Genomic DNA, 243,578 nt, shown 5'->3' with positions numbered 1-243,578 from the left:
GGGTGTGCTCGAGTGGCTACAGGTTAATAGTCATGTAGCTAAAGGTAAATTGAGCTTGCACAGATGTCACTGAACCCTTTTCCCCCTGAGCACATTGAGGACTTCTCATTATCCACACTGACTTCAAATCAGGTGCAAACTGATTTTAAATGGCATTGATATAAACCGCTATGACATTTTCATTGATACCAAGATATAAGTGAAAGACCTGCATACCAGCAACTTACAACCACACATTTTCTGGAAAATGCAGTAGCAACAGAATTACAGGTGATCATTTTAATCTGTTCATCACTACACTCAGCGACAGGATGGGCTGGCATGAAATGCTGCATTTTCCATGTAGGTTTTCATGTTAGGACATAATAAAAACATAATAAAAATACATCTAGTCCCTGCGACGTCTTAAAATAAGGTAAACACAACCCAACCTGATCAACAACATGTGATATAATACCCTGTGATGTCTTTAATTCAGTAAAAACTCACACAAAATGAAGAAGCAGAGTGTGAAAAATTAAGTACGCTCCATGATTCACCAGGTTCTGTGTGACTTTATTAGTCTCTCACATCATTGTGAAGACACTTTGGCAGAGTCTTTTTTTACAGCGTTGCTTCAGTTCATTGAGGTTTGTGGATATTTGCTTATTCACTGCTCTATTAAGATCCTGCAGGTTGAGGCCTGGACTTTGACTGTTTTCTTTTTCAGCTGTTCTGCTGTAGATTTGCTGCTGTGTTTAGGATCGTTATCTGGTTGCATGACCCAATTTGGCCCAAGCCTTAGTTGTCGAACAGATGGCCTCACATTTGACTTCAGAATACTTTAGCTCGTGGTTGGTATGAGGTGTTTCGTCTCGCTTTTCAAAAAGGACACTTTTCTAAGGATCAGATTATTTGTATTATGACCTAATGCATAAAATATTAGAATTGAAACAGGTTGCATCCTTCAAATCTCAGGTAAGTAACGACACTACATGACAGGTTATTGTATTAAGGTCATGTTATTCAGTGCATGTTGTAATCAACTTTAGGGTTTCCACTGAATGTTTACAACAAATTATAATATATCTGATTTGGATACTTTTCTTGATTATGTTCTAACAGATGGATGAAGGCAAATTTATCTGTAAAGCCACCTTCAGCCACAAGCTATTTTAAATGCCTTCAAGTTAGATATAACAGGAAATAAGCATGTTGTAGAAGGAAGGGAAAGCTATGCTAGAAACAAAAAGGTATAATCATAATTTAAAAGTTAATAACCAAAAAACTAAGAGAGTACACATGTTATTGTGTTCAGTGCTGCTTGAACTACAATGTTGAGTTTTTTTAAAGAGAGAAAAAAATACATTTAGTTGTGATATGGGTGGGGTCATTTGTGATCCAGGATTACATGAGCTGCTGTGATATTTTTAATCATAAAACCACAAATTTGCCATGAATTCTTAACATTATAGGCTTTGATTTTAAGGTAAATTTCTACTTCTTCTCAGTACATTCGAATGTGTTGAAGTGAATCATGGCTAACAGACCTAGAACAAGATTCACAAGTATCCTGAACAACACAAGGTTTGACAACCGAACACCCAGAGCAGACAAACTTACAGCCTTCACGGATATTTGTACAATTTTTACGGACTAGTTACTGACCACTGTGTGGATGAACAGTTTGTAGCTTTCAGAGGCAACTGAAAGGCAGTACGTCCCTCCTACACCAGCAAAGTTTGACATAAAGATCTGCTGAAACCGTCATGTCAAAACTCCTTTATGCATAAAAATGAGTGAAAGCCATAATTATATTGGAACACTTTACAAATATCTGTCATAGATAAAGAAAACAGTTCAGGTACAGCAATGTTATGTCAGTCATGTTAGTCACTAAAATAACTTGGAGTCAACTTCTGGTGGCAGAAAAATCTATATCAACAAAAGTAATTCAGAATAGCTTTTTTGTGCAAAAGATGCCGACATAACTGCAACTTGCAGAGTGCGCTGATATTTTGTAAACTGAACTCTTTCCTCATCGGTTATCAGACAATTTGAATTCATCCTGAAAGTCAAACAAGACCTTCGCACGGCCGTACAAGGACAAAGTATTAATTAATGTTAGCTGAACCTGAGGGGCAGCCTTAAGGGAAGCCAAGAAAGTTTAGTACTGAGGAGCAAAGGTTGTCCAAGTGCTTATAAATATTTTCTAGTGAACACGGAGTAAGACAAAGGAACAAAGGACACCCTGAGACTTCATTAAATCCTCTCCATCTTTTACTTGTCTGAATGAAAAGTCTGAGTCGCTCTGAGGCAGCGGTGTGGGCTCTTGTTAAGACTCCATGAAGAAATTCAGCCGTGTTTGAGGTCCTTAAGGTCACAGAGTCGAATGAGACTTGAATTCAATGTGATGCTAGGTCATCTTGAAACAAGAAGCCAAAAGAGGGCCAACTAGGTAAAAGCAAGCCATCCCAGAAACCCCTCGTTCATGCGTGTGATACAGCCAGAGGAGCAGGTTTCATCAGTCAAGGTCAAAAACATTTTCAGTGACATTTGCGATAGCATGGTTTCCATAACAACAGTTCTGATTTCTTCATTATTCAAATGATCCTTTCCAGAGTTCGCTGATCCACACTGACTCTGCTGCAGGGCTTGATTTCATTAATCCTTTCATTAAAAAGGTTTCACACAAAGCAAAATCCAGAGACTCACACCTGAGGAGCAACTTTATAAGAATTACACATCAAAATGCATTAAATATGTTCTGCCTTACATTCAGTTCAGATCCACATCATCTGTATTAAAGTTAAATGAAAATGAACTAACTGTAGGACAAACCTGTTGAAGCTGTCACGATCACTGACTGGTCCCGGCGTTTTGAGTTGGAGTTCTTGTTCATTATTGGCGGTTCTCTGTTCTCAGTTTTTATTTTCAGTTATTATTTAGTATTTTGAGTCTTCAGCTCTGTTTGGTACTTATCAGAACACAGAGTTAGAAAGCTTCAAAGCCACACATCAAAGATAAGTATAGACCTTCCTACACATAATCAACCATGAAGCTGCACATTCATTCCAACACATGTAAAATATGACCCCCTAAATATGGGGGAAAGAATAAGGGAAAGCTGACCTATACAAACAGTCATTTAAAATAAATTAGTCATGGGACCTGATAGGCTGAGGAAGGTTGTTCCAAAGTTTAAGAGCTACAGCCTGAAAAGTGTGATCAGCTCTGGTTTTAAATCAATAGTGTGGCCCAATCAGGAGACCTGGATCAGATTATCTGAGCTGCTGTAAATCAGTAAATCACCCTCTCAGAGCTTACTGTAGATTGCCATTCAGATAATGAGACTGAATAATACGGAAGCTTTTTTTCTTTTCTTTTTTTTTAACTTGTACTAAGTCAAAATTCTTTTTTGAGTTTTTAAGTCAAACTTTTGAGGTAAGCTGAATTTCTTGTCCCAGTGGCAGAAACAAGCTTCCATATAGATAAATACATTTTTTTGGTTTTTTTGCTGCTGCAAACTATAAAACATTAAGGAACACTTTGAAAACACACTGAACCTCAGATACGGGGGAAAAAAAGCATCCTGGACCTTCCCAGCCTTTAAATGTTGGTTTATCAAAAAAATTACACACTTTAAAGACCTCTTAAGTTTTGGTGTCTAATTGCAGATCAAACAAATTTGAAAAATATTTCCAAGAACCTCAGAATGAGCTGATTTTTATTTATTTTTAATAATTACTTACTTTCCCTACCTGCATACTGTCAACATTATTCAAGTTAGAGGCCCTTCAAAGTACACCTAGGTGGACTGAACTTTGGTCCTCAGCAGTTCTGAGCCTTACAAATCTCACCTTCTGGCTGCGATTCATTGTGTTAAACATTCTTGAAAAACTTCACACACGACCTTAAGTCTAAATCTTGTTTTTTTTCCTGCTGATTTTTCTATAACCAGCTTCAAGCACTGATATCATGGGATATATAATACAGTGGAGAAACTTCAAAAGTGCATTTTGACTCAGATTTCAAGGTTCATATCACTATGTAGCATAAATGAATGATTAAAGTCATTTCATATGAAAGCTCTAATTTTTACCTCATTTCGATGACCGCTCACTTTCTGGTCGTGATTCTGTGTTAGATTCCCCCCCCCCAACTCTCTTACGTAGCTCATAACTGTGAAATGGACAAAACACTGGCATAATTTCACATGTTCTGCATGTCTTTTAATTCTTGTAACTGTGACTCCTGCATTCAGTGAAGGATTTGCCATCTTATGTTTAAACTTCCTTAAACAGACAACAAAAAGCAAAGAAAGCATCCTCTGATCCCGAGAGCCTCTGTGATCCACTGCTTCTGTGTGCTCTAGCTGTACGTTTATGATTTTTTTTTTCCAATATGGGAGGACGATTTAAAGGGAGAGAAGCTACAGTGGATGAACTGTGGGGTTGAGCCAAGGATCGGCATAAGATAAATAAAGTGTATATTGTGGCATGATGAAAGAATGAAAATATATAGAGTTGGACAACAGTTCCCCTTTAAAGTCTGTATGTCTGTTAATATTGTGTTTAGTGTTGCACTTTGACAATCATTTTTTTTAAAATTATTAAGTAAATTTCACAGCATTGTAAACTGTATAGTAATGCCAGTATGTCCTCTATCCTCCACATACAACTCAGCTACCCATTATAACTCAGTCATGACACAGGTACAGTTTCATCACTTTATTAATGAGTTTAATTATTTATACCAACAAACAAAAACTGTCTCTCTCCCCCCATCCCTCTCTCATTATCATCATCATCTCCTTTATCCAACTGTTCTGTTCCCATCTAGTATATTCCACCCTTGGACAAGGGGGGTGGTTTAAAGAGCAGGGTCACAACAGAGTGTGACAGATCCGAACGGGGAAAAACAGATATTAAAACAGCACATTTAGCCAGTTTTTCATTTAGGAAAAATACAGGTAATAATGTCCACGGTCTGCCAGCACGCATACAAACACACATACATTCCCTGCTGCTGTGCTCGAGAAACCAACCATCTGTGAAGCATGCACAGCGTACTAACAGGCCGAGCCCGTTACAGTCACACAACGCACAGAGAAATGAAAAAACAGGTGAGTCAGACAAAGGAGATGATAAATGCCAATGGACAAATTAATTTCCCCCCTTTCCTCCAGACTCACACACACATACACACTCACGCACACACACACACACACATGCATACACAGTGACCCGTGCTCCCTCCCAACACCACGACCCCACAGATCCAGAGGCTTGTAACATTCCCTTCACATTGAAGTTTAATGGAAAACTGGAGTTCCACCTGTTGGCGAGCAAGTGCACCTGCATTCATACGAGACCACGGATTGGACAGCGCGCTCCAACATCTGGATCCGAGTACAGTATCTTGGATGTGAAATTATTTTGCATGTGAAATTGCTAGACTAAAATGTGGAATTAAAAAAAGCAAACAAAACAAAACAAAACAAAAAAAAAATGAATCCCTCAATTTTACCCACCCATCAAAAAAAACAAAAAACCCCCACAACACAATAAATAAAACAGTTATGACAACATTTATGGGGGAAAAGGGGCCGTTCTGAAGAGAGAAGTGGAGGGAGAGAGAATAAAAATGAAACGTTTTGTTCTGTTTTCCCCTCGTGAACCAGGGACTGAAATGAAATCGTATTTACAGACTGCGACTGAGGATAATCACCCGGACGCTGCTGCGCCGGTCTACTAGAGGAGAAAAAAAAATTACAGGAACAACAATATAATAACAATAATAACAAAACAAAAAAAAAATAACAAAATAAAATAAAAGGTACTTGATATTTACAAGTTTAGCAGTGGGCCGGGGAAAAACAGAAGAAGAAAAGGGGGAAGCTGAAGGCAGAGGGATGACGACGAGGAGGGATGGAAGGGGGGAGGCTCCAAAAGCTGTTGGATTTCAGGGGTTCGAGCATAATTTCTGGTCAGATTATTACTGATATTAGTGGAAGTAAGACAGCGTGGTCGACATGGGCTGAACATGCGTGTTGGAAGAGAGGAAACTGGCCACGCCCACAGAGGACTGCCAACTGCGTGGATCATTCCCGACCATCACCGCAGGGCGCGGAGAACATGATATGAGCATCGCAGGTGGACTTGCTTTGGGAAGGGGCGAAGATGGTTTCAACACTCTGGCGACACACATAAAATGAATTCACAGTCATCCTCCAGCACAAACAATAAGCGGCGCCAGTGACGGTGTGAGCGGCGAAAACAGCATTCTTCAACATAATCGGGCTGATATGAACAGCAACATAATTCAAAACACGGCGAGGCACTGAGGCTACTCTGAGATGTAGCCAGAGCCCCCCACCAACATTTGCTTCCCTCTACTCCCTTTTGGAGATGTGCAATACTCACTTGAGAATTAACTTGAAACTCTTGGTTTCCAGCTTAAATGACGACATGAGCTTATACAGAAGAAACTGAAGATGTGCGCTCTGCTCGCACAAAACTCCCTCTCGTTCAAGCAAAAGGCAGTGCTGGAGCTAATACTCGAAAACAAACGGTAAACAGGGGCTGGGGAGCTCTTCTCTGTAATAAAAATCTAAAACCACCTCTTATCTAAAATGACACGGACAATCTTGAGCCAACACTGTATTCGCTGGGAGATTTTTTTTGTGTTTCAAATCATTCCTCTGGTGAATCTGTTCACCAGTGGGCTTTGTGAACTGACAACTTAAGTGGAAAGCGACAGACAGTCCACAGAGTTAGCTGTACAGTACAAGTGTGGCATTTTTGACGCCACAAAGGATGATTGTCTACCAGTCGGGCCTTATGCACTAACTAGCCAATCAGGATCCCAATCAATGGCATTGTGGCCACACATAAAATTCAAATAAAATGAACTAAAAAAGAAAAAAAGGGATAAAAGCCAACTGTTGATTATATTACAGATAATCCACATAATATATACAAGCCCCCTCCTCATCTCCTAAACATCCTACCCGACTGATGAGAAAGTTCTTATTCTAAGAGGTCAGACAGCAGCCAACCTGGACTTGGGCCTGCATCCTATAAATAGGCCCAAGCACAACTACCTAAATGTCCTCAACCCACAGCTGCAGGCGCTGCATTTTATTGAAAATGGTTAAATATTCAGGGGAAATAGCAGTGCTGAGTGTTTACGTGGGTGTATCTAGTTTTTTTCCTTGTATTTTAAGGGTTTGGAGCCAGGAGGAAGGTTGAGAGGGAGAGGAGCAGAGGAAAGTAAAAAGAACATGGGGAAGACAAAACAGAAAATATGACAGAGGGATGAATGCTCAGGTGCTGTTGTTGATGGAGCCAGGTGCTGAGCTGGGCTGGGGGGTACTGTCTGACACATTGCCCTCTGCAGGGGAAAAGAGGAAGCACAAGTTTTAACAATTACAGACACCAGTGCCTTTAAAAAAAAAATAAAAAATTTTTTTAGAGCCCATTTAGTAACGTACCGTGTGATGCAGGCGATGTCTGTGCACGAGCGTGAGGAGGAATGAGTGTGGAGTTCAACTGGGGCTGGATAGACAGCTCTGAGAGAACAGGGAAAAGAAAAAATGATTAATGACACTGATACAATATAATTAACAGCTGATAATCTGTGCAAGAAACAGACCGCAGGAAAAAAACAAAAAGAGGACATGCTGACCAACGGGACTGAAGTTGAATAGGGGCGGAAGTTCTCGCCCGCTGGGGAGGCGGGTGTTCGGCTGGCGCAGCTCATCGAAGAAGGGGTGCGCACATGCCTCCAGTGGAGACAGCCGGGTCACCGGCGTGTATTCCAGCAGTCGAGAGCAGAGGGAAATGGCCTCCGGTGGGGTACGAGGCTTAAACACCTGATAGGAGATAGAAAATGTAACCATGATCAGTGCTAGCATGAATTTGGATTTCATTAAAATCAGTTTTGTGTGACATTTCCTCTAAAGAGCAACAGTAACTGCATTCAGAGAGGTAAACCTCTCAACGTCAATATTGTCCAGTAATGGGAGCATACCTTTGTCCAGGGGTGTGCTTTGATCTGTGGGAACTTAAACTCTGTGTAGTTAGGGTTCATCTCCCGGATCTGCTCCCTTGTTGGTGTCCCCAAAACCTGCCAAACAGGAGTGAAATGTTAACATCAATTTACATTACATTATATAAATTAGTTTAAACTGTCTGATATGCACTAATGCAGAGGTCACAGATGAAACACACTGCATTGGTATCAAGTTAAATGGCAGTCAAGCCTCTTTGCAGACAACCTTGAGATTCCTTTGCATTATATTGCCTCTTATTAATTATTGATGGATTGTTTTGCTTTTCTTTTAGGATGCTGCAAGCTGTATCGAGATAATCTTTGGACTGGTTCTAGCCCTCAGGGTGTGTTTTGCAAATTTAATACCAGCTATCATCAAATATGGGTACACACCTAATGATTTTAAACATTAAAATAAACCCATCTCGATATGGTTGCGTTGGGGCCTGTCCAACAGTGAGACGAGAGAGTCTAAGGGGACAACAGCAATATAATCATGGTATGGAAACACAAGAAGGGAAGGGAATTGTTTGCTAGTAAATTGATCCAGTTGTTGTCTGAGGTGGATGAAAAATAAATAAATTGTACAGTGTACCCGGGAAGCCCAGATAGCTAAGTGTGGATAATGGACACATACTTCAACCCTGAGTGAACACACCTAAAAGTGCTTTGAAACACGGTATATATACAAAAATGTATGCATAAATAGTAATACTAATAGGAAAAAGATCCTGGTCTTTTCTTTGTTGAGTGGTATTAAACCAAAAGCACTTAGAGTCACAGGTCATAACAGAAAAGATCATTATCTGAGGTTTTCATATTCATGAATACGGCTCTGTGTTTGTTCACAATGTGCATCTGTGCATATTTATATTTTCTTCACTCAGGCATGATTTTAATATTTAAGTTGTTAAACACAACAAAATGAGAGGTAGCAGAGCATTACTTTAAATGCAGATTAAATTCAACATTTTCTAAGACAGAGCTGCTTTTGAAGGACCAAGTAAAAATAAAATGTTGTGCAGCCCTGACCTCGACCAAGCATGTTTTTTTCTCCATATTTCTTCAATATGCAGTTCCTTTATACACAATTCTACATTTACAATATTACACTGCCCAGCTGTACCACTGTTTACAGCACTCTTACTGTACCTTGATGATCTCTACTAGCTGGTCCACACCGCTGTCTCCGGGGAAGATGGGCTGACCCAGCAGCAGCTCGGCCAACACACAGCCGGCTGACCAGATGTCAATATTGGACGTGTAGTCGGTGGCACCAAATATGAGCTCTGGGGCACGATAGTACCGCGAGCAAATATAGGAAACATTCGGCTCCCCTCGAACTAGTTGCTTTGCACTGGAGGATTCAGAAAACAGACAGTTCAGGATGAGACTCGCAGTCTGTGTGAACCTTGGATTTGTCAGTGTGTTTGTTTTCACCAAACAGTAGCATGCAAGCAACCCAGACATAAAAAAGGCATGAGTGATCCACACAGGGAAAGTGGAGCCGGAGAAAGAGCGCTACACAAACAGACAGCAAACTAAATATCCACAATGAGACAGAAATGGTCACTACAATGCAAAAATGAAAAATGCAGACAGACAGATCTGCCTGCAGGCGGGAAATGTTACTGACCTGCCAAAGTCACAGAGTTTGAGGATGGCCGACTCTGGGTCCACCAGGAGGTTCTGAGGCTTTATGTCTCTGTGACACACGCCCTGGGAATGGATATAGGCCAGACTGCGGAACAGCTGATACATGTACACCTGAGGAGGAGACAGAGATGGTTGGCACGATGCCCAACACTGTTTAACAACTCAGACAAAAATCAAACACAAATCTCAAAAATAAGAGCAATTTAAGAACAAAAGCCATTTATATCTCACTGGAGACATCCTAGCTCCGAGCCACCATCAGGATTCCTGCACCGTTTTCATTTTTCATGTTTTAAGAACTTTTTTTAAGACCACATGAAATGCAATTCAATTTATTTTCAGGACAATATATAAGTTTGAAATTAAAAAAATACAGGCATGACTTATTAAATTAAATGAGATATGAACTGAAGAAGTGGAAGAAAATCTATAGATGAATAAAAATAATCAATAAATAATTCATTGTTTTCAGTTTAACAAGTTGTTGCTGCAGGACTGACGACAAAAAAAGAAAAGAATTATTAGCTTCTCTCACAGTGAACTTACACTGCAATTCCATGTTTTATTATAGGTGTGTTATTTCATCCCACAAAGGAGAAGACAGTATTCCTGTCTATCTGGAGAAAAGCGAATTTGGCCCATTTTAAGACATTTTAAGAGCAGCCAATTATTTTCACTGCATACATTCTTTTAAATAATAAACTGAAGCTTGAATCACTGTGACAATCCGGGACACCTCAGTATCACATGAAATTTAATGGCTTTGGTGAAGAAAAATAATGTGCTATAAAATCGGAGGAATTTTAAGTGCATGCTCTGCATTTAAAAGGATCAGAATGAGCCAAAAACTAAGGTGAGGATGAACCAACACAGTTTCACAGCAGCTTGCTAAAGAGCCATGACTTTAAATGTAGTGATATTTGATTTTCACATGACCCCATCATATCTACCGATTCATTTCCATGTACACAAAAGGATTACTTTCCACATTTAAAAGGGTGAAATAGTCCACATAGTGGTGGATGGTTAGTGATGGTGTCGCTTCCACCAGAGACCATAGTTCACTTCTTACAACAAGCAGAAGCTTATGCGTCAATTATGTTGTTTTAAATAAGTTACTTATTGCCAATAGCTAACCAGCTTGTTAGGTTTATATGCATTTAAAAACTACTCAGATTCAGACAGAGGTCATTGTTTCGGTTAAAACACGACAGTTGCCACTTTGTTCAAAGCTTGTTTTCTTGGTTGCCATGGAGACAAATCTGTGCTGATGAGCGTGGATGACAAGCGTGCTTCAGACAGGAAACATACTTCCCATTAGTCTCATAATTGTGCTGACTGTTGGAAAAAAAAACAGAAACCTGGACAGATTGTGTCCAAACAAATAGATCACTTTCTCATCAGCATTTCACGTTGTGCCCTGAGACCGGGCGGTGTGTATTGTGCTGCAAATTAAATGTTGTTAAACTTTTTGTAAAATGAATGATTTAATCTGGAGGCACAGTTGCTTCTGTACAGATGTTCACCATATGTTAGTCACATCAATGTGTGCCCCAATTCTGTTTTTGGGCACAATGTAAAGGGGTTTGTCGAAAGAAGCAGCTGTGTGTTTGTCTCATGCAGCCTGTGGCGGTGTGCTTCTATACCAAAATAACACAAGGGTGAAAAATGCTCCCTAAAGATCCTCGGCCAGCTCCTATTTGGCATCTGCCTACACACCCAAGGTCAATGATGTTGTTATGGAATGAGAAATTCACCACACAGTTAAGTGTGCGCCCATTAAATGTGCCTGTGACACACAGACAGTAAGCATCTTAATTCGTCATCATCTCCATTATCATCATTATTGCCCACATGATGCACTGACAGCAGGCTGGCCAGATTATAAAATGACTGCAGACAAGATGACTGAGGGATAAGAGATGATAGTTAAAAGGGGGGCAGAGAGAGGTAAGAGGAGGAGATGCAATGGCGAACATGACACCAAGGGGGACATGGAGGGGTGGAAAGACCCTGCATACAGTGATAGATGGTTAGAGAAAAAAAAAGAAAGAGTGACAGGGATCAGTATGCATCTCAAAGGCACAGGGGAGCAGCAGGCTGAGGTAGGGAAATGGGCCATGAGACAGCTATAATGTCCTCTGCTGCTTCGCACACAGTAAGCACACAAACACTCTCCAAAATGAGCACCCGAAACAGACAGCCAAGGAGACTGCAAACAAATCAATTCCCTTGGGACCATCCTTCCCCTTTTCTGCTTTCATAATCCTGAAACGGTGAGCTGCCTGTGTTTATTACATCCACAAGCAATTACTGAACTAAAATTTACTCCCAGTTTCCAACAGATTTTTTTTTTAAACTTCCAAAATAGTAGATGTAACTCAACTTTGAGATCCTAAGAATGACATATTTCGTTCTAAAAAATGCACAGTAACACTTAGCATAGAAATCAGTGATTTAGTACAAAGTGAAAAAAATTCTATATTTGTGTGTGTGTTGCAGAACTAAAGAACTAAACTATTTACAGTACTACAGTAAAAAACAAAACAAAGGTATCTGCCCAGCTTCTCAGGTAAAACAGACTTCATTTGGTGATGCTACAAATTTCAGTTGCACTTGGAAAAGTGTGAAACAGTTAAAATCCTGTATTAATGACATAATTTCCACATTTAAAGGACGACACATTAGCACCTGTTTTGGGGGGTTGCCATTTTCAAAAACTAATGGTGGCTACCAGTGATACCCCTCAGCCTCCCGGTAAATGCACCAATGGCTTAAATTTTAAAATCCTTAAAAATTTTCAAAAACTTGAGGTATTAAGGTCGCCAGGATTCTAATTTGTCTGAGATTTTGAAAAACTTACGTCCACTCATTCTCGTGTTCACAAGATTTTCCGAAAACTTTACCACTGACCTTGAATTCAAGGTCTCCAGGATTTATACTTGTCAGAGATTTTTAATAGATGCATCCATGGTATCAATTTGAAACTCTAACATCCCCTTGTTTACAAACTTCCGCTTGGTTGACAACGATACTCAGTAAAAACTCAGCTATTTGAAGATAAACAGACTAGTGTGAAAACATAACCTCTGCCATTTCACACAAGTGTGTCTGCGTTCACAAACAGACCTCACAATATGTCTCTATGGTTATAACGCCCTTTTTAATAAATAAAATATACAAGATTTAAACATGGCAGTAATAAATAAACCACTCACTTTTCAATGTGTACAGTGGCATGGTGATAGCAGTGACAGGGAAATGCTCATGTGAGCAGCAGTGTGTGTGTGTGTGTGTGCTTCTACCCACCTTAACATAGATGATGGGTATGGTGGTCTTGGCCTTATTGAAGTGCCGAGCCACCCTGTACACCGTCTCGGGGACGTAATCCAGCACCAGATTCAAATACACCTCATCTTTCTGGTAAAGAGGAACAAAAGCAAAGAGGATTGTGTGATTACTGGAGGAAAATTAACCGCTTCAAATCAAGTCCCAAAAGTGAAACCAGATCAAATGAATGTAATGAAACAGTGTATTGTGCATGGGGTGTAAAAAACCAAAAAGATATAGCTGATACAACCAGACAGTGGGGATACACTTCAGCAGAAGTCAATACAGCCAATGGCCCAGGGCTAGTAATAAGTATGTTGGACAAAGTGATTGACCGTCATTGTCCCAATGACAGTGTTTCCACCAACGACAGTTAAGTTTACCTGTGAAACAACCTGACGAAAGCTACCTTGAGCAACGAGCAATGTTTTCCTGCTATCAGTGGCGTATTTTCAAATTAAAAGCAGCATATGAGGCTGCAAAAATATAGAGGCTCTTCTTAGTGGGACTGCAAACACAGCATGAAGACAACGCTGGTTGTTGACTCAACAGTGTGAGAATGTCACTTGCATTTGTGACTAAAAATAGATGCAGGTGGATTGTAAAATGTATTTCAGAGTGAATAAAGACTTTTAGGAGATTCAGCCCAGAGAGCCTCTGGCCTTCTCGAAAAAATACACAGCAGTACCGACAACAACCCTTTCATACTTTGACCTGAAGCTGCAGTCACCACAAAAAAGAAAAAGCAGTAGCACTAATCCCTGTGGTCACAATCAAAACCTTAGACGCTAAAAAGTCAATAAAAGTCCCACAACCACCTGTTCAACAAGCTTCAACATGGGAGACTTTTTTTCAGCTGCTACCATCCAGCACTGTTTTCTTGCAACTAGCCACAAAGCCAATGAATTAAAAAGAGGTTAAAATAAGAGCCATCTGTATGCTGTCAAAGCTGCTAGTTACTGTGGAACAACTTTAAATTCTTTCTTTGTAGCAGTGGTACCTGCAGCACTCAGTGTGCCCAAGGAGGGCCAATGTGGGATGCTGACTTAAATGCTAAAACCAATGCACAATTATGAGTATGATCACAGTTTACTGCTTTCCTGCTGTAGATATTTCTAAAGTAAATTAAACTATAAATGCTGAATTCACACCAGCAAAGAGCTAATTTATTAACTTTTTACTTTCAGATTTGACATGATAGAGGCAGACTGAGTCATATGGTGACTCTACACTAGATTTGGCTAAAAACTAAAAGAACAGAATATCACTTAAGCATCCAGATCTGAGGAATTAAGGGACTGAAACATTTGTTCCCATAGCATCGGAAGATTAATTCACCAGTCAGTGTGTCACAAAGTCATCTGCTCAAGTATTATTTGCTCAAGTCTTCAGAGATTTAAAAAGCGTGCCAAGCATAGTCTGTGATTTCTCTTTACAACCACAATAATCTGAGTGATTCAAATAGAGAGCTCGGACCCCATCAACTCCAAGTACTCAACTATTCATTGTACAACAAAGACCAAGATCGGCTTGTCCAAAACATGTCTATGAATCATCACTGATGCATGCAAGATTAAATGCCAGGGTGTGGAAGTACAGTGCTTCATCTACTGAGTTTCTACAATATACAACGTAAAATGTCGGGTCAGTGCAAACACACCTTCTCTCCACTGGAGTAGAAGAAGTAACGTAGCCTGACAATGTTGCAGTGGTCCAATTTTCTCATAATTTGCAGCTCCCTATTCTGCAAAAGGAGAAGAGAGACACGAAGGAAAAGTGAGTGAACTGCACAAGGTGAAAAACCAGCATTTACTTCACTGTAATTATCTGTCCGGGTAAGCCTGTCTAAGCGTACCTTAAATCTCTTGTCTTGGAGAACTTTCTTAATTGCCACCATCTCCTGGGTGTCGATGAGGCGAGCCTGGTAGACCACTCCAAACGAGCCATTTCCTATAACCTTTATGTCTGTGTAGGACACTTCCTGTGGGCGATCAGGGCCCTGACCGGGTGTGGCTACCACCGTCGTCACTTTGCCACTGTCTCCTGTGGATGACAGAAGGGGAAAAAAAAAAACTTGTTAGAGATCCTGAAATTATTAAACAGACATTTGGCTTTACCTGACACTTACACATCTTAACGCTTAAATAATACTACTGAAATTAGATCAGAAATGATGTAAAAAGTATTTTTTTGTCATTGTTGTTATTTCGTACAGCCCGATCCGGCGGGGAGGTGTGGGAAGCCAGATCGGGCACCCCCCTTCCGGCTCTCCTCTCTGCTCTCTCCTATCTTGTCCCTTTTGTCTTACTTCTCTCTATCACCTTTTCTATCCCTTGTGAGGCTCCATAAATGCTAAAGACGTAAGTATTATTTCTCAGTTGCAGCGAATAGATAGGAGAAAATAAACCTTAGAAAACTAAACAGAAGAAAGAAGAAGAGAAATAACAATTTAACATAAACCAGTGACACACTCCGGGGCCTCTTTGGATGAGGGTGTCTAGTGATAACGGCCAAAACACCCGATGAATCCAAGGTCCACTACTGACGATTTGTTCCAAATCTTAATATGATAATCTAGATCAGATCTCTGATCCCCAAAAAATGGCAGATTAGCTTGGGTAAAAGACCGAAAGTTGAGGCAAACAACGATGTGTGCTGCTGGTAAAGTTTCTGGGCTGCCTTTCCTCATAACAGCCATCCCTCAAGATTCTCTCCATTTAAAGCAATGCAATATCAGGGACAATAACATCTAGTCCTTTTACCGAACATCCAGACATGCAAGTCGTGTGGCACAATCCTCCACCACCATCCCCTCTCTAAATGGCTTGTGACCCATGTGTCACCTCCTCAGGCACAATCCAGACTGATAATGAACGTCTTCTCACAACACTTTGAGGAAAACCAGCCTAAACCTTTTTCATACTGGACCCATGCATTAAAATGATCTATTTATTCAACACTGCTATCAATGATTAATCCGTTCTTGTCACACATACCTGAAACCTGAGGCCAAAACAGGTTTTCCAAAAAATATTACAGCTAAAAGCCAAATTTACTAATTACTGAATACATTAACCAATATAATGAATTCCCTGTAGTAATTCCCTGTAATTTCCCTGTAGCTGCTGCTTTACCTACACAATCTGGCTAAAGCAGGACAGTCAGGTTGGGAACTGTGCACCAAACTGAATATGGAAGTATCAATCACAGTTTCAGCTTTGCAGATTCAATTAGATCAATACCATATTTAAATAACAGGCATATGTCTGACAGAAAAGCAGATTTAATGAGGATAAAACAACATGGTAAAAATCACAGTTTATGCAACTCTTTTTTGTGTGTGTGTGTGTGTGTAAAACCACATTACCATCGTCTGGTAGAATTTAAAGCATCAACAGGTTTTTTTTCCAACCACCTTTAAACCACTGAAACAAATAAACAGAAGAACTTGCTAATAACTATCTGCCATTAGATTGGTAAAACGTGTGTGGGGCTGTGAGACTCTTGGAAAAAAAAATAGCAGAATAGTTTCCAATGAAAATAAAACAGCATGTGCTTGATCTTAGCAAAATATATAGTCTTGATTATTTAACGCAATTATTAATAAACTTCAACATTATGCAGTTACTAAATGTAACTTCAAATTTAATGCAATTTAAAATAAAAAAGTAAATAAAGAAATAGAGAAGTTTACGGACTGTTTGCGACTGTAAAGGCTGTCCTGTAAGGGCAGTAACCGCCCCTTGCCCGAATCTACTACAGCAGCAGTCCCCAACCTTTTTTGCGCCACGGACCGGTTTAATGTCAGACAATATTTTCACAGACCGGCCTTTAAAGTGTCACAGATAAATACAACAAAATAAAATGATACGACCATGACAAAAACTGTGGTATTTTGTAAATATAATAATAAATGTGAATTCACTGTGTAATTGTGTAACTTTATTAGCAGCGTCCTCCTGAAATGCGCCAACAACATAGAGAGTAACGGCCTCCTCTCTGCCCCTTAATGCTCTCTGGTCGCTATGGTAATGCGTAAATATTTCTTTCAAAATAAGACACACAACTACAACACGGGAAAAGACCCAGGGAAACCGAGTTAACGATAAAAACCGTGAAAAGCATAAATTTCACACCCGAGCCTCAACTCTCGCGGCCCGGTACCAAACGACTCACGGACCGGTACTGGTCCATGGCCCAGGGGTTCCTGTACTACAGGATGTCTGCAGGTACAGATGGGGCATATTGTATTTATTTTAAGACATTGCAGTCCATTCATAATGAGTCCTACTAATGGATAGTTATTAAATATGAATGCTTACCTTTGTACATTAAAATTATTAAGGCTATTATTAAGGTTTATAGTTTACTAGACCTTCCCACTTTAGATCAAACTGGACTGTATGTGTTCCCGACCGGTTGAGCAGTGATATTGTCAGGCTAATGTTCGACCTTGTGGAAATCAGGCAAAGTGAGAAGCTTAAGACCCAACAGTATCTGACACTTCTAGTTAGGGTCAAGTAGCTGCTCAGAGTTTTATGACTGTGCAAGTGTTGGTTCAAGAATTATTTGACAAATGGGCACCAGAAGCAACGACACTGGGAGGGGATGAAGAGCAGAGAAGAAGCCCATTGCCAAAAGGCTTGTCAGAGCCTGTGATAACATTGCATGGACAGTAGCACACCCAGAGGTGCTTCCATTTCCTGGGCTTGCTCACTTCGCCTGTCTCAACAGGACCCCTCCTGATCTCTGCTATGTCTTTGAGTTACAAAATGGAATCAGACAACGAAACATTTTATTTCTCCTGACTAGCCTAAGTGATTTGGCTTCATCAGCTGCCCTTCTGGCACATGCTTAGACAACAATCATTTAGTCAGATAGATTACCACCTCTGAATGATCAGTGCTGACCAAAGGCAAAAATGATACTTGCCCATTTCTAAAAGTTTCCAGTCAAAACTTTTTCAAGGTTAACAGTAAATAGAAGCCAGCAGCATATCCACATGATTGGCCTAGATCTGATCTCTACCCTCGAGTCAGCAGGAAATATTCAGCTTTGAGATCAGTCGCGGTGTGGTGTCTGCGCACTGCTGTACAGCTGCACATTACATTGCCCCTTTGTGTTTTATTTTAGCATCATTTTTACACCCTTAAAAAAAGAAAGAAAAAAAGTTAAGTCACAGGGGTGCACATTAAATATGGAGCAGCTGTGGCATGATAGGGTGTTGAATAATGAATACAAAGATGAGCAGTCTGCTCCTCTGCCAGTGAAGAGCTTTGGTTTCTAATAAGAGCAAAGGGACGAGCAAAGTGACTCTGATCACACCCCCACTTAATAAGCAATTACCTTTGAGCTTGTTTGTAAGTGTAAAAAAGCTCAAGCACACACTTAACTTGATAAAATAATTTGCGGTTGCTACTACTTGATCATTAGTGGTTTATTAGCACCCTCCATAAGCGTGTAAGTGGCAGAAAGAAATCGCACCAAAGCTACAGGTCCCTTTAATCCACTCATCTTTACATTTTCCTGAACGATGCTAATCATACTATATACAGTACAGGTTTTACTCATCAGAAAACTACACAGTACAACCATGATGGCTTTCAAACTGAATGTGGCACAGCCAGAAATGCTTCTCTCCATTTCCCATTTCTGACACATCAGATATCAGTCCGATACTGACTCAAAAATCTGGAATCTGCTATACTGTTCTGTTTACTTCACCACGTGACCGCAGCAGCACTTTAAAGGTGTTTAACACCTGTAACAGCTCCAGATTTCTGTTTTATGCTTGAGCCTTTTTTTTCCCCACTAAACGTCAACGCGGCTGAAAAGCTCAGATGAGCTGATGGTTTAACTTCTCTCTCACTCGTTATGTTCAGTCGTAGAGTCCTTGTTTGTTTTAGGAGAAAATAAACTACATGAATAATGCCAAAAAACCCACTTAATTTTTATTGATTGATATCATCCTCTATTATTCCACCAACACAAATCAAGTAAAATTATATTCTTGGATCTATTGATTTGTAACACTTTATTTTACAAAGAATGCTGTTTATGTTGAACCTGATGTCGCACACAAGCATAATTCCTTCTCTTCCACATAGAAAAATACTATTAGATCAGTACTCTCCGTCTGATCAGATAAATGAAGTCAAGGTATGTGTATAGTATTGTAAATGGAAAAAGATATCTGTCAGTGCTCAGTAATAACCTAACACAGAGCTCTACTACTGCTATATTTGAAGTCTGTATACCACACTGGGTGGAAACCATGAGCAATGGGTTACACCCAGAGATGCTGTGGAGTTCAGTGCTGACTCAGAGCTGCTGAAACACTGAACTTCATAATATCACAGATGAACAATGTTGTTAATGTGGATTTGTCATGTCTTGATGATACCAGTTTGCTTAATGAGGTTGGTGTGGCTGGACTGACATCACTCCATTTCCTCTCCTGACAGTATGTTATATCACTAATTATGAACGTGTCTGTGTGTGAGAGAGAGAGTGTTTGGGAAAATAGCTCAATTATTCTAAAAAACAGGCACTTTATAACAGAGAGGTATATTTTGAGGTTCTTGTCCAACTAAGAATTCAACATTAGCAACAGACACAAATAGAAAACAGTGATTCTACCTTAGGCACTAGGCTTTTTTGGTAGGAACAAAAATGTGACTGTTACACTATTAAAAACGGCTGTGCGTGTAATGAAAACTGGTACTGAGTCCTCAATCAGTTTGGTGTTCTTATTTATTTGCTCATGTCTTTGTCTATTTGTGTTTAGATTAGATCTAATTAATTTCGCACATTTTAGTTTTTTCCCTTCAGTTGCAGCTGGGCTCTGTTACCTCTGGCATCAGTCATCACAAAGTGTTTTTCAGTGGTCAATTAGTGCTTCTGATTGACTTTTTTTAAGGTTATACAACTGAAAAGGGGTTATAAGCAGTGATATAACTGCAGTCTGTTAATGCTCCTTACTAATCGAGAGCAAACGTTCCCTGACTGCTGGACTAAAAAACAAAAGATGTTGATCAAATGACTGTAAACTGGATGTATGGTCTGTAAAAAAAGCATCCGGATCAGTTGCAGAGCGTCAAAAAACGCTCTTCTGCTTTCCTGCACTTCTCTCCAAGGTCAGATACCCACCCTCTGTGTTCCCCAAATTTGTGAAACTGATGATCTGCCTCTCCCTGATAACATGCTCAGTGATCCCCTTTATCAAACAATACAGCAAGTGGCACATATTTACTTTCTGACAGCTTATTTTAAGAAATCTTTCTGAAAAACTATAATCCAGATTTGGAAAATGAAAAGTTATCTAAGAATAGTAAATTATAATATGCTTTTAAATTATTACTTAAGGAAAATCTGTTTTTTTCCCCTCCGTTTTACATTAACAATTGAACCTGGAGTTTTCTTGGTTATCCACAGTACATTTGGGTGTGAACTGAGCCAGGGTTAAGTTTGGATGAAAGACAAAAACATGGAGATGGTGAGCGAGCTTAGAGTCCATGTAGTTTAAACATTACACTGGGTTGGGTTTCTATGAGGTCCAGGTAGTGATTACAATATTAACTTCCAGCAGTTATGAAAACAAGATGTTCATGATAAAATTATTACTTGTTAAAATTCATTTTTGCTACAGGGATTTTGCTTTATCTTGCATTACAGACAAACCCCTTTCTTTTAGTACAGTGTGTTTTCACTTGTCTCTCAAAAAGCACAAACTCAGTCATAGTTCACTTCAGCCAAGATCATATAAAGACAGCCTTTGATGAGCATCTAGAAGAAGTAAAAGCTGTAAAATCCACATGGGTGAACCTACGAAGGAACCTTAATGGTAACGGTCTTTGTGTCTGGCCCTCACAGGCTCTCTCATCCAGTCTGCTTTTGGTGGCGTGCAACCGAGGCGTTCACTGGCTGTCGACTTTCTGTCATTCACTGCCTGGCCACCCATTCTCCTGTGAGCCTACTGCTGCCTGGGACTTTCATTAACTCCACTGAGGCTGCTTACTAGCAAGACGGGGGTTTATGGTCAAAACCCCCTGCTAATCTGGGTCTAGTGTCAGGTGACACTGCATCTTTCATTATGTTCACCACCTTTTATCCCTTGAATATATTTTTCTTCATTTGAACAAAGCTATAATTAAAGTTTAGGAAAAAGATTTAGCTACCACATGTTTGTAAAGTTTATGAATACTTGTGTCACTGAGATCAGAATTATTGAACAAAACAATCATGATTATTGTTTTTTGCAATAGTCATAATGTCTTATTTTTAAAATGGGAGCTTAATTAACTCAATCTTAAATCTATGTATATTAATAAAATGCTCAAAAGTATTAGGAACATTTATAAATTTCTTAACTATAGGCAGACCAGTCGTGTTTGTGTGTAGTCAGTCTCCCACCCCCAAAGGCTCAACTTGAGCCAGGAAAAACCCCTGAGGGGAAATTCATTAAACTGTGCCAAATAAGAAGGCAAGGGATGCAAAAGAAGAAGTTATCTGCAGTTGTGCTCATTGTTAAATGGATGAAGACTTGCTATAAGGAAATTTTTCTTTGCCCTCCCTCCGTTTCATCTGCTGTAATTATAGGTAACTGCTTACACTCAAAATTTAACACATGAGATGTGATGTTATTCTTTTCTGCCTCTTTCGTTTTATCCGTCTGCACACTTTAGTTTTAGCCAACTGCAACATGAGCATTTTCCAAGTTCCTGTCATCACACCTGGATGACTACCTGGAAGAAACTCCTGCTGGCAAACCAGGATGTCCAGAGCACCAGAAATGTTGGCAAAATGGTGAAGACAGTGACTATGTTCCAACTCCAAGCAAAAAAGTACACAGTTCATATACCCCACACTAAGCCAGAAGATTTTAAAGATGACCTGAAGTGGGGTTATTTTTCTAAAGTAACTGTCTAAATCCATGCATAGATGAGCCCCTGTTTGCTAAAGTGTAGGCATCCAGAAGGAGCACTTAGATAAGACAGGGTCAATATTTGCTGGTTAATGAGCAAACGTAACAGCTGATTGAAACTCAGTATTGTGAGATTTTCGCTGACGATTATCTCCATGCATTCAAGTTACCACAAAAGGTATCCGCTTACTCGTTACCAGTGTGTGGCAAAACATCAGCACAAGATCAGACACGACCGAGAACAACGATTAATAACCTATATAAGATGGTTTTCAATATGTTAGCAAGACCGCTAACTATTATATCTGATATTAATGACCAATATATTAGCGTATATGCTTAAAACAACGCTATTGTTGGGTTACAATGCACTAATAACAACTGATCGTTATTAAAAATATGACATGACGTTAGTTAAAGTCGAAATATCAGCGGCTTAGTTCTAAGCTTCCCTTCACAGCTAACTACAATGTTAGCAAGTCGATAAAAGCCCTCGATCGCAAGGCTCCTTTAATGAAAAACACAGCTAGCGTTGGCTACAAAGCTAACCAGCTAACAGATTTAGCTCCACGGCATTAAATAATTCCCGACACGTTTCTTTAAAAAAATAACCACCAGTCCAAGTCTTCGCCATAACGTGTAAACTGGGCACGTAGTAAAAATATAACATAATACTTACTAGGTAGCTTCAAATTCCCAAAGCCCGTCGAGCTGCCTCCACTGGCTTGCGAACCCCCGGACTTTCCTGTCGAGCTTCCGCCGGCTACCCCTGATCCGGCACCGGCCGCAGCAGATCCGGGACCTCCGGGAGGCTCAGCGAATGAGCTGGTCCTGGGCCGCCCGCTGCCGCTCATATTTATTTAAACTAAAGCCGGGGCTAGGTCGGACGTTATTAGCAGCCACGCCGGCAGATATTTAAGCTGTGTCTGTGTATTTTAATATACTATATAAATAAAAACTACACTTACAACGTTCACTGTAGGTTACCCGTCTCCCCCTTTCTTCCTCTGTAGAACAGTGATGATGGGGAGGGGGAGGGGGGACTGGGGAGTTGACGCACAACGACGTAAAGTTCGCAAGGCTTCATGGGAAAATGAGTTATTTGGGTCGTTAAGTCTAAAATACGAACCTAACAAACCCATTTCATTTTACCACAAAAGTGGTAAACTGGGTTTAAGATCGGGTTCGGACATATAGTGAAATACATATTAACAGAATCAATTATGGTCTTGAAGCTGAAGCTAATCGTGTGTACGTGTTTGATAAGAGTAATAATTTTAAAAATAGTTACCATAAATAAACCAGTAAACCAAGACTTATTGATTTGGTAAAACATAATAATAATAATAATGCAAGTTAAAAGTACTCAAAAACCAAACAAAAACAAGTATTTCTACTTTCAAAAAAACTACAATCCCCGGGAAACAATCGCAGTTTGTGAATGACAATCAACTTATCCAATGACAGGGTCTAAAATGTTAACGCTACCGCATTGGGCGGGGCGAAGTATCACAAGAATGGAGGCGATCGGCGGGTAAACGTTTCATTACACGCTTTGTAACGTTAATTCCAGCGGACGCTTATTAGTTTTTTAATATCAGTATTACCCACGGTGAGAAGAGCCTAACAAAAAAATTAATCAAAAGGCCGGGTGGACCAAGAGTGATGACTACACGAGGGATTGTCCAACGAGAGTAAATGAGAGGTAAGGGGGAAGAAGGGCCCGGCCGTTGAAGCCGGAGAGCTTCGGGGAAAAGTGGGTAGCGCCGCCTGACGGACCGCCCGATGAAGCGGGCAGCTGGCGTCAGGAAACCGCGGTGCCGAGAAACAGGTCTGCAGTATCGGAGGGAGCGCCGCCAACAGCTCTCCATATGCCATCACACGCGGCAAACTCTGATATGGATCACATTTGTGAGGATATCAGATAGTGATTTGTTAGTTTATATAGCGTAAAAGATCCTGGTGTTGTGACAGAGGCCCTGATTTTGGTTGACGACTGAAAATTGCCTTGTTTGATACCGGCTTTTCTCCCTAATATGTGTACGAGTATTACTGTTTGTTTGTTTGCTTGCTTGCTTGCTTGTTTGTTTACACGAAAGATTAACAGTAAAAATGAAAGTCCTCTATTATAAGACGTTTATGGCTTTTCTCGTTTTACATTTTTGTTTCCTACAGGTGAAGTTTCAGTGTAGGACTCACCACTGCCTCACTTGTCCCAAACTCATTGCTATAATGGCTGAGCAGCAACAGGAGGAAGCGGAGGGAGTGTATGTGGAGCACCAGTATATGTGCAGCGAGTGCCACCATCTCTTCAACACCCTGGAGGATGTGCTGGTCCATCAGCAGATCCACATGGGCCAAGAAGGAGAAGGGGAGGGTGAGGTAACAGAGGCCGTGACCATCCACGGTGTCCCAGAGGTGGGCCAGAGCCAGCAGTACCAGTGTCTGGAGTGTGGGAGCCTCCTCATGAACCCAGAGGAGCTGTTGCAGCACCAGGAGATGCACATGAGAGAGGTTGGAATTGAGGTGGAGCAACAAGGTATGAGATTTATTTGTGTTTTTGATCATGTATGAAAAACTGGAGTGTTAGGATATTGGTGCTTTGCTTATATGGCTACTTTAAGACATCACTAACCACCTTTGTTTATGACCATTGTATAGAGCTGTGTGAGGTTATGGAGGCGGAGGAAGCCGGCTCAGAGGCCCAGACGGCAGGACCTGTGCAGTACCAGTGTCTTGACTGCCTGGCTCTATTTGACTCACCTGATACCTGGCTGGAGCACCGGCGGACCCACAGCAGGAGCAGCACACACAGTAACACCGAGACCACAGTAAGAGAGCCAAAGCACACTTTGACACAGTGTTAAAATATTAATTGGTGTTCTACTCATTAGTATGACAGGTGTAGGTCCATTTGTTAATGTCTCAAATATGTATAATTAAACAAAAGAACCAATGTGGTTCCCCTCCAGGCTGGTCCCACAGATGGTGTAATGTGAATGGGTTATTTGGGTTATGGGTTATTTTTTGTTTGTTTGTTTTGGAGGTTTTTGCCAGGATTTTTTTGTTTTGTTTTGTTTTTTTGGCAGGCTTTTGAGACAATTCTGGTAAAGACTCTGGTGCTGATGATTGAGATGGTAAAATGCTAACATTAAGCTTCTGGACCTGAGGGCCTCAGCCCTATTGGAAATTTGTTGACTAAGTTTAAAAGCCAGGTCTGTGCTAGGAAGCCAACCAATTTAGATGAATTCTCCCAGAAGAGTGGTCAAATATCCAGGCAGATGCTTGATGATGGAAAAACCAAAAACATCTGGTTGAAGTGCGACTTGATGGGGGAGATTTAAGTTTGCACAACATACATGTATATGATTTTAAAGTCATTCCACCCTGGAAATGGAACAGTTCAAAGAAATCAATAAAAGCCAGAAACCACCTTGACATTCACACCCATGGTGAATGTATGTGAACGTCTGAGCACAGTGTGTTCCTGTGACTATAGTTCTAGTTCTGCTTTTCTAGAGTGTCAAGCCTCAAGACATCAAATCTAGAAAAATATGTAAAATATTTAATAATTAGAGGAACTTAGCAAAGGAGAAAATGTCAATTTTGTTTATTTTTTGGTGCATTTTATGCTTTTAATTCAGAAATTCATGTTTTTGTTGCCTTGCAACAGGAGTACGTGTTACAGCCGGACGGCACCGTCACTCCATTGAACAACGTGCAGAACTACGTGTTGAGTGAGCAGCAGGCTGGAGAAATCTTGGCTCAGGTACTTTGATTTAAACCCTGAGACGACACACAGGGGTGGGAACTATTTTTAATTTTTTTTCTGAACATTTCCGTGTGTTTTGCAGGTGCTCGCTCATCAGCAGCAGCAACAACAGCAGAGGAAACACCATTCTGCCTCTAAACCTGCCGCAACCTGCCGCTCCTCTCTGCTGCCTCCTGTAACTCCGACTCCAGGTTCTGCCACTATGCACCTGCAGATCCTGACAGCTCAAGCTCTGGCAGATAGCTCCACCACTCCTGGTCGCCGGCGCTCCAAGCTGCCCCCTCTGTTACCCTCTGTGGGCCACAGCTCCTCAGTAAAGCTGGAGAATGGCGTCCAGAGACTGGAGTTAAGGCTGGCTCCAGGTGTCCACCCTGACAGCCAGCAGCAGCAGCAGACAGAGGTGGTGGTCATCCACCCGTACGAATGCTCAGAGTGCTCCCTTCTCTTCCAGACACCGGAAGACTTCCTCCAACACCAGGGAGATCACTTCCTGGGCCAGGACAAAGAGAGCGGCGAGCCAGGGGTCATGAGTGGCATTGAGGAGGTGCGATGGAGGGAGGAGATGACCGAGAAGGTGGAGGACATACGGATCAGAGGAGCAGAAAAAAAACCTGCTGTGTGGGCTAAACCCCAACAGTGTGAGCTCTGTAACCGAGCCTTCACCTCAGTCAACCGGCTGGCCGCTCACAAGCGTGTGCATGAACAGGGAACACACGAATGTCCGGAGTGTGGGAAGGTATTCAAGAAGGCCACATCGCTGCAGACGCACATGCGCACGCACTCAGGCGTGGCCCGATATCTTTGTGTGGACTGTGGCAACGGCTACACCACCGAGATGACTCTGATCATGCACAGGTGAGTGCTTGGTAACACCACGGCAGCCTTTAAAAAAAAAAAAAACCTTTCACCCCCAAATCAAATGTTTTTGCTCTGACCTGTAGTGCTGTTTGTCAGTCTGAATTATGGAGAGGTGAGCTTCCCAGAAATTTCTGCCTTTTTCTTGAATATAATGGAAATGTATGGCTTCTGATTAACCTCTCATATCTTCTCACAACCCATGAAAAATTTCACAAACCTGGTTGTGAGCAGTTTGAATTCAACTCGGTTTTATTTATATAGCACCAGTTCACAGCAGCACTTACCTAAAGGCTGGTTGTACCACATATTTTATACACTTCCTTCACCTGATAATAGAACTCAATGCAGGTAGACAGGCCATCCCCAGACTGCAGATCGACTACTCCTGCTGGACCATAAACTGCAGCATAACTAAGGGAGGATTCAGGGTTACCGTAACCAGGCCAAACTATATGCTTCATCAGTTCAGTTTTATTTATACAGCGCCAAATCAAAACAACAGTTGCCTCAAGGTGCTTTATATTGTAAGGTAGACTGTAGAATAATACGTATAGAGAAAAACCCAACAATCATATGACCCCCTATGAGCAAGCACTTTGGCGACCGTGGGAAGGAAAAACTCCCTTTTATCAGGAAGAAACCTCCAGCAGAATCGGGCTCAGGGAGGGGCGGCCATCTGCTGCATCTGGTTGGGGAGAAAGAAGGAAGACAGGACAAAAGACATGCTGTTGAAGAGAGCCAGAGATTAATAACAAGTATGATTCACTGCAGAGAGGTCTGTTAACACATAGTGAGTGAGAAAGGTGACTGAAGAAGAAATACTGAATGTATCATGGGAATCTCCCAGCAGTCTACACCTATTGCAGCATAACTAAGGGAGGATTCAGGGTCAGGGTTTTAAGCCTAATCTTAAAAGCAGAGATAGTGTCTGTCTCCTGAATCCAAACTGGAAGCTGGTTCCACAGAAAAGGGGCCTGAAAGCTGAAGGCTCTTTTAAATTCTCTAGGAACAACAAGTAAGCCTGCAGGCTGAGGGCGAAGTGCTCTAATGGGGTGATATGGTACTATCAGGTTATTGAGATAAGATGGGGACTGATTATTTAAGACTTTGTATGTGAGGAGCAGGATTTTGAAATTCAATTCTGGATTTACCACGGAGCCAATGAAGGGAGCCAGTAAGGGAGAAATATGCTCTCTCTCTTTCTAGTCCCTGTCAGTGCTTTTAGGACATCCTGATAATAAAAAATTACAGTAGTCCAGCCTAGAAGTCATAAATGCATGAACTCATTTTTGAGCATCATTCTGAGACAGGATGTTTGTAATTTTAGAGATATTGTGCAAATGAAAGGAAGCAGTTCTATGTATTTGTTTAATATGCTTACTGAAGGACATATCCTGGTCAAGAATAACCCCACGATTCTTCACAGTGTTACTGGGGTCCAAGAGAAAACCATCCAGGGTATACATTTGGTTAGACACCATGTTTCTAAGATTTTTAGGGCCGAGTATGATAACCTCAGCATTATCTGAATTTAGAAACAGGAGAGTAGACGTCAGCCAGGTCTTTATGTCTTTAAGACATTCCTGCAGTTTAACTTGTTTGTCATGGATAGATAAATCTGGGTGTCATCTGCAAAGCAAAAGAAAATATATGATATGTCTTCTAATAGTACTGCCTAAGGGAAGCACTTATGTAAATAAAATTGGACCAAGCACTGAACCCTGTGGAACTCCATAATTAATCTCAGTGGTTGAGGAGGACTCCCAGTTTACATGAACAAATTGAAATCTATCAGGTAGAATTGATTCAACAGCACAATCTAATCTCTGTAATAAAATATTATGGTCAACAGTATCGAGGACAAGCACAGAGATGAGTCCACTGTCAAGAAGAACATTTGTAACCTTCACTAACACTGTTTCTGTATTGAGATGAGTTTGGAAACGCAACAAAAATGCTTTAAATAAAACATTTCTTTGAAGATGATCGGTAATTAGTTAACTACTCTTTAAAGAACTGGGAGCTTTGTGTAGAAGTGTTTTGTGTCTATATAAAGACAGCATTCATGACCTTGTGACTAGAGCCTCACGCTCGTGACAGGATCTAAGCATTAGTGATGTCTTCTTCAGCGCGCTCCTCGTTTCTTTAGTTGGTAGAAGCAAACAGTAGAAAGGAAATGGTTCCTACATGGAACTAACACAAAGGTTTGTGTAGTTATTTATTTATTTTCATGATTTCTGGAAAGAGACCAGACACTTTTTAAGATCTAGTTATTTCTATCTCCTTCTCCTGATTTCTTGTAGGAAGTCCCACACTGCAGACCCCCTTCATAAGTGTCATTTCTGCAACAAAACTTTCACTAACATGACCAAGTATCTCTACCACCGTCGAATCCACCTCAACCGTGACACATCTGGAGCATCCATCCCTGTCCCTGCGGTAGTAAAATAAGCACACCACCTTCGTTATTGCCTCCACAAACTTCCAAGTTAAAACAACTTTTCAATCTGACGCGTGCCTGTTGTCTTCTCTAGGTCTCGGCTCCGAGACGAGCATCTGCCTCTGCTCTTGCCATCCTGCAAAGAGCAAGAATGAAGAAGTATTTCCCCAATGATGAGGCAAAAATAGACCTGCTGGCTCCTCTCACCGAGGAAGACACAGTAAAATTGGGAGATACTAAACAAAGCCCTCAGAGCAAAGCAGAAAGACGTGAAGATGAGAAGAAGGTGGGGGAAAACAGCATGGAGGTGTCTGAGCCATGTGAAGAAAAACTTGATGATGTGCAGCAGGCGAAAGATGGCTCCGCTTCAGAGCCTGCTGCCGGGGGTGACGCGGGTGTGGCGGTGTCCTCTAGCCCCACGGATGAAGCAGACGTTGCATCGGCTACACCATCGGAAAAGGGGTCCTTTTCTTGTCGTTCGTGCCCTAAAACATTCACCTCGCAGCTGCAGCTCGTACAACACCGACGCAAATCCCACGTTCCCGATCGCAGCTTTGTGTGCGGCATGTGTGGAAAGTCTTTTAAGAAGCAGATCCACGTGCGAAACCACATACGCACGCATACCGGCGAAAGGCCCTTCCAGTGCTCGGACTGCGGCAAAACCTTCTCATCTCTCGCCAACCTGACGAGGCACAACCTCATCCACTCGGGCGTGCGGCCGTACCGCTGCGACGTCTGCCACCGCTCCTTCTCGCAGTCGTCTAACCTCCGTCAGCACAGCCTGCTTCACTCTAGCGCTGCCACGCTGAGCTGCCCAGACTGTCCCGCCACTTTCCGCTGGCCCACTAAGTTGGCAGCACATCGCTTCACGCAACATCCGGGATCTCCAGCGCCTTTTCCCTGTTTTCACTGTGAGGCTGGCTTCCTGACCAATAGGCAGCGAGAAAGCCACTGCCTGCAAGAGCACCCTGGGCTGGTCCAGGCAGCTAAAGAGTCAGAGGAGGGCAAGCAGACTGGCAGCCAAGGAGATGCAGGGAAAGATCTGACCTTGGAGCCGTCCACCTCAACATCCGAGTCCGGGGATTCAGCCAGCCACGTGAGAGGGAGCCTGGATTGTAACGTTTGTGGGAAGAAGCTCAATTCTCCCGCCAATCTACGACTTCACAGGCTGAGCCACTTCACCTTGGGGCCTGGGCGGCCACGGTGCACCCCGGGGAAGAGGCCCAAAGCTCACCAGTGTCCCCTCTGTGGCAAACTGTTTGTGTCGTCCTCCGGAGTGGCACTTCACCAGCGCGTCCACACAGGTGAGCGCCCATTCCCCTGCCAAGTGTGCGGAAAGCGCTTCCGTCAGAACACGCACCTGCGAGAACACCTGCGCACGCACTCGGGCGAAAGGCCGTTCCGCTGCGAGATCTGCGGAAAGGGTTTCATCCAGAGCATGCATCTGGCAGAACACCGTCGAACGCACACAGGCGAGCGGCCGCACGTGTGCCCCCTATGTGGCAAAGCCTTCAAGACCTTCTCTAACCTGAGGAACCACAAAAAGACCCACGTGAGGCAGCAGAGGCTGGACGAGGAGGCCGCCGCTCAAGCCGCCCTGGAGGCCAGTTCCGCCGTGGCCGTGGTGGACGCTTCGGCCGTGGAGGTATCCAATGGGCAGCCTCAGGTCATCCAAATCCAGTCCTCTGATCTACAGCAGGTGAGAGATGATTTCCCCCTTTTTTAATCTGTTTTAATCTTTAATCTTAAATTTTAATCTGGTTTAGATTAGGCCAGTTTTTATGCTTTTTAACACAGGTAAAGGTTCAGATGTTGAGGTCAGTCTATATTGATATTTCGAATTTCCCTCCTCACAGGCACCAACCATCATGTGTAATGAATTCGGGGAGACGATCGCCATCATTGAGACCAGCGAAGGAGCGGTGCTGCCCCTGGAGCAGGCCCTGGAGATCTATCACACAGCTTTGGAGAACGGACTCGCCATGGACACGGTCGCCGTGGACGGACTGCAGCTCCTCTGAATCACCAAAAAATAAGTTTACCTTTAAAAGCTTTCACTGCGAGTCCTAATTGTGACTTAAAGACTAATCGACTACTGTGAGGAGGAGACTTGAGTACTGAAACCAGCTAATGAACGGCTAGATAAGAGTGCTTAAACAAGAGATAAAATAATTTCGGCAAACAGACCAAAGTACGTCCCCTCCCCTTATTTAGTGACCTCTGAGATGGCTCGGCATTAAAATCTAATGAAACTATGCTCACTGAAATAAAGGATATGCTGTTGGTGATGAATAAGGACTACTGGTTGTGCCACAGATCATATTTGTATTATTAATGGTATATTTTATCATTTGGATGTGATTTTGTTTTCCTCTGTTTAAATGTTTGGTCAGCTTGTTAATAAATCAAATCAATAAATGCCTCTTTTTTTTTTTTTTTTAAGATCATAAGTATTCATCACATTCCCCATTTCTCTAATCTGCTTGTCTCCTTTGTCCTCTTGCCCGTGACCCAGAACAAGGAAAATGGAATATTCAAACCACAGTGGGAGGTCTCTTCAAACAGCTAGTCTATTATTTATTTTTAAGATGATCAAATGTGCGATTAAAAGTACCCCTAAAATATAAAGTACATCATAAAGTACAGCGGTAGTTGGGTCATAACAAAAGTTTATGATGCCATTGTGGCACACATCATATTTTAGTGAAATCCCCATCACCTTTATCTCGCCCGCTCTTCTCACATCGTTGGTGGGAGGAATTTAAGAACAAATAGAGCGCGGACAGCCAGGTGACACATTAAAGGAAACATCTGAAGCCTGTTGCGTACAGTGAGGGGATCTCGTGGCTCTGATTTGGGTTTTTCCACTGGCATGACTTGCATGAGTGGAATATTCTCAAATAAATAGGTTTAAAAACATTTACTTTATTACAACTCTGCTGGTTTTCCTGTGGCTCTGGCTGGAGCATTTTGTTTTCTTTCCATTCATTCATCCATCTTCTGATGGTTATTCAGGTCCTGTCACAGTGGGAGGAGTCTAATCAGGGATACCTACACCTCCCTCTCCCCAGCCACCTCCTCCAGCTCTTTTGAGGGCACATTGCAGTATTCCCTGGCCAGCTGAGAGATAAAAGGTCAAATTATCTATCTGCTTTTCCTTAACCTCGATGACAAATGAGGTCAAGGAAAGGTATGAAGGAGAAGCTTGGTGATCAGAGAGTTCAACAACACTTAAAAACTCGCCAACACGTCCTGGATCTACCCCAGGGCCTTCTCCCAGTTGGAAAATGAATATCATCACCTAGTTAGTGAGTTAGAAGTTCAAACCACCTCGACTGAATCCTTACTCTGTGCAGGAAAACCTTAAAGATGACAGATTTGAACACTTCCACTATAAAAACAACAAATGAGGGAATATATTTTGCAAATCTGGCGCTCCATCCCTCCTGTGGAGTTTCAGAGACTTTGAAGCTCCATTCTAAGCAACACTGTTGTCCTGCTAAAGGTATAAGGTCATCCAGCACCTCACCATGTTTGGTTCCCAGACAGATTACACCCAGTCTTAAACCCTGCTGGAAAAAAAAGGTTTATGGTCTTAAAACTGAGCCTTTGAGTTTTTCCTTTAATCTGCCACCGATCTATCGTCCATAAAACCACTCTGTTGCATTTCTGCTTAAGGAAAACCCCACTTTTCACAATGCCAGCAATAAAATCACTTTAATTGAACACCTATTTTTATTTGCATACTGAAAGATACAGATACAAACTTAAATTATTTATATAAATTCCTCTCCTGCATACTGGAACAGCAAAACAAGGAGTAAAACACAAAAACATTAATAGCCATATTTATTATAGTTGCTTTTTTCCCCCCCATTTCATGTGTTTTACCTTCAGTAATGGTGCCTTAAAAGTCAACTTATGTTCAATGACAGTTTTCCTTATCAATAATATAACGAGTCTACTGACTCTACAGTAATTATTTACAACACAACCAAGTCTTGCACAAAGACACAACCAGTATTATATCCACCCAGCTCTCTTTGATTTGTCACCCTCCCGTCACTTCCCCCGGGTTTCTCTCGGCCCGGCCTAAAAAGGGAGGTCTAGAAAGAGCAATAAAGTGACAAAGGGAGGAAGGAGGGGAGGAAAGAGGTGGAGGAAGGAGATGTACGTTGAGGCTATAGAGTCAAACTTATCGAGGGACAGAGAGGCATTGCTGGAGGGGTAGGGGTGGGCTGTATAAAAACGATACGGCTTATTACTGCTGAATGAATATAAAGGTCCACGTCAGGTCTGTGTCTGTTAAAATGAACAGTTAAAAAAAAAAAAAAAAAAAAAAAGATTAACTGCACCGCAGGTCCTTGCTGAGGTGAGACGCCAGCCAAGGGAAGACTACAACGGAGGAACTGTACAGGTGTGGAGCAGCATCTCTCACCTGCCTCCAAAATTATATAAAAACAAAAGAAGAAAGAAAGAGAAAAAAAAAAAAACATCTGGCAGAAATAAAGGAAACATCTGCCCGCAATGATAAAAAGAACTAAGAACTGGGATTCACTGCAATGATATGAGTAGTAGTAGTAGTAATAATAATAATAATAATAATAATAATAATAATAATAATAATAATAACCATAGGAATAGTACAACAACAAAGTGAATATGACAATGTTAAATACAAATCAAATTACTTAAAAAACAAAAAAAACAAAACGGTAATAAAACTGCTTGGCAACAGAGGATCGAGGTCCTATGAGTAAGAGCCTGGATGTGCCTGGTGACTCTGACCCTCCTCCTTCCTTCAATGGCTAGCGAATGAGAGGCACAGGAATGCTCGTCCCTACCCGCTGGCATGTGCTAGGGTCAGTCGCGAGGAGGGAGGATGAGGCCAGTCAGGTAACTGCAGGAATGATGGCACTGCCAGAAGTCCACTTAAGTTTCAGTCAGTTTTTTAGTCACTCCCAGTAGGCCTCTCCTGAAGGTCTACATATGAGGGGAAAAAACTCCCACATCTTTTCCAGGTCCACTGCAATGACTTATCAAATCAAATCAGTTTCTGGCTGTTGAGGGCCCAGCCCCCGAATGTCAGCAGAAAAACAAAGACGAGCTCACAACAGTTAGTCACTACGTACGGGTTTGTTCCTCGAGCAGGTACTGTACTGCTTTTACTCCTCTAAAACTAATAAAAACAAAACAAATATCAAAACCTACAACGTCCTCTTTTAACACCGCCCGCTTTTCACCGTCTCAGAAAGGGTTGAGCGTGTTTCTCCCTCCAAAACGGGAAGACTTTCTTCTTCAAGGCAAATGAGTGCAGCTGTACACAATGGTCCTTCGTTTACTGGCATCAATGGGAGCTTTCTCCAAGGTGGGTTAATACAGAGTGCTAATTCAAGTGTGAGAAAAGTTTTCCAGGGTGTATGTGTGGTGGTTATTGTGCCACTGGTTTTTAAGATGTCCTTTTTAAATTTTTAATATTTTTGGTACAATGGTCACAGATTATTAAAAAAAATAGGTCCCGACATTGCATACAAATGTCTCTCACTCTCAGAATTCGACTGCCGATGATGGGAAGAAATTGTGATCTGGCGAGAGCAGAGTGGAGACTAAGGAGAATAAGGAAAAGTGCGTAGGGGGAGGGGGTGGAAAGGTCCACAGACACCGGTTGGGTCAATCGAACTTGCCAGCTCCCCTCATCTAGAAGAATCTTGTGAATCACGAGGATCCTCCGGGCTCGCTTCTGTCCCGTGTTCCACATCTTCATCATGTGGGTCTCCGCCTGCTCTCCCAGATCCTTCCCCTGACTGAGACCCAGAAGGTCCGGCGATGGAGCCAGCTGAGTCTGAGACGCCTAAAATAGAGGCGTCAGAAGGAGCAGCTGTCTGCATGATCTTCTGCCGCACCTCCCTGATCTTCAGCTGCAGACACACCTTGGTGGGGAATATATCCGAGTATCTTGTCTGGAAGGCTGCAGTGGCCTGAGCTGTAGACAGGTAAACAAAATCACCAGGGATAAGTCTGCAACCAGAATGCAGAACCAGAAATCTGTGACTGTGTGTGTGAGTATGAGAGTGTGTTGATTGGTGGGTGCGCCTTACCTGATGGGAAGAAGCCCTGCTCCTGGAACAGCTGCATGACCAGCGCTCTCCTCTGGTCCAACGTTCGGCGCAGGGAAGTGTACGGCACCTTATCAAACTCCAGTTCAGTCAGGATGTCTTCTCCATCTGGTGCTGGGAAAGAAGCTGGAGATAATAAACTGTTAGATCCCTGAGAGGAATTTGAGAGGACTTTGAACTAATTTTAACATCACAGTGACAAAAAAATAAAAGCCTTAGGAAGCTTACTCACTTTAATTAAAATAATGAATTAAATGAATTAAAAAAGTAGGTCATCAATACACAAAAGATAAAAATCCCCCCCCACCAAAAAAAAACAAACAAACTCTCCTTTAATCCTTAACCCTCTTGTTACATTTCTACATCATTACAGGCATCACAGCTCACTATAAACTACCACTGGTAAAAGTCTCACATTAAAGGAGACCTACAGTATCATGCTTATGTGTCTTATACATACACTGTTACAAAAGTGCATGTTCATATTAAAAACAGGGCCAAGTCTCAAATAATGAGGTTAGCGTGTAAAAATTAGGGATAATGTTCAGTGTGATCAGCAATAGCCTACCATTGATTTTTAGCTAATTTCCCCATTAATGCATTAAAATATATTATTTTCATGATCCTGATGAGAATAATTGATTTTTAAATTTAATTTTTTAGTGCATTACAGTATGTGAACAATGATTCTTTAAAAGGGTACTTTAATCTACTTCCTGTCCGCAACAGTAATGATGGTGTTAGCTACTAGCTATCACAAAGGAAGACAACGGTATGATCGAAATGTAGAGATTACTGAACCTTGCGAACCTAAAGCTCAGGCTTTGTACTGCTATAAAGGCCATAGGTATAGACAGTCTTTCTAATTTGGGGTCTTTATGATGTTACTGAGAACAGAGATCCAATTTCTGCCTGTGATCTCAAGAGTCCCACCTGCTCTGACCTTCTGTGTGTGACAGGCAGCCAATGAGAAGAAAACTGGCTTAAGTGGGAGGAGCTAAATCAGCTTGTTTTAGTCAGAGGCTGCACTAACTCTGAACATCATCAAGGCTGGAAGTGACAGGTCCACTTTAAGTATATGTGAATATTGCATCTTGTCCTTGCTGTTCTGTGTGCTCTACCTGCTCTGTCAAAGGTGAAGATGTCCCCCTCGCATTTAGCGGCACTTTTAGGCGTGTTGGGCTCGGAGCTGCAGCTGGAACGCCGCCGACTCTTCCTCTTCGGAGAGATTTGCTCGTCTGTAGCCGAGTCCAAATCTAGAAGCAGAAGGGAAACAAATTTAAATCCAAGCAAACACAATGATAGAGAAATAAAATAAATGAGCATTATTTCCAACAGTTTGGATGTTAAAGTAAAAATTATAATGCACTATTGAAGTCCAGTAATTATCAGCAGAAAGCCAAAGAAACTGCTCTACAGACACCAAGTATCCCAAAGTGCTTTGTGTGACCTGTTGAGTTCTTCCTCTTGCGGCGATAGCTCCCCAGAATGGCACGAGGTGAGGTGGCCAGGCTCTGCAGAGTTGGTGACGGCAAAACCTCCTCGGGCCGAAACTCTGGCAGCTCGGCAAATCGTTCCTCAAAGTACACCTCTGACAACACCCTTCCAGTCCAACACACACACAAAGACAGAATACACAGTATATATACACCGTCCATCAATAATTCAAACACAGAGGTTTACAGAGGCATTAACTCACTTGTCAACAGAGTCAAAGGTCTTCTTCAGAGGTGGTGGGCGGGCTTTGACCTTTTTGGGTGTGGGACATTCTTTGTCAGTCTGTGGAGGTGGCAGGGTGGGCTCTGTGGCTGATGGAGGAGGGAGAGGAGAGGAGGGGAGGGACTCCTTCCACCCAGCCTGCACAGGAAATTCAATACAGGCATTTTATTCAAGAACAGAGGTGCTACACGTATACGGCTCAGTACTTTATTCTGGTAGTGTTTGAAATAAAAGCCAGAACGTGATGCTCCCTCACCTCTTTGGCGGTTGTGCTTTCCCTGTTCCTTGAGTCAGAGGAGTCTCCAGCACTGGAGCCCTCCAGCGAGGATGCTGGCTCCTCTATGGGATGTGCTGATGGAGACGCCGTCTGCCCCGGCGGTTCAGGATCAAAGGCAAAATGACTGTTGGCTGCAGCTTCCCTTTCCCTCTCCTTTTCCCGCTCTCTCTCTCTCTCCCGCTCCCGTTCTCGCTCCCTGTCTTTGTCACGCTCTCTCTCCTTCCCCCGGCCTCCTCCTTCATAGCTGCCTACGGGAATGGTGGCCACTGTTGCCTTCACTTTCTGTGGGACCCTGACAGGAAGCGGGGTGAGTTTGGGTGTGCCTGGTGTACTTCCTGTAAACCAGAAAAGAAATAAAAATATTTATGAATGAAAGTATTCACTCACTCATTCAAACAATGAACTTTAGTGGCAGGTTAAAAAACAGTGGGTGCAGTTGTACCGGGTGTTTGGATCTGAAGCGAAGGACTGCAGGGCCTTATGGACCCAGCTGAGCCACTGGGAGGCGCCGCTGAGCTGCTGGAGGTCTGTGTCTGCCTCTCAAGCTGTCTTTCCGAATGTGTCAGCAGTTCTGCCTGCCTGTCAGTTTGTCGATCCACGGGTCTGTCCGGAGGCAGGTGCCTGTCAGTCTGTCTGTCAGGATGTGGGTGCGTGATGATGGAGGGGGTTGCTGTGTGTTTGGGCAGGATGTGGGGAGAAGCGCTCGATGGGCTGGAGACAGAGTAGACCACGCTGGGGGGTACTGCTGCCATGGAGACCACCCCTGTTGCCATGGTGACGTTAGGTGAAGAAGGGTAGATGGCAGTTACTATCTGGCCCCCGGAGCCTGAAGCAGGGGCTGAGGTGGAGGGCTGCGGAGACTGAGCTGTGGCCAGGAGTGGTGGTTGACCTGGATGAAGGAGACAGGAAACCAAGAGAGCAAAAAACTCATCATTTTCCACATCGCTATGATGATCTGCGACATTTTAAGCATGATGAATACTTATTCCTTCTCTTCTCTCAATAATCTGACAAATTACAGTCTTTCTTGACAACTATCAATCAAGATTTGTCCTCCTTTTATTTCCACCTGGACTCACTGAACCAAGATTTTACTGAGATATGTTTGTTTAAGTATATAAGCAAACTAGAAATGCCAATATCAAAGGCAAAAATACAAGCTAACACTGCCAACAGTACTTTTTTTTCGTGTATTCCCTTCATTTCATATGAGAATAAATAAAAACGTACAAACTGGATTAGTTCAGGTTTAACAGAATTAATGGTTACTTTACTCAAAACTATTCATAAGCTAATGTATATTTTCTCTGCTGCTCTGCAAGGCTGAGGGTGTAACTGATGAGGTTATTTACACATAATTAACATTGACTCAGTTCATTTATGGATGACTGAAATTACTTAATGCATATTTGTTTTGGACTAAATTATAAAATTTGTGTTTTAATTCAAAGGCTGTTTAACCTAAATGAAAATGGTTACTTTATTTATACACTCTTTGAAGTTGTGTGGGTTTTTCTAACCAGTTAATAATAAATAGTTAAAAATCAGACTTCATTTTGGAAATGGCTCTATAAAGTAGCGATTTATAAATTGGCCCAACAAGTGAAAAATCACAGGTTCAATGGAGTTGATGGAATCCACTCTCCCACAGTGCCATGCACTAAATAAATGCTGAAAACACTTAATGCAGATGAAGGTAACTACTGAAAAGAGACACCGGGAAGCAAATAATATACACGTGTTGTTTAACCACCCGAGTATGAAATGGAAGTACACAATATTAAATTATGGAGAGGCTTATTTTTATTATATATGCATATATAGGTGGTGAAGAGGTCAAGCTTAACAGGAAAAGAGCAAAGTCTTTTCCCAGCACTTCTGTACATCTAATACCAAGAGAGATATCTGCTCTCTTACTCTGCAACTCTTCAAGGCCACAAAACAAGAAGTCATCATATGATATCTCGTAGGAGCTGAGAGATGTAGTTCTGCATTAAGATTTTTCATCTCTGTCAAATGTGCTTTCTGTGTGCACTTTGCATGTTTTCCTTTGCCTCTGGCTTCCTCCCACAGTCTACACACATACATGTTAGGTTAAGTGGCGACTCTAAACTGGCTATGATAAAAGTGCACAGTGTACAGAGTGAACAGAGTAAAAGAGCTTTATAATGTGAATTTTAGTCTAAAGTGCTTGAGTGGCTAATAAGACTAGAAAACTACTATATAAATGCAAGTATGTTGTGTACTACAAATCCAAAAATGAAAAGTCAGAGAGGAAAATGGGGAATGGAAGAGTGCATGGACATGGATTTCTACAGCTGGACTTTAGCCTATAAAATGTTTGGTTTTAATTAGGTATGGTTTAGTTTTTTAGTCAAAAACTAAAATGGGAACAGGCCTTTTTTTTTTTTTTACACTTTAAGCTTCATTTGTTATCAAAACAGGCTAAACTTCAACATTTGTACAAACACAGGTAGGATTCAAAATGGCCTGTATGTCTTCATAGCTACTGGACATTTCTACTTGACAACTGTTCCATTTTGTTGGTGAAAAAGTTTAAAAAGTAAATAATTTGTCTTTTTTTCCAATGGTGGTCTAAATGCATCAAAAACATTTATTATTGTAATGAAAAGGGATTGTTAATGGATTGAATAATCATAAATAGCCCACTGCAGAGAACTCACAAGTGGTAAAAGATTTACCCTTATTAGTAATGTTAATGTATACTTAAAATGCTGTGTCACCTTTCTTATATCTCTTATTTTATATTATATTTTTACACTACATTAAGTTATTTTTTCTTTTGTTTTTTGTCTTTAGGTCCAAATTGGCTCTTGATAGTAAAAGCTGTTGAACCCTGTACTCTATAAATAGACTGACTTTACTACTTGGGCCAAGAGTTAAACAAGTTTGTGAACTTTGTGCACTGTGGCTTGTAACTGTATAAGCTCATGGAAATACCCGGAGACATAATAGTCTAGTAGATTTCATACATTAGCTAAGAGCATTGGAAAACCTGTTTTCTGGGTCCGAGTGAGGGGCTACCTTGCCTACAGGTGGAGGCAGGAGCACCACATTTAAACGGAAAGAAACAGTCCCCAATTCAGACTATGAAAATGAGCCTTCATGAGAGCACAAAATCATCCATTTCCCCCCCCCACAGCTGACACCATATACCCCAACATCGTAACAGCTTCGACCAGCTGATGTAAGATCTTAGCCGAGGCCCTCTTTTCCTCTACATCTGTGCTGTGCTGCTCTTTGGACTTCCAGGTGCTTTGATCATCCTGCTTCCCGGCTGTGCAGCTCTCCCCTGCAGCTCCTCTAATCCTGAACTCAGGGCGTTCTGTCAACGCTCCTCTTCACCAAAAACTAGCTTTACAAATGGTTTTTGTAAACATGATTTATATGGTTTACACACTTTAAAAAAGGGACTAGAAAAGGTTTGTCCTCCAGCTTATCTCAACGTCTTTGACACTGTTGTGTAACGAAGTGTGCCATCGACCAGTTACAACCTGTGTTTTGTAATTTTAATTACTTTATACTTTTATTGTTGCTTAAGCTGTGTATTGTTACTGCTAAAAATTCAAATGAATGCTAAACCAAGATGAAAAAGCAACTTGGGAAGTCAGAGAAAGTTGAGTTGTTGATCTCATCCTCATCCTCAACATCATATCCACCATGTAAAGTGAACATTATAAGAATTTGTTTAACAATGATACAAACTCATGCATAGTAAATGAATTTTTTGGCTTACATATATTTTGTCATGTGACTGTTTTTAACCATTTGTTGCCCTCCTCGTAGAGTGACCTAGATTAGTTATTTATTAGCCTAACAGCCTATAATAAAAATAATTCTAAACAGGAAAAAGCTATTAATGTATTACTTAAACAAAGAAGATATTTTGAACTCAGGATCATCCAAAGAGCACATGAATGCAGGGTTAGTGTATGTTTCAGCTAACAGAAAAGGTCATCAGTGCACCTTGATGCTGGCATTGTTACTTCTACATTATTCAGAGGGCCTTATGTGACCCACACAGCATGATGTATTCAAAATACAGAATTGCTGTATTAAAACAAACAAACAAAAACAAAAAACCCCAAACAGGATCTTTGGATAATTTTTTCCACAGCTCTGACCTGCAATCAGCGGCTGTACCAGCGTCTGTCCAGGCGGGGCGATGGCTGTGAACCCAAGAGTTGCAAGGGGCGAGGGTACGTATGCAGACCCGGGAACTGGCAGAGCTTGCTGCGAAGGGGAGGAGGCTGTTGTATTGGAGACTAGTGGCAGGGTGGATGGTACCCCTGGAGTGGACTGGACGTAGGTGATCCTGGACAGGAGGTACAGATACAGGTGAGGTGATTATTATAAAATGGAAAAAAAAAAAACAGAAGAAGAAGAAGAAGGCAAGAAGAAGCAGGCAGAAGGAGGATGACATTTATTGTAATAAGAAATGTCAGGAAGGGTGCAGAGGCAGCGACAGCCCATGTTACAGTAGAATAATGAGGCAGACCAAGAGTGCAGGGAACAGAGACACGATTAGAAGGAAAGAGGAAGACAAAAAGAGAAGTGCTGCAGTGAGGGTCAGTTGGTGAGTGTACATCACAGCAAGTAGCACTAGATGACTAGTGCTGTGTGTGTGTGAGTGAGAGGAGATGAGAGGTAGTGTGGGGGTGGCAGGCAGAGGCAACTTGGGCCACCAGCAGCATGACTAACATATCCAGAATAGAGCTGTAGTGTTACAGCTGCACCCCTGCTGGAATTTCAGTTTCTCGTGTTGTCTGCTCACTGTGTTACAGGAAATATGGAGAAGCTACACAGCTTCAGCTTATATGCTACAAGGAAAAGATGGCATATTGGTTTTTAATAACCCAGCTGTTAACTTGTTATGATATTGTCTGTGATTACTCAGAGAGCTTTATTTCCCCATTAACTGCAGTAAGAGCCTGTTTGGAATTAAAGTGCCTTTTTTAAAACCTTGGAAGGCATAAACTGGCCCATTTAGAAAGTATTTCATTTGGTCTAAAACTGTTGAATAAACCTTTTATGATCTAGCCAGTGGGCAAAATCATCATGTAAAAAAACTCCTTCTGATTAACTTCTATTTTAGAAGTAAACAAATTGAGTGCACACGGAGACAGAGCGTGTCTTTAAGCTCAAAATGATTTCAGGGGAATTATCGCTGGTTAACTGATGTTTACTACAGATTATGAATGAAGCCGCACGCGTGGCTTGCCTTCTCCATTTTAATGTTGCATCAAAGAAAGCACAGCAGCGAACCTGTAAAGGGAGGATCAACGTGTTCCCTGTAAGTATTTATGCATATATATACAGCACATCTGTCATATGCATAAAGCCTGCAAAATAGGGCTGCAGCTATCGATTTCTTTGTTAATCGAGTACCTTATCAATTAAGTAAGTTAGCAGATAAGAAATACTTTTGCCTTATTAATGAGATTGCTCATTGGTTTACACCTTAGAAATTACCACATTTTAATAGTGTAACTGAATTAAACACCCATCCATAGAACTAAACTGCTAAATTAAAATCAAATAAAAAAAGAATAAAAATGCAAAATAGACAGTTAACAAATACAGACATCTGGAGCCTATCACAGCTATCATAGGGGGAGATACAGGGTACACCCTGGACAGTTGGCAATAAAAAAAAAAAAAAAAAAAAAAGGGCCATAAAAACAACAGACTTCAGACTGAGTTCTGACCATATTGTACCTCCTGGATGAGGTACATTTGCTGTGTGTTCACATGTAAGTCTTGTATGTGGTGGCTGCAATGAAGAAAAATGTTCTCTGAACTGAACTGTTTGTATTGTACTGAGCTGCAGCTCGTCCTGATTCAGAAAACAGATGTTCTGATGGTGTAGATGTTAATAATTAATAATAATAATAATAATTCAGTGTCCAACCTAACAGCCCCAGGTCAGTGGCTGAGAGTTTCACTTGCCCATGCTAACAAAAAAACAAAAGCAAGTTTTGAATTTTGTTTTAATTTTTATCTATATATTACATTACTAGAGCCTTGAAATAAGCTGTAAAGGAGGGTATGGGGTTTACTACACCCTATACCCCCCTTTAGATTCACCCCTGCTTGCTGCAGGTATCGCTGTGATAGAAAGTGGGCCAGTTGCAGCCTTTATCAATCTGCCTAATTTAAATTAAACCTATTAGATTAGGTTAACGGCTCATCTGCATATTTTGTGTGAACGTCTATAGCATTAACGTAGATTCCTTGTAGTCTAAGCTAAATGGCGGTGGATGTAGCAGCTAAAACGTTGCAGCTTGTTTAACAGGTGGGCTTAAAGCTTCGCATGCAGCTTTGTCCAAGTAAAGGTTTTTACAGTGATTAAAGTAACAAGTGCTGCTGTTTTCTTTCATGCCACCTGAGCTCACCGTCTTGACGACAGCTCCACATTAAACTACGACAGCATCATCTTCACTGCTGCTGTTGTACTATCAGTCTTTTTGTGGAAAAACTGGGGGTTGTATGGCCTTAATATTGTCATACTTTTTGTTCACACGTGCTCTTAAATACATTCCTACTGCGGGTCTATTTTTAGTCACAAATGTGGGTGAAACGCTCACGCTTACACTGTGACAACTGAGTACAAACGAAGCATCGAAGCCAAGAATTTGCCTCGAAGATTTTTTTGTAATCGTGTTACTCGATGAATTGTTGCGGCCCTAATGCAAAGACACTTCCAATAACTGAACAATTACTGAGATCAACTGCAGCTCGGGGATACTGGGGACTAGGGTGCACAAGGCTGGCATATGTTTATAAATGAGTCCTTGTTAATCAGAGCTGAGTCAAGCCTTACTGGCACATTTGTTTACAGCTGCTTTCAGACATGTGATGTGTTGCATTGCTGGGTTTATCTATCTGTTAGAAAATAGCTTTTAAGCTGTCAAACATCAGTCTCCATTATATAAATGCTTTATGTCAATTCAAACACGACTGTTATGAACAGCTGTGGAAAGTTTAGAAATACTGTGAGTAGTGAAAAACAGCTCCAATAACCACACTGGAAGTTTCACTTCATTTATTAACTAGAATTTAAAATGTGTTTAACACAGGCTGACAGCACCAAAGCTGTTCCAGTTAGCTATGAAAAATGGGAAACGGATAGGTCAACATTTGGCTGCAGGGTAATTCCTCATCTTGCTCACATGCTGTGTAATTTATAGGTAAAGCATTTACTGGATTTTCATTTTTAAAGTGAGTGCAACGAAAGAAAATCCAAAGAGGGGGGCAAATGTGGGTAAATCAATGGTGCTTTTCAGATGAGTTTTTTTTTTTTCTATTGTTGCCCTGCACTGCCAGATCAAGCAAGTCTTCAGTGAACAAAACGCTTTTCTTATGCCTCTTTTAATTTTGGCTCAAAGGGCTATTCAACAGATCATGCTTTCTTTCTCATAAGAAACAGTTGGAGGAATTAGCTGTGCATGTGTTATTATTACTCAGCTGTCTTTCTAGTTTCATCTACTTTCCCAACCCCCAGCTGGTCGCAGCAGAGTGCCGCCCCTCCTTAGAACTGTTTCTGATAGAGGTCTCTTCCTTTTAAACAGGAGTTCTTCCTCCCCACTGTCACCAAGTGCTATTGGTGAACTATTGATCCCATATTCATATTCACTGTCTCACTGCAGTTAGAGATCTCCTACCTTGTGGGTGCTGGTGGCACTAGAACAGCCTGGGAGGGGGCTGATCCTGGTGCTACCACAGCAGCTGTGCCCACTGTTACAGGGAAGGGGCTGGCAGGATGTACTGCTCCACCCTGAGGCAGCTGAGATTGAACAACAGGCATGGGAGCTATATGGATGATCTGGGGGAAAAAATAAAGATAGAAGAACCAACACAAATGTTTATTTGCAGCTTTGCTCAGATTAAAAAAAAAAAAAAAAAAAAAAAGGCTACGGTTTAAAAACACGTCATCAGTGAAGCACCGCTGACCTTGCTTCCGGACTGAGCTCCATTCTGGACAGGAAGAGGTGGAGCCACAATCGGAAACTGCTGGGCAGGCGCTGGCGCAGTCCGCACTGTTGCCATGGGAACAAGCATTTTACCCTGGAGCACCGGAGACTGTGCTTGCACTAATGAAAACGCAGATAAACAGAGGGAATGAGCATTTCATTAGAAGTCAACACTGACTATTAGCTCCAGTGCTGTGTCTCCTGTTAGAACTTTCACCTCTAGTTCCTGGGCCGACTCCCACTGCTGGGCTGGACGTGTATCCCGTCAGTGGACTTGTACCCTGCTGCTTTCCATTGGCCAAGGACACATGTGTCGGTGGAGCTGTGGGCAGGTTGAAGACACTGGTTGGCTGGCTGAGCTGCTGAGGTGGACTCTTTGGGTTGGTGTTGGCAGGTAGGGTAGGCAGAATGTACTGGACTTGAGTGATGGCCTTACTCCCAGGGGGTGCCAGGGAGGAAGCAGGAAGGAACTGGGGCTGAAGCAGGGGCAGAGGCAGGGGCCCGTTGGTTTGGCTATGCTGAGCTGAAACAGCAGTGGGTGGAAGAGCCTGCGGCTGAGATGGCTGGGGCTGTGGGGAGGGGGTGACAAGCTGTATAGAGGGTTGGGGAGGCAAAGCCCCTCCTAACACTAAATTAGTCACTACACCACCTGGACCCATAGCTGGACTGGGTGATGACGAAGAATAGTACCCACCCCCCGTGGCTGTGGCCCCGCCTCCTGAAGCTGAACCAATCAAGAGTTGCGGCTGCTGCTGGGGAGTCAGAGACTTCCTTTCGGAAGGATGAGGGCTGGATGAAGTGGCTCCATCTCTAGGTTTGCTGGCAATAGGGAGTGGTGTGCTGATAACAGGACGCATTACATTGGTCACCACTGTAGAGGCCACCCTCAGGAGTGGGTTTGCCCCCAGTGAACTTACTGATGAGGGAAGAGGCCCTCCGGCTGGAGAAGTGGACATGACTGACTGGCCAGAAGAAAGGGAGAGAGAAGAGGCTTGCCCACTTCCACCTTCCTCCCCTCCAAATGCATCCTTATTCTCTCCCTCTGCTCTTTCCTTCCTCCTGTGGTCCAAAAACGCTCCCCCTCCTGATCTCCCCTCATCATAGCGCTTGGTGGTGGGGTAAGAGGACAGTGAGACACTCCTACCATGAGGAGTATGGTGTGAGGAAGAGGAGGAAGCAGAAGAGCAAATGACTGGAGCAAAAACTCTCTGAAAAGGAGAGATATGCAGATGTTACACAGGATAATCACCTTTAAAATTTTTCAAGAAATCTGTGTGTGTTAAACTGATAGCTATAAATGCCATTACCTTTCGATCGCTTTCATCACCCGAACCGTTCTCGCTATCGCTGTCAGTCACACGCTCCTTACACTTGAGGTCTATGGAGCTGCTGGGATAAGGGTCCTCTGTGAAAAGAAGCACACACTCCAGCTACACTTGATATTCCTTAAAATTTAACATCCACTCAAAAGGTCAGGGAAAACTTATGATGCATTCATGTAATGCTGGGAGAAAGCAGAGAACACCTCTTATCCAAGGTTGTCAGCTTGCATTGTAATCTTGTAGTCAGACCAGTTAGACAACTTTAATTAGCCATTTTTGCTGTTACAGAGTTAAGCTCTTTCAAAAGAGGTTGAACTCGCTGTATTATTTTTGATTTTATTTCTAATGCAAATCCCAGCTGATGTGCATTTGCAGCCATTTAGCAAGGATATTGTTAATGTCAGTGATACCTGAAACCTCAGACTTGTAATTACAAGTGAGAAGCTGACGTGAACAGTTTTTCACACTCGGCTGCTCATAATTACCGTTCAAATGATCAGATAATTGGGGCATGTCTGAAACTGCTCTCACTTCTTAAAATCTGAAATGTCAAAGTGGCCAATAACAGGAGAGAATAAACAACATGTGACTGTTTCACAAGAAACTAACTGCTGACATTACCTCTTAGTACTGAGTGGGTGTTTTCTTTTTTTAAACATACAGAAGATGACAATACGCAGTGTGGTTCAGTGCTGCTGGAAGCAATGTACTAACACATTAATTGCTCTAATCTAATATGGCTGCATGAGCACAGTAGTATTCATTTCTCACCGATGACATCATCATCTCCCTCCTCCTCACAGATGACCATGCGCTCCTCGTCACTGGTCATGTCCTCGCTGACCCCACGCTGAGACTGTGCCAAAGGAGGGGCATGGCTCGAGAACTGATTGCCACCATCCCCACACATCTGAGAAAAGAGACATATTAGGATGACCTTCTTGTTGTAACCTTATTTGGGTTTGATGTGGCAGCGTGTTAAATGTGTTCAAGATGCCAGTCTGGGACTGAAAATGCACCATCCTACTGCCAAAACTGTTTTTTCATGTTTGTGGAAAGCAAAAGTAGAAAACATCTTCTATTGCTGAGGAAAAAAGAAGTTAAACTTTGTGTTTTTCACAAAATAAATTCACAAAATACATCTTTTAATTACTGACTCCACTGGTAGAAGTAATGGCTGCGTTTCATTTATTCTTAAAAAATACTAAGCTTCAACATCTAATACTGAACGTTCTTAGTTGATGAGCTGCTCTCCTCTCTCACCTGTGCCAGTTCTGCAAGGGCTTGCGTATTACCCCTGTCACTCCGCTCCAGGCTGTGCACGGCACTTTGGGAGAAGGCTCTGGGGCGAGTAAGCTGGCTCGCATGCCCCTCTCCTGTACTCCTCTCGGACACGCCCACCAGTCCTGGACCAACACTCTTCAGCTCGACAGAATGGGGCTCTATCCCAAGGCAAAAATATCACTGATAAGGACTGGAAGAATAGCGGGCATATGAGAATCTCTGTGTATGCTGCATATTGACCAACCTGTGGATTCAGACATGCTCCTCTCTCTAATGTCTTTGCTCCCTGGTACCCCACGACTTTCAGAGCTGGACTTCTTTCTGTCTTTATTGCACCACTTCCAGTCTGGGTGGGCCTTGAAGTGGGCCTCTTTGACCTGAGACCAAGAGAAGGGACGGGTATGCATCTAAACTGATATACGACTGAACCATTTTCTAAAATTGTGTGCATCTTTCTGTATGCATCTGGATACCTGGAAGGCCAAATCATGGTACTTCTGTTTCTCTTTAGGCCCTAGAGCGTACCACCACTCCCCAAGAATCTTGCTGACTGTCCTGTTGTCCTGGTTTGGGTGACGCTGGTGAACCAATGCTCGATGGCGCTTGCTGAAAATCATAAATGCATTCATTGGTCGCCTGATGTGGTCCTTCTCCCTCTGAAAGAGTGAGCAAGAAAGACAGTCAGATATTACATGACATATCTTAATTAAGGACAGACTGAGAATTGTGTTTTTGTGGGTGCAGTGAATAAAAAAAAAGACAAACACAAAAACACCACCTTTCCAGGGCTGCTCTTGTCTCCATCTTTGGGCAGCGCACTGAGCGACTGAGTACGTCTCTTTCCTGGTGATGTAGAGAGAGGCTGCTCTGGTACGACTCCTGGAAGGAAGCTAAAGGAGACAGAAAAACATCTCTGTGTCTATAATCTTTAATTTTCCATACCCGCATGGAGGCTGGCCCATTAGCACTTCTTCTCTTTCCATCTTTAATATTTAAAAACCGGGTAATTTTCTACTTAACATTGGGTATTATTTACCTTAAAGCTGCAAGTCTATGAGATGCAGGCACTGAGCACAAGTAGTTCATCTCCCATGAGATACAGCAGCAGATTCAGCAGATAGCTAATCCATTTCAATGTCTGACAGCCTGGCCACTGCCTTTCATATAGTGATAGAAACCAGAGATGGAATGCTTTTGTTCCCATCTGCTTTGTTCTGGCATTGAGCTCTTCTGCCCAAATTAGCGCAAGGATACAGAAAATATCACACTCCCTTACTGTATGTGTGGGTACACAGCACCACACAGAAAATTACTGTGAAAGCTGGCTTGGACAAATACATAACCACTTTAACAGATAAAACATGAGGGTTTGTGCTACCTCTATCTCTCTGTGTTCTTTTAGCCTGACAGATTCACCCACAAAATCCCAATACAGTGAAAATAAAGAAAGAAAGAAAAAACTCTGCTCTTACGGGTCATCCACATCACTCTCAGTTTCACTGTCAGGCCTCTCCCTCTCTGTATCTCCTTTCTCTTTTTCTGGAGGCGGCTCATCTGAGGCAGGGGGAGGCCTTGATGGGGGACCTCTCTCTACAGTGGGAGGTGCCTCTGCAGGCTCCTGTGGCAGCGCTGCCACCCCCTGACACTCTGAGGAAAAACAGCAAAGATATGAATATTATTCAGGGCAACGTAAGCAGTAAATGTTGCTGAAGTTTCAAAGGAAAATAACCTGAAACTGGTGAAAACACCTTTTTTTTCTCCTTACAGCTTCTAGGTCAGTCATAATATAAACATTACCTGTCTTCAGACTGGCTGCTTGAGGGTGGTTGACTGGGTGCTGGCCCTCTCCTGGCTGAGAAGTAGCATCTGATTGGGTAGGTGCCAGAAAGGGGACCAATGAATGCCAAGGGAAGACTGGAACTGACCGGGGCTCTACATTGGTCCACACTGCAGAAGATAAAAGGAATTCAGATTTTATTCGCCTGATAAATTTACAATATGAGGCCTTGCCTTGAATTCAGATTCAAAACAATCTGTCATTCTTACTAACAAATCAAGAAACAGCTTACTTATTTAGAGGAGTCACTTTAACACTTACACAACAGTTGCATTCCTACTCAATGACCAATTAGTTTACAATGTAATCTTGCAGAAATTTATATTATTTTGGATGGAAAAACAACAAAAAAATACTAAAAAAAAAAAAAAAAAAAAAATACTAAAAAAAAAATCAAACAGACAACAACAAAGTACTTCTTGCAGTAGTACTTTGGCCGCAGACCGTTAGCATCTCTAATTTTAGCCAAATAACCACAGGCTGGATAACATCTGGGATAGTAGGTAAAGATCGGAGATTACATGGCAGAATAAGAAAGAATCAGTGCTTTGAAAACTACCAGTAATATCAGTACTGCCACAGTAACAGATCAGACCTCAATCCACTAAACTGGTTAAATCATTCCAAAAACTGCAGATGTACAAAAGGACTCTCTGTTCCCAATAACAGGCTGAATGGAGAACAGAAGCCATTACCAAATGTCATAAATAAAACAAATGCTGTATAACTCATTATTTCCTTTAATGGAACAAAAAGGAAAAAGAAGAAGGAGAAGAAGAAGAAGAAGAAGAAAAACAACAAAGCTCTAGATAAAGATGCTTCATTCATGAACAAAAACACTCAGAAAGGCTGCATTACACTTCAGGTAAACAATAAGGTATGGACTAACCAAACATGCTTAATCCTTGGCGAAGATACTGAGGATTCTCTGATGAGAACATTGTTGAATGAAATCCTTGACGTTTTCAAAAGAAAAAACCGTTTAAAAAAAGTAATGATAATGAGTCTTTTTAAAATCTTTCTTCTATAAAATGTAGATATCCAGGTAAGAGAACATGTTTACTCCAAAAATCTGGGAAGCTCATAAGTGTGTCTGGATCCGTTTCATCCCTACAGGTTGCAGTCTTCATTCAGAAGAATAACTGCATCACTTCCCGACATGATGAGGTCTTCAAGAGGTATCCTTATTTATTTATTTTTAACCTAACTAAAATACGAGATAAGAGTCTATCTATCCGTATCGCAGAATGCCGCAATCTAATAACGCACACGGAACAAACATCAGTGGACAGGATGTACTGTAAACGATTCGTAAGAAAAAACAAAATAATGTTAAATTTGTGCGAATGTTGCGGTGTACAGACGAGCCACTGAAAAAAGACGATTATGATCGAAGGCAAGGTTCCGCCTCCCTTTGGTCTAATTACCCCCGATGCCCTCTCTCCCTGTTTGTTTACATTACTACAGCAGCCCGGGCACGAAGGGGTTAACAAGGCCTCTAGCCCATCCACGGCCTGGGTTGATACAGCCACCCGGAAACTACGCAGTCCTTCTGGGCCATGTCAAAACGTGCTCTGCGCTACTACACGGCTTTGCGCAGGTGGGGCTCGGCAGGTACTGAGAAGCACATGAAGTCCCGTACTTGCACAGCTACAGAGCGCCGTATCGATCAGGCTAAAACAGCGCTGCAACAAGCAAAGTGGGGTGATCACAGCTCAAGTGATTCTTCTATTTCCAACTACTGTGAATCTGCTTAATGTCCAAGTGTTCGCCGTTTCCCTCAACACCGACTTTCAACACTTGCTGATTCGCACATTTTAAATGAAAAAGGAGGGAGGGAAAAAGAAATCACGGCAAATTTAGCTGCCTCTTGCAATAACCGGAGCCTCAAGTGCACCGCTCCAAATTGGACCAACCTCTCGGGAACGCCCCTGGTCGTGCACCCGCCGCACAGACACGGGCAAAAGAAACCCAATTGTTTTCATGTCACAACTATAAAAACCTATTTTCATACGTACTGACGACAAATATAACCCGCCGAGCACTGTCTGTTAAGTGCATTACTCCGAAACTTGTTTCTCTGATATATGCCCCCCACCCCCCTCGGGATTACGATGTGCACCTGTTTTAAACCAGGCAATTCAGTTAACACCTATGAAAGAAACACCAAACTAGTTGCGTTTGTTCCCACTCATTAGAAGACATCGTTACCGTAAATCTGGTGCATTCATCCATCACCCTGCGCTCACAACCCCGCTATCCATCAGTTTGATTACCGAGAAAACCACCTGTACTGTCTCCGATTTAGCAGTTCCTATCCTGCCTGGCGAATCTAACCACAAACCTGACGTTAGCTAGCAACTGATGAGACTACAACACAGCGATGAAAGCGACCACGGTGAGGACTCCTGGCTCAAGTCAGCGAGGAGAAAAGGAAGGAGGGGAGGGGGGAGATGAATCGCAGTTGCTGTTGTATTTTTCTTACTCCTCCTCGATCAAGCTTTCGAGGCAGCAAACGAGTGGCCCGTTCTAGATGCCTCCCCCAGTACAGGACCAGAACACGGCGGGGGGGTGGGGGCTTTAAAAACCGCGACGCTGGGTGAGAGCCGTTGGAGAGGTCCGTCTGCTTGCAGCAGGTTAGCTAGCCACTTCGTGCGGACGACATCGGCGCGCACACCGTCCAGTCCGCTGACTACTTGCTGTTACTCGTGTTGTTTTGGCCCAGAAAAGTCCTTGTATCACATCTCCACACCTCCCAGCCCGAGTTTACTCCCTTATTTTTGCCTCATTCGCTCTCTCTCGCGCGCAAGCCTTGGCCCTTTCTTTCTCTTTCCCTCCTCTTCCTCTTGTTGTAAACTAGGCTGCTTGGCCCCCCCCCATACACCTCCTGTACTCGCACCCCTCCCCTTCTCGTCCTGTCAACCTCGCCCAGCCTTGTCCCGCCCCCCCCGGGCGAATACTATTCGGCTATTCGCCCTGGTGTCGAACCGTCATCTACCCGCCGCGCACGCTGATTGGTGGAAGGGTGCGCTGGAATGCCAGTCATATGCAAATTACACCCGGCGTTACAATTATAACCTCTTCTCCCTCTAAACTCGAAGCTTCTTTAAAATACTCAATAATAGTTAATAAATATTTACACTGTATCGATATGGGAACACGAGCTAGAGTCTGTGTAAGGCCTCAAAAGTGAGTATTTTTGTGCTTCTTTCCTTCATTGGTAGAGGAGTCGTAGTAAACCTTGAGTGGTGGGTGAAAGCGCGTATCAAACGCCGACACTCAGATGTAGGCCAACCAATAGCTTAACAGAACTTAGAGAAGCCCCGCCCCCTTACTAATGCTCGGCTCCAGTTTTAATACACAAAAAGACCACACATGCAGGGAGGCGCTAGTGTGCTATCTGCGCTTTACCTGTCACGCTGCTTCGGTCTCTCTAGGGAATCTGCACAGGGGGTGGACACTGATGAGGGCTTTGGGGTCAAGATTGCAATGCATACTCCCACCCAATAAACCTAGATAAGCATGCAGGGTCATTACAAGTTAGACATACAAATCATCCGAAAAAGGGAGTCAAAATACATATAACCTTTTTCTGGTGATGCTACACATTTGCTTTCAGAAACATAGCCAAGAGCCACGCGGCAAGTGGTGTAATTTTCCACAATAAAAAGCTCTTTCAAATCTCCAAACATTTTTCCATCTCTCCATCGTGCAAATGTGCCTCCTCCAAGACAGAATTAAAAATGTTCTGATGTAACACTCACAGGGACAAGGAGGAAAAGGGAAAGAAAAGAAGACGAGAATTGAAAACAGGAGAGCAGGACTGGTTAGAAAGAGAGGAAAAATGGGTGGAACAGACTAACAGTGGAGAGGACCAGAGGGTAAAAATAGACTGGGAGTCATTTTCAGCAGGAGAGCCAGAGAGAGAGAGAGAGGGAGGTATGGGGGGTGGAGAGAAAACAACTTGTGAAAACAGAACTTCTTTCAAAAGGAGGAAGGGTGTGAGAGGCCTGAGATGGGGCAGACAAAGGGGAAGCATTTAAATATATTTTATAGACATTATACAGATGAGACAGATAGAAAGAGGATGGGTATTTGTGATGTGGGTTCTCACTGCACGGTATTAGGCAAGAACTGCTCCTCAGCCTTTTTTAATGTTTCCATAAGACAAATACAATACTGGGAGGGACTGAATTATCACCAGCAGCCAGTCAGCACATCAGGAGCTTGAGACCTGACCAATAAGGTTGAGAGACACACTGGCAGCAGCTGCCCTCAGTAGTAAAAAAGTTAACCCTCTGAGTCCTGGGTTACACTTCTATAAGAGTATTTGGAAATGTGTGCAACTCAAGGGTATTGAGGACATTTCCTTACTTTTAGTCTTTCGTCACATCTGAAAAGCACAACTTGTTTGACGAGGATTTTATGGACACATTTATTTAGAAGTTAGTGTCTACGTGACCAAATCAACTGTTTCTGTAAAGTCTTGGGCTTGTATTATAATACCTACCCCTGGGGCTCACGTCCAATATAATAATCTTTAAAAACACCAGAAATGACATAAAAAAAACTCACAAAAACTGAACTAAAACTAAGCAGTAAAAACTAAACTGAAACAAGCAAAACCACTTTGGAAACTAACGGAAACTGACCTGAATTCAAAACAGTCAGAATGAAACAGAAATAAAATGTAATTGGAAAATACAAAACTTTAATCACTCTAGTGACTCTGTGCATAAAGAGGAAATAATTTCTAACACCTGAAACAAAAAAACAAAAAAAAGAAGAACTGTTGTGGTGTGCTCCATTCTGGCATAATGTAAAGGTATGGGGTGACTGTGTGTTCTTTTGAGCCTGAGGGTGTTTTGGACAGGATTAAACTGATTGGAATTAGAGACACAGACTAAGAGACTAAAGCTTATCAACTGCACTGCACTCTCAACAAGTCAATCAAGCAAACATGGTGTGTTAAGGAGGGGGTACTGGACAGCTTGGCTCAGAGAATGAAAAGGAAAAGAGAGTGAAAGGTGGTTAGGAGCGGAGATGAAAGATTGCTGTGGCTGTTCAATGGTTGCAACCCTGGGTAAACATAGCTGGTAATGAACTGCATCTGACCAATTATTCAGAGCGGAATAATGGGTTTTTCCTTTATCCTGGTCTGAGTACGGCACAATTCCAGTTCACTTAGTGTTGTAATAACACTGCACATGTATTTGCACAAAAGTAGATTAATGGTTTCTGGCCGTCACACTTTTTTAGAGCAAAAGATGTGCAGTCGAGATAAGAAAATCAGTTGACCGTGTGCACAAGAAGCTGCATATGCAAGGGAGGCGAAATCAACACGGTGGGAAACCACAGAATTTTAGCACTTAGTCACATAAAACAAGAGATAAGTGGTGCAGACTGGTAAGACTAAGATAGAAGGTGTGAAGACAAACAGTAAAAGAGAAATTCCCCTAAGCTTGGCTTCACCATCTCTCCCTGCTGCTGTGCTGGCGGTGCAGTATCTGTGTAGGTGTTCAGCAGCTTTCATTTGCTGTCTCTTCTCACAGACATCATGCTTTTCATGTGCATATGTGTGCATGTCTTTACCCCCCAATTACATCTGTCAAACGCCACGTGACATCACATGAAAAACTTTTCCTCCTCCTCCTTCTCCTCCTCCTCGTCTTTACCTACACTGGCACTGTGCAGGCGGAGCACCGCCTTCGCTCCTTCTTCCCATCCCATCGCTCTCATCCCTTAATTCATCTTCCACCCCTGTGCTCTGTCTCTCCCTCCCACAACCCACCATTTTGCTCCGTCCAATTATAACTCGATCCACCAGTCTTTTGCAGTTACCATGGCAACAGCTATGTTGGGCACAGGTTCTCCATGTCGCCCGCGGTCACCACTCCACCACTGACCATCACCACCTATTGCATTAAAATAAACCAATCGCTGTTATGTGGCATACGGATACCAGGAGGGACGGCTCTGTGGGGGGTTTAAAAAAACAAAAAAACTGTGACTACAGATTTTGTTCAGTGATGAAAAAACTCCATCGCTGATTACTTTGATGAATGACACATTAGGGAATTGAATAGAATCAATGCAAGAGGCTCTCCAAGACTCATTAACACTGCTACCAACATCAAATGATGAGCAGCAGGAAAAATATGTGAAACACGAAGTTAAGACCCAGATCCCTCCATCCACCGAGTGAGGGAACTTGTAATGTATGTGTTTGACCATCTGGGGGCACTACTAGCCTGCAGATAAATGGCTAACAAACCAGAAAGCAAGTGCATAGACTGTGGAAGTAGAGATGCAAAGGGAAAGGAGAGGAGGAGAGTGGGATGAAGGACAGAGAAGAAATTGTGAAGGAAAATACAAACTCGTTGTAAACTTTGTCATATGAGGAGCACCTGAAAACAATAATGAATGTGGGTTTGACAGAAACCTTAAAGAAGCAGTAACAAATCTCAATATTGCTCTAACTTTACATGCACACATTCAAAGTCTTGGAGCCACCTCAGACTACGAAATCCAAGTGCACCAATGCATTTTGAGAATCTCCCCAAAGTCCATCAGGAAACAGGATTATGACTGCACATGACTTTTGTGGTAAGTCTTGAGGGCTTCACATTTGCTTTGGTGCCAGTCTAGATGGGCTGTGTGATCCAGATGTGGTTGTTGCCATGGCCAGGGAGGATATGCAGGGCTTTAAGCGTTACGTAAAGCAGGGACGGGAGGGAGTGGGGATGTTATTCCCGGGTATCCGTATCCGGGTAGACCAGGATGAAGAGAGCGAAGTGTAAAAGGAGGGGAAGCAAAGCCACTGCAATGCGATGGAGCAAAGGGTTAAAAAAAAAGTCTCATAATTGTTTAGAAAGAAAAATACAAAATGAGATAGAGGAAGGCGGGCGAGCGACAAAAAGATGCACTGAAGTGCAGAACAGCAGTGCGAAAAAGTGTATTCACGTGTTCTTAAGGGAGTGTGACATGTTTACTCCATGTTGCACAAACTGCGTGTGCATGTGACACTGAGACAAAGAATTATGAAGATTTGGTAAAAATGCTGAGGAATAATGACATATAAATAATATTTAAATATAAATATAATAATTAAAGGTGCTCTTTAAGAAAACGTTCATGCTTACAATGATTCTGCACACAGACGTAGTTTCACTACATGGTTGTATAGAGAAGAAAGGAACTGGTGATCTGGACACAAGAGAACAAATACACAAAAAACCCGCCATAAACATCTTCACTGACTTCAGAGCTGAACCGATGAAAGTCGTCACTAAAGAAGGCTACACTAACTTTCATTAAATGTAAAAAGTCACATATTTTCTGCTGATTTTAAGACAACTTTAAAAATTACAGACAACAGCAGAAAATGAGGAAGCAGCTGCTGCTATTTAGACCAGGGGTGTCAAACATACTGCCCAGGTATAAGTATTGGCTCAGCAAAGGGTCCGATCCGGCCCACTGGATAGTCTTGCAAAGTGTGAAAATTGCAGTTAAGTTAATTATTCCAGTTTTTTAATAAAACACACTGTTTTTCTTTTTGTGGCGATGCCACCAATACATATGCAGGAGTGAAAATGTCTGGAAAATTCAAGATATTTCTAGAAGTAAATCATAAAGACATAAAATCCTATTGTGTTTTTTGTGATTGGTAAATTTTAACCGACTCTATATGGACTATATTTTTGGAAAAATCACTAATATATTCTTTCCATTCATATATTCTGTAACTAGATCACTGAATAAATGACAAGAAAAAATACTTTATGTAGTCTGCCATATTTAAAGTGCAGTGGGGTAAAGGGTGTCTTTCACAGCTTACAGCTTGGATGAACGTATTCCGAGAGCATTTCTTTACACCTAAAGGGAACAATATGGAGGGCTTTATTTTCATAGTTTATTATGTAGTGGTTTTACTGGTCTGGCACACTTGAGATCAGATTAGTCTGTATGTGGCCCATAAAATAAAATGAGTTTTACACGCCTGAATTAAAGGAAACCCCCTCAGATTATCCTGGATTGTTTCCATTTTCTGAGAATGTTGACTAAAGATACCCGAGATGGAATAAAGAAGGAGCCGTTAGTAACATGTGAGAGAGTAAAAACATGTGAGGCTGCTGAAGTTCTTCCTCTCTCAGAGAAAAGGGACACAAGCACACGTGCCACACACACACACACACACACACACACACACACTGAGAAAAAAGGGGGGACTGCCTTTTCTATTTGTGAATATTCTGTGTTATGTACAAGCTACATCAGTGTGATGTTTGCTTTGTTGCCATGGCAACAGACATTTGGCGCTCACACATCATATCCGGTACCCAGTGATTGACACTTTGTTACTCTGTCTCATAGATGTGCGCGCACACAGACACACTGCATGTAACACACATGTGACACCGTTTAAAAAAAAGGAGAAGAAGAAGAAGGCGGCTCTTGTCCTTTACCTTTTCAGACCGTTTGTTTAATAGCTGTTTGTTGTTGTTGTTTTTTTAATGTTGCAGGAAGTTACAGGGGTGCTTAAAAAGACACGAGAATGTAAAGCCTCATTAGCACCTCATAGATGGTGAAACACACACACACACACACACACACACACACACACACGGAACATATGCAGCTTCGTCTTAAAAAGTACATCACAGTGTCAGCTTACCCGAGGCAGGGCGTTGCTGTGTTATTTCAGAGTGAATTAATGAAAACACAACCTACCGATGCGTGTGTGCAGGATTATACTGCAGGGAAGACAGGACTGATTACCAATAAATTAATTGCATGTATTGTCCCTTTGATCTTTTCTATTTTTACACACTAAATATACACTTGAGTAAATGATCTAAGGGATGCTAGATTTGATATTATTTAATTGTAGCAGCAGCTTAAGTATCAGGTTTTTCACAGCATTTTAGTTCAGTCCTAATCAATCTAAAGTTTTTTTAATCTTCTGTAGCTTTTAACATATTATTTCCTTTTAATGGCCTAAAACATTTCAGGGCGTGAAACAGGTTTAACATGTGTATCTCTGCTGAGTTGGTAACCCATCTACGAGAATTTCAATAATCAGTGAGGATGTTTCCGCCGCCTTATTAACAGGTGTGTGTATGGTTTGGTATAAATACAAGCTAATTTATAATAATACTGATACTCTACATCATTGCTAATACCATCACCCAAATACACACATACTTATCATGCTAATATACTTGAAGCTGAAGAGTGTCAACATTATTTTTTTTCAAAGGGTTTAGAGTGCCTGTTAGCGTTTGTGAAACAATTCCCCATGACTCCAAAACAGGAAAAATTATCCGACACCTTTTTAATAATAACAAATTCACAAAACAATATTTAAAATTATCTGAAAAACTCCACCAACTGCTCGTATTCTCCAAGCTGATGAGAATACACTAACACCTACATGTACTTGCAAATTATAAACACGCAAAATGTGTGATTGCGCGCACACACACACACACACATAAATGCGCACCTTTTTTCCCTGTTGTATTTCACACTCTCCTACGGCCATATGCAAAAGCTCACACACCCTTTATAACTCTACAGAAAACATCCTCGCACGCACCCAGCCGAGCGTGCGTGCACTCACACAAAGAGAGCCTATTCATTCATTCGGCGTCCCTTCAGCTGCAAAAAAAGGGGATCTGAGGACGAACCGTGCACTCAAAATGACAGCGCTCCCTTCCCTGTCCACTTCTCTGTCACACTCCTGAAGGTCGGAACAGTGGTGAGGGCAAGAGGCCTCGGTGAAGCGAATTACGCTTACTGATAGTACGTGTCCATATATAACACAACGAAAAAGTAGGCTTTTAGTTTCAACAGCTGATGAATAATCCTTTCTCATACACGTACGCACACACACGTACTCCATAATACTCCATAAAATTCCCACACAGGAGTACCCACACAACATACTGAAACTTAAAGAGTATATCCTACACACATTAGAGTCGAGCCACCTCAGTACTCCTGTCCAAAAAGACTGCTCGCACTTTGTTTCGCTATACTTTTAGATGAGTCACTGTTAAACAAACAAGCGCATGGACATACACACAGCAAGAGCCAGTGGAAATAGTTTGTAGTGAGTTAGAATAACAGCTGCTGGGGTCAGGAAGTCAACATAACACGTGCACTTATAATAAGCACAATGGTCAGACTTTTTTCATAAAAATAAACAGGAGAAACAATTGGACAAATCATGCATTTCAGTTACGCTTAAAAAAAAAAAGTACTCTGCCGTCTTTACTGAGGCCTCCTTCATTGTCATTCTCTCTTTTTTAAACACTAAATAAAAGACAAGTTGGGGGAAAGAGTCTATAACTGGCCTACATATTGCTCATCGAGCCCACATGCTCCATACCCGCTTTTAATTGTTAATGTCGTGTGCAGCTTGTGACAACATTTTTTTCTCCCTGTTCTTTTGTATACCTTTTTAATCAAACAAATCAGTGCTGTTGTGCTGTATCTTGGCTTTAGCGAGGTATAACTTAAAGTTTCTGTCTATGACTGGGAATATAACATACTTTCTGGTACGAACCACACTAATCCTGTGTGACATACAGTTTATTCCTTATAGACCTCACAAGAACAGCGAACCACATGTGTCCATGAGCTTCTTTTGCATTTTTCTAACATTAGCACACAGAAATTATTTTTGTCCTATTCCCATTTGCAAGTAAAATTCAAACCAAGAACAATTTAAATATTGCTTTTGCTAACTTCCCTATTCTCATAACAATGTCTGGGTGCAACATGCAATTATCATACAGCATGTAAAACGCGCTAGAAAATACACCAAACTCCCTTTGCTCAGAGTTACCACAAAGGATCAGAGTTCATTATCTGCACTGAGTGCTGACTAGTGATTTTAGTGACCGTAGTGAATTTATAGTCATCAGCAGTGACTCCTGGAACAAGTCTAGTCCTGACCTGGTGTTTCACATGTGCTCGCTCCAGAGCTTACACGGATCATGTGACCAGCTTTAGCACTTAGTTTAGTGTTACCAGCAGAAGTGAGGATGGTGGACAGACAAATCGAGATAGCCATATGGGACAACAGCATGATGGCTAACAGGAGCTCCTTTCACTGGGCAGCAGCACACCCAGGTCGTGGCACGTCCATGTGAATCTAACCCTCTAATGCACCATGGCAGTCATCTGCTCTCAGATTATGAGAGTGGGACATTATGATATAAACCCAAATAACATTATGCAGCATTGTTTAAAACAAATATGATCAATTTATGGATGATTGTTCAGATGAACGAAATGGAAAAAATAGATTATATATGCATATACATATATATCGTACATATACAGGAAGAGACATATACAAAATACAAAGCTATTTCCTTTCAATTTACTATTATAATTGACACATTAATGTAATTTTGGAATTACAGATTTTAAATAAATGTATCTCAATCAGTGTGTGTGTGTGTGTGTGTGTTGTGTGTGCGTGTGTGTGAGAGAGAGTGTTTGCAGCAGTTTCAGCTGAATTCTAGATAATGCAAAAAAAATTCTATCATCACTTTTCACAAGATTTAGCTGCACAATCACCGCATTTCTACCAAGTCTCATTGTCTGTGTGCAATAATTATTGGGTTCTGGTTGCAAAATGCTGGTTTTACTTGCAGGTTCAACGTCAGTAAACAACACATCTCTGTCCATTCACAGCTGACACGTTTTCTGTGTGTGTGTCAGTAACTGATGCTACGGGATCACACAGATTATAAAGTATACCCTTTAAAGATTGAGAGAATTAGAAAAAAAACCCTTAATGTTTAAGGATAATTTTACTGAAAATGTGTAAATAAATTTAAACTAAATGGTGCTAGTTCCTCACCCCTTTAATCACAGTGTTGCAAGAAAAAAAATACTAAGGTTGTTAAGCAAAATAAAACTATAGGATACGATTTTGTTAATTTCCTTAAGGTAAATACAGAGAAGGAATTTCATGAATCAAGCTAGAATAAAGTTTAACTCAAGCGATTCGTATTTAGAAAACCACAACCTGTACTTTAAAGTAAGTCTAAACACTTAACCTTAGAATTTTGAAATATGGATAAAGTATAAAACAACACAAAATTTTTCAGTTTATTGTCACTGAAAAATAACGTATAAATCTGTATTTTTATGATTGACTTGAACTTTTAAATATAATATTAACATATTTAATCCACATAGCTCTTTTCCTCCTATTGTTGAAATAACTGCACTCTAAGTCACATTTTGCAGTTTATGTCTTTGCAGTCTGAAAACTTTCCCTTATTCCCTCACACACAAAATACACCCACACATCTGCACCAATTCTCACCTGTGCCTGGACGTCCCATGATGATGTCCTTGCGTGGGACGGGGTGAAGACTTTCCGCTGGCAGGATCAGGGGCAGCAGAGCTGTGGGGGAAGGGTGACAGGGAACTGGCTGCTGGACCTCACCACCAAACCCTGCGCCCCTGTTCTCTTCTCGTTCCCCACAGCTGTCCGTGCTACTTGGAGCAGGAACTGTGACGGTTGTGCTGACGGTAACTGACAGGGCCTGCAGCGCAGTAGCAGGGGTGTCAGCGGTGGGCAGGGAGGAAGGTGTCGGGGACACGAGCACCAGAGTTTGGGCTGGGCTCCGTAAGAGGACGGTGCCATTGGGTACTGTGGCTGCAGCACCGTTAATTGGGACGGGAACCTGGAGGCCAGAAACTGGTTGAGGAGTCAGGTGGGTTTGGGTGATGTCTTTAGACAAAGTGTTTTCCTTCCCTCCCTCATTTCCAACACCACCTCCTCCTCCTCCTCTTCCCAGGGGACACTCTGTAAATTTTGCCAGTGGGACTTCGGGATTCCTCACAATGACAGGAGAGTCCCGCAAGGCCTGTTGGGAAACAGGGACCACACGACGAGGCCCTCCGTCAGTAGTGAGAGGAGAAGGAGGAGTTGGGGACACCAGAAGAGGAGGAGGGGAGACGGCAGTGGAAGAAGGGGGCCTGCTGGAGGAGGGAGTGGTAACTCCTCTGGGTCGGGAGAAGGTGGGAGTGTGTGTGCGGGAATGTAAAGCTGGCGTTTGGGGTGACAGCACTCTGAAAGAGCTGTTATGGTCGCCCGGCTCCAGCTCTGTTTTGGGTGTGTAATCATGGTGATGTGAGGGCAGGGGTGGTGGAGGAGGTGCATCCGGCTTTCGCTTGCTGGGGCTCATGGGGACTGTAAACGTAAGGTTAGTCTGTAAGGTGGGCTGGACACCTGAAGTGTGTCTCTCCCTTTCTCCTCCTCCAGCTGTGGTTGATGCTTTACTGCCCCCTCCCCCTCCTCCCCCCGTCCCACTGGGCTGTCTGTGCCTCCGATGTTGCAGGACCGGGGATGCCGTAATCGGGGAGAAGTTGGCCGGCCTGAAACCGAACAGTGGAGAGGGAGAGGGAGAGGGGGCAGGGGAAAAGGGTGACTGGTTGGAGATGGGAGAAAAGGAGGGTGTGCCAGAGCGGGAGCTTCCTAATGACACCAGCATGGTGGCAGCCTCACACTCATCAAAGTCAAACCGTGACGACAGGTCATGAGGGAGGAGGGAGGGGAGGACCAGTCGGGGTCTGGAGTCTCCTCTGCTGCTGGCCTCACTGCTCTCTCTTGATGTGTCGTCCCACTCAAACTCACTGCTTGCTCTTCCCCGGAGGTCAGAAGGGGTGACTGTCCCTGAGCTGCTGCCTCCTCCTCCTCCCCTCTCTGCACCTGCAGCCTCCATCTCTTTGGTCCTCATGGACAGGTGTCTAGAGCAGTATCCTCGGCGCTGAGACTCCTTCATACAACCCTCCCTGGAGCACAGCCTCCTCCACTGCTTACCATTGAACTTCTTGCGGATACCATTAGGCGTGCAGACAACATCGCCCTTTTTGTATTTCTGCTGAGCCAATGAAAGGGGCGTCCTGGAGCGTGAGGAGGTAGAGGAGGACCCCCCACCAGAAGTAGGAGTAAGGGTCTGAGTAGGAGTGGTTTTGGATGGAGGTAGGTTTAAAGTGGTGTTGTTCATTTCAGACCCCAGTAAGGCTGGGGATGGGGTTGGCTGAGGACTAGCTACATTGGAGAGGTGTGGGGGTCCCAAACTCCTCACCACAGAGAGGTGGGGGGAGGAGGGAGGATAGCTGCTGGACTTGGAGAGGAGGCTGTTGTGCTGTGAGGTTGCAGGATTTGTCTTATGACTAACGGTGTGGCCCATGTTAAAACGAGACACCTCAACATCTTCTTCTGGTGTGTTTGGCTCTTTCTGCCTTTCTTGATCAGAGTAATTATCGCTGCATCCGTGACCTGTGCTGGTAATGGCACTAGAAGTCCCAGTGGAGGAATGTGTGGGTGGATGTACAGTTCCATAGTTATGTCCTCCTATGACCCCGTCATGTGAAAAACCATGACCCAGCCTTACTCCACCTCCCAACACTCCCATTCCAATACTCAGCTGGCAAACCTCTCTCTCGACCTCCATCTCCTCCCGCCGCTGTCTCTCTTCCCGTTCCCTCTCCCGCTCTCTCTCCTTTGCTCTCCCACCATCTAAATGTGAGACCTCCCAAGGAGGAGTGAGTAATCTCAGGCTCTGTCGGGACACCCACACAGCCTGGCTGCTTGTGCTCCTTTTCTCTTTCTCCTCTATCGCCCCTCCACCCAGAGTTTCTTTTTTTTCACTCAGGAGCACCTGGTAAGGAAATGAGACACCAGGGTGTGGGTCCACCTCAGTAACAATCCCCTCTCTGTACAACAGAGTATCCCCTTCCTCCCCACCAAACGGCACACACACTTGGGTCCCAACAGCTACAGGTGTCATGCCAGGTGGGGGGGCATCTAAAATAAAATCCACAGTGCTCTCAGTCCCTGACAACGTCATTATCCTTCCACCATGAAAGGGATATTTTACAAGGGTCTCCTCTCCTTGGAGCTGAACCTCAACTGTACCCCCACACACCCTACGCACCACCCCTGGTCTAAAAACATGTGAGTGTCCACTATTCACAGCCTCACCACCACTTGTGACACAGCGAGCCAGGACTCTCTGGTTCTTCATGCCTTTGGCCAGAGCTTCAGCTAGCCCCTCTGACAGATTGGGCTCTTTAGGGTGTGAGTTGTGTAGAGGAGCTGGGATGTGGTAGTTCTTCTGATGAAGACTTGGTCCTGATGCTTCCATCACATCCAGGTCAGCTGAGTGCTCACTAGCTGTATCCGTGGAGGAGGAGCGCACAGAGTTCGGGGCCCCCTCTGGCTCATTTTCCCCAGACTGGGACGCTTTTTCCTGGGAATCTGCTGTCCTGAGGGTTTTATCCTCCATGGAGACAAAATGGTTTGCTTCTGTAGCTTTACTGTCCACAGTTAGCACTGATGGCTGATTACCTGAGCAAATGTTACTTATGCTATTACTGCTATTGATAAAAGTAGTATGGCTCCCAGCACAACTGTTACTGCTCATATTATTAATACCACTTGTAGCGTTACTATTAGTACTACTGTTAGTGCTTTTATTAATACTATTACTAACACTGTTACTAGTCTTGAAATGGTTATTGGGAGTATTAACACTATCACTAACTTTGCTGTTGATATTGCAGTAACTGTTATTTACGAGAGCAGGGCTGGAGGTAGGAATGGTAGATGTAGCACTCGCACTGTTGGCAAAGTGCTCATATGTGTATTTTTTTTTGGGTACACGAGCCTTAAATGTGGCTGTTTTCCTACTAGAAACTGAGCCTAAACTGGGGCTGTGACTGGTGGATATAGAGGGTGTAGCTGTGGTGAGTGGCGCTGGGGCTGAGGTAGGAGATGCTACAGAATCAGCGGGCATAATACTGTTTCCATTTGTGCCTGCTATCTTCTCCTTTTCTGTCTTTTCTTCTGCTTGCTTTCCATCATTCTCAGCTGACTCCACAGGTTTCCTCAGTTCAGTAGGCTCCTCCCTCATGGGGGTATTGCTATTTGTGATTGGTTCTTTGTCAGAGTTGGGTTGGCCGTGTTTGCGTTTGGAAGGGGTGCTTTGTGTGGTTTTGACAAGAGTCTCCCTCTTGACTCTTCTGGGGTCCTTTTCTTGGGGAGGCTGAGAGCCCCCTCTCCTCCTCCCCCCTCTGCCTCTAGTTAACGGGGGAGAACGCCCTCTGTGTTTCTTTAATGGCCTCATCTTTTCTTCGCTGTTCACCAAGTCCTGCAGATTGCGCGGTGTTTCCTTTTTTTTCTACTTCCAAAGCACTCCTTGTTTTCCGACACTTTTTCTTTTCCCCGTTTTTTCTGTTCCCTCTGTACTGGAATCTGAAAAAAAGAGGTGCAGAAGATAAGTGGTCATTTATTGTATTCATAACCAAGAGGTGCTGAGAACAAAAATGACGTCATGATTAGGGGTGTGTTGGATATCACATTGGCTCAATATCTGAAGTCTGTTCACTCTACTAGTTTATGCCTGATTCGGGATAAGCTACATAAACAATAAGGACATAAGTACTTAAATCTTAATCTGGAATCGGGTGTTCCTGCTGCCACAGGTGTACGAACTCAAAAACCTAGTCATACAATCTGCCTTTACAAAACATTTGTGAAAGGGTCGCTTAGACGAGGTCACTGAATTCAAGCTGGGCGCTGTAACCGGTCAGCTCAAGAAATTTCTTCCTCCTAGATAATTTGACATTAAATGTTAGGTGGTATTCTTGCAAAGGTACAGAGCAGGGTTGGCAAGTGCTGAGGTCCATTGTGCGTAAAAGTCGCCAACACTGTGCTGACTCGATTACAGCAAGGCTTTAAAAAAAATTAAAAATCGAGAAGTGCAGGACTGGCTGAAATGACACCAACGTGACGTCCTTTTTGTAGTCCAGCTCTGTTTGCGAGGGCAACAACGGCGAGCATTAATGGGCCCGGATGTGTAGGCGTTATTCAGTCCATAAAGCGTACGTGTCTAAATGAGAGTTTAAGGATGCACTGATTTCTAAAACTGTGGGCCGATAGCAAAGATTTAGACAACAGTTTGTATGGCAGCCGATAAAAATATTTCTCTTCTTTTTGTGTATTGTGTTTTTGATATTTATTACCTCAAAAAGGAACAAAGGCATTTTAATTATAAATAAATAGCTGCTTATCATCACATTATCTTTGAACATTTATTCAACAGAATACAGATGTGACAAGTGAGCTCAGTGACACAACATCGGCCACTGACATCGGTAAATGTCATCTTTTTGCCGATACAGCGATAGTTATTTTAGGACGACATATCACCACATCCCTGCAGAGTGTGTGCACTCAAAACGCAAAACCTCAATTATAACATTAATGACAACATTTCAAAATAACTAAAATGAAGGACATTGTGGGTTTTGTTGTAAATATCAATAATCTCCTGTAGACTAATAATCAAAGCACTCCAAGGCAGTCTCTGCAAATGCCTTAATTCTCACAGGATGGGCATATTTAACCTAAAAAACTCCAAAATGTTTCAGGATAAGACTTCATCGGGGGGTTTATATACACACATATATAAATTCGAAGGGCATCTCAAACAAAAACAGTCTGAATCCTACTCCAGCACTCTTTTCATTCTTCTCAAGACCTTTTCATAGTTAGCTTATTACTAATGATACCAGCTGATTTACACTGTGATGATTATGAGCGATCGCTGCCTAGGTAATCCTGGTCAAGCATGTCTGAGAGCTATGTTTAGTCTGGTTAGGTCTGAGTGAGCGTGATTTAAAAGAAAAGGTCAGCAAAGAAAGAAAGAAAGAAAAAAAAGGAACGAGTCTTTAATGAGGCCTGCATCTCTTCAATTTTAAATGCACACACAAATGCACTCGAGTCGCACACAGATCTCCGCTGTACTCGCTTCAGCTACTTCGACATGCGACAAGGCCGCTTTCTCACGACAAGCATTACAGACTTGATGCCATGTGATCAACTTGGGAACGAGCATTTATTTATTTTTTCTGACTTCCATCGGGAGCTAGAAACCTAGCAGTGACCTGGGTGAGGTCACCCGACAACATGAAAGAGAGAAAGAGGCTGGAGCATGTGGCTCTTAGGATGTTTGCTCAGATAGGCTGTTCTTGTATAGTCACTGGGAATTTCCACCGTCATTCTAGCACTCGCTGGCCCCCTCTCTCTTTCTCTCTCCCTCTTTCTCGATGTCTCAGTCTTTCACAGTCGTCTTTTGTCAATGTCACACTGATACTCACACACACACACACACACACACGCATGCACACATTTGTACAAAAAGACAATTTAATTGGAATAATCTGCCATGGCAAGATACGCCCAAAATGAGAGAAATTAAAAGGCTGGCACAGGATCAGGCACACTCACTGATGCAAGATTACAGGCTAAATACAATGGCACGCACAAACAGTCTCACACACACACACACACACACACACACACTCATACACAGACGTGCGCATATGTGCTCCTCTCGATCGAGCTCAGCAGCTCACAAACATGACCAAATGCCTGAATTCACACAAATACAAATACAAACTTACACATACACATTCAGGCTTCCTGTGCTAGACGCTGAAAAAGTTTGTCACTCTCTCACACACACACACACACACACACACACACACACACACACACACACACACACACACAAATAAGGTGACCTTTGTTGTTAACTATCTGTTTGCCAAAACAACACCCAATATGACACACACCAGTTCCACTTCCTGCAGCGCAGAAAAGCATCTCTTCCTGAATGACTAATAAACAAGTTGAGTCTTTCACACACTCATCACTGACTCTGTATTTGGACCTCTGCCCTCGACACAAAACATTATTTATTGTACAAACAGGCTTTAATTTTCATTTACTCCACATTCTCGTAATTTTGTTGCATATCGATGGACAGAAGTGAAATAATCACATCTTGATAATTTCCTCTGTAAATGCTGATACTGACGTGGGTTATTTCACTGCAAGGGCGCCACGTGTGAAGGTTAACACATGGACTGTAACTGCGAGGCTTCCTGCAGATGCAGATTGAATACATCACCCTATTTATATCTTTGCATACTGTATTTACCACCAACTACAAAACTCTTCCTAAGCGTATGTAAAAGAAGTTGAGCACTGTTTATTTTATGCTTAAATGAAATGTTTCCAGACTTCAGCTATGTTTTCAGAGTAAAAGTATGCTGACCTTTGACAGCTTCAAAGGGGAATGAATGCACCTTATTTATCAAAAATACTGTGCACTACAAACTAGCAACAAAACCTAATAAAAGGCAGTATAAGCAAACATACATTACTCACTCCCTAATTACTAAAAAGCTCTTTGTCGTTTTAAATTTTTCATCTACAAAACATTCATCCCAGAAAAAGAAAAAATCTCGGACTGCTGGAATGTTCCTTCTTTAAGTCCCAGGCCAAGTTTGCCCTTTATTAGACTAGACACTGACGCCAGGACTGGGAATGCTGGTCCAGTACAGATACTCTGGAGTACTGGAAAAGACAGGAAGGAGTCAGGGCCAAATGGCTGACTGACTAGTTGGGTAAATGACTCGAGAGGATCTGATCTTAGCTCAGAAAAATGCGTTTGGTCATGCTAATGGCCCTCCAAAATGCTTTAGGCTTTGGCTGATAAGACAGTGGCAGGCATGGGTGTGTATTTACATTCTGTAACTTTTAAGGGACTCTACAGCTGAGCAGATTATGTGCAGTGAAGAGGAGTTTCAGCGTGGGACATAAGAGTTAGATATTTGGTGCAAGTTTGCAACGGGTGTATTTATTTATCACTGGGTTAAATTCTTCAAGCACGCTTGTAATCCACAAAATCTTATTTGAAATTTCCAGACGACACAAAAATGTTGCTAAAGACACCACAGATATGTTGAACTATGATTTTATTTGTAAAAAAAAAGGATACATTTATGCACGACGCATCTATAATTCCTGTGTTACCACATAAATAAATGAAAAAGAACTGTAACGTTTCACATGTCCTAATCCCTCGCTGAAAGATCAAAAGCACCGTACACACTGCGCGCTCAGCTGTGCACCCCCTAAACTGAAAATAACGGCAGACCTTTAACTCTTATTGTTTACTAGAGACGATCCACAATGCCAAAAAAACAAGTCCAGAAACTCAGAACATCCCCTCCTGGGTGTTACTTTTCAACATGAATTGTTAATCAAAAAATTAGGATCAAAAATATAATGCTGAATCTGGGTGAAGCGGAGAGAGAAGCTCGGTCATAATTTAGGTAATTCAAGAGGTCTCCACCTTCCAGTGTTAGAGCAGGTTAATAGCAGAATATGTGCTGGTCTGATCTAAAGCTGCTGTAAATCTTGAATAGACAGATAATCAGCGTCTCCACGGCGCGGGACTGGACTCCTCTTTAAACTGCAAAAAGCTGCTGTTTCTCCCAATAAACACACAGGAGCCCATAATGCACCCCTCCTCCTCCTTCAAACTTTACGCACACACATTAAATGCCCTCTCAGGAATTCACCGTGCAGTCATGCATACCCTGTTAAAATCTCCCTTGGACCTATATATATTGTCACACAGTCATTGTGTCGTACAAGCACTCATCCACACTGACGTATGCAGGAGGGGGGAAAAGCAACAACAATAAGGATAAATAGCTTTTTACAAAATGAATTTGGAGATGAAAATTCTTCACTTTTTTTTTGCAAAGAGAAAATTTAGTGAACAGTTTACACATAGGTGGAACCGAGAACCCATTTCACACACACACACACACACACACACACAAGGCATGTGTTGACATCATCTCAGTGTCAACACTACAAAATAAAATGAGTTGTACAGTGTTTATTACTGGATTATAAAACCCTAATAAACATCTGCCTTGATGCCAGTTTATTTCAGTCAGTCGTAGAGAATTTAGCCTATGCCCCAACACAACGTGGCACAGAACGTGTGTGTGTGTGTGTGACATGTGGCATTTGAGCTACTTACACTACACTAGATGTCAGAGTTTATACAGCGGTCTTCAGGTTGAGTCCACCTTGTTCAGCACTGCGTTTGCACCGTATGTCAGTACGAGTGTACGTAGTTAGCAGGCGCGTGCACACACACACACACACACACACACACACACACTGCAGCTCATCCCTCTCCTCAAAGCATTTTATGGGTGTCTGTGCGGGCGCAGGGGCTGCAGTGATGGGGACATACGCGGGAGAAGGAGGAACGTGTGATGATGATAGTGAAGCGTGCCGTGGCCCTCGTACACTTCAGCGTGTTAGGGCGCCTTTGCCCTTAACTGGGTCACCGGGGAGAACACAGTCTCACATGAAACAGCACAAAAAAAATAAATTAAAAAAAAAGAAAAGAAGATGAATCTCTCTGCTGCTCCACACACTCATGCTGTGGTTTGTGAGCTCATGAGTGTGTGGGAAGTGATTTAACAGACAACATGACACAGAAAGAAAAATATGTTGTTAGGGTATTTTAAGTGTGTGTGTGTGTGTGTGTGTGTGCGTTATATACAGACGCATCCATTGTGAGGTAGCATGAATACCGGCAGCTGTTTAGCGGATGACATATCTGACTAATAAAGAAGAAACAACGAGAGCTGAAATTTGTGCATCCTGGCCTGTATTGATCAGCAAGGAAGGTTGGAGCATAGATCAGAGGCGACTGTTCCTGTTTGGGACCAAATGGCAGAACTGCCAATGCCATATCAATGGCCAACTGCTCAACAAGCTATACACCACCAGGGCCACACAAGTGCAACAATTAATAATAATAAAAAAAAGCAAATCTGCACCTAAAATGTAAAAAAAATTCCTGCCACTGAAAAAATACCTAAAGACAAACATGACACAACTGTTAAAAACTGCCAAGTCAGAGATGTCAAGGTTGCATCGACACTGATTGCAGGATTGCTGTGCAAAAAAAGAAAAAAGTGGAGTGTTGGCGATGGAAGAGACGAGAAAACACGGTGTGCATCTTTTTTTTTAGCTGATCTCTGAGAGTACTACACAATGTCAAAGGAGTATTATGACTCGAGACAGTCAGGCGGTCTGCCGTGCTGCACGGTCCTCGGTAACAAACACAAACAACCGGTTTCAAGTGACGCTTTATTGTCCCCTTATAGACGGGCCCAAGTCTTCCTTATACAGCGATGTTTGGCATGCAAATACTCACTACAACGCCTGGAGTGCACGTAACCACTCCGGGGGAGGCTTCCTTTTAATGGTGCCAGTCACTCTAATTAAAAAAAAAAAAAAAAAAACAACTTGGGAAAAAATAAATAAAGCAGGATCTTTTTCGTCTTGGTGTTTCGCTCTAGTAAGCAGCTCAGTAACGTTAGTAGTAGTGGTGGTTGTAGTAGTGGTAGTACGCAAACGGTAGCGGATACAGCACCCAAATAATGACACCGTGAGTCAGAGCGCAGGAAAACTGGGTGTAATTCGCTCTGTAGGTGTTATCCGTTTCCTCCTAAAGTGCGCTTTTTTAACACCGAGCGAGCCTGTTAGTAAACATTTGGGCTGCAGTGCCGCAAATAGGTCGGTTGTTTTTCTTTCTCGCTCTCTCTCTCTTTTTTTACTACGCTAGCGCTGCTCCACGCAAAACTCGTAAACTAAGGTCAAGGAAAAAGTACTCCACACTAACCTCGCCGTTTTAACGGAGCTGAAACGGAGCTGAAATGTTCCGTGGGTGTCCGTGGGACTGCGGTAAAAACATTTCAGAAAGTTTTTAGGCTGTTACACCCCCCCACACCCCTCCCCTTTCTCTCGATACTTCCTCGCGTTGTCACTCCATTTCTTCACACGGTAGCGGAACAACCGAACGACCGACCGCTGGCAGTTGGCTCTCGCGTCGTGGTAACTCGCAGCTCCTGAAAATGGAAAATTTAAGTCAGTTTAGCTTCACTGCCGTGTGCCAACTTAGTTTCAACTCACCCAAACAGAGCTTTTCACCACTGGTCAGAGAAAGATTTATGGTCTTATTTTGCCGATGAGGAGGGTCGCGTAACTCGTGGTAACATCCCTCGGCTGTCGGCTGTGGTGGCTGTGCGGACCGGACTCACTCTTTACTTTTCCTCCGCAAAACATGTCTTTCCCCCACAGAAACTCAAACAAGGATATAAAAAACTATCGCTCTTCTTTTCCACTACAGTCACAAAATGGTGAATGAACCACTAACAGCTGGGCTAGCCGACCAATGAGAGGTCGTTGACAGGTACAGTAGCCAGTCAGCATCGGCGCCAGAGATCAGTGGGTGTGGCGGCCTGTCAAAGTCCACTTGACGGACTGGCGGGACTAGCGAATAGTGAAGTGGATGCTGAGCTAGACCGGTGTCCTGTCCCAAACTTTACAGTATCCAATAAGAGGATTGGGAACCATAGGAACAGCATGTGGGCGGGCCGAGAGGAGGGATCAAATGACCCAGAGCCAATAGAAAGGCACAAATGCCCCCTCCCCTTCTGAAAAGGAGTATGTTTACCATAATTGACAGCACAAGTGCCATCCCCGAGCAGACGGTGATAATGCATCAACGGTTTGTGCTCATCCACAAACAGTGTGGTGCAGCGGGAAAGTAGCGCCTCAGTGCGGCTTTACTCCCGCTGTCGGTCCCACATCCAAAATGTGTTTTTTCCCCTTTAATTATCATTATCATGTCATCGCTGCTCACACAGAGTGAAAACGAAGGAGCACAGAAAACCAGTGCGCTGTTTTCAGAAAGTTAGTTTAGGAGCTGCTCAGATGTTTGTGTGGCGCAGCCGACGCAAACCGCTCTCCCCTTTTCTCTCAGCAACAGACGCTCACTTTCAGCGCCCTCAGCCAATCACAGCGCGGCTTCTGACGTCGGCACCCTCTCCGCCCTGCCCACTACTGTTAAAGTGAACGGGACTCGTACAGGCTGACGTCACTTCACCGGCAGTCTATTGGACAGGTGCGCGGCGTCTCGGGGCCAATGGTCGCGCGCGGCGGTGAAGTCATCACGAGTGTTGCCACCAGCTGGACTGTGGGGGCGTGGTCTGGCGTAAACTCGGCTAACCCCGTGTTTGCAACTTTGCAGGCAGTGGTGGTGGCAATGGTGATAGTGATGCTGGTGGTGGAGATGAGCCTGTGCACCGAGCACTGAAAGATGTTTGAGATGATAGCACGTGCCATCACTTTGACGCATGGCACATTCTCTGTGACCTTTGACCTTTCCACAGAGGAAGGCAAATGCGGCTGCTTTGCAAAAGATATAGTGGCATAATAGTAAACATTACATAATCCTCTGCTCTGTGTGTGTGTGTGTGTGTGTGTAGTAAAGACCAGACTCACGCTGAGGCAGACAGCCCATGTGAGCTCACGGGGGCGGCGCCCCCTGCTGGTGAGAGCGGGTTCACACGCCAGCTCGGCGATGAGTGGAGATGTGTAGACCTAAAAACAGAAGAAAGCGCTGATTGGCTGAGTGGAGCTATATGCATTGTATGAGTATGACTACTGTGCGTTCGTGCGCGTGTGTGTAAGAAGAAAGACTGAAGGAAGGATAGAGATAGTTTAAATGTTGGTTCAGACTGACATCTAGTGGCGATAGTTTAACACTGCAAGTGATGGCACAATTCTAGCTATTATTATTACTATTATCTTCTTTCCCAAATTGGCGCTGCAGGCCCCACGTGACTGAGTCAAGCGTGTGCTCGTGCACGCCTGATAGGCTTGCTTCATCCCCAGATCAAAGGTCACATCCTCTTCTATTTTTCCTTTACTTATGACATGTCTTGTGTTATTAAATTTAAAAAAATAATTAATTAATTAATTAAACACATCCCTTAGGTTTTTTTTTAATGAGTCTTTTATTTCTGCAAATTAATTGAGTTTTTCAAAAATGTATTAACTATAATAAGCGTGCTTTAAAGTACTGTGAAAAATAAATCCCAAAACTTCTATTTTTGTACCCCCACTTTTCGAATGAGTATGAAATACTGTGTTAATTTTCAGCCCTCGTCTCCAAACAATCCAATGAACCAAGTAAACAACACTCTGGAAGTTATGAGTCATGTAAATGACTCATAAGCCTCATAAGCAGAAAGCCAGCGACCTCCACACTAAGAAATCGATCGAATGACAAAGCTTCTCCTTTGCAACTTTTATATGTGTATATTTTTTTATACTTTTATGAGTTTTTTAATCTCATTATGTATTTCTGTCCACTATCCCAGGGGATGTTTGGCAGCCAGATCTGCAGCTGATAACCAGTAAAGATGGAAGATCTTCACACAGCTTATTATGGCTTTTTAGCCCAATAACAATATTTAAAAAATTAAAAAGTATGAATTATCTACATAAATACACATCATATGAAATTGTACTTACATTAGCTTTTATAAACTCACTCAATGTAATGAAAATTAGCAGAGACACTCTTTTTAAATGACCTCAGACATTTTCAAGCTGTAGATAGAAGGTACGCTGTTTCATACCGAGGAGCATGTAAAATACTATTTTATAATCTTACATCAGGGGTTTTTCCTGTTTTTTTGGATTCCCCAGAAAAGCTTTATACCAGCGCTTAAAGTAAAATCACCAGCTCCAAAAACGCCAAGAACTTAGAATAAAAATAAAAGCTCATGATATTGACTACTGTGGCCTTGTCAGAGCCTTTTATCGAGTCAATAAAAAGAGGAGGGTGAAAGTGTGGTCATTCATCCACCCAAAAGCCCATTCTGAGCCAGGAAAAAGCACTGTATATGAATTAATAGAGAGGAAGGTAAAGTAAATAAGACGAGGGCAGCACAGATTGGAAACACATGAGCTTTTAAGCTGGCTGTGCCGTCCAATAACACAAAGGGAGAACTTTTTTCCAGCCAGGCATGTGCACTGCAGATGTCTACATGCTGACCTGGACTACTGATGCCCTTCAAGGCTCCGCTGATTATAAAAGCAATGATGTTCAGAGGTTCATCTTTGAGGTATAAAGCTTCTAAGGGGCACATCTGCACCCTCCAGTGTTGCATACAGTTTGCCTGGAGTGACCCTGTGGAAGTGGTAATGGATCGAGCAGGCCACAAAGTCAGACCAACTCAATTCACATCTGCTGATGGCTAAGCTGACATCCTTTACCACCTGGTAACTCTCATTCAAATGCAGAGTTTCTGCGCTCTGCATCACCTCCACCTTCATCTCCAACCCTCCTCTCGTGTTGTTCCTGTCTGCTTTGTTTTGTGCCGAGTTCTCTGACTTTACATGTTCTGTACACCACTAGCGTGCATTTTACATTGAGGCAAAGTCTAAAAAAATGGAAAATATATATAAAAATGTCTGTAATAGCAGTTAATTCAACCCTTCTTTTATAAAGCCCCTGAATTAAAGGTCACTCACTAGTTCATTGCAGAACTGTTAACCACATGCCATGGTCTTCTTCACTTGGTTGTTAAAGTACTTGCAATATGTACTCAGCCTTTTAACTTCACTCAGTCACTGAGTCGACCATGAACTCCTAAAGTTTGGCCCAAGTTGTGTCATGCAACAGGACAATGATCCCAAATACAGCAGAATATCAATCCAGACTGAAGTGTAAAGAAGAGTGGGCCAGAATTTGCTGTCACAGTGGCTCCGTCACCCTGATATCGCCTTGTTTTGTTTTCATGATGCTTTTCACCTCCTTTTCCCGCATGCAATCGTACCTTGTTAGCAAGTCTCCCTTGTGTTGAACTCCTCTTCTCCATAGGACCCTGACCTCTGACCCCTCACCCTTAACCCTCTCCCTGTGTGCTCATCACTTGGCTGTCAGTCAAACACCACAGACCCTCCTCTCCTGCTGGGCTCTGCTGTCAGACAACAGCAGGGGAAACACTGAGAGGGAAGAAAGAAGGAACATTAAGTGGAAAATTTGACTAGAGAGCAACAACTTGGTATACAAGTTGTATTTCTAAAATATTTGGTCCAAAACAGTAACTGGGTTATGGTTAACTAGTCCCATGTTGTCTGTTAAACAACACCAAACACATAGTCAGAATCACATTGCACAAATCTCTCGCCTCAGGGTTTAAAAGCAAGACACTCACATTAGCATAACCTCTGACCTCTGACCCTCACCTTGACCTTTCACCCACACATTCCTGCCCCATCAAACTCAGGACAGGAGATAAAGATAGAAATTTAAAAGGTTAAAAGCCTCTCAAACCAGCAGCTCTGCAGTCATGAGGACAGCAGGCTGCAATAAAAAATAACAATAAAACTCTGATATTATTATTCAGGAAAACTAAGTTTGGATTTATTCTACCATGAAGTTATGGGCCCGGCTTCATCTGAGACAATCCCAGCAGTGATGGAGTCTCTACAACAACACAGGCTGAGCTACGATAGGAGTGTTTGGCATTATCAGCCATGTTAGCGGCATGGCTTCAAGGATTTTCATACTCTTGGCTCTGTGTGATCAGCCCAGAGTATAAAATGCTTTTATGGTCATCTCAGAAAGACAGGTTCGCCCAACCCACCTAAGGTTAAAACCTTTTGTAAGTGAGGCTCGTCCAATCACAAAAAGGTTGTCTCAAACTGAATGCAGACTTAACGGAAGAGAAATTGAAACAGCTTCTTTCAGACTGAGGATGAAGCAAGGGGCTGCCCCAAGTCTAAATATGGATTATTCTGAACTATGAATCATGCAAAGTTAGTCTATTTGAGTGCAACTGTTTTTTATTTCATCTGTATACAAACACACAATGATGTGAGACAGCTGGGTGACGACGGACAGGTGAAGACAATCAAACAATGAAGAGGAAATAAAGCTAAACACATGGCACAACACATGTCTCACTACCAAAGTAAAATAGCAAATAAACAACATCAAAGCAGAAACACGAGAATAAGATCAGAGGGAAGACGATGTGGAAACGAAACGTATACCAGAGAGAACTAAAGAAATCACCAAAGGTAACAATTCTACAAGAACTCACTAAAAATATAGACGTACAAAGTACAAATCCAAAAGACAAACTCTATAGAGAATTTAAAGAAAGTTAGAGGGCGTCGAGGGTAGGCCAGAAGGTAGAGCTGATCATCTACTAAATAAAAGGTTGGTGGTTCAGTCCAGCTGCTCCAGTCTGTATGCCGAAGTGTCAGTGGGCAAGATAGTGAACCCCAAATTGCTCCTGTGGCATTCATGTGTGAATGTTACATATAAAGCACTTAGGGAGAGATAAAAGTGCTTGTATGAATGTAAATGAGGCTCATAGTATAAAGTGCTCTGAGTGCTCAAGTAAAAAAGTGCTATATTAAAACCAATCATTTTAGCTAAGCTAGTTTTAGACTGGTTATTGAAATTGTGTGGGTTTATTAGGACTACGGTAGTCTTGCAGAAGTTCATTGTCTGAAAAACATTTAAAAGTATAAAAGTATAGATGCTGTCAGGTTGTCTGACGCACAGTAAATCACTTAGTGCGACATCAATGAGAAAAGATTTTGATAGATCTTTAATAAATTCACCTAACACCAAAGCATGGAAAATGGTCTCCACCACTAAAAAACATCAAAACAAATCAGCCGGGAAGAGCTAAATAGACATTTTGGGTTATTATCACCAAACAGTGGTTAGCACTGTTGCCGCACAGCAAGAAGGTCCTGAGTTCAATTCCACCTTCAGGCCGGGGTCTTTCTGTGTGGAGTTTGCAAGTTCTCCCCATGTTTGCTTCGGGTACTCCGGCTTCCTCCCACAGTCCAAAGGCATGCAGTTTGTGGGGATAGGTTAATTGATCAGTCTAAAATTGCCCATAGCTGTGAATGTGAGTGCAAATGGTTGTCTGTCTCTCTGTGTTAGCCCTATGACAGACTGGCGACCTGTCGAGGGTGTACCCCGCCTCTCGCCCTATGACAGCTGGGATAGGCTCCAGCGTCTATCCCAGTGCATATATATTTTATTATTAAAAAAAATATTTAAAACATTTTAAAATATTATTTTCATTGGTAGAAATGAGCTTCCATACAGCCAAACTCTCTTGTATTTTTTTATTAGTTTATTAGTTAGTTATTTTTAGTTACTTTCCTAGAGTGCAGACTTTACTTTTATTTCGGTTAACTAAAATGTTTTCGCACACATAGTTTCACTTTTTAATTTCGTTTTTAGTTAACTTTAATAAACTTGATTAATAAAATGCAACTTTTTCATTAACTTAACAGTCAGTTAACCTTCCTCTAGTACTGTCATGACACAAAAAAATTAGCATTTAGCTAATAGATTTAGCTAAAATGTCAGCTAAAGGCAGGATGTAAGCTAATTTATATGCTGATAAAGCAGCTAGGTGGATTTCTTTTTTCAAATTAACCTGTAAACATGTTTTAATTCAATGTGTGGCCCTTTACTTGCTTTCTTAAAGTGATGCTGCCCACTCTAATTCACACCTACCTATGAAACTGCTGACTTACCTGTCCTCTGAGCTCCATTTTGTTTTAGGGGCTTTTTAGCATGTTAGCATGCTAACCCGAGAATGCTAATATTGTAAACAGTAGCCACATCACAACATATACTTATGAAGACAAGTTTCCACGTGAAATAATTAATGTGAATTATTCACTAAAGTCAGGAAAACAACTGAAAAAGACAACTTTGATGAAAGGGGGACCCACATATAAAAATATCACATTAAGTATTTGGAGGACCGGGAGAAAATTTCACATAATTATGTTAGCCAAAATTCAGTCAAAAATATGGTTTAAGGCTGTTATTATTAGTTAGGGTTTGTTCCTGGACTATAGCAACTTGGTGGATAAACATTAAACTGGAAGATCGATCCTGCGTGAGTTGATAAAGTCTGGCAAGACTACAACCAACTCATTGCTGGTGTTCCTTCAGTTCCTCCAGTCATGATGTCCTTTTTAAACTACTTTTGCTTTCTGATGACATGTTAGAAATGGAGGAGTCGTAACTTGTTCTTATAATACTTGTTCTTCGTTATTTGTCCTTCCGGTAACATTGTTAGTTGAGTTCTACCAAGACTGATTGGTTGGTCCTTCTTGGTACTGATAAAATCTGTCTTGAGCACCACTTTTCATATTGTTCATTTCTGCAACTACAAGTGACCACAGAGAAAATCAAACTATGTGCAAGTCTTCTTTCCACTGACAGATAAATGTCTTATCCAGTCACTTTATCCAATTATATCATTATTGCCATACTGTTGTGTTTCTCCTATTGATTTACAGTGTTTTTTAGACACTTTTAATAGTTTATTTGCACTGTTCATATTACTGCAGATAACTAACACTCAGGGGTTAAAGTGAGCTGGGTGTGCTGGCCATTAATGTCAAATTAGTTCATTTGTCATGTCCTACAGTGACCGCATGGAGAAACCTGCTCAATAATAAGAAAATAATGACATCCCACAGCCACTCATACCCTCATTACATTGTTTTTTTTCTCATCCCTGTGATGCTTCATAATGCAGATGGAAAGTTGCGGTTGCACACTTCAACATCCAGCTAGCTATAAAGAAAGAGGAGGAAAAACAGAGCAGGTAAATTCAAATGCAACTTTTCAAGCAGCTCCACAACTATCAGCAAACACACAAACTGTTTCTCGGTTATTGCATGGATATAAAAACATTTTCTCCCTCTGGATGTTTTACTCTAACATGATCTTCGCTGCTGCAGACATCTCCCAGATTTCCTTCAGATCCATGTTTCTCTCTCTCTTCTAATGTTCCTGGTTTTGCTAAAGCATTCTTACATAAGGGGCCCAGCTCTTTGAATAGATTTGTTCAACAAATTTGAGCGCTTTTCACTTCGGGCCTTTAGGGAGGGAGTCTGTTACTGAAGGGATGGCAATGCTTTTTGTGTGCCGAGTGTCAGGAGAGGGCAGGTTTGTTCCTGTAGCTTGAAGAAGGAGGCAGCTCATGATGTCTAATAATATCTGATAAACGGTGCACTCAGACTCTGTGAGGTTAGGGATTTAGGGAGGTCATGGCAGTTCACAGTGGCATTAAACTCAGAGATAAAACCAGCTTAAAGGAAACGTATAACAGTCTCTCTTATGTATAGGTTAATGCAGTAGTTCAAACGGCCACTGTATGCTGAAGCGATTTGCACCATGACCCCTCAAAGTGGTTGCAAAAGACACAGAGAGCGTATCAGAGTGTCATTAAAGTCTGACAAGGTCGGCATCCATACGAGCTGCAGTATGGTGAACAGTAGGCCTTTGTGCTTGCTGCATTCTTGTTCACGGTAACGTTACACCGCTCAGCTGTTACTCGGGGCTCGCGTCATGCCCCGGAGCTGAAGACAGGAGTCTCATGGAGAGGCGTCCTTGGACACACAGATTCCTCCCTGCATTAGAGAAAAGGTGAGGAAGACGAGACCAGCTGTGCACATTCAGTACGCCAAGAACAATCTCAGCATTAACTGCCATCTTGTTACCTCAATTAAAGAGGTTATGTGATTAGTTTGATTCGGTCTGTTTGTTTGCACATCACTCAAACAATTAAGACATTTACTTTATAGGGCACACTGTGATGGTGTTAGGGTGATCGGATCTACCATTTTATGTGGGACCGTCTAGCATTGTAACACCTCGTTTCCCCAATCTCTCATACTGAGATAATGTCCCGTGTTTTGATGGTCTACAAAAATAAATGCATGTCTCAAGGAAGCGTTAAACTATGGCCTTAAACCCAAAGATGTGAGCACCTGTATAAAAGCTGAAGTTTTGGCAGTTTGCAGCAGTCAAGTGTGTGTTAACGTAATGTCACGGTCTTCTCAGGAGTGGATGTTCCAACAAATTCATTCAAGTTAAATTATGCAATACAATGCTACATTGTAGCATGTTAATGTATGGCTTGTTTGGAGTTACAACAGGGTGGCACAGCTTAGGTTTGCAAAGTTGCATTTGCATAAACCGCAAGACTTCTGGAACAACGTCCAGATGCAAAGATGTTTGGTCGTAATGCACAAAGCCACGTTTGGATAAAGCCAAACACTGCATATCACCATGAACACCTCATATCAACTGTGAAGCACGGCGGCGGAGGGGTGACGGTCTGGGCTTGATTTGCGGTCACAGATCCTGGGCACCTTGCTGTCACCAAGTTGACCATGAGCTCCTGTGTTTTCCCAAATACTCTCTTCACAGCTAAATCTTGGCCACAATTTGGTCACACAGCATGTGACGACCTGTCTCAAAAGCCACAACATAAGGTTTTAAGAGGGGCGTAACAAGAAGGACGATGATCCCGAGCACCGCAGGCAGTCTACAACAGAATGGCTGAAAAAGAAAAGAATCAAGGTGTTGCAATGACCCAGTCAAAGTCGAGACCTCAACCTGGTTGAAATGCTGTGGTAGAAGCATTAAGAGAGCTGTGCATGCCCTGCAAATCTCAATGAACTGAAGCAATGCTGTAAAAAGGAATCAGAAAAGATCACACTGCAATAAAGATATTCTGACTTTAGATACTCAACACATGCATGGCATTTTGAACCCCAGCAGAGGTATCCAGCCTCACATTGTTGTGGTTTATTATGCAGGTGTGCTTTAAATAATCAAAAATGTAGGCAGATCTGTTGATTTAATGGCTAAAAATGATGTGTCATGCTCACTGAGATCATTTACGAAAGATAAAGAAGCCTGAAAAGAGAAAAAGCAGACAAATCCAAACTGATCTCTTAAATGTGTTCACCTGATAGTTATATACCAACAGTAACAGACAACGTGGATTAAATCAACAGAAATTCTTATAATGTGCATTTTAAGTATCCCAACAACAGGGGGAGACATTCAATCTGAAATGACCAAACACAGAGAGCACAGTGGAGCAGCTCTGTATTGGAGGCGAATACAAGTGAAGGTTAAAGTCTGTTTTACGAAGTCCATTCTTTCCTTTCACAAAGAGAAACTTTACAATGGTTTCTCTTTTGGGGTCAAATAGGTTAAACAGAAGTACTGGCGGGAAAGGAAGCTGAAAAAGGAAATTGAAGCACCAGAGCTTCAAACAAACCACATCAATGTGCGCTCACACATGTCTGTGTATCATCACTGTGAAAGTGCCTCACTCCTGTGCGGTGCAGCTTTTCTCTGTACGGTGGAGGATGTGGTGAACTTACTAGCAGGCCTTCGTATGTTTAGTTACCGTACCATAAGTCTCTCAGAGGATGCGACCGTCACGTGTGCACATTCACAAAGGCTTCTTGTTGTGCAGCGTGTGCATAATGCACGGGCTGCGGTTACATGCGGAGCACGGAGCTGGCTCTGCACAGGTTTCCGCGAAAGCAGGCGTTCAGAGGAAGCGAAGGCAGGGGGATGTGGCACAGGTGAGCGAGCACATTGGTTCCTGTGGTGTCTCTCTCTTTCGTTCTCTCTCTCTCTATGGAGCACCTGGATGCCTGGTGTGTTGACAGTGGAGGCCGGGATTACACACAATCACACCTGCCGGGACCCTCACCAAGGTTACATAACTCACATGTCACACACTGACATACTTATGTGAGGTTCCTTTAAAGTAAAACTTGTTTTTAGTTGGTTCATGACCCTTAAGTGAAGCAACGTCTATGTGACACACCCTCCTGGGTTGAATACATCCTATTCACACTTCAGTTGAAGTGATTTCCTCCTCTAAGTCTGTGTTCGCTGAATAACTCAGAGGCCAGAAGCTGTGAAACGTTTCACTCGAGCTAAAGATCAGAAGACGTTTGCACTGTTTCTTTTTGCAGTATTAATCTGAGCACTCACACACGAGCATCAGCACTAATTGTACGGCCACAGACTCTTTATTAGGTATGCCTCCTCAACTGCACGTTCACACAAATATCTGCTCAGCCAATCATATTTCAGAGTTCAATGTATTCAGATATGTAGACATGGTCAAGACGACCTACTTGAGTTCAAACTGGGCATCAGAATGAGGGCTTTTCCCATCACCCATGTTTACAGAGAATGCTCTGAAAAGCATCTCTGAATGGACAGGACGTTGAAGCTTGAAGCAGATGGTCTGCAGCAGCACTGGGTGCCCCTCCTGTACGAGAAGCTGAATCCTCACAGGATCACCGAAACCAGACAGCAGAAAATTGTAAAACTGTTGCCTGGTTTTTGATGAGTCTCGATTTCCACTATGATGTTCAAATGGCAGGTTGGGAAATGAAGGGATAGATCCATCCTGTCTTGTATCAGGCTGCTGGTGATATAGTGGAGTACACAATACCTGCATATTGTTGCTGACCATGTCTGTCACTTTAGAGCCAGAGTGCACTCATGTGCTGCTTCCGGCAGGATAACATAACACCTCACAGAACTCAGATCATCTCAAACTGGTTTCTTGAACATGAGAATGAGTTCACTGGGCTTAAATGGCCTCCACAGTCACAGGATCACAATCCAACAGAGCTTCAACAGGAGATTGAATGTGCAGAAACTGTGTGATGCTGTCAAGTCAATATGGACCAAAATCTCTAAGAAATGTTTCCAGCACCTCGTTGTATCTATGCCATGGAGAAATAAGGCAGTTCTGAAGGCAAAAGGGTGTCCAAACCAAATACTTGGACTACTAACAGGTGACGTTTATGAAAACAAATCTGCAAAAAAAATGGAGAAGTGACATCATGGAGCAGAATCGCAGATTAAGGTAAGTGATGACAACAGGATCCCACAATAGTCTCGACCCTGGTGGTGCTGGTGGAGCACGATGCTTGATGAAAATTTTGTGACTGAGCTCAACAAATTTAAAGAACGGGGTCTCAGAGAATGCAGGCAGGTAGACTGTTGGACAGAAGTACCGTGCGTGAGCCGTGACTGACAGCGTGGGAAAACAGATGTGATGAAGAAAATAGAGCAGCAAGAATAGCCCACGCAGAGGAATATAAGAGAACTAATCTTCCTTATTGAACTTAATTATAGAGTCCCACGATTCAACAGGTGCAAACAGTTTTTAAGATACTGGTGCTACAACAGCAGCAGCTCTAATAAGAGTCCTCACACAGCAGCTCTATATTGCAATCTGTACTGTGAGGGGATCGCATCACAGCCACTGTGGTCCTGAATATCTCCCAACATGCTACAAGTTTCCGCACATTGCATTTCTTAGTAAAAAAGGAGCTTTAGTGACTAAAATAAATTTGAACAAAAAATGCACAAGACTAAACTGTCAGGAGAATCTTCTAATCCAACAGGGGAATTAAAAGTAAAGTCCATTAACTAGACTGAAGCATGGAGAAGGAATAAAAGTAGGACGAGAGCTGGGAGAACAGGTGGGAAAATAAGGAAAAGCAACCAGATAATTTGAGAAATGCAAAAGGTTTGAACAATGAGACACAGGAGGGAGAAATCAGTGATCGATAGGTGAAGACGGCCACACTGGAGAAAAATGAGAGGCTGGCTGAACAGGAGACATAAATGCCTCGATGGATCCTCATTTATCCAGGTGAGGAAATCCCACAAAGTGGATTCTGTTCATCTGGACGGTGGAAGAAGTAACTTGGCTTGAAACACCCAAAACTCAACACCTCACAAAAAAACTAGAATTATGACAATAATTACTCATAACATTAGAATAAATTAGAGTTTTAACCTCCTTTGGGTCTAATAAAAGCTGCAATTTCAGCTGTTCATTCAGTTCCTTTGCTGCAAAATACAAAAAACTTGGATGCCTTCAAATAAACGTCACCCTGCTGACATTGGAGAGGTGCTGATCCAGATTTAGAGAGATTATTGGGGGATAAAGACACTTCTTAACTTCCCCACGGATTTTATTCTTTCAAGGAGTACAAAGATTTAAAGTTAAAACTGAGTTGTTTGGGTTTTCATCAGGAAAAACACACTGTCACCTATTGAAAAAAACAATATGCCAAAGATAAAAATGACATTCAAAATAGTCTGCAGCAGAGATATAAATGTGGATCTCAGGAACGAGCTTCAGGCTTTGACCCACAACATCCAATGTGCAACAAAATCATGTTCTGTAACCTAATTTGTGGCTTTTATACTCTCTCTTGCTTTTTTAAACTAAAGTTTAGGAAGTGTTTGGGCTGCTGATTGCCCACCTCATTAAAAATCTAAGAAGGCCATTTAAGGGCAGCAACTCCTCACCATCACTCCCACAGCTTATCCTCCTCCTCCTCCTCTCCACAGACAAAATGTGCCCGTAAGTGTGCTTAAGACCAGGCAGCTGCTGACGTCATGGTTAAAGGTACCCGGGTGATCCTGATGAGAGCATTATGTGGATGAATGGGCAGCAGTACGCAGACAAAGTGCTTCCATAATGACGGCTAAATGTTTAACCTGAGAAGCTTCTGCAGCACAGCGGCCGTGTGTGTGTGTGTGTGTGTGTGTGTTACATCCACTTAGCTAACAGAGACCAGGTCAAGGCAAAGACGGACTTTTCCTCTATAACTTTTAAATTCAATGAAGAAGATTCATTGTTTCAACAGAAGAATGTGAGAGTGAATTCACCCCACGAATGAAATTTGTGTGAATGTACAGTTAGCTCCGTAAGTATTTGGACAGTTTGTGCGTTGCTTTGCTTCTCTACACCACCGCACTGGATTTACAATCACACAATCTACATGTGACTAAAATGCAGTCATCCAATTATTTTTTACTTGGCCTGCCACAAAGTGTTAGGCCATGTGAAATCACAGTGGGGTCAGCGGATGCTGAGGCTGATAGTGCGCAGAGGTCACCGACTTTCTGCAGAGTCAATCGCTACAGAACTCAAAACCTCAGGTGACTGTCAGATTAGCTCAAGAACGGTGTGGAGACAGCTTCATGGAATAGGTTTCCATGGTGAGCAGGTGGATCCAAGCCTCACATCACCAAACGCAATGCAAAGTGTCACATGCAGTGGTGTAAAGCACGCTGCCACCCGACTCTAGAGGAGTGGAGGCATGTTCTCTGGAGGGGCAAATCACCCTTGTCCATCTGGCAATCTGATGGATGGTTGTCAGGGCAACGGCACTGCATTGTTATAAGTGTAGGATTTGGTGGAGGAGAGATCACGTGTGGGGATGTTTTTTAGGAGTTAGTGTCTGTGAAGGAAACTCTTAATGCTTCAGTATACAAAGACATTTTGGACAATTTCATGTTCCTAACTTTGTGGGAACAGCTTGGCCCCTTCCTGTTCCAAGCAAGGTCCATAAAGACATGGATGTGCAAATTTGGTGTGGAAGAACTTGAATGGCCTGCACAAAGTCCCGACATCAGCCTGAGAGAACACCTTCATGAATTAGAGTGCAGACTGCGAGCCAGACCTTCACGTCTCAGTGTCTGACATCACAAATGTGCTTCTGGAAGAATGCACCTAGACATTGCGGAAAGCGTTCCCAGGAAAGCTGAAGCTCTTTTAGCTGTAAAGGTTGGGTCGACATCAAATTAAACCATATGGATTAGAAATGGGATGTCACTCAAGTTCACATGCATGTGAGGGCAGACGAGTGAATACTTTTTGGCAATATCTCGGTCTCCTGAGGGCCAAAGAAAAGTGTCTTTACCGTTTTAGAAACACTTTGTGCATTTATTTTAATTAACTGTAATCCTGAAATACAAAAATCCCTTCTTTATGACTGGTGGCTCGCTATAGATGAGGCAAAAAGTGACAGGTTAATCTCTTTGTTTACAAATAACCGGGTAATAAAACTCCACTGTGGGGATTATGTGGCGTTAATAAACATGAACGAAGAAGAAGAGACATAAACAAACACTTTGAGTTTGATATTGGGTTTTAACCAGTTTTAATTAACCCTGATTACAGCTTAATTACAAGTTTGGGAAAAAAATAACATAAAAACACGAAAGAAGTGGAGAAATTCAATGTTACATCATGGTATTAACTCTCGTCTCCATCTGAGTGTTAGGTAACTGCTTGGGGGGGGGTGAAAGACTGAAAGATAGACCTTTACATGGTAAAACAATACACGTCTTTTAAAATGATACAACATCCCCCCTCAAAAAAAAGATAAAAAATATACAAGCAAGAGAGAGAAAAAGTAACATTATAAAATTAAAATTACAAGACAAAAAAAAGGATAAAATCCCCCACCCCCCAAATAATCCTCCGCTGCCCCTCCCTCTCAAAACCCGATGTTATTTCTCTGTCAGCATCAAATATTACACATTTTAGTTATATTACATCTGCAAAAACTAAAGACAGGAAAAAGGGGGGTGGGTGGAGGCTAGAAGGTTTGAAAACAGGGAATGGAGTTTGGGGTCGATCAACATCATCCAAAGTGATGTACACAACATAAAAAGCAACAGCTAACAGAGCCATGGAATAATAACAATAATAATAATCATCATCATCATCATCATCATAATGCCAGCTGGAGAGGTAAATAACCCAATGAGAACAATCACAACATCAGAAAAATAAACCGAGAAACCTTTTCTCCTTCTTCTAAATAGAGAAATGTAATCTTTGTGCTGTTTGTCTGCAGACCTGAAACAGGATGAGGGAGAGTCTGCGTCTCACCCAGACTCCGATCAATCGCTTTGCCCCCGCTATATCGCGACAGTCAGATCGCGCTGCCGTTAGCAGGAAGTCTGACGGCGCCTGAAACAGAGCGAGGAAAAAAATGAACAGCAAGAAGCGCAAATGAAAGAGAGAGAGAGCAGAGAAGAAAGAGAGACGGATGTCTTTCTGTTGCTGAGATATGAGAAGTAGTAGAAGTAAGGCAGCTGTCAGTTCAGATACAGACACAGGGCCTGGCGGGAGTGTGAGTGTGAGTGCGTGTGCGGGCTGTGACACGCTCCCGTCCAGACCACGGGGGTCTGAGGAGGAAATTCGATCAGCCCGGCTACACAGACCGCCTGCAGGCCATCTATCTCACAGCTCGCCGCTATAGATCCGTCTTGTTGCTGGCCAGGCAGGAGACAGACCCCCCCCCGATCGGACGCCTGGCTGGGTGCTGAAACATGTCACAAACATATCTGTTTCATGTGTGTGAGAATATGCATAGTTTGAGGAGAGGGTTTCCAACTGATTAACCCCATCCCCGAGCTGCTGTGAACTTTGGAGCATTGCCCTAACTGATCTAAGAGAAGAGACGGGATTACTACTCCACAAATAACCCGCTCACACACCCTCACACACTCCCAGGCGGCCTGCAGAGGTGGCCCAAGGCCAGAGGGGGGCTGGGAGCTGAAACCAGGGAGAACCCTGCTGAGGCGAGCTGGACTGCAGACAGGAAAGAGCAGAACGCCGCGAGCTGAAAGGGCAAGCTACGAGAAACAAAGTGAACAGCAGAGTGAACCACACATCTGACTCATTAGCAGTCTGCTCGAGTCCTGACGGGTTTTTTTCTTTTTTCTCGCCGTTCGTGTTCTTGTGATAGACTGGCCTGCGCTGTTTTTCCCCTGGCTCGTTTATCTATGAAACAAATGTACAAGAAAAACAAACAAATAAAAAAAAAAACCTGACCCACGCCCCCTCCGCGTCCTCAGTCTGCCCTCCCTCCATGATACCATGTCACAGAAAAAAAAAAATCCTGAATCAATCACGTCATCAAAACGCTTCTTTTAAAAGTTTACTTCTCTTTAATAATTTCCTTTAGAATATATAAAGATATAATCTGTATGTATGTTTGTTAGAGTTCAGTTTGCACTTTTGTACATGCTATAAAAACAAGGCATAGAGAGGCAGAGTGTGTGTGTGTGAGCAGGTGTGTGTGTGTGTGTGTGTGTGTGTGAGAGAGAGATGCTCCCTGCTCTCTCGAGCTCTCACACTCGTAGCTAACAGGCCCGCCAGCCTCACACGCCATCAGGACCTGAGAGGGTGATGCCGCTACAGAGAGCCGGAGGTTCAGTCCGAGGGAGAGGGAGCATGCTGAAGGCAGTGCTGTGCGAATGTGTGTGTTTGCTGGTTTAGTTTAACACTATCTATGATTGTTAGACGAGCTCTAGCTGGTGAACTAAGTTTCTGTGCTGCTGAGGGAAATAATTTTCAGTGTACAAGCCATGTTAGGTGAGGTAAGAAGGCTGGTTAACGGTTTGCTGGAACCCCTGCAAAAACCCTTCCTCCTCCTCCTCTTCTGCAGCCTTCTTCATCATTTCCCCTCCTCACATCTCCCTGGGCTGAACTTGTGTCTGTGAGCAGAGTCGTGATATTTCCACAGGTGGTCCACAAGAGAAAGAAGGGCAGGACAGCAGAGAGACAGAAGGTTATGTGAAAGTCAGAAGCTCTCAGAGAAGAGTCAAAAAAAGGTTTGTGTGTGTGGCAGTGAACAGTTTTTGGTGTCCGTAGTCACTGAGTCCCATTCACTGTTGGCCTTTCTTTTTTTGTTGCTTTTTTTTGTTTTGTTTTTTCTGCTTGTGTGTGTTTGTGCGCGTGAATCCAATAAACGTACAGCAATAGGCTTCCCTGAGTGGAGTGGGCCAGTTTTAAGAGTCAGTCAGACAACACCCAGCACCCCACCGCCCCCACCCCCTCCCACCTGTATCAGTTTTAGAGACTTTTTCCTTTTGATCCAACAAACATGTTCACAGAGTGATCACTCCGAGTAGCCCTCCCTCCTCCCCTCACACTCCCCCCCCATGGTTTTAGATACAGGCACTTAAAGTCCCGTCGGTTTGTAGGAAAAAGTGGCGTGGGTGTGCACATCATCATCATCATCATCCTGGATCGTCATTAGGGAGTGTGTGTGTGTGCATGTGTGTGTGTGTCCCCTGAGGAAGGTGCTGACTGGCTGCTGATCCTACTGATGGGGAGGGGGGGTTGTGCTACTGGGGCAGGGCATCTGTTATCATCTGTTACTTGATGATTTCAGCCCAGTCATACCGTCGCTGTGCCTGGTGTGGAGTCTGAGTGAGTCCCTCCTGCACACGGCTGCGTCCCAGAAGAGCCCTGATCCAGATAAATAGTCTGGCTTTAGGTCTGACACAAAAAGAGGCAAGAGTTGGGCGGTCCAGGGCGTCAAATAGTGGCCTTTTTTTCTCTGTCTACCCCCAATTAAAGCTGCTTGCATTGCAGAGACATGCGTGAGGTGTCGTTTGGTATTGGTGCCTAACCCTTACTCTGCAAGTACTCTTGGTGCCTAAACCTCAACAAACAGTGAGTAAAAACGAAACACAGAGCAACCAAACGGGTCAGCACGCAGAGTATCTTGTACTTTCCCCCCACTGCCAGGCTCGCTTTCGCCGGCTCGTGCCACAAAAAAAAAAAAAAAGCGAACTCAAAGTCATTTCAAGACTGCGTACAAAGGTGATTTTCAAAGCAAGAGAGCAAACACGATATAGGGCTGTATTTCTGTTCTCACTGCAGGAGTAAAGATGCATCACTGTTGTTGGAATAATGCTGACACGAATAAAAAAAATTTGTTATCTGCTTTTAGTTTTCAAACAAATGGTGTTGAAAGATATTTTTGAGGGTTGCAAATGTGAATGATTTGGTTTTTATTTTTCTTGTTTTTGGATGTTAGTGTATCTTTTTCTGAGACGCGGGCTGTCTACCCGTTCAGTCACTACCAGGAACTCTGTATGCACTGTTTACACCAGGGGTAGAGAACTCCAGGCCTCTTGGGTCGGTGTCCTACAGGTTTTAGATATCACCCTGGGTCAACACACCTGAATCAAATGATTAGTTCATTACCAGGCGGCTGGAGAACTTCAAGACATATTGAGGAGGTAATTTAGCCATTTAAATCAGCTGTGTTGGATCACAGACACATCTAAAACCTGCAGGACACCGGCCCTTGAGGCCTGGCGTTCTCCCACCCCTAGTTTACACTGTCTTGGTGTTATACAGTGACTAAGAATAAACATAAACATTGCAGCACGGACACCAAAAGAGACCTCACGTGCATCCGTCTGTGACACCAGCGGCTGACAAAACGGCCATATTTGGCACCCTGAGATGAGAAGGTGTCGGGCTGTCTTTGGGGCGTTACTTTCATGTGTATGTTGACGTGTGCTCTCGGGTCAGTGGAGGTTTCTTGATTCTAGTTTGTCAGTGTGAGGAGAGGGAATTACAGAGGAACCATTTACATACTCCTGCACCACCTCCTGCCCTGCCGGAGCAGTAGTGTTTGGACTGAGGCTCTCATCAGCAGTCTTTATTCTCCAGAGACAGCTGTGCAGTGGCGCGGTGCAGCTCGGCAGTCACCCTCCTGTGCGAGGCCAGGGGTGCTGCTAAAGAGCCTTCATACGCCAGCATAGGAGGACTATCCCCGCCTCCGCTGCCCGTCCCATCCTCCTCCATCTCCATCTGTCCGTTACTTTGCCTCTCTCGCTCCCTCTCCTCCTCCGGTCGTACTTTTTTATCATCCGACTCCTCCTGCGAGGCCTCCATGCGCTGGTCTTCGCTCCAGCGCCTCTTGAAGCGCAGCTTGAGGGGAATGCACTTCGTCTGGGGAGCCCCCGCCACGGGGGGCTGAGACGGGGGTGTGCTGCTCTCCCCGGGCTCGGCGGGTTCGCTCTTGATGACGGGCAGCATGCGATGTACGCCGGAGTGCGTGTGCTGCGAGGTGAAGAAAGGCATCAGGCCGGGCGGAGGAGGAGCGGGGGCTTTGAACACATCTTCGTCTAAGTCCTCGTCGGTGTGGGGTTGTTGCTGGGCCCGGGCTGAGCCGTTAGCAAGGTGGTGGTGGTCGGATGCTCTCGGGTGGCGACGGGCGAAGAGCTCAAACTCTTCATCTCTTTCATCCGGGTCTTCATCGCTAATGTCAGTCACCTCCACCTCTTCCTCTGAGTCTATGTCAGAGATGGGCTCCACCTTCAAACAGAGGGACAAGGAAGTTGATCAAAAATGTAACTTTAAAAAAGGATTGCTGTTGGTAATTAAATATATAAATCACAAATCACAAATAAATACATAAATTTACTAACGCTTGACTTTAGTTGGGAGAGCTGTCAGAGCATATAGAGTGACTCATTTTAATATTTATTGTTTTTTATATCCTTCATAGAGCACGATTACATGCACGTTTAGTTTGCGAACTGCAACTGGCCAGACTGACACGACTACAGTCATGCAGACTGACTGAGACTTCGCCCTGAACTGTAAAGCCAGCGGCAGCAGTCCTGCTCTGGTGATCTGCGTACCTGAGGGACACTCTAACCAGAAGCTGCAGAAATAGGTATGCTGAGTTCACCAAGCAAAGCATAACAAGGACTACTGTCGCCAGATACAAGACAGAGGAGTTTGAGATCAGGAAGTTTCTCTCAGGTACTTAAAATCCTGAATTTCCTCAGGCTATTAGATCACTTTAACTCTGACTGGGTCATTTATATAAATTTTTTGATGACTGCTCATTTTTAGACACATCCTTGTAATCTATTTATTTTTCTTTTCTTTAACCTCATTATTTATCAGTTTTATCTGTTCCTTAAATAGCAACTGTGACTAGTGTGTAACTTGTGCTTGTGTTTGGGTTTAATAAAGTTATCTGAATCAGAAACAAAATACCAGCGCATGCTCTCTCTGAAACACACGTAGCCACAAACAAAGTCTAAATCACTGGGAATTGTGGGAATGTGAGCGATGTTTGGGTCTGCGTACCTTTATCTTGGGAAGTCCCGCGCTGTTTAGAGACTGCGTTGAGGAGGAGGCGGAGATGAGCCCGGAGCCACTGGCAGAACTCAAGTCACTGCCGAATGACAGCGAGGAGCCCAGGCCAGAGGTGGAGGACATGGACCCGGATCCTGAACCTGAGGACAGTGAGCTCTGCCTGGGTTTACTCTGGCTCTGTCCCTCCCTCTGCTTCCTGCCCAGTGGAGGCGGCTGCAGCTTGAACTTGAAGGGGGACATGTGCGGCGGCTCCTCACCAAGGTGAAGTGGATGATGCATGGGGTGGGAATGTGGGTGAGGGTGAGCAGAGTGAGGATGCGGGTGGTGGTGGGTCGGGTGACCCAGGGGTGGATGGTGGTGCCGGTCTCCTCCCCTCTCGCCTCCCCCCACAGTCGAGGCTCTCTCCGCCCTCTCGGCCGCTCCTCTCTCTGCAGTCAGACCGGCCTTGTCGGGCCGGTGGGGCTGGGGGATGACGATGTTGGGGTACTGGAGGAAAGCCCTGGGGCTGAGGCCGTAGTTGTACACCGACTGGGTGTGGGCCTGCAGGTAGCGCTTCATGTCCTCTGGGTTAAAGGAGAAGTGAGAGCCTAACATGGGTGATAGGGTGGGCGAGGGAGTGTAGGGGAGGTGAGATGTGGGGGTCATGGAGAGTGCCGGAGACAGAGGTGGAGCTAGAAGGCTTGCTCCTCCTGGGCCTGGCAGGGGGGACGCAGGGAAGGGGGACAGGGGCTCTGGGTGGATGCGGTGTGCTGCCGGGCCACGGGAGCCTGGATGCCCTGCAGGGTTACCCGGCCCTCCGTACATGCGGAACAGGGCTTCATGAGAAGACAAACGGGGGTGGATGATGCTCCGGTAGCCTCCTCCACCACCGCCTGGCCCTCCTCCACCTCCTCCACTCACAACTCTCTCCCCCCTCTCCTCTCCTGCTCCCGTGTTACCCTCCTCGATCTCAGAATTGGCTGAAGTGCCGTCGCTGCAGTCGCTGACAGAGCCGCGGGCCATTCGTCGGGCCACGGAGCTGAACATGCCGCCGGGGCTGCGCAGGTCCTCGTTAGGGGAGAGGACTTCAGATGGGGTGGAAGGAGGGAAGCGGAAGTGGGTCCCTGCACCGGTGGGGACAGGAGGGGCACTCTGAGGAACGCTACTTCCTGTAGACGTAAAAGGCAAGAGAGAGAAGAGAAGAAAAAGAGGAAAAAAGAGGGGCAGAGTACAGAGAAATGAATTGCAATGCTCTCTTGTATAATCCCATGTAGTCATGCCATCCTATTGTGGGATTAGGAGATATTTACGCACGCACACACAGACAAGGCTTACCAGTGGAGCCCATATCAATGAAGGGGTAGTTGACCAAAACCAGTTTGTTGAAGTTAAACTTGTAGGTGAACCTTTTCCCTTTGGTCTTATGAAGGATCCTCTTGTTGTAGTAATATCTGTAAAACAGAAGGAGAAAACTAAAATCAAACACAGCATACAAAACATTTCATTCCAAAATAAGCTCCTCGTGTTTAAAACACTATTTTGTGCTTCTGATCTTTAAGGCCATGTCAGATGAGCTTGCACAGTCAAGCACACACTTTAATAAGCGAGTCTTTCATGCCTCCCCCCCTCCTCTCATCATGACAGATATTAGAGAGTGTTGCATGACATTTGCACAAAGCAGACACAGAAAGGAGGAGGAGGAGGAGGATGGGATGGGAAGAAAAAAAGATGAGGATACACTGAGCTGAGGAACAGCACTGTGAAGTTGTGCGTCAGGATAAGAAAATAATTAAAAGATCAGCAGCCAGCGTAAGCAGCGCCGGGCTGTTCTGAATCTGCATTTAACAGGTGTTCATGCAGGGCAACATTTGTGTTTAACCCTTTAAAGCCCGAACCATGACATAATTGCTAAAAATTTAAAGATTTTGAAAATGGAGTATTTATTGCCTCTTTCGACAAATTTAAAGAAAAGACAAGAAAAAAGACAAGAACAAAAAGGAAACAAACAAAACGTTCTTAATCAAGAGAAAAGTAAGAGCACCAAGAGGAAGTATGTTTACACTAAGGGCAACTTGAACTCCTGACCTTACGCTTTAAAAAACAGATCTTGTCATACCAGATAGATGGATTTTTTTCCCCACCCCTAGTGAATAAAGTTACTTTTTGCAAGTTGGTATCATGTATAAACAAAAGAAACAGGTACACTTTATAAATTAAAATGTACCCCAGCTCTCACCAAAATGCTTGGTGAGAGCTGGTGTGCCTGGACTTTTATTGTACTCGGAAACAATGTCAACATCTGTCCAGCTACGTTTCAGTTTGTGCCGCTGAGATAACGCTGCTGCTTCAACCGTCTTTGCTGGCAGTCTAAAAAAAGGTCAGGTATTATGAAAAAAGCATCTTTTAAGTTCAGATGTGGTCAGACGAGTGTCTCTCACACACACATACACATACACAACTCATTCTCATCTTTCATTTTTGCTGGTGGACCTATCTCTTTATATAACAGCAAAGCAAAGCCACCAATAATTCAGCCCATCTTTATCTGTTTATGTAATGGCCATTCTCTCTATTTTTTTATGCTTTTTCTCTCTCCCATGGCTCCTGCCTACAGTACAAGGCTCCATTTTTATTAACCTTTGTCCAGCTACAGCTCTTTATGTAACATCTCTCTACTTTCTTCCTCGGATCCACACTCACTTTATGTAACCTCTAGATCCCTGGCTGACAACCCTCACACACCGAGGGAAACCGAGCGAAAGAAAGAGGAGGAGAAAGAAAAAAAAAAAACCCTGATGTGTTGATCCGTCAGGGTGGGAGGGGGGAAGAAAACAAGCCAGATCACCAAAACTACCACCTGTCCTTCTCACCACTATCCCTGGTGATTAAACACAGGGTTTAACCACACTGCCCTTTCCTCCTGTCTGCATGCCTACCTGCTTTTATAGTGCTAGACTAGCCGCTTTCTCTTCCTCCACCTTGGCACATGATAAGTGATGAGTGCTGGCAAAGATAGGGGCTTCAGGGTATGTAGGTAATGTTGAGTTAATCAGAGCCCAGTGACTATCATTACACTGAATGGTAGTTATCGAGACGGCGCTGTGTGCCGGTGTCTGTTGCCCTTCACCCCCTCTTATTATGCTTATTACTCAGACTTGTTGGGCCGTTTTTTACTCTGGGAACAGACTATTGCTCTTTTTCACTTGTTATCCCCCCCCCCTTCTCCCTTTATCCTACCGATACCCCTGTCTCCCTCTTTCTCTCATCAATCCACCTCCCCCCTCTTTATCCTGCCCTCTCCACTCATCCCCTGAGGCAGTGGGAGAGATGAGAGAGGGAGAGAGAGGGAGAGGGAGAGAGAGAGAAGGAGAAGAGAGACAAGACAAGCCTGCACTGTTGAAAACATTGTTTATGCCAGGCACAAAGCAGCATGTAATTTCTGCTCTAGGGGAGACACTCACAAGGGCCGGGAAGGAGGGGGAACGAGGGGGACGGACGGACAGAGACAGGCGGGCAGGAAGTGAAGCAGAATTAAAACCACAACAGGCTTGTGATTGAATTAGCTGATGATAGAAAAGTCAATGAGATGTGCTGCGGCCCACATAGGGTCCAATATAAATACAGAGAAAACAAACAAAGTCGCATGCATCTAAAAATACACTCAGCAGCAAGGACATAAAACCTCGAATGTGAATGACAAACGTGTATTGATAGTGAAGATGACAGACGAACTAGAGGTGAGGGAGGCCACTGCGGTTTTGGGGAAGGGCTGGTGGATCATGCTGATATCTATGAGAGGATGACAACAAGTAGAAACAAAATGAAAGGACCAGGGTCGTATAAGGATGACAATAAGTGAGGTGTTTGGTCCCCCCTCCTAATTTCAGATAAACTATGTTCAGTATGGGGTGAGGGGAGGAAGACAGAACAAAAGACACCATGTGGAAAAGAGCCAGAGATGAATAATAACTAATGATTAAATGCAGAGTGGTGTATCAACACAGTGAAATGAGGTGAGTTAAGAAGAACATTCATCAGCATGGGAAGCCCCCAGCAGCCTAGGCTTATTGAAGCATATTTTTGACAGTTTATTAAAGAAGGCTATCTGCTGTATGTTCACCTAGGTATGTAAGACACATCTAGGCAAAACTGTTATTGAACAGAGGTGGTGGCCTGGGACACCAACCATCAGTCTCAAAATCTCTTCCCAGGCAATTCAACCCTGGCTCACGGTCATTGAGGTCACACTCATGTGACCTTAATGACTCACATGATGGCAGGGTGGGTCAACGACTCTCAGGACCACCTACAAAGTGACAACCTCATTAGAGTTTAAATACCTGGGACTCACCATCAGCTTTTATGACTGACAGTGCCTTTCAGATGAGAACGCCTTTAGTCTAGTTGGGTCATTTCATCACAAATAATCATGGGTCTTCTGCTCGACTGTCTCCAATTTGCCTAAAAAATATCATAGTCCTAAGATTGGCTGTATAACCAACCAAATAACCCTAACTAACCAACTAAGTTTTGGTACCTAAACTTAACCATTGAGTGGGTGTGAAAGTTAGAAATTAAGTGCACGAGTTCTGGGCTATTAACTGTTGCAGGTCTGTTAAACATGGCCGAGGGCGCAGGAGGAGCTCCGATCGAAGATTTATCATCTGCAGAAGTGATTACACCACCAGAGGAAGGAGGACTTCGCAGTCATGAGTTTTTTGAGTCATTTAAGATGCTGAACTGTGAAATCAAAGGTTTTATTCTTCACTGTGTTTGTGGTACTAACAAAAAGGTATGACTTCATTCATTGTGCTACGACGTGACATAGGCCTAAATATAAAAAATGTCACAAACACTGTTACACCTGAGCTCACAAGCTGTGGTTTTGATGCAGCTGTATCAAATGTCACATTTATTTCTTTAAAATTACTTTTGGACTTCTTATTAATACATCCTGACTTAGAAAACATTTTTGCTTTGTCCACGTTCTTTATTATGTTCATAATAAACTGGGCATAACAGTCAAATCCTCGAGAAGTTTGCCTCTAAATAAGGATTCAAAAGGTTTTTTTCTTCCTGGAAATGATACTTATATTACCATCTTTGCCTCCTACACATTTAAAATGGGGATCGTTTGACTTTCCCTCTCAAGTCTCTGATGCTACAAGGGTACATAAAGCTGAAACGCAGGGTTGGAAATAGAACAACTTTCCATGTGCTCTGAATGAAGCTGCGTTTAGAGCACATGGTCACCCGGTCTTTCTCCAAGCCCACCCCCCTGCACCGTCATACAGGCAGACAGTCTTTGAAGAGCATTTGAACTCACTTCAAAAGAGAAGAAAGAGATTCTTTGAGTGCCTGTGTTTAGCTGCCCACCGCACTTGCCTTGCACGCACAAATGCATGCATGCACACACATTTCTATCGTATCCTGTGCCATCTCATTCAGACATACTCAAACGCAGGGGTGGATGTGTGCCCCCACTCCAGCATGTATCATCCAGGAGATGCAGCTTTATCCCATTCCCTGTTCTACCAAAAGAGTAGATTGAACAATCAGTGCGAGCATGGATTTAGGCAAAGCCTTCGGGGAAACAGAGGGGGAGGCTTTCTATCAACTCACTTGTTACTGCGAGTGATTTTAGGCCAGGGATTATGGCTGCGATTACACAGACGTGCTGGGGTCCAAAACATTATGATCAAAGCATGGAAACACACACCGGAGTGCAGCAACTAAATAGCAGTGAACAGACAGAGAAATTTCAGAAACCCGTGCTCGAAACCATGTTTTTACAAAGCAACCCTTTCCAGGCCCTTCTGGGGGATCCTGAGGTGTTCACAGGCCAGATGAGATGCATGATCTCTCTAAAGGGGCCTGGGTCTCTTCCCAGTTTGGTTCGCCTGGAAAACCTCTAGAAAGAAGCACCCAAATATCTAACCTATGGTGGAATCTCGTTGGGACCTCTTGTATTTAGGAGCTTATTCTTTTGGTCATTCCCCAAATCTCATGACCAGAGGTTAGGGGTGGAACTTTCTTTGTATCATTTATCCAAGCACTGATTTTCCTTAATGCTTAAATTCAGGTTTGCAGCAAGGCTGGAGCCTACTCCAGCTGTCACTGGGTAAGAAGCAGGCACACCCTGCCCAGGTCGCATCATAGGGACTCAGACAATCAGTCACACCTACAGTCAAGTTAGAATCACTAATTAGCCTAATAGTGCATTCCAGATGTAGTTGGAAGCCCCAGTTCGAGATTGGGTGTAGTTTGATACAACCACCATCTCCACACTCAGAAGATATCTTATGTGTCTTACATAAAAACTCATTAACACGTGCATTGGATGAGTATAGATACCCACATGCATCATATTGCAAATGCAAAAAGTTGAATTGCCTTAAAAGGTTAAGGCAGTAATTTGTGATTAAATATAAAGTACTTGCAGGTTTAGTTCAAATACTGAGGTTGGGCTAAAGACCTGTCCACTATTCCCACTTTTTCCATAAATTAATATTATGATATCTGTATAAAATCTTTTCCACTATCTCTCCATATGCACACACAAATGTCAGCACTAAAAATGACATGAATCACCCGCTCACGTGCACGTGTGTCTGCACAGGCTGTGCCTTGCCATTGTTGGGCTGTAAATAGGAGCTGACTGTGACAGGAAGTTGGGATTACAATGCTCCCCATGCGTCCCATGTTTATTTTCTGCCTCTTTCGTCAGCGTTGGCTGTTACACACAAACACACACACATCCCAGCTAGATCTTCCTCTACACATATGCACACATACACACACACCAGCTGCTCACACTCAGGTGTGTACAAATTACAGAGATAAAAAGTCCTTTGTGTGGGAGCCACATTTGACAAGTGTTTACTGACTCAAAAAAAGGAAATTAAATGCGTTTGCGTTGGTTGGGTGGGGGCGTGATGAGCATATACATGGCATATACATGGTGTGTGTTGGTGTGTGAAGAGGAAGATCGTGTCAGGGTCCGATCAGGCCAGTCACATGCTCGGCGGGTACAATATATGTAGTCGAGCACACTCTGGTGTGTGCGTGCTTTCCACCCTCATAGAAAACAGAGGCCTCATTCAGTGGGGACAAAGGCATACACACAGTGCTCATGTATGCTAAACACATACATGCTGCAGATCGAGACAATGGAAAGACAATGCACATATGTTGAACACTAAGTGATACAGTGGTACTGTCGCTGGGTGCTCCCTCTGCACTTTCTCTCTGGCCCTGGGTGTTTCCACACAAAGCAGTGCAACAGTTAAAGACCTTCTGACCTACAAACAGGCCCAGCCAGCTGAGTGAGTAACAGGGTGTGCATAGGCAGCAATATTTCCTGCAGCCTGCTGTTTACATGTGGTCATCGGGTTACACTTCTTGAACACCAATCACAACCAGTTTTACTGCTGATTTTTTTTTTTTTTTTTTTAATGGCTACTGTATTTCAGGAAAAGACAGGCCAAGACACGCAAACATGGTGCCAGCTTGGCCTAGTTCTGCTGGATTACTGAAAAATAAGAATCATAAATAGTTGGTTTATTATACTTTTAAAAAGAAGAAAGTTGCTTTTTAATACTAAGTGGATTTCCTTGAACTTTAATCAGCTGATTACACTAAATAAATGTGGACATTGACTTTTACAGAGGGTCTAAAGGAAAGACAAATTTAGACCATTATTGCAAAGCTGCATGTGGGACAGTAATCACTTTAGAGCAGTTGTCTGGTTTCAATAATTGATGGACGTTAAAATTGTCATTGTAAATAAAATATTAAAATATGATTAATTGCCCCAAAAGTAATCAAAAACAGCGTATTGTGTGTCAGACTCACTGCCTCAGCTTCCTCATCCTCCTAGTTAGAAGGGTTTTATCTCGCTACTCTGTGCGTTTGTCTGATTACAGGAGTGGTTTCAGGGAGTCGGACTGTTAGCTTTCAGTTTCAGCGACTGTCTTCTTCCAGCACTTGTTTTTGCTACTTGAACAATTTTCTAACTTTGTCTGCTCTCCTCTGCTCCTGTTTTTGGCTTGCCTGGCCCCCGCCTCTGAACCACTCCTGCTCCAACTGTGTTCTCCATAGTCGCCACCTCACTTAACTACTCCACTCTGGATTAATTATCCTCCCCGATTCGACAATTCCACCTAGCTCGGCCATTCCTAGGGCTTCCACCTCAACTCAGTTAAGATTGCTTCAACCACAGATCAGTAATCTCTATCCTCCAACCACTGGTTCCTCCCTCTCAGTTAGTGCTTACTTCCACACATTTATAAATAAATCCCCATAAAAAATCTGAAGTCGTGTTTTCTAGTTCCGTCCCCATGTTAACTGCATGTTCTCATGTAATTTTAGCCTACAATAAAACAATTGTTGTTCTATTTATGCACACTTCTACAGTGGCAACCTTCCAGCTGTGGTGTCCCATCACAATTAAATAAATGTTGGCAATGAAGCAAGCGCTTAAAACATGTGTTCCAGCATCCATGCTTGGCCGAGAGTCTGCATAATGGTGCATTTGTGCATCTGAATGCACACATGCGCCGTGTTGGTAATCTTTACCAGCTGTGCATGGCAATCCCGCTGACCTCTGACCACTAACGCTGGCTGCTGACTGGCAGGCAGGGGACCTGGAGGTCTCAAGGAGCTGGGACCTCTTAGCGTGATTGCACTCATTAAGCCAAAACTCTGCAATGAATGATTGGCAAAAGGCTTCATTTGCCCTAAGTTTACTTCATGACAGCAAAGAGTGGTGCAAGGACTAGGAGGAAGGTTTAAGTCATGGTCTTTTCATCAGTGGAAATCTTTATTTCTCCAGCCTATTGACTTATTTCTCATGATTAAATTGGAGCTGAGGATTATAGATTGCGCCCGTTCTTTGATTCATTAACTCCACCTGAAATGTCAGGCAGCACTGATCTCAACGCTTAAGACTGAAGATCTAACAAAAGAGCGACAGCCTGAATTTGTTTTTCTCTTTGATTCGGTGATTCGGTTTGATTCGGTGCAACAGAACAGAACAAACTGATTCATTATCAAATTAAAAAACAGGACAGTCTAACCTCTTAACGTCCACACGCACATTTCCACGCATATAAACACACACTCGCGCAGTGTGAGTGTAATCCTCTCAACAGGAGTGGGAATTTCACAGTGGCCGTGGGAGCGGGAGGCCAGGATGACGCATGGGCCGAGGCTGCGTCCCATCGATGGAAAGCCAACACACATACGCTCAAGTCTGCACACAATACAGTGGTCCTGATTAAGGGAATTTCCACCATGTGCACGGCAGACAGGAAAGAACAAGATCACTGAGGTAAAAATAATAATTACACAGTCCAAAGTGATAAAACGAACACTTCAAAACAAGCCCGCCTTTTAATTGTGTGTGCATGTGTGTGTAGGCTAACTGCCACATGTCGACTGTGGTCGCCATTATTAGCAGACTCCAGGTTTTCTCCACATGAAGGACGCGAGGTGGCCTGTTTTCCAACAGTTTACTCCATATGGGGACTGTTACCATGCACACGTGCCTGTTTTATAACTTCATCGGTCTTCAGTGCCACTAATCCTGTTGCCACATTACTATTAATGTGTCTTGAGAGGCTTCATTTCGAGCAGTGAAGGAGCTCCGGTGTCAAATCAGGTGACATCGCAAAGGTGCATGTTTGTTTGTGTGTGTGTTGTTTTGTTGACTGTCCTTATCGCTATAAGCCAGCTCACTTTAGAGGGAGACGACCTGGCTGCTGGAAGCTGGACGAGGACACAGGAGTGAACTCCTGTGTGGGGACCTTGTTGATAATCAGGCTCTAAGGCTAGTCCATCAGAGGGCACTAAGACCCACTATATATAAGCACTTAGTGGAGCTTGAGCTCCAAATCTGTTACAGCAGCAGAGGATGGACGTGCCATAAATACAGAGCCTGACCAGAAATATCCCCATCCACGTTCTTTTTCTCTCTAATTCAGGATTTCTAAATCCAGATTGCAAGTCTGAATGTTTGTATGCGCACATAAGAAGTCCATGTTAATTCCCCCTGTCCCCAGAGGATACCATCTGTAGAAGTTATCTTAATCTCAGCAGTGTAAATGAGCGTACATAAGCCTTCCCAGCCCCAAATTAAGCAATTCAAAGCATTTCCCTCCTTTAATGGCCTATGTGGCTTTCTTTAAAGTGCTTAGCCTAATCTTGGCTCTGTTTGCCAGTACACAACAAGACACAGTGAATGAGATACAGTGCTTACAGCGAGCAGCTGAGAAGAGCCCCGTGGGGTATGTGATCCCTGTAATATTCAGCTCTGAATATGCTGAAAGTTGTTGTTAACATGTAACTTCTATTGGTTTTTCATCTAGCCATCAATACTGCAAACTAAAGTCTATTTATAAAAGCCAAATAACAAACACAATGAAAAGCAGCTGCTCTGTGGCTCAGATTTGACTTGTTTTATAGGGTTTTTTGGTCTTAATGCCATTTCCTTTACCAACATGCCCCAACTTGATTAACCTAAGACGTAGGAAACACAATTCAAAAATCAGGAATAAGTGAGTTTATTCAGAATAAACTCAACCAATCATTGGACGGGCAATTTCAAATGCACCCCGAATCTTCACAAAAAGCCACACTGGAAATAATCCACAGGTACAAATCAGATGATAAAGTCAGTACTTGACATTAAAGGATCACTGGTGTTAACTGATATTAATAATCAACAACCACAGGAAACTCTTTCATAGTTAAATTTGCTCAGGTCAGTGGGATTTAAAGCCAATGAGGTCACCAAATACACCCTGAAAAAACCAAAGTCCACACATGCCAAATTTCCCCTGAGGATTCTAACGTGTCCGCTGTGAGGTCATTATATCACACTACATAAAAACCAAAAGCATTTTAGTTTACTAAAATAAAAATATAAACCAGACTTTAAGAAAAAATCTGTTCAAGCTGTGGCCAGCAATTCTCCTTCTTTGCTTGGAGCAACCTGGACAAGTTCATGCCTTGTTTACTAAAAACAAAACATTAAATTGAGAAAATTATAAACTGACAAGAATGAAAAGTTAACCCTACAAGCAGGCTGGCTGTCTCCTGAATGAATGATAGGCTGGAGCAAAGTTGTTAAACCCAGTGCTGCTGAGGGGTTAGTGTAGCGCTCTCCACTGCACACTGTGTTTGTCAAAGCTGGAACAGCTGTTTGGCACGGGCCTAGGTGTAGCCCTCAGTGCATTAAGCCTCAGACACACCACTGCAGATGCAAGAAGGAAAAGATTCTGTCTTTCTAAAATTAGTTAATATATGTCAATCAATACTAAAGATAATCTGTTTTGACAGTCCTTTTGTTTTAGCAACTTTACTTTTATGTGTGAAAATAACTGTTTACGGTAACAGTATATTTCTCAGTCATCATACCTCAGAGCCCTGCTCAGTTTATCGTAGTTCATTTGGGGTTTGCACTTCCTGGCCCCCCAGAGTCGAGCCACTTCATCTGGATCCTTGATGACAAACTCGCCATAGTCCCCCTGCCAGGCGATGACATCATGATACTCCTCTTTCCTGAGCAGCTCCAGGATGAAGTGCCACAGCTGGATCTGTCTGGAACCGGGGCTTGACTCGGGCTTGTAAGCCCATTCTGGGAAGGCGAACCCTGTAATACAGAGATAAAAAGAGTGGGGGTATTAGTGTTGGGTGGAGGGGGGTCATTCGAGCCTTGCCAAGAACAGTGAATGGCGATGTAGAGAGCGCGGGTCGTATTCATAAATTCTAGTAAAAAGACATCTTTTTGGATGAACTGAAGTGCACCCGGATGACTCGCCTTTTGTCTCTGTAGGGAAATACATGCTATAGAAAACTAGTTTAAAGGAAGGCAAAAGAAAAGACTAAGATATGATTACAGTTATGAGTCAGGAGCAGTTTCAGGTGACTGCTCTAACAGGGAAAAGAAGATTACAGGTGTCTGGCCAAGTATAGATCACATAAAACAGTGCAGCCTAGTACAGAGTGCAGTGCTCTCATTCATACTGTCCTCACTACTCTCCAAGTCCTCCCTGCATTTCCAGCAAGAAAAAAAAAGATAAACTGCAGGGCTTTTTTCTAAAAATACTTTCTCTTTTATTGGGCAGTTCGACCCTGTGAGAAGTAAAAGTTAGACCTGGGAAAAATATGTAAGAGGACAGAAATGTCAAAAATACCAGCAAGAGAAGAAAAGAGTAAAACAGACGAGATGAAGCACAAACACACACTCACATTTTTACATTTGTGACTTATTCTAATAATCAACACCTCACACCAACCCAGTGGAAATTTCTGAAATCTCAAAGGTCTAACATGTTTCTATAAGATTCGTTTACACCAGTTACATTTTATTCACTTTAACTGTTTAGATGACTGTCCTGATGACACAAAGCACATCTAATTTTTGATAACAGTAGAGGTAATAATACAGGTGATGGATCTATATCTCCAGAGCCTCACAAGGCCCCATTTTTAGTGGCTACCTGTGACTATGACAAGTTTGCATAAGTGAGTCACAACTTCATTTGCACCAGATGAAGATAAACTGCTAGTTTGTGGCTAGTTATCAAATCCAATTGTTGAGGAAAATAGAGAATTTATCAGTATGCCTTCAGGTTAGCTAGGTTTTAATGCTGCTGGCTTACAGGTTTGCTTGATCTGCATCTAGAGCTTTAGTCAAAATAAAGCTTTATTTTTTGTTATCAAAGTAGGCTAAGTTTAGCCTAATTAATAGCTTAACATTGCCTAAATGTGCAAACAGAAGTTTTCACTTTAATCTTTTTCACTTTAAGTGAAACCTATTGCCTCATAGTAATCGTGATAGTCTAATCTACGTTCATCATTGTGTCACAGTCATTATAAGGCTCACATATGTTTTGCAGCCGACTCCTGAGCTAATGCATGTGCGATGAAACAAAAAGCAAGGATGTGAGAAGAGAAGCAACCTAAACCTCTTCAGCACTCTGATCCATATTTTCTTGCTACATGACTGACTCAGCGGCTCTTATTAGTAATCGGTGCATGCATGCCTCGACCTGCTCAACCCCAGCATGCCCCCTGTAACTTTAATTGTCTTAATCTGTACCGTCTGAAGCTTTGGCATAAAACGCATTCCTCTGCTGTGATTAGGTCACAATTTCACCAGAGTGGCTCTTTACAGGAAACACACACGCACACTGAAACTACAACACTGAAAGCTGCAGCGTTAGTGGGCTTCATGGAACAGTTAGGCACACGAAAAACCTTTCCACCTCTCCTCCACCTCTTTCCTCTCATGCTGTCACTCTTTCCTCTGACTGTAGCAAAACAACATGGCCAGTCATCTCCCCTGCCTATCCCTCCATCTCTCTCTCTCTCTCCACCCTCGGCACGAAGGAAATGCAGAGCAAGAGACAGGCAGAATGAGACTGTGGGCGTGGGTATATGACTGTTTGCATGAGCATGTGTGCGCCCAAATGTACGAGTTTGAAAGAGTTTGTGTGCCAGCGCGCGCGTGTGTGTTTTTGAAAATGTTTGTGCAAGTCTCCCACTAACATTCTGTCGCCTGGGTGGTCAAGAAAATGTGACACGACTGAGCAAAACAGACTATCGCAGTGTAATATTTAGCCACACGTATCCTGGACTGAACTTTTATTTTATCAACAATTATCATCGGAGCTCTGACAGACGCTCCGGTGAGGAGGTTGTCTCGCTGAAGAAATAGCATCCACCCTGCTAAAGTGTCATTATGCGAGACATTTAATGCCTTTCGATCCTGCCGATACAGTCTGTGTGATTTTTTTGTGTGTGCTGCAAACGGCACAAAAGCGTCAGATTACTCCGAAAAACTAGCCGAGCAGAAGGACCTGCGTGTAACATCATGCAATGCCATGAAAAGGCTCCTGCGTGTTTACTCTATATTATGCTTTCAGTCCACTGCGTTGCCACATGTGACACAGTGGATTAAATTAAGAAGCGTTTCTCATAATTTATCTGATGGAAGAATGCTGTAACTACCACAGATATTGCCCTAATAAAACTATATACCCTAGAGTTAAATCAATACCTTTCTGACAGTAATGAGGGTTTATTACATGGATATTATTTTACAAGCGACATGGGGGTCAGTGGTGCCAGCAGCCATAATCATCCTGCATGCACTGTGCATTTATTTAAATGCAATCTTAACAACAAGCTCCTGTATATGGATCTTAATACCTGATTAACGTGTTTGAGATGCATGGTTGGCTTCATCCTCCTTTGGCAAGCTGATAAACAGCTGAGAAATTAGCAAATGAAAAACCGTATTTCATTTTTTTTAGCCCTTTGAAAAAAGACTTACTCCATGGTGTAGTAGTTCGAGACTGGGAGGAAGCACAAACGCAGCCTCAAAACTAAAACCAGTTATTTTCAGGGGGTCACCAGCTAGTGCACTCCTAGTGTTGGTCATCAAGCATGGATAAATGGGTGGGCTTTGTCAGGAAATACATCTGGCATAAAAATGTGTGCCAAATCAAAACACGTACATCCATCCGCTGTGGTGATCCACTGCAAATAAGGGAGCAGCTGAAAGTTTCTGGCCTTTTGAAAGCAGAAAGCAAATTATCCCAAGCATTGAAGACACTGCTGAGAATCCATAAAAAGTAGTGGTGCCATCATTACGATGAGTGCTGAGAACTACGGAAGCTGCTGTTAGTGACCTCTGCCCATATCTACTATTAGTGCTGAGCTTCCCTCAGCAGTTTATGATGCTTGAATACATAGATCAGGAGTGTGATGACTGACAAAGCACTGAGAGGACTAATGCAAATCAGGAGCTGCATGATACTGAAGATGAAAATGAACTTCAGGCCATCTGGAAAACTATCTCTGGTTAACGTCTCATGCTTGATTTTCTCTTACAGCTGAATATAGTTGATAGAGCTGTCTTTATGTCTGTTGCTGGAGCTTAAGTTCTCATTTCTCTAGGCTATAGCTAGTATAGCTTTCACTATGGTATTAAACTGTTTAGCTGGCTGTTGGCCTGTTGTATTTGATATTTGTTTTGTATCTATAAAGTTAGGGGGGGAAAAGCATGAATCAATATCTCCCTGTCTTGTTTGCTACAAATTAGATTTTATTTCAACTTAAAGTGACACAATGTTAGCGTGAGGCCTTCTGTGTGTGTACAGAAATGCACAGCATATAAATAGCAGAGGACCTATGAGTTAGAGATTGGTTAATAAACAGGTCCAAATCATAAGATTATGGACTTTTAGGCCCACCGATGGATTTGCTAGATGACAACCTGAGGCAGAGATAAATAGCCCTGATAATCTCTTCTGCAGTAGCCTCCTCTCATTCAAAGCACATCTGCCAGACATCTATAAATCTGTCTGTAAGCGTTGCCATTGAAGCCTTTCATCACCTTGAGTAACTTCACTAGTGCATTTAGGCTTCCTTCGTTTTTTTTAGACTAAAAAATAAAACCAGAAAAGGAAAGCGCTCTTCCTATGTGTCTTCTTACTCATCTAATGTAGGCTCTTCTCACCACCTTTTCTTGGTGGTTTTCCTCCACAGTGTATTTGCGAGACATGGTCAGTGAATCATTCAGTCATCCCACCTACTCAGGAGTCATTTTGTGATTGAAAAGAAAGATTTTTGAATATCACTCAAAGTATGTAGAAGATGCCTACACATTTTCCTTCTACAAACTCCAGACAGGATCTTATCAGCGCTGACTCTTATGTAGATAGTGGGTGGCCAACGAACGGCAGCTGTGCAGGCAGCCAGTTTGTTTAAACTAAAGATTATTGTTCCTTATAACAAACATCGCAATGTGTGAAATGACCATGGGTGTAAAAAAAAAAAAGCTGCATAAAAGCTGCAAACTGTGTCATCCGTGGCTGTATATTCTCAGACTTTCCAGGTTTGCATATGTAGGTAGCAGTTAACACGCAAATGGCACCACACTCACTCACTGTCATTTTATTTCCTTTTTCATTTCCCACCCCCCTCTTCCTCCTCCTCCTCTTTCTCTTTCGAATATTCAAGTAAACACGTTTGGCATGATCAAACCCTACAGTCACAGGGGAAGAGACCTGGGGCTATCATAAACACACTGGCTCACTGAGCGTGCTGCTGCAACGATTTAAAAAAATAAAATAATCACCCACACAAACACTCCCACTGAACATGACAACACAATCTTTCCAGACAAAGGAAAAAATACTTTTACCTCCCAAATAGACTTAAATGTGTGTAGCTGATGGCTAAAAGATGTGACTGAAAAGAAATGTGTGAGCAGTGCAGAACATTTGTTAACAAATGACCCCTGAGATTCTGCTTTAAAGCAAGATTAAGGGTTAAAACGGGACCTTTCACATGCTATAACTTGTTTTGACCAGCCAGCTATCCCACATGATGATATGATCTCTTAAGAGTTTACACAAAATGCACCTTTTGAAGTTTTCTCTATAGAATTATCAGAAAACAGATAAAGGTCAAATGTTTGTTTCTGTTACTCAACATTGTAAATTATAAAATGGTGCAGTTTTGCTGTTGAAATTATAATACTTTCCATGATGCTTAAAGTTGAGGGGGGTGCAAGATTTCAGCTTTAAATTATGACACTTGGGAGTGGGTGTAAAATTGATTTGGTTGCTGTTTTTCAGCCTTGAAAATTGTGGCTATCTCCTGTATTTAAGAAGATAAGAGGGTTTAAAAATGTTGGAAAAGATAGTGTGAATTCAAAAGTAGCAAATTTAGACAAACCTTTGTGATTTGAGGGCGTGTAATGCAGAATATTTTTATAGTATGAAGAGAAAATTTGTCATAGTGTCAGTAAATATGCCAAAGCTGACTTGGAGGGGGTCAGGTTGTCACAGATTTGATTGATTTTATCTGGAATGGCCCAGATTACTGTTTACTGGGAGCCCTACTGTCTGCAGGGAGTTTTTATGAATGTCCAAGCAAGGCTCTTAAAAAAAAAACAGAAAGAAAGAAAGGAAGAAAAAGAAAATGCAAAATAAACCCCAAAGGGAAAGTAAAGAAAATAGTATTGCTGCTATAGCAAATATTGTGCTGGCAGTGACTCTGTGTGAAGATACATCCGTAATGATTTTTTTTTTTGGACTTTGGCAGCGGTCACTGTACAGACACATCACACTTCAGGTCACTGGGTGAAACTGATACACAGCAAACACTTAGAAGACCGGCAGCTACAGCATGTGTGAGAAAAAAGAAGACATTTCCAACTGAAAACGACACATTATCGGCCTTTCATATGCATTGCATATGTCGGTGATGTTTATAGAGCGCAAACATGACAAATTATTTGGGTGCACGTGTATTATAAGCAAAGCTTATTGTAGAAAAAATTCAGGTAGCAGATTTTCACTTGAGTGCTGCAAATGTCAAACGTCAGTTCATATCAGCCGTTTTGGTTTTACTTTACTGAAACCACAGGATGGTTGGGAAACCAGACCTCGACACAAAGCTGCTGAGGCCAAAGGCTGTTTGAGGTAAACGATGCATCCTTGCAACGTGAGGTGTTTACACAACACACAAAATGAAGAGTCCTCGCACACAAAACCAGCAGCTGACTGGCGAAACCTTCCGCAAGTAAAAATCATTTAACTTGCATGAGTAAAAAGAGCATTTACTTTTAGTTCTGAACGAGGAGTTTGGCAAGCTGCAAGAGAGGTGCAAAAGGGTACTGTTATTTTAAAAGTAAAGTCTCATCTAATACTGTATATACTGCCGCTGTGAAGATATTTATGTTCGCTATGTATATGTACTATGTTTAGCATATAGATTTCTTCAAGGATAAATGAAGTTATAATATTCAAGAGAGGTTACTCCTCCACATTGGAAAGAGCCAATTGATGCGCTTCAGGATCTGATTAGCATGCCCCTAAGGTGATGTGTTTAGACCATGTCCAACTGGGAGGACACCCAGGAGCAGACCCAGGACAAATTGAAGTGCTGAATTATGGCAGAAAACTTTGCTAAAACTATGATGCATTGCTGTCGTTTGCGTTTTATGCAAAAATTCCTCTCTTAAACCCCCGCCACAAAAAGCCCCCTGTTATTTTTATTATTATTGTTGTTTTTGTTGTTTGTCTGTGTACATTAATTTTTTCATTTAGTGGCAGCAGTGTTGCTAAAAATAAATGCTAAGCCCAGTGATTCACTGTCAAGAGCAGCAGCGCTTTAAAAAAACAAGAGCTACGAGCGCAATGCACCGGCATGCATGTATGTTCTTTACATACATCATGGTGTCATGTATAACTCATCGGTTACCTGTCAAATCCTGAACACCAAAGACCTCATATGATGCGTGGCCTGTGCTGTTAGAGGACAAAGCATAAGCGACTCTCTTTAGTGACCCTGTGAGTGAGTGTGTGCGTGACAGAGATGGTAAGGATTATGTTTAGAGGAATGCTGAGAGCAAGAACAGGTGTCTTTGTCCTTCTATCCACTCAGCCCAAGCAGTCCTGAGTCACAGAGGATCAGCTATCACACACACACACACACACACACACACACACACGTGTGCACGCTCCGATCTGTTTCAGTCTCATACACCTAATAGGAGAAGTTCAGCTGGGAATTTTGGGAATCGGTGTGTGTGTTTTAGCATACAACCTGTGTAGATGACTAACACAGGGAAAGCAGGAGTAGGGAAGAACTTGCAGTGCATGACCTAACCTCCACCCACCACCACCACACTTAACCTCTTTGACCTCGACTCTCCGTCTATTTGGCTCCCTTCCTCCCTCACCACTCTCCCTCCCGGGGGAGACACCAGATAGCCATTACAGCATACACACACACACACACACACACACACACACACACACACACACACACACACACACACACACACACACACACAGACTCTGCATCAATAATGTAGAAAATGGTGTGGCAGTTGACGATGGGGGTGCGCCTAATCTCTGCCCTGGGACACTGGAGAGAGTGTGAGTGTGTCAAAAAGTGTGTGTTGTGAGTTGGGACAACTGAGGGGCAGGTGGTAGAAAGTGATGCAAAAGGGACAGAGAAGAGGAGCAGGAGGGGGAAGGGAGGGAGGGAGTAATGGGGGTGTTGCTGAAGTGAAAGAGAAGAAGGCAAGACGAGATGGGGTGAGCTCTAGGACAAGAAGAGAACAGAGAAAAGAAAGTAGGAGAAAAGAGACAGGGGAGGGAGATCTGGGAAACAAGAGTGGGATAAGAAAGAGAGAGAGACAATGGCTCGAGTGGGAGAGGAGAGAGGGGGTGGATGGAGGGAAGGGGGGGATTAAGGGAGCGATGAGATCATAGCTCGTCTGGTAGTCTGTTGTCATCCAGGTCAGATTGCTTATCCCCTCCCCTCCTCCTTCACTGCTTCTCTCCTTCCTCCTTCTCCTCTCTGAGAGTGCGGATGCCTCTTTTCCTCCGTGTGATATTGGCGGCAGGCCCCCTAGCAGACTTCTAACACTGCTGCTATTCCAGCTATGTGTGCTGCTCACCAGTCCAACAATGACTTCCACAATGCAAGAGGAGAAGGAGGGGCCCAAGGAGATGAAAGCTAGTAAGTGAGGAAAGAGTGGAAGGGAGAGAAAGATAAACAGCACAAGACTCATGAAGAAGGAGAAATGGTGCTGAGCTGCTAGAGAGCTCTCCTATAGATGCCCGCTCAATAAGTCGCAGCTTCTCACGAGGATCGCTTTTCGTGGAGTTTATAATTAATTTAATCTGTCGCTGCAGTTTTTACCACCCCTAATCTGCGTCTTCTCTCTCCTGTGTAACCCCAAAAGCCATTCTGACAACATTACCCAGCAATCATGGTTACAAGAGTGCTGTTATCCTTCCCATTAGAACATGCTGTGGTATGACAGCAATAGCTGTACATGATGACACTGTTTCCACATACAATTTAATTCCAGTCAGATCCTCTCTTACACGGCAAAAACTATAGCTCAGGGACTACATGAACATTTATGAATATGCATGGATTTCATTTAGTCGTAATCAAGAAAAGGAGAAGTCTATAAAGGAGTACATTTAGTATCTAGTACATAAATCAATTGGAAGAAAAGTTCATCATGCAACTGATGAGGCAGCTCCTGTCCCAAACCATTTGGTAACCATTTAGTTTTTGCTGTGTTACAAAAACAAAGAAACATGCATTTCATTTTCTTGATGGAATAAACCGATGCATTCCTCCATCTACACTTTACATGGAGACAGTGTTCACATTTATCCAGTGATGATGAAGTCTTGACTGGGTAGATGCCATACTTCCCAGGGAGTTTCTGATCACCTTGACCAAAAATGCCCCTTGGTCTCTGCTGGTGAAATTATCTGCCAATTAACAGGAAAAGTGACTGCCTGGATCACCAGCCTGGGACTCAATTGCCAAGAAGGGCAAGAGCTGATGGGAAGGAGGCAGAGACAGACGGGCAGTCAGACAAAGTATAGGAGTGAGAAAAAAGACGAGGAGGAGAGATTCCCAGAGCTGTGAGTCCTACTCAGCAGCAAATCAACTGACAGGCCTGTGCCAAACTAACAGCAGAGTTGCAGACTCAGGGTTTTTATATGGGGACTCTGAACAGCCATTAGCGGCAGTTGGCTGGCACCGTATTGCTTTAACTCAACCCAGCTTTAGTGTGGATGTGGGAAACAACTAGTGTAAGTGTGTTTGTGTGTGGACGAGGAGGGGTGAGGTCAGTGTCGGCTCACTCACAGCCTGTAAAAGCACTAAAACTGAGAGACAGTCGGTTGGTATTTGCCTGTAGCACATTCATATACACGGCCTTGTCTTTGTCACAGATGCTTGGATGAGTGAAACAGCCTGAAGCGCTGAGCAGAGGGAACAGAGGGGACAGAAACTGGATAATAAAAGGCTCAAAGGGGTGAGACAGAGAAAGCAAGACTGAAAAGAGGGAGAGAGAGGAGGGCGGGCTCCACGGGAGCAGGAGGAGGAGGAGGAGGAGGATGGTAATCAGAGCCCATATGCCTGAATCCCAAAGTGTCTGGACTCTTCCCACAAAGTCCATTAAAAATTCATTAGGACCAATACTAGAAGAAGAGTGGAAAAGTGAGACATACAGAGAGAAAAGACAGGAACACGACAACCTGTCACACGAGGAAAGACTGAAGGGAAAAGTTTTGACTGCTTTAATCTTTTCTTATTCAAAATAAATGTAAGATTTTCTTCTCAATATGAACTTCGAGAAAAATATAGTCCAGATGTTTGTTTTTTGAAGTCATTAAAGACACAGACACCTAGATGCCAAAATTGATTATCTTTCAAGCTGTTCATTGTATGGTTTATTAAAGACATTTTCAGATAGCTTCAGACAGTCCCACAAAATACTTAAGTCGATCCTATCAGAGTAAGGAAAACCAGTAAATCTTGATTGGAAGCAGAGAATATTTGGCATTTTTGTTCTAAAATTGATTAAAAAAAGCAGCACAACTATCATTATTTGCTTTCTTTTCAGTTGGATCAGAGAGCTAGTTAATTAGAAACTGATTTCTAACATCTCTGAACACATAAGCAGTCAGGATTAGAAATATAAAAAATAAATAAATAAAACTCGGAATAAATGTCCTTTTTTTTTAACTTCAGCAGTACTTGAGTTAGATGTTGTTTGACTTTTTTTCGCAAAGGCTTGAAATCGGTGCGGTTTTACGAAAACATGCTGGGAAGGTTTTATTTGTTGGGAAACAATTATCCAGAGGAATGCAGCTTGTTGTGAATAATCCAGATGGAGGGTAATTTCCCTTGGAGAACTTGCTCTTGCTGGAGGTCTTGCCCGAGCCAAGAACATTCATGCCCTGCACCTCACCTGGTGCCACGAAGGCAAATTAGTCACAAAAACGCGCAAACATCAAGTAACCTTAGAGGTCACCACAGTTTATGCTTTCCATAGGGTCTTACTTACTGCTTTATAGCAGCCAGGAGAAAGAAACAGAGAAGCGGCAAAGGAGTAGAGAGTGCCTTGTGGCCTTGGAGAGGCCAAAAATAGCACCACACACACACACACACTCTTAAACACACTGGGGTTATTGTTCAACAGTGGGTGAGCCAAAGAGAGAGAGAACGAATACACAGCATGGACCGGGGGAAGAGGGAAAGTACAGAAGTGCGATGAGGACACAAGTGACACAGAGACTGAGGACAGGATGATGTAAGATGAGCAATTTGGTCTCCTTGCTTCTCTCGGCTCGGTGCTGCGCAGCGCGTCTTCTAGTGCGCACAGACGTCTTTTCCAGGAAACCGAGGGGAGGAGCAGTAAAGAGGAAGAAAATGCACAAACGTCCATAGGGACTCTCTCTTCCAGAACAAGCCCTCCAGGTCTGGTTTACATGCTCCACTGCTAAACTGTAAAGGGCTTGTTAAGTCACAACATAAATACCCATTAGTTTAGGGCAAGACTATGAAGAGAGTGTGGTTCGGGTTTTACTCTAATTGAGCAACTGACTAAGCACTAAATTAGTGTGTTTTAGTGCTGGTACAGTTGATTTGCACATTTCAGGAAATGACTTTGAAAGCTGCAGAGTGTCAGTCAGCATAAAATAGATGCATAAGTTCTGATTAACTTCAGACACCCTGAAGAAAGTTTAAAGTAAGGCATGAGCTACAGCGTTTTCAACAGAGATTCGGTATTCCCAACTTTAATAAAAATAAAAAATTATAATCAGTATCGGATCTGTCTGAAAGCTGGGAAATCTGTAAAAAAAAAAGTACTCTTAGAAATTATTCCTAAGTGTAGCATAAAAAATATAACAGCAATTTCTGCTGTTAAGGATCTCTTAATCAAAATGATGTTTTGGAGTAGTGTGGGATCGTGGGAGTTGTTCTGGAGTTTAACTTGGTTTTTGTTAAATAAATAATGGCACAGTGTAATCTGTGTCATGTAATGATTTATCTGAGATTGTATTTATGTCATTTTAGAACCTGCGAAAGACGATATGTTTTTTTAATTACGTCCTAATACTGAAGCTTAGCATCAAAAGAGGTTGTACTTTCTTTTTCCCATCATTTATACTGTGAAAAAAGTGACTAGCTCAAATCGGCCAGTGGCTGGCCAGTGAATTTGTTCAGCAAACTTTTTTACTGATCATTGAATCTTTTATATATTCCTCAACTGACTAAACACCGGGCAAAACCAGACACAATAAATATTTAATTACCCTAGAGAAGTTGCCTGGATGCTAAAGATGCTGACACAGTTCGTGAGAGGTTGAATTTAGGACCCAGGAGTTTGGCATCTAAACACATGGGACACCTAAACAAACACTATCTCTCTTTTTCACACAGTAACAGAAGGAATAAAACAGGAAACAAAAACAAAAACTCACTGTCAGGCACAAAAAGTGTGCCGTTCCAAAAATACACAGCACTGTCCAAACACAAACAGGCACAAAGCCCCAGGGCACTGCACCTGATGCGCTCTCAGGTGAGCTGGACAACCGGACCTCTCTCTGTGTAATCACACTCATAAACAAGCCTGGTGGGATAGAGAGAGAGAAAGTGTGTGTGTGTGTGTGTGTGTACGAGTTCCCCAGAGCTTGTGAAGAACAGCAGAATAATATTGTGTCAGTGAGAGAAGAGTCCTGTTGCTCTCAGGGCGCTTTTAGGTATATTTACTCTCACCAAAGTGACGGTCTGCTCCCAGGACATTAACGTCTCTCCTAAGACATCAATATACACACAGACACACACAAGCATGCACCTACATGCTTCACTGGCACAAAGGCCAAGGTAAAAAATCTAAGCTTACACTTTTATATGATATATATTTTGAAATTAACAACATTTATTAAATATGTTAATGATAGCATAAGACAGCTTTGAATTCCTGTAAACAGCCACTTTCTCTAACTAAAAGTTGGTCCACCTAATTTACTGATTAATGAAAATTTAACCAGGAGAATATGACCTGTGAAGTTTACGTGATGCATCAGCTGGTAGCTGTCTCAATCTGATTGTGCAGCGGTGCATCACTGCGATGTCTGGCTGAGTACAAACAACAGCAATACTATGAAGTGTTTCAGTTTGCAGTTTCTAACTGTGACAATCAGCAAAGATGCATGAAATATTAGCCGTCATCTATCGAAATCATGTGTTCTTGGGCCACATGAAGGAGAAAAAACCCCCAAAACCTAAATGTGAGGAATTCAAACTGTGCAGGAGCTTTAATCGTCACACCATAACACTGTGGGTGACTTTCAAAGCACGCTACGATAAAGGACAAAGGAAACAGGACACTCAGTGTTAATCCCAATGTGACATTAACACTGGAATAAAATGTGAGTGCTTCTAAAATCATAATGTGTCAACACTGCTTGTGGTCTTTGTATTTGAGGTACTGGGAGGTAAAACAAATAATAGTATTAAACACAGTTATAATGCTGGTTTCTGATTATACAAGAGTCTTATCACTTTCAGCACAACTCTTTGTTTCTTTTGCTGTAACATTTATGATAAAATGACAACAGTGTTTTCATTACTGCGTGGGAGATGTGTGAGCAGGGCTTTGAATTTTCTCCTTTACAATAAAATAGAATCCAGTTTTCCTACAGATACACCTATTTATCTAAATCTAATGTTTATATGTGACTTGTCCACAGAGAATTAACATTGCAATACACTAACTACAAATTAACTCCAACTGTCAATGGTAGAGAAGTCGACAGGACAGGCCATCTTGATTTTTTTAACAAGATTATTTGGTTTACACGTTCATCTAACAAGCAAAAGATCCATGTTTCGATCCTGGGAAGGGACACAAATACCTTTGGGCTTACATCAGGAAAGCCATCTGACAATTTAAAACATGCAGAGCTATCTGCTGTGATGAACCCATCTAAATAAGGGAGCATATGAAAAACAAACACATGAATGGAAAAAAAAAAGTGGACTTTTGCAAAGTCAGCTATCAGTCTCTAAATGCCTACAGCACAGGTGTCGAACTCCAGGCCTCGAGGGCCGGAGTCCTGCAGGTTTTAGATGTGTCTTTGATCCAACACAGCTGATTTAAATGGCTAAATTACCTCCTCAACATGTCTTGAAGTTCTCCAGAAGCCTAGTAATGAACTAATAATTTGATTCAGGTGTGTTGAAACGGGGTGATATCTAAAACCTGCAGGACACCGGCCCTCGAGGCCTGGAGTTCGACACCCCTGGCCTACAGCCTCCAAAGCTGCGGGATGTCTGTAGGTGTAGATGACTGGAAAAAGAGGTCCAGAAAGCAGTTGATTTGTAGACCTCAGTGGACCAACAGATAGCCATGAGGAGAGCAATGGAGAACTAAAGCTGACAACTAACAGTGTGTGACCTGTGAGACACCCTCTAAGACTGAGGACAAAGGCAGCTGTAACTGGTAATTATCTTTTCACAGGTAAATCTACAGAAATCTTTAAAGACTGTTACTTCCTCTAGACAGTTCTTATCGACCAAATGCTCGCTTTCTGTCATTGTAAGTCTGGGCTTTAAGGGGGAAACCAAAATGCACGCCTTTAAATGAGGGAGCTGCTCCTAATGTGCGACACAAGACAAAATGAGAGCTTCGCAGTGATAACGACTGCCAAAAAGTCATAATTCCCCCTGATTATCTTGCTTTATGAATCACTGAAAGACAACACTGTAGCCAAAATTAAAATCAGATTAATCATCCAGCCGTACTATTATTCACAGACTATGTACGAGGAGCCCTAGCACGTTAAAGGCCGTTTAATGTCCGATCAAACATTTGCATCCCCACGCACACCTCCTTCTGAAAAAGATGAGGGCTGCAATGCATGTGTGAAAATGGTTAATAATTTCCTTTAAAGTAACTTTTAGGAAGAAACTGTTACGCTCTAACACAGCCATGTTAAAGGCTACAGGCGCCTCTCTCATCTCCTTCACTCTGTGTACCTACCTCACAGGCTGGTGTTAATGTACTGGCCCGGCCAACAGCTTGGGAGAGAGCTGCCAGCTGACTCTCCACTTCTGGTTCAACAAAACACTGCCTACACTCACTACTGCCCATAACTCTCTGTGCACACCTCTGTGTGTAGGAGCGTATGGGGTCAACAACTGACAAATCACTACAACATTAACTCAACATCTATATGATGTGTGTTTTCAAGCTTTTATTTAAAAAATAGGAAAGCTCCAGATCACCTTTAAAAGATGAACTGGTTGGCTGAAAACTATATGTAAATACGCAGGGAGGAAAAAACATGTGTAGGTTACTGTTACTGTCACTGTGTTTTAAAAGGTCAATGGGTCAAAAGGTTGGTTTTGTCACACAGGAGCAAATTAGGTGTGCCACCACCCAGCTACATATCTGTCAGGTCTAGAAAATTTGTGTGTATTTAAGAGATAGGTGGCACTTTTGGGAGGTGGTTTCCTGGAATGTGCCACTAGAGCGGGACAGGATGTTAGCAACTGTTGTATGCACCACAACAACAGATCTGTTTCCTGTGCGCATATGCATGTCATTTCTGATATGTGCTGAAATCAGGCAACAAATCAAAACCACTGCAGGCAATACTGTCCTATAATTACACAAGATATCACATCTCAGAACTGCTATATATAAGCATAGATGAGGAGATTAGAAATTATTACTATAACACAACACTGATACTTCCTACACCATGTTACCATGTTCTACTATCAGCTTGTAATACTTATTATACATGTGCGTGTACAGGTTTTATGCATGTGAATAAAAACACATAAAAACACATAAATGCTATGCTACCAGAGATTCTGCTGTACCGGGGATATCAAAGGCCTTTAGCCTTAGAGCATTAACTAATACTAACATGGTGCCAATCAAGCTAAAGAGGCTCTTGAAAACCAAACATCTTCTGAGAGACACTTAAGAGATTGCCTGAAAGTGTCTCATAAGGGGATGGGTATAAGTTATAAGCTTGTGGAGCTTCTAGTAAGCAAAATAAACTGTATGTAATGCTCAAAAGTGTTTTCATCTGGCAATATAATCAAAACTTTCATTGATTTTCTGCAGAAATAAATAAAAGTGTGCCTTGAAATGTTGGCCTACTCTTTGATGTGGATGTGAATGACCCAAAGTCCTCTTGCTGATACAAGCTACTAGTAAAAAATAAAATCCCATTCCTCCATGAGTGTGCAGAGATCCACCCTATTCCTCTCTTTGGTACGTGCGTCACAATTAGCGGCGTAGCTGACGGCGCTACATTAACTGAATGCACGATAAACTGTCCCCACAAGTATTCTGTCAGAAAATCTGCATGTACGCACATAAACGTTCACACATTTAAATGCGCACGTGAGCACAGGTGCTACAGAGGAGCTGGCATCCAAACAGTAAATGACAGTGACACACAGAGCTGCTGAAAAGATTCACAGAACCAGAAAAACAAGTCCACAATAACAGCTACAGGCCGAAACACCCAGTGTGTGTGTGTGTATATTTATGTGTGTGACCGTGCGTCAGTGCTGACTCAGTGCGTGAATGTGTTTGTAATTCAGCCTTCACAACGCAAACTCTCCTCCATTCTCTCGCCCTCTCTAACTCTCTGTCTCCTAGCAACCAGACACTTAAGGCCTAAAAATAAACCTTCAGAAATGAACAGAACAAAAAAATAAAGCATAAATGGCAATTAATCCTTTCAAGCCTGGAACACGGACTCAAATAGGGCAGGTATTAGAAAGAAAAGAGCAGAGCTGGAGCAAGGGAGTAAGATGAAGAGACACAAGAGAGAAAAAGAGTGGGAGTCTGAATCTGCCAGCAACAGGTAGCTGTCAGGAGATGGAGGTCTGCACAACATGACAGAGTGTGTGTGTCTGTGTGTGTGTGTGTGCGCGCAAGGGTGAGCATGCATGTCCACTAGCTTTTGAGTGCTACACAGGAACTTTTCCACCCTTTCCAAAAACCGGGCAAAGCAAACATAGACTCTAGCGTTAAAACAACTCAGTTGTCCTGCAACACAGTTCATGGTAAGCAGAGTTTAAAGAGAACAAAAGGCAGCATCATGTGACACCTGTAACACTCGGGATGGAGCAGGAAGCTCCACCTCCACCACCTACGACAAATACTTTATGGTTTATTTGGAGTAGAGTATATCTACAGCATGATATTATTACTGCTTAACAAACATACCTCAGGAGAAGACACTTCTGTGAAGTCATAACCCATAAAGGCAGTTTTTTCCCCCCCCAAAGGGCCATACTGACTAAGATAAGGCAAGCAAATGACTTGAAATATGGCACACATAGTACTCAGTCACATTGAACTCCATGAACTTGGTAGGCAGGGCTGGATTTTTACAGTATGCCATTAATTCCAACTTTATGTATTTATGGTGCTGTAATACAGCACAAAAAAGACTTTTGTTTGCCATAATAAATACAGCGCCCTCTGTTGGAAACACGTTAAATAGTAGTACAGGTGCAGTAATTCACCTGTTGATTCATTAACACATTGCTGACTTTTTGTGACTGCCGGACTGGAATGGTTCGGCATGCATGTCAGACGATGCAGCAACCTGTAGCCACACATTAACTGCTTTTCGCGCAAGACACTCGCGCTCTGTCTTGTGTTGTCTAGCTTCAAGGTGAGCAATTGAAGTGGCTACCAGTGACAGCACAGGATGCTGGTGACTGACATACAACAGGGTAGTAAATACACTGGAGTGTTACTCAGGCAACTGGGATTTTGCAGTTTCCCTTTCCTTGTTTTAAATACAGTAGATTTCTGGCTAGACACCAGAAAGTTTGTATTTTATGTTTTATTCTAGAACATAAAATATGCAATTAGCTATCTCACTCATGAATTTAGAAATTTCTTTGATAAGTGCCTTAAAGAGACCACAGAGGTTCCTTAAGACAGCGGTCCCCAACCTTTTTTGCCTCACGGACCGGTTTATGCCTGACAATATTTTCACGGACCGGCCTTTAAGGTGTCGCGGATAAATACAACAAAATCAAACTAGTACCTGTACCGAAAAAAAGAAGATTTATTCATAACACACGTGAAAAGACCGAGGAAAACCGAGTTAACAATAAAAACGATAACAAAATAACGCTGAAAACCGATAAAAACCCTGAAAACCATACATTTCACACCTGAGCCTCAACTCTCGCGGCCCGGTACCAAACGACTCACGGACCGGTACCGGTCCGAGACCCGGGGGTTGGGGGCCGTTGCCTTAAGACATTCGACACCATTGCACCTAAGATGGCAGCTAAGACCAAGTCTTTGACTTTCATTTTGGTGATTGCTCTTAGGGCTCAAAAACCATACAAAGATTTATTAATTTGGGATAACTTCTGAATGAATCAGGATGAAGCTACCTTCCAGGTTGCCTGGGTAACACAGCACATCATTATGGTGGGTTTTCATCATTCATTTTGCTCTTCAGCGCCAAATAAACTCAACTCAAACCTCACTTGTTCAGTACCATTGATTCCTCCTGTGCATTTCCATTTTTTTTTGCCACATGCCTTTAAATCATGCAGCATAACAATCTACATAATCTTTTTTCTATATTGGCAGGCACCACATAGAAAATGAAGGGACATGAGCACAAAGCAATTAACATGTAATGCACCGGCACAAGTACAAATGCCGGCAACAAAGTCAGCCACTTACGAAGGTTACGTCATGGATTCCCCCTGCAGAGGTCTAAATCAGTCATTATGCACAAGGTCGATCAGACAGCCTTGGAATTGATTAGAAAGACTGTGACTAGATTCTGCCAGTGTATACATTTGTTTTTTCCCTCCTTTATCAGGAAAACCTCTCTTTTAAGTTCCAAAAAGCAAACAAACACTTGGGAACCGCTGAGAGTTAGAAACAGTCCAAATTCTTTCTGCTTCAATGAAATGATCAGTGTAGCTGTTCTCTTAGGTGTAAGAATAGAGTTTAGGATTCAGTCAAGGATGAAAATGAGAGGACATGAGCATGGACAGATGGCTTGTCAGTGGCTTAAATCTTTTTGGCCACCTTGCCTACTCTTTTAACTTCAAACATAGGGTTTGCTTTGTCTACTGTGTTTCCAGTTGCTACAAAACTACAAATAAAAGTTACATGGTTTTCTTAAAAACAACAACCATGTTTACCAGCATGATGGTTTGAACCCATTTTGATGTGCATCAATTTGTTGCAAAGAAAACAAAGGGTGTGGGAGTTTTGAAGCACATCATGTGTGTTGCCGCTAACATGTCGCACGTCAAACGACTCTGCAAGGCCACTCGCTCTTTGATTGTAAACGCTCCTATTGTGATTTTTTTTCTCCCTCTGCTTCCTGCAACACAAAATAAACAATCTTATGAAACACAGTGAAAGACAACTGAGTCATGAACACACACATACACAGAGGGCTATTGTCTTGTCTGAAGGCGACACATTGCCGACACTTGTTTTACGGTGAATTATCATTCTGGATGCGTAATGACAAGTGAGAGACAAAGCAGTGAGACACCTGATCTTTACACCAGATGTCTAACAATTTAGGATGAGCTGCTTCTTTCTAAAACATTTCAGGACTGTGCTCTGGAAGCAAGAATATTTATCACTATGCCTTATAAAGTACAGAGACAAAGCAGTGCCTAGTGGCTAGCAAAACTGCCACTCTAGCAGCAGGTTTCACAGACATGTTTAGGCCAAGTCTAAAATAACTTCAAGAAAAAAATTATGGTCTAGCACTCGACTTCCTAAGTCTGCAAAACTGAGCCTAGGTATGCTATTCATGGTTTACTTCAAAACATTACAATGTAGAAGTGGATAATTACAATAAACCTGAAGCCTAAAGGTTTACATAGATATATGTGGTTGACTGTCAAAGTGAGCAGCGATACTTCACAAATCAAGGCGACTCTTAGCTCATTTCCCCACTGATGCATTAAATTAATACCATTATTGTGAGGGTCATGATAAACTGAATCTGCTTCATTATAGTTTAATGTCAGATCTCCACATATAACCAACACTTGGAGCACAGGCGCGCGCACACAAGTTCACTGCACTCAAGGATAATTCTCTCTATTAGAGTGATTTTTAAATCAGAGCTTAATGTGACTGTATTTGCACAGACACTCGTTTATATAGTCACTTTATTTAACTCATTAATTAATGTTTTTTTTCTCCCCACCAGGCCTTTTTGTTGGTTGGAAAAACTCCAATGTGTGTTGGAAGGGCTCAGTGAAAAGTGCAGGAGTGACAGATGGACCATATAGTAGAAGTTTAGGTCTAAGGTAAATAAATAAAGCATCATAAAGAGCCACTGTTACATCTTAATACTGTTTTATCTGTTCACCTGATGGTAGACTAAAGCATTCACTGCTGTATGTGAACATGTAACCACTTCTTCATGTTGGAAGTGAGAAATAAACTCCCATTGCCTGTGTTTCTTTGTCACCCACGCATTTTTGTTTGTTTGTTTGTTTTTTGCATTTGGGCCACACATTTGGCGTTCACCAATTCAGTTGAAGTTTAAATAGCAGTACAAAAGAATTTTGTACTGTGGCCCCTGGTAGAATTTAGCCCTGTGTTAGACTAGCGACCTGTCCAGGGTGGACCAGGGTGGGTGGATGGATGGACGGATGGCTGTTTAGAACACCAGAAATGCTTGATTTTGCATAATAAGCTGCTTTTACAATCTTTCCTATAATTGTTTCCATTCAATTTCCATAAGCTAAGTTTTTAAGCATTAGTGAAAACCTTTATGTTCTCTTACAAAGCACATTGACTTACCATCACTCCCACCACCCTGTCCCTGACCTGGATTTCTGCTTTTTCATAAAACAGTTTCATTGAAGGACAAGTTAAATAATGAATCTCTGAGTCTAATATAGATCAGTGAATAAAGAGTTAATCCAATAAACCTGCTTCCACAAGTTCTATTGTTATAATATTGGGTTTTTGAAATGTTGATGGCATAACCTCTTACACAGGTGGAGGTCTTTAAAGCGAGTGCTGAAGGACATGGTATACTTGGATAAAAAGGTAGTAAACCTACTGAGGGCAGAGTTGGTCCTCTAGTAAAGCTGTTCTTTATGAAGGGTCCAAGTTCTAAGTCCTGCAGCCAACAACTTTCAATATCTTACACAAAAAGAGCTCCAAATCTGATTAAAATCCAACATTTATTTTGTTTAAGATGTCTTGAGTATTCATAGTTTTTCAGATAAATGGTTCAGTAGAGGTGGACCCAACTATTTGATTATTTGTATGCATTTAAATAGGCAGATATTTAAAATTTTAGTATTTGGCCTTTGAAATCTACTACTTATGTGCATGTTGATTCTGTCTGAGGGTGTTGAAGAAAATCAGGCTTGACTGGAGTTAAATTCTTTAATTAAGCCTAAAAGCATTAGTCTTTACTAAGTCGTGTGTAGTAAACCATAAACTAGTGTCTTTTGCTGAATGTTTCCTGGTGGATGAAGGCATAAAATTCAGCTTTGACAAAATAGTTGAGTCCCACAGATTTGTCCACCTATCTTTTACACAGTTTAGTTTTGGAGTTGTATAGAAAGTAAATAACAATGAAAGTCTCACTCCAACAGGAAAAAAAAACAAAAAAACAAAAACATGACTAACAGCATAAGCTTGTGTTATACGCTAGATTGTTGTCACTACCTTTTTATGGATGTCTGACAGTATGCCAATGTCCCTGCTGTCATAACTACCATTGCCTTGGGCGGGGCTTAAACCTAGAAGAACCGTTCTAGGAAAAGTGCTGTCATTTGTGTGCTGGCAGAAAAACTTCCTTCCATTTCCTGCAGTCCAGCTACCAACTAAGTAACCAACCACATCATGTGACGTGACGTTCTTGCAACAGGTCGTGACAGTTAAGGAGAATTGATTGATCGCTGCAATTCAGTCACGCGAGCGAGCCAAAAAGACAGTGTGGGAATTATCCATCAACCTCTACCACCCACTTCCTTAAATACTCTTCGACTGGATGTGGATGAATCACACAAATTATTCAAACTTGCAGGAAAAACATTCAACATTTGCTGAAAAAGGAATTTAGAATCACTTAAAATCAGTTTTAGTAGTACAACAAACATGGTGCTCTGCAGCAGAAATGCCATCTTTATGTTTCCTACTAAACAGAGCAATGCTTTCACTGCAGGGACGAATCATCTGGCTCCTGCTTCTGAACAGATGAAAGCTAATGTATCTATTTAGAATGAAATGCATGGCCCTCGTGTGCTTTCTTTATGCCATTTTGTTCTCAGGGCTAATAGCAGCTATCAGAATATCTCCATGAATATGTACTAATGGATCTCATATATATATATTTAAAAAAAAGTGAAGAAAAGATAGATTATTTCTTAAACCCTGCCATAGTTTGCCAACCTCCTAATGCTGCTGTCAGTTGGCAAATACTACAGATACGTTTGAAGCTCACAGACTCATATTTTATTCTGATACCAGTCTGTATTGCATGGAAATCACACAATTATGATCTGTGCCATGTGTCTCTGTAATATTCTGGGGATGCACACTGTCCCGTATATTTTTGTTAATTTTTCTGCTCAAAATAGGCTTTTAGGGTTGACTTTGCAACACAACTGATCAAAAAAGAAAACTGTGCATTTTCCTGATACTTTTGACCAGTGTATCATCAATAAGAGAGAAGGAGCCACATATGGTTTCCAGACACATTCTGTTTCTACATATTTCAACCTTTACTAAACCACTCAGCTGTGTACAACTTGAATGAGCCCTTTTATCACTTTCACAAGTTTCTAACTACTCCTACACTTAGACTGCATAATCTCCTTACAATGCATGTGCGGATAAATCATTAATTTTATTTTGCATGTTTCGTATGAAGTCATAAACTTTTAAATCCTGACGAATGAGCAAAAGAAGATAATAAAGATCTTCCCAAATAGAATACCTAGGGATGTATTATGTCTGTGCGTGTTTGTTATGAGCTGGGTGCTGTTGTTCAGACTGGAGGTGAGAGTTGAATAGGTAACTGGCCCCTGGGAATCGTGTTTTTCTCACTCCTCTGGTGCTGCTAACAGTGCAGATGGTAGTGAGCATTCACAGTGAGTAGTAGGATACAAACAAACACACGCACACGTGCTTACCTGGAGTTTCTACAAATGTGTGCGACTGTGTGCAGAAAACATCAAAGCATCACTTGGTGACCACGGTCAAAATATCCCTGCCCCACACATGCACACTGATGAGCGCTCCCATGCAGACTTTCAGCAGGGGAGAGATAAACCTGAGGGTGAAGCAGAGGGCTGGTGGCCTGGTATTTTAAACAGGCCCTTGGGTGCTGAGTGAACAGGGAACACAGGAAGCTTGCCAACCAGCGTTGTTGTTCTTAACACCTTTCTGCTTCTTGGAAGAGAACATATTTGGAGCAGAGTACAACATCCTGCTTCCAAGGTGCTAATAAATGGCTAAAAAAAAAATTAGGGATGGTAGGTTTGACTGGTGAACTGCATCATGATGACAGTGAGAGAAAAACACTGAACATAATTGTCCCGCTTAGCTAATTACAATGGAGTAGCAGTGCAGAGTTGATCAAAATTAGGGTAGTGTAAAGTTACGTTTTCATCATATGCTTAATTCAAATTCCTTTATGACAAATATAAGATACTTCCTGTTACTGCATGACAATTTACAACTTGCAAAAGGTGCTTTTGGACTCTGCAGTTGTGGCATCTCCCTGGGGTAACTACCCATTGGGAACCTCAAAGTACATACCTCCAACCCCCCCTTGCTGGCCAAGATTGGTATACAAGACTAAGACTAAATTTAATTCCTTTGCACATGTGGACCCAGTGAAGACTTCACCAGCAGTTCATTACTCTGAGAGAAACTGAGCACACTCGCTAGCAAGTCATCAATTATGGCCTAAATCAGGGGTGGGCAATTCATTTTCCCAGGGGGCCACAGCTTATGAAGAGATAAAAATTAATATTAAGCAGAACTGAGTTTAGATTATTGGAGTGGCCCTCCACAACAGTCCCACTTTTTCTCATGTGCCTCCTTGGGAAGATTTATTGACAACCCCTGCACAAAAGGATACCCCAATCCTTATCACTTTTTTACTCTGATGGGGGCCAAAATGTATAAAATGAACACTGTATTGTTTTTTCTATGACTTAAAACTGTGGCCACAAACTTAACAGTAAAATGTTACTAAACGTTATTGAGGTCATAGACCTAGGAAGCTGAGGGCGGATGTCTTTACAACTTCTTCTTTCTGTAGCCGAAGGGTTCACACCCTACTAATTACTATAAGCAATGCAATTTTTAAGATACTTCCCAAAAGGCTTCCCTTTTGAGACCTGGAAACTCTTTTACGAGACTAGCAGCAATGTAGGGCCCAGTGATCACAGGAAGGCAATGACATTAAGCAACTTGTAGCGACAACAAGTAAAGTGTAGCAACATGGAACGTGGGTGGATGCAGAGTTAAACTTTTGAAATTTCAAATAGCAACCAGCTATCAGCTGCTTTATGGATGGACCAGGCTTTGTACTTGAAACTAGTGATAAAAACCGTAAACTCTTCAGCCAAGTATTTACTGAGATCGGAGAACATGAAGCCAAGGGAGAATAACCTGACTCCTATATGCAACTAGAGAGATATTTAAAAGAATGGAGGTTTAAAACATTTCCCCACAGGCTTCACTTTTCAGACCCTGAAGCTATTTTCCCTCTTATTTATTTTTTATCAGCTTGTTTACGCGGGTTTTTCAGTTGGCACTGCTGCATTCATATCCTCCACCAGTCACTTATGTCACTGCGGTGGGAGATTAACCACACTAATACAGGAACTATAAAAGACCCTGAAAACTGATTTCTACTGCCATCCTCCTCAAGTCTGGCAGTCCAGATGCACAAAAACTGTTACTTCTTTCAACAGTTATAAGCACTATGAAAAAAGCACCTTTAAATTAACTTCATGGAGCTGTGTGGAATCAAATACATTACATAACAGTCAAAGTGTTTAAAGGAGCACTCAGAGAATCACTTGTATTACCTCTGCTGCTCCTTAATGCTTTCAGTTTTGTCACACCTACAACAATACCAAACAGTGGGTATTACACAGAAATACATGAACATTCAATGTCTCTGACGCTAGTAGACTTTGTGCCCTCAGTGGTTCCTGTGCGTCAGCAATGTGTGTGAACAGCACCAAAAATACACACTACTTCACTAGGTCCCATCAAGCAATTCCTTCCTCCACTTCTAGTCTATTCCTCCATCAGTCCCCCAATCCCTGACTAACACACCCCTCTTGCTTATGTATCCAACCCTGTGTGCTTTCCTGCCATTCTTCTACTACAGCTAATTTTAGATGAAGGAAAAGGTTCTGTCCACATCTGCTAGTCATTCTTTAAGATGTGTGCGAGTGTGTGTGTGTGTGTTTGGGATTGAGAGGAGACAGAAAGGAAACTGGTAAAAGGTCAAAGGGAGAGAGAAAAAGAGAAAAAAGGGAGAGGCGGTGGAATGGGTGCTGAAAAGCAAATAAAAGGAAAGGTATAAAAGAAACCAGGATAAAGACAGAGTCAGCGTCCCAACCAGAACAAAACGTTCATCGTGACTGATATACAATTAGATTTACAGGGTTTCCCTCTACAGTCACTCGGCAGTGGTGAACCATAAGAGAAACAAACTGCCTTCACAAGTAGAGAGAATGTGAAATAAACAAAGCATTATAATTTTGCTTGATTTACGGAGAGAAGAGGACACACAACGTTTAGTTTTGGTATGCTGGCCACAGGAGTCAAACAAAGGATGCTCACATTTCTTTTTACAGGAGCAGGATAAGAGGTGACAAGTCCTTTTCTTTCAAGGTTTTTTGTTTTAAATTAGCCTCCAGCTTCATTTGCCAGAGTTACAGAAGTTGAGTTTAAGTTTAAAACTTTTGTCTATTTTTGACAATAAATAACAAATATCTCATTAACACTGTTTTGTTGTTGCAAAAGCTTGGTCCTTGTACAATGATCCTTTTCCTTTGTGTTTATAGCGCTGAGTCACAAGAGTGGCAACAACAAATGCTGGCTGATTCAGTAAATTCAACATTTATCATGCTGTCTGCTGGAGTACAGACTACAATGTTATGTTATAATGGGAGGTTAGGGACACTGATACATTTGTACATTAAAAAAAACTCTATTGCCATCCATATGGCAAAATTTCAGGTTTTTATCTCAAACGTTTGATATATTTTCTTAATTTTGAGATATTTTCTCAGGGGTTTTAGCTAGTAAGTTACAATTTTGACATATGTAACTTAAAATTGTGAGTTAATAACACAAATTTTGGACTGATTTTTACTTTCTCTGAGTGGTGAAAAAAAGCTGGCTCAAGGGATTGGATTAGATTAGGTGACAACATCCGATCTGTTGTTCTGTGTTTACAACGACTTATATTATGTGACGTCAGCAGCTAAAGTAACATCAAAGGGTCAACAGTGTGTAGATTCGCATCTGAAACACCAACAAGTTTTCTTTTTGTGTTTACTGAAATTATTCCTAACATCCTCACAGTGAGGATACACATTTATAATTTAACACTGACATTGTATTGGTACATGGTACCAGCAGACACCAAAAGCAAGGTTATTTGATTGGTAGCAGGTGGAACGGTGCATTGTTACGTAAAACCTGCAAATCTGGTGTTTAGGTGTTGAATCAATGGAGCTGCAACAGCAAACTCTGGCAGGTTCATGAAATTAACATTTATTGGGTTTTCTGCTGCAACCAAAGGATGCAAGTGGCACAAACAAAGACTTGTATTGTCTCCACTAGTGTGGTCTGACGTGGTCCTGTACTTCATCACCTAGAATGGAGAGAGCAAACGTCCAGAAAGAGAAAACACTGACAGGCACTCACCGGCCTGCAAATGCACACAGCACTCACACATACAGGATCCTGGCAGTCACCGCTGCGCGTCACAGTGGGCTGCCAGGGGGACACAGAGGGCAGAGCGCAGCGTGTTTATGTGTGTGCGCTTATCCCATCGTAAACAGAGACAAGAGACACATGCAGTGTCACCGCCTGTCACCACTTTCTCCTCTTCCCTTCACAGTTTCTGCCCTACGCTAACTTGCGCCTGTCTTCTGTCAAGCGATTTTCTTATGCCCTTGCCCTTGTCTTCATCCCCTCCCCAACCCCCCACCTTCACTTCCTCCAGTCTCGTTCTCCTCCTCTAACCCCAACCCACTTGGTCAGCTTGTTAAGCATGTCTCCTAAAGCTGATTAAGTAGTGTTGATCAGCCTTACGTAACACTCACCTCGCACAGACACCGCTGCCAGCCAGCAAGTCAGCCAGCCAGCATACCGTCTTTCTGGCTCTGTGTATGTGTGTGCAGGAGATTTGGAGAAATCAGAGAAGGAAACTTTACTTCAGTGAACATTGCTCTGCATGGTGTATTTGCAGTTGCAACAAGCACACACGCGCTAAGTCAGCGCATGATCTCATTGATATGAGCATATCTGCCCCACAATGCTGGAGCGTGCACGTAATTGGGGTCTTCTCAGGCTTGGACAAACGAGTGTCTGCTCCTGCTGCACGGTGTGCAGATAATCACTACTTATGCCCCTCTTAGCACTGGGCTGCCAAGAGAGGCAACGCAACCCCTACACTGAAGCACACAGACATACTTGATGTGACAGACCGAAGGCATAAATGAAGACAGCGCAATCCTACCAACCACAAGGGTGTGCACACACACATGCATGCGCTTTAAACACTGTTTTGGTGGTGCAGGTAAAGAAAGCCCTGCACCAGATTAATTGGTGGGGTGATTGAGTTAATGTGGCAGTGCACACAGGCAGGTTAAAAAGGTTGTCTCGGCCGGCTCCTCTCCTCTCCTGGTTTGCTCTCGCGTTCTGCCTCATGGGAAAGATTAGAAACCTCAGCTGGAGCAAATAAAGCTGGACGTTATGCAAGAGTAAGAGAGAGAGAGAGAAAGTGAGACAGAGAGAGAAAGGCTGATGATGATGTAACTTGAGAGAAGAGCAAAATAGAGAGATGAAGAGCAGGAGAGAAAGAGATAAAGAGACAGAGCTGTGATAGGAGCAGATGACCAAGGTCCATTGTAGCCTGAAATATGTACCCAACTGTACTATATGGTTCCAGCCACCCTTCTAAACAATAGCAGCTGATCTACACTGCTACGCAATGAGCTCAGCTGTAAACACACAGCTGCCCTGCACTGGCAGAGAGCAGTCCTCTTCAGTCTTGCACATCCTTTGCACCAACAGCACACTAAACCAGACTAATGCATAATGTAAGGTCAATCTCAGACTTATACTTGGTTTCATTAAGGCCTTCCTGAGTGACACATATGGGATTGTGTTCCCCATTCAACCTACAGTGTGATTCAGCTGGGCTGTCAGACCAACGCAGAGAGGCAAGGGTAGTGAATGCAGTGGAAGTAACACTATCCCACTGCTTAAATTGTAAAACAGATAATATGTGAATAATGGTTACTGAGGTGCTGCAGAGGTTAAAAGATAACATTATTGTGACATAAAAGGGTTGTATTTATTATGTTCAATTTAAATTATCGCCTGAAATGCACTCATCGTGAGACTTTGATACCAACAATGATGATTGTGTTAATAATAATCTTTTTCTTTGAGGGGAAGCAAATATGTATAATCAAACACCGGCTCTTTGTCAAAGTATCTTTGAATATTTGCAAGCAAAAGGTCTGTTACATCTGCTTTAACATTTTAAACCACTTAATACTAGCAGTAAAAATTAACCTAAGCCCTAACGCAGCAATGTTATAATACAGTGATGTGAACACATTACATTTACACTCTGAAAATTTTACATTTGATAACATGATAAAGTAACATTATCCTGTCTTTGATATAACATTATAGACAGGTTAGTAAAGTTCATTTACACTGTTGTATTTACATTGTCCTATAATGATTTACAGCATTTCAGAAAAGTCTCCACCTGGTCTTTGAAATCATAGAGAAACACTGTCATATTATCACCAGTTGGTGATGTTGCAGCGTACCAAAACAAAGACCAAATGCAATTACATCATCTGTTTGTGCACCCCTGGGAAAAAATTAATATTCAATCAATGGTAAGTTAACTAAAGTGCGACAGGCTGTGAAGTGTTGGTAAAATGTGCTGTCACTGTGATATCCTGCTTGCCCTGTCGTCCTACACTAATTTAATCAAGTGCTCTTCTCTCTCTAAATGCACTGAAGTAAACATCTAATCCTGACACTAAACCCTCTATCCTGGTGTTGTTTGGAAGCCTTGTGGATTCCACATTATAATATTATCAAGACAAGAAATCTTGATTTGGCTAATAGCTTATCATCCAGCGAGGCAGCTGATACAATGCAAATAAAATTATTGCTAACTGGATGGTGTAATTTAGAACTGGGATATGTGGGGTGAATTAATTGAAAACAATTCCATGTTAGTTTCCATTTACTCAAAGTAGTTTTGTTTGCTGCTCCTTCTCTTTAATTTACAGCTTGTTGACAGGTCACAAGGGGACAGGAAAGTCATTCGAAGGAACATTTATTAAAAGCTTTAACACAAATACGAGCCAGAACGACAGAAAGTGGGTGTTAGAACAAGGACCGGGTCTGGACAGCGTGATAAAGTCACATGTTATTCACACATGACAAAGTAAATGTTCTACTCCCTGTAGAAAAATTGCTATAAATATTTATCAACAGTGAGCTTACTCACTTCATACACTCCTGCTGGTGATCAGAAAACCAGCTACAACAGATATATTTATTAGTGGATGTTTCAAAATTTTTACATGTTTTTTTTTCTTGGCAAACTACAAATTAAAAAAAAAAATCACAGGTGCGAGGAGACACAGAAAGAAGACTATAAGAGGAAGGAAGTGAAAAACGAGAAATGAATGAGCGATGGGGAAGGAAGTTCACCGAGATAAAAGACTGATTGGAAGAGAGCACGATGAACTTTCTCCCGTCAGTTAGTATACTGTTATGTAAGAGCTGAGTGTACACACACAGATTACCTCCGCGCGGTAGGACTCATAACATGAGGTGCAACCTCCCTGTTTGCGCTTGTATGTGGCGTGTGTGTGGGTGTAGGAGGGGATGAGAGTGTGAGCATACAGTGGCAATACCTCTCAGTTACATGTCACGCACCCAGACCTAAATTCACATATTGTACCAATGGCATACATGAAATCTATTGTCCTGAGCGCTCAAATGGCTCTGATCATCCATCCAGGCTGTAAGGTGGCACTGGGGGTTTCCCATGAAGTGACAGCTGCACTGGCTTCTGGTTACACCTCCACAGCATACAACAGACAAAACTCAATGTATTTACACAGTCTCTGTGTTGTAAAATATGAATAAACAGAGGGAAATAATTGCAATTGCTTAAAAGCTGGTAAAAACTTTAGAAGGTTATCTCTATCACGCGAGCCTGCAATTTTTGCTGGTGACCAACCATCAGCTACAAAGTGATGCATGATGAGTGAATCGCTTTATATGTGACTCCGGACACCTGAACACAGCTGCACAAGTCATTCTATAAGTCACCTTGAAGCAAATGACTCCATACTGGCACAAAATATTGCAAGTCACCATCTGATGACAAACTTTACATTAATTGGACCTGAACCATAGAGGCTAAAAAACACAGATCTAGCTTTCTGGTTGGGAAAATGAAACTAGCGAAATGCTTAAACCTACATTCGTTCTGAAGGCCACCAGATGGCAACAGCTGTGGTTGCAAAAAGATTTCTGGTCCTACAGAAGGCCCATAAACCTCTGTAGGACCAGAAGTCACTCATCAGTGGCTCATTCATACAGAATAAAAACTTACATCTATCTATGGTCACCCCATGTATCAAAAAGAAGGATTAGCCATGGTATCTTGCTCACTGGTTGAGGATCAATAACAAGTCATTAGCCAATGAAAAAGTGGTTTTATAGTCAAACTTTCCTCTTTACATTCAGGCAGAAAAGCTCATCTCAAGGCTTCAAAACAGGACTTCACAAACCAGTGGGTGACATCGCGGTCACTGCATCCATCTTATATACTGTATATGACCTAAATCTACCACACTCTTGGATGCGGAAACTACAACACTTTGTTTAGCTTATCGGTGGATATTTTCTATGCTGACGATGTCAGGTTTATATTGTTAACTCCTCTAAGGTCTCTAAAGTGCTAAATGTGACACAGAAAACACCTCTAACAAAGTGACGTCTAAAGAAACCATAGAAAATGTGAACGCAGGGCTTTGTTAAGCAATATGGATCCAGTGCTGGTAATCCAATCATAACTGAAACTTTCACAAATTAATAGCCAAATATTAGTATTAACCAATTTTGAAAATAGATGGTATTTAACATTGTCCATGGCTGATATTTATCTGTTGTGTCATATGACTTCTGCTCTGGCGAAATGTCTGAGTGTATTTTATTTTTTATTATCATTAATTAACTGTGTTCTGTAAAGTATTATGTAATTACCCAAATAAAGTTTATTATCATTATTATTATTATTGTTCTTGTATCATTAAGGCTATTAGACAAATCTGTATCGGCCCAGAAATTCACAATCGGTTCATTGCTGCAAACAAGTTTACTTCAAAACACTGACATCAGTGAGTCACACGCATGCACGGAGCCCACGTTCCCACACACACCTCTGCACTCTGCCTCCACTCACAACTAACCTAAGGGAAAGAGTGTACCTTCGCACAGACCCTGGCTAATTCCTGGGCCAGACGAACACAATAAACCTACTAACATGACGCCCACACACTCACGGTGAGGATACTTGCTGGGGGCTAGCTGGAGAAAATGTATGAGACTACAAAGACCCTAGTGTGAGTACGGGTAAAAGCAATTCACTTAAATTACAGTTACAGCATCTCTAATTCATTTTCTACACTCTTTCTCTAGCCTGCAGTCATGAGTGTAATATTTTGATTGGCATCTCTCAGCAAGCTGTTGATGCTGCACTTAGGTCTTGTTTCCAAGGCAACATGTATACAAAGCATTACTATTTACCACAAATGCACATGCTAGCAGCTGCAAACCAGACATGAAATGTTACTGAGAATATGCAAATAAAATCTGCTTGACTACATCCACAACACTGATTTGCTGCTCAAGATTTATGTTGCCATTGCTCAAGTTATTACTGTTATTGATGTGATATGGCCAATAACTAAGGTCCCAACACTTGAAGGTAGATTAGCTTTTAATTAGTCACACATGTAGCTTGCTTGAATTCCCACATCTTTCTCTTAATAATCTCTTACTGAAGATGAACCACCTTTAGCCCACATTATTATCTACCATCAAACCTGTGGTAGCCCCTGTTTAGCTCACTGCCTTTTACTGCATTCTTTGAAGCTTAAAAAATCCCTCTGCTGCTTTTGATCCAGTCTTCCCTACTTTCATTTTCCCTCTCATCCTGTGACTGGTCAGGGGATCTAGCTCACTGTTCTCAAAACCTTTAATCTGCTAAACCAACAATCACTGCGTATAAGTACAGTATTAGTATAGTATGTGTGTACGCCCACCCGCATGCAACTGCATGCCTGTTACGTAATTTCCCTGGGCCACATCTGATGCTAAAAATGGACGTGCATAAAACTATTGTGACCTAGGGCAGGACTACTGTATGGAGGTGCTGCAGCACACGCAGGATACAGACAGTGAGAGCTGAGCCTGCTGCTTAACAGTTAACCACAAATTTAAGTTTCAGAACCATTTCCTCAACTGAACTCCAACTTTGGTAGTGTTAAATAATAGATTATTACTAAATTAAGATTTGTATGAATGAAATTCTAACTATTTTGCAGTATATACCAAGGGAATCATATTTAAATGTTTCAATCCTTCCGGATATTTGCAAATTAAAGATAAAAATTGTATTAGGCAATCATTATTTTAACTCTATACTCATGAACATACAAAATGCTTGTTGTGGTTTTGCCAAGGCAGTTAAATGTACTGTCCACCAGCAGAGCAGTGAAGAGTATCAAAGCAGTATAATTTAAAACATTTAACATTCCTCAGCTAATTCTCTTCAACAGGATGACCATCAAGGCACACGTAATCCTAACTACCCAGGTAGTATAACAATATGATAAGAACAAGGGACTCTACAAACTGCAGATGAAGAAAAGCAACCAGAACAGCTCTAAAAGAACTTGTAACTGAGAAAGTAGCTGTGTCTGCTGTTCACAAGTTTTAAAAATGAGACCGCTTCTGTGAAGGGCGCTCTCTGCAGGAAGCTCCCCCTTTTTCTTTTCTCTTTTAATTTCAGAAGCTTTTTCTTGCACCTTAACAGCAGGTATAAATGACTGCATCTGTGTGATGACGGCGTGGCAGTGAGCAAAGCGACCACTGCAGGGGGTATACCTTTAGCCTTGTGACAGACTAGTGACCTGTTCAGGGTGTGCATTGACTCTTACCCAATGACAGCTAGGATAAGTTCAAGCCCTCTCCTGTGATCCTGAATTAGGTAAACAGTTAAGAATATGGATGGATGGATTAAAATATTAAAAATCTTTCTCTATATAGAGCATATTCTATATACTCTTGACATAGGAATCAGAAATCAATCAATCAATCTGTAAACATTTATAAAGACTCACTAAAGCAAAAATAATATAGTGTGAAACCTATGAGTGTGAAAAAAATATATATACATAGTTCTACAAATTTCTGGTCATACTAGACAACACACATCACTGTTCTTGAGTAACTGTGACGCTTCTCCAGCATTAATAATTCACTCAAATGTCAACTGACCAACAGCGCAACTATCTAAAAAGTTCGAGTGTATGTTTGGGTCGGGTAAAGAGTGGAGAGTGGTAGACCATATAAGACTGGCTAGCACACACTTATGGACAAACCCCCTGGGAAATGTGTGATGAGTCTGTTTCCAGCAGTTTGCATCTGTGTGTGTGTGTGTGTGTGTGTGTGTGTGTATGCTATATGATGTGCAACACTGATGGCCATCTCCATCATTAAAGTTTTATCACTCTGCTTTCCTATAAATACCTTTCCAATGATCCAATGCATTATTCAGTTTCTTTTAGGCTGGCCTACACAGATACACAGGCGGAGGAGCAGACACACAAAACACACACCTGGAGAGCCCAGAAAAAGCCAACGTCCTGCAGCGAGGAAGTCTCATGAACATTTAAGAGGGTGGGCAGAAAAAGTCAGATTTCTCTCCAGCCGAGAGCGAAATCCAACACATTTTATTCTGCTCACACATCTTGGGAGAAATTCAGTACTGTGCATGTGTTTATGTGTACAACATATGATCAACTTGGACTTGACTTTGAGCTCTTTCTTTTAATTTTCAGGCTGATTCACGAAGGTGAACATCAGTCACAACCTACTGCAGATACATTTTGACCATGACAGACAGTTTTTATATATTACACAAGCCATGTTGGCAGACAGCTGAGCTGGATCTACTTATCTGGTAAATCAGTGGTGTCCAGTGAAAGAAAAAGAGACAGTGTAGGGTGACATGAAGCAGGAGAGAGGAGGAGAAAGCTAATGGAAGTGGAGCTGCCACTGGGGTATTAGCCCATGGATTGGTGACACAGAAATGAAAGTGAGAGGGAAGAGAGGATGGTGGGATGGGAGGGTCAATCGATGCCTAAAAAGGTTTCACTCCCCTACAGGGACATGTGCATGTGTGTCTGTTCGAAATGAAAACACACTCTCTCTCTCTCCCTCTCTCTCTCTCTCCTGGACATACACACACTTTACAGAGTGATCCCATCTGGCTGAAAAGTCAGAAGTCAGGCTAAAGAGCGGGATTCAGCAGCAGGCCTTTGATTTAGGGTATATTAACATTTATGGGTCAAATTTTTGTCTGATACAGTAAATCACTGTGTTTCTAGATCTTGTGTATAAGAGAAAGTTGTCTAAAAGACAACATCAGATTAAACAGAAACTGCTGATAAAAGAACAACAGCCTCGCGCCACAAAAAGATCTTGCTACTATTACCGGATACATTTGCCTAGCAATTATGAGGTGTTTGCATGTACACACCTGCAAAAAGCCCAGCTTCTAATGTGAACTATTTGCCTGTGCTCACAGTGTTAAAAGAGCAGATTTTAAATCTGAAATATAATTTACAATGCTCACACAGAGGAAATCTTTCTATTAAGAGCAGTTTTTATTCCATTCAAATGCACACTGTTTACCTACGGCTAAACTCTTGCCGTCAAAATACACATAACTTTCCCGCTCACATGCTTACTCTATGATGAGTTGGCTCAAAGTGCAAAATAAGCTCTGACGTACAAAGCAGAACAGGTCTGAACATGGAGGAAGACAGACAGAGAGAGCCAGCAGAGCGAACAGACAGACAGGAGAAAGAGGAAAGACTGGTTGAAAAGAAAACTCTAAATGTGATCTTGCATTCCTTACATGGGGTGAAGGGAAGGAAGAAGAGGCGAGGAAAAGAGAGGGAGTAAGGGGGAAGGGAAAGGTTGGTTGGTAGAGGAGGAGGAGGAGGGTGACAAGAGAGAAAGTTTAACTTGGCGCCAGACAGCATTTCAAAACCCGGCTGACAGCCAACCAAACAGGCACGGGCACACACACACACACACACACACACACACACACACACACACACACACACACACACACACACACACAGCATCAGCACTGCAAGTGGCACAGAAGTCCTTTTGGTGACTTCCCATCATCCAGAATTAGATCAGATATTTGCCCTCTACCCCTGCTCCCTGGGTCCAGCACAGAGGCAGATTCCCAGATAAAAATAGCTAGGGGAACTATTCAAACACTGCTGCCTTTCTGCAGGGAGTGTCTGCTGACTGCACTGGACTTAAGGGGTTAGAGAGGGGTTAGGAGCTCCATTCAGCACCTCCCTGAATCAGAGGACAGTGGTACAGTCCAGTCTGTGCCACACTTACACACAAGCTTTTTCACACATTAGAATCATGTCAAGACATTGTGGAAAACTGCTCTTTCTCAAATGTCGTGCACAGCACGAGGTACTTTCTCACTACTGGAAATACTCTGGTTTGGGCAAAGTTGCTGCCTGGTTAGAGCACGCAGGAGGCAGGAACCATGGTGCCCACTTCCTCACTGTGAATACACCAGACAGTTACTTGGCACTATTCTCACGCAGGGACAGTCGGATATGACAGGTTGATGATTCCAACCCTCTGCTGTTAGAATATTTGATTTTTTGGCTTCAGAAAGATGATAAAAAAGTATTTAGAATCAGGGAACAAAAGGAATAATCAGTCTAAATGGAATGCATCAAAAATTATTTATACTAAATCCTTTAAAAAAATGTCCTTTATTCTCTTCTTTATTTATACTCTTCTCTAAAGGTTGGGGATAGGGCTCGGAGTTGTGGTCATCACTGATGATGACTTAGGGCTTTAAGATCAGGGCATTGACAAGAACTAGGGGCAGGTTAAAGGTTTTGCCGAACTCATTTTACAGCTATAATGACATGACATTTGTGCAGTTACATAAGTGGGAGACTGCACTATGTATCAGCAGGTTAAAAAACTGGTTAGTGTCCAATCCCAAAGGATCCGCAGACAGAGGGCTAGACTAGTCAGCACCAAAAATACTAGTTGGTTATTTTATTAATGTACAACACCATCTTAGAAGTAACAGCTACCTGTTACTTCTACTGTTACTTCTAAGATGTCACAATGTCGCTGGTACTAACTCTCCCTCTCTCTCTGCATGATGGGAAGTTGAAAGCAGGCAAGGTGTATAATAAGGCGGGACGACAGCCATTTGAACAAGCACAGTTCTGCAGTAGTACTTAGATTTAGAAAATGAGCTTCAATGCATCTCTGAAAATGGCACACAAACACACACACCTCTGAAGTGCAACTATAGCCAGATATATCAATTTAAGTTTTTATGCTTCTGTGACTGAAACACTAGAAAGAGCGAGTTCTGGCACATATGTCAGATGCAGTCTAGACATACAAATTGCCATTATTCTACATGATGAAAAACTGAGGTTAAAAAACATTATTATTATTATTATGCATACTTTACCATACAGCTAACAGTTGCTGAACACATGCATAACTGTTTGAATAAACACATTCACCTTACATGCAAGACCAACAGACTGCATGTTTTCCACATAGTTCTGATTGTTTTAAAGCTGTCCTGTTGTTATGAACCCGCTTGGTATGAAAATTAGCAGCCACATTGTGCGCTGACCCCTTTATGTCAAGATGCCCCCAGCAGGACCACTGTTATTGGGGTTAATCTAGATTACCAGTATAGATTACAACACCCCTGAGGCCGAGCCCAACAAAAACAGCAACCAATGGGTGCAGCTCTGTCAACAGAGGATTGCAACAAACTACTCTGTGTTAATGTATGTGTGCAGCAGGCCAGGCAGTTGTGGTGTGGTTAGAGGAGGTAATGGATGAAGGAAGAGGTAGCTAACTGACTAAGTGCTGTCACAGTGTTGACACCTTACACCCTGATTATACTCCAACCAGTGGAGAGGTGACAATACAGGCTCTAACTTAAAGGACAGGTCATTGTGTCGTGAGGATCCAAAATAAAACCTCTCATCTGGAAGGATCAGAGGAATAGAGTTACCTGGTCTTCACACCGGCATGTGTGTGTGTGTGTGTTTATGGCATCAGACTCGGCTCGGTTTCAGTGGCGCCGCCGTCACCAAAAAGCCGTTACATACACCCACAAGTGCCGCTGTACAAGCTTTGTTCAACAAGTAATACCTTTACAGAGCTGGCCACCCAGAAACCTTCATATACACACACTTCATATTCTTTTACAACAACATGCCATTCTGTGCCTCGCACCGAGTCACCTCCACAGCTCCGTAAACTCCCCGTATTACATTACAATGCACATGCATGCACAAACGCAGGCAGCTGCTGAACAGTGCAGGTCAACCCATGCACACCAACACACCCCTCTGCATTCTCAACATGAATTTTGATACCCATTTGAAAAGGGACCCTTATCTGTGTGTATGTGTGTGTGGATCTGCAGCTAGCTTTAAAATAGAGTACAACTTCTACTCTCATAGAATAACAGACACATAGTATCCTTATGAGGCACTGAAAATATCTCTACATCATCATCACTGTGTTCAGGAGAAGCTTGAAGAGATAGTAAGTGTTGTGTTTTCCCCTCGTGTGTAATGCAACACAGCCGGCAACTATTAACCTTCTAAGCAGGAATGTGGGAGGTCCAAGAATTCCCATAAAAAGCAGCAGCGAATACGAGTGTTTGTGTATGTTACACATATGTTCTTCAAAAGTGTTACTCTTATCTGTCAACAGTTCATCCCATTCAGACATGCAGACCCACCCCATTACCACCTCTGACCAATAACCAATAAAGCCAATACCAGGGTCATGCTGACACCCCAGCCAGTGATCTCTTAGTAAAACTAGGCTCAGATTGCTACTGCAGACAAACGCACACGGCCTAAACACACGCTTAGTTAAGTTGCAGGGGCTTTCTATGTAAACTTAAAGTTCTTTAAGTCTGAAACCAAGATGCAAGACATTTTCTTTTTATTGTGCCACTAAAACAAAATAGTAACACTTACAAAAGATATGAAATATTAGAATACTGGATTACCATATTTATAAAGGCGCACTTAAGGAGGGTGTAAAAAATTCACACGGGTAAAATATTGCACAGAAAGTGTAATCTGTACGAATCTGTACGATAAAATAAACTGTTTTCGGTTTTCTCCTGGTTCAAAATGGGTCTTTTGGGTGGGGCGCTGACAAAGCACATAAGTGATTGGTACACATAACCTCAAGGTAAAAACACTGCGTTACCCAACTTAAAAGATATCTATGCATCTTCTTGTCATTTCTGACTGTTTGATAAACAAAAAATGTGTTTTATGCTTGATTAAATTAAGCGCACTTTATGCAAGCAGTTAAAAATACATTTAACCGCATACCCAAACATAAGAGCTGAAACAAATGGTGCCCAGGGTATATAGTACCTTTGTGGATTCACTCTGTCCTCCTCCGCACAGTACAGGACTAGACCTCAGATGTGAGGTTAATGTGTGGGTCTCTGAGGCGGGGGTGGGTGGGCACGGGGGTGAATGCGCTGAGAGCGGTGCTGGACAGCGGTCAGAGGCGTTCGAACTATCAAGGGTAATGCAGCCTTGTTGGCTGCTGTCTCTCACTGGTCTCCCTGGTCAAGGGCGGCACAGGACTAATGATGGGGAGGTCCATTAGTGTCGACTGGCTGAGCACATTGTTCCCTTTGGTGAAATTCCTGGCTAAATACAGACATTTGAAGACGCCCCCCAACCACCTTGCACGCAGCACACACACACAACAGAAGTCATTTGTCAACTACAAAGCATGATATTAAAACTTTTACAATAAAAAAGAGTGTGACACAGAAGAAGCTGCAAGTGCATTAGAAACATCTTGCTTAGAAAATCAACCTATTACTTCTTGTAAAATAAGAGATATGAGCAATACATTAAGCTTGGGATGAACACTTTCATACAGAGTAAAGCCAGCCACAAGGCAGCATATTTAATGACTAACCTCATGTTATGGATGGGGCCATTTACACGTTTTGTTGGCTGAGGTTTCGCAAACTTTTCTGCATCTTCATCCTGACATTTGAGCCACACTTGAAGGAATATTTAACTCTCAATGGCACCTCAGTGTTTGCTTGGAACTAAAGGAGCATGTGGACCTGAAAAGGTGTGGACCTGAAAATATAGGTCATGTTATTTATTTATTTATTCTAAAGGCTTATTTTTTTTAATGTATTTTTGTTTATTTCTTGAGCTGCACAAATACGTTAAGGGCTGCATACAATTTCCGTCTACTATTGTTTTACTAACCTTGGCTTAATAGTTTCTAAACTATTTCTAAGAAGCTGTATGTTCACACAATCAAAGTAAATTCTCTGCAGATTTACAAGCCTTTTCACATGAACAATTACAATGATACGACACCTTCTGAAAGTATGCTTCCTAAGCCTGATCACAGTAGGGCACTGTCCCATAAAGGAGGCTGTAAAACTGTACTGGATAGCAGGAGGCAGTGGTTTTGCTGTGGTCAGCATTGCAAGGGAGTTTTCACAGATAAGGCTAATCGCTGTGCTTATCATCACAGCGGTTGTTGAGATTGAAAAGCATATGCTAGCAATCACACATGTGAACCCACACAGGGAGGAATGGCGAAATATCCACTCTCAAGTGACTGGTCACAAACAGCCCTTTTGTCTCCAGCCCTGCCATAACAAACTCCAGGGAATATAGGAGAAGAATAAAACAGTCACATTTAAATGAACTGGTGACGAACAGGTCAAAATGTCCAAATTTACTTCACTTTTCTCTCTCACACACACACATTTCACAGGCATGCTGAAGTGCGGTCTCTTCGTGTGTCAAAAGCACCTCCAAACTATGAGCTGCTCCCCACCATTATTATCATAAAGAGAGGTCCCCGGCCCCACAAGTCCACACACAATCACTCTCAGGCCCTGCCCCACTCCCACCATTGTCCCACACTCCACTCACACATACACACACGCACAATGGCCACTCCAGAGCCAAGGGTCCCACTATGCAATCGCGTCACACAAAGACACAAACCAGTCCTTATCACATCAGAGAGGGAAGCGAATGACAGGGGCCCAAAAGTAGAGGAAAACAGGTGAGATACAAAAGCTAGAGCTCAGATTGTGTGGTGAGCGTGCAGATAACATATTAGGGAGTTATTATTGTGTTTCTGTAAGCTCTTATCACCCAAGCTTAATCAATCATTAGCACACCCTCCAAGGGACACACAAAGATAGATTAATGATGTGTGTACATACCACCTCACTGCTGACTAATGCAACCTGAAGAATACTTGGAATGCTTGCAGCCAATCCCCCCAGACTACATCAAGCACTAACAAAGACCAGGTAAACAGCAGTGATTCTGATTAAATGGGGATACTTTCCAAAACAGTAATCCTATCATGTATTCAGCTTAATAAAGTGGGCGTAGAAAACAAAAGTGTAAAGGAAGTGCTGGAGAGAAAAGGACGTAAGCTCTATAGAGGCAGCAGCTTATCATATGGGACATAAATCCCACATCAAACAGTCCCAGGAATGAATGATTACATTTTTCATCCCACACATTACACATGGACTGCTGTCGGCTCCTTCCACATCCAACAAAAGAGTTAAGGGTTAAAGCGCCGATCGCGAACGACAGCAACAACAGGAGATCAGACAGATCAAGAGAGCGGCACAGATTAGCCAGTTCAATAATTCAACTATTTAAAGGTGCTGTTATAGGATCAGATTTGCTGTTACATAATGGCTTTGAGATGACGTGCATATACTTATGAACTACGGCTGAAATGATTAATCAGCAGGATGAATCAAATTTGTGAAATCTGTGATGAATCTTGTGAGGAACAGACAACTTTTTAAAATTTTAAGCAATGCTAAACCTTAATGTTCAGATTATTATGAAAAAACAATCGTAGTCTTTTGATTTTTCACTTCAGGAACACTATTCTTTTTTAAGTAACAATTCCTTTTTTATTTCCTCAAGCTTCAAGACATCTGTTGTTTATCATATAGGTTAAAAAAGTAAGAGGAAAATGCACAGACTTGTGTTATGTAAGATAACACAGACAGTTTCCCTAACTACATGCACAACAATTATGTTTACGTGCACAGCCACGCTCCTAAAGCAAGAAAAAAACACTGATATTTGGTCAAAATTTCAACAAAATTTAAAAAATACGAGTGGTCATTTACAGACTGCCTCACCATCGTTGCATTCAAATGCAAAATAACACTGGTGGGATGTCTGTGTACACTTACGATGTCATGCAAAAGAGCCACAGTTAACCTTTTACTGAACAGATAGCAAACACAAACACACACAAGCTGCATACATCAAACCTATTACCTAAACCCAATCAATTTTTACTGCCTTCCCACATGGGCTCAGGCTATCTGCTGCCACACAAGCATGCATTTCCTCGTCATAAAAGGGCTACTTGTGGTGGGATGTGGTGTGATGTCACGGCAGCCTACTCGGGCTGCTGCAGGGAGTGTGTGTTTTTGAGTGAACGTGTGTGTGTGTGTAGGAATGTGGAGGGTAAAGGGGCTGAGGGTGGGTGAAGGGGACAGGGTGGGGGGAGGGGTCCCGAGTGGGAAGTGTCCTGCACTGCTTGACATGCCCCCACGCCAAATGCTTAGAAAGTCACCACATTGTTCTGGCAGCAAAGCACACTTATTAAAGATGCAGATACACGCGTGTTATTAAAATTATTTAATAACAAGTGTTTGTTTCTAAAGCTTGGACAAGGCATCAGATTATTTGCTTACTATTTGTAAGTTATGAGACTACTCAGGCTCTAGTTCGTTGTTATTGCTGTCTTTTCAGTCTATTTGGTGCGGGCATATTGTTTTAAGCATCACAATACTAAGATAAAAATCATGCAAAAGGCTAAACACTGCAGTATAATTGACTGAGATATACAGAACCTCAAATATCTTCACTTTTGCTGAAACAAATTGTAGCTTTGTGACTTGAAGAAAGAATAGTGTTAGGCACACACGTTATGACCAGCCCTCAAAAAATAAAATGCATAGATGGCACACATGAGTGTACTTCCACTTCCTCTTTTGTGCAGAGGAAAAAAATGCACTGGCTTCAATAGAGAAAGGGAGCAACAAGAACAAACTTATGCAAGCATTTCAGGAATTAGACAAACAGACACCCATACAGACCTCAGCTGACTGCTGGGAATCCCCCCCCCCAAACACACACACACACACACACACACACACACTCCTCACTTCAAACACCGTGACAGACCTGACAATGCTCCTTAGAGTGAGTTAATATCACGTTGCTACGAGCATACCTGCCTTCATCCAATCACCTGAACACTGCTCCCTCATCATCTCGTAGACATTGTGCTTCTAGGATTTTTACTGAGCTCTCTGAAAGTTTCTGGATGGAGAAATCAAGTTGTCTGGGTGACACGGAGGATGTCGCTTTCACCACTGTACAGTAGTTTAACCACTTCCTCTTAAAACTGGAGTACAGTACTAACCTGGACCAGATTGCTATTACTTATCAAGCGAAACCACTGGCTGCTGCGCCGCTCGTGAGAAACGAGTCAAATCAACAGGTTTTCATTTGTGGCTTTCAGGCTGGAAGCGGGTGGTTAACTGTCTTGCCTTGTTAGTAAATCAGCTATGTGCCGGTAGTTACTGTGAAGCTTTGCAGATTACAGCCTCTGGAAGTAAAAAAAAGAAATAATAAAATAACCGTAATAGTGGGAGAGGCGAAAGCTTACCAGTATCTCCAGGTGTTTTCATTCTTTCCGCTTTAGCTCTTCGGCAGGACAGCTAAAGTTTGCTAAACTGGGAAAATTCCACAAAGCTGCTTGTGGAAAGAAAAGTCAGTCTCTCGGCCTCTTCCTCCGGCTCTGCTTTGCAATCTCGTGAAGAACTCGCAGAAGATACGAGGCAAACTTTTACGGCTTCAGCTCCAGCGGCTCTCTCTATTCGTTTAGCCGCCGCCGGGCACTCTCTAGCCCCCCAACCTCTTTCTCTCGGTGCGGTCCTAAACCAGCTATCTCACAAGTAGGACTCGCTTTATGCCCGCACCTCGTCGGTCCTCTCGTCCCGTAACTCGCAGCCTCAAATCTGCTCAAGTTGCTCAAGAAAGACGGTCAACCGTCCCGACTCGAGCCAGGCGAAAAGCGTCGCTCTCTTCTCTTCCAACAACTTGTTTCGCTAACTGTCCGGTAGCTGTTTACTCCGTCTCAACCGCATCTTCGTCGCTGTTTGACATCTCTCCGCCGCGAACCCGCCTTACTTCTCTGACAGAAATTAACGTTAAAAAGGAACCTCTCTTTCTTCACGGACTTTTTCAGTCTTCCACTCACTCTCGCACCACTCGGCGCTCACTCTCTCCTCCCCCCGTGCCTCTCTCCGTCCTCGGAGTGTCGTGTTTCGCTCGCTCTCTTCTTTAGCGGGGCCCGCCCACACTGACGGGAGACGAGGAGGGAGGGGGGGGCTAACGTGGCGAGTCACGCCCCCACTCACCACGAGCCGGGACCCGGGCTGGCGTCACTGCAGCACGCGGCGTTGCCTGGGAGACCGTTACAGCGCGCCGCTGCCGTGGTGACTTCACGGCGAATCGTGCGGATAGAGAGAGGCGCGAGAGCGGCTCGACTCGCAGCGTTCATTTACGTCAGTCAGGTATCAATTAGGCCTCTTCCTATGAGGATAGTTACACTTATTAAAGTAGAAAAACAACAAGAAAACATCAGTTAGTGATTAATACTGACATCAGGGGGATATACTCATCTTTTTTTCGCATGTTTTACGAAGTGAAACACATTTTAGACCAGCGGTGGCTAACATATTCAGAAAAATAACAATAACAATAATAACAACAAACAATAACAAGTTTTGTACAGACACACTCGAATCTCATCTGCTTATTATTACTTCCATGGAGAATACAGCCTAGAACTCTAGGTTCAGTCTCTATTTTTCACCACCTCATACCACAATACCCGTACTTCTTGTGTTTACATTTCTACCTATTAAGCTCCTTATTGTAGTATATTTAGTTTATCTGTATTTGTATTTTCTTTTCAATTCAGTTCATTCTTGTGTGTAATTTTACTTTTTTAAAAATTTAAGATAACTAAGTTTATTTACTGATGGCGTGATAAAATTTTTTGTGAGGGATTAATATAGTAGATTCTATCTACAAGAACATTTAATTGAGGGGAAAAGTTTGCATAATTGAAACAAGTATTATACACAGGTAATTAAAAAGGCATACAAAAGATGGGACCTTCGTGAAGGTGTTGCTCTGTGTTCCACAAAATTTTAGTATATAGCCAACCATCTCCCAGGGTGGGTGGGGTTTGGAGCCTATCCCAGCTGCCACAGGGTACACACTGGACAGGTAGCACAGGTAGACACACACAAGTTGCTTCTTCACTGTGGAAGGAAACCAGCGTTGCATTAGAGTAGAGAACCAATGCGAACTCCAACTAGAAGGCTAGAACCAGGTGGCTCTAACCACCACACCACTGTTGCCTTCTTGAAGTATATACATAAAAAACATAAAACATGCCTCTCTCTAGTAAAAAGTTTGCCAGACTTTTCACTTATCCCCGCTTTCACCCACACGCTGTCTGTTTTCCAACAGTTTTCCATCGCATTGGTTTCTTTATATTTCTCATTAGTAATGCCACCTTGTTTCTTTTGGTTAGCATGTACCACATTTGTAAAATATGCCAATCCCCATTTGCGTTGTAGCTTTATTAGGTATGTTTAGTATGAATGTGTGCTGTTTCTTTGACTTGTTTCTTAATAACAGGACAGTGAGACCACAATTAAACATACATCTTGATCGTCTCGAAATCACTGCTGTTTTCAGTTTTGGCACAGACTGAAAAAAACCCTCTTTTAACATTTTTTTTTTCAGTTTTCTGCAAAAACAAAACTTGTGGTTACTTTGAGAAATGAACTTGAATCCACTTGTGCTATTCTCTCTTTATTTTAACTGCAGCCAATAAACAGTTTAACCCACCATCAAACAGACACACACACAGTGACCAAAGGAGTGCCTTGTGTGTGCACATCAGACACCTGACAGCACAGAGACATCCGGCCATTTGTAAAGTCTTGATTGGATGTACAGAGTGACCTGTTTAACTGAGCGGACAGGTGTCATGCCCCTGTTAACTCGCATGCTGCTTCCTCCTCTGCTGATATGAAGCTGTCATGTTGTACCGGTAATGGGTGAGGCGTCACACATGGGAGGTGAAGTGCATCTCCGTTTTTCTTTTTGTTTTTTTTGCCTTTTTGCACACTAGCACCTGGTGTACAGGATGGAGGTTTAAAGAGCATGTTTTTGTGCTTTTTTTGCTTTTTTTCTTCTTCTTTTGACCGCACTGTTACATCAGCGATACACAGCACTGCACTGCCTTGTCAACAGGATAAGACAGTGGTAGTAAAACAAAGTAAACAAAGTCCCCTGATGGTAACAAAGTCCCTGTGGTGTGATTTACAAACAGGATTTCTCCTCCCTTTGCTGGTCATTCTCTGACAGGCTCAGGAAACCAAGCCTGCTGTGCCTGATAAGGAACTGGACTAAAAGAAAGCCATTAAACTGGGCACTGAACCTTCTTCCCATCCTGCCCTGTCTTCTTCAGAAGCAGGAAGACCACAGGACAGACCTGTGTGACTTTTTCTCACAGTACAGCTGACAATAGTGCAATCAGCTGGGAACAAGTGTTGCACCATTGCCCTTTTCCTCTGTTTGTTGCTGCCATCTATTTTGACTTGCCTCCAGCACATATCTATCATTTGTTCTGCATTTTCAGATGTCTGCATGTTTGGTTTAGGTGAAGAGCGCTTCAGCGTCTCTCCGAGGCTCTTCACATAGAGGGAGACGAGGGAAAAAGCTGAAGATCTGACGGGAGACAAGAAAACCTGACAGTCGAGTGAGAGCGATTTAACGTCGCGTGGACAAATGGCTTCTGCTGTTTGATTTTCCTGCGTACGTTTATCCACGTGTGCCTCTGTCTGTGACTATTGTAACTCAAGCACAGGAGATGACATTTACCGACAGCACAGTACATTCTGAGCACTGATAAACACGGCGCTTCGCTCAGCACCCTCTCTCTCTCTCCTACCCGCTTCCTCCTCCTCAACCTCCTCCTCCCTCACGCTGGCTCTTCATCCACCTCTCCTCATTTCTCTCCCCCGATTGCCTCTTTGCATTGTTCTGTTGTCTTTTACCACCCATCCATACATGTGCCCATCTGCCCTCCCGCACGCTCACACCTCTTCTCTTCCTCCTCCTCCTCGTCCTTCTCCATCCTCAGCCACCTCTCCGTGCCTCCGTCTCTTTTCCCTTCCCTCACACCAGCTCTCACCTTTTCTCCACAGGTCACTGCTATAGCTACAAGGTTGAAAGACTTGTGAAAACTAAGTAAAGAAACTTGTATTTTCAGTATAAAGAGCTTGTTATATATTGCAATTAGGCACAATTAGCTGGCAGTGTATTTGTCCTCTACTTTATGCTTCTACTGTCTTTTTGTTGTTGTTGTTGTTTTACTTCTTCTTCTTTTAATTACTTTTAAACAGATGGTGGACTTTTACAGTTCATTCGTCCTTAAAACAGTTATAATTAAAAGCCTAATTGTGATGTGAGAGCTTGCTAATTAATGGAACTTTGAATATTTCAGAACCAACATCCTAAATAACTTGAGAATATCTGCTCCAATTAGTGTGCATATATTATATTTATATATTTTTGCACAGAGCTCAAAGTAAAGATGTTTGAATATTGCGGCGTATGCTTAAGAAAGTAAAGATTTGAGAGACCTGGGTTGAAAGCAGCCAGGTGTCCTTTTGTCTCATCAGTTAGCCCACTAGTCAGTCTTCCTGTCCTCATTTCCTTTTTAACCTTTGAATGTAAACGCAACATCTTAAAAATATAAATCTTCTGTAACTTCCACCAACTTGTAATGTCTAAAAATGTTCCATCAGTTCTAAATTTAGATTGGAAACTATCTATTCTGTCTGTAAGTTAAAGTAAAACATGCATAAAACACCCACATAAATTCATAAGACACCAAAATAATGTCATAGTTGCAGGATGCTTATCAGAGACAACATTAAGGTGTTCAGAAGCTTTTGCTTTACAGTTTAGAGGAAGGTGATTTCCCACGTGTGCAGCTGTTGATAACTAGGGCCAAAATATACATGTATGTGTATTAAACTAAGTTGAATGAATCTGATTTTTGCACAAAAAAGAAAAGCAAGCTTTACTGATGCTTTTTTTTTTTTAACTGAAATCCAACTTTCAGAAATATACAATTCAAAACAAATTCAGGGTGTGAAACGTTTTGGCTTCTGAAGTGGGGCATGCCGGCAAAAAGTTTGGGAACCACTGGATTAGACGCAGCTATAATGTGGCGAGTGAATTTGACAAACCGAGTGTATCACAGAAGAGCCTTGTCTTATTGGTTCCGCATCATCCGTAACTCCCTCTATCTCCCATCCCGCCCTTTTTTTTCATCCTCTCACAGCTTTATGTGACTCTGCCCGTTCCTAATCGGAATGACAGACAGACGCTCTGCAGAGAGAAAGACGGAGGGAATGAAAGGGAGAACCGAGATTTTGTCACTGGAGTATTTGTGTGTATGTGGATGCATAAGTTGAGTGGGTGTGAACATCCCCAGATTCACACCCTTATACACCCACCCCACCGCACCCCCCATCAGACCAAAGCGATGCATCTCCTTCCCAGTTTCCCAAATTCCCAAGTAAGGACAGATGACCCGCCTGAGATCTGTGTCAAACAGTCACAACTGATGCAGAAGACGGATGGTGCATCAGTTGTGACAGCACACTTTTTTCACTGGACGTCAGTTTGGTAGCTTCATACAGTAGCATGGCATCCAGTCAGCAGTAACACACACGCACAGACACACACACTGGTTTCATCTGGTCTGTGCCTCTAAAACACAGATGGCTTGAGTCAGTGTAATTACCGTGGACAATGGGTGTGGTAGCCCACTAACCAGTGCCACCACAGGCAGTGCAGCAGACACACAAACACACGCACACACAGACACACACACACACACAAAATGTATGTACATGCAAAACCTGATTTCAGCGACCAGTGGAAGCCAGGCAGGATTATAATTCCTGGACGGGGCGTTGAATAACCAACAGAGGTGTAATGCAGTATGTACATAGGCTGCTTGATGATGATTCATACCACTAGTGACTTGAACAAAGGCAACAACACACATACACACACACACACTCAGACGTTCAAGTGCACACATTTATTTTCTTCCTTCCTCTTTTCCTTCTTTGACTTTCTCTTTTCATACACCCATGCTACAATTATCTTTGACTTGATTTCCAAGAAATTATTTTACATGATCAACTTCGAACAACTGCAAAGCCCCCCCCACCCACCCACTCTTATTAAAAAAAAAAAAAAAAAAAATCTGCTTCAACTCATCAAGTAAGGAGCAACCTTGACTGAAGTGAAAAAGGTTTAACTTGAGCGACAGTGAAAAGCAAACGGAAGATGGGTTGCTAGTCTGAAAGGCACGGGTGGGTGAGAGCAGACCGGATGAAAGAAAAAGCCGGCAGCTGAGGGGACAACAAGTGCAGCAGGGTGGCGGTTAATGCCCCTCCCTCTCCTTTCCTCCTGCCCCTTCACTTGCAAACACACCACGCTCACCCACCACCAACTTCATCCCTTCAAAACAGCACGAGCAAAAGAAGGCCAGAGAAAGAGAGAGAGAGGAAAAGAGAGCAAAGCTGTGGAGAATAAGGAGTGGGAGAGAGAGACGGAATAAGGGAGTCAATGGATTCTTTGTCATCAAAGAAGTTGTTTATTTTCGAGCTTACCAGTCCAACAGTCAGGGAGAGACAGCCAGATATCACTGCCTCTGTCCTTGTTTTTCACCGTCTTTACCCACGATAGGATCATTGTTTAAAAAAACACAAATGCGAAACAACAATTTGATACCCCTGGAAATGCTTTGGATCACTAATGTCTTCATTTGAATAAGCGGCAACATTGCAGACACTTTTGCATGCCAACCAGGCTTTGTCATTGATACTCTTAACCACCAAGTCAAATTAGTCCTGTGACACTCCCTTTTAATCTTTGTATCTGTTTCACCTATTCTATACCCTATAAAAGGAGGCATTTGATCTTCGTTTGATAAGTAAACAGAGATGTAGAGAGAAAATATAAGATGCAAAAACAGAAAAACCTAATGAGCAGATGCTGAGGTTAGGCTACCTTTAAGCCAAACCTAGTTCTTTAAAAAAAAAGTCTAAGTTTAAAGGTTTAATTTCAACTGAAACAATCTACAGTGTCACTCAATGTTTCCTTCTCCTCTCTAAACAAGTGTTTCAAAGAACGCCCAGTGTCCAACCGTCTCGCTGGGATGTGAGGCCCCTACACAGTTATCCTCTGTGCACATTCTCCCTCCCTCTCTCCCCCAGCTGGTATTCGCACATGAGTAATGGGATTACCACAGCGAGTGGTGAGGCAGTGGAGGACGAGAAGGGAGGGAAGGAAGGAAGGGGGAGGATGAGAGTGGAGGACAAGTGAAATAGAGGAAGAAGGGGATCAAAAGGAGGGTTAACCCAGCAGCAAGAGGTCCACCTGGAAGAAGAAGAAGATGATGAAGAAGAAGGACACTTGTGTGGGAAACTGCTTGAGTTAAAATATGACATTTATATAAACACACTGCAAACTCATTTCTAAACTTCAGACTCAGATTTGCACTGACTGAGTTTTGAGATTCAGGGCCACTGAAAGAAACCCATCGTGACTTACTATTTTCATCCATGAGGCCCGAGACAGAAAAACCACACTCTCTTTCTGTTGGATTACCATGGCAATGAGGGAGCTATTCAAGAACAAAAAGCTCCTTTTGCGGTGGGTAAAGTATGGAAAAAGCAAGCGGCCAGTGCCCATATGAAAGCGGGGCGGTGGGAGTTGGAAAGAGAGGGTAATGTGAGAGCGGGTGGAAGGCACAGAGAATATGTGTTATATTAAACCAATGTCTGGCAAGGTGTCAAGCCTGTAATATATACAGAGAGGGAGAGGAGAGGGAAGCAAAGGAAGAGGGATCAGTTAATTTAGTGCCGGGGAAGTGACATTGATGGACAGGGCGGCGGAGGGAGGACTGAGGAAAAGTGAGGAGGGGGGAAAAAGAATGCAACCTGTTCGTGTGAGGAAGAGATAGAAGAACGTGAGCGAGGCAGGAAAGGTGCAAGTGTCAGGCTGGGAAGGAGAGAGAGGTACGCCTGGCCGTGTGACAGTAGCTATATTGAGCACAGCGTGTGTGTTGACACTGTCTCCTGTATCTCACTGAGGAACAAACTCTTCCTATTGGCATAGCACAGAGCTTCCTCTTCCCCCCTTTAACTCCTCTCCACCTCTCAGCAACCAAAGTGCAAGCTCTTTGACTCCACACATCCCTTTACTTTGATTTTCATATAGCCACAATGTCACCACTACATCCGTCTTATTACCTGTTTCCACTCAGCGCGATTGCCTAAAACACTTCAGCTCAGTGTGCATTTCTATCTTGTTCCTCTTTCTGCGTCGGTTGAATTCAGTTATGCTTTATTTGCATGAATGAGAGGCAACCATTATTGTAAGAGCAGCAATTAAACACTCAGTGGAGGACAGACCTTTGCCAAGGCTTGGTCTCTCAGTTAGCTGTCGCTTTTACAGTCAATATCACGGTGACAGGAGAAGGGAAAATAATGTTAAGTAATTACTTTATACCTTTACGCTGATTTTCATCTCACTGTTTTGTTTTTTTCCCCTCTGCGGGCAACATGACTGTTGTGGTTCTTCCTCTGCTCTTTGTTCAGCTGTGTTTTAAGCAAAAACACTCAGAACGGGCTGCATGCAACCTGCTCAGCACTAAAAAGCAGACTGACAGCAACCACTTTCCAAGATCAGTGATAATAAGACAGTGAATATTAAACATGCAACCATAAGAAGGAAAGAAACACCTCTCCAAATAGTTGGCATTATTGCTTTGTATTAGCTCTCATGTGGGAAATGTAGCTCCTTGGCTACCTGATGCTGGCAAAATAAAGCAAGTCAACCCAGTAATGGGTAGGAGGGATTATAACTCACCTGTTTAAACTGTATGAAGGCTTAAAGTTATTCATTATTAGGGTGTGGTTGTTTTAGCTGAGAGGTGTGGCGACAAAGGCAGCTGTCTGTTAGGCTCCGAGTGGCTCAACATGACGTCTCACCAACTTTGTGGAGCTGATCCCTTTTGGAGCACTTTAATGCGACTGTCTTACAAGCAACAAGTTATGCTGTGTGGTTAATTTCACTTCCAGCTCAAGCTCAGTTTTGATGAGATAATCTGGTATTATGAATCTGTTTTTCTGTGCACCTCACCCATACAGTCTAAAGATGCACTGTAACAACTAAGCTTGTTAGTATTAGATCATCTCTCCAAATATGGTAATAAAATCGAAACAAGGATAAAATGATGACATCTTGGCTTTAAACAGGATTTCACAAGCCAATCTGCTTGTTATGATTTATGTGATGAGGTATCAACACATTTCCAAGTCTACTATGTGCACCAACATATCAGTCCTAAATACATTTCACTTGTCATCTGGCCTCCGTACAGCTTCTTTATGTGTTCATGTGTAGCACACCTTTAGGTTTTCTCACAGTTTACGCTAGAGCCTCTGGGTTCAGGGTGTCCCAGACACTAATACTGTAATGATTCAGAAATGAATCGCTCTTGGGACATCTAAGATTTCACTGTGGAGATTATAGCTGATGGATTCTGACTGACCAAATCAGATGACAGAAACATATCAATTGCTAACCTTGTTGGGAATGGGTTCATCCCTGGCAGTTTGCAGTCTTAGCTGTTTTCTTTTTGCTTATGCAGGCATTTATCTTTTTTAACTGATCACTTGCAGGTGGTTTACCTCACTGACTAACCCTCAACACATCAATAAGTACCTTCACCCCAAAGCTACTACTGCAACTTTCCCAACTACAAGACCTGTGCCTGTTTAAATTAGCCTAATGTCGCTAGCCATGGAGTAGCGCGTCAGTTTATGTCCACTAGCTTAACTTCACTAACCCTTCAAATCCTCTTTCATCTTTTTGTGCAAATATCCATTTTAAAACACCCCTCAGCCAGAACATGGTATGTGTCAACACGCTAGCAAGCTTGTTACTAACTTGAACTCTGATAAGGCTTGTAAACTCTGCTTTTCATGGACGCTACCTTGGAAAAGAGGCACAGAAATAACTTGAAATGAAAGAATCTGGGCTAAATTTCTCCATGCCCAATGCTGCAGTCACACTGGGGAAAGCAGTAGCTAGAGACCACATGACACATGACACAATTTTTGCCACCACGTGGAATGACTTTGCTGGATTGTTGCCTTTATAATTGTTGCTTTGTAGGCAAGTACCTGATGCGTGACTTTAAGACTGCACCAAAATGGAAAAAATATGGACTCAGTCACCATCAGTTTATGATTGAATAGGTCAAGTTGGTAATTACTTTCAATCTGTTTGTGATAATATGGAGAAGATCACAAATATGTTGCCACCTTCATACACAGAAACTCACCATAACATCTTACATTCAGAGTGCAGTCAGAGCCTCGTGAATTTGCAATAGAAGTCAGACATTCCTCCACAGATGGTGACGTAGTTGCTGCAGGACAGCAATTTAGCTGCAAAGTGAAATAGGTGCTCAGGAATTAAACCAGAATACAAATGACTGAAAACCATCTCAGTCGGGTCCCTTATTACAAAGAGGTGTCACGCAGATGAGATGCGCTTGTCAACCCAAACAGATCACTTGGTGGCTACAGTGGTTGAACGACCTCTGGGCAAGTGGTTGCCACAGACTTTTCCTAATTGCAAGGAGTCTGTCATCATATTTTTACTCTAGCATGATGGATTAGTGCTTGTTTGGTTTCTGTAACAACAGAAGCAATTAGATATCAAATTACAAAAGGAGTTGATGTCGCTCTCAAAACATGTGTGTGTTCCCTCTTTTTCTGCCCGGTGTTGTAGGGTCCTGATTAAGTTTGAGTTCCAGAGGGTGGTGGAAGTCGAAGAGTACGTACTGGTCCGTGTGTGTGGGCTTCCGGTAAACTTTAATGTTGAGGTTTCCATTTCCTCAATGCACATGACACAGTCCAGGAATGGCAAACTGCTATCCTTTGTGTCTTCCCTGGTGAACTTTATGTTTTTATCCACTGAGTTGATGTGAGCAGTGAAGGATTCTCCTTCTTTGGTTTTGATTTTGACCCAGGTGTCATCACCAATCCGTACCAGTGGCTCAGTACTGTCCCTTTAAAAGAGTCAAGAGCCGTTCTTTCCACTTCCTCCGTGTAAAGGTTGGCTACAGTAGGTGACACAGGGGAGCCCATGGCACATCCATGTTTTTGTCTGTAAAAATTCTGGGACTCTCCACCAATTGCTCTTAGAACTGAAGAAGCTTCTTGGATGAGAGGTGAAACATCTTCGAGAAACCTAAAGAAATCCAGACGTTTTTCTTTCCAAGCTCGTTAGACTATGATGACCTGGATGACCGAGAACCTTCACAGACATATTGGCTATATAAAACACTTTGAGTGCTCTCAGGTAGAGTAGAAAAGTGCTATATAAGAAGCAGCCCATATACCAGAAGTTAAGGTTCTATGGCAACTGTTTTAAGGGGTGATAATGTGTCACTTTTGTTCTTATATTTTGTTTCCGCTGCCTTCAAACAGCTAAAAAAAAGTGATCAAGTAACAATACTGATCATCAGCTTGGTCCAGCCTTTAGTGCTTGTCTGTTTTGTTTCATTGTGAAGGGAAATTTTGGGCTGGAGAATAATGATATGAATTTTAAAATATATGTTTTACTGCTATGATTTTAAACCAGCTATTTGTGTAAAAACATTTAAAGAAAAAACATTTGAAGCTATCGCAGTTTATAGAAGGTGTAAACAAAAAAATCACCCGATTGCACACGCTGGTCTTGATGAAGGTGCAGGAGGAAAGCTGGTTGTATAACCAAGATTGTACAAAGTAAGTATGATAAATGGTGAGGAGGTTACCTTTTTTAAAATGGAAAACCTGCTGGTGGTTTCAAGACAAAAAAAAAATAGCAACAAAAAAACAGAAATTCCTTAAAATAGACACGTTTCTGTCTTAAATCTACTTGCAAGATTTCATGCCAGTTTCTCCACAGGTCTCAAGGTATGTTTGTCACAAACAGATGGAGTGGTAATCACGATGACTTTTTTAAAAGTAGAGGTATAAATGACAGATTGCAATAATAACAACATTATAACGTGAATAAAAATATGCGCAATGAATGAATGAACAAGGCAGTTTATTTTGCATTCTTCATCATCTCCCCCCACACACTACAAATGTCTTGCTTGCTCCCTCTCATCCATCCATGTGTGTCACAGCAAGACCAGAATTAGATTAGGTTTCTGGATCACGCCCTGTTTTGTGTGGTTGTGTGTGTGTGTTGGGCTTGTACTGTATTTGTAGAAGACGTCTGGGTCAGATCCAGTAACACCCTCTGCTTCTGCCCCCCCCCACCATATCTCACATCCTCAATTAGACATCCTCGCACCGGGCTAAGCCGGGGTCGCTCACATTGGATCTCCTAGAAGTGCTTGGCCACCAGCCACTGAAATGCCCCCTCTCGCCCACCCAATACCGCACGCTCCTCGCATGCAGAGAATAACCCTCAGCCCAGGACAGATGCCCCTGCTGCCACATAACACCCAGAGGTCTGATTCCAACATGGATTCACATGTTTAACCAGGCGTGGGAATAGCAAATGACGTTCCACGCTACAATGACATTTGAAGATATTTTTAAAATGAAAAAAAAACCCAAAACAAAACAAAAACATTTTGACCAAATCAAAAACACGTCTTCTCTCTAACGCATTCAAGCATCAGCTAGTAAACACTCACACATGCACACTATCTCCTCTTTCACTCAATCAGGCAGAATCTGTCCCCTTGGCTGGTACCCTCGGTACCCCTCCCATCATCACCATCATCATCAGCTGGGCATGGAGACAGCAGGCCTGTAGGTGGTTCAGCTATGTGTCATACATTACATGCCAGTGCAGGGGAGGAGGACTGACACAGAGCATGTGTTACACTTGCTCAGTTTGATGTGCTCTGCCCTCGCACAGGCACCACTGTGGGTGGCATAGCTATGTGTCATAATCACCATCATCCTTTGCTTTGTCGGATTTCTCCACATACGTGCGTGCCTTTGTGTGTGTGTGTGATTGTTTTTGCGTCGCTATACTGTAGGTCCTTTTGTGGAGGTGCCGCGCTGTGGGCTCATTCACAGTGTGGGAGCTGCTGTTCTACAGTGGCGCTGATTCATTTTTTCTGACCCGCGTGTGCTATTGTGTATTGAGGCGGTCTGACGGTTCATGTTTTTACATCATGTAAGTCCTCAGCTAATTATCTTTGCCCTGCCTGCTGCTGAGGTCTGTGTGCTGTGTCTTTCTTTTTCTTTTTTCCTCCTTTTTTTGCAGTACAGCTCATTCAAGAATAGAGACAGCAGAACATGACATATTTTGTTAGATGTTTAATAAAAAGTCTGAACTCAGGGTCATCTCACTAGCTTTGTCCAAGGTTTCCACCAGCTGGTTCTCATGGCCTTCTTTAGTGGATAGAAAAGACCTTAGATAACTCCATTTGGTTAGGAAGACGACAATAAATTTAAACTTTTATAAGCAGACTTTGAAGTTGTTGTTCCCGTCTTTCACATTGCCTACCTTGTTATATTAGGTTCATGCAATTAACCTTTTTTGGCTGGCTGGTTACGCTAGGTCATATCAAGTAACCCGGGTGTATCAAGTGCTGATGTGAAGCATTATTCATTGTCATAGCTGCCTCGTTTGTCATTTGCTCAACGTCAGTTTTGCTCTACTGTTTTTTAAAGTCGTGCTTTGTTAAAAAAAAACACAAACACTACATGGTTTGCCGTTAGATTTGAACACATATCCCAGAGGATGAACTGTAAATTGTCAAGCCCACACATATATTTTGTGCCCTTTTAAATTTTTTAAATTATTATTGTGAATTTTCGATTATTGTTGTGATTTTAATATAACTCTAGTTTTCCTGAGCTTCAGTTCTTCTTGTGTTCTTTGAATTCTGGTTCCTTTATTTCTGTTCTAGTTTTTTCTCATCCTTCTGTGTCTTGTGACTTCACAGTTATTATATTGTTAGTCCTTCTTCTTCTTGACTCCTACGCCTTCATGTGTCATCCGCGTATCCTTGTCACTGACTACTTGTTTAGGGCTACCCTTCACATGTTAGTGTTTGTCTTTGAGTCACTTCCTGTTTTACTTTATAGGCTAGTTTCCTGTTGTGTCTAGTTCTAGTTTTACTTCCTAACTTTTCCCTCCTTCATGATTGCTCCATATAGAAGCTTGTTGAATTCTTGACTGAAAATTTAATGTTTTTGCCATACGTAAATGAAAATAATAATTTTACTTGATGACAGCAAAAATAAATGAATAATAAAATAAAAAAAAACAAGCTACCACACCTCCTCGCGTGTTTCCACCTGCCGTTAATTGCCTGTCTTCTGTCCTGTGTCCTGTTGTGTGTGTATAAGACTTTGTCTTTCCTTTTGTCTTTGCCAGATCTTATTGTAGCTTTACTTGCTTGGATTCCTGGTTTGTGTATTTTTGTAAACTCTGGACTTTGTGAGCTCATTATTCACTTATTTAAATCCGCCTCAGTGTCCTGTACGTGGGTGCTCTTCACACGATAACATAAAAACCTGCTGGTTGCTGATTTTTCCAGATTTGTCTATTTGTACATGACCTTTGTTTCTGGAGTAACAAACTGCAATGCTGTTGACCAATGCTATTTGCTTCAGCTGTACATTGTGTTTAAACCTTGAGTAATTAACAAATGTTAGCACTGTGACATGTTGATACTACAGGTCTGTTAAATGTTGTTTGCATTTAGCTCAAAGGGTGCTTACATGTTAAGCATGATTGATTGTTACTGTGGCAGAGACACCTGTAAACAGTAACAATATGTGAAAAGTCTGATAAAGTTCATATATATTAAAATGGCCTGTATTTGGATAGCGCTTTACTAGTCCCTAAGGACCCCAAAGCGCTTCACACATCCAGTCATCCACCCATTCACACACACAGTCACACACTGGTGATGGCAAGCTACATTGTAGCCACAGCCACCCTGGGGCGCACTGACAGAGGCGCCCCAGGGTGGCTCTGTCAGTGCCACCCAGCTTTATTCAAATGTACTATTTGACATTTACAGACAATAAGGACTTCTTACACAATTTCTTGCATTTTCTAAGTAGATCTATGTGTGGATGCACAGAACATGACACATCCACTTTGAATAAATCACTAGGATAGTTTAGGGATAGGTTCCATATGAGGACAGAAGAGCTAAGTAGAAAAGTACTCTAGCCAGTATGATGATTTGGGCCTCACTGGAGATTTAGGCTTAGGTTGTTCTTGTTTTTATTGTTTCACTGATCTTGAATTTATTTTTATTAACGTACCTTTAACTTGTTTCTAAAAGCCCTGCAGGCTGTAATCATCTATCCATCCGTCTGGTTTCTTATCTGGGTACAAGTAGCAGGGTTAGCAGTGTAATCAAAAGCAGTGTATCAAAGCGTTCCCAAGCCAGCTGAGAGATATGTAGAGATATAATCTCTCCAACATGTCCTGGATCTACCTTGCGGACTTCTCCTGGTTGAAAATACTCGAATCTCCTTCAGTGCCTCCTTTCAATGTGGAGGAGTAGCTATTTTACTCTAAGAATGACTGAACTTCTCAGCCTATCTCTAAAGGAGAGCCCAACTCTTTAGAGTCAATATCCAGAGCTCATGAATGTAGCTGAGGGTGGAAGCATAGATCAACCGGCAAATGACAGCTTAGCTTTCAGATTCAGCTCTGTTAATCACAACAAGCCAGTAAAGCATTCATACACCCAATCTGTCTGCCATTCTCCTGCTCTGACCCTAAGATACTTAAACTCCTCCACTTCAGCTAAGAACCATAGCCTTGGAGTTTAAGGTGCTTATTCTTGGAGGTTAAGTTTCATGCCAGTTGTGGACTGAGTGGTGGTCAGAGGGTGGAGATCCTGGTGCTCTGATCCCTGGTTGCAAAGACTGTTTTTAGGAATGTAGTTGTAATCCTCTAGTATATGATGAATACATATACTAGATGAAGACTGGTATGCTATGGTACCCGAGGACCTTTTCAACAACATTGTCACAGGAATATTCAGAACAGCCACAAATGATTCAGTATTTCCTGTCTGGCTGTGAAGGTTCACTTCACCTTTGAGCAAATAATCCAAAAAAAAGAAAAAAATCGAAACTCAAGGCCCACTGGCAGGCCTCTTTTTAGTTTTTTTTTCTTATCGTCTTTCTAAGCAGATGGGGCTGTCAGAACAGCTTATCGATTTAGTTTGAACAGACCGGTCTGAATATTGTGGAGTGAAGCGAGCGAACAAAATAAAAGCCATCATCTGTAAGGCTGTGAGGAGGTGAGAGGGATTCTCAGGGCACCGGGAGCCCTGGGGTGACGTGTCAATCAGGGGGGCGGTTGGCCTTCATGTTGTTCCCACTATTAGCTTATAGGGAGTTTATGTGTTTGTTTGTTTAAATGCTCGTAAAAGTGTAATGATGAAAGAATGAAGAAGGCACTAAATGGCTGTCACGTCCTTATCTCTCCCAGAGCACTCTGATGTTAATTTCCATGGAGTGCCGGCATCCTGCCTTCATTCAGGCTTTCAGTATTTTATTGACAAGGTGAAAGCAGAGGGAATGACAGGAGAGATAAGAGGAGGAGGATTAGAGAGCAGAGTCATACAACATATCCACTGCTAACTGTGGCATATTTATATAATCCTGATTATATCTTGGTTGCAGATTTACCATGAAGAAATACATTATAAACACTTCAGTGAACTGAAAAGACGACAGGAAGAAAGCAAAGAAGCAAGATGTTTTGAGTTCATCCACCATAACGCTTTAGGAAGTAAGGCCTGTCTTAAACACTTTCTACATGTACACCTTCGAGTGACTGAATAACAATGGCGCTGACAAGACAAGGCCAAATATGTCTATAAACTGTTCAAAGAAGTCTGTTAGATGAATGGAAGAAAATTGACTCATTTTATGCTTTTAAAGAGATTTCTGTGGAAGAATTAAGAGCTGAAATATTTCTTTGGTAAAGACGAAGCAGCCCATGGTTCTCGCAGAAGTAAGCAACACAAAGTAAAAACTTTGTCAAAGAACTAAAAACAGTGACACTGTCCTTGTCTTTCCCACTTGAAACAGACAGACATGTATTTATTAGTGCTGTGGTTTAGAGAAACGCTGCAGCAGCACCAGAGAATGGGAAAAAGCTCCACGACTGTCCTCGAGTGCATTTTTCTTTGCTTTAAAACAACAATATGTTAAGAAAAATGACAACAAAAGGGGGAAAATGTCTGGTCCAGACACAGCTCTTGCAGCACATTAGATAATCCTCACTGGGAACCTTCCCTTTCCACAAATGGGAGAATGAACTGAAGTATTGTTATTACCTTTAACGATTTCTAGAGGATAAGTTTAGCACATAAGCCACAGTTTGGGTTAAATAAACCAATATTTTTTCTCTGTGGGGCTTTAGTAGAGAGCAGGAGGTCAACCTGAGAGTAGCTGTGGCTGCCACACAAAACACTGTGACTTATACACACACACACGCACGAACACACACACGTACGCACTGCTCCTCAGGGAGGGAAACCAGATCTGTTTAGTGGCACTTCATCGCTGGCACTGCCTCTCACTGGCACCCACCAACACACACACACACTCTCTCACACACACACACACACACTCTGGCAGCGTTCCTGGTTAAACTGACAGCTGGCATTCTGTCTTCGCGTACCACTGACACACTGAGGCCTTATTTGTAGCCAGTTCCACCTTTACTGGGATTCTTCCAAACCCAGTGGAATTACAACTGTGTTAACCGACTCCTCACCTAACCAGATATGTGGCTCTCCGGTTACATGCCACCGTGCGGTTTTACAGTCATGAAGAGCGACTTTTACGGGCGTCGTTTTGCAGATGATGTCAAACATTTAGTGTTCCGGCAATGGCACGAGGAAAGTTATGATCCCTATCAGTGCCACAGCGATATAATTTGCTCCCTGATATGATAACTATCAAGAGATGTCGTGACATTTTGATTCTGAGCTGTTACATAGCAACAATATTTGATCTGAGAAAAGCAGTGATCTTATTTTGCATTAGAAGCTAACACATAAGCAGAGCTTACCTAAAAGAAGTAAACATGTGTGGTTTAAGCTCGGAAGTAAATCCAATACTGTTTCCAGACTGAGCTGTGGTTATTTTTATTATAATAAAATAAGCAATGTGTCTTTTTTTTGGCTGCTTCCTTTAAAGATCACCACAGAAAGATTATCTGCCTCCATCTCTAACATCCTCCTCTGTCGCACCACCCTTCTGCATGTCCTCCTTCACCACATCCATGAATCTTCTCTGTGGTCTTCCTCTTTTCCTCCTGCCTGGCAGTTTCATGTTCAGCATCCCTTTTTCCAGTGTATCCACCATCCCCCCTCTGCACATGTCCAAACCATCTCAGCCTTGCCTTTCTGACTTTATCTCCAAACCGCTCTTCTCCTGTCTCCAGTGCATACCTCCACCTCTCCAGGATCTCTTCCACCTGCTCCTTACTCTTACTGCAGATCACAATATCATCTGCAGACATCATAGTTCACAGAAACTCCTGTTTGACCTCGTCTGTCAGCTTCTCCATCATCACTGCTATAAAGAAGAGAATCAGAGGCAACCCCTGATGTAATCCCACCCCCACCTTGAATACATCTGCAACTCCTACTGCACTGTCTCGCTGTCCTCATGCATGTCCTGCAACACCCTCACATACTCCTGGCTTCCTCATGCCGTACCACAGTTTCTCTCGCAGCATCCTATCATGTGCTTTCTCTACATCCACAAAGACAAAGTGAAACTCCTTCTGACCTTCTTTTAACTTCTCCATTAACACTCTCAAAGCAAACACTACATTTGTAGTGCTCTTTCTTGACATGAAATCAGTGCTGCTCGCTGATTGTCAACTTTCTTCTCAACCTATCTTCAACAATTTTTCCCATAGCTTCATGGTATTTGAATTTGATCCCCTTGTAGTGGCTACAGCTTTGCACATCACCCTTGTTCTTGGAAATCAGTACCAGTACACTTCCTCTCCAATCCTCAGGCTTCCTCTTACTCTCCAGGATTGTGTTAAACAATCTTTTTTTAAAAGTCCATCGCCCTGCCATACCTGCACATGTATGTCATGTGGACTTCCTCACTTCCGCTTTGCTAATCCTCTGCATTTCCCGATTAACTAACTTTCTTCATCTATCCTCTTCCCACTCTCTCTCTCTTTCTACATTTTCCCCATCATACAAGTCAGTTTCCTCCACTTTGCAAGCGACTTCCAGCCCAGCGCCTCCATTCATTCTGTTTTGTGCCAACATATCTGTTGTTGTTGATGCTTGCTCTGGCCCTCCCCACCTCTTAATTTCCACGTATGCTCACGGAAGTGGAAATGTTCCAGAGGAGCAAATCCATCAATTTCCTTAACCACTTATCCAGCCACGGAGGGCTGTGAGCCTGCCTCCTATGAGAGACTAACACAGAGAGATGGACAACAGATCATGCTCAAATTCACATCTACAACTAGTTAACCTATCACACATGTTGATGGCTAACCAACTTGACATAGTTGTGGTGGACAAGCAGAGGAAGGCAGCCATAGTGATAGCTGTAGCTATACCGAGTGATAGCAACATGAGGTAGAAGGAACATGAGAGGGTGGAGAAGTACCAAAGACTGAGAAGAGGAGGGTGAAGGTAACTCTGGTCCCAGTGGTGATCAGAGCACTCGGTGCAGTGACCCCCAAGCTATTCGAGTGGCTCCAGCAGACTCCAGGAACAACATCCGAGATCTTTTGTTCAGAAAATCGCAGTCCTAGGAAGAGCAAAGATACTGCGCAAGACCCTCAAGCTCCCAGGCCTCCCAGGGAATTTTTTTTACTGTTAATGTAAGACATTTGGGGCTTTTACCTGACTCTGTATGCAACTCTGTGTGTTATATGAGTGTAGGTTTGAACAGGGTCAGAAGTGTCTGAGCTGGCCGGTGCATTGATTTGACCACTTCTAAAGTTTTTTCTATTTCTCTGGGAGGTTTATTTGGCTTTTTTAGCTTAATGATGGCCTCCTTCACTTGCATCACGACTTTGGACATATATTGAGAGTTTTAGTGCAAACATCCTTCAACTTGAACACTTGGAATCAACTCCAGATTGTTTGTCTGCTTAATTTATCACGAAATAACCAACTAGCCTGACCTGGCCATGAAACTCTCAGTCAGGTGTACAGTTAACTTTTGAGCCTCTAAAAATGGAGACACTAAGTATAAAAATTGTCAAACCCCTTGAATTAAAGCTGAATGTCTGCACTACAATAACATCTTTATTGTTTGATTTAAAATCCCCTCTGATGACATACAGTGACAAAAACTCTAAACATTGTGTAATCATCCAAAGACTAATGGATCTAAGTCTATATAAATGGGTTCTTAATGCTTATAGGCATATTGTGAAAGTGGGTTAGAAACAGTTAGGTAGTTGTTAAATGCAATAACCTCGAATAAGCAGTGGAACAGAAAACTCAGCCTTTGAAAACCGTATTTGCAATGAACGATCAGAAACAAAGTTCATGTTCTTTAGCTGTATAAATACGATTTCTCAGCTACCTCCAAGAAGTCGACATTTTGGAGCAGAACAAACATTACGTATCGAAGCGACAACACAGCAACACAGATCTACCCGAGTCACCCTGGTGATAGGATCACATGCTCACCACCGCCGTCCGTGACTCAACTCGGAGGTGGGTGTCTGAAAGCTGTCACACTTACACACTCCAGCATCCTACCTAATCATCCACCTACTGTGCCACACAGCAGGGGAGAGCAGGAGAGAGGAAGAGGGAGACAGACTCAAGGAGAGGAGTTAACAAGAGAGGGAGAGGAATGATGAGAAGGAGGAGGAGGAGAACGAGGAAAGAAACAACAAAAGAGTCAGACGAGGAGACAAACACATGCACTTCTGGATGAGGAAACGAGATCGGGGAAGGCCAAATGTATGCAGCGCTGTTTGTCATTTAGCAGCTGTCCCCTGACGCAGCTGAGAGAAAATAAATGGAGGGAGAGATGAGGATGACGTGACTTCTTGTCTCCTCCCCACCTCCCAGTGTGCTGGGTGAGAACTTATCTTCAGGGTGTGGGGACACATGATGAGAGTCTGCAGCCCTCGCCTACATGAGCTCGTCTCACTCAGAAAATCACCGGCATTAAATAGATCCAGTTTGAGCCGGTGTGCCGAGGATGCTTTTTAGTTTTATCGGTTTTACTCAAGACAGTGGGTTGTTTTGACCCACTTTTTTTTCATGTGTAACTAATATGGTTTAGATCTGCTACAATTAATCAATTTATTCATCAGCTGATTGATAGCATGCTGGTTCAAGCTGGAAAAAGGAATCACCTGTGGTAAATTGTGATGGCTCTTCCCCCCCAAGCATATGATGGATGTTAAAATAATCAGCATATGGCTCAGTACTGAAAATACTAATTATCTACAGCATGAAAAATATGGATAATAGGTCATAGAACAATGTGTCAAATAGAAATTGAAGCTTTAACTTGCAACTTTAATAGATTTACTCTCTCTTACTTGTAGCATGTACTCCTGACAACCACAATACAGTAAGCAGTAGAGCCTGAACGATGTATCGTGGGTGCTGAGATATCACTGATATTAGCGATTTGCCAATATCGGTGTTGGTATTTATAATGGCTGATAGTTGAAAACTTACAAAAATAAACTATGTTGTAGAGGTTGATGGTGCATAGTTTGCCCACCAGATGAACATCTACAACTTCCCACTTATGACACATTCCAGATACCTCAGAAATCAGATGCCGTCACTCCCGACTTAACACGTTCCGGAAAAAGTGAGGAAAAACTGGATTTTGTTTTAGTTCTTAGCAAGGCAGAGCCTTTCAGGTGTCACTAGCCATACAGCATTATACTTCTTTTTTTGCACTTTAAAAACACATTCACAGATAGAGCCTGCTCTGTATGCAAATGGCTTATTTAGTCACAAATACACAACAGTGGCAGTACAGATTAAAATCTTTACAGCTGTTTACACACACTGGATAACTCTGGGTATGCTTGTCTACTTCCACTTCCCTAGTGGTAAATCCAAGTTGAGGGGATGTTCTACAAAAAATTTCTGGGAATTTCCGACTTCCGATTTATCCAGGAACGCGACATAATGCAGTAACAGCTGATCTGAGCACAGTGTAAATGAGTAATCCATGACTTGTGCCAGTAGAGCAAGATTACCTTTAAACTGAATTGTTATATATTCTTATATTATTAATGGGGACTCATAAATAAATACACTGAGTGAAATCTGTTTATGGTATCAGTCATAAAAATCCTATATCGGTCACATGTGATACAACTATTCCAAAAACCTCATGAATCCATATTTCATCCATCCATTCTCGACCACTTATCCTTTTTTAGGGTCGCGGGGGGGCTGAAACCTATCCCAGCTGTCTTAGGGCAAGAGGCAGGGTACACCCTGGACAGATTGCCAATAGGAGTCATCACAGTGGACACCCTGCTCCATCTCACCTCATCTCTACATCCTCTTCTGTCACAGCAACCATCTGCATGTCCTCCTTCAGCACATCCACTAGGAAAAGAGCAGTATCGTGGGCATCGTGTAGAGTTTTTCAGAAGTTCACAAATCTGTAGAAACTTCTTCTACAAATTGTGGAACAAGTTCAGAATATTGTTACTCAGTGTAAAATCGTAAAGACATTTAATATCTCATCTAGAGTATATATCATCAAGAGATTCTGAGAATTCTGAGAATCTCAGGCAAACTCTTATGCGGTTATAACAATGGAAATCTGGAATTCTTTTTGGAAAACATGGATGTTGACTCCTCTGGACCGTGGCGTTTAATACACCACCATCACCAGCAGCCTGCAGCGTTGATATAAGACAGGACGGAGCCTGGATTCTCTGTTGCACTAGTTTCTACAGCCATCAAATGTGTTATTTATCCTGACCAACATAAAAATATTCATCCTTGTATAATGCGAGATAAGGAAAAGTGATGGATTCACTATGTCAGAAGCGCCAACCATCCAGTGTGTTGCATTTGTTATTGCAGCAATGACCTAAAAGTGAAAAAAGTTGCAGATAGCGCCTCAAGCTCTTTGAGGCAACTGTTGTTGTGATTTGTTGGCATATAATTTTTTAGTAAATGTGATGGTAAAACACGCCATAGTTTAACTTTGGGTAATAACTCAAAGGCTAAATGAAGAATAACAAAAAGCTTTGTAAAAAATTAAACCCTGGTCCTGATTTTTATTGGTAACCTGATGATTTTATAGCCAGGAATAATATTTAAACTATCAGGTGAAGCTGGCACTTTACACCCTCCAGTCCGTGCTCCAACCCAAAATATACTTTATAAAGGAATAAAAGAACAATAAAACAAAATAAAATTTCAGCCCAAATCAATAAACAGCTCTGTGTGTGTGTTTATGATGTATAGCTGTTTACAGAGCTGTTTATTGAGCATTTTGACTTGAAATATAATTTAATTGTATTGTGGAAGTAGGAAGAGAAAGGACATGTGTGACTTTTTAATGATCAGATGTTGTTTAGCTCGCTGAAATATGGAAATACAGTGCGTCATTGGTTAAAGTAAGCATTCCTTAGTTCACTGAATGGTTTACATTTTAGGAGGAAATGACTCTCTGTTTGAACCCCTGCTGTCAATCTTTGTTTAAGACCGGATAACATTCTAGTCCATGCCATATGAATGAGCCAATTCCTGCAATAAAAATAGTGGTGGCATTCAAAGTGTTGCCCCTCAGCACTCCTAGTAGATAAACGTTTGGTATCAAGTTCAAAATCCTACATTGCCTCATTCTTGAGCTATTGCATTCACAAGGTTTTCAGAAAACTTGACCTCTGACCTTGAGGTCAAGGTCACTGAGATTTGAACTTGTCCAAGACTTCTAGCAGATGCACCAAATTCTTACGTGTTATCACAAATAACACAAATTTGCGTGTTTGCGCTGCCAGCCCGGCATGGTGACGACAATACCCCAGAGCCTTTTATAGCTAAAAACATGAAAAGCTGTAGAAACAGTAGAAAAACTCATGGCAAGAAACATTTTTCAGTTTCAAAATCTGACATATGGTTTCAAAATCTGAAACATGGTCACTTTATGGTTAGGAAAACTGATTAATTCATGCAGCTATTTAAAGTATTCACTGATTTTATGTTTGGCACATGTTGTCCTCCATATTGGAGGAGGTCAGCTCATCAGCTGAGGATGGTAAGCTGGCCTCTGTTAGGAGAGATATCAAATCTAACAGTGCCCTCCTCTGGGTGAATCCCAGCATGACAAGCTGAGGTACAGTTCCTGTTTCGGTGATGAGGTTTCGCCAAACCAAGTGAAACTTGTGGTTCAACACAGAAAGAAGAACAGACGAGAGGCAGCCGGGGATCGTCTGTACAGTTTTTGTCTCCTGTTTTATTTGGATGAATGAAACACTTTCAGTTACAAAAATGACTTAAAATGAACAACACTGTACAATGAACAAGCAGTTATTTTTCTTCCTTTTTTTTGGTTTTCAAGATAAATACAGTAAAAGGCTAACTTGCTACCACAAGGGAGAATAAAGGGGGGCAGACAGTAGGGGAGAGGGTACGGGAGGGGAGGCGGCTGCTCACAGGATGGAAGACACAAAAGGGGGAGGAGTGACGGTCACGCAGCCTTACCTGCAGTAACACACACACACTCAGACACACACACACGGACTGTTGTGGCAGGGGGAATTAAAGCTACATGTACTGGGAAGTTGGCAAACAGCACGTTACAGTTGACATAACAGGTCATGTGTTGGAGTTCGTTATTCTCCAAAGAACAATCTTTTTTTTCTGCCACACCCATCCCACTTTCCAACGACCCAAACCCCGCCCAGTCACACACACACACAGACAAACACACAGACACACACACAGGTGGATTCAACAGACTGGGTCGCCCCACCGACAACTTCCAGAAAAAAAATCTCAAACTTCCCCTCGTCGGAGTTTTACAGCTCCCTCTTTCTCCCGCTCTCTCTTTTACACACACACGCACGGGTTTAGACAAACATCCAGGGGTAAAGGTCATACAGGTAGATGTCAGGACCAAACATCGGGGTGAAGCAAATGAAAAGCAGGGGTAGGTGGGCGCAGAGGGAGGGAGGGAGGTGATGGTAGTTAAAGCAGTACTCTGGCAGCACGAGCAGAAAGGACACAAACTTAAGAAGGATCAGAACAGCTACAAAGATACCAAGAGAAACGTCATTATCATCATCATCGTCGTCGTCATCACCGTGATCATCATAATTATGAGAAGCTTAAGATTATTTTTCCAATGACAAATACTTAAAAATATACATTTCATCATCATCATCATCATCTTAATTATTATCATTATTATTATTTCCCTTTGGATAGCTGAGGTTAATGCTTCAAAGACCGGCTCGCTAGGTGACATAAGGATTCAGAGGGGAGACGACAGGAAGGGTGGGACGGAGATCGAGGGAGAGAGAGGTGAAGGATGGAGCGGAGAAGCTTTGTGTAGAAGAGAAGGTCAAGTTAGAGCTCTTTGGTTTTATTCTTTAACATCTGACTTGCTTTGCTGTGTTGCAGGAGAACCTTTGGATTAAAGCTGTATTGTGGAAGAGGGAGAGAGAGGAGGGATGGATGAAGGAGAGGAAGAGCGTGTCGGTGTGGATGAGAGTGGGCAGAGGAAGACGAGGCAGCGTCGCTGATTGCTTTCTTTTGCTCAGCTTGCTGTGTCTCTCACTCTTCAGCAGTTACATCTCTCATGGCTTCGTGCGCAGCGACGAAATTTGACTACTTTCTCGCATTTTGAAAGAATAGTCAGACTTTTTAGATGGGAAATGGGCTCATTCGCTTTCTTGCTGATTGTTAGATAAGATGTTCGTGACTGTGGGGTAGATCTGAAACTACAGTCCAGGGTTGTTGGTAGACTGGTGTAGCATAAAGAAAGGAAGCAGCATTCACTTTCTTCTAAGTTCCAGGATGTAATAACTCATGGTGCTATAGGGAGCCTTAGTAACACTTTACGGGTGCGCGCAACAAGGCAAAGTTACTCCTTCCTAACATCCACAACCAGAGCTGGTGTTGAGAAACGTGAACAGAAAAGTCACACCGACATAAACCACCATCCTCTCAACTTTACCCTCAGTCACACGCTGGCTCACTGCATTGGCACTCAGCCATCAAAGCTAAGTGAAGCACTACAGTTTAAATGCACTTTGGTACATACAGCAGAGAGCAGACGCGTTAACATTTGCATTAAATTCAATCAGCTATTTCAGGTTGGTGCAAAATCTAAACCTGTTCTTGTGCGGCTTTTTTTTTTTTTTCTTAGCCAGTTTGATCTACTGTGTACAAAGGCTGATCTGACAACAGCGCTTCTAGTCTCCACTGTGGGACGTGTGACTGAGAAAAGATTCAGTTCAACACCTCTACAATCCACAGGTTAAAAAAAACAAAACACCAACCCACACCTCTTAAGCTCCGTGGTTAAAATGTTAAAGACTGTATATAAAGATGGGTCTGAAAAGTCAAGCCAGAGGGGAGGGGGAAGTGCCTTAGACCTGCATTCTTTCTAATGGCCAGCAGGAGGAGACTCTTCCATTTGCAAGAAATAAGTCTGGAGGATTTACTGTGACTGACAGTTGCTACTATCCGAGTAAACCACCCTCGGTTTCCATTTCTGCCTATGTGACGGCTTGTTTTTGAAAAGAAGAAGGCGACAGCCAAAATATGAAACTTGAGGCTTCACAGCTGAACTTTACAAGACAATCTTTGGCGTCACCATGGCCGCATTGGCTTTATATAACAGTCTATATTTTTCACGCTACTGTAAGCTTATCTAACATTCTGCAAGAAAGCGAAGATTTCATCCCTCCAGTGTGCAACTGTGTTTAAAAACAAAGAACAACTGCTGTAAAGGTTTTATGGAGGAGAATGCTTGACAGTTATTGCAACGTCAGGATTTTTGGGAGCGTGAACATCGCGCTGGGTCACATGGCAGGGCATTGACTTTGGTATCATTCGCTAAGGGGGTATCCCCGCCACAGAGACCTGCACTTTGCACCCGGTCCCTCAAACCCCGAGGTTTGAGAGAGACAGAGAGTAGAAAAAAAAAGACGAAACATCCGAACTCTCAGGAAGAATCCAGATGTTTTGATCATGTGTACATCTCTCCCTCCAACTTCCACTTTCTCAACACACACACACATAAGCACACACATACACACAGAAATTTGTGAAACATGTTGGGATGCGTCACCTAGCAAGCTCGGTTTCAGCCGTCCCCGTGGCTACCTGCCCTACGGCGCCTCCTGATGCACGTGGACTGATCAGATCGGCCCCCTCATCGGGCAATAAAGACCCAAAGGCGAAAGAGGGCTAAAGTTGCTCCGAGGCACAAACCTGGAAGCTTTATAAAGTCTAAAACAGATCCAGATTTGATGTCAGGAGAGCAGCTTTAAGCCCACAGTGCATGTTTGACAGGGCGGCAGCAGTGAGGGTCAGATGTGAGGAGAGGGCTGTGTTCAAAGCTCAACACAGACAGCGGGGGGGTGGTTTTCAGGGGGACAAGGCATGTGTGTGCGTGAGTGTAGACTGGAGCGTAAACCAGTGGGGCCTTTTAACCCAAAACTGCACCAATACTACAATTCATCCAAGGATTTGGTCCCCTCCCAAATTGTTCCCAAACCTCTTTTCCATAAAGGATAATGACCTTTGAACTCACCGTGCCCGCTTCCAGTCAGTACAAGCACACAGTCCACACATCCCCATACCCTGATACCCACTGGAGCCCCGCGATTTAAAGCATTCATCTATTTGGTTTATCATCAAAGAATATGAGGTATATGATGAACTATCTCTCTTTTACATCCTACAGTGGATGGAGGAAATTTAAAAAGAAGGCAAAACCACCTTACACAAAAGTGGAAACGGAAAGAAAAAACAGAAACGGAGACAAAGTGAGACGTTAGAAGGCAATTTACAGCTGGGAATTCAAAATCACCCTCTTTCTCCTTTGCCTCCTTCTTTCCTCTCTATCATGTAAAAAACAGCAAAGCCTTGGCCCTAGTTGATCTTCTTCTTTTGTGTTTTTGGTTGTGTAGCTGTAAAGCTTTGTGTGTTCTCCCTGTGGAGAAAGATAGAGAACAGAGGCAGCATTGTGCCTCAAAGAACACTTCATGCTGCAAATCATATTTATCCTTTCCCTGCACCGACGCTGGATTTTAGCCTGACTTTTTCGTTTAATTACACCCAGACACAAAGGAGGGCGCACATCCACAAAACCCGCGCCCCTGCAAATCATGAAGCGTCGGTCCGCACAGTGCTACCTCTCACCGCCGTGTGCTTCCCTTCCCCTTTAAGAGGAAAGTCGTCTCGATGAGGAAAGGAAGGGAATATCTTCATATAAGCCCCCCCCCATCCCCACCCCAACAGAACCTGCGTTTGCATTTCTTGTATTATTTGGTTTGAAGACAGAAGAAAGAACCTCAGAAGGGGTTTGAAAAGAAAAACATGACAAATACATCCCCAAAACAGGAAAATGAAAAAACAAAAGCACCTATAGAAATAAGTTACTAAATAAATAGCAAAGATAAAGACAAGCAAACAAACCAACCCTACCCTGAATAAATAGTACAATCAAAAGTCTAAATCATGATTAACAAGGAGAAACCAAAATCCAAAGAGAGATAGTTTAAATTTTTGGTCTAAAATCAAGTTATTATCATCAATGTTTTTTTAAGGATCTTTTTTTTCTCAAAGTCTTTTTTGTAAGCATTTTTTCTTTTTAATACATTAGCGATAAGTAAGCAGTAGAACATAGATCTTTTTTTTTTCTACAAAATCTATAGAAGCACTAACAGGTACATTCCGTCTAAGAGTCAACGTGGAGGAAAGGATTCACCTTTAAGGTGCGACCGCGCCCCTTCTCCCCACATCTAAAGCTTGGTTTGTGAAACGATTCTCGTGTGTCGACTGTCTTTTTCCGGTGCGGATCAAACCAAATATTCTTTGGATACGTTTGCGTCCAACTCGCAACACATCACCTTAACTGAGGCCTTCGCTGTGTGTGTTGTTCTGTATCTGTGAGCGCGTTTCACGCTGCTGTCTTTGGGTTTCAGGATTAGTGACGAGAAATCACTGCTAACCTTTTATTTTTCTTACCGCTTAAATACAGAAAAACGCACTCAGACTAACTGAGGCCAACACATTTCTCCACCCTCGTGCAGAGAAGGCGGTATCTGTCCCTGCCTGCTTTGTGTTTTTGGTTTGGTTCAGTATTTGGTTTGGCATTTTTTAATTTTTTTTTAAGGTTTGCTATTCAACTCTTTTCGTTTTTGGCTTGTTGTGTTCGTCTTCAGTTTTTTTTCTGCCGAGACAGTCCGTTTCTTTATCTAATAAAAATCTGGAAGCTAAATTTTCACAGTATTTTTTCCAACCACCTGATAAAAATCTCTAGCACGACTACAAAAAAAATAGCTCTTGTAGTAAGTAAGCGAGTACGTTATCCCAAATAAGTAATAATAAGCACTAAAGTACAGTACATAAAACGGCATCAAGAGACACAGCAAAGATAAAACAATCGGAACCAACCAACAGAAAAATAAAAACAGATTTTTTTTTTTTCCTTTTAAATAAGATTTCAGTTCAGTGAGGTCATTTGCGTTTAGCTCCATCCAGGACCAGAGAGCTGAGCTGGAGAGGGGGGCGGGGGGCAGAGGAGGGGAGGAGCCGTCTGTTGCTCCTCTAAGTCGCCTCCATCCATGCTACACAGTTTCAGACAGAGGCTGGCACTGCAGCCCTGACGCTTACAGACAGACACACGGCGATGCTTCGTTTGTTTCATCACCTGCACCGTGTCCTCCTCCCGTCCTCCTCCCTCCAGCCACATTTGGTTTGGGTTCTTTTTGGTTTGCTTCTGTCGCTCCTTGGGTTTTGGGTTTGTTTGGTTTTTATTTGGTTTGGGTTTATTTTTGGTATCCTCTTTAAAAAAAAAAGCAAAAACAACAAAAAAGATGTGACACCCGCACCCCCCTTCACTACAGTGTGTCCCAGCATACCCTTCTTTGTTGCAGTAAAGGATCAGTCCCCGTATAAATAAAGAAACCCCCGCTTCCCTTCCCGAGTTGGGTTTCTTGGACGGGCCGGGTGGAGGGGATTACAGCAGAGGGGAGTGGGGGCCTCCTGTTCTCAGCTCCCCCCGCCCCCTCACCTCCACCTCTGTCTCTGTATTGTGTTCATGTGTCTTGGCTGCGGCTCTTATAGAAAAGCCCAGCCTTGAAAAAATGCTTTGGTTTCCATTTGAGAATTAATGGCAGTCTGAGGTGGAAAATGAAATGATTGATGGGGTGATGATGGAAACAGACAAATATCAGTAAACATGTCTAGACAAACAGGTGTCAGGACGTCTACACTGATTGACGAGGCAGGAACGAGAGCCAGCTGTGACTAAACTTGGCTTTATTGACTTGTTTAGCCTTCAATCTTAAACGGTGATTCCTGTAAATCCCCAATCACAGCCTCATTTCATACTTTCCAAACGATCACCACTCTTTACAAACATCATTTTCAGAATGTGAAGTTTAGCAGGGCGTGTTCATTTAAGCCATGGAGTCACCGATAATGGGTTATCTTTAAGACCGAGCAAAGAGCGGGTCTGATTAAGCACAACAGAAAATGTTTAGGTCTTGATAAGAAAAAAAAAAATAAAAAAATTCATTCACTCCTTGAAATCAACTCAGTGTGCCAACTCTTTATCTTTGAACTATTGGCACTTGGTGAGGGCTGAGATGAGCGTTTTTATCATTGCTGTAATGTATGTTCCTGCAGAGAAGGGTCACATTAAAAACAAGATCCCAGATGAAGACTGCGTACGTGCACGATGAAGATCAAGATCAGGGTTTCCGTCAGTGTATTGCCAGCCCCCCGCGGGATCTCTGGGTCCAAACTGAGGGGCAACTTTTTACTCTACTTATTTAAAGACCAAAGCTGTTGGCTCGGATCTTTTTTTTTGGTTATGTAAACAAGGTTAGCCGCGCTCTCCCGCTGAGCCTACGTTATTTCATCTTCATGTTAAGAGGAGAAAGAAACGCACTGTGCCTCCCTTTCTCCCGTTTTCTCACCATCAGCACAGAAATAGCAGAAGCCGCACCTACACAGTCCTGCTGTCCTGCCAGTAGGCCGTGCTTGACGGCAGGCGAGGAGCCATTGAACGCCACCTTTAACCGAGCGCCACCTTAAATCCCCAGCTGGACCCGACAGCTTTTTGTTCTCTGCTCTGGCGGAAACCCTGAAGATGACGATGACAATGACAATGACTCACACACCAAAGCTAACACTACAACAGCATACAAAAATAAATAGGAGCTAAACTGTTCATAATGGCACTAATAAATAGTTAACAAAAAAAGAAAAAAAAAAAAAATCTTCTCAAAGTGTAAAATATGTCAGGCCTGCTATGAAGTTAAAGTCAAACTATCCTATGCTCTTGCAACCAGAGGTAGGTAAAGAGACTTAAACACACACGAAGATACAGCAGGGCTGACAAACATATCATACAATCATATATGAGCTATTACACAGCAAACGTTTGAAAATCACTCAAAGTAATCCAACATGCAAACCTATAGGAAACAGATGAGCAGACGCAGACATGATGAGTCGATGCAGAATGGATTGGTGCATGTGTGTGCATGTGTGTGTGTGTGTGTTTATGTATGTTGTGTGAAAGTAGCAGTAGAGTCCTGGTCCTGGATAGCTTCAGTATTTACACGTCCTTTGAATAAAGCTTTTCTCTCCGTATTTTTGGTTTTTGGTATTTGTGATTTTGGTATGGTTGTCGATTTTTTTGGGGTTTTTTTGTTTTTTGTCATTGTGTATTCCTCCAACGCCGCCTCCTCAGGTAAATTTTTGGTTTAAACGTATCCACCCCACTCCTCTTCCTTCAGACCCGCAGCTTTTCTTATTAATAATAACAACAATAAAAAAAAGAAAGCAAAGTCCTCCTCTTCTTCATTTTTTTTTTTGTCCTTGCGCCATTCCTTTGTCATATAGTAAAGTTTTTCTTTTGTCATTTTTGGTTTATGCACTTCGACGTGCACCTCTACCATCTCTTCGTTAAAGAGTCATCGGTTTGCTTTCCTTCGAAGAGAAAGAGTGGAGAGGTGCCGTGTCAACATCACGTGTTCTTGACAAAAAGGTCCCACGTTGCCTCCTTTCCATCTTTGTTTGTTTGGTTTTTTTTGGATAGATAAAGATTTTTGGTTTCAATCTTCTCCTTTCTCTCCCTTCTCCCCTCTTTCACCTCTTTCCCTCCATCTCTCCTCTTTCATTCTGTGTATTTTTGGCATCGAAAGACTGGGAGAGAAGGAGAGAGAGAGCCATTGAGGAAAAGAAAAATAACGAAAGAAGAGCACAAGAGAGAGAAAGAGATAGCTTTGGTGTGAAAGGCGAGGTTATCGTATCCTCCTTCCTCCTCCTCTCTGATTGGCCCTTGGTGGGGTCACTCGATCTTGGCCCCGCCCAGAGAGGGCGGGCTGTGTGCCATTTCGCTGGAGGAGCAGGAAGAGGCGGGGCTGGAGCAGGGAGAAGGGGAGCAGGGTGTGGGGCTGATGCTGCTGGCCGAGGGGAAGGGCGAGGGCTGGGAGACTTTGGCTACGGCGGTGCTGACCAGTCCGGCGTTGGGATTCTGGCCCATGTGGAGAAGGGCGGGGTGGTTGAGGAAGAGGGAGGAGGGGATGCCCCCCCCTTGACCCCCGGAAGCCCCCAGCATCACCTTGCTCCCACCCTCAAGAGTGGAAAGAGGTAGGTGGCCACCACTGGCTGCTAGGGCTGAGGCAGAGAGAGAAAAAAGGTTAATAAAATCCCCCACCATGGCCAGAGGACACTTTCACAGTATATCAGAATATAAAATCAATACTATATTAAGTTTTGGCTTTTAGTATTTGTCTTTTTTTCTTATTTCTTTTGGGGATTCATCATCTTTAGTTTAGTAACAGTGGTCCTTCTCTCAGGCTTCTTCACCTTCCACTGCTGAACTAAATGACTTCCTGCAGCACAGATCCCACCCTGACAACGAGCCTGAACTCGTTTCATTTCACACAAGTGGCTGTTAGAAAAAAGTAGGAAAATGTTCTTTCCCAAAAAACCTCAAACTAATGTCTGTCCCCATTTCAACACGCTGGCGCGAGACGTAAAGGCTTGTTAAAAATAATCGAACATTGTGAAATATCTTCAGCGAGCTAATCTTAGGGGATCAGGTTTGCATCAGTTTAGCTGATCGGAGAGCTGTGATTGGCTGTTTCATGCACAGGCTGTACCAAAGATAGAGAGCTGAATTTTAATTACACTCATGTTTATGACTGTTTAGCACAGTCTTGGAAGACTTTTTTTTTTAAAGTGCTCATTTTACGCACATCTGCAGGCTTATTTTATTTTGCGGATTTACTGAAATAGGTTTGCACGCTTTTATATTTTCATGCTGCCTATTTTCACCCTCCTCTGTCGACAGTGAGGCAGCGTTGGTTACGTACATAAATAGCATAGCTGTCTAATAGACCTCACACAAAAACAAAACCAAAGATCTGCGGTCGATTGTGTACTATTCAGCAAAACCAAGGATGCCTTTTTGATTGCTCCTTTATTCCCAGTGGGTCACCACAGCAGAGGGACTCACTTACTTGATCGGGCCCTTCCTGACTCAACTCTCCCATTTATCTGTGCTTGGGACTGTAGGAGTAGGACAAGTAGGAGTGAACTAGCTGGTGACCCCCTGAGGCTGGGCTTGGATGCTAAACAAATCTATTAATTCCACGACACTGTGGCAAAACCTGCAGCTTTGATTGAGGCTGCTCAACATTAACCGCCTGTACAGCTACTAATGTTTGCTCTGTGCGAAAACAAACATTTGTAAATAGGCCCTTCTCTTAGAGTTAAGCTGTAAAGAGCAAAAGAGAATCAGAAAGACTGTAGCATTAGCCCTGTTAGTAATTATATTGTGATTTGTCTATTGCTGTAGCATCATATTCTTCTTTCCATTAGGGGTCGCCACAATGGATCATCTGCCTCCACCTCATCCTGTCATTAGCATCCTCCTCTGTCACACCAGCCCTCTGCATCTCCACCTTCATTACATTCATAAAACTTCTCTGTGGTCTTCCTTTTTTTTATCCTGCCTGGCAGCTCCATCTCCAACATCCCTTTTCAAATATATCCACTATCCCTCCTCTGCACATGTCCAGACCATCTCAGCCTTGCCTCTCGGACTACATCTCCATCACTCCCAATAAATATCTGAGTATCTTCAGCTCTGCCTCCTGTTTTTTTGGTAGTGTCACCGTCTCCGTACATCACAGCAGGTCTCACTGCCATCTTCTTCTATTGCTATGTTATGGTTTCAAAAAAAAGTAATGGAGTAATAAAAGTTCAGTTCTTCGCCCCTGCATATGAAACATTTTAGAGTTGCAGAAGCAGCTGAGCGAGAAAGTAAAATCAAGCCACTGTGTCTCACATGCTAGATGAAAGTAACTGCATTCAAGTAAAACATTGACACAGAAACAGTTTAACATCCCCCGCTGCATAATCATCTGCACCTATGACAGCTGATCCATTTTGTTATGACTGCTGTTTGGTTAACACCTCTGACATGCCCACCAAAACACGAAAGTACATCAAAAATCACGGGACAGTGAAACTGTGCCCTCTGTTTACAGAGAGTGTTTCCCACTATCTTCTCTACATTCTGTCAGACACAGACACAGAAGTAGTGTCACCGATGTTCTTTCTAAGTAAATACATATTTCTAACGGTGCTGCTGACATGAAATTCTCACCAGATGTCAGTAACAACCCATCCAATCCACACATGCAAAGAAGTCCATCGATGCATAAATTAATTTAAGTGATTACACTTAAATTAATGACAAATGACACAGGGAAAAAGTATTGAACACATGAAGAAAAGCAGATGAAGAAAGGCATGGAAATTCATGACGCCAACTAAACTCTATCAGTAATTAGAAAGTAATCTGGTTTAGTCCCAACTGGTGGCCTATAAAAAGGTCTCGCACAATAAACAGCTCATGATGGGTAAAACCAATGAGCTCTTTCAAGCCCTTCGCAACTTTATTGTTGCAGAACATACTGATGGCATTACAGAAGAATTTCTAATCTACTCAAGGTTCCAGTGAGCACCTTTTGGAGTGAAAAGAATTATCAGAAGAGTTATCCAAGAGCCTCAGCAGGTGCAATTGTTTCTAAGAAAACAATAAGTAGTGCACTCAGCCACCGAGGCCTGTATGCACGCTTACACACAGGACTCCATTGCTGAAGAAAAAGCATGCTGAAGAGCATTTAAGGTTTGCTGAATAACATGTAGAGAAATGCTGGGAGATTATAGTCGGGTCATATGAGAACAAAATTCAACTCGGTGGATACCAAAATACACACCATGTTTGGAGGCCAATCACCAATAAAGTCTTTTGTACAAAGTATTAAATACATTTCAGTAATACTGTTACCCAGTGTCATTTACCATTATTACACAAAACCTATGGACATCTATGGTTTGTTTTTTTTCCATGTGTGGACTGGATGGGTTGTTACTGACATCTGGTGAGAATTTCATGCCAATAGCACCTTTAGAAATATATTTACTTGGAACATTGACAAGAAGCTTTATTCCTACTATTCCTACTATCTCGGCTCTGTGTTGTTTACCGCAAACGCTCCACTCGCTCGCTGATTAAATCTTCTGTTTGCAAGGGGCAGCCAATGAGAAGAAGTGAGTGGCCTTAAAGGGAGAGGTAATAAAACCGCTTTTTCCAAGACGGTGGGTGAACAGTAGGGCTGCACTGAGGCCAAAAATAAGGTACATTTATGCTGATTTATGCTGATTATTTTTAACTGTGAATTATGCAAAGCTACTCAAGTGGAGTCCGAGAATAAAAGCAAGTGGAAATAAACATAATAGGTCCCCTTTAAAGGAAAGAGGAAGACTAAAAGTATAATATGGGCACTTTAACAGAAGTATCTGGCTACCAGCCAGCTCTAAAGTGCAGAATGTCTTATGTGTTGACTGCTTTACAGCCTGTTAAGAACACTTTTGGTAGTTTTTTAGCTTTTCGGTGATAACGTTTGGTTTTCAGTGATGTTTTAAGATTAAAATCCCCTGTTGACTTTAGATACTCTGACAACAATCTATAAGTCCTCTGCCTGCTATTAGAATTACTGATACAAAAAGAACTTCACCTAAACTGAAAGATGACTTATGACGAACTTCCCAAACAGACTGGCTTGAAAAGATTTCTTCTGAGGGTTTCCCTCAAACTCTCAACATATTTTGATAATTAGATAAAAAGATGAAAAGGATGATAAGGATGAGCGAGACAGCACAGAGACAGAAACAAGCCCACACATTAACGTAAACCACCACCGTCACTCACACACAGACACTTGATGGGATGGGTTCACGCATGTAGATGATAATGTATGACAAATAAGTTTATTCCTCTTCTCTGCAGCTCTCTCAACTGTGGATGAACACACTTGTTTGCCCAATCATCCGTGTCTCCAGTCGATAATCAGCCTGTGCGACCTGAGTCACCCACCATGTATTAACTGTATTACTCATCCTCACACTTCTCTTTTCACTGCAGCTCCCTCCCCCTTCACGCTGTCACCCCACGAAGCGAGGTTAAAAACTAGCTCTGCTAAACTGACGTTAGCTGGGACTCTTCCCTGGTCACTCTTGTGGGACACACAAAAGTTTTTTTGTGGCTATTTTTGTCTTGTTCTTGAGTGTAGGAAGGTTTATGTAGGGGTCCTGAAGAGTGTGCATTTGAGTTTTAACATCTATGTGTGTAGGTGTGTTTGAGAGGATGACTTCTCTAACAGTTTTAGAGGAGGAAGATGCACCGCCTTTCTGCCGAAGATGGGTCTTTTTATGTATGAAAAGACTGCTCAAGAAATGAAATAATACTGCACACCACCTCACCTCCACCTCAGCTTTGACCTTTTAATTATGTTCTGTTTATGAGAGGTGCTGAAGGCAGGCTTTGTTCCTCTTTTTTGTTATTCTCTCTCCTTTTTTCCTTTCAATGTGTGTGTCTCTCTCTCTCTCTCTCTCTCTCTCTCTCACACACACAAACACACCTTGGATAGTGGCCAGGGGATTGTTACCGAGGAGGGCTTGATTCATCCCTGTGTTAACTCCCATCACAGTGTTCCTGTTGTGACGCGCGCGCACACGCACCAAGCACGACACGTGCAAGCAGACACACAAACAGAGACAGGCAGAGGAGAAAAGGTGAGGGAGGGGGGAAAAAAGCAGGTTTAGTGGCAAGGACAGGCAGAAGGCAAATTCATCTCAGCACGTATAAAGAGCAGAAGTTTGCTGACTGTTGGCTGCACAAATGCAAACGAGGTTAGAAATGCAGAAAGAAACAGAGCAACCTAACAAGTGTTATTCATCTTAACACAGAATTCACATGAACTAATGAAGAAACACATCTGAACTGTCTAAAGTGTGTAATGCGTGTGTGTGCTTCAGTCGTATTCACCTCAAGTTTGCAGCAAAATCGGTGATGTAGTTAGACACGTCACCATTCTTTTTACCCATTCGCCATAAGCTGTGAACACAAAAATCACACATACACACACACAGATACACACGCAGGGTTAGCATGCACTGCTGCACAGAGGAAGCAGTGGCACCCAGCGGCATGCTGGGATATCAGTAAATGCTTATGTGCTCAGTCACTGTTTGTGTGTTTGTGTGTACAGTAAAAAGCATTTAACTACAAACTGCAGCTGAACCCGAGCGTGGAGCAGTGAAGTATTGATCGCGAGCAGCGTTTGTGAAAATGTGCGGCCGTATGCAGTCGTGTTTTGAGACTGCAGATGAAGATAAATGATTAAAACCAATGATTCACCTTCACACTTCATGTTGCTGGTATGTTAGGTTAATGTTCAACCACGCACATAGATTGGTTTTAAATATTAATCCTTTGCATTTCATAATATTACTCATATTAAATGACTAATTGGTATTCGGGTTAATGATACAAGCATATGTAAATGTAATCCGTGTGAGATAAATATTTAGGCTTCAGACGGCTCTAAATTTTCAGTCTAAGACCTTCTTTTTGTCTACTTATGACTCCACATAACGTCAGTGAGCACCATATACTTAACGTGATCATCTCAGGCTCATCAGCCCCATTCACTTTCTGTTTAACTATTTTGTTTATGAGAGGCAATCAGAAGAAAACTGGCCTAAAGCGAGATAAACTGAGGAGCTGCACAGGGAGCTGGTATAAGATAATTCAGGCTTATTATGAATTATTATGCAGAGCTAGTCTAGAGGAATATGGAGCTAAAAAGGAGCTCAGCAGTTCCCCTTTTTTCCTCCACACATTTTTGATGTATATTTTCTGATACTTCTGCTGACAGTGGAGGCGAATTAATCTTTTTTAAATGTGCCGGTCACAGCTTTGAATTGAGTTATGTCCAAAATATTATATTTCCTGTTTGCACAAAGTTTATTTTCTTTGCTAAAAGGTAATGTAAGCTCAAAACAGGGGTTGCCAATAAAAACTAGAACATTTCTTTTTCTGCACTGAATTGCTGCTTTTGATTTTCCAACACTGCGAGCACCAGAGATGACGCTCCACGTTCAGGATCCACAGCAGTCAGTCGTCAAACTCAGAGAGGTATCAAATCTGTCAAAGACAGAACAACAGCTACGCCGCATATGTCTCTCGGTTATTATCATCAAACTTGCGTTTATTTTGGTGAAAGCTGCGGTGGTTTGAGGCGCTCTGAGGTGCTTTGCTGTGAAGGCCTCGTGGCCTCTTACCCTGTGTTAAGGTTGAGTGTGCTGTGGCTGGGGGTGGCCGGGCTGGCTGTGCTGCGGGGAGGAATAGGTGGAGGAGGTGGAGTTGCCGGGGAGGGAGTGGAGCTGAGTGGGGTGTGGGTTAAGCTGAGAGAGGGGTGGGTGGAGGTGAGGCTGGAAGTCAGAGGGCAGACGGAGGACATGGTGGTCACCGATGTGCTGCTGAGACTCGTCACGGCCTGTGACATCTGGCTGGACATCTGTCAGAGAGGAAAAAGAGGACAGCGGCGTGTTTATTACCGACGACTTTGATAAAAATACTTTTGGGAAAGGTGCTGCGATGCGTTCGACTAGGCGTACCATGTGAGGGCTGTAGCAGGGTGGCTTGTGCGCTGGTGGGGCTGCGGGGGGCTGGTTGGGCAGAGGAGGAGTGGCACTGCTCGGGTTGATGCGCTTCTCTTTTTGCCTGCGGTTGCAGAACCAGACCCGGATCACCTCCTTCTCCATGTTAAGTTGGTCGGCGATCAGCAGGATCTCCTCTGAGGTAGGCTTCTGGTTCTGCAGAAGGCCACGTGATGGAAAACATTAACAACGGCAAGACGTGAAGAATTTTCACGTCCACAAAGAATGAAAATCTTAAAAATTACAGAAAATGAAAGGCTGTGTACACAAATTACTTTACTGCCAGGTGTCTAATGAAGCTGAAGCCTTCATTTGTCAATGTGTTTGTTACAAGTGCTGCGAGGCTGACATCAAAACCATACACAGTGGTGACAGGAAACCACAAACATCTTTATTTGTACTTAAAAACACTTTACGAGGGGCGAAGCCAGCTACTGTCAGATCAGTCTGCCTCAGTGGATCTTGTATTTGGGGCAAGATTAGGTATTTCAGTAACTTTTTTCATATTTTAAAATCCACATTTAGTTGTTTTTTTTTCTTTTTTGGTGTACAACCTATGAACAACACCAACATAAAAGGGACAAGGATAAAAGAATCTTGTGTAATACAGAAAAAAAGACAGTCACTGTAATAATAAGTTGACTCATCTTACCGTCATGAAAGAGCGCTCCAGGGCCACACGTACATTCGTCTCGATGCTGGTTCTCTTCTTTCTGCGGCGCGAGGGAACGCCGTCGAAGCCCAGAGAGGGTGAGGACAGGGAGCTGGGGCTGGGCAGGGTGCTGTCTATGGACATGGTCTCTGAAGGGCAAATTCACCAGCACGTTCACACAAGCTTAACGTTCAACTGACTACAGTCATAACACCTACTCTGTGCAACTGCAGTTCTTGGAAAATACTGTGAATCATCTCTATCTCAATCTGATATTCCAGTTTGTGTGACTGCAGTGATCTCACCTGCATCATTCAGCCACTTCTCCAGCAGTGGCTTCAGCTTGCACATGTTCTTAAAGCTCAGGTTGAGGGCTTCGAAGCGGGAGATGGTGGTCTGGCTGAAGTCATTGCCGTACAGCTTCCCCATGGCCAAGCCTACATCTCCCTGATGGACAGATTAAAAGCAAAGAAATTAAAATGTATTCACCAAAAAAAACCCAAAACACTTAGTGTTGGTGTAGAGGGGTGTCTCACTTACCTGTGTGAAGCCTAGTTTGATGCGTCTTTGTTTGAAAGTGCGGGCAAACTGTTCCAGCTCTTCCAGGTCACTGGGGTCCTCGGGGTGAGAGGTCACGGAAGGCACCGTGGTCACACCTCCACCACTCACCTCCACACCCTTATCTCGCTGCAGCGGGAGGAGTGAAAGTGAGAGTGAGACAGAAACAGAAGTGTTTGTTAATGACTCGTGCTGCTGAGGCTGGGGTTTTCTTTTCCACTGACTAAAGCTTCAAAGTTTCCTTGTACCTGTGCCTGAAGCCCCATTCTAGTCGGAGCAGAGAGCAGGCTCCCTTGGTTTTGCTGAGGTAGCGGAATAAGATTTGGTGTCGATAGGAGTCCTAAAGAAGAAGAGCAAAATATGAGTTCTGTGTATAATTTGTGTCTAAATGTCTGTATCTATAAGTTATTCTGTCATAAAGGGCCTCCCCACCTTGCTGGCTCTGCTGTGCCTGTGGAAGGAGGAACTGGGCAGGAGACGGAAGCGGGTGGCCAGGGACCAACACCAGCTGCTGTAGCTGCAGCAACTGCTGAATGTCCTTTCCAGTAGAGAGAGAGAGAACGGACACATCAGACAGACGATAAGATTTTGCAATTCTACGAGCAGAAGGACGGCTTAGTCACATCAAAACGTGCTAGTATGTTATATACGGTTCCTCCAGCTGAGGAAAGAAGGTATATGAAATGTATACCAACAGAACGCGTAGAAGCGAAAGGAAAAATGTTTTCTGTCACGTCAGAGTTAAGAAAAGGAAAATGTGTGCGTTCATGCAAGGTGGAAACTGTGAATCACGAAATCTACAGTAGACATGCATTATGAGCTGCTCCATGGATTGATAGGGGCTCCTCAATCACGCCCCTTATCAGGAAGTGGCTTTAACGGCACCCAGTACCTGGGCAGTGAGCTGGATTGGCTGGGAGAGGGTGAGCTGGGATGGAGGAGGTGGGACAGGGACGCTTTGGGCACTCTGCTCCTGTGTACTCTGTCCCTGGGACTGTGACTGAGTCTGCTGCCCCGTTTGACCCGCTTGCTGCTGTTGTTGTTGTTGCTGCTGCTGCTGCTGGGCTTGCTGATTGGCTGCTGCAGCTGCCTGAGCTTGCTGATTGGCTTGGGCGGCTGCGTGGGCAGCGTGAGCTGCATGGGCTGCATTGGACTGCTGCACAGCTGCAGCTAGGAGCTGCGCTTGAGCCTGCTGCAGCAACAGCTGCTGCTGCGCCGGCAACAGAGCTGTCAACTGGTGGAAAGGACGAGAGAGGAGAGGAGAAGCAAGGAGAGGAGAGGATTAAGAAATCAAGAGTGGAAATGCACAAAGGTGACAAAAGAGGGAAACAAAGTGTTCAAAAAGCACCACCAGAGGAGCGAGCGAGGCAAAAGCAAAAGCCAAGTGCGTGTCTGTGTGAGCGTACTACAAGTCAGTCTTACCCCTGCTAACTGGGAGCCGGTCAGCATGAGCTGTGTGTGTTGCAGGGCAGTCTGTGAGGGGGTCGGGCCGTGAGAGGAAGGGAGGGCTGGGGACATGTCAGCACACTCCTCCATCTTATTCTAAGTTGAAGACATAACAGCAAAGCAAATACAGAAATGGGAACACGGTTAGAGGGCCAGCGCTAGAATTAAAGCTCGATTTGATATAAACGTGTTTGTAATTATTTGTAATTGTAGTAATTAAGTTAGGAAAATATTAAATATCTTCGGATAATATTGGACTAATTAACTGCTACTTTAACTCAATTCTAGGGCATGAGGCTACAAGAATTTATCCATGTTTAAGACACATAGCTCACTAGGATAAATCATTCGAATGTCTTAAAGTGTGCAATTTCCTCTAATGCTTCTAATGTGTCCCCAGTCTGTGTGATAAAATACGACTCCACTAGACTTTTTTTCCTGTCCCATCCTTCTCAAAGAGTTGATCTTTCCTCCCAGACCCAGCCATGTTCAGACAGACAGAGGGGATCTTTTCCAGCGTACCCATTTGAATATCTCTTGTGGTATGCAAATAGGGAAGATTTCACCTTTTGGTGAGAAGTAATATTTCAGATTTACTTCAGTACTGAAAAGGCTTTGTGAAAAACACGAGTGCCATCATACTCTCTGCTCTTTGCAAACGTGTTTACATTGGGGACTGGGTGGAGAGTCTATACATTATCAACCTCAACGTCGAGCGTGACAAAAGAGTAATTCAGTGCATAGAAATGAACACAAAGCTGAAGCAGCAGTACCGTCAATAAAACCCAGTGTGTGACGGTGAGACACAAAAGATGCACAAACGCCAAACACAGGCGCAGACACACACACAGTTCAGTAACGTGGACACACACGCAAAAGCACACACTCACCTTGGTGCTGCTCAGGTTTGGTGACAGAGGAAAAGGACAGGCTTTCATTGAGTGAGTCTAGAAGAGAAGAATTAAACACAGCCTTAGAAATTACTTCAAAATGCATTATATTCCATCTCTGCTAAAAGAAAAATGGATATCTGGATTCCTGACTGTGTGAAAAGTTAGCTTGCGATGTTACTTGCAAATAACTGAGGGACTAATCGATGAGGGAAGTGATGGTTAGTTTGTCTGGAAGTACTGACTTTTGGTGAAAACAGATAAAAAAAGAAAGGAAAGACAGGTTTGATGGAGCTCTTTTATCAAAATGTTGCAAGTAAATATATTTTTTTATGTCACACTCTGTGCTGGAGTGTGTGTGCAACACTGAATCTTCTTCTTAGGTGGATCAATTAGAAAAAAGATGAAAGCGGTGGGAGATGAAGGTAAATACACAGGAGTCACATGTACCTGATGATTTGATTCTGGTCCATTCCGCTCTGAATCTGCGTGGGCGGCAAAGGAAAAAGTGATAAATGACATCTTCATCACTGCATCAACTTACAGCTGCAATTTCCGAAGTCATGCATGTGCCGCTCTTTTTGTTTTTTTTGTGTTTTTTAACATATACATTCCACATTAAATCACGTGTACGTGTGGGTGTGTGTTTGCCGTCTGCCTCTCAGACCCTCGCCGCTTACCTGTGCCCTCCAATGGTGAGTCAGCCCCGACTTTTTCAGCCTCTCCTGGCTTTGACATCCTGATATCTGTAACAGGAAAGCACGCAGATAAACAAGTAAGACGGGCTGACTCCTAAATATGTGTCAGATAAAAAGTGCAGAGAGCGACAGAATAACAGAAGAAGCAAGCGGAGACAATCTAGATGACGGAAGAGGAAAGAGTACGGCCAGGGTGCTCATCTCAGATAGGTTAGGGTTAAATGTTTTCAGGTCACAGCCTGAGCCTACACACTGTACACCAAACAATGTAGCTGAATCATTCACTGAGCCCACATTCATTCATTCTTTCTTTCCAATTAGTGGTTTAACATAAGAGTAGGTTGACCCAAGGTGCTTGCTCGTTCTAAATTTAACTCAAGGTGTTTACGTGGGAGACTTGGTGTACTAAAAATGTCTCACATTGTGTGTCATTCATTACAAGACCACATCACTTCCTGGTTGAACTGGGACAGTCCCTAAGGCAACAGCAGTGAATGGAGGGAGACAATAAACTTTAGTCTTTAATTACTTTACTATCACAAAAACACGGGAGCATTTTGGTAGGAGGGTGTATAGGAAAGATGGGACTGAAGATAATTAGTGTGGGTGAGCGGGTGTTTATATATAAATACACACACGTGTGTGTGTGTGTGTGGGGGGGGGTGTTTGTCTAGCAGTTTTCTTTATATGTTACGATACAACAGTACCATTTCATTATAAAAGCCTTTTTATTTGTGTGAAACCACAAACTGTTGTGTCCATTTGAAACCCTTTTTTTCCCTCCTGCTCTGACTCCTTAACATGCGCACACACAAACACACACACATACACAGCGCTACTTCCCTTTTGTGAAAACATGCAAATCTGCCCAACGACCAACTAATTATATCTGCCACCTGCATAATAAACTCTCAGTCTCCCTCCTCCTTTTTCTCTCTACTCTTTCCCCCCTTCCTCTCCTCTTTATGTCTCCTCTCTTCATCCTGTCGTCTCTCGGGCTGCACATGACATAAACTGTACATCTTCCCTCTGCCTTTTATCAGCATGACACCTTAAATACAGAAAATGTCCAAAAAAGCAAGTGGTCAAGCATTGTTTTCGCCATCAGGGGGCAGTAATCATACACGAAGAAGATGCTCTGCTGGCCAATACTGACCGGAGGCCAGTTTTAAATTAGCAAAGCATCAGTAAAGTGCAGTCACTAATCGTAAAAAGTGATACCGATCAAGAGTCACTCCCTTATCAGATGTTCATTCAGCTGCAGAAACACATTCGTCTCAGTGAAACAGATGTGAGAACAGTGGACTTTGGTACACATAGTGTCTTTAGGGGAAGGGGGAAGTGATGATCAGCTTGAAAAGCGCCACTCTGCCGCCAGTGGCTATAACCCTGTGTAAATACACACACACTCACACGTACACACACACACACACACACGCACGTGCATACACACACACACTGACTGCAGGATTTCCCTTAAATAGCTGAAGCTAAATCGGTCACCCAACGATGCGGATGCAAACATCTGGTTAATATATTATTCTGGTCAGTTTGCGGTTATTCCAGCATTTCATTTGGCACCTGCTTTCAGCATTACGTGATGTGGCTATTAGTGAAACCAAAAAAAAAAACTGCCCAGTGTTGCTCAACTTCTGACAAAAACCCACTGAATATGCACAGAAATAACATCTTCCTCTAAATAATCACAAATTTTTGCCACGCGTAACAAACTGTACCCCACAGCAAAAATCTATAACATACTGTAAATTTCCACTTCTTTCACATTGGGCCCTGTTACACTGCGATCTTCAGCGCGTGGAGTGTACAATACTAAAGCCAAATCCCCCTCCTCATATAAAATGATTGCCCAGCTCATAAAACAGAAGTAATGCAGAGCTCCCAAAGTGCTGCCTATCGCACTGCGCTGCCCCGTCGCAGGACACGGGGAGAAGGTGCGCGTTGATTCATGGTTAAAAATGGTCTACAGACAGTAGCATGGTGGATAATGTGGTCAGTAATACAGTGGTGGGACAGTATATCAAGATGTAGTGTCTTTTTCTCACTTCCCCTCCCGACTTCCCCTTGTACCGGGTTGAGCGCAGAGTGCTAAACCCAACACTTACTGTCAGCGAGGCTATTAATATTAGCCTGCTCTCTCTCTCTCTCACTCTCTCTTTCACTCTTTTAAAACCTCCCTCTCTTTTACAACACGCTGCTGCACACACAAACACAAATAATTTCGCGTCGGGGTGACTTACACGCTCTGAACGTGTTTACAGTGTAAGCGGAGGACGCATCTCTTGACTGGTTTTTTTGCACATGTGGTGCAAACTGCATTTACTGCAGGGATAAGAAAGTGCTTCTAACAGGTTTAATTGCTCAGCCCGGTCATTGTTGCGCCGCCACAGCATATGCAACCCTTGGAGTTAAACAGCAGAGTTCAGAGTTGCTTCACCATACTGAGTGAATCCACAGCAGAGCAAATTTAATGCTGTATAATCCTGTGTCATGAATAAATGATGCAATAGAAAGGAACAAGGAACAACAGTGCCTGTGCTCAGTCTGGACTGTTTCTGTTATTCTCCTCTGGGTATTTTGGCCGAGATGAAACTCCACTGCAACCACCCTGCAAACCCCCCCCCCTTCCCCTTCCTCCCCACTAACTCTTCACCCAACTTCCTGATTCAGGACATAACCCCAGCGCCAAGGGGGGTGTCTGGGAACTGGAGTCATAAAACTTACTAACTACAGGTTTGAGAAGCCAAGCGGTGCTGAGGGTTACCGAATTTGATTGCAAAGAAGCATTTTCCATTTAAAAGTGAATGTCAAAGAGTCATGTCAACACCAATCGCATATCTGTGCCAGGATGAGACAAGCAGGAAGAACATGTTAGTGTCGAAATTGTTAATATAGTAATGATAAAATATGGGGCTGAACAGATATTAATAATATAGAAATAATAATAATAATAAAACAATGATTTAGGAATCAAGAGAAGAACTGAAGCTGAAAAAACAAATACAGTGAGAACCTGAAGGAACAAATTTGGGATGCCACAACAAGGCCATAACATTTCATGAGGGTCTCTGCTCTTGTCAGTTTGGGTCGTTTTGTTAAATCTAAGTTACTATTGTAGTGTTTTTTTGTTTGTAACACATAAAAACACCTCATACAAGTGAATAAAACACATGAATATAGCCAAATGCTGCTGGAACTGAGAGACAAAGGTCACCACCGCATAATGCCCATGAAATCATTTTTTCCCACTTCTAAACAGCGTGAATAATTTTTTTTACTGATGACAATGATGTAGTTTGACCAGATTAAAAAGACTGAGTGCTTTCAAATTTCCACACTTAATTTTCCTCATTCATTTACTTTAAATGTTTAAAATGAGCAAAAATTATTAACTTTACAGAAAACCTAAACACGGCTCACGAGGTGACACGTCAAAAATAACTGTACAAGATTATTCCCGATATACACGAATGTTTACCGCACTGGCTTTCCACACCGGTGCACCTTTGTGAAGCTGTGCGTTACATAATCTGGCGTGATGCGCCGTTTGTTGAAGTTTGCGAGAAGGACATGTCACTTTGGTCAGAGCAACTTCCCAGAGGTCACAGCAGTGACCACATGAGGTTAAGGAGTGACTCTGTGAATATTGTGCAGTGAATCACTCACTGATAAACTGTGAACACCAAAGATCTTGTACATTTTTTTTTTTTTTTTTAGAAATTCTATCACGACTACAAAGACTGAGAAATGTGAGCTAATTGACATTTAGAAATTGTATTTCGGGTAACGGGTGAGTCAGCTAACTGCCTGCTGATCTTCTCTCGTAGGCTTGCCGTCGTCGGTCAACCGAGACTTTGTCTGCCTGTTCTCATAGGCTGTGCTGAGCTGACCACCCAGACTCAGAGCAGGAAGAGTTACACAAATTATTAGTAAATACTGAGGCTAAAAAAAAAGTTTTCTTTTTACATAACTGTCCTTAAATCAGACAGCTTGGAATTCACTGACAGACTTGAAAATGAGCAATAATCAATGCAATGCTCCATCGCACACACACAAACACAAAGTATCCTCCAGCTTTAAAGATGCACTTTATCGAAAAAAAACAACCCCATCTGTAAAGTGAACACACGAGTAACGGCGCTCATCACTGGAGAGAAAGCGTTTTGATGATGGACTATGAAAAGTAATCTCAGTACAGAAACACACTCGAGCTGCAGAAGTCGCCTTTCATTAGCTGAATGTTAGAAAAGACTCTTCAAATAAACTTTTCATTACATTTTCCTCAAGGTTGTTTAGCATTCAATATTCAGTTTAAACACACACACACACACACACACACACACACACACAAACAGAGGCTTGCTACGGGCTGGTGAAGTGTCTGACCTTTCCCTATGCAAGAGACAGGCGTCCACTCATCCATCCATCCATCCACCCCCCCTCCATCCCTCGTACCACCTCTCACCCTTTGATGTTCCCCAATTAGCTGAGCTTGTTAGACCCACTGGCATTAATCAACAGCATATCACACACTCTCTTTCACACACACACACAGAGGTCCTTCTAACTCACGCAAAGCTTAATTGGTCTTGGTAAATGAAGGCCAGCAACGATAGAGAGCTGCACAGACAGTCACTCACCTGGCAACCACATACTGGAGAAGTCCTTTGCTGCTATTGCCGCTGTCTTGGTCATATCTGCGAGAGAGCGTATACGCGACCTAAAGAATAACTCTCACTCTCCCTCTCTCTGTCGCTCTCTAACCAAAAGGAGGAGTGTATTAAATCATATGGTTGAATTACTCTTCCCCCCTCTTCTCTCTCTCTCTCTCTGTTTCTCTCTCGCTCTGTCTCTCACACATGCACATGACAGTAGTCCACACCCCCCAAGCCCCACCTCCTCCCCACATCCTGCAACACACAGGAAGTAAGCCTCAAAAGAGTAGGAACTGTTCTCAAAGAGGAGAGAAAAATACAAAAAGATAAAAAAGAAATTGGAGACACGCAAGAGGTTAAAGAGTGGGAGAGAGTGAGTGAGTGAGCGAGGAGATCGAATAGATAGAGGAGTTGAAAAGGAGGGGGATGATTGGTGCCGTCGGAAAGTGATGGCGCGGCTGGAAACAGCCACTCACACACACACACTCACGCTCACTCACTCACTCACTCACTCACTCACTCACACACACAAAGGAGAAAAACAGCGAGTCTGACATTATCACAGACGAATCTATGATAGATTTATATACTATAAAACCCAGCGGAGGCTCAAAACTTCTCCAAAACTCAGCTGATCACGTTTTTTTCCCCCCCTAAATTCTACGCGGGATCTTGCAGTTTTATCAGTTTACCATGAGTCATGGCTCCCGCGCCCCGGTCATATCTATGTTTATGTCTGACGCTGGGACTGCCATTAGAGAGTACACCAGTGGGCGTAAGGTGGTCTGTCGAGGGAGGTCGACACCAACAAGAGAAGATGTGAGACATCCTCAGCTAAGTATAACAACCACAGCTCCACTCTAAGCCGAGAGGAAGGAAAAACTCAGTCACAACACTCACTGTACCACTGACCACGCCACAGTGAGTGCTACACCACAGAAACCCACAACGTGAATCTCTACACGTGATGGATAGATACGGCACGAAAGTGGAACATTGAAGAAACGCTATATACGGGTTGTTATCAGTGTCGCCCACAAGGATTAAAAGGCTAAGAGGCAAATAAGTGAAAATCTGAGTCCGATGAATGATCATATGGAAGCAGATCAGCGTGTTTCAGCATAAATACTGCCTACAGTTTCACATCTGTGTCAACGTGCTGCCCTGGCAGCAGGATGAAGCGACCACAAGGTGGCACTCTTGATTCTCTAAACCTGATGAACGAACCATCCACAGACGAGAAGTCAGAGCACCGCTCCCCTCCCCGTCCTTCTCCCTTGGTCCGAGTTCACTAATTCAAAAGCTAACGGCAGCAGAGTTCCCAAGTTTAACCTTATAAATACTTTATGTGGTGATTTACAACGGCCCAATGTACTCCTGGATAGATGCACAGTAAGAAGTGCATACAGCACTCCACTGGAGGTGCTCAGTTATACAGAGACACAGTTTTGAATTTGTCTGAGGCTACGACTGTCCATATATGTTGTTACAATAAAGATCACGTCAGGATCAAGACTGTGGTGTGATGAGTAAAGAACTTCCCAAATATACAAGACAATTTAAATATTAGATATTCAACAGAGAATAACTGTATAACATGAAAAATCGATCCCTCTGCTACATTTTATCTGAGGCACACAGATCTGCCTTCATTAGGAGAGCAGATCTGCGTGTCTGTTAGTAATCAGCGGCGAGAGAGGGAGGGTCTGTTTGTGAGGGAACCGACCCAACAGGCCCGTCCAAGGACAGTGACAGACTGTGCGTCGTGGAGGAGGCGGTCCACTGGGTCAGAGGTCGTGTGGGCAGCCTGGCTTTGGCCGTGACCTTTGTTCAAACCCCAATCTACTCACATAACTACCAGTGTATGTGTCTTTGTGTGTTTTTATGTGTGTGTGTGTGTGACGGGAGTGCTGTTGGAGTAGCCCTAATAAGCGGATGGTGAATTGGTGTGCCGTGTGTGTGTGTGTTATACAGTTAATGGCCAAGGAAGCCCGGGTCTTGGCTATAATGGGGACAACACATAGCATTAATGGACCAGCAGCAATTACATATTCATCTTATTGCTAACAGCTTAAACTGAATAAATAATAATAATAAACAACCAAATGTGCAATATTTTGGTGCGTGTTTTTGTCGACTAGAAGTTAAGTTTATAAGACATTAAACAAACACGCAGTTACATGCATGCACACGATCTGATAGCGGGACCCCAGAGAGGAGGATGAGGGGAGGCTGAGTCCTCTGGAGCGCCATCAATCACTCCACTGTCAGACAGTGAGGGAGAAGCAGCGAGGGAGGATTGGAGGTTACTAAGATTGGGGGGTGGGGGGGGTGGGGGGGTAAGAGAGGAACAGTAAAGGAAAAAGGAAGGAGCTGTGAAACAGTGACAGGAATAAAGGTGAGCGATAGAGAGGAGGCGAAGTGGGATAAAAAGATTGAAGAAAGCATGTTAGCTTGCTTGGGGTAAGCAGGATGGGAGGAGACGGCGTATAATGGGTCATTGCAGGGATAATTCTGAGGACGCCAAACCAGTTCAGCATCCCTCCATGGCTCAGCCCTCCTATATCTAGTGCAGCCTCGGGCTTGGAGCACACACACTGGCTCTAATTCATATAATCCATCATATTCCTCTTCGTATAGACGGGGACAGAGCACGGCTCAGTGATGGACCCACCAAGCCAACACACAGTCAAACAGCAACACTCTTATTATACAAGGTGAGAGATTTAGAATCCAGTCTTGTGTATTGTGTGTGTGTGTGTGTGTAGTTTCATGAGGAGTAGCAGGATTATAAACAGTAGGTCGAGCAGTGTGGAGACTACAGAGGTTGAGGTTTTGTACGAGAAGCGGCAGGGGCTAAAACACACTCACACTGTTGGCTACCTTGGGACCGGCACCATCTCAGCCGCCTACACCTTTGCAACACCTATTCCTTTCCTGTTTCTGATACCTCTCAATTGCTCCTTTTCCTCTAGCCCCCCTCTGCCCCGCCATCCTCCTTTCACACCGTTCCCCCTCCTCTCTCTGTATCATCTCGGCAGCCCATAGGGAGCCGGGTTTGTCTAGACAGACACCGCTCTCTCCCACGGCGCTACCAAGGTTGAAGCTCAAATCTTTATCTTTCCGCCTCTCACCCACTCTTCTTCTTGTTCTTCTGCTTCTTTCGGTGCAGGAGTGAAGGGTTTGCAGGGGAGGGACTGGGTTCCCTTGGCCCGGCTTCATGACCAGATCAAGGAGCACTGAGGCCACTTTACAAAAAAAAAATGCTCACTTACATGGACAACACAGGCCGTTGTGCAGAATGCGCAACATACAGACAGAATTACTTTATGGCAACCATTACCTCTAGGGGCAATTTCTTTTGTCCAGCTGTCCCCCGTCACTCTGCCCTCTTCTTCATATGTCCTTCCTCTTTTCCTTCAAACCCTGTCATCATCACCCATCTCTCTTTTTTTTGTGACCCCCCCCTCCCCATCTTTTTTTTCCTTTCACCAATTCAAACTTTCTCTTCTCCTCCTGCCTCTCTTTCTCCCTCAGACCTGCTGGTCAGCAGCAGCTGTGACATCACTGGCCACTGTTCTCTGCTCGGATTGGACATTCGGCCACGTTGCCAGGCAACAGCAGTGAAAGGTCTCAGTGTGATCGTGTGTGTGGCGTGCGCACGTATGTGTGTGTTTATGTCTGTTTATAGCTACGTGAGTGAAAGGTGTGTGAGCGATTTTCCTCGCTTTGCCCTTTATCTGTGCATGAAGAATGATCAGAACAGATCTACTTCTATGCTTTATCTCAGATCAAAGCATGTAGATGATTGGGCTGCCTCGCCGCTCTCCTCCACCACAGAAGAAGAGGGATGTGTGCGCGTTGCGTTAATGAAAAAGAAAGATGGTACGAACGAGTGTGCGTGTCAGTGTCTGCACTTGCGTCGAACCAAATAAATGTGTATGTTCGTGTCGAATGCGGGCCTGTATGTTGTGTGTGTGTGTGTGTGTGTGTGTGTGTGTGTGCGTGTGTGTGTGTATGTGTGTAAGCCCCCGGGAGCGGGTGGTTATTGTATCTGACACAGCGGCTCTTTCTCGCGCCTCATATTTCTGGGCCGATCGATTCCTCTGACTCCCGACAAGACAATAATCGCACCTCCCTCTCTCACTCCATCACTACCATTATTACTGACCTCCCCAGGGAACGAACAGGGTGGAGGGAGGGAGAGAGGGATGAGGAAGGAAGGAAGGAAGGATGGAGTGAGTGAGGGAGGGTGAGGAATGATAAGGGGGGGGACACAGAGTTGCTTAAATATGGCCTATGATGATGAAAAAGCAAAAAGGGGGGAGGGAAATGATGAAAACGAGACAGGAAGAGTTGGCTGGGAGAAAGTGAAAAGAGACTGAGAGGGAGAGAGGACCAGGAAGTTGAGATAAGATGATGGAGGGAAGAGATCTGGGGAGGAAACAGTAGGAAAGATATGGATGCGAGGTGATACAAGTCAAAAGGAAGAATGAGAGAAAGCAAAAGCATGAGGGGAAACGACAGGAAGGAGGCCGGTGCACGACTTAAAAAGGAGGCGAGCGATATAGATCACGGTGAGAAAAGAAAGGAGGACACGAGTGAAGGAGTGCGGAGAGACGGAGGGCTGAACGGAGGGACAATAACGGAGAGAATTAGTGGAGGAGAGATGAAGGATTCGCACTATCTTCTTCTAATAAAGGAGAGAATAAGAGACAGAGACCGGGGGAGGGAGTCGGAGAGGGGAGGTAGGGGTGGGGGTTAGACTGAGGTGAAAGAGGGAGAGACAGAAATATATAGGAACACACACACACGCACACACAAAAACAGAAATACACAAGCACATAGAGCGATGGCTGCAGCGCGGTGGAGGTCAGCACTCAGAAATATTATTAAATTGACAAGAGTACAATAGTTGATTGGCAGGCTGACTCCTGCACTGCCATTCAGTGGAGAAGAATGGAGATGGGACACACACACACATACACACAAAATGCATGCACAACTGCAGTTTCACAGAACAATCAACACAGCATGCAGAGATGTGGACACACACACACTTGTCTTTTGTCCGTTGTGTGCATGTATGTGCTCACGGCTGCCTCCGTGTGTCTGTCACTGCTGCGTCTCTATGCTTTGAATCCAGATTACAATTACAGTAATTGGCTCTCAATTCAAGGGATTGCTGTTTGACCCCCCTTCACCTCTCCGTCTCCTCTCCATAGCTGCTTCAGCCATCCCCACACATTTTTGCCCCTTCCTCCTCCTCATCAATATTCCTCCACCTTCCTTTCTACCTGTATCGTTACATCCATCTTTCTCTGTTTGCACCCCCACCCCCCCAAAAAAACCCACACACTTCATCCTCTGCTATAACTATCTTCCCTCTCAGTTCTTCATCCACCCCACTCCCTAGCAACTTCTTTCCACTTCACACCACCATTTTTGCCACTTTTCCTCCCCCTTCTCTCTGCCTCCACCTTCACCTCTCTTTCTCTGATAGTTGGGCAAACAGGGAATCTATTGTATACTTAATTTATGCTGTATTTATTATGGATAGCTGTTCAGCGATACAGTCAGGGGGATATATTGTGCAAAAGGGGGGTGGGGGGGTGAAAGAGTGATGATAAGAAGAAGGAGGTAAGGAAAGGGGGGGTGATAGAGGTGGTGGTGATGGTGTGTTAGGGAGGTGGTGGTGAAGCGAACGAGGGGAGGGGGGCTAGGAAATTGGTCTGGCTAGCGGAACAGCTTTTCACCTCTCTCTCTCCCCCTTTTTCTCTCTCTCCCTCTCGTTCTCTCTCCCTCTCTCTATTCTGCTTTGTATTCTGCAGAGATGACAGGGGGAAAGCTTTATTGCTCCGAGTTTGTATCGATCGGGGCCACTCTGAGGGGGTAGGCCGGGGGACGCGCTGAGCAGGCCCTTTTTCAACGACCGCAGCTCCAACTTCTCCCCCCCTCCACCAGCCACCCCTCCCCTCTTACTCCTCACCCTCCTCCTCCTCCTTCGAAACCTCCTCTCGCTCGCTAGGTCGCTCTGAAATTCAAATTCAAGGCTCTTATTCTCAAAGGTTAGGAGAGGGAGAGCACAGGAAAGCAAGAGGGAAAGAGAGACAGAGATTGAATGAAAGAGAGATGGAGGCGTCTGGCTTCTTCCCCTGACTGAGGCCCTGAATGGAGCTGGGATCTGATAAGCAAAGCCCACAAACACAAACAAGGGAAGAAATGGAGAAATAAAAGGAGGAAAAAAAGGCTGAGAGGAATATATCAGCCTCTGTGCTCTTTCTTCCTCATCTTTCCTCTCTCACTAACTGCCACCTCCCCCTCCTGTCCTCTTCACTACTGTATCCCCATTTTTTTTTCTGTTAGGATGATTTTGTTGACAGGTGAAGAATGAGCTGGGTCCGAGCATACATAAACCTCTCTGTTTCTGTCCTGGTTAGAGGGACGTTGGGGGAGCTAGGGTCCGCTGAGAGACAGAAAAGGCCTGCACAGACCATTTTTTTAAAAATTCAATTAAAAAAAATTCAATTAAATATAATTATACAGAACTTTCAAAACTAGAAACTCAAAAATCTAACAAACAAAAAAACCCCGCCTCACTCCCTGCCTCTATTTCCCCTGCTTCTTCTTCTTGACAAGCAGTGGATGAACAGGGAGCAAGACCCAATGTCAAAGTCAAAGCCAAGGGACCAAACACTTGACTCTTGCATGTGAGCACACACACACACAGATGCATGCACACACACACAACACGCACCCTTTTTATCCGTTAATGGCATGCAGAGTGCTGCGGTGAGGCTGGGGAGAGGAGGAACAGATTGTCCATCAGGGGGTTACAGGGTTCAAGTCCATGACCAGAGGGCTAGAAGAAGGTTAGGGGTTGTAGGTTCAACTCCCTGGGGGTGAGGAAGATCCCTGCTGTCTGCCGTCCAACCCCAGCTCTAACACCCCCCACCCCCACCAACACCACCTCACAAACCTCCTCCAGGACAATATCCCTCCCCTCCCACCCACCTCCGTCTCCACTGCACTGCTGGCCTTTAAAGCCCTGCTTATTCTGATCACACACATGTAAACCTGAGCCTAGCCTCAAGATATACTGTATTTGTCTCAGATGTACGCACGCACACGCACGCTCTAGCCTGCTCACAAACAAACACACGCACGCACGCTCGCACAGGCAACTCGCCAATGCGCAAACATATTCATAAAGCTCCGGAAACACTCTCACATTTCAAACAGAAATGATTTGTTCTGTGTTCCCATCATCTTATTTTTAACCTGAAACTGTTTCTATCTGTTCCAGCTCCATCTCACTTACCCCTCTCGTGGAAAAAGACCAAAAAGAAATACAGCGCAGCCTCGGCTATCAGTTTCAGCAGATCTAAGTGGATATGACATGTTTATGTAAACATTGGTTATGTATACTGTGTATATATATATGTATGTATTGTCACTGATATTGCTTTTGTGTGTTTATGTGCCGCTCCAGATTGACTTCAGAGATAGAGGAGACATCAGAGACTTGTGATGGATACTCCACACTGGATGCATGGAAAGGTAGATACACACATATGCGCACACACAGAGTACACTAACCTGCAGGCCTATAACTTGCCTGGTTGGCTGGATGGGTGGATGCATTATTAAACACACAGGACTTCATATGTAGAGACAGAATATGAATGCTGCACTGGGTCCTACTGTGGGTGTTCGCTCCACTTGTCACTGTTTCAAATTTTGTGAAAACTTATTTTAGTTAATATCATTATTTAATATTTATATAATGAATCTTAAATATTAAGTAAGTTAATAAGTATGTGTTTATTTACTTACATTTGTAAATGCTGTTTTTATTTCAGTTCTTAGACTGATTATTAATACAGTGTGCACCATTTCCACTGCTGGTTCTTCCTCACATTGAAAGTTTCCTTATCTGAAAAGTTCGGTGATTCTGCACAGATGAGAAATTTCTCCAAGACAAACTCCTCTACAAACACTAAAGCAAGTCACAATGGAAGAAACGAGACAATGGCAGCCTTCTACATGGTCAAAGCCTGGCTTGATGGCACGAATCAGAGGTCAGATTTCACCGTGGGGCAAGATGGTGAATCCATTTAACATTATCCTGGGCACAGAAAGGTGCTGTAACCTACCGAAAACGGTTGAATCCCACCAATTAACCAAAAGGCCTGTGCACGAGGAGAGGCTGAACAGCAACTAAACCACAACACGAGCGCTGTGTGTGTTTACATCTGTAGGGCGGGCAGGCCGGGCCCCGACTCTCACGGTAATCGATGAACGAGGGAGGAAAGGGAGGCAGCGGGCGAGGCAGGGATATGTGTATGTGTGTGTACGGGGGAGGCGGGTGGGAGAAAAATCGGTAAAGAAAGCAGGTTATCTCCCGTCATTAGGGGAGGGGGAATCCCCGTCTGGAGGGAGAGAGGGCTGGGTGGGTGAGGAGGGGTGAGGGAAGACCAGGGTTCATTGATAAAAAGGGAGAGAGGGGAGAAGGGGAGACTATGTTTGGCATCGAGAGAGAGCAGACAATTATCTGTATTGATTAGAGCGGCCCAGTACTGTGAAGACTGAGAAAACTATGACTGGATCAATAGAGAGAGAGAGGGAGAAAGAGAGGGAGGAAGGAGGGAGAGAGGGAGGGAGTTTGAGGATAGACCAACAGAGAGAAACAAACGACACAGATAAAAGATACATATAATGACAAAACATAAAGAGGCAGAAACATCGTTTATGGTGCAAAGCGAAGTCACGGAGCCAAGGTGGCATAAACGTTAAGAGGCAAGTTTGGGGGGGCTTGGGTAGCGAGGGCGAGTCAATGAAAGCACAAGGAGATACATTACATTGTTGATGTCATTACTCTTTATCATTGATTTGTCAGCACAACCACAGAGTTCATTCAACGAGCCATCCAGTGCCCTCCCGTCACCACAGCACACACAGCTGAACAGAGAGCGATGGCGAGAGACTGAAAAAGACATTAACTAAGTACACACCGAGCGACCACAAGCTGGGACTCCAGGGCACGGACAAAAACTTGGCCAGAGAAAACTGTCATTTCTGCCAGCTGCAGGAGCCACAGATCCCTGGATCTATTAAAATAACATGATTCTGTGTTTTTTTTAATGCTCACACCCGTTTGACTCTCATATTAATTACTAGAGGTGGTACTCAGCAGAGACATATTCCTATTGCGGTAACATACACTGCGATTTATCGCCTTTTTCAACTGGAAGTTACGTCCTCAAAGTTAAACTTTGTCACTTTGTCTGTTTTATCCAACAACAATGCAATGAGACTGGCAAGCGTGCTGACACCGACACTGAAACCTGCCATAAATGTTGCCATAACATGGAGTCAGTCTGATTGGCAATTACATGCAATCTTTTTCTGATAATACAGCAAATTAACTGTGATAAATAATCAAAAATCACAAATGTGTTGCTGTCTACATAGACAGATGTTGACATCTTACAGAAATTCACATTTAAATATTACATTTGTGCACAGCAAGCTTCCTGTTTTATAGGAATATAACCAGCTGACAGCCAGTTGAGTTGAGTCCCCTCGAGTTGTGCTCACTGACAAAGACTCATTCAGACTGATGGCACCATGCTGGCAATCTGTCTGTGTTTATGAATTAGACTGCAGTTACTTGCAGACCTGCAGCAATCTCTCTGAGAATAACGGCACTCAGTCAGTTTGCAGAAAAGTTGCCGCCTATCAGGCGAGATGATCCGTCTTATTCGTAGTATTCCCAAAGTATTTTATTTATTTTATTTCATGAAATATTGATACAGGGACCACAGTGGCGCATTGGTTAGTGTTTTTTCCTCACAGCAAGAACAGAGCTGCGAAGGACTGGTGAGCTGTCCATGGCATGCCCCGCCTCCCCTCCTATGGCAGCTGGGATAGGCTCCAGCCCCTGGCGACACCCTCATTGAATAAGCAGCAGAGAATGGACGGATGGAAATATTGATGCAATATTGCAAAAATATTGTAATACTTTACCGTATCGATCCCCCCCCCCCACACACCCTAACAGATACTCACAGAAAGTTATGCATGCATGTTAGCATAGCTTAGCTGACTTCCTGCTGTGCTGCTCTTCTACAACTACACTAATGCAGACGTAGACTGTGGTATACACGGTGTATATAATGTGGAAGCTTGCATATCATTTGATAACTTGCTACAAAAACGCTTAATTGTGGAATTTTAACTTGAAAGAAGAGAAGATGGATTTGTAACAAAAAAGAAGGAGTGAGTGTGTGTGTGTGTGTGTGTGTGTGTGTGTGTGCATGTGTGTGTGTGTATGTATGTGTGTGTCTGCGCACGCACCAAAGAGAGGGGGCTTTGAAAAATGTCAGGAGGGAGGAGGCGTTCAGGTAGGGGGCCTTGCTGTGGGGCCTCTTTTTGTCCTAGACAAAAACCAAAATGGTGGAGTAGGGGAGGAACAAAAGGCACACAGGGGGAAACAGGATAGTGACAACCTGTGCTGAGTAAAAACATCCTGCTGGCACATGCACGCGCGCACACACACACACACACACACACACACACACACACACACACACACACACACACACACACACATTAATCCCTAATCAGACCCTGAGTGTGTGCCTACCCACTCACTACACTTCCCGTTGAAACTTGCATTTCTTGCAGTCCTTGGCCCCATTACCCAGGCAACCCAGACCCACACACACACACACTGAACCACATCTGTCATTTCTTAGTTTATTGAACATTACAAGATGATAGAATTCAGCCTCCTACTCTCTTGATATTTTTTGACACCGAAGAGGAACGTATTGTCAGAAAAGGTTTATACAAAAGAAAACAAATAGATGAAAAAAAAAAAAAAACAGAACGTAAACTCTGAATGGGAAAGCCGGGCTGTATATTGAGGAAACCTTTGGTAAGGGCAGAAAATGTCAGGTTTGACAAATGACCTTTTAAACATGGAGCAGATGTAGAGAGTCATGTACACTGTAGACAGAGGGCAGCTCAACTGTCTGTCTCTTAACAGCTAGCGAAAAGATAAGTGTGACCGTTTCATAGTGTTAAAATATAACACTCGTGACTCTAAATCAAAATGTGGAACAAACCAGAGTGATTTCTCAATCAGAAGTGAATTTTATTCTAGAGAGGAGATGGTGGAAGAATGGTTTGGGATGCAGGGAGAGGATCAAAAAGAGAAAGAGGGGAGGAGGGGGGAAGCGCACAAATGTAGCGGGAGTGAAATATACTGTAGCAAATCACGAAACTGCAGGAAAATGTATCACGAATACAGCTGAATAGCATTAATACAAATCCATTTTGTATTAATGAAGAAATTAATTACCGTACATAAAGCATACCATAAATATGGTTTGAGCTCAAATCATTAACTTGGAAGTCTTTTAAATTTTTATTTCTATAATTTGACGTTAGTCTACTGTAGTCCAACCAAGGTCCATCTTTATTAAGGTGAGTGTTAAAAAATATTAAAATATGGAAGTTTTCACACAATGTTGTGGTGCAAAGTTAAAAAACTAAAACTAAAAAACAGCTGAATTCAGCATGATTTTAATTCACAGATTACAGTGGGAACACTAAAATTTGAATATAATTCCACAGTGGTTCACAGTATCAGGTAGCAAATATCCTTTAAATAGGAAACAGTAAGAGGTTTTTAATTATTAGGGCTTTAAAACCTCTATATATTAAGGAGTAGCGTGTACCCAAGTCCAAATCTCACTTGTCTGGTCTTGAAATGCATGCAAGCGATCAGAAAACCTGCACAAACCAATAACTAGACTTCCTAAAATCATTTTTGAGGATGACAAGTGGCTTTTGAGAATGAGCCGTCATCGGTGCAATCTGGAAAAATAAAAGAGTAACAATTGTTAAAGTGAGAGAGCAAACCCCGACACAAACATCTGCGATATTTTATTGGAATTCCACCCTTCTGTTAAATCCCGGTGAAAACTGCAATTATTTACAGGTCTCTCAGGTTATGAGTGAACATCGAGCTCAATTTTTGTTCATGACCAAGTGATCAGGCCGGTCCTATAAAGGTTTTTTTTAAATTATTCATGCCATCTGAAGAAAAGCACAGGTGTGAATCGAGCTGTGATTTTAACTGTAACACGTGTCAAACATCAGTTCGGTGCTGGTAAAAACACGCGGTACTGTTTAACATAGAAATGTCCTAAAGCGTATATGAAAGTACACTTGTGTAGGGACAAAGAGCAGCTGAGGAGGATGCAGAAAAGAAAGAAATAAGTGACAATGACAGAGAGGAAGGGAGAGCTGGACATCAATTACAGGTATACAGTTATGCATGGATGACATCACTGGACCCCTCCTCCAGCCCTTGGGAATGGGCGCCTTGGAAACAGTCGCTAAGGGAACAGAGTACTGAGAGGGCTGGGGGGACCAGGGAGAGAATGGGGGGGTGGACAAGATAGTTGGGGGAAAAAAGAAATTCAAGGAGGTAGAAGACAGCCAAAATAACACTGAATCAAACCTCGGTCTATTGGAAAGCGAGGAGTTTAAGGACAAAGTCAGGTGATCTGGAAAAAAGAAAAAAAAAAAGAAAGAGAAGGAGAAAAAAAGCATTTCCAAAACAAATCAGCTGTTACTTTCCTCACGTCCCATTCAGCAAATGGGCCACCTCATCTCATAAAGGGTGAAAAAGGAAGCTCTAGCACAGCTAAAGCCCGCATTGTCCTCTTCCCCCGTATACCGAGACCAACCTCTCATCCACTCCAGTCATTTAGAGAGGAGAGATTTAGTGCGGCACTGATGCAGTGTGATGGTAAAAAAAAAAACGGCACGTGATAGAAAAGCAGAGATGGCCTCGGGCTGGTTTAACGCATACAGATATAATATTAATGGGGGAAAAAGGCATGTTGATAGACAAAGAGCAGCTGCTGTAGTGAAATGCTGTCTGTTAATGTATAAGGGTGGCTCGAAGTCATTTTTAACCACAAAGCTGGAGGTTCTAAGTGGATGGAGGAATTGAAGTTTGCGGCGTTGCATTAAAACACGCCCACTGGAAATCACCACCGTGCCACTCTGACCTCGGTAAACTCCTCTCATCCCTGCAGACAGTGCAATGTCCACACACACGGGTATGCACTCTGACTGCTACGTAAACACCAGGGCCTCATCTACGTTACTGCATCCAATTATCACATCAAAAACAACAAACATACACTTTGCATCACTGAGGTGTCCCCAAGTTTATGTGCATAACAAACATCTACATTTTTATGCAGCATATTTGCAAATAAGCACCATAAACAAACCAAAGGCGCAGGTTTAGTATGCAATCTAGATTTGTCATGTATGCATAAAATGTGATCAATATCTGTTGCTGAATAAAACATGTTGCTGGTTTTTGACAGGCCGATTTGAAATGGAGATGCTATGCTAATACAAAAGGCCTCGGTAAGATTGGCCCTGAACCCTCCACATACCAGCAGTTCACATTTAGACGCTCTCACCTTCACTCTCCATAATGCATGAGCTGCCTGAATATATATCACTCCCTGCACAGCTCACTCTCTCACACACAGAGTTCCATATGCACAGGAGCACTACTGTGTGCAGAATGACAGGGAGGCAGATACGCACAAGATAGCTGCGCCGGCACATAAGCGCACACTCACAAATCAAGCAATCCAGCACGGGAAACACAAAACAACCTAAAGACCCAAGACATCCGTGGTGAGAGTTTGATATACGATGCATGTAAAACAGAAAAAAAATACACAAAGAAACAAAAAAACTAAAAAACTGCCTTTTTGTGTGCAAGGGAAAAAACTTTGCAGTAATTTGGAAGTTAAACTTGACAATCCTAAATGATCCGTTTTCTTTCGCCAACTGATTTTTGCCAGCAGAACTTTTTTTTTTTAAAGCTTTGATTGCTATGAAACATGTGGAGGATACAAGCAGTTATAACAGCTAAAAAACACACAGTTGTTCTTCTTTGATCAAGTGGTGTGAGACACACTGGCAGTGCTTAATCAAAACACTGGTAAGCCATCCTGAACTTCTAGGCTTTCAACAGCAGGAAACAGGGTCAGGGCTGCTGAACAACTCAGTGTGAACTGCTCTGCAGCTCGTATGTGTGTGTGAGTGTGTGTGTTGATGTGTACGTTGGGGGTGGTGGGGGGGGTAACCATGTCAGTGGTGTTTGTGGGCTGCCAATTAACACACACACACAGTTTTTTGAAAGGTAGAGTGAGCTGAAGCGAGGAATGAGGAATGGAAAGGTGGACAAGTAAAGCCAGCCAAACATCTAATGCTGGTGCAGGGACTGTAAGGGTTTGCATTACATTACATTACATTATTATGAAGGAGAACAATAAATATGCATTTTACAAGGCAGTATGTCGGTTTTAGAAGACAACTGAATTTACTTTGTGCTTCTCTCTCTTTCTGTCTTGCTGCCCCTGCCGGTCTTTAACCTTGGCCTCCGGTGCTTCTGCCTATCGCAATAAAGTCTCTCCCTCCATGTCTTTACCTCTCCCACCCTTACTCTTTTCTTCCTCCTCCTCCTCCTCCTCTCTGTCTCTCTATCCCCCCGGCACCACTGTTGTCCACTGTTCCACTCATTCATAGTAAACACTATTGATTTTCAGCAGGGAAAATAAAAAAAAAAAGGACCATGAATTTTAATGCCCCTATCTGTCCCCTTCTCCATCTCTTCCTATTTCCCCTGCCTCTCCCTTTCCTTCACTCCCCCCCTCCTTCCTCCAACACCACCACTACCTCCACCCCATCTTTCCTGAGGGGAGGATAAAGAGATGGGGATCGTGTGTGTCTGTATGTGTGTGCCATATGTGTGAGTGTAAGGTGGTGGTACGGAGAGGGAGAAGGAGAGTGGGAGGAGGGGGGGGGTTGCATTTCTCATTTCCCAGCTGTGCCTCTCTCACACAACTGCCCCTCCACCCAAACCCCCACCCTCTACACTCCCTATACCTCTCCTTCTCCCCATCCCATCCTTCTCTCCTCCTCAGTCCTCTGTTGTTCCCCTCTTCTCTTGACATCAGCTTTGACTCTGGGGAGTGGAAGCAAATGAAGCTCTCTCTGTCCAACACACACACACACAGAGCGCTGATAGTCGCACACAGATAGGGGTTGCCCCATTTGGCAGGCGTACACTCACACATGCACTTAAAACACTTGCACACAGACACCACAAGTGATATAACCAGGCGCTCGGTCAAGGCCTCGCACAGGCCAAGACAAACATAAATACAAATCCCGTGTTTAACACTCGGACTGTGAGCGACGGACGAGTCGAGCATTTAATTTTTCTTCCATGTTTCTCTTCCTTTTTTCTTTCCACTGACTTCCTGCTTCATCCCGAGTCTCACTCTCGGTGCATTTATCTACCTTCAACCCCGCCACCCGCCACCTCGCAATCCCTCTCCTTTTTTCCACCATCATCTCTACCTCCCTCGCCCGGCCTCTCTCTTCTACTCTGTGTATTGATTTTGCTATAAGCAGTGTCCCGGTTGCGACAGGTTAGAGCAGACAGACAAAGGCAGACTTCATCAACCAGTGTTAAACACAGGAGCCACGTCCTCAATAATCACTCCATCACACAAAAGACGACGAGAGACAGAGAGAGAGAGAGAAGAGGAGAAGAAGAGAGGAGATGAGCGAGTATTGACGAATGGCGAGGAGTCGAAGAGAAGGGGGGAAAAACTGTGTTGGAGTATTTTCAAGGAAGCCTTTTTCTCCTTTCATTTGTAAGAAACACGGGGGAAATAGTTCACTGCCTGGATGCAATCACACACACACACACACACACACACACTCCTGTGTCTTAAAATCTGTGATACCTTTTATCTCTTCTCTGTGGCATGTGTCCTTTCATCTGAAAAAGCAGTCACACAAGGTTATTTTGTTAAAACCAAATTTCTCTCACTAAAATCTCGGGACATGCATTAGCAGATTTTGGGGAAAAATTGGGGGTCTTTTTAAAAGGGGGGTTAGTGCCTGAGTAGGAATCTTCTTTAACAAGCTCATTATTATAGCAGTGAGTATATATACGGACTTTTCTGGTCTTTAAAAAAAAGGTCTGAATAGTGTGTGTGTGTGTGTGTGTGTGTGTGTACGCCAACAGTTTTCATCTCCACTTAATCTCCTGGTCTTAATTCAGAGTGTACATTGAGCCGCCTAATAGGATGTGACTGGAGCGCCTGCTGCAGCACTAGCTAGCTAGCCGCTAATGAGAGGGCCGCCACAGCCAGGGAATCAAAGCGCTTCATCAGCACTCCTAATTACTGTAAACCTCGTTAGCTGGCTGGAAAGCTAACATCTGCTCTCGGTAACAAATTACGTCCAAATATAACACGGACCTGGCCTGACGTGTCCAAGAGAAAATCAAAGAGCGTGCTGTTACTACACCCGGTGATTTTATTGCCCTTTTCTGTATTGCGACTGTAATTAAAGCAATGGAGATGCAAGAAAGATTCAAGTTCTAGCTCAACAGCATTTTCGTTGTAAGCACAGTTTGGTTAAGGAAATGCTCGTTTTGTGATTTTTTTTTCCCTTTTTTAATAATCCATGGAGGTCTGAGGCTGCTAATGTTGCCCATCTATGAAGCAGCAGGTGTGTGGACAGCAGGTTTCCATGTAGCTCTGTCTGTTTGCCCACTCACCCCCTCTCTATCTCTGATCAAAGCGCGCCCTTTCAACCCCCTCCACCGCCACCTTCTGCTGTTCCTGTCTTCCTCCTCCACCCCCCCATCATAATTTGACTGATGATTACACTTGTCACTCATGGCAGCATGTGGCCAATTAGGAAGTGGGGTGTTGAGGAGGGGAGGGACGTGCAGTTTGTGGTAAAAGGTGTGGGAAGGGGGGGGCCGGAAATTTGGGTTACAACTACAACGTGTCATCACTTGTTCCACTCAGGTAGTCTTTTTGGTTCTTAGCTAGGAGAGAAACAAATATTCATTTCTGTTCAATTCTCCTTAAGAGAGTCGAGAAACACCCTCGAGCTGTGCTTTCTCTACCCCTTTCAGACGCTCCGTCCTTGTCTCGCACTCTCTTGACCACTTCAGTATCTCTCCATGTTCCAGGGTAATCACAGACTCATTTAAAGTCACTTTTGTACACTACCTCTGACTGGTGGTTAAGAGTGCGACCGCAGACTAGGCTTTTATGGGCCTTAATGTGTCCTACAGACACTTTGGCAACCAGGCTGCTGTTGCCAAAGATGTGAGAACAGAGAGGGAGAGGGAGAGAGACAGAGAGGAGGGGAAGGGAGACAGACAGAGGGGGGGTATAAAAAAGGAGAGAATAGGACATATGAGGCCAACAGCCATGGCGACTTAACCAGGCTGAAAAAAGGGGGAACGAAAGAGGATGAAAGAGGAGGGAGGGAGAGGGACGTGCACGACAAAATGGACAGAACATGGAAGCGTCAAAAGAAAGGGGAGCGAGAGGTCACTTAGTCACTCCTGCGCCCCCTGCTCTGCACCTCCTCCCTTGTCCCCTTTACAAGCAGACAAAGGGACAGAGGGGTGCAGCCCTTGTACAGATGAGGGAGGGGTTGCGCCCTCCCTCTGTCACTCCTACCTTCCTTTTTGCTTTCTAATGTTTAACGACAGCCAGTTGATATTGTCGGTGGATGCAGGTAGAAATTAGTGACACACACTGGAGGTCGTTCAAAATGAAATTTCCTCATTTAGACAGGAAAATAATTCTCTTAAAGAACCTAAATCACAGGAATATTATTCGTAAAGCGAGTTAAACTGGGGCTTCAAGGTGTGATTATTTTTTTTAAATACATCTGTCCCTCCATTTGAATCAAAAACAGTTTATAGATGTTAGAAAGTATTAATTTTAATAAGCAGGCAGTTAATAAATAATGTGTCAAATGTGTTAATTGAATGGAGAATATTAATATGCAGAGCAGTGCTATAAGTTATTAGCAAACCTTTAAAGCATATTAATATAAATTCAACAGTTTTTAAAATAGCCTAATATTAAGCTCAAACCACGCTAGTTAGCACAACCTAAACTCCACCTGATCTTAACTTTAACTTTTTTTTAAATAAATACAAATAGAATTTACATGCTACAGAATTAATACACATAGTCTTTACTGATGATATTAGTTTGCAGTAACTAGCTATGGTCTTATTTACATCGCCCTAGTAATATAACCCAAACCATGCTAGCGTTCATGCTAGTTAGCTTGACTAAAATTTGAGTTAGTTAATGCTACAGTTGGCTAGCTTAACTAAAGTGTGCCTTTCCTTTTGATAAATAGCAATTAGTTGTTGATCAAGCACAATTTTAATCAAAATTAGGTCTCTGTGTGGGTTTATGGCACATTTTTCTCCATACCTGTCGATTTCCCCATCCAAATGTTGAAATTAAGTGAATGTCTCTATTTAGAAAATTTCATGATGTGATATTATAGTATATAGTATATTATATCGGAAATCTGTTCACTATTTTTATTACAGATTATATCAGTATGGAAGCTGACTAAATATTAACTGATAACTTATGGCAAAGGGGTGAGATTAAATAAGTGTGTGACTTTTGTATAGTATTTTTTCTCTCCCTTATTTTCTTTGCTAAATGTACCTGTATATTGTTTACATGTTTGAAATAAATTAACAAACAAACAAACAAGCCTGCTCCAGCTCACAGAGAGGACAGGGTGATCTGCAAGGTAGCTTTTACCTTTGGTGTTGGACAGCCAATCACATGCTTAAGTATTTATTTTTGCTATAAGTTGATCAATCAGAGTGAGGTCGGTGTTTTGATGACTTTTTCTTCTGTGGTTCAGAATCACTTGCTAACTGGTTGTAGCGAAGACAGGTTTACATGATAAGGTCCTGACTGGAGAACAGGAGAGATAGGGGAGAACGATATACTGGTTTTCTTTTCTCTTTGGCATAATTTAAATATATATATGTGCAGTGTACACATGTATTATAGGTAGCCATATTAACGGTGCATGTCAACAGGATCCAAATTCTTCTTTAAGCTTATATTTATTCATATTTTAGTTAGTTTACTTTCGTTAGATGACCCCTTCCCTAACTGTGCAAGTGGTAGGCTCTCTGCGGGTGAAAGTGGCAATGGAGAAAAGAGAATGAGAAGTAGAAGAGAGAAGCAACCACTTCCTGTGAGGGTGCATTTAATGTGGTTTTATTTTATTTTACTTTGGTTCAGTTGGGTGTTCCAGAGAAACATCCCCCTTAAAACTTGTGTTGGGTTTCAGTATGAGTAAGAAAGTATTTTTGTTTGTTGGTTTCCACAGAAAACTGTCACAGATGAGCAACACCCAGACATTGTTTAAGATCCCCCCATATATCTATTGTAAAATTTAAAATCATTAGTCACAATTGTTTGTAATTCTGGAGTATTTTCACCAAACATTAATAAAAAAAACATGACTGTGCGGTTCTAAAAGAGAGATGTTGCACAGGGGGTAAAAGGGACAAGAGGTGTTGGGAGTAGATTAATTTCAGAACAGAATCTCCTGCAGGGAAAAGGATGGAGAGCAGAAAGGATGGGGAGGATAAAGAAAAGGAAAAATGCTCGGAAGGAATAAAGAGAGAAAAGAGATTAAACATGCATTCAGCTCTCTCAAAGGGCTGAGGTGCTCTTGAAGAGTATATGTATGCATGTGTGTGTGTGTGTGTGTGTTTGCACTCCAGAGGATGCTTTTGCAATGATGTGACATTGCTTATAGCAGATATGTTCGCAGCCTTATCCTGATCGGTAAGCACTCTCCATCCACCCTCAGTCTGAAGGACAGCAGTGGAACCTCAGAGGTTAATAGGAACCCTTCATTACCATAAATCTTATCAGCTAAATGAAATGGAGAGAAGGACCCCTGATTTAGTCGTCAGCTCTGCTGGGCTAAGGGGAGACACCCAATCAAACCTCTGGGTTTTATTGGTCTTTTTTATTATCTAAATGTACTGGCACATGAGCAGGGTGGCAGAGGTGACAGCCGGCGGCAATCAACAACAAAAAAGACAGCGGCCAGTAAAAAAACGCATTGTTGGTTTGGAAATGAGACCGCTGTCATCTCAGCAAATAAAGTATCCAGACGGACCCCGCGCATCGCCACAAAGAAACAGCATGCTCGTGTCCCAGCAAGCAGGGGAATGTAGAGAGATTTTACTCTGATGTCTGAATAAATCGCTTTGAAAAATCTTGCCAGATCAGCTAATCAAGTGTATAGACAGCAGGCGTTCAGAGGCGCGTTTTGACTGCCTAGTTTGATTGGCGGCTTGTGGCGATGACCACTTCGACGCTGATCACAGCCAGGCCACCACTGACTGAGCATCCACACATACTCAGAGGAGGATGTCCCCCATGTAGAGGTCAAGTATGGCTGAGTTCTCGGTATGTACATTGCCTGTGTGCTATTGGAGGAGTGATAAGGAGAGGCAACTAGAAAACACAGAAGGAAGTGTAAATCAATATCTAGGATGGAATCAGCTGGTTTGTATTTATTCCTGCTGATGTGTTGATTAGCTGCTTTCTCTCACTCAGACACACACACACACACACACACACACACTCCATCTATCCCTCTCTGTGTGTGTTCTCTCTGTTATTAAGGTCTCCAGGTCTGATTAAGTGGCCTGCTCACCCAGCCCCTGGTTAGGACTAATGCTAGGCTGTATTTCAGCGGACACGGTGACCAATTGCACAAAATCATTTGTCTGAGTGTGAGTCCGTGTCTGTGTGAACACATTGGAGAATAATGGATGGCCTCTAAGTGCTGTTCAGATGAATATGTTTGCATGATTTTCGTGCCGTGTCCTCCTGTGTGCTGGAGTATGCATATTTAAAAGCAATGTCTTTAAAGGTCATTGTTTGGTGAATGTTTGTGTGTGTGTGTGTGTGTATATATGTGTGCATGATAATGGTTATCAATACGCTAATGGTTGTTAAGAATTTACAGCGGATGTGTGTATGTCCCAATCGCTCCTGTTCCCCGGGAGAAACTCAATACCACTCCCTGCTGCTAATGAGCTGTGGGACCTCATCAGCATTAATACTACATTAGTCTCAAGTAATATAAACACATCAGTGCGCGCACACACACACACACAAACACATCCACATGCTTTATATAAATACAGCCTACTGGCGCATATGCACACCTGAGCAAATCCAATAAAAAGGTAAACAGTTAATAGGATTAAAAGGAATTATTAAACCCCACTGTAACACGAATAACACAGCAGCACCCTGCTAATCATCTTTATAGACTGGATTTGCTTGGATTAATCCAAAACCATGAAAAAGCCTTAATTCCCAGTGCTATATATTTTAAAGGTCACCCATAGCACACAGTTACAGAGTGTATGATTTTAAAAGTGTCCTACGATAACTCGTATGTTTGTCTCGTTACGTAAATGCATCAGTTAAACAGAAGACGTCACTGCTGCTCCTCCTTCAGGCCTTGTCACATTGTCAGATTTTGTTGTGGTCATCTATGTGAGCTTAATATACGTAAATAGATGAGCCCAATAGCCCATTAGCTCCTGGAGCATTTTGCCATCAGCCTGCAGCATTCAGAACCCTGTGGCTGGCTCATATACTGCAATCTAATTCTACTACCACGGGGAGAGGAGAGCAGAGGAGAGAGAGGGAGAGAATTGTATTGTGACAGAGAGCAGAGAGTGGGAGGTAAAGGGAAAAGAAGAGGAGAGAGAGGGCTACAGAGAAGGAGAGAGGTAGCTTAATGCAATAAAGCATGTAGTATTGACATCTTTCTCGTGTCTATTGATTCCCCATTATGTTGCTAACAAACCCAGGTTGACATTTTGTCATTTGCAATCATGTTAACACTGCGACTTGCACGCTCCCCTCCACAAACCGATCTATATCTACACACACTAGTTTGCACGTGTGCTCATGCTCTTGCACACCCACACACACACACGCTCGGTCTGTCACACACAGAGCAAATGGGTAAGCACATGCACGGTCTTACATCATGCAGTCGAGGACGTGCCAGCGCGACGTTGTACACATGTAGAAATGTCTTAAAAGTTGGCAGCAAGCGCAGACGCAGAGCTGTGGACATGTTGATTAATGGATTAAGACTGAACATTTTATTGGAATACACTGAAGGCAATAATAACATCAGACCGGCCCTACAGTACACGGGCAGGAAATGTTATGAGGAAAACAAATATCAATAAGTGTATAGTTAAATGTTACTCAGTCTGAAATGCAGAGGCAGAACTAAAACAGCTCACGAGCTGCTAAAACCGGAGGAGCGTGTGTGATCGTACTGTAAGTGCACATGTGTGTGTTTGTGTGCGTGAAAGAGAGAGAGTTAGAGAGTATATGGTAGAAGATGGTGGCTAATGGTGTGTGACAGAAGGTGCATAGCTGAGATGAACTGAATCCAGGTGTGTGTGTGTGTGTGTGAGAGAGAGAGAGAGAGAGAGAGAGAGGGGGAAAGGCAGTCTCCAGTCTTCTTGATGTCCCATCATATCATATTATATCATATCATACCAAGCCCTGCACTGTGTGGGAAACCTGCGGTTTCTCCTCTATGTCCCATTAAACTTTCATATACCAGTTAATGCTGATGGCTTCACAAACCACTTTACTACACATACACACGTATACACACAAAGAGTTCACACAGCAGTGGCCATGACCTGTACCTCGACAGACACAATGCCATTAAAAATAGAACAAAACCTGGATCAGTTACAGCAGCTTGCTGTCCAGGTGCAAACAGCCTAACGTGCTTGTTTTATGGTACTGTATATGATGGTCTGTCTGTTTCATGACAGTGAGTGTGTGTCTCTGTGTGTCTGTGTATGCGTGTGTGAGCCCCCACAGGGGTTGTGCATGAGTGCTCGAGGCCTGTTGTAACATGAAAGAGAATCAAAACACAGGGGGCTAAAAAGGGTCAGGTGGGGCTGAGTCTAACACTCCCGCCGTGACCTTTGACCCCACAAAAGGCTCTAACGCCAAGGAGTCAAGGAGCTGCCACCAGTCAAAGAGACAAGTTAACTGAGAGCTCGAGTCAAGAGCCCTACAACTACCCAGAAAGCATTGTGTGCGTCTGTGTGTGTGTGTGTGTGTGTGAGACAGTATTAAAGGCTCTTTGTTGGCAAGTGAAAGCACACTTCTGTGGGTGTGTCCACTCAATCCTAGCATCTTTAATACCCCAAAAAGTTGATTCTGTGCATGTGGATGTGGCGTTTTCAGTGTGAGAGGCATTTTGTCACTCTCATCACTTGGATGAGTAAACAGAATCAACTTTTTGGGATTTCCTTACCTGGATGATTGAGCACGCATCAAGACATCTTTAATACTTTCAGATTAAATCATTCCTGTTGTTTGCTGATATACGGTGAAGAAGCAACTCCTGCTTTAGACCTCAGATGCTGAACTGACCCAGCGCTCCCCTGGCAACAAACCCTCTGAGTTCAGAACGGACAGCACCTCGCGCTATGTTATCAACCTGGAATAAAATCAGCAGAGGACTGTGAATCACGTTATCCTGCCATCTAAGGAATTCAGCAGCCTGTGTACACATCCCATCAGATTGCCTGCTTATTCAGATGCCGGCCCTGGCCTGGGACACTGCAACATAATGGCTCATCCTCGGTTTACTCTCACCTCTCGAGCTCAAACTGGGTTTTCCTCTCCCTCCTCGTTTTTCACTCTGTCATCTGTTCGTACTTTCACCCACTTCTCTCTCGCTCTCTTTCCACATTTTTTTTATCTTGTTCTGACATTCGCCATTTTTCAACGCGTGGAGACCGAAAAAACTCCTCCTCCCCGGTCCCCCGCTCCTTTGCCTCTTCCACCATCCAACTGCTCTCCCCTCTCTTCTCTATGTATCTCTCTAGAGATATGGCAGGTAACAGGTCCCTTTCATCCCTCTACGCTCTTTTTCTCTCCCCTTCTATCACCTATCCCTTCACTGTCACACACTGTGCACTGTTGACTGAGTATGTGGAGTAAAGGGTGAAGCCTGGCGCCTCACAAATCAAATGGGCTTGAACTGATCTGGAAATGAGGGGAGAGCAGGAGACTGGGCCTGTAAGAGCTCACCCACTGGCCAAGGTGCACATGAGACACATTTAACCCAGCTTTTCACACAGGTTTCTCTATGTGTATGCAATAGTTAAGGACTAATGTTTGACCTAATTTTCCTCCTTTTGCATCACTTCCCAAAACAATGCAATCCTCGCAGGACTGGTAAAGAGCTAAGTAGCTGTTGCATGTCTAAGAAACAGTGGATGCTAGACTGAGCAAGAGCTTTCTCACAGCAACACACTGAAGCCGGACTGGCTGCTCCCACCATGCATCCTTTTCTTCCACTTCAGCGCAGATGAAACGCAGACGGCGTTCCCCCTACCCCCACCCCATCCCCCCTTTCCCTGACTCCACACTCCCTCTGCTAGTCTGCTCTCAACCGTGCAGCAGCCCAAGCAATGGGACAGAGAGATGCAATCACTCCAAGTCCATTTCTAGTGGTGTTTACAAAGATGCGATCCTTGCCAGCTAAGCTGGATGGAAGTCTGAGCAAAATCTGAGTCAGGAGAATCAGTAAGGTTCTTCGAGCTCAAAGCCGACCCACTAACAAGTTATTTAGTCTATGTGAATAAAACACAAACACTAAACAGTTGGCTTTGGAATAAAAACGAGTGAAACACAGCGTTTCCATTGCCTCCTCTCGTATGTTGTTACTCCTCCGTGCACCTACTCTCTCCTTCTATCTCCCCCTCTCTCTGCTTCCACCGGCCCAGGAATCGATCTCCGCAGGATCGATAAGTTGGCATGAATATTCCCTGCCTGCCGAGAGTCTAGTTGGGGAGAGTCGGAGGCTGAGGCTCAGGCGCAGGCAGTGGAGAAGAGGGGAAGGACGGTGACGGAGACGGGGAGAGAAAAAATAGCCTACTCGGAAACAGGAACACACGGGCGGCGTGGAAATTAAGCAACACACGGGTGGAGCAGTGGCGCATCGTTTTACAAAACGGAAAGCGAAAAGAAACTGGACGTTTTACGCAATTCATTTTCAATCAGTCTGGACAAAGCAAAGCGCCCGGGACAGCTTCTTCGATTTTTAACAGCCGCCCCGCAAGTGCGGAGGACTGTGTTCAAGCCCTCAGAAGGAGCTCGAGGTGTGTGTGTACGTGTGCAAGTGGGTGTGTGCGCCGCCAGCTCTGCCCGCTGCAAGTGCATCGGCACCGAGCGAGGCAGGCGGGGCGGGTCTCCGCGGCTTGGCCGACATGGAGGAGGTGTAGCAGGGAGAAGAGAAAAAATGTCTTACCGGAGTTGGAGCGGAGAGCCAGAGGGGATTTGAGACGCCAGGCGTTGAGGTCAGGGGTAGCTCTCTGAAACACGAACGGCACCGGCAAAGGAACAAACATGATCTTCCTCCGGCTTCTTGTTTTGATGCAAATAATCTGTCAGATGTACTGTAACAAGCTCTGTCCTCCTCTGAAGCTCCTGCACTTTCGTCCGTTTCTCTGGCAGACAGCTTTTGGACAATATTTGGTATGGAGAGCTCAGAACATTCGCCGTTAGGTGTGTACACATGTAGCCCCAGCTGCGCACTTTATTTACATCTGTAGACTGGTGCTCGGCTTTTGTTTTGGTGTAAATGTGCATAGAACATAGTATTTCTATTTAGATATATATATATTTATGTAGGATGGTCCCTTGAGTGCAGCAGTTATCTTACAGTCCAGACCAACACACAGACGGACAGAGCGGAGATCAGAGCTCACTTCTACAGGCTACAGGAAAAGTTGTGTTACAATTGCAGGCCTATTGTAAGTAAGCTTTGATAATAATAATAAAAACACACAAGTCTGCGTGTCACCTGTCTGTCGTCGATGCACCTGCGACTCTCTGTTACCTTTGCTCTGCTAAATCGTTTTCCTTGAGTAAACATAGAGGCCCGGGATCTTATTTTATCCCCCCACACTCCTCTCTCGCTCCTCACCAGTTATCGTTTCCTGTAGGTGTGAGGCATGAGAACAGTCGCTAGCCTATTCCTGTAGCATCACCGGCCGGGCTTGGCTTTGGTATTCGCTTTGCAGTTTAAAACAGCACAACAAGGACGCATATCAACGCGCTCGACAGTGGAAAAAACAAGGCCAGCAGAGTTAGAAAGTCTTATTTGGATTTCTGCACTATTTGGTTTGGTCTATACTGTATTTGGTCTCTAGCTGCACGCGCTCCTTCTCTTCTTCCCTTTGCATGAAGGCTACATGTAAGACATTCATCCGCGTGGGCAAAAAGCGGCGACTCGCGCGTTTTTTCTTCTTCTTTAAATTAAAACAGCTTCATTAAAGGCATCCAAATAAACAAGTGGGACAAAAAAAGGCTGAACGGACACAAACACACACGCGCACACACACATATACACACAAACACAACGCGCGCGCGCGCTTGGCCCTGACGCTCCTCCTCCCTCGCTCTCTGTCACAAGGCAGTAATTAAAACGCAATCAATCGATAGATAAATAAATAAATAAATACAGCGGGTAAATAAATAATAAAAAAAATCAGACTAAAACCCGAAAAAAAATCCAAACGGAAATAAGAAAGCGTATCTACTGAAATCCGAATTATGGTGTCGCGTTTTATCGGAACACTTGCCTATCTCCGTCCATCCGTCTGTGTGTCTGTTTTTGTCTGTCTGTTTGTCCCCGATATTATTTGGGAACCCCAACAGCTCATTCGACCCGGCTCCCTCCAGGATTGTAGCGATCTGCCACTAGGCTGGCCGCAACATTGAGGCGAGAGAGGACCCGCTACTACTCACACATCACCACCACCCCACCCCGCACCTCCCTCCATCCCTCAATCCCTCCCTCCTGCCTCCCACCCACCCACCACCGCCACCCCCACCAACCACCCCATCTCCCTCGTTTTCACTACCGCTGCAAAGGGTATCCTGTATTGATTTCTGGATTTTTCCCCCCTCTTAATAATACCGGCTATAATGATGCCAATGGTGATCAGTGCATTACTGCCGGCCTCCTTGGGTAGGGATGAAGACCCGATAAGAGAATCCATGGATACCTATAGGTGCTTAGTGCTAATACCTGCCAGGATACCCAGCATGCACGCAATTAAGTCATCACATCACTGCTGCGTTTAATAAGCCCTCCTGAGCGGCGGAGGGTCTATCGTTATTCAGATAGACAGAAAGACAAGAGCGACCACTGCTGTTCCAGGCATGAGAAAATATGAAGCAGACTGAAACACAGTGCAGGCTATAAACTCAGTGAGATAAGAGCAGCATGTGCATGCATAAGTGCTTGCATTTGAGTTTGCAGGCAGGATACAATGACAACAACAAGAACAACAATAAAAAATAAAGAACAAGAGAGCCCAGGTGTCAGGGGACGAGCTCCTCCATTACAAAGGTGATCACCAGCAGCCCTTCTTCCACGCATGCCGGCCTCCCTTCTGCCCTCTCCCACTCCCGGGCTCCCGACATGTTACATGCTGTCAATTACAGGCCAACATCAGTCAACGCCGCGCGCTTACACGCCAGATTATTGTCGATATGGATTTTTAAATAGAAAAATCTATACGTTAAACATTGTAGTCAATACGGGCAAATCGATAGGAATGAGCGAGCTCTTGCTCCTGTTGGGCCTGAGAGCCTCATCCCGCAGGACTGTTTATGCCTGCTCACTTAATGCTGTGGGCGATTAGGCCCGTTTTAATGGAAACTGCACGTGCAATAAATTACTTTCCCATCATCACCAGACTTGTCATTTACTCAGTCATCAGCAGACAGCCATATTGCCAAGAAATGTGAGCTGCACACTAAAACTGGCATATTCCTAATTATGAAAAATGTGTCATCCTCTGTAGTAGACAACCTGGTTTTATTGTCCTTCTCCCTCTGCTTCACATATGACAGATGACATCCGCAGATCCAATGAGGGAGAGGAGGAGAGGGAAGAGAGAGAAGAACGGGAGACATGGGGAGCAAGGAAAGGAGGAAGGGGAGAAGTAGAAAAGTGGAAAACTGAGAAAGAGGAGTAAGGTGGCAGGGTAATGAGAGGGAAGGAGGAGATGGGAGGTGAGGCAGCAAGAAGAGAGAGGAGGAAAGAAGGAGGGAAGGGCGAAGTGACTAGTTGTCCTTCAAAGACCCCCTTCTCTCCACAAAGGGAGCCATGCGCGCCCCCTTTCCCTCCTCCCCGCACTCCTTCCAGACAAAAGCAATTATTTCTTGTAGAATGTAGTGTGGTTGTGCGCGTCTGTGGAAGAGAGGGATGGAGGGAGGGTGTGTGAGATTGAAGGAGGGGAAAATAAGATGGTGTTGGAGGGGTGAGGAGGATGAGGGGGTGAGGAGGGAGGGGGAGGGGTGCTAACACATACAGCATCCATCCATTTGTCCTCCATGCGCTCTTCTTACCAAACTCTTCTTTTTCTTCCTCCTGACGCGGCCACAAAGACACAGAAAACTATCAACAAGGCAGTCACACATATAAAAACACACCGCCGTTAAAACACCTGCTTGGATTTCAGGTATTCAGATGAGCGCATCTCCTTATTCTGCAGCACACGCGGAAAACTTTAAAGGGAAGAAACAAACTCTCGTGTCCTCTCGCTGAACGTCTTTCACACAAATTCAGGCATGTGCAGAATTTCGATTTTTCCCTCTATTAAAGTTATTTTCCCTCATCATGTCTACACAGGTGCAAACTGTTTGACAGGTAAAATAAGCACAGAATATAGAGGCTTCGCTACCTGGCCATCTGTCTGGGACTGACCACCTGAATTCAGCAAACCGCCCCCTCCGTGTGTTCCTTGCTTGGTGCCTATGGGGCCCCCGCAGCGAGGTGGGCTCTACAGTTTCAGTCCCCAAGGGACGTAGTGAGACCCACAACCCCAAAGAGAGAGAAAGAGATAGGGAGAGAGAGCTCCCCTGAGGGGCCGCTCCAGCCAATAACCCCTGCTGGACCGCTTTCATTGAAGGCCCATGGTCCTGATTGTCCACCTCCCTCCCTATCAAGCCTCCCAATCCATACAGAGATATATAGCTGGTTCCATTGTTTTCTGGGCTGTATCTTTGCCCTGCTGTATTGAAAAATGCTCTTCCAAAATTGTCTCTTTCTCTCTCTCTCTCTTTTGTTTTGCTTCTTTTTTTTCAGGGACAAATACTGTAATGGATGTAATATTGGAAAGCGGGAACTGAAAATAAAGTTTAGGAATTGAGATTTAGCTGCCGAATGATTCTTTTTAATAACCAAAAAAAGTATAAATGTGTTTTTCCCTTTAAATTACAAAATAAATTAGACTTCTGCTTGCAGTGTACTGCACTGGATTTGCAGGTTTTTTTGCATTACATAATGTCTGCACTATACTTTCAGAATTTATTACATTTGCTAAAATCATACATATATGGACTTGTCATGATGCCACAATATTGATATATGTCGTCAGGTAAATTTATAAACTACTGCTAATGGAGAAAATACACTGTTAATAGGTAAACACACTTCTCTGTTCATCACAGCTACTCCCCACAATTATTTAATAAGTGAAATATTGAAAAAAATCAAGCATTTAAAAAACTCCTGAATCACTCTTTTCAAAACTTATTAAATATTAGTGGATTTAATTAGACAACATCTCCCATGAAAACAGAAAATATCAAACTAATAGATCAAATAAGGGAATCTATATAATCTATTTAAAATTCTTTTTCCTTCCAGCGTTTTTCTTTAACACAAATCAGTTTGTTTGCAGCTGATACTCTGCCTTACGTAGTTTTCCCCACCTACAGTAGTCACAAGCAGATTTATTCATAGAAAGCAATTTGTTCAATTTCTCTCCACAAAATGTTTTCCGTGTCATGTGCTGTAGGTCAGGATGTGGCATGAAAAATGTATCCAATCAGAAAAAGCCAAAGTATCCTTAGGCTACACATTAGTCACAACACGGACCATTCATTAGTCATATTGTTTATTGCACTCTTGGTAATTGCCTGTTCTTCATTTTGAATGATTGATTTGACTGGCTGGAAACAGTTTGAATATTGAACATGATTTTTTTAGTTTTTATTATAAATGATGAAGCAGAAGAAAAGTTCTAACCACAAAAAAAACCCCAAATCCTTTTCCTCGGTGAAACGGTTCGTACTGATCACACGGGATGTGTGTGTGTGTTTGTGCTCACGCGCCGCTCCGCGTGTGTGACCCCGGCTCATCCGAGGGTGTTCGCGGCCATGTCACGGTCGTAGTTAAATGGTGATGTCATGTTGACAAACGAGCTGGTCGAATTAAATTCTCACTCATCAATAACGGCGTCGGTTGGGAATCAATAGGAGGCCAACGGTGGCGTTACTGGCTCTGTCAGCGGCCTAACAAGGCCCTATTAGAATGGACAACGCTCCCTCTCTCTCTCTCTCACTGTCGCCTTGTCCCGTCTCATCCGGGCAGCGCGAGGCGTCAACACACTCCTCTCATATCCTCTCCGTGCACACACACATCAATAACAGATGGCAAAATGTAATATTCACATAATGCCATGCTCTGACATGATGTATAGATTTGTCAAGATAATATGGATATGATGCATGGGCTTTTATGAGGTTTGTTTTCTTGGTGTCTTTGTCAGTGCGTGTGTTGGCGAGTGGGTGGGCAGGTATTGTTTGTGCATCTTGGTTAGTGCCAGTGTGTGGGAAGGCAAGATGTGGTGCGGGCTTTGGATCCTAACTGCAGAGTTCACATCCAACCAAGATTCAATCAATCCAAGAAGATACACACATACAGGTGTGGAAGAAGAAGAAGAAGTGAGCTGTGTGTGTGTGCACAAGTCAAAGTCACACACACACACAAAAAAGTCCCAAATGAGAATGGTAAAACTTCACACGCACACTCACGTACACAGATACACGTATGTCGAAGCAGAAAATACACACAGCCTCACAGAAACGATGACTGTACACCACAATCTCCAGCCCTCCGCCTTCCGTTCTCGCTTTCCTCGAGCGAACAAGCAGCTGATCCAGCTAAAGCCCGTGTTCTTTCTGTATTCCTTGTCTTTTTTATTAGTTTTTATTAACTTTGCCTCCTCTCTCTGTCAGCACTCTCAATAATCAATGCTGATATATTGCCAATATCCAGCTCGGTCCCTCATGCCATCTTTCACAGAGGCTCCGTTATTGGGGGAGATTGGCCCAATAATAATGATATTTATAATAGATATTTATTATCTGGGTTTGTGGCAGGGCTGTGGAAGCCCCCTGCTGAAAACTTACATGCACGCAGGCACATAAACGTATACACACAAACGCGTGCGCGCGCGCACACACACAGTCTCGCTGGGGCTCTTTAATTTACACTGGTAATATCAGCCGATTATGCCCCACACAGATAGTGTAGGGTTATCGGCAGAGTTAACACACAGTGGCTGCAATGTATTCACTCCACATTATAGAGTCCACTGCACCTGCATGTGTGTATGAGTGTGTGTGGAGAGCTGAAGGTCCACCTTTGGCAGCCTACCGGCACTGAGCGGTGTTTAGAAGCCAAGGGAGGGTTGATGGGATGGGTCAAGATTCAAGCAGTGCTTGGTCAGGGGAGGGGATACAGGAGAGAGGGGACTGGACAATCTGGCCTCTCGCCCTCTCCACCCCTCCTTCTTCTCCACACACAGACACACACACACACACACAATCCAACCCCCCAGGCCTCATCTACACCCCCTCCATCTCCCTGCATCCCTCCAGTAGCCAGGGCCCCAGACGGTAATCCACCCCAGTGCTCCTCATCCTTTCATGTATTGATTTCCTCTCCTGCGCCACGGTTACATGTCGCACCCACGTCATTGGGTCTCGGCTGCTTCTGCTCCCACCCCCTCCCCTCTCTGCCTCACCCATTACCCCACCCTTACACTTACCCTCTCCACCCCCCACCATCTTCAACAACAACTAAAGGGCTGGGTTGCGGGATGGGGAGGTTAGGGAAGGGAGGAAAAAAGAAAAAAAAAGAGTGAGAGTGGACTAAAGGGAGGAAAAAGAGGGCAGATAAAGCACTGCAGTATTTCAGTAAAGCAACCAGCATTTTACAGGGATAGAAACAAACAGGAGAGGATGGAGAGAGAAATAACAGGAAAAAAAAATCTGCCCCTGGGGGCTGCAGAGGATATTGTGGAAATTATCAGAGTGCGACACACGCTCGAAGTCCACAGTGAGAGATTTATTTCGAATTTGTCTTTGACAGTGAAATTCATCACTGAGTAGGCCTGTATCTGCTCTAATTTTATAGACGCATTTGGATGAACACGAGGAGCCAGAGTCCCAATTTGTGAGAGATAAATCTGAAATTCATTAGCGGAGCTGCGACGACCGCTTTATCAATCAGTTAGTCAGTGGGCAGAAAATTAATTGGCACCAATTTAGATAATCGATTAATGATTTTGTCAGTCTCTGAGAAAAAAATGAAACAATCCCATCCTCGGTTTTATTTCCTTATGAGCTGAGCAGCTTTGAGTTTGAGACTTTCTGCCACGTTTCATTGTTTACCAAGAAGAAATATCCAAAGTCTATCAATTCAAACTCCATCAGGTATAAAGTTGGAGCTGTTGTCTTTTTCCACAAACCTCTGGTATGAGTTTGCATTTTTTAGGCCCTGTGTGATTAGTGTGTGCAGAAAAGTCGTGTGTGTATGTGTGTCATCCCCCAGTGAACGGATGAAGTATGTATGAGACTGCAGGCTGGGAGTACGACAGGTCAAGGTTATGTTTTGAGTGTGTGTTGGACGAAGTGGTGTCGGTCCGTCTGGCGGATTGTGTGAGAGGTGTGTGTGCGTGCAAGGACAGCATCAGTGCTTGTGCGTGTGAGTGCAACACCTTGTGTGAGAATCTGCCCTGATCATATATGTGTATGTGTGCTGAGAGGGACATATTGTGTGTGTTTGATGTGGTTTTGTGTGCTGAGTCCGCAGGTTCCTACTTCTCATCTAAAAGAGAAGTCAGTAGCGGTGACCATCAGGCGCTTTGAGTCTTACTGTCCACGGGCGCCTCCGGGTGTGTTTGTATATGCGTAATCTAAAACAAGGAAAGCCACATATTAATGTATCCGAGTGTTTTTAAACTAGCCTTTGTGTGTGTATGTGTGTGTGTGTGTGTGAGTGAGTGAGTGAGAGAGAGCGTGTGTGCTGTCAGGCCATCCCTATCCCTATCATCAGGGCAAACACAGGCCCCATCACTACAAAGCAAACAGCGGTTCAGCCCAGGGTATGCATTTTAAACACTTTATCTCCCATTGTTTAGCCAGCACTCACTCCTCTCAACCCTGAAATGTGTTATTTTACATTTTCTGCAGATGCAAACTGCAGACAGAAAATCTAAACACAGAATGGTTAATCAAAACTGTCACTGCCGCCTTTACCATCATAATAACGCAGCTATTAAAGCGCACTCTTTAAAACATCCTGCGTTTAATGCCACTGCAGAGGGGCATTACATCATCTTGACAACAGTAGTGATATTGAAGTTTTTCTCCCACTGTTGCTGACAATAGTTTGCTTGCCTTTTGAAAGCACTTATCTTAAGTGGATCAACGCAGAGTAAATTGTAATTGCAACGCAGTAATGCTACATACGGTCCATATATTGTGTGCTGTGCAAGGCACTCAACTGCACGCTGAGACAGAAAAGCAGCAAATGACTTTAGAAAAGGTTAGCACAATTTGGTCAAGTACAGAGGCTATAAAAAGAAAATGCTATCAACTGAATGTCTGAATTTGAGCTTCAACACTTAAGCCAAGAAAAGGTCAAACACACACACGCGCGCACGAGCAGACACACACAAATATATAAACACATACATGTTATCGAGCATGCGCCGGAAGAATTCATCGTTTACTTCACATCGAGCTCTCGCACACGCATACACATTCAAGCGTGCGTGTGAGCGCAGACACACGCACCCACACAGAGACTCGGATACAGCCAATTAGGTCCACCACCTTCAGAGAAACACCAGTGGGCATGTAAGATTCGGAGTCCAGCGGGCCTCTAAAACCTAACACAGTCATAAGCCAGAAATAACACACACACACGTCTCCAGTAGGCTCTGCAGACCGTGTGAAATAGCAAGGCAAAGACAAAACACTCCATTCTATCTCTGACATTTCCAATATCTGTCTATCCCTCATAAACCTTTGTTCACCCATAAAGTGACTCATTCTTCACAGATGAACATGTTCCATCCAGGCGGCTACCAGGCTGGCAGTCGTTACTGCCAGTCGTTCCTGACGCTTGTTATAATTACAAAATTATTGATTCCCTTTACATTTCACAGATTTTTGGCAGGAGGTTCTAAAGATAAATTGATTTAAAATCCCCATTACGCTGTGTAGAAACGCTTTAATGCTTTAAAAATAGTTTGATTGCGGAGCTATCCGTGTTTTCTTGCGCCTTTTGTTTCTACACTGCATGTATACACCCGTATTGTGTGTGCGTGTGTATTTTATTTAACTCGACTTCCCCTTAAAGCTCATAACTCTGTTTTCTCCTCCTCACCTCCTGCTCTTTGTCTCTCACTCTGTTAATTCACTACGCTGTCACCGGTCAGTGTATTTACCTAACGCCAGTCTCTCCCCCTTTCCCTCTTCCCTCTCTCCTCTCCCTTCCTTCTCGTCTCAATCCTTTCCTCCATCTCTGCCCCTGCGAACGGTGAGACTGTGTGAGTAAGCGTGCAGGAGATTTAGAGCGGGGATCAATAAGAAATTTAAAAATCAATGCACTTAGCGCCAGGAAATCAATGGGCCTAATCGGGATGCCAATCGGCCCAGTCAAAACAATTAAGAGGGAAGAAAAATGTTTAACAACCTCCTCTTGCTTACATAGACACAGGGGGGAGCAAGGGAGAGAGTGACAGAGGCCTAAAGAGGAATATCAGAGGGAGACACAGAGGGATGAGATGAAGTGATATATGGGAAGGAAAGGCTCAGGAGAGAGCGCTCAAAGCTTAGACTCAAGGAAAGAGGGATTGGAGGGAGAGGCGGAGAAAGACGGGGAGTGAGGGACACAAATGGTGATAAAGAACCAGTTGGGAGTCATGAAGGACAACAGAGGAGAAAAGGGAAAGTTGACGGATGTGGATGGCGGGGCAGAATTGGATTTTTTTTCTTTTAATCCACTCTTTTTTTGTTTAAATATTCCATAGAAAAGAGAGCTGAGGCTTACAAATAAGGTCACAGTTTGTGATCAGAAACACAAAAAGTAATACCCTCCCTCTGGAAGTGGTGCTATTTGCTTCATCAAAGGCTCCAAAACCGGGCCGCTCCCTGTGGTCAGACACAGAACAGCGCAGCACTCATCCTCACCAAGACAGCCAATCAAGCGACAGCCGGACTCACGAACAGCCAACACTTCCAAATCAAGCGACATCAAAAGAGAGGACATTGTGCTCCCCGTCGAAGCGTCCAATCGCACTGAATGTTTGTCAGCGCGGGCGCCCAATGAGGGAGCTGCGGCTGAGTGCGGGAAACAGCAGAACGGCTTGGCGGTTTGTGGTAGGGGGGCTAATTTGGGGTCAATCAATAGATCTCCCCTCTCTCTATCTTCTGCCTACTCACCACGCTAAAATCAATGGGAAAGCCAACAGTTCCCCGCCCCAGTGTGGATTAGTGAACACACACAACTAATCAGCGAGTCACTGAAACTGACATCTCAGCTATTAACCTATTGATACAGGAGACACATGTTGACCGCGTACACACACATACCACCACATATTCCAGCAGAAACATCTGTGCTGCTGTAATGATGAAGGATATTCCTCATGATGCTCACACCCAAAGAGCCTTTGAAAGTTTCTACAGAGGCGAAAATGTTTTATCTGGTATAAAACACAAAATAAAACATCAATATTCATAAAACTTCATGGCTTTTCTTTGCGTTTTTCAACTACGCCTGCCCCAGAGGCTCAGCAGCAGCAGCAGCAGCAGCAGCAGCGAGCAGAGGTGATAACTATCGCTGAGCACCAACATCCTCAGATCCAGCCGCAACCAAGAGACATTTAAATTTTTTCAGGGCTCTCAGTCCACTAGTCCAACATCCCCTCGCATCAAATCACGCGCCTCTGTGGGATCCCTGGCTTTGAGGGTCAAAGTGGGAGCTCGAAATGACTCAGCTTCACTCTAATTCAGGTGTCAGCCGGCACCGGCCTCCATTAAGGACAGAGGAGCAGTGCGTGTTAGCGAGGGGAAGTGTGCGTTTTTTGCCTGTAACATGGGGGCACTCTGCCAGTTTGGACCGGTGCATACATTTGACGTATAAAAAAACTTTTTTTTAAAAAATAATTGGTTGTCAAAATGCAAACGCGTCTGAAAATTGAGAATTTGATAGGTGATTAGAGAAACATTTCACGCCAAAGCCGATAAGCGATTCAAAACACACCTGTCGGGCATCCCATTAAAGGCAATAAATTGTGCAACTTTAAAGAAAGCATCACTGAGTTTTTTTTATTTGTGTGTGTGTGTGTGTGTGTTGAAACACCTCGCTGAGTCTCCTCAGGAAGATAAAATAATATGTACCTGGCTCTTAAGAGGAGCACTACACAAGGATCATTTTTCAAAAATAACAGCCTGACTAGCTTTCATCCCTTACTTTTGAAAGCCCTCTTGTTTTCTGAGATTGCCTCTCCTTCCTCTGTTACTCCTCCCCTCCCTCCCCATCCCCTCCCCTCTCTGTCATGTTTTAGTTTTCATATGTTGGTTTTGTTCTTCCTCATTTTCCCCTTGTGTAAAAAATGAAAGGCTGAAAATAGGATGAGCGAGGACAGGGAAGGCGGGAGGGGGGGGGGCAAGAGAGAATGAAAGGCAGGAGGCAAAAGCAACGACTGCACATCGGTGAAATCGCTGTCTGCAGTGCCGAGGCTGTTCTCTTCTCTGCACTGACAGTTACAATACAGTCCCAAGCCCCATCCATATACATCATACTCTGAAAACCAAATGTTATCCATAGACAATGCAAAATGGTCCCTTCACCCAGTGTTGAAAGACTGTATACCAATGTGATGGACCCACAGCATGACAAGACGAACAGCATTGATCAGCCACAGGCAGCTGCATAAAAACAGCCTTTAAATCGCATTCAGACATACGAGTTATTTGAAAAGATAAATCCAGCTCATGCATGTTTTTTTGAATTAGTTATCAACCATGCACATTGTAGTGTGACCGGCGCGGGGAAAGCAAGGATAACTGTCTTTCTCCTCCTATCTATTTCTTCTTGCTTCTTGACATCCTTTCAGCAATCCGTTTTCACACGTTAAACGCACAAAGAGAATGGAAGTGAGAGGCGTATGAAGTGGACTGGATTTCCTTCTTGTTGTTGTTGGTTTTTTTCTCTCTTTCCCTCTTTCTTCTCTTCACAGACTTTATTTCCATGGTGGACCCATAGTGATCAGCAGGCAGTCATGGCTTAGCCGACATGATTGTGTGTTTAGGCCTAATCCAAACCTCTTCCTCCACGCTGGGGTGGTTGTGATGGAGATGGAGGGTGAGTAACTTATTGAGAGAGAGAGAGAGAGACATAGAGAGATGGAGAGGGAGAGAAGAAAAAAAGTGTGAAGTTGTATTGTCAAGATGTCCAGGCCAGTCCGGATGCATTGGTTCCATATAACATTCCTATTCCAGCTCAACAGACGGATGCTGCCATTCTGCGAGAACGCAATCCTGATTTCTCGCTTGAGACCCAATATCTGCACCATACAAATAGGGTGAGGATATTGGGGGGGTGTGGAAAGTGATACGCACCAGGAATATGGCTCTTTCTTCTTATCCTGCTCAGCCATATTGATGTTTGTGAGCCTTTCATTGCTCAGCCAAAATGAAGTCTTTCAGGGGCCGGAGCCATTGACAGATTAAGAAAACATATCCTGTTTTGTAGAACATGACAGAAGCTTTCTTGTTATCTGAATAATATGAGCAGTGCTGAGGTGGCACGGAAAGACTGTTTGTGAAACACTGTGTGGTTAAACCCGGGGGTGAAATTACAGCCCACTCTCACTACAAGGAAAAAAAAGACTTTAACTGTGAAACTGAAAGTAGCTTCTCAACCGAAGAAAGAAACGCTCATTATGTTGTCATTTCATTATGTAATTGTTAATGGAAACATCTGTCCATGATTATTCTCCAATATCCACAAGGGAAAACTTCATATTCCTCATTTGGCCCTGAGAGAAAGGCTGGAAATGTCGAGCTATACATGGCAACACAGCCGAACCCTCACACAACAGAGATGAGCTGAAAATGACCAAATCACAGAAAATTGATCACATCCACCAAAATGACGGGGTGACTAAAATTGGTGTGAGCTTTCTTGGGGTTCAAAAAAAAAAATGTTGGCAAATGCTTTCTGACAACCACATTGTAGTTCTCCCAACAAAGAAAAAACGATTTTGAAATGAGCCCTAATGAATTTATTCTGACATTAACTGTGATGGAAACATCTGAGTCAGGCAGACGAGTGGACGGAGCAACGACGCATTCAAAGGCGAGGCCAGGAACGACGAGGAGGTGGCGATGTGGCGCAAAAGAGGATGCGTAGATGATGGCAAAGACAACAAACGCAGCAACAAAAACAAAACAAAAAAATGCTGAAGAAAAGAAGGAGAAAAAAAAGGTGTGCTGCAGTCATCTGGAGTGTGTAAAGGGGTTATGCTGAGAGGTGGCATGTTCAGATGCGATAGACAGAAAGAAGAGGGAGGAGGTGAGTAACAGAGAGGTACAGGGAGAACAATTGATAAAGGGCTGGTAGAGAAGAAGAGATTTAGGATTAAGGAATGAGTGTGGGGTAAAAGGAGGAGGATTAGGGGTTTGGGTGAGAGCAGGACAAAGTAAGAGAGGCGGGGAGGGATGGAGGAGCTGAAACCAGGAGAATGAGAGGCGCGCAGAAAGAGGAAACTGTACAGGGCTTTTGACGGAGAGAGCAGGGATAAAAAGATGTATTTTTCCTGCTTCCTCTGTTGTCCTGCCTTTCCTCTGGGCAACTTCCCGCTGCTCTCCCCCTCTCTGCTGCCTTCCTCCTCTGTCTGACACAGTGGGAAGATAGGTAGGAAACCTAATCGAGCCAGACACGCCGCCTGCTCTCTGCTGACACTCACAGGCAGAGGGGGGCACTACAAATCCTGCTGACCAGCCGAGCCGAGACCCCCACTCCCAACCTCCTCTCTCACCTACCGGCCAGAGCAGCCATCATCATTCGGCACAATAGGGTGGAGGAGATGGGGGTGAGAGGGGAAAGAGATGTGGTCCTGAGATGCTCAATGGGTAACATGACCCAGTAACACTGCCAAGAATTAGAAGTTTGATTCTTGCTGAGAGGAGAGAGACTGAATGAAGCCATCAAGGCAGAGAAGCCACTGAAATCTTTTAATATTGGTAAAAAAAATAAATAAGCATAAACTAATTTACAGTGTTGGGTCTCTCCTAAATTATGCCAATACTTTAATGCTGAAACACTCTGGATCTACTGATTAGATGATTTAAAAAAACAGTTTTGGTAATGACAATATCTCTAATTAGGGAGGCAACAGGATACGAGGTGCTGACTATGAACTGCAGCACGCCAAGTTCAAGTTCAACTTATTCTCCTTCTCTTTCTCCTCATTTCTCCCCTGTCAGAGTCCCCAAATTATAAAATTATGCATTTAAATATTTTCAATAATCTAACAAGAAAAACTATAAAATGTGTGCTGCTTTAAAAAAAAAGGCTCTTAGTATCGCTTCATTTCAGTTCCTCTCTCTTGTAATAACAAACAACAAACCAAACCGAAGCATCATATTAGAGCGTCATCATTTTTTTTAACATATCTATGATTTTAGACTGGATTAGATTATTTTAATTTAAAAAATAATAATAATTTAACCCTGAAATAAACAAAATACAGAAAAGAAGCTCTACATTAAAATAGAGAAATGTATGCCAGGGGCTGATGCAACAGAGCAGATTCTGAGATAAAATGATGGCGCTGTGGTAATGACTCTGCTGTTTAACTTAAAGTGAAGTGACTTTGCACACTCGTGTTGCTCTTTTGCTTTTCCTTTTGTCGTGTCACAGACCTCTTTAGAAGATTTCATACAAAAAAAACACATTCAGCACAGGCTGCTTACACTATACGTGAATGTGTGGATCCACTGAAAATCGCAAAGATTCTGTTTTTGTTTTGTCAGCGACTACTTTTCAGATTAAACTCGAAAGATTTTTTTTTTCTGATAGACAAACTTACATCCTTTGTCAAACTGTATGAACAAAAGCCGCTGATCATGGATGGGTGTGGTAGGATGCCAGGGTGGGAGTACGTCCTGTAGTGTGTGTGTGTGTGTGTGTGTGTGTGGGGAGGCTCTGCTGTGCAGGTAAAAATGAATGAGGGTCAGTGTGTGTGTGTCAGTGGGGGAGTCTGCCTCCCTGGTCATTGTGTTGGGAGAGACAGCCATTACAGACTGACCGTTATGGTGACAAGCAGTGACACACTGAGGCTCCTCTCGGGGGAATTAGCTGTGGACAGACGATGGGATGTGCAAAGGTTGTGTGGACATTGTACACTTGCTGCATTGTCCTTTTTTTTTAACTCTCTATACATTAAGTACTTATGTGGGTACATATGTGATTGTGTTTTTGTGTTGCTGTATAAATACGTGTGTGTGAGTGTGTGTGTCCAAACCAGATAGCACATATTTGCTAATCTGGAGGGGGTAGCTGGAGGAAGGGGGTAGGGTCAGAAGCCGGGGTCAGGTGTTAATTCACTGCTTCAAAAGCAGAGCCAAACACAAAAACCAGGGGAGACCGCAACCGAACAGATCGACCAAAACCACAAGGATATATTCAAGGACCACTGCGGTAACCATGCACCTCTGCTTCTCCCTCCCGCCGACATCCTCTTTAGATTCACCTTCGCTCTCGCTTTTCCTCCCTTCTGTCCTAAATTTCACCTCATTTTTTTCCCATCTCTACCCCTTTCCCCCCCATCCCCTCTCTCTCTAGCTGGTCCAGTATGTGCAGCCTCCTCCCCCAAAAAAGGTCAGTCAGTCTGCAGGGTCATCAGTCTGGGATGAAGCTGAACTTTGACCCTGAGCCCTTGATGTATTCCAACCACAAACCCCGCAGACACACTCGTGTAATGGACATGTGTGGCCTCACAAGAGGCTTGTTTCATTGTGGTCATTTTTGATCAATTTATCACTTTTCTGTTGTCACTTATTGAAGTCCTGTCTGTGCTGGCGAAGCCTCGGTCTGCGCAGCACGGCAGGTTAAGAAAGACAACGACATCGACAAAGTGATCTATTTCGGATGATTAATCCCACCAACATTTATCAGCTAATCGATGCAGCGATGATCGGGAAGTGCCCACTGATTACATTCAACAACCACAACTGATACATGACTATGTTGAGGAGGGAGTGGGGGGGTAAACACACTCATACATGGGAAAGACAGACACTAACCTCCACACATACACACAGAAAAAATCAACCATACACAAATGGAGAGTTTTTGATTTTCCTCTATAGGAACTATAATGAACCACAATAACAATGTGTTCCATAGCTTCTCACAGGTCTTCATGTTTTCTGTGCCAAAGTGTAAAAGTATCCATTCAATTACATTCAAGTAAAACTAAGCAGTGCTGTAGGCACAACAACTATCAACCACATGGTAAAAACAAAGAAATCTTAAATATTTAAAATGCAATTTTGTTCCCAAAACGATGTGAGGAAAAAATAAGCTGAATTCTAACAGAAATTATTAAAACACGTGTTTTGTACTTTGGTGAACATTCAGAGGTGCGAAGTTTACCTACTAGATTAAATCCTAATATTCTGTATACCGGCCTCTGGTCCCTTCGCTTCACAACAGCGATGCATCGTGCAACTGCAATCTTTCCGCCTTAATTGAGAAACTGGCCAAACGACCTTTGACCCAGAGGTCATTAGCGCATTGTGAGCAGGGCCACGGAGAGCCGCCGCACCATTTGGGAGGAGAGTCGTGCGCAGAAAATGGATTATTTTGTATCACCTCTGGTGCCTGATACCGACTGAAGTGGCCCAGTGACCAAAAGAAAAAAGAAAAAAACGTACAGAAAAATGTACATCAAAGCCCACAGGCACGATCGCGCTGTTTACCATCAAACCTGAGCCAATAAACCGTTTATGAAATGAGCTTTGAAGCAGGCTGCATGCACGTTAACATAAACCATAAAATTGAACGTATCGGTTTTGTGGTCTGTTTGAAGTTGATAAGGTGCAGGACAGGGTGTCAGGGTGCCAGCTCACTCCCATTAAATAATATATAAAGTATAAATAAAATCCCCCAGGAACACCCTCCTTTAAAAATGCTAAATGAACAAAATATATATATATTTAAAAGAGAGCGCAGGTTTTATTTTTAAATTTCCATGTGTGTGTAAGATTCCGTATATTTGATTCCTGTTTTTAAAAAAAAAACTTCAGAAAAATGCTAAAACAAAAGCGTTTCCTTTGTTTTTTTTTTTAAAGAAGCACCTACATTTAAACATTTCTTTTTTGCCTCTCACCTATATAATAAAAAACAAATAAAAAAAAATTGGATGCTCAGGTCTCATCCTAAATTACAAATCTCGTCAGAGATATATTCCCATAATCCGAGTGTCGGCTGTGTGCACTGCGCTGGGTGAGCTTACTGATAACACTTCCGTAATTAACAGTTTTTGAACTGCAACACATCGAAATCAGCACACGAGTCTATAACACATTCAAATGTAGATTAAATACGAGGCCTCGTGTTTGAATACGACAGTTACGGTTTCTAAATTTTATTGAACTTTGCTGCATTTTTTTTAAGTTAACTTTGAAATCTAAGTCGAAATAAATTAATGGCTGCCTCTAAACTGCAGGCGTCACATCAGCCTCTCGGTGACTCCCTCTGTACTGGTTTAAAATCAGCTGTGGATTCTAATTTGAATATCGTGCATACGACTTTAACAAGCTGAAGCAACAACTGTGAAAATGACGGTGAAATAAACTCGAATATTTAAATATTCACAGTTTATGCAAAAAAAAGCACAATAAAATTTAAATATTCCCAGAAAAAATATCAAAATTAAATATGAAAATTAACTCATCCAAGAGGAAAAAGCGAGATGAAATCTGAAATATTCAACTGAACAAATATTGTGAGTGCAGCTGAAACGGTTCGGAGGCAGTTTATCTATTTAGCCTAAAACTTTATGCAAAGTTTTCAAATTAAATCGATACTTTTTAAAAGTCTGGGTTTTTAATTCAACCCTATCTTCCCCACATAATAAATTTAAGATATTCACTTTGAATGAAAAATGCAGATAATTGTAATAAGGAAAATCACACATTCTGATAGATGAAGACTACATATTTGACTTTTTAAAGGGCTTTTAATTCTATTCTATTCTATTTTTGTGAAATAATAACAAGGAGGCTACAATTCAAAGTATAATACACTGAATATTAAAAAATTCATTATTATGAGGGGCATTAAGAAAATATAAAATCAAATATTCAAATAAATCTGGACGAATAATTATTAAAATAAGGCGTCTGCATAAATTTAAAATGATAATTAAAAAAGAGAGAAGGCAATGAAAAGAAATAATAATAATAATAAACCTGTATATTAAGATCAGGTGTGAATTAAGTTCTCTTGTCTTGAAAAAAAAAACAGCCTAACTTGTTCCTCGATGCCACAGCTGTGAATATGCAATAAGTCGGAGAGTTTTAATGAGACACGAGTTTCTAAATACGAGACGCAGAAAATGCAAACTGGGTGAAATAAACGAGTGAAACACGTGATTGGTAAATACGAAAAGAAAGTCGCCCCGTTTCTTTGTTTTCTCTTTCAGTGCAGCGGTCTGTGAGGAGAACTGTCGGTTGACCATAACGTGTGTCTTAGTCTCATGGGGTTTAAAGTCATCTGTGCGCTGTGGTTAACACTTCTTCAAACATGCTGGGCCTTTTTTAATATTACGACTTCAGACACAAACACTTCAAACACGTTTCTCTCTCTCTCTCTCTCTCTCTCTCACACACACACACACACACACACACACACACACACACACACACACACACACACACACACACCGAGTGTCACAAGTTGCAAATGACTCCGAGAACTTGAACTCGGCCCTGTCCTTAAGCGCTGAGTTTGAATCTGCAGCAGTAATTACGCAGCTCATTTCTATCCGCTAAAATAAATAAAGAGGCATCAGTGAGATGGATCAAGGCTTGGGACAACGTTTTCAGAAGAAACCTTAAGTCAAGACACGACACTCAGGCCCTAAACAGGATCTGATCACGTTCATATTTTAACGAAGAGCAAAGGTCAAAAAGGAAAGAGGTGTGTGTGTGGAAAACACACCTGAACGAACCCACAGCAGAAGCTGGGGTGTGGATCAGAGCAGGACTGTGCGTAAACAAAATCAACAGCTGACCAAAGAATCGCAGGTATCTGATGATTTGGGGGGAGAGTCGTGCCGGTGGTGTGCTCTATGTGATACCACGCAGAGGCTTTTCCACACGGTGTGAAGTCAAGGTTGCAGCACAGCGGTTTGCCAAATGATCGGCGGGGGCATCGCGCAGCGGCCATGCACAGAGGTAAGCACCGGCTGCTCCTCTCCTCTCCTCTGCCGACTCGAGCCTCCTGCTCGGCCTTATAAAGCCCACAGATCCCCTCCTTTTAATTGATTTTCCCATAATTAACTCAGTCTGTCCATCGATTTCCCTTCGGCGGCGTATCAGCCCCTCGCCACCCTGAGGTGTTTCTGTGCTATGTGCGGTCATTGGGATACCGACGAGCAAATATCGACAACGCTGATTAAAAACCCCACAGCGGGAGAGAATCTGCCTGTAAACTGCTGCCTTACATTATGCACGAATTAAGACACAGGTTGCCCATTAACCGCAGCTGGCCTGCAGTCGCGCTCACACCTGCGTGTGCGGAAAGAGCGCACAAACGAGCCGTGGCCTTTCTTTTTTGTTACAATTATGAGCCAAACAACAAAGAGAATACACAGCGAAGATGAATCAGCGGAACAATGGAGACTGAGTAGAGAAAATTACTGTAGCTGTCTCGATTTCAGCAATAATTTTCCTTCAAGCTCAGACCTACACGGCGGCGTGACGTGCATGAATTCAAATGTGAGGGCTACATTTAAAAAAAATAAATAAAAACGCGATCAGCAACGATGGAAACAAACCACACACACCCCCATCTTTCTGTATTTATGAGACTAACAATGTGCGTAATACTCGCAGACCGTGAAAGCACTGCAGGTGTGCAGCTGCAGCGTGGCTTCCGTATGGGCTATGCATAACACCGAGCACATTCCGAATCAAATATTCCCGCGATAATACAACATGCAGAGCAGGCAAGAAGACACAACGCTATTCGTCCACGGAGCAAAGGAGCAAGGGAGGATAGGAGAGAGAGAGAGGGAGTGAGGGGGAGAGAGAGAGTCGGAACACGAGGGTTGCTCCTGTGAATTAATTTCGTTCTAATCAATAAAAAGAAAGAAAGAAAAAGCCCAGCCCCGCACAAAAAATCATTAGGACCGATATTTCTCTACCCCTCTCTCTTCCCTGCACTGCCTTTCCCCAGGACCCTGCCATGAGGAAAAGTCGGGCTCCCCTGCAAGTGGACAGAAAAAAAACCTCTTGAATTCACACAGAAGAGAAAGATTGTGATGTGAGAAGGTGAGAAGGAGGAAGTGTACAGCACAGCTGAAGACAGTAAAGGGTGAAAAGACACATGGAGGAAAAGAGTTAAGTCCCTGCACTTCCGCCCCTTAGAATAATTTTCTTTTTTTTTCTTTTTTTGTTTTTGTGGGTGTGAAAATTTACCAGTGCTTCCATCGGTGAACGTCTCCATCCCCGCCATGCGAGCAGCCTGTCTGGACAAGAGAGGGATGGAGAGCAAAATGATGGGGGAGAGGAGGATACGGGGGAGGCAGAGGTACGTGAAAGGGGGGCCACTGTGTGTTTGTGTGGAGGGGCAGTTGTTCTGGGTTAGGGGCTCAGCATTAAAGTGAGGGGCTGTGGGTTTGGGGGGGTTAGAGGTGAGGAGAGGGTGGGGTGTTGTCATATGGTAACACCCTAACCTTTTCATGTCCCCCCCCCCCCCCCCCTCTCTCTTCCTCTCTGTGTCCCTGGTTGTCCCTCTTTCTCTCTCCATCCCTCACCCTCGACGTATGTCTCTCAGCGGTTTCCATGGCGACCCGGTGGCTGTGGTGCTGCTGCTGCTGAGGAGAAAGAAGCGCGTGCGTGAGAGAGGGCGAGGAAGCGGGGAGCGAGGCGAGGCGAGACGGTCGTCTGAAAGTGCAGGCGGGGGGGTCACGCCCCCTATCAGAGGTAAATGAGCAATCAGCAGCATTTCGGAGGCGTAATTACAAACAAACAAACAAACAAACGTCACGCTGTGACTGCTGTTTTGCCACTTTAATTTTACGGCAGCAGGTTTGTTTTGCGGCTGAGAGACGTTTAAAACGCCCGGCGTGACCCTAGAGCTGAGAGGCCCTGCATAATAATCCGATTAAAACGCGCATAAAAGAAACAGCAAAGTTCCCGCAGTTAAACATCAGATTGAATCAACGCTGAAGAAGATTCCACTCCAACTTCTGTAACTTCTTGACGCGTGCGGTTCTGACATGATGCCGCTGAGCTGATTTTCACCAGGAGCTCTGCTGTTTTGAATATGAGGCCTTCGCAAATTGGTCATGCATCTTTATGCTGCCACCTGCAGGTAGCAGAAGAAAGCGACACACACACACAGACGGAGATCACTGCTTTCTGCTCAGCATGAGCTCTCAAACAGGGTGGCTCAAATGAGGTTTTATGTCGTATTTCATTTACCAATTCAGTGTTGTGGCAAAAAATTATTTCCGGTGTTTCTTTGTGTTTTTTTTATGTGCAATGTCTTTGCTTATATTGGAAAAAGACTGCAGTTAATGTGATTTATTGAGGGATTATATATAAAATAAAGAAATGACCTATTTTGCAAGTATCTATATGGTTCTGTGTTACTGTATACACACTGTAACCAATCCAGTCTTTTTTGCCCACCTAAAACATCTTTGTAGAACTGTTATGTTATTTTTATTGCATTTTTTTGCTGCTGTCTTGACCAGATCCCTCTTTTTAAAAAGACATTTTTAATGCCAATGAGGCTTTTTAGCAGGATAAATAAAGGGAATATAAAAGTCACTTTGCCAATAACTGATTGCAGCTTCTACCCTGTCACATGAATGTTGTCTATGGCTCAAAATGACTTAATATCTTTCACGAAAGATATGTTTGACATATGTTTTACAGATTATAGGCCAACAATTCATTTGCAGCAATTTAAATACGGGCAGACATTTTCCTGAAAGTACCGGAAATCTCTTTTTGTAACAACACTTCCAACCTCAACCTCACATCCAGGCATCTTAAAAAAAGAAAAAAAGTGCTCATATGTTGTATTTTAAAAGGCTTGCGTGGACTCTGCTGTGACTGACTACCAACCACGGAGAGGTAAACCAAGGAAGATGGCTTCGGAGAAGAATCACCTAATCTAATTTTTTCCCCCTCAATAAAAGCCACAGCATTTCCCCCATCAGAGGAATGTACGATGTGCTGCAGGGTATACGTACAATAACAGCAGCCCCAGCGGGCCGACTGAAGGCTATAGTGTCTATCAGCTTTAGATGACACGTTTCGATAGGAGACTGATTTAGGCCTGAGCTACCACGAGATGACTTGAGTCTCCATCCAATCAAGGAGGTGAGAAGAACACCTGCGGACAGCGGAATAAAGTCTTCAGCGGGATGATGACCAGTCCCCTGCCACACAACCCAGCATTACATTAGCTTTTGCACCCCAATACAATTTGCACCATCGAACACAAAACCACCTCTGATGTCTCGATGAAGTGGTTTAGGCAATCAGCTGAACATTCACTTCACTAAATGTGCACGGAGCTGTGGTGTACAAAAAATTCCAGATTTATTTCGTTTTCTCCAAGTTATGTTGTAGGTAACAGAAAATGAAAACAGATGTTGAAACTGGTCGATTGATCAAATAAAAAATTGACTCCATCACTGGTTCCCTTCTGCCTCAGCTTCTACTGGTCGGATAGTTTCCCTACCCTACCACATGCTTTAAAATATCTACAAAAGCCTCTCTTGGATGTAGATTTGAGAGACATGAAGGGATTTTTTTTGACCGAAAGCTCTGCTGAAGCCGCAAAGGAGGAGTGATTGTGGCGGCGGTGATGGGGCGTGGACTCTCTGGCTGGGAACATGGCAGACTTTGGGAGTTTGCTATGGCTGGCAATCAGAGTCAAAGAGACCCTTTACCCGTAGTGCTACCTTGATCACCGGAAGGTGAAGGTGTTCTTCAAAGAAATAGTTTGACTTTTGAGTGATGCACTTATTCGCTTTCCTGCAGAGTTCGATGAATAATGTCCGCACCTGTGTGTAAGATTAAAAAGCTGGAACCAGCAGCCAGTTAGCTGCTGATAGCCTGCCATAAAGACACTAGAAGGACACTGCGAGATCACAACCTCACACACACACTAGATTCACATAATATAAAGAGTT

General features: G+C 43.1%; 5 protein-coding genes across 17 annotated transcripts; 1 reads left to right on the top strand and 4 right to left on the bottom strand.

Annotated features, from left to right (window-relative positions):
* Positions 1–4,694: 4,694 nt before the first annotated feature.
* Positions 4,695–22,996, bottom strand: gsk3ab (glycogen synthase kinase 3 alpha b). Its single transcript, XM_003450601.5, has 10 exons — positions 22,623–22,996; positions 14,876–15,063; positions 14,681–14,764; positions 13,000–13,110; positions 9,671–9,801; positions 9,187–9,391; positions 8,014–8,109; positions 7,669–7,855; positions 7,475–7,552; positions 4,695–7,374 (listed from the first exon to the last, which is right to left on the bottom strand). The coding sequence occupies exons 1-10, from the start codon at positions 22,795–22,797 to the stop codon at positions 7,307–7,309; spliced, it is 1,323 nt and encodes a 440-aa protein (XP_003450649.1). The 5' UTR covers positions 22,798–22,996; the 3' UTR covers positions 4,695–7,306.
* Positions 22,997–23,421: 425 nt separating this feature from the next.
* znf526 (zinc finger protein 526) lies at positions 23,422–31,432 on the top strand. Of its 2 annotated transcripts, none has more exons than XM_005455527.4 (8): positions 23,422–23,648; positions 24,119–24,482; positions 24,605–24,774; positions 25,617–25,712; positions 25,798–26,570; positions 28,877–29,012; positions 29,108–30,712; positions 30,870–31,432. In XM_005455527.4, the coding sequence occupies exons 2-8, from the start codon at positions 24,176–24,178 to the stop codon at positions 31,032–31,034; spliced, it is 3,252 nt and encodes a 1,083-aa protein (XP_005455584.1). In that variant the 5' UTR covers positions 23,422–23,648; positions 24,119–24,175; the 3' UTR covers positions 31,035–31,432. The 2 variants fall into 2 exon arrangements, with proteins under 2 accessions (XP_005455584.1, XP_005455585.1); XM_005455528.4 differs by lacking the exon at positions 23,422–23,648 and adding an exon at positions 23,707–23,983.
* A 1,288-nt stretch (positions 31,433–32,720) lies between these two features.
* On the bottom strand, positions 32,721–76,332 carry cicb (capicua transcriptional repressor b). Of its 6 annotated transcripts, none has more exons than XM_025911682.1 (22): positions 76,179–76,332; positions 73,834–73,932; positions 61,912–65,853; positions 49,523–49,672; positions 49,198–49,372; positions 48,504–48,615; positions 48,199–48,381; positions 47,970–48,102; positions 47,705–47,883; positions 47,213–47,351; positions 46,427–46,524; positions 45,337–46,327; positions 45,100–45,239; positions 44,811–44,971; positions 41,271–41,461; positions 37,568–38,014; positions 37,105–37,460; positions 36,829–36,986; positions 36,580–36,740; positions 36,251–36,385; positions 35,112–35,255; positions 32,721–34,996 (listed from the first exon to the last, which is right to left on the bottom strand). In XM_025911682.1, exons 3-22 carry the CDS (start codon positions 65,723–65,725, stop codon positions 34,707–34,709), a joined length of 8,157 nt encoding a protein of 2,718 aa, XP_025767467.1. In that variant the 5' UTR covers positions 65,726–65,853; positions 73,834–73,932; positions 76,179–76,332; the 3' UTR covers positions 32,721–34,706. The 6 variants fall into 6 exon arrangements, with proteins under 6 accessions (XP_025767467.1, XP_005455581.1, XP_025767468.1 ...); XM_005455524.4 differs by lacking the exons at positions 73,834–73,932; positions 76,179–76,332 and adding exons at positions 72,170–72,395; positions 72,460–72,850; XM_025911683.1 differs by lacking the exons at positions 73,834–73,932; positions 76,179–76,332 and adding an exon at positions 72,460–72,851 and having other exon boundaries at positions 36,580–36,731.
* Positions 76,333–87,165: 10,833 nt separating this feature from the next.
* On the bottom strand, positions 87,166–147,897 carry erfl3 (Ets2 repressor factor like 3). Its single transcript, XM_005455521.4, has 5 exons — positions 147,244–147,897; positions 104,361–104,595; positions 94,278–94,393; positions 92,955–94,111; positions 87,166–92,168 (listed from the first exon to the last, which is right to left on the bottom strand). Exons 1-5 carry the CDS (start codon positions 147,263–147,265, stop codon positions 91,500–91,502), a joined length of 2,199 nt encoding a protein of 732 aa, XP_005455578.1. The 5' UTR covers positions 147,266–147,897; the 3' UTR covers positions 87,166–91,499.
* Positions 147,898–171,193: 23,296 nt separating this feature from the next.
* On the bottom strand, positions 171,194–240,925 carry pou2f2b (POU class 2 homeobox 2b). 7 transcript variants are annotated; one of them, XM_025911669.1, is made up of 16 exons: positions 240,844–240,925; positions 190,263–190,328; positions 190,033–190,067; positions 189,583–189,639; positions 188,669–188,788; positions 188,139–188,480; positions 187,679–187,784; positions 187,495–187,586; positions 187,229–187,375; positions 186,994–187,135; positions 186,689–186,837; positions 185,995–186,192; positions 185,659–185,894; positions 184,361–184,429; positions 183,954–184,027; positions 171,194–179,634 (listed from the first exon to the last, which is right to left on the bottom strand). In XM_025911669.1, the coding sequence occupies exons 1-16, from the start codon at positions 240,878–240,880 to the stop codon at positions 179,306–179,308; spliced, it is 2,199 nt and encodes a 732-aa protein (XP_025767454.1). In that variant the 5' UTR covers positions 240,881–240,925; the 3' UTR covers positions 171,194–179,305. The 7 variants fall into 7 exon arrangements, with proteins under 7 accessions (XP_025767454.1, XP_005455575.1, XP_013130101.1 ...); XM_005455518.4 differs by lacking the exon at positions 240,844–240,925 and adding an exon at positions 220,277–221,782; XM_013274647.3 differs by lacking the exon at positions 240,844–240,925 and adding an exon at positions 194,939–195,113.
* Positions 240,926–243,578: the final 2,653 nt, after the last annotated feature.

This window comes from Oreochromis niloticus, linkage group LG11, assembly GCF_001858045.2.
Source record: "Oreochromis niloticus isolate F11D_XX linkage group LG11, O_niloticus_UMD_NMBU, whole genome shotgun sequence".
NCBI classification, from domain to species: Eukaryota; Metazoa; Chordata; class Actinopteri; order Cichliformes; family Cichlidae; genus Oreochromis; species Oreochromis niloticus.
Note: the sequence above shows the minus strand (reverse complement) of the source record. Positions and strands in the feature narration are given on the sequence as shown.

Coding starts and splice junctions, on each gene's coding strand:
- pou2f2b (XM_005455518.4), bottom strand. CDS start 220,376: ATGTTTGTTCCTTTGCCGGTGCCGTTCGTGTTTCAGAGAGCTACCCCT. Junction 187,136..187,228: donor TCAAACTAGGCTTCACACAG/GTAAGTGAGACA, acceptor TCTGTCCATCAG/GGAGATGTAGGCTTGGCCAT. Junction 185,895..185,994: donor CCTGCTACAGCCCTCACATG/GTACGCCTAGTC, acceptor CCTCTCTGACAG/ATGTCCAGCCAGATGTCACA.
- znf526 (XM_005455527.4), top strand. CDS start 24,176: ATGGCTGAGCAGCAACAGGAGGAAGCGGAGGGAGTGTATGTGGAGCAC. Junction 24,483..24,604: donor AATTGAGGTGGAGCAACAAG/GTATGAGATTTA, acceptor ACCATTGTATAG/AGCTGTGTGAGGTTATGGAG. Junction 25,713..25,797: donor CTGGAGAAATCTTGGCTCAG/GTACTTTGATTT, acceptor TGTGTTTTGCAG/GTGCTCGCTCATCAGCAGCA.
- gsk3ab (XM_003450601.5), bottom strand. CDS start 22,797: ATGAGCGGCAGCGGGCGGCCCAGGACCAGCTCATTCGCTGAGCCTCCC. Junction 9,392..9,670: donor AAACTCTGTGACTTTGGCAG/GTCAGTAACATT, acceptor TGAATCCTCCAG/TGCAAAGCAACTAGTTCGAG. Junction 7,553..7,668: donor ATTCAACTTCAGTCCCGTTG/GTCAGCATGTCC, acceptor CTGTTCTCTCAG/AGCTGTCTATCCAGCCCCAG.
- erfl3 (XM_005455521.4), bottom strand. CDS start 147,265: ATGAAAACACCTGGAGATACTG. Junction 94,394..104,360: donor AAACTGAGCAGGGCTCTGAG/GTATGATGACTG, acceptor TCTGTTTTACAG/ATATTACTACAACAAGAGGA. Junction 92,169..92,954: donor CGGGACTTCCCAAGATAAAG/GTACGCAGACCC, acceptor CTCTGTTTGAAG/GTGGAGCCCATCTCTGACAT.
- cicb (XM_025911682.1), bottom strand. CDS start 65,725: ATGAGGCCATTAAAGAAACACAGAGGGCGTTCTCCCCCGTTAACTAGA. Junction 41,462..44,810: donor GTGCCACCAGCACCCACAAG/GTAGGAGATCTC, acceptor CCTCCTGTCCAG/GATCACCTACGTCCAGTCCA. Junction 38,015..41,270: donor GGTACAGCCGCTGATTGCAG/GTCAGAGCTGTG, acceptor TCCTTCATCCAG/GTCAACCACCACTCCTGGCC.